General features: G+C 39.6%; 7 protein-coding genes across 11 annotated transcripts in view; 6 read left to right on the top strand and 1 right to left on the bottom strand.

Annotated features, from left to right (window-relative positions):
• Positions 1–63,348: 63,348 nt before the first annotated feature.
• csf3r (colony stimulating factor 3 receptor) lies at positions 63,349–157,593 on the top strand (the record flags this gene model as incomplete). The annotated part of the gene is made up of 21 exons (XM_030783199.1): positions 63,349–63,363; positions 64,117–64,277; positions 71,795–72,022; positions 77,171–77,225; positions 78,918–79,067; positions 85,921–86,068; positions 150,133–150,432; positions 150,806–150,938; positions 151,117–151,283; positions 151,525–151,691; positions 151,799–151,949; positions 152,541–152,617; positions 152,876–153,077; positions 153,351–153,539; positions 153,718–153,816; positions 154,047–154,193; positions 154,291–154,431; positions 154,563–154,659; positions 154,879–154,960; positions 155,584–156,021; positions 157,576–157,593. Coding segments are annotated over exons 1-21 (3,165 nt in total), but the record flags the coding sequence as incomplete, so codon positions are not given.
• A 1,504-nt stretch (positions 157,594–159,097) lies between these two features.
• On the top strand, positions 159,098–162,633 carry mrps15 (mitochondrial ribosomal protein S15). Its single transcript, XM_030781878.1, has 8 exons — positions 159,098–159,360; positions 160,206–160,268; positions 160,620–160,695; positions 160,882–160,930; positions 161,296–161,380; positions 161,500–161,558; positions 161,977–162,168; positions 162,363–162,633. The coding sequence occupies exons 1-8, from the start codon at positions 159,198–159,200 to the stop codon at positions 162,483–162,485; spliced, it is 810 nt and encodes a 269-aa protein (XP_030637738.1). The 5' UTR covers positions 159,098–159,197; the 3' UTR covers positions 162,486–162,633.
• A 1,207-nt stretch (positions 162,634–163,840) lies between these two features.
• On the top strand, positions 163,841–164,769 carry LOC115819206 (cornifelin-like). Its single transcript, XM_030782765.1, has 3 exons — positions 163,841–163,971; positions 164,197–164,333; positions 164,622–164,769. Exons 1-3 carry the CDS (start codon positions 163,860–163,862, stop codon positions 164,718–164,720), a joined length of 348 nt encoding a protein of 115 aa, XP_030638625.1. The 5' UTR covers positions 163,841–163,859; the 3' UTR covers positions 164,721–164,769.
• A 640-nt stretch (positions 164,770–165,409) lies between these two features.
• Positions 165,410–170,135, top strand: oscp1b (organic solute carrier partner 1b). Of its 2 annotated transcripts, XM_030782483.1 has the most exons (11): positions 165,410–165,521; positions 166,200–166,229; positions 166,640–166,794; positions 167,377–167,544; positions 167,745–167,825; positions 168,010–168,113; positions 168,922–169,050; positions 169,223–169,292; positions 169,441–169,580; positions 169,673–169,736; positions 170,016–170,135. In XM_030782483.1, the coding sequence occupies exons 1-11, from the start codon at positions 165,410–165,412 to the stop codon at positions 170,133–170,135; spliced, it is 1,173 nt and encodes a 390-aa protein (XP_030638343.1). The 2 variants fall into 2 exon arrangements, with proteins under 2 accessions (XP_030638343.1, XP_030638344.1); XM_030782484.1 differs by lacking the exon at positions 166,200–166,229.
• Positions 170,136–175,639: 5,504 nt separating this feature from the next.
• Positions 175,640–189,260, top strand: stk40 (serine/threonine kinase 40). Its single transcript, XM_030782015.1, has 11 exons — positions 175,640–175,796; positions 179,148–179,271; positions 179,723–179,808; positions 180,375–180,518; positions 181,519–181,743; positions 181,937–181,989; positions 185,532–185,647; positions 187,272–187,416; positions 187,720–187,839; positions 188,322–188,406; positions 188,784–189,260. Exons 2-11 carry the CDS (start codon positions 179,157–179,159, stop codon positions 189,000–189,002), a joined length of 1,308 nt encoding a protein of 435 aa, XP_030637875.1. The 5' UTR covers positions 175,640–175,796; positions 179,148–179,156; the 3' UTR covers positions 189,003–189,260.
• Positions 189,261–203,408: 14,148 nt separating this feature from the next.
• On the top strand, positions 203,409–225,995 carry eva1ba (eva-1 homolog Ba (C. elegans)). 3 transcript variants are annotated; one of them, XM_030781262.1, is made up of 5 exons: positions 203,409–203,666; positions 215,795–215,845; positions 222,154–222,271; positions 223,897–224,003; positions 224,195–225,995. In XM_030781262.1, exons 4-5 carry the CDS (start codon positions 223,937–223,939, stop codon positions 224,629–224,631), a joined length of 504 nt encoding a protein of 167 aa, XP_030637122.1. In that variant the 5' UTR covers positions 203,409–203,666; positions 215,795–215,845; positions 222,154–222,271; positions 223,897–223,936; the 3' UTR covers positions 224,632–225,995. The 3 variants fall into 3 exon arrangements, with proteins under 3 accessions (XP_030637122.1, XP_030637124.1, XP_030637123.1); XM_030781263.1 differs by lacking the exon at positions 203,409–203,666 and adding an exon at positions 214,740–215,047; XM_030781264.1 differs by lacking the exon at positions 215,795–215,845.
• Positions 225,996–228,743: 2,748 nt separating this feature from the next.
• sh3d21 (SH3 domain containing 21) overlaps positions 228,744–237,688 on the bottom strand; it is a 12,227-nt gene continuing 3,282 nt past the window's right edge. The window contains exons 6-17 of one of the 2 annotated variants that reach the window (XM_030782227.1): positions 237,569–237,630; positions 237,438–237,483; positions 236,077–236,171; positions 235,503–235,601; positions 235,041–235,092; positions 232,636–232,686; positions 232,020–232,137; positions 230,975–231,224; positions 230,344–230,403; positions 229,880–230,070; positions 229,721–229,784; positions 228,744–229,142 (exon numbers count right to left, since the gene is read on the bottom strand). In XM_030782227.1, the coding sequence (XP_030638087.1) occupies positions 229,110–229,142; positions 229,721–229,784; positions 229,880–230,070; positions 230,344–230,403; positions 230,975–231,224; positions 232,020–232,137; positions 232,636–232,686; positions 235,041–235,092; positions 235,503–235,601; positions 236,077–236,171; positions 237,438–237,483; positions 237,569–237,630 (1,121 nt within the window). In that variant the 3' untranslated portion in view covers positions 228,744–229,109. Of the gene's footprint in view, positions 229,143–229,720; positions 229,785–229,879; positions 230,080–230,343; positions 230,404–230,974; positions 231,225–232,019; positions 232,138–232,635; positions 232,687–235,040; positions 235,093–235,502; positions 235,602–236,076; positions 236,172–237,437; positions 237,484–237,568; positions 237,631–237,688 lie in introns of both variants that reach the window. The other variant, XM_030782226.1, reaches the window with a different exon arrangement.

Raw genomic sequence — 237,688 nt, forward strand, 5'->3', positions numbered from 1 at the left:
TAAAAATGCTGAGGGCCTTTGACACTGTTAAAGCAAAGCAAGGGGAGCTATTCTGAAGAACACACTGTATTGACAACCGTGGGACCACAAGACCATTTTAGCTTTATATGGTTAACTTACCTGTGAAATCTGCAATCAGTGACAAAAGTTGGAGCGACTGAAAACAGAGCTCCAGGATCCTGAGAACTACAGCAAATACATCACCCTTTTGTTTTGGTTGAATGACTGAATGCACAATACAACCCGGAGTCGGCATCATTCTCTATAACTTAAGGTTTAAGTGACAAGACTTCTGGTTCACCCTGGAATGGAAAATGATTCTGTATGTCTTGTAATTGTGATTAGATACAAGACTGGATTTGATTTGTGCTTTACTTTCATGATTTGCAAGCAGAGGTTTTTGTTTCATTAAGGTTACATGAAAATGAGATAACTGATTAACACAACAATTGCCAAAGATATGTCCAGAAAATGTAATTAGATTTTACATATGAACACACAGTCTACCCTGAGAATACAGGCAATGCGATGAACCTAATCCCATTGTGTATGCTAACTGCTCGTTGTACAACATAATTTCTGGCTCTCATTTTCATATCTAAACAATTGTGGTTAAATCATATTAATCCACAATGTGTAATCATCCATACAACATTTATAGGATATAATATGGAAGATTTAAAAAAAAAAATACCTACAGTAAGGATTTTTTTTTTGTTAAACACATACCTCATAATTCAGAAACGTGAAAGAAACTGGGTATACCTATGCGATAACGTTCTAAACATTCTTGACAGTGCATTTCTTCCGCTGATAAACACTTCCTTGGAAAATAGAGATGTAACTCAAAGTTCCATTTATTTACACATGACGTACACAATAGGGCCTTGGCAAACCTTTTAGTTAGTGCTTAGAGCAACAGAGTCTCTAACTATGATTTTCACCGGAAATCTTTTTTATTTCTCCCCCCCCCCCCTCCCCCCGTCCTCCTCTTCAGACAGAGCTGGAGTCCTTCAGAAAAAAAAGCAAAACAAAAGAAAGAAGAGCAGGGATCATTAGAGAGGCAGAGTAGTACTTCTGATGTCCTGTCCATTATGTTCAATGTTAAAATGGAGCAGAGTTTCTTCTGCATTTGGCACATGTTTATTGTCAAGCCTTTTTAATGCCGTGATGTGCACTGCATTTTTGGTTCACGTACTGAATGATGCAATCGCACGCTGCATTTTTACCCCACAAAGCGTCCTTCAGCTCATTGTTCGCGAATGCAGGCCTGTTTCTGGATTCCTCTCTTCTGTATCAAAGACTGTAGGATCACAGAGGGACATTGCTATCAGAAAGCATTCTGTCAACATTCCTTTCAGAGAGCATTTTCTCTTCTCATAATGGTCTTAGTTCCACTGTTTTTTCCTGTGTGTGTGTGTGTGTGTGTGTGTGCGTGTGTGTGTGTGTGTGTGTGCACGCACGCACGCACGTGTGTGCTGGCACAAGCATGTGAGTGTGTACATGCACATTTCCTATGGCCGAAGCTCTGGTAAATGTCCTTGGCTCTCATGCACCATTTAGCTTATCCATTTTGCTTGCCTGATCTAAAAGCTTTGAGGTGGCGTTTCCACTTTTAGCATGTAGTATGTGAGGATGCAGCCAAAGCTTGCCAGGAGGCTGGCAGAAAGAGACCATGCAGCTGAGTCATCCTAGACCAGCTTTAGGAATCAGCCTTGTGTTTTGCATATCTGAGCAATTATCTGCTTCTGAAGAGGTAAAGTATTAATTTGGCTGTCTCACACAAGGCTAGTTTTCAAGTTTGAAATGAACAGATAAAAGACTCCGCTATGTGCATTTAGATTCATTTCATTAAATAGAGAGCAGAGATTCATAACACATTTCATAAGCAGCGTCAAATAAGTTTGGTGTTGAAAATCTACTTGGCTTGTTGTCTAGCTGTGACAAACAATACCGGTGATTTGTTAGCATAATGAGACGTAGGTGCTAAGAGACTCCCCTAGTTACCTGAAAGGGTAGCTTAACAGATGGCATACCTCTGTGAGGTGAAAATTAACGACAGAGTCAAACAAATGTTTTGTGTTCCACCTTTTTAAATCATAAACAATGTAATAATCAAAGTAAATTCAATTCATGTGACTTGGTGTTAATTTGGTGAAGGCTCATTGTATACGTGTTCAAATTCTGTGTACTTTTAACACCCTCTTGCAAAGTAGAATATATATTAGATGAACAGAAGAAAAAAAAAACCTACTGTATTTTGCTAAATATCACTTTTTACATCTGAGTTGTTCCCCCCCCCCCTTTTTTTCCTTCCTCTATGCTATTATTTACAACAGATTTTCTTATCTTGAAATTTCTGTATCAAAAATGGCACACACAGTTTTCCATAATAGAACATGTTCTCCACATACTTAAAATTACTTTAATAAAGAAAAGTAGCTAACATGTACTAACCCCACATTTAACTCTATTAACATTCTGTGGCTGAAGGAGTAGTCGTCAACCCTTAGGAATTGTTCAATCTAAATTAAAAGTTCACGGGTAGGAGGTGTGTATAGAAAAAGGCATAAAAATAGTGGGAGAGGTTAAAGCAACTGTTTCGGTAAAAAAAGTGTTTTTGAAGGTCGTTAATGTTACTTACAATGTTGAAGGCCCTTTGGCATAGAACTCAAGAAATACAAAATTCAAATTCGTGAGAGTTCTTAATACAGATAGTTGGCCTTTGTTTGCTCTATGCTACCTGTTCTGTCAAATCTGGTCGGGAAAACGAAAATATACAATGTGATAGAAGAAATCTATTTAAAAGATTAAAAGATTTCAGTAATAGAATATCCATTAGTCAATACTGTAAAATTGAGTTTTTTTTTGTTTTTTTTTTTCAACCAGGTGCATCAACTTTTGCTAAACAGCAGGAAGTATTGTCAAGTATAGTTCTTTTCACTTCTCATCACCTGATGTGTCACATGAGACCACTGCAGAATTTGCAGAATTTGTTTATTGAAATAACAAATTGAAAGTGAGTATTTATCTATACACTGTGAATATATTTCGCAAAACAGTAATCTGTATCTTACGATGTCACAGTGTTAAAAGAGCAGACAGACTATTTCCTAAAACTCATTGTATGAATCAAGTATGCCTCGATAATTTATTTATCTACTGTTACCAAGTATCAGTTTGTGTCTGTATTAATTACAGTTCAAAATAGAAGATTTAGTTTGGGTATTTAAAACAATCCTATTTACAGAGCGTAAACATCTATTTTATAAAAAAAAAAAAAATGTGAATAATGTCATTTTACAAAATTGTATGAGATTGAAAGAAAATAAACAAAAGGGACTTTTACAAAAACCCTTGTTCCACTGATACTTTGTTTTGATATGGTGGCAAATATTGCTATTTATTTATGAATTTCCTTTCTTTCTTTCTTTCTTTCTTTCTTTCTTTCTTTCTTTCATTGCACTTATCTGCTTTATCATTTGATAGGAAAACTCTAGAACAATAAAACTGATGAATTGGTGCCGCCCAGGGTTTTCTTTGTGGACATGCAGGATTTCTATGAATATAGTTTTTGTATGTTTTGTAATGATTTATTTTGTTTTCCCAGTAAATATATGTGTTAAGAGAAGACTACTCCTAGAATAACTGAGATTTCAGGAAAAAGAAATAATAGTGGAGGAATCTGACAGAAAAGTGGTTGAATTATTTTCTTTTTAGCACACTGTGAATAATTCAATTGTACAGATTGCTGTATGGGTTATATGATTTTAAAGTTTTAAATAAAAAAAAATATAAAGCATTTTCCGTGGTCAAAGACCCCTGGATTTCCTTTAAGATAAAACTGAGTTGTATCTTCCATCATGAGGAGAAAACTAACAAAAGTTCAAGAAAAAGTCTTTGTGTCTCTCTCAACCATTTTAAGTTCCATTTCAGATGTACAGAGTTTCTCTATGGAAATGTAGAGTGTATATTTAAAAGATTCCCTTAATCATTGTTTGAATCATTAAACTGTTCAACATCAGAGAGCTGATGGCTGTCACTGAGGCCATGGAGGTCATTGCTTTGCAATCATCTCACAGAAGAACACAATGATTTAGCCTTTTCTGCCAGCGTGTTTTTATTACGAGACCAATGGAAGGCTGTATATTGGTCTGAAGAACTCAGCTGCTATCTGGTGTGAAGATATATCTTCCAAAAGCAGAGCCTCTCTCTTTGAAGTTAGGCCCAACCTGAACACATTTGGGTCACAGATAAAAAGTCTTCATGCTACAAGGGCATTTCACACTTACTTCAAAGAAGGGAGAGTGCTGAAGTGTAGTGTGTGTATTACTAAATCACCCATTTAGAGGAAGCAAGAAGAAGACACAGTTCCTAAATCTGAGATGAGAGATGCTCCGAAATGTCTACAGACCATGCCAAATTATGGATTACGTAAGATATTCAACACTATCACACTTTCCACAAGCTTCTGCACAAATTTCACAAGTTTCCAGATGAGACTTATAGAAACCTTGACCTTGGTATAATGATAAACAGCTTCCTGAAGAGTTGAGGTCAGGTCACAGCAGGAGTAATAACTCTCTGGAAAGAGGAAAATGCACAAGTCACTTAAGCTCTCTTTAGTTGGGGGTATGGGGTCCTTCAGCATTTCCATCTGCTACTGTTATGCACAGAATTAGAGCAGCACTCACAGTGACACTCAGGGAGTTCATTAGGACTTCCTCTGGAGTCTCTCGCCACACACAACATGCATAAAAAAACAGTGCAGCTTACCCTGGGATCACAACACACTCCATTTAATGAGGTGTATATAAATGGATTAGACAATAACAATAATAATTAAAAAAAAAAAAAACTCTCCCTTTATGAAGTGTTTAAAGCGGGGTTTGACAAGAGGGTTCTGGAAATTACCATAATGAAAAATTATCCCCTTTTGTCCCAGGTTCCCAGAAGTGTTTCACTCTATGAGAATTTTTTTTTTCAGACTTTCACACGGTCTAAAACTTATGCTAACATACCTGTACATGTGCGGTATGTAATGCATGTATGTTTTTTTGTAGCTGCTCTGCAAAGTAAATTTCAGTACGATCATTTTTTATGTAAACAGTTGATTTTAATCAGGATTCTTGTTCAGGAATCTAGAAAATAGCAAGTGAACAAAATGATGCTGCCATTATTAACTGATGTTGACATCCATATACACTGACTGTATAAGCAGGATATGTAATACGGCCCATTGTATCATTTCGAATGTCTCAGTGTTTGCACACCATAAGCTGATTTTAGGCACACTGGCTACAAAACATTATCTCCTTCAAAGCCTTTCATCCATAAAGGCTCTACATTCCTCACTTTATTGAAAGAGTCCTGTGGTCAAAATGAGCTTGTCTCAGTCACACAGGACAAGCCTTTCTCAGTGCTCAAACACAGGTTCACTCATAATGAAAGGATTCATTATCACTCACCATTAGTTCATCCATGTGAACAGCAAAAGACCAAAAAGCCAATAGTGCAACAGGACTGAGAAATGGAGAGAATTGGAGGGGGTGGTGGGGTGGGCTGCAAAGCCAGGCATTTGGTTGGGGTAAAACAGAATGAGGAGGATTGAGGAGAATCAGATTATGAATTAAATTAACACAGTAAGAACGAACATTACGTTCACATGAAATACCAGGGGTAGTATGCAATGGTAAAATGGAAAATGAAGATACAGCAGAGCAGAGACCAAGCCGGAGCCAATGAAAGGGAGAGCTAATTTATGAAGTGAAACAAAGTGGAAAGGGTGACATGAGGTGAAAATACAAGGGCATGAACGGGAAACCAACTGATGAAAGATTAAATGATGTATAGAAATGTGACTGTAAAGGGGCCAAAAACGGCTATAATTGTTAAATAATGACAGAGGGGGAAAAAATCCATAAAAAGACTATGAATAAAAACCCTTCCTTTCTCCCTCTTTTGTTTTAATGATCTTATTAAGAGCAGTTTGTTGAGCAAGGGTCAGTTCAACCTCCCTTTGACCTTGACTCGTCCGACGCAATGGTTCCATCTGACTCTCAAGGGTAAATTGCCACTGCCTGGCCAACCATGCATCATCGGGCTGTTGGCGGGTGAAAGGAGCAACTACATTTCTGGCTTCTCCATCTCAGTGGAGTCTAGGGTGAAAGGCCTGTCTCCAATGGAGTGCTGTCGGTGGATAGCTCTGATCGGGGTCGGTGTGATGTGGTGACCTTGGTGTTGGCTGTGACTATGTAGGAGACCCTGCTCTCTGCTGAACCGCAGCTGCTAGCTTCACAGAACTCTCCTCAGAAATAAGGCTCACCCCCTTTAGCCTGAGAACAAAAACAGCTTCTGAAGTATGCACAGTGTGGAAAAGAACAACAAGCTCCTTTCAAATATCACCACCACCACTGTGCTTGTATGATTTTTCTTTGCCTTTAGGTTTCAAAGGCACACCACACCCAGTAATCAGATTTACACAATGTGTGGGAACCTTTATATATTGTCTATAGCTGTCTCATATATATATATATGTGTGTGTGTGTGTGTGTGTGTGTCTTGTTTGTTTTGAACAGTTGTCATTTTGACTAATACTCCCAGCTTAAAACATGAAGAAAGACAAATAACCATAACCTTGGAGATTAGGATGGAATCTCTGACAGGTTGTGCAAATGTGAGATGAAGCACTCCATAAACAAGGTATAAGCTATAGAACATGTGATTTCTCCAGGCCTTGAGCAGCTGATAGCGTTTCACATATTCAAATTGCCAAGTACTGCTTAAACTTTCAGAAAACATTACTGTTACACTTTCCATGTTTTCTGCATGTCCATGCACACAAACATCCCATGGTATCTCATAACAGATTCCTTTCAACCCAAAATGGGAATTCTCTATTTATCTATTTTGATCACAGAAATATGGAGAATCACAGACCAACCGCTGAGCTGTGAGTAAGGGTGAAAACAGTCTCAAATCTTGAAAAGATGGCAGCAAAAACACCAGAAAAAAAAGCCAATATAAATTCCCTCTACAACAATGTTTGTAATAGTGACTAATTGACTGGCTGTGAAATGAGAGTAGATTGTGTGGCTTTGGGGTCCCAAGGCAGGAATTCTCATGCATATTCTGATCTTCTCGTGTGCGTGCCTAGCTCGGCGTTCATCTCTCCTGTAGTTAAGGACACCATATGGTGGCATGTAAGAATGAAAGCATGGCATTATTGCTTCGTGATTTATCTCTCTCACAAAGCATATCTGACATGAGAGCTATTATAAAAGAAGCGTTGTCCTTTGTTGTATGTTAACCATCTGGCCAACCAATTTACCCAATATAAAGTTTAAAACTGTGTTTAGCCTTAGGCAGTAATATTCTCATCCTATTATTCAGGCAACAAATATATTCTAGCAAAAGAATTATTATAAGAACTATTAATACATATGACAATTATGTGATTTTTTTTTTTTCCTATGACATACTTGTCATTGACAATATCAATATTAGCAATGAACCGAGACCTAGCGGATAGTTTGACCGCTATGGTCGTGGGGGAACATAAAGGAGGGAGGAAGAAATCAAAGATTTCTTTACGACCTACATTTGCATTTAATACTTCTCCAGCTTTCACAGCCTGAAGTATTCAAAGTTTTACAATCGGTGACTGCAATTCCATTTTTGACTTTATTGCACGGCTTATTTACAAGCCTTTTGTGGTGGCATACGAGTACACATAACTGTATCCCTTTGAACACTTTGAGGTAATAAATAAAATCAATAATAAATAATAATTACAATAAAAAAAGATCAAAACATAAAATAGTATTTGCCTGTAATACTACAGCTCTACAATCTACAGCTGCGAGAGCCAGAGCCAGAAACAGAAAGCACTTGACAGTACAATATTTGCTATTGCATCTGCGTAATTTCTACGCAATTCCGTGAAAATAGCAATAGAACATCATTTTATACATCTCTTCAAAATAAAGACGTTCATAGACAGATCCCAACACACATTTCCATTGGGAACGTGTCCTAAATGTTGACCCATAAACGCAATTGTCAAGTGAACAAACTACAAATCTCACTTTCATGGGTTTTCATAGGGTTCATGGAGGTGTGTATTTTTGGATAGCTCTGCAAAGGCCAGATGCAGAATGTTATCCATTCCAACTCGTTGTGCAAGACATGCTTGTTCTTCATCAAACAGGAACTTCTGATCTTTTTTCATTCATTTCTACCTGAGGAAAAACTCCCTATGTTTTATCCAAAGGTTGCTTGCTGCCTACAGCTACTTTTCTTTGAAGTACATCCAGGACCAGACTGGCTCTATTTCCAGTGGGGGGAAAAAGTTCATAAAGAGGCAATTTAAAATTCTGTATCAAGACCTAACCAAGAATCTTCATTTTCTAACGTGAAGGCTATGTGAATGAGAACTAATCAATTATGCAACATTCTTTTGTTTAACCTACTGTACTTCAATATTATTACATGGTGGAGTTGCTTAGGCCTACATGGAGTAAGAAAAAAAGGCAGATTTGAGAGCTGCTCCAGAATATTGTTATTTGGTATCGTTCATTGCAACAATCTTTCAGCAAAAATCAGTAGGGAAATGAATATATACAGAAAATCTTGTGCCTGAATTTTCATTCCTGAATAATCTGTGCTCTCCAGGAGTCAATCTTACACTTTCCTTTCATCACAACTCCTTTGAAAATGCAGTGTTCACTGCTGAAAGCAAATTCACTCATAATAGCACAATTTATTTTGCAATGTAAAATAGTGGTTCTGCTATACCAACATACAAATAAACAATTCTTCAGTTGTTGTACACTGTGTCGTATAAGATATAGGACTGCATCTGACATGGTATTTACTCAACAGTATTTACTAAGCGCATTTGCTCGCTAGCAGGTTGTATGCTATGTGCAATAGATATACAAACCAAAAGATTACAAAGGCTCTGAAAAACGAGGTCCGTGTTACTGCAAAGAGTAGAGATCTTATTATTAGTCAGCCTGGTCTTTGTGTGAGGGGAAGAGTTACAGAGCTCCCGCCCCGGGGGAAGTTTATGGAGCGTAGAAGTCAATTTTGGCAGTATGAAGACACTACCCTTGCTTAGTCACTTCCTCCATCACATCCCAAAAGCACCTCCAATATCACATACGACACTTTCGCAAAAAAAACAGTTTCTTGAAGAGAACTTGGCATGCTGTCTTTACTCCCTCAGCTAGAGTAAGGAGTAGGCAGACACGACCGTTTTGCGATGTGAAGCCCTCATCAATATTAAATAAGGAAGTGACAGTTGGAGGTTACTTGGCACCATTCAATGGCGTCTCAGGGAAGCTGCCGGCAGTACGGGGCAACTGATGTCATTAAAGTAAAGAAACGGCTGATTTTTTTTTTTTTAACTCAGGAAGATTTCTGCATGTGTCGACTTGGGAACAATATCCCTCACTGTTTTATTGCTGCTATGACACTGTCAGCATAGATGGTAAGATAGGTTTTGTTTTGCCCTTAGGCATGATTGGACTTTCCAGGATGCGTCAAAAACTGTGATTGTACAAAAGGAAAAAAAAAAAACAGTTATTAGAAAAAGCCAAGCTTTTAACCGTCAGTTTATTTTCAAGTTATACAGCTTCTTTAATGATCCGTGTTTGACATAGCAGACCTAAAACACATTGAACTAGGGCCATAACGACATTTGTATTTGAACAGTGGGAAATAGTCAAACTAGACTACGGGGATTTTCTGATAATAATCTTCCATAGAGATACTGTATTTCTGTTAATATCTACTGACACACATTCATACTGCAGTAGTCTCAAGGTGATTTGTTATTAAGCTTGCTAGGTTATGGGTATCATTACAGACTGTAGGAATGTGCAGAACTTTTGGACTCTGAATTGCTTCATATTTCATGCGCAAAAATAGATGATTACCATCAACCCCTGTTCCTCCACAAGTTTCTTTATTACCCCAAATTAACAAGTAATGTAATAGCTATATATCATGCGCAGTGAAATAATATTATCAGTTTGGGCTAATGTTCCCCATATTTCTTACCTCCTTTTATGACAGTGCGGCCCTAAATGGATGAGACTATCAATTACAGATAAAGGAGAGGAAAAAAAAAAAAAGATTCAAGAGCGCCCAAACCTGTCATATATCATCTTTCCTACATTTGTGCAATCATTTGGGGTAGTCTTTTTTCTATTGATCACTAAAGAGAAGTATTGCTTTGAATTGAATCTTACTGCTTTTTTTTTTTTTATCTCTATCATTGGTGCCTTCTGATTTTTGTATGATTTAATTGTAAGGGACAGTCTAGTCGTTATATCAGCATCTCATGCTTTAACTCTTACAAACAGATATTTCATGCAGTATTAAAATGTGCATGGTTGTGTCTGTATGCTATATAAGCAGTGTGGATATTAGCCACTAAAAAAAAAAAAAGAAATTGTTTTGAAGCTCGAGTAGTTTTATTGTTCGATAGTTGCTGCAAACTGTTAATTAATGGACACAAGAATGGGTTTATAGCTCTGTTTTACATAGAGCCTTATGTTGACCACTCTACAGTGAACCTGTGATAGGGATTAATAAAATATAGTTTAAATCTGTCATGCAGACTGCCTATTAGGTTCTTTAGTCTTAGATTTAGCTGTAAAGTGACTGAACCCCAAATAACAACTCGCAGAATGAATTAGTGTCCCTTTTATGGCCTGTCACTGCAGTAGTATCTGCACAGGAGTTGATACATACTACAAAGTTCCAGTCTCTTTAATTAGGAGGAAAAACAGCGTGAGGGGTTATTAACTTGGGGACATTGTTCGACGCCGGAGGTGTTTAAACCAACAGAACCTATATAAACTTTCAAAAGGAAACACTGCTAAGCGAAATGTCAAACGAGCGAGAGATCAGGACAAATAAAAAAGAAACTGTGTGTTCGCAAACACCGGGGAGAGTCTCTTTGAGAGTTTTACGGTACTTAAGCCCTGCTGACACCGCCTTCATTTCTCTGCCTATTGAGTAGGTGTCTGGACTAGACCGTGCCAGTTGAAATGCCAGAGAGGAAACGATGGCAAAAAGAGGAATTGGAGACGCCGCCGAGACGGCGGTTAGTGCCGTTGCATATGGGAAGTCTTTCAGAGACACTCGGGGTGCTGCAGGCAGCATTCTAATGAGCTCATCAATAACCCCGAACAGCTGCTCAAAAAGAGAGACTCATCTGTTGAACAAATGCAGTGAGGGACTGTTTCCTGAGGAAACACAAACCACACCACTGAATCGTTGATTCCACTTGCATATATTATGGATACTGTCAGTTGGGCTAGGCCCGAACCTTCGCGTGCGTATCATGCTGGAGAAAATTTAGCTTTACTTTTATTAATTATTGATTGCAATAATGTTTAGTTATTGCTTATGTATTATTGTAACTGTAGTGTCTTCAGTGATGAATATGATACATGAAAGTACGTAGGTGCTGACCTTTGACAAGATGTGTAAAGGGACACATTGCAGATCAGCAGTGCAAATGGAGATCTGATAATGTAGTTTATGTACTCTGGTCAGACATCTACAGTTATGGCTTTCAGTATAGTTGTAAGATAAACCCTGCTATTCTGTGTATTAAAACAATGCTTGTGGTAGTAACTCTCTCTCTCTCTCTCTCTCTCTCGTTGTCCAGGTGACAGTTGTAGTAGTTAAGTGTTCTGTGTACGTCTCGGCAACGCGCTCTCTCTCTCTCTCTCTCTCTCTCTCTCTCTCTCTCTCTCGTTGTCCAGGTGACAGTTGTAGTAGTTAAGTGATCTGTGTACGTCTCCTTTACCTTTGATGAACACCTTTACAGTGGACGGCTCCCTGTGTGTCTGTGTAGTGAGTAGCTACGCTTTGTTTTCCTGTTTTCCAAACTTTCAGCCTGTCCTGCTTTCTTTCTCTCTCTCTCTCTCTCTCTCTCTCTCTCTCTCTCTCTCTCTGTGGAGGAGTCCAGCTCTCCATGTCTTTTGGCCAAGATACAATGTTCTCATCTATTTTAGTGACATTTGCAGCATGGCATCTGTAACCTATGTGGCTCTCTACTTGTGTCATTTTTTTCCCTGCAGGAGAGGGGAAAGGATACCCTTTCTTTTCTCCCTCTTCCTTGTAACTGTTAAGCCTTTCTTCCCGCCAAACAGGCGTGCTGTGGTGTCGACTGTTTTCCTTTTTTTTTTTTTTTTTTTGCTGTCTGGAGACAGCAGCACAGAAGCACAGGTGCGCTTTTTTATGCCAGTAGGCACCAATCTGTTTACTTGGGAGGGAGTAGATCAATTGTCTGTAGGGTGGATCTCTGTCAAAACGCTAGCCCACTCCGTCTGTTTTTTTTTCTTTTTTTTAACGGTCGCATATACTAATTCACATGCAGGTTGTACCTTGTGGTTTAATTTGTTTTTGTTTAGATAAAACATCTCACGGTGTTGCGACTAATTAAAAGAGCTCGTCATTAGCTGGGTACGCTGTTTTCCCTGCATAGGCCGCTATGAAACCAGTACTCCCAGTCTGTGTCGAGCGAGACTGTCCCATTGCTTGAGAGCCATCTGTGGTGGTTGGTGGTGAGGCACATATTCCTAGCTTGGCCATCAAGGACGCATCTGAGAAAGAATCTGCTCAGAATCCAGCTTTAGGATTAGTCTTCACCGTGAGCCACACATAATGCTGCAGTGAGTGCTGTGTTGCTGTCACCAGGGAGAAAAGCACTTACAGATAATAGCAGAAAGAGGGGCTTTTGACTAAATGACAATGAGGGAGAGCGCTTCATGTTCCCCTTCGTTCCCAGATGTGCTCCTCTCTCTAGTCTGCTTCCTTTCAGTGGAACAGACATGTTCTCCCCCTGGGCACGAGGACGACTTCACTCTTTCGCTCTCTCTCTTCCTTTCCCTTCGCTATCTATCACAAATCACATGCAGGACAACATGCTGATATGCTAGGCACATCCCCAGAGATCTCTTATAGAAATTCATCAGTTGGACTTGTTTCATGCTTAAATGACGAATCAGTCCTGTTGATTGAGACTTTATTTACTGCGGGGAAGTACTCCAGTGTCCCTGTTCTTCTTAAATACTAGACAAATCATCTTTGTAATCTTCGGTGTGTTCGCGCTAATTGTTTTCCTTAATGAAGCTTCGGTTTTAGCTCCAGTTGGACATGCTTTCCTATAAGTGTCAGATGACACTGCTTATCATGGAATTAGGCTCTATTCAGTGTGTGTGTGTGTGTGTGTGTGTGTATGGGTGTGTGTATGTGCGTGCTTGCGTGTGTGTGTGTGTGTGTTATATGTGTGATTGTGTTCGCAATGTGTTTTTATTTTGCATTAACATCATATGTACCAAAATATATTTCTGCACATTCAAAAGACATTTCAGTCTTAGCTGTCACTTGGATTACATCCAGTTGCTTTGCCCACAGCAGGTAACAAACAAAGTTTCCATCACTGGGTCATTTTATCACTGAACCTTGAACTAAAGAAATGAAAGTTAGGGGACTTTTATTTAGGTTTAAAAACAGCTCAGCAAGGTGACATTATGACGTCGAGAGTTATGGTCCACAGAACCGGGGGTGACACAGCAGAAAGCCAGAGAAGGAGGTGCCGCTGCAGATCAAAGGGCACGGAAAAAGTGAACGTTACACGTTGCATGACCTCCTCTCGTCCTCCTGAGAACTTCAGCAATACTCAACATCATAATGCTGCTATTTACGGCGTGTGTTCAATAAGGCAATACCTCACAATCGATTTTGCTTCTGCTCCCTCCCCTCCTCCTTGCCAACCCCTCCTAACGCTCACTGGATTTGATAACTCAAGCGCCATCGATTTTTCTATAAGCAAAAAAAAAAAACAATCTTTGGCAGAGCACAAACAGACAACAGCTGTGACGACAACTTGATCCATGGAGGGGTGGGGCAGTGTAGGCGTCGGGGTTTGTCATCACTCTTGAGACAGATTCTTGTAATATTGCTAATAGTGGAGCCATAACTGCGCTTGGAAAAGTAGTGACTCATGCAGTTAGCCAACTGCTTTACCAGAACATTGTCCAGCACTGTCCGAATGTTCCCTGCGATAAACAAATCTCACACAAAATTGGAGTTAACATTTAACACTTGAACATTTGAGACGGACGTATCTGCGCTGAAGCTGTATTCTCTGCCGTACCTAAGCACTCAAAGCTGGCCACTTGCATGTGAAATATCATCACAAGTTTGCAGCATTGGGAAATGTCGTCCACCAAAATGTCAAACATCAATGTGGAAGTCTCGCTGACAGGCAGGTGAACATGCATGCTTGAGGACTTTGAAAGATAAGGTGTTTTTGAGGCAGTGGGCTGGTGGTGGGGGTGGGGAGCGTAGGAGTGATGGAGTTTGGTTGGATAGGAGAGATCTCTTTCCGGAAATCCAAAATGGGTATAAGTAGAATTTAACATGAGACGTAACAGCTCTGAGGGATTTGTAAAGGATGTTGGGGGGGGGTGGGGGTGGTGGGGGGGTGAGATGGAATACAGAGAAAGTAGGAGAGAGAGAGAGAGAGAGAGAGAGAGAGAGAGAGAGAGAGAGCAAAATTCAAATGGCAGATAGGGATCAGGTTTCCTGAGTTAGGGGGAGAGACTGACAGAAAGTAATGGATTTCTGTGCCTGTTGTGATTAAGGGCCTGTTCTAAACCTGTGATAATGTGCTGATATCTGTGGGGAGCTGCCTTATGCCGACTGATGCTAATCTACGGGCCCAGAGAGGAGTCGTTCAACTGTTTGCTCTTCCACAGCCTCACGTGTGGATTCCGACTGTACCCTTTTCATTAGTTTTTTTCTGTCTTCTGTCTCGTCGCATAATACGATTCTCTAAGCGTAATTTGTTTTCAGGCCTAATACCATATGTTTATTGTGATGTTGTTTTTTTTGTTGTTGTTGTTCAGAGCATGTCTCAGCCAATGTGTTGTAAGTGCCTCTGTCACTGTGCTAAATCATGGCACAACATTAATGATGTAATACAAAGCCCTTTGGATTTGTGCACAAATGAAAATGAGCAAGACAATAAAAGCTCTTTTTCATTTCTCAGAGAGACACTGGCAAACTCTGTATCCTCACAGTTTTCACATTTGCATTGAGTACTGTTCTCTTGTCTCCTGTGTGTGTATATATATATATATATATATATGTGTGTGTGTGTGTGTGTGTGTGTGTGTGTGTATATATATGTGTGTGTGTGTGTGTACACATATCAATGTATGTCTATAGCTATATATAGATACACACACACACACACACACACACACACACACATATATACATAAAACATTTATCTCTGTGCAGGGAACTGAGGAATGACTGTTGTAAGACAGACAACCTTAGTGTTGGAGGACTCTCTAGGAAGATTATAGACCAAAACAAAACAAAATAACTAAATAAAAATGCTGACCTGTAGTACCATAAGACCTTGAAGTGATAATTTGCTCTGCATGTGCTTGAAAACACTCATAATCAATGTCTCTAAGCATTCTGTGGTAGTTTCATTAAAAAAAATCATTATACGGCGTGGGAAAAGAAGATGCTAACCATTATACGAAAAACAGACCATGGACAAAGAGTGCTCCAGATAATACATCATAGAAAACAAATCACACAGGATTTGTCCAAAATTTATGACCCGCAGCATGCGTGGCTTTAACATTTTCACTACAGGTAGGAGTATGACATCATCAGCTCATTTGATGTTGCTATTACCACTTAACAGGTCCTCTGGGATTGCTTACACAGGAAAAACAAGTCATTTCATTTCACTACCATATGTCCCTTCTCCCTGGGGGAAGATGCTTCCGGCTGTCTGCCTGCATGCCTTTAACTTCCCAACAAATTTCAAAGCCGGAGATCTGACAAGCGCTCTCTAAGTTTTTCTAACATGATGGTGATGTGGAAAATAATGGGGCTCGGTGCTTACATCATTAGCAATATGGACGTATGTTTATTCATAATGTAAGCTTTGAGGAGCAAGAAACCTCTTGTGGAAGAGTTGTATCACAAAGTTGGCATATATTATTCATATGTGACCCCTAGCTTATTATAATAGCAATTTTTTTTTCAGTCTTAACATCACTTAAGCTTTAGTTTTGGCATTCAACCTCTAGGTTGACCTCTGTGATATAACACATACTGAAATGTACCCTCAAGAGGACCTTTTAAATATTGACACCTGAAAAGCAATTTCCGGTTTAATTTTTAACAGTCTTGTGCCCTTTCATGGCGTGGTACATGAGCCTATCAGAAATAACCATGTTTGCATTCGAGCACTGATAAAGGCACCGATGGGGATGAGGGGAATCGCTCTCGGGTCTTACCGTTAATGACAAGCATCATCTGTGATCCTTCCCAATGAATGTCTCCTTTCTGTTGTCAGAACAGTTTACAAGAATTATACTTCACGTCGGATTATCTTGAATCGTTTGAACCAAAATTTTAAGCGACCAGAAATGAAATTACTCTGAAACACATATATATGCCTTACAAAAGCTATTTCCTGAATAACGTGTGGATTTGAATTTGTTGTGTCTGGGACACAAAGAGTTACACTGAAAATGAGAATGAATTACTTTAATGAAAAGGAAAGCTAATTTGATCCCCCCCCCCCCCCCCCCCCCCCCCCCCTTGCTCTTTATTAAATTGGATTATGCAGGCCAATTAGTTATGTGCGTAACCTTAATTTCTGTTTGATTAAAAATGTGAGGACTGATGTCTGAGCCAATTTATTTTATATCGCCAGTCCCTTAGATCATATGGTGCTGATTTATTAGTGACTAGTGGCCACTTAATGTTAGTATCCTTCAAGATCCTATCCACCAAGTGATCAAATGCTTAGAGTTGTTGTAATAGCCATAACAGCATCCTTTATGAGACTTAGAATTCTTCATGTAAATATGCATATCATTGTGTTCCAATTCTACCTATACACGTGTGTTTTTCGAACATGGGTATTCAGTGGTGAAAGGATCATTTGAATGAGACAATCAAAGGTTTGGGGAGTACTTCATTTAGCATTCAACTGAAGAACATAAAACAAACGTTTTAGAGAGCGGAGCATTCTCATGGATTTTCACAAAATGTATTTCTGTTCTTCTTTCCCTCTGTTCTTCAACTGAACCCGAAAATCAAACCCCTTTTAAACGCTGACGACACTGCTGAACGGAAATCACGAGCAATCCCCGATTATTAACTGCACTGAGCAATTAAACAAAGAAGCACGAAAAAATGTTTCAGTTGCTCTCCATTTAATGCTTTCAGAGAGCAACTGAAGGTGAGAGGCAGTATGGACAACCTCAGTTCACAGTAAGGACAATCCACCATTAATGTTAGAGAAAAAGTAAAGTGGGAAATAAGTCAGTGAAGTGGGACCAGGTTCTGAAGTTGTGCCAACGTAGCAAAATGTGTTACACTGGCACAACTTCAGAACCTGGTCCCACTTTGCCAGACTGGCAAAACTACCTCGAGTAAAAGGGTTTATCCTATATCCTATATAGGTTACTTAGGTTCTCACAGCCGTGAGCTTTTGAGTAGTATTGTTGAATTAAACCCTAAGCCATACAGTGTGTTCAGCGAAAATATACCAAGTTTATTTTCTTCCTTTTGTTACGTCATTTTTTTTTTTTTGGCTGTCCTGAGTTGGTATCTGTGAAGATAGCTCACTCAAAAACGTCGCTTCAATTCCCCGCAAGTCCAAGACCAGTATCTCTCTTCACAAGTCAATATCGATGAGTGGAGGTTTTCTTTCTCTTTTCTTCTACCTTTTAGAGAAGGAAAAGAATTAACTTGGCATGGTGTGAGTTCTATAATATGGGTGACTGCCTGTGACACACATTATGGCACTTGGCAAGGTTCCTGTTAGATTTTTCATTTTGAAATATCAATGTCAGAGATCAGCCTGGCCGTTGAACTCTCTATCTTACTTTTTTTCAGCCATTTCTTTTACTGTAGAGTATCTGTAACTCTCTAGAAAATGGATTTTGGCGGGTACTGAGGTATCCTCTTTCATTTTTCTTGATATAGCTTCTTAGAACCTAAAATGACAACAGGTCAATGTCCTCGCCATGTTATGCATTTTAAAGCAAAAATGATGCCATCACTAGCTTGTTGTGGAATGGCAAATGCCCTTCATTGCCTTAAAAGTGGTTCAGTGACCATTTGTTTAAGCTGTCCCTACCCTTGCCTTGCTGTAATCTATGTGCTTCTATTTTATTTATTCATATGTTTCAACATAAAAAAAAACCTTATATTATTATAATTATAATTATAATTATAATTATTATTATTATTATTATTATTATTATTATTATTATTATTATTAAGAATCAGAGGCAAAGTGCAGGCACCTAAACGTATGTGGCATATATTCTCAGTATCTTCTATTTTCCAATAAGCTCATGTCCTTTCACTGTACATTGTGTACATTGTGTACTACACATTTGTTAATACCCCTGTATTGACCTTTTAAAAGCTCAACACTGTCTTAGTGCTGCACTAGGCCAGGGAGACAATTTATATCAGGCTGAGATCTAGACTCATCTGTCCTCGTTGTCAGAAATAGCAATAGATTGTGTCCTGTATCCTGTGATGGACTGGCGATGTGTCCAGGGTGTTTCCCCCCTGCCTTTCACCCAATAAGTGCTGGGATACCCTAATTAGGATAAGCGGCTTCGAAAATGAGTGAATGAATGAATGAATGAATGAATGAATGAATGAATGAATGTGTCCCATGGGAGCAAAAGAGAGTTCTGGAATATGTCTGTCATGCACATTCCTACATTTAAAATGCAGCTGTTATTTTACAGGTGTAATCCATTTAACTACTCTCCTTGTCATTAATAGACAGTTTACTTCATTCTACTCCACAATACGAACCTTCAAGTGTGTGTGTCTTTTAACATAACTGCTTAAGATCTTTGAGGAGGGCTCAGAGAAACTATCTGCTTTGCAGGAGTGTCATGAGTATCCTCAGTATAAATAGTAATATTTTAAAATGGGATGCAGGCCATATATATATATAGGAGCATGACCCTACGTGTAGGAGGTGGCGTAAGGTGCCATCCATCCAAGAGGGGGTGCGAAGATATGTGTAAAAAAAAAAAAAATGAAACCCCTACCTCACAAGACAGAGTATCATTCATGCCATTGCACAGCACAGCAGTGCTTAACATGAAAGAGAGTGTACCACTGCAGTCCATGGGAGACTGCACATAAGCAGGACAAGTGAGCTCTACCTGCTCGTGCTCTGAGCTCAATGTGGCTAAACGCATCCACCTCAGCATGATGTGCATCAGCCGAGAGCTCCTGATGCATGAATGGGACCAACAACAACCAGCTGTGTCCAAATGTGTTGCACAGCAGCAGAAATATAGGTTGAAAAATATTACCTTTTAGTGTCTAATGCGTATCACATTAATGTAATACTCACACGCCTAACATTAGATATAGATAAGGTAATACCCATCTAAGGTGTTTTTTGTTTTGTTTTTTTTCACACTGCCAAACCAGCTGACCAGCTTTGTTTGTTATGATTAGGTGATTTTTCAGATATAATTTGATTTAACGTTGGTGCGATAACATTAGATTAGCCCATTCTTACCCCATTACATTGAAGATGGATAAACTAGGTATGCCCATGGGCTTGAATACTGATTTGACATTGAATGTGTGCCTGGTTAATTACTTACGTATAACGGTTAAAGCATACTTTAATCATCTTTTAAGATTTTCGATTCGAAGTTACAACCAAGTTAAGCTTCCCACCTGGGCGAATCAGGATAAATGAAAAAAAAAAATTCTAAAATTTGCTGAGACATTTGTCCCAACAACATAACCAGTGATACATTTAAATGTGCTCAATGGCAATAACGTCAAAGAGTAGACACACACTGGCTATTCCATCACCAGATCTCAGACTGTAGCATCTTGGATCAAGTCAAACCAAAAGTACAGGAAGGGAAACAGATGCAACCCATCGTGGTGAAGATTAGACAGAGAGAACATTTGTGAAACTCTCCTATGGGATAAAATAATGGCAAACGGAGAGGCTGGGCTTCATCAGCAATAATCAACAGCAAATCAAACCAACCAGTTCTTAATGGGCTTCCCCATCTTAGTGCCTCTCAGGGTTTTGCAGGATAGAACATACCATATGTTTTTATCATTTGTTTTTGTTTTTGTTTTTTTTTCTTTTCCTTTGCAAATGAGTTCATGCCATGGCTAGAGCATCATAGTATGATCTTCTAGTCATATTTCATCTCAGATGCTCTGTAATCCATGGAGTATTTAACCATCAGGGGGACATTTACATTAAAGAAATTTACAGAAGTTTAAATGACCATATTTCCCCTTTGATATGGTCATCAAAATGTTTATGTACCTGAAAGTACTTGATTTTCCGAAAAGGAAAAACTCATTACTTTGTCCAGTGTGGTTAAATTAAGGTTACACTGGGTTAATGTATATCATTTCTCATCTGCGTCTATGCCGTGTAGACACAATAATTTGCAAACTTTTCAAAGAGTACAGTAATTACGTACTTTAGCTGTAAATGCTATAATTGAGAGTAATTAAAAGACAACAATTATGATCCTGAGGGTGTGTGTGTATGTGTGTGTGTGTGTGTGTGTGTGTGTGTGTGGGGGGGGGGGGGGGGGGGGGGGGGGCGAACCTCTTCTTCAAAAGGTGGTGTTTATATACAAATGTTATGTGACAAAAAGAGATTCAGTGGCTTTGACTGGATCGTATTACTTTCTGTCGGCATGACGTAATCAGACATGAGTTCGTGGCCATGCTGGTAAATATGGGTGAACACACAGTTCTTTCTTCCTTTTCCTCCTCTTTTATGTCTCCCAGCTCCGTGTTCATTTCATAATATCCCCGTGTCATCTAACCTTGTAATGATTTTCCCCTGTCCTGCCGGAACACCGTCTCCCGCTAGCCAGCCCTTTTTTTAGTTCCCCGTGATTTCCCTGGCAGAGAGATCCTGATGAGGTTGGTCAGGGATGAAGACTTCTATTAAGTTGGGTGCTGAACATGAAGGGAATGACGTATCCATAAAGCAAGTCCTTGTCAGCGCCCCAGGTGTGTTGTAGCATGAAGAACGACTTCTCCTTTCCACTCTCTCAGCGGATTTACCTGCGGTCCTCACTCCTATGAAGAGGCCCAAAAAAAAAAAAAAAAAAAAAGATATAAGCACCCTTAGATTATTTATTTATATATTTATTTATTTTAGATTACACATTTTTTTACTGCCCCTCATCACCTCGTGTGTCTGGGACAGTTTCTACAATAGTGCTTTTACAGAGATAACGGTTCAGTAGATTGCCGGCACTGTAATTCCACAGATTCATTATTTCAAGTAAATATTTGAATTCAGGTACATGCCAAAATTGCTCCCTCATGTTTCTCGATGAATATGTATGAGGAGTGTATGAAAATGTAACTCCTAGTGCAACATGGTTCCACCAGGAACAGAGAACACATTTGGGGGTTTTATGATACCATAATGGGAGCGGTGAAAATGTAAATTAAATTCCACTTTTAAACACCTAGTACGGGATGATAATTTGCATACCAACACCTCATTAAGTATTCAGAGATACCAGATACAGATTATGTATATTTACTTTCAGACTTAAGTTCAAACTGCCCAGTACAAAACAAAATACTGAAAGGAGATAAACAAACACAAATACAAATGACAAAATACCATATTTTCACAAAAAACAAAACAGCACATTATTCACTCCACTGAGATTACTTCCCATATGTTTGATGAAACTGTGTTTGCCCAATGGTCTTTGCTTATTTAGTGAACTGTATGGGCTAGGTGTAGTAGTTGTTGAGAAATGGAGTCCTTTGATGGATTTGGTTAGCCCCTCATAGCCAGCAGTCCGCTCTTCACCTGTCAGCTGTCTGTCAGTCAGTGCCCTGGAATTGCTCCAAATCTTGACTCCTGCAAACAATCCAAGGTCCCAAAGGGAAAACTGACAGCTAGCATTCAATCTTACAACAGCAAAATCTTTTCAAGAAGCATCTGAAGTACCCATAGGTTTCCAGCGACAACCTATCTTTAGAATACTGCAATGTTTTCACATCGCGCATACTTAGCAATGAACACAAAAAGTCTGATATTTATGAATTATATTTATTTAGTTTTTGAGAGTGGAATCGGAGGTTATTTTTCACTTTGATTTTGTTGTCTTAACTCCACACATTCACAACTTTAATGTCCGTGCCTACGGAGTAGACAAAAAAAATTATAACGATTTGTTGATGTTTATTCATGTAACATCATTCTGACCTCCTATATTCGCCTGAGCTTATTGTAATGGTGAAACGTAATGATGTATAAATATCACTAATTATGTCCTAAAGCACACTTTAACATATCATATTTTGGTTTGAATGCAAGATAATCATACAAATACAACTGCAAACGACCTCAGTTTCAGTTTTGCAACCGGAAACTTCAAGCAGGCTAGCAATTACTGACTTTTTTTTTTTTTTTTTTTTACCAGAAAAGCTCATGCTGTCTAATTAATTCCAGTAATGGCTCTAATTAGGTTAGCCAAGTGTCTGCATAAAGTACTGAGAGTCAAGGACTTTGGAGTCATCAGGCGGATACCTAATTCTTAGAAAAAAAAACCAAACACAAAAAAAACCCCCCAAAAAAAACATGCATTCAGCTTTGTGTTTATATTAGTACATTTTGAAGAATGACAGGGAGAAATATGCTCTTTTAAAACTATGTATTGCCATATCTATACAAACTGTGCAGTCCAGCTGTGCAGATCTTTGGCACTTTCCTTAATGTGAGTTTAGTGCTTGTCCTTTACACTCTGGATCGTCTTAATTGATGCTTATGGGAGACAGTCTGGTGTTGTTTCCCCTCAGGTATAAATTAATATCATTTATTACGCCAGACATTAATCACGATGCTAATGAATGGATGGTGACGGCTAAAATTTAGACTCAATTATTCTCACTCTCCCTCTCTCTCTCTCTCTCTCTCTCTCTCTCTCTCTCTCTCTCTCTCTCTTTCTTAAGACACTGGTGGGGACTAAATTGTTAGAATTATGTATACAGACAATTCCTTGAAAGTGAGAAGGCCACTTATGTTTCTGTAAATTCAGTAATAAACTGAGCAAACAAGGACATAAATAGTAGATGATGCTCAGCTGGTGGGCAACAGGGTAAGTAGGGCAGTGAGAGAGGGGAGCTACTCCTAGGACCCTGAATGATAGGTCATAGAGCTAGTTCACAATTGTTTTAAATGATATTTCCAAACTTTAAAAAAAAAAGAAAAAAGAAAAAAGAAAAGATTTTGGAGGTAAAGGACCGTTCAATATTGAGAGGGTTCATAGCCAGATTATGCAGGTAGCAGTTCTGGAGAAAAATGGATGGCAAGACTATAAACATAGGTATTAGGAACAACAGTGCCTAAGGATGATACTGTAAGATTTTTTTTTTTTTTTTAAGTACTCTTGCGTGACTCCATGCATATTTCAAAAGGTGCAACATCACAAATGACAAGTAAGTCACAACCAGACCTCCTGCTTCTCTGGATAAGAAGTCTGTAATTGAGCAGGAGCAGAATCTTTTAGACAAGTCCTTGTGCCAGCACAGTGCAGCTCCTAGCCGTCGGGGTAGGGTGGGGTGGGGGGTGTGGGGGGGGAGAGATGTTGGAAGGTGCAAGCAGAACTACAGTCCGACCTCTGCAGTGACTTTTTAAAACACCCCTGCCTCTCCCACACATCCTGGATGTTCTGCCGTGCATAATTGTACATGTTCAATTCCAACCTATTGTCAGTAACAAAGCTGTTGTGGACAACGTCTGTGTAACCTGTCATTCCCTCCAATATTCTACAGCTAGATGACACTGGAGCATGTCTAGCATGTAAATGAACTAACTTGTTCTTTTTAGTTGCTCCATTGTTATTTACATGACATTCATACTGGTTTATATTTATATACTGGATCGGTGGGATCCAAAGTTGAAAACTTTGCTTCTTTGAAAGGAGCTGACGGTTTGATTTTTTTTAATTCTCGTTTTTTTTCTTTTTCCTAAACACGACTTTAAATGACCGACCGCCGCGTCGCCCGCGTTAGGTTTCAGGGACTGTACAACGGATTCGCCTTCTCACTTTTGCTCGAAGAAAATTCATTGTGTTGTGTCTCTTCCTCCTCGCACGCGCACACCTGCAACAGCAGAACCGTTTGCCGCCCGTGCATTTTAAGAGTAACGCAGAGAAACTATGTATTTCAAAAACACAGCATCATACTTCACTTTGCATTACCAGCACGTCAATTTGAACGACACAGGAGATCATAAACAAAGAACAAGGTCGTCATTGATCTAAATAACAAGAATTCTCAAATTATACCCATAATTCCCAGATGCATAGTGAGCAATACACCTGAGCTGTGTGCTATACGTGCCAGAAATGCATGGTGACAATTACGTACTTTGCCTAATTATACATATTAAATCACCAATAGACTTACTGGGAAAAATATCAGTCTCTGAGACCAGCCCCTTAACACACCCCACCATCCCACCCCCAAATCTGTGAGCAACAGAAAGATACCTTGGCCACTGCTGCTGTGTACTAAATGGTCTTAAACAGCTTAGCATATAATTTTCAGAAACCTTAAAATGTTGAAGTCTCACGATTACAACCAATATTCCCGTAAGATGATTCTCATTACCTTTGTCAGTTTTTGAATTAATGTCATGATTAGAAATGTGACAGCATCACTTACACACCTTCAGATAGCAATGATTGTGTGTACTGTGGTTGTCAACCCACATTAAGTACCTGTTTTATCACTGTCAGCAACAGATGTTGGGATCGTGGTTTCTCTCGCGGCGTCGAATTGTAACACAGGTGAGAAAACCACTCAGAAAATTCATACAATCATAATTAAAGTGTGATCATTCTCGTTGTGTAAAAAAATTTGTAATTATGCATTATCAGATTAGATGATCATAGAAATTTAATACTGTGATTTTGGGGTAATTGATCTAATCTTACCTCAGCTACTCTGTAAGAAACCAGCTTGTTGGAAACCATTTCCCCTAACCATTTGTGCAGTCATAGCTACCTTTATGTAATCATAAGAATTACTGAGTAAAATGCCAGTTTATAAAATATCACCACAGTCCACTGAAGAAAGCCCGTTACAGGCCAAAAAAAAAGAAATCAGATTCTTTTAAAAACCCTTCATGTACTTACTCTTTAATTTCCTCAGGCTCACTGTTTACTGTTTCTGTTCAGCAATATTTGGGCCAGAGATAAAGCTAGAATGTACACCCTTGGCCTTTGCTTACAGAATCCCATTCAAGACGTTGGTGGGAAATGTTCTTCTAAGTGAAATTCTTCAATCATCAAAGGAGAGAGTAACTGAATCTGGTCATTAGAGTCGGAAGGGCCTCACAGCCGTGACTCTGCGTAGCTATTACAAACAGCTATAATCCCAGGGATTTGTATGAGAATGTTTTGTGCAAACAGATGAAGTGCCTTGACTTCAATGAACTGTGAGGTGGTCGTTATTGAATCAGTCAGACCTCCAGCAGATAAAGAGCTATATAAATATAGATTGCCTCATCGTTCAATAGGGACTAAATCCACAGCCATGACCTGAAGAGCAGCTATTGTGGACAAGCAAGACTCGGCTAAGACCGGCTTTGTTTGTCTGAGGAAAACAGAAAGTGTTGATCTGTGAAATGTGTTATCTTTTGCAGCTTTAGCTATCTCACACTGAATCAGAAATCTGCACTTACAAAGACCTGCCTTTTTTTTTTTTTTGCCTTCCTCTTCTTCTCTTCAATGTAGACCGTTTTTTCCCTTTTCGAAGGTCACATCATGAATGAGACAAATGAAGATGTTCAGATTAAATAAAACAACATCAAGTATGAATGGTGCTGGTGAAACACTTTAGTGAAGAGAGATTGATTTTAAGAAATTTCCGATTATAAATAAATTAATTTAAAAAAAAAGCCAGCTTTAGGGTTTTAGTAATTTTGCCTTAAAATTTAAAGCGATGGGGAAACAGTTAATGATGCCATGAGCGCTCGTCTAAACGGTTACATTCCTGTTGAATCCCTCTCTGTTTTCCCCAAGCCTTTTTTGCGATGGGGGTGCATAAAACATGAACAAGTATCTTCTTGTTAGGCTGACACAATGATGGAGAGAGCCCGGATGAGAGCTTTTTCCTCCAGGCAAAGAGCCACTCCCCTGCTGGGTCACTGGAGACCATGGTGGTTCGTTTTCTTTTGTCATGCCAAAAAAAAAAAAAAAAAGTGGTCACTGTTGAGCTCCCGCTGTCTCGTCTGCTGTGTTCCCGTAGAGAGAGGAGAGAGGACACACAGGCCATGCGTTTGTAAAAGACATTCGTATTTACTGATCAAGTTCACGAAGCAGCGCTGTCAGTTTGTCAGAGAAACTCACGTGTTTAACATTTGAACTGTGTCACATCAAGGTCTCCATCCGATGAGTGACCGTTTTATCAGACTTAATAAAGCGCCCTATTCAAAGATGCCAAAACAAAGTCTTTATGTCTCTCACACTTGAACACCCCCCATCCCCATTTCACCATAACATCACACACACACACATACACGCATACACACATACACACATAAACAGTGAATTGTCTAAAAATGCAAGCCTGTGAAAGAGCAGCAGAGAGAGCATTAAGAAGCTCAAAAAAACAACAACCGAGTAGAAACTGCCTATTCACTTGTAAATATCTTTTGAACGAAAAATTTATAGCTTAAGGTGTTCAATTATTTTTACATGCTCTGCTACATCAGTTTGTCCTTTCAAACCTTGTTTTTAATCTCCATCTCAAGAATCATTTTCATGCCATTGGAAAAGCAACAGAGTAAAAGACACTGAATTAAACGCATTGTTTTAGTCCACCCAAGCCTTTATCACAGATGACCAATGATCATTAAGAGGCAATCAGCTTAAAACGGATTCTGAATGTTTTCATCATGTTGCTGTTGTTCTCCCAAACGTGATATCTTGTTTAGTGGCTTCCCGCTCTGTGTGCCTGTACTTTGGAGTGTTAAATGGAGAGAGCAGATTTTAAGAGGTAAATGAAATGATAATGAATGCAAACACTTTTAGAAGATACATGGACCCATCCTCTTTGTGTGAATGAAGAAGAAGAACCTTCAGATGGTTATTATTCAGGACTGCCTCAGGTAATATGTAACCCCCTGAACCTCTTTCTCTCTCTCTCTCTCTCTCTCTCTCTCTCTCTCTCTCTCTCTCTCACATACACACACACACACACACACACACACACACACATATATATATATATATATATATATATATATATGAACTCAAATTATATGTAGGCTGTACTTTATGAACTAACCTCCAGTGCATTTTGCTATTTCTGTAAAGATCTGTAATACTGTATAAGAAATGGTATTTACAGTATTCATGTATTTACAAATGGTGTTTACAGTAACATCAGATACTATATGAGGCCTTTCATCACCAAATTCCGACACAAAACACAGAGCACGTGTCATCTGTGCACAAGTGACTATTGCATGTGCACACAGTATGTATACAGTAAAGATATAATGTATAAATACTTATAAACATTTTAGATGTGCATATTTCTAGGTGGCTATTTGCACTTCTCCTGGTAAAATGCATAATGCAAATTCATGCCCTCTGGCCAGGTATTAACAATTCATCATTGTTCTTTTCATTTATAATTTTTAGTTAAAGGTAATCAAAACCTTTTTCATGTTACCTATCATTAATTTAAAAGATTTTTTTTTTGTCAACCCAGGAGACATGCAAGCCTTTACTGACTTGCACTTTAGAAATAAAAATATTAATTTACTCTTTGTTTGACTTAAATTAAAAAGTGGTGCTTCTTAAAAGGCACACAGCATTTATATTTAGCACTTTGCCCAGCAGACATCCTTGCTCCTTCAACAAATTCACTGATTTAACCAGCCTGTTGGCTGCATACCGTTCTATGCTATGCAGTCCTGTGAGAGAAGGTCAAACTTTAAATGATTAAAAACCCAGTGGATTCATTTTTTGCAGCGTAAATCATCTTTTCCTTCAATCAAAATAATGTCTTAGATCTGTATATGGTTCTGACCTCTGTGGAAAGTCCTCATAAAGAAATCACATTGTTAGGGTATATGACTGTTTTCCACAGAACTGTCTGTCACAATGTTGACTGGCTTACGGACTGGGTCGGTGGGGCGGGGCTTCTTAAATGTCATGTGTGTTCAAATATGACCTTGGAAAGACTTTTTTTTTTATGATTGACCATTGATCATTTGAGATAGCTTATAAACGTACTCCTGGTTTTATTTTCCTCCTGTTTTTGCTGTTTGCCTTTCTATTTGAGTCTTGCTTCTATTAAAAGTCAGCATGATCTTATTTGATAGTCATGTTTACCCAAGCTCTAGACAGAATTCATTAGCCATAATTAAGCATTTACTTGATCAAGAGCGAAGAGGGAAAAAAAAAAAAAAAGAAAAAAAGCACTCAGAAGGATTATGTGAAGTCAGATTAAAGAGAGTGGGAAAAAAAAACCAAGCAGGGCAGATTATCAAGCGCCGCCAGGCTGTCTTTGGAGTGTGTACCCCTCTGATTGCTATCTCGTTAGCGCTTTATTCGTCAAACGTCGACTAATGCCTGAAACAAGCCAAACTTAATCCAGACTCCGCAGCCAGACCAGAGCTCTAAAGATGTTTTATTGACAGAACTCAGTGCAGTAGAGGAGAGCCAGCTAAAGCGACATACATCCTTTGGCCCTTTGTGCCTAACAAACCTCCTCATTTCATTCACCAGTCAGTAGTTTACTGAACAATCACACTCTGCTATCCAGATCTATTCTGTCCCAAAACCCCATCGCTACTAATCAAGAAGTAATCTGATGCTTCGAGTATGTACATTTTTCACCCGGTGGTAAGGCTTCGAACTGGTTAATAAAAACTTTCTGTAACTGATGGAAACTTGAGGAAACTACTGTTGTTGGCTGGCCAGACCAAGGCGCGTCAAGGAGCTCCACTTGTTCTCTCTCAGAACCCATAATCAGTGAAGCCCAATAACAGTGGCTTCATCAACGGCATTCTCTATGTATGTATTGTAAATCCCTGATTTACTAATTCTCTCTCTGCTGCAAGAAATTCAGTAGGTTTAGAACACACCTTTCCACGAAACGCCATCTTGAGAGCCAACTACGCGTGTGCTAGGACTGTTTTGTGACACTGCGGTAGCAAGCAGAACACTTCAAATAAACCGCAGAATAAGTTGCAGACATTTTCTTGTTCATCTTGACTGAAGTATAGAAACTGTTTCAGATTTTTTTTAAGCAACCCTTGTATATTATATGTTACATTTTTTATTTTTTCCTTCATGCTTATAGCAGTGTAAGGCTTTGTGTCTATTCCATATCTAAAACAGTAATATAAAAAGAATAGGATCCATGTGGCATATACACAGTTTGTGGTATATACACTTTATAGGATCCATGTGGCATATACACAGTTTGTGGTATATACACTTTAAACCTCACATAGGTGTCACCCTTCACAGCAAATAATAACCCGTTTAGCCAAAAACAAAAAACTAAATCCTCCCTAGTTCGTGCTTACTATGAAGCTGAGAATGCAAGGTTTTGGGTTGAAAATAATGTCTTATGGTTATTAATTGTTGGTTATCTTTGGGTACAAAAAACCTTTGGTGTTAAAATGTGTGTGGAATACTGTATCCCATACATTAGCATTCTCTCTCTCTCTCTCTCTCTCTCTCTCTCTCTCTCTCTCTCTCTCTCTCTGTGAATATGAGTCATAACACATAGTTTGCCCCTTTTGCTTAGATTATCAAACAAAGCAGCTTTGGGGTCAGAATTAAGGATGTCTGTTCTGCTTGAGTTTCACCCACCAGTAGTAGTATATTTTGTGTAAAGAGAAAAACTTCCACAATGAATAAACCTCAGTGAAATAACATTACACACAACTAACTTCAAAAGAATGCAGTTAGCCTCAGGCTTGTTGGGAAAATGCAATAAACTGGGTCTTGAGACCTGGAGAAAAGCAGAAAATATTAAATAAGAAGTGAGAGTGGACAGGAAACAGAGCTTCCAAATAACTGCAACAGGCCATTTGCATACGTCCTAATGGCGTGAATTACCGAACCATCTGCTCCATTACGATCCTCTGTCACCCACTGCATTAGGAATCAATGACAAACAATAAAAAAAACAAACTGTTACAATTGTGATTTTCATTTAGACTTGAAAGAGGATATAAATATTCTTCACTTTATTCTCATGAACATACAGAGCATTTCATTAGTTCCTTGATTTTTTTTTTTTTTTTGAAGATATTGCAAATTCATAACCTGGTCCCATTGATACTGGTATACTCTGCCACACAGTTCTACAGCTGTGTACTGATTTAGAGAAGAATTGTCTTAGTCAGTGCTGGAGGGCCAGCGTATGCAAGCTTTCTCTGCAACTCTGTACTTCACTGACTCATTTACGCAATTGATTGACTTGGAGGTCCTCTCATCCAGTTTTCCAAGTCTTAATTAGTAGCTCACTGAAAGGTTAACCCAAATACCCGCAAACCCTCCAGCAACGACTGTGACTGTGGACTGCCCTGCTATAGTGGCAGAAAACTATGCATATGTTCCAAGCATATAATGCAATCAATCGAAATATTAATAGAAACATAACCGCGTGAGAGGAAAACCACAATCCTAACGATGTTATATGGACATCCTAATAACTTCTCTAACCGCTAATGACTGCCTAGCTTCAACATAAAAGAACCAATCACTGATCTGCCAGTAGCTCGATCGGACTGATGAGGTATACAACATCTTCGTCCCTTTGAGAATCAAGAGTAGCTCCTCAAAAATAACAGTTTCTAACTCTTCAGTCCAAGTGTAAATGATAGCATTTGTCAAAGCTGCCAATCCTAGTGGGAAATGAATAACGCCGATGCTAATGTCCTTCAGAAAAAGAAAATATTCTTATTGAAGTGGATGGCAATTTGCGCTTCTAGGTTATGAAAACATCCGTTGACTTTAAAGCACCATTAACTCAGTACAGAGTCTCCTTTTTCTTCACCTTATCACTCCAGAGTCTGTTGCAGAGTTCCACAGGATTTGTGCTTTTTTTTTTTTTTTGCTTTTTTTTTTTGCTAGTTATCAGTTAAAAACAGGGTAACTGTCTGCGCTAAAACCTGCAGCACGCTGACGTTTCTAATGGGGATGATAAAGAAGCATGCATTTTATAATTTGAAAAAGGCACCCAGGTGTGAAGAAATCAAAAGCCCAGGGTTTGCGTGGAAAATCACTTTTGATATCAATCCTAATGCAGTGGAAAAAAGTTCTTCAGTGCATTGATTTGATGTACCGTCAGAGCTCTCTGTCTCTATCTCTGTATCTTATGCATCCAGGAGAGATTAGTGAAGCTGAAAATGATCATTTTGTTTGCAAATTACAGCAGCGGCTTCATGTCTATTTTGCGCTAAGATTTTTGACAAAAAAAGTTCAAAGTAAATTGGTGTCAAAGTGGCATCCTAATATGAATATTGTATATTTTGATTCTGCTGTTGAAGGTATCAGCTATTTCTTTTGACTGACATGCTCTTTTGTATTCAAGATGCTCAAATGTTGTGTAAACTGAATATATGTTGTACCAAATGAGTGTATTCCTTTTTAAGGGGTGTGTGTGTGTGTGTGTGTGTGTATGTATGTGTGTGTGTGTGTTTCACATAGTGGTATGGTACCTTTTAAATTGACATCTGCATGATTTTACTCAGTTCTAAGAAAAACTGTATCAAATACACCTGAAAGACCTAGAGCAGTAAATAGCCTGCAATTCTGCCATTGACGGAACAGAAATCAAAGGTAGTGCTTTTTTTTACTTTTTGTTTTGATAAACAAAATACTACTAGATTTTGTGACATTTCTAAGGCACACACAGTCATCTTGCTTTCTGTCTTCACTCACAGCAAAGAGAAAACAGACTCAGCAGCAACGATAAAACAATACGTTAAAAAAAAGAGAGAGAGAGAGAGAGAGAGAGAAATCTAGGACAGAGCACATGAAATAATTAGCAGTATTTGTATTTGTTTTGTAGGTTAATATGACTTCCACATGTCACTGGCTTGCTCAGGTTTATTTTTATCATTGTATTATTATTATTTTTTTTTTTTTAACAAACTCTAGCCACATTGGCAGGCTTGTCTCCTCACATTAAATTGATAGTTACTTCCAATGGGGCTGACCTGTCCACTCAGTGGAACGTTATTATCTTCATCAGAGGTTTGTCAAAATTTATATTTCTGTCTTTCAGTCTCTGTTTCTGCTCTTGAGGTCTCCATTAACTTCCTGTTCATATGTACAAAAAACTTATGTTTTGGTTATTTCACACCTGATAATGTTAGACCTGAAATTGTACTGTGGCAACATTAGTCATTTGCTTCGTGCTACTGTGCTAATACGGTCTCTTCTAGAAGTACACCTTTCTACTCTGGGAATTCTTCTTTCTGATCTTGTAGAAAGGTAAATTGCTTATAAAAGACTGAAAGCTATGTAAAAGAGGAATTTTGTCAACATGCAAATCCTCTTTAAGTGGAAAATGCCATTCAATCACGGTTAGGGTTTGCTGACAGACAAAGGATATGATGTTTACTTGATCTTTGCAGTCTGGTCTGGTTGTCAGAAAAGGTTTCTGCTTGGTTGTTTTCTCATGCATAGTGTTGTGAGACAACTTCAAAAGAAGGACTTGCGGTTATTGCGATTCAGAAGAGCCATAAATCATAATAAGAACAATGTAAGTGTTTTCCACTGTTTTTTTTTTTTTTCCTTTGTGCCATTTTTTTGAGAGGGCTCATGGACTCATATTACTTTTTTTTGTGAAATGATACAGGATGAATACGATGTGTACCAGCACATCTGAGAAAACTGCATTGAACATAATGAGATTGGATGAAGAAAGCAGAGAGTAAAGATCTCTAATACAATAAATCTCATACCATCTTATTTGTTCAGACACAGTGGTGTCATGATGCGGTACATCTCTGATACTTAATATTTACTGTAATCTGAAGAATATACATATTAGACATGCCCAGTGGTATTTTTGCTTTGATGAGACCACTAATCTAATCTACAGTGAGACTAAGCAAGTATCAACAGACTCGCTGAGCAAAACAGACTAAGACCCAAAAGGCAGGAAACCATTTCATTGCTCACTATTTAACTCTCTGGAAAGTGACATTTTATTCCTCTGGGCTTCAAACGATGCCTGTCTCTTTTTTGCCTGGTGAACAAAAATGGAATGTTTACTTCATAACCAAATGAAAAGCAAGAAATGCACCTCTTGCAGTTTCCTTTCTTACTCATTTACTTCAGCTGTCATGCAGACATGAGATCATGGAATTCAATTTGAACATTGTCAGTTACAAAAAAAAAAAAAAAAAAGAACGAAAGAAAGAAAAAAATAAAAAGAAAGAGAAAGAAAAAGAAAAAAAAAAGAGAAAGGTATTCTTTGCGGGGGGAAAAAGAACACTAAATTCTAAATAGGACATTGAAATCCTTCATTCAAGAGGGGAAGATTAGAGAGGCTTAAATCTTTTTTTTTTTTCGCTCCAAGGATACATGTCATATTAGTTTAAGTTGAGGTGGAAATGTGGCACTTGAGCTTTTCTGAGGCTTGGAAAAACATTTAATGCGCTGGACTATATCTGGAGCTTTAAGACAATGGTTGGACAGGAACTTAGTCCTCGTGTCAGTCCCTGTGGCTACAAGGCTATTACTATCATTACCACTAATAAGACACTGGCAGGGTTCTCTGTGTAGCTCAGTCACCCCTCTCCATGTAGAGCTCAAATACTTATCCACGCTGTAATGGACAGAGATACTGTTTCAGGTCCTCTGTTATAATGCCTGTCCAATCAAAATGTTTGGCTTCAGCTCGCTTAAGTTGCTGTTCAGTTAAATGGACATTCCACGACAGAAATAGTCTGGCAAGAGGTGGCTTACTTATCAACCAGAAAACGAGAGTTTGGACTGACTCCCATCTTTAAGCAGTGATAGCATATAAAATATTCCTGGGCGTCTGTGACTCAAAAGCTGTTTTCTGCACATGGTTTCACGGTGGATTCATTGTTTTAAGCTTCGAACCTGAGTATTAGCAGAATCAAACAACAGGCAGTGCTAGACCATTGAGAGTAAGACCAGATGTGACAGAGTGATATTTGATGTGGATTCCTAGGGGAGGACTTTGAGCATCGCACTCAATTTACACAAACAGAGCTGAATCTTCAGTCAAAAGAATGTATGGTTTCCATGGCTACAGAGGATAATTTGCCCCGGTCTTTGAGCTCAGTTACAAATGGCTAATTAGTGTAAAGGTACTTAAAGGAGGAAGTGTTAGATTCAATCAAACAGGAAAGCGGCTGGGCTAAAGTTGCCTAATTTGTGCATTTCAAAGTGAAGCAGAAATGTCGGTTTCGCTGTACTATACTATCACATCTTTTCCAAAACCACAAAATTATACCTGAAACAAGTTTGAGCATAATTTAGATGACTTTTGGACTTTCCTTTTTTTGTGTTTGTCAATTACTGGGAATGTCTCAAATCATTGATTTTTTTTTTTTGTTTTTTTGTCCAAAGACAGTTTGTGTTTTGTATTATGTACTGTAGGGTCATAGGGTCTACTCAAAAAGCTTAGGAGGTGCACTTATTCAGTGGTGATTCTTTTTGACCTCACATTCTTTTCCATGTCGTGGAGGGAGACAAAAAAACAGAGACAGAGAGAGAGAGAGAGAGAAAGAGAGAGAGAGAGAGAGAGAGAGAGAGAGAGAGAGAGAGAGAGAGAGAGAGAGAGAGAGTAAAGCTGTAAAGCTCATCTGACTGATGCTTGAAAAAGGTCACAGCACTTAGCACCCTTAGGCTAATATTGTTGCAAAAATTGTGTTGGAAATATGACATATGAAAGAAAAGTCACATCAGCTTTTCTCACTATGAAACAGAACAACAAAATGTATCAGTGATAGGAATTTTGATGTTCCTGTCCAGTAAATAAATAAATAAATCAATATAATGACACTAAACTGTGCACAACCCACTGAATATTTGAGCAGTAATCTTTTTGTCTTTCCTCCCATTAACAGCGTAAGTATTTATAATTTAATCTACCAAATGGTCACATTCAGAACCTGAATATTTATGACTGACCACTCTGTAGGTACACATTAATACATAATAATTAAGTTTATAGATCTTGTATAGCTAAAATCCCAGGATTTGTCGTAAGGTCAGAGTGTGGTTATGGTTAGAGTTAGAGACAGGGTTTGGGTTATGGTCACAGTGCAAGTGTATCTATGCAAGCTCAACGGCCTTAATAACTCTTATGCATAAATGTTAACCTATGTGCAATAACATTATAAGGACTTTTGCATTTTATGTCTCTGTTTATTGGAACTATACCTACGTAATATTAAGCGAGACCATTTTTTTTCCCATGAGTGTTGGCAAATTTGATGATCTATCTGTTGAAATATATTGCTTAAATCAGTGGAGAACCATTCTCATCTTTAAACTACTTTACCAAGCAGGCAAAATGCTCTCTAACAGTGCTTTTATTTTATGCTCAACCACAAAACTCCATGGCTACCGAACTTATTCAGGAACTGAGTAGGCCACTTTTGGACTACAGAGCTATATCTCCAAATCCTGTCCATCTGTTTCAAGGGAGAGTCCTTCCTGCCATGAACCTACAGCTGATTTGCTTTGTCAGGTGTCATAAAGCATTACCAGTGTCCTTGATCCTGGGGCTTCATTGTTTGGAAAAGGTAGGAACAACGTCGTGTCGCGTGGCTACATGTCAGTGCCAATGGGAAAAGAGAGTTTCTGAAACGACCTTATTTGGTAGACAGAGTGGATTGGTTGCTGTGGTGTGTTGCAGATTTGGCCTCAAGGCCACTGACAGAACATTATCAACAGTGGAATCATTTTGTTTTCACCTCAGGCCCCACTCATTGTATAAATATTTAAGTGAGATCTACTGGCATAAAATCACTCTACTGTACATCTTTTCATGACTGTCTCTTTTGATATATTATTTCCTATTTAAATCACTGTGATTAATTCATTGACAATGTGTGTGTGTGTGTGTGGGGGGGGGGGGCATTAGGCTGTTTGTAAAGCTATTTAATGAATTGACAGCAGCACAAGAGGAAAAGTTAAACGAAGTAAGACTATGTCATTATGTCGTGACATAATAACATGATGACGTATAAGATTAAAAAAAAAATGGTTGAGAATGACAGAAATAAAACTGCCGTCAGACATCACAGCTGTTATGACTGCTGTCATAGCTCTGTTGGTCTTGTGGTCTTATAAATAGGATCTTGTGGCAGTGAACTCAGGTCAATACTGTGACATGGGAACAATAAAGGGATTCATAACACGGCCATGATTTGACCAGACGTAACAGTAATTGAGTGGTCTATGACCTCAGTCACTCATGGCCCCGGACCTCTGCTGTGTACGTGGTGATAAGACATAATTAATGTTGAAGAATATGTCACCATCGTGGTCTTCTCCTGCAATCTAGTGCCATAAGCTAGATGTGACTCAGAATGATCTGAACAAATTGAGAAAGACACAGTTAGCACTTGCATCAGTGGCTATGGATCACCACCCTATTCTTTTCATTCTTTTCTCTTCTTCTCGGGCTTTTTCCGCAGAAAAAAAAGAAAAAAAAGATTGGACAAGTAATAATAACGTATATTCTTCTTTTTCTTCCTCTTAGCAGAGAAGCTACTAAAACCCTATTTAATTTTAAGAATGATACAGCGAACTGAATATGAATTTGCATGTTTTAATGTGTTTTTTTGTTTTGTTTTGTAGATTACCCTGTAGTCCTCTGGTAGCAATTCTTTGTTTTAATTTTGCTCTCTATGTTTGGTCTCAGGCTGAAATACAATTTATGTGTTCAGTTTCCTTGTGTTAAAATGAAGAGCTTGACTTATAAACACATATATATACACACACACACACACACACACACACACACACACATATATATATAGATAGATAGATAGATAGATATAGATATATAGATATATAGATAGATAGACAGACAGACAGATAGATATAGATACAGTTGTCCTGTTATCTATGGGGGATAGGTTCCAAGACCCAGTGTGGATGCCTGAACCTGTGGATAATACCGAACCCTATATATAACGTGTTTTCCTACATATAAATACCTGTGAAAAAGTTTGATGTACAGACAAAGAGATGATTCACGGCCTGAGCGAAGCGGTGCAAGATGATGTCATCACGCTACTCAAAACAGCGCGGAATTTCAAACTTATTAACTGTTTATTTGTGGAATTTTTCATTTAATGTTTTTGAACTGCAGTTAACCACGGATAACTTAAGCCGCAGAAAGCAAATCCATGGATAAGAAGGAGGGTTTACTGTGTGTGTATATATATATATATATATATATATATATATATATATATATATATATATATATATATATACACACACATACATGTCAAGCTACAGCATCCCATGATTTTTTCAAATTTCCACCCAGCTACTGATTTTAGTATATGACAGTCTGAATGCTACGTTGTTGTTACTAATAGTCATTTATCATTTATAATCATGTTATTAATAGCCAGTAATGGACATTATTAGAATTGCTTGTTGTTGTGAGTGGTGAAAGTGGATGGAAACGAAATCAGACCTGAGACGTGAGATGGATAAGCCCTTCGCTGTCTCCTGACATTTATTTAAGAAATGTGGGTTACAGAGCCTCTATCCTCGCCACCCCAGCACTCCTCCATAGGTTCAGTTTCTTTGTACGATCCCTTGGCAGTTTGTACTTTTGTGGGGCCGTCAGCTGCAGCCAGGCTGGAACACTCAAAGGCTGCTGTCTAAATTGGTGCCCTGGGTATATTCAGAGGTGGAGAAAGATGGCCAGGGAGCAGGTTTCTTTGACAGCATTGTCAGCTAAAGATGCTAAGCCACACAGCAGGCGTGAAGTGCTCTTTGACAAAGCTAAAAAGAAAAAAAAAATGGATGCAACAGAGCCCAGCACTCAGAGAACTTAAAAAAGAACTGTTTTATCTGTGCTGTGGTTGTAGATATCCAATTTGTTAAATTCACTGGTACAACTTTGGGAGGTCGCTAAAAAAAACCCACCATACAAAGACGGAACAGAGATTCTAGTAACATGGAGAACAAGACCAAATAATCATGTGCACTACATAATGTGTTATATGTAACCAGTGTATTGTTTAAATTATCTGAGAATTTAGTGACTGAAATGAAAACAATTTAAATTAAATTGTTCAGTTAATAAACCTAAGAGTTAATTATTCTTATTTATTGTTATCACTAATTTAAAAATGATTATGAGTACATAAATAAAACCATATGTTGCTGGATATACATTTACATAAAACAGATGTGAAATGATGAGTAAATTTAAAAAAATGTATTCCATGTTCTTTTTAACCTTGAACAAGAGAGAGGGGAGAGGTCATCTGTCACTGTATCACGCCTTATGGTGTTTACAGCAGAAACTAATGAAATATGGCCCAGGAAGACAGGACTCACTGGGTAATTAACAAATGATGTTTCAGCTAAGGGATAAAAAAAAAAGCTTCCAACAGTGGCTGTATGATATTCAGTGGGCCCCACAGCTAGGCCCATTGGAAGAACGTTCTAAATGTAGTGTGATGAATGGACTATAGCCAGCATCATGCAGGTGGGCTCACACACACACAATGCAGAAGCAAACTCATCTCGTACGGAGAGTTGTACAGCTGCAAGGTGAAAGATGGCAAAGGAGAGGGCAATTATCCTCCAGACGAATGGTTCAGAAGGCAGGAGGTCTGACAATTAGTCCCTCTGAGTACTGGAGCTCTGCCACTGAAGAATACTGATTACTGACGCCTCTTCATCCAAGACTATTTTTTTTTTCCTCCTCTTCTACATTTAGAGGAGCTTTTGGTTCTCAAAATTGTTCTAACTTGTTTCATCGTCGGCAGTCTAGCATAGCAAATTCAGTTACACGAAGGGGTTTAACGCTGTAATCTTTGACTACTTAAACTTCTGCACAGATTATTGCAAGAATGAAGATGATGTTTTATTTTACATAGCAACAACTTTTTTTCAGTGTGTCCTAAAACATTATTAAATAAAGGATTGGGGGGCTTTTTTTTTGTCCATTTCAGGGACTCCAAAAAGAAATACTGGAGCCACAATGTGCCATGCTATTCACTAACTTGAAATCTTGCAACATGCAACATGTTTGCAACGCAAACAATAACAACACCAACAACAAAAACAGAAAAAAAAACAAACAGGACACAGCTAAAAGGCTTTACACCACTGTCTTCTCTCCTCATTTTGTAATTTTAAGAGAAGTTAAAATTTCACCTGCTTTATCACAGAACTCTGGTGACAAAAGCTGGTATTAATGATTATTGGAAGCCAATGAACGAGTGTGAATGTGATCAAACAAAATCAATTTGTTTATGTAGAGCAATAGACTGTAAAACAGAATGATACAGCCCAAATCCGCAGAGCAAATCTACAATGTGACAGAGCAAGTGGCTTAGTCAATGAAAGAACTCAGGATAAATTAACGTATGAAATTTCCCCAAGGACTTATTTTAATCAGAATACACTATCATTTTCCATTTCTGCTTAATGAATCATGCGAATTATAGTCATATTACAAATGGCAAGTCTTTGCAGGCTATTAGTTTGTTTCTTTAGGGGTCTAATAGAAGACATGCTTCATTTAGGTCCCCGTAGTGTCCCGGAGCAACACGGAATGAATTGCATTATTTCCAACAGCTGCCATTTTCAGACGATCTTATCAGAAGTGTGCTAACATAATGCAGCAGGGTGAAGTTATTACCCTGGCCCAGACACCATAGATTCTGTGTATTGGCATTCATCTTCAGAAGGTGGAGGGTTTTTTTTTTTTTTTTTTCAATTCACCATCCTCCACTGACATTCTTTACGAGTCTTATTTAATTACAGGAAGCATTGTGCCTCTCAGACACATTCAGCAGTTGATAAATTTTGATGGAAGATCAACTCCACTACAAAGATTACCCCTAATGTTTATTTCAATGCCGACACTCATCCCGCCTTTTTCAAAACCCCCAAAATGCAAATATCCAATTTGGCTGAGATATGTGACTTTTTTGAAAATGCAGTTGCTGAATATGCTCACTGAAGTTTGAAGACCTCAGAAATGTTTGTGGTCTATCACATTTGAAAGGGTTTTTTTTTTTTCTTTCTTTTTTTTCTTACTCTGAGTTTATGTTGGAGTTAATTTATAACTACTAAAGGAGACATGGAGTTCATTTTAAAGTTTACAGGTGAGCATCAGAGTCATATTGAACGGACAGCAGGGGGCCACTCCACTTTCATATTTTTTCATATATTTTTTTTACTCTTTCAGCAAAATTTTGTTCAAGGAGTTTTCTTTTGTATGCGTGTGTGTGTGTTTCATTTGTTAACCATACTTTCTAAACATAACCAAGAGTTGTGAATTTGCATCTAATCAATGAACTGATCATCTGATAAAAGATTCTATATTCAAACTAACTATGACCCAGTTTGTGCTTATTCCAACAATAGACAAGTTTGACTCTTAAAAAGCACATCTTTACATGAAATTGGACTGTTGGAATAAATGTAAAAAAAGGGCATCAGAAATAGCTCTCTAACATCTGTTAGCATTCAGTGTAAGAAATTAGCTTCTCTTTTTTGTATCTAGACATAACTTAAATTTGATGCTGTAATGGATTGCTTTAGAATGTTAACAGGAGTTCTTTCTAATAGCATTAAGTTTCAATTAAAAGAGAGAGAGAGAGAGAGAGAAATGCAGTTGACAGTCAAAATGGCCATAGGTTATGCACATTCTGTCTAACAGCGACATTTTGAACACAAAGAAATCACATCTAAGAGCCAATGATGTCTGACAAAATTGCAGTTCACCCAGTCTAAATAATTCACCCTCAATAAATTATCCATCTTTAGAAAACGCAAGTCGTCGTTGCCTGAAAGAGTGCTTACATTTCCAGGGCATCCTGATAATAAACTTCATTCTGCTCTCTTGTTTTTGGATCAAAGCGACCACTCACTGACTTGAATGGGAGTAGATTAGGTCCTGATTGCTTAAATAAAACATGAGGAACCTAATGAACATATTCAGAATCTGGCATGTAACTCTGATGCATACCAGCAAATGTTGATTAAACCTCCCCTGTTTGGCATTTGGATAATGAACAAACACTGCAGAGAAATGGCAACCATTAACCTTTTGCTGTTACCAATGAAATAGCCCTGTTTTCGTTCTCCTTCTGAAATTCACTGAATTGAGATTTCTAGAAATTTCTCACAATGCCATTTCATCCTTGTAAGTTTTCAAAAGAACTGATCATAATGCTCCCCGGGCACTGATATAGCCGTATTCGTTCTTTGGTTATCATTCAGTCCGTAATGTGGATTCATTAATGTGTGTTCATACTAAATTTCCCATTGTTCATTTATTTCTGTCATTTATTTTATAGTTTGCAAAGGCTATATTTGATCCTTTGTATACACTATTAATATTTTGCGGATTGGGAATTATCATTCATCATATTTCACTGTGCAATGATCAGGTTTTTTATTTTCTATTTTTTTTTGTCATTTGTCTGTGGAATACTGAAGCTTGGGTGTACCAGCTGCCCATCACAGTAGTGGGTAGCTAGCCTGCAACGCAAGCTGTTGTTGGGCTTTCTTTAACTTCAAAAGTTTCCCTGCCTTTTTGTGAAACACAGTCTTAGTGTTTCTTTTGGCATCAGTTCTGACTCAGAAGGGAACCCATTACATTCCAATGAGAGGTGTTTGTTGTTGGTTCTGAGACTCAGTACTGGAGAGAAATTTCTTTATGCTTTGGAGCTCCATTCACGCTATATTGTTGGATAGAACTTCTTGATCCTACACAAGGAAAACATCCATCACTTGTTTGTCTCCTCTAACCATGTGTTTGCTTCCCATCGGGCTGTCCTCTTACATGAAATAGCATGCAAAAACACATCGTAACACAAGACTGAAACAATACATTTGTTCAGAAAGAAAGAAAAAAAAAACATGGCATGTCGAAAATGATGTGTTTCTGAGTGCATACTGTATTTCGCTGAGATTATTTGACTTATTCAACATGTAAGGCCGAGAGCTTCCTATTTAACTTATTCAACATACGAAGCAACAAGCCGCTTATTTAACTTATTTAACGTATAAGGTCAAAAGGCCTCTTATTTGAAAGCTTTAAAAAGCTTAAAGTATTAAGCAAAGAGCCTCTTATTTAACTTTAATGTACAGGGCCAAGAATCTTTTATTTAATGAATGTCTTTAGGGCTCTGCGAACCTTGATATTTCTTCTCCTTAGACGAGCTGGAAAATCTGGCTGCTGAAAGCTTCAGGTTATATGTGGTTGGTATGGAGGACAGCATTAAGAGAACGAAGGGCCAGAGGGAAGCTTTTGTCTTAATTATCCTGCGGAGAGCATTAAAATCCTTAAGTTGAAGTGCTTTTATCACACTCCTTGGACAAAGGCAGACAATTATAAGGTAATACTCGTTAGTACTCTTCGGTAAGTGTAGCGTTCCTTCGGGGTAGAGTAAGATTTGTGTTGACTGACATGAGCAAGAACAAATAGCGATCTGATGTCAGAAAACCTCCCTGAAACTAAGCGCCTGGTTGTAAAATTATATAAATATTCATTAAACCCGAATAGCATTGGTACTGCAGAAAATGCTTTGGTTTGTATGGCACCAGTATATATTTCCAAACCATGCACACCTCTGCAAACCTGGTAAGTCTGTTGATATATCTTTGCTCGTAGCTTCGCTCTAGCAGTCCTTGAAACCACTGAATGCTGCTTTAGCCACAGCCTTACCTGAACTTAATCAGAAATACCAATGTTGGGTGATGAACCCATCGCAAAGTGAGGCTTGCAATAAGGGGAGTGGGAGCTCCGTGGAGAGTAATGTTTGGCAAGTGAAAGGCAAACAGCCCTCTCGAAAGCATTCCAGAGAAAAATAGGAAGATTTCAGAATATGGCAAATGTCTCTGTCTGTGGCGTGTCTGCATGTGTGTGTGTGTGTGTGTGTGTGTGTGTTTCTTTCTCTCACACTCTCAGGCCATCCAAGTATTTGAACTACTTAAAAAGGATTTTTGCAACTATTTGAAAAGGATTTTTCCTCCCTGAATACCTCTTAAACCTTTTGATTTGTGAACCTAACTTCAGATGTGCTTAACCCGTATGGTTGAAATGAAAACGATTTGCAGCAAATACAAATGTAACAATTACGATTTTTGGATTTTGAAGATTTACTTGGGTGATGACATTCTAGTGCACTCTATAATACTGCAGCATGAATACCACCTGTGTGTTGCTAAGCCTTGTTGAGTGATTCCTGTTTTTTTCAGGGTTGGTATTGCGGTCATGGTTATAGATGATAAAACCGGGATTTATTGTCGCAATTATTCACTTCCCTGTTGCCCGTGTTGTCCTGTAAATCACACTCAACAAACAAAGTCATAATTAACTGCAAAATAACATTAATATTCTGTGATACTTATAATTACACTGTTCTGGAAGTGTTTCTTCTAAAATAATAAGTTTTGCAGTGCTTTGAGGATAAACATGCTCCAGTAGTTGTATGTATCCAAATATGTATTGTACTGAATGAGGTCTTGGCCCCCAGTCTGGCCAGTGCCAGCTTCTTTGTTTTGAAAGACAGGTAAAGCAACACTACAAGTTCAATCTGAGCTTTGCAAGACATCTGCCAGGTACTGTCCAGCACCTTTTTGATAATTCACCCCTTTTTGATAGTTTGCCTATCGACCCCTTTTTCTCAGCACATGTACACACACACACACACACACACACACACACACACACACACACACACACACACACACACACACACACTACAGTCACCAAAAGAGAAGAAAAAAAAGAGCACACATGTGTCAGCTTGAGTCACGGAGAGATAGTCCACCTCCACTGCACACTAAATCTTAATGAAAAACGAGTCTGCCTCCCAACTAGGTATTTTGGCTGACATCTATTGATGTTCTGTCCTCTATCTTTTATCCACATCTTTAAGCTTGTGGCTGTCTTCTGTTCTGTTCATTCATTTATATATAACATATTCAGACGATGATGAGGATGATGATGTATATTAGTTTATATATGCACGTCAGATCTTTCACCTCAGTAATATGTAAATGCTTGTTCTGTTTATTGACAATTGTGTATTATCAGTCGGTGAAAGACAGGGGAGATTGTTCTGTTGTGTTGTATATTCACATGCATTAGAATGGAAATTGTGTTCAGCCACATCAGCCAATGACCTTGACAGCTCATTAGCAATAAGCTGACAACTGGGCCCAGCAAATGAACTCAATAATAGAAGGAGAGTCCCAATTAACCACCACCGGCAGTGAACGCCGTGTTGCCTCTACCTTTCTTTATCTCTTAGGGTGGTCACAATATGTTGACAAGATGTTTGTTGAGAGCCACAATATCCCGATCAACAAAATTACCTTCACTGCTCATATGCGTATCTTTAGTCACTTTGTTTATTTATTTGGGTGATCTCATTTCTCAAGATATGTTTTTTTTTTTTTTTCAGTTAGTCCAATTACCTTCAGTTTGGAATTTCCATGATGTGTTGTAACCGCAAATTTTCAAGCCATAAGCTCCTCGTGCCAATGTCCAGTGATGCAGTGTGCTTGGAGGAGAGCGGGATTGGCGTCACAATAACCTCAACCAAACTGGGCACCTGATCGTCAGAGAGGCAAGCCCCGAGATAACACGCAACACTGGCCGGCTCACCTTCCCCGAGGGAACGTGGCCGATTGTCTTCGCCCGTTACAGTCGGCGTGTAAGAGACAGCCGGGAATTCCAAGAGGGAATTTCAGATCCGATTTCCGCCCTTGCACTGTGTCTCATTGTTTAAATCAGAGGCTGTATTGTTTCTGAAAATTAAAAATTAAGAATGTTAAGCAAGTGTCTTTTCAACCTTCATCTGTTACTTTAGATCCACAAAATGCAATGATGTGGGGAAAACTTTCTAAAAAAAAAAAAAAGACTTGTGAGAACAGTGAAAGTCATAAGAATTCACCTTTAAGGTCAGTTAACAACTGAGAACAGTTGCCACGCTGTTTCCCACCATAGCCTTGTTTTTATAACCAGTGGGCTGTGTCAAGTTTGTTGAACATAGCTGAATTAGTCTTCAGCCTAACTGTGAACAAGGGCCCTCAGCAGAGCTTTGACCTCTGGAGTCTGTCAGATCATTCACTTAAAACTGTGACTTTCACTTCCATTAGTTCACTTGGCTGCCTGCTCTAGTGCTGCTGCAGTTGCTGCTGGGGGAAAGGGGTCCCAGTCATGGTGTGCCCGGGGGGTCTTGGCTTTAGGTCCAGTGTTTCTCCTTCTCTCAGGGGAAGAAAACCTGAGGTCATAGCGTTCCCTTAGGTAGCCCTCACAGCATGCCACATCACATTAAACATCCCGTGAGGCATTTCTCTGGTGAAGGGGCTGACGTGTGACTCCGGCAGCCAAAGGGTGGCACACTTCATTGAGTGTTCCCGAGCCATATCTTGTCCTGACTAACACTTAGGATTACCCTGCATCCAGCTTTTGGAAGACGCTTTAGTTTATTCAGCGTTGCATGTGTTTTAACATTTCTCTATTTATGTCTTTGTTTGTTCGTCTCTACCAAGTGGTGCTGCATTGAACATTTTTTTTTTATATCAAATCTTCAAAGTTTACAGCAGCCTTATATTCTCTCTCTCTCTCTCTCTCTCTCTCTCTCTCTCTCTCTTTCTCTCACTCGCTCTCTCTCCCTCTCTCTCTCTCTCTCTCTCTGTCTGTCTGTCTCTCCCTCTCTCTCTATCCGTCTGTCTGTCTGTCTTTCTGTCTCTCTCTCTCTCTCTCTATATATATATATATATATATACACAGAGAGAGAGAGAGAGAGAGAGAGAGATACACACACATACATACATGCATACATACATACATGTATATATATATTCATGCTATTATTGCTATTATTTTTTAAACAGAACTTTTAGCTGTACATTATGAGCCAAAAGGATTCCAGTTCCTTGAAATTTGTTATCCTTGTGGGTTTGATACATCTGGATATGTTGTTCTACTGAGGACAGCTAAGGACAGTCACACTGTCACACTGAACCCCATTGACACTTACCCCCATATTTCCATGGCACCTCTCCAAATTTAAAAAAAAAAAAAAATGAGGAGGAGATGCGACAATGCAAGCAACACTGTTTTGACCTTGTTAATTACTGATACACAGAGAACAAGAAACACGCAATGAAGGCAGCTCCATAATCCAGTCTGATTTTTGCTATACTGTTGCCTGTGGCAACCAAACTCATTTGTAAATGTGCTCTAACCTCGCTACCCTCCAGAAAGTCTCAATTCTTTTTTTTTTTTAATTTATTTACTCTCATTTTTGGTCATCGACAAGAAAACACATTGACAAGGTTAGTAAACACAATGATTGTATTTAAACTCTCATCATTTATTTAAAAAAGCGGGTCTACGAATTTCCCAGTAAAACGTAATGAGGTGAAATATCTGTGCAATGCAGAGCTGCACTCCGCTCATTCAGATTTCATTTTGTCTATGGTTAGTTTATGCAGTTTTAAGGTTTCAAAAATCCCCAAACCGGCTGCGTACTCTCATATTCAGTTGAAGACCAGCCCTCAAATGTAGAACAAGTCTTTTGTGACACGATGAAAAATCAATTCCTTCTAGTCACCCTGCCTGCGTAAGACACTGCTTTACCCTTTTGGTTCTTTGGCATCAAAAACTCTCTCTAAAAGTAAGATTTATCATATTTTATATCAACCAAAAGCACTCAGCCTTGAAAGCAAGCTCTAAAGTAACAATTAAACCGAATCTTAAACAAAACTAAATCTTAAACAAAATTAAATAAAAAAAAATCATATCAGTGTTATGCACAGTCTTGTATGTAGCTTGTTGTTCTTTTCTCTTTCTTCTCTTAGTTTTGTGCATGCCCATTAGGGTTGTCATTGTCTGTGAATATCCATATACTTATAAATACACTCTGATACATTCCATACTCTGAATGAGCATACATCTACTCTGTCCCTCCTTCTCTCTCTCTCTCTCTCTCTCTCTCTGTCTCTCTCTCTCTCACACACACATACACACACACACACACACATATACACACACTACATCCCACTTACCTTAGCTTGATGATGTGAGCAGCATTGTGATGAAGCTGCACTGATGGAAAATCAATAATAGACTCCAGGTAAGATTAATGAACAGGAATCTGCATGGAGAATTCTAACCACTATTACTTCTTACCTCCTGTCACACCATCAGTTTGACTGGTGACAAATTTCCTGTCAGTAAGTAGCGAAAAGACCTTCCGTGCATACATTAAAGTGGACCTGCTACTTATAATGCTCATAAAGAATTTCCAGAGAGCAACATGCCATTGACTCTGGTCATCTTGCATTTCAAACTGTGTAACATCTGGGAAAATGTTTCCTCGTTCTCTTAAAATAGGGAGAAAAAAACCCAAAAACATTACCTCTCTTTACGTCTCACGTCTTCTGCTTATGCCTGTGAAGTCATGAGCAAACATTTGAAATTGTCCAAACTCAGCGTCAGTCCACCACACCATCTCAGTTCTGTCTGCACAACTGAACTGTTCTTAAGACAAGGACTCTTTACATTATAGCCCGTAAGCTAGCTTCAGCGAGGGCATTTTCTGTAAGATTAATATCTCTGAAGACAATAATGATCACATTGCCTTTGTTCAACGTGTCTCAGAGAGCATCATTTAGCAACACAGCGAACAAGCAATGCTAAATTATTTAAAACTGATGGTACCGTACGGACGAAATCAATATCACTGAATTATGACACCTACAGGAATGAATAAATAAATATTGACAGGTATGTGAGGAAAATTTTAGAATTTAAGACGTTGAGACTGCCCAAAGTCAATAGAATATATTGAATAGAATACAGTGTACCATCTCGGCCTATAAAATGAAAAGAAATTCTTGTTTGGGAGGACAAACAAATAATTCCACTGCACGTGTGAACCACGCCTCGTCCAGAAACGTCGTGTATTTGATAACGTGACTCTGCATTTTGCGCAAAGAGAGACAGGAATAAAGAAACATCCATCTTAATTGGGCCATACCTGATGCCAAGTGAAGTAGGGGTGACAGAGAAATCCCATAACCAGGTCCCAAAAACGAGTGAAAAGTTCAGATAAGCTGCCGCAGCATGGACCCTTAATCTTATCACTTGCCAGCAACCAGACAGTGAGACTGAATAATGTGGAGAGGTCTGAGAGAAACTGTTTGGTTATATGTGGATCCTTAAATGCTATTTGACAGTGCTCTGCTCTCCTCGTGACTTACAGGCATGGTATATATGAAAGAGGTCCATGTTGGTATTAGTAAAATATTGGTAAAGTAGTTGCAAAAGGGTTGTAATTTTCATTTGTTCGGTTGATTAATGATTTGTGCAACATTGCACCCGTAGCGCTAGGACAAAGGGGCAACTGGTATTGGTAAAAGCACATATGGTGTTGCAGTCTGGGACACATTTGCTGGTGTCCAGTTTTAGGGACGTATTGGAAAAGGTAGGGCACAGGGAAGTGGCATGTTTAAGCCCTGTTGGTTTAACAGGTCAGCCAACAGAATGTACTGATAATGTCATTTCTTGACAACTATCCTAGCTTTGAGGCCCGTACTGAACTAAATTTAGTTGTGTGGGGTGATGTAGTTTTTGTCCCTGAAAGACCACAAGAGGTTAAAATCAGAATAAAATTATTTGATTAAGTAACTAAATAATTGTTAAAAGTAGTCATTTCTGATCTTTTGTAATCTATTTGATTACAATTTGATTTGATGATCTTAAATTAGTTAGACAAGATTATGAAAACATAAATTAGTTAGACAAGATTACGCCATGTATATTTTGATCCTCAGAAAGGGAGATTTACTTGAGGGATTACTTTGATCATAACCATTTTGTAAATTGTGTTTTTTCTTCTTACAAAATGTACCTTACTGCAATATTTGAAGTTTTTTTTCCATCAAGAGAAGGAAATCATGACATGGAGTGTCAAGATTGCATTATTTTCTTAATAAGCACTAGATTCTGCCTGAGCATTCGCCAGGTAATGGCTGGTTACCATGGAAGTACTTATAGAAATAACAATGTGACCTGAATTTTTCAGCCGGCTAAAAAGGTAGGACGATTATCATTTTCCTGTTAGGTTCTCGGATCACCTGAGGCACCCAGCATGTATTATGTGCCACAGTTCACACTGCACACAGAAAACTGCTGACTCATGCAATGAATCACTTGCATTATGCGCAGTGCTTGCATGGCAGATTGGACTGGTGGAAATACACAGTCTTAGAAACTCTAGGAGGAGAAGAAGTATGTGAAACTAAACTATGATATTGGGTAGTCAGTTCAGTTCAGTCAGTTTAGATAAGAATCGCTTTGAGGGTCATTAGAATGACGCCTAACAAACGCTTAAGATACGGCTGTATGAAAGATATTGTCTAATATGAAAAATGAAATGGAAATGTCTTATAGATGATTGCTGGAGACTTTTAGCCATGCCCTAAGGTAGTGGTGGAGTGGGGGTGGGGGTGGGGGGGGGTGGATTGTGGATTGTGGAAAAAAAGGAGAGAAAAACCTAAGGCGTTTCTTTTACTGTTTTTTTTTTAATGTAAAGATTATAGATCACAAAGTGAGAAGCTATGAAGTGTGAGCGAGGCAACGGAAATTGAACCTCACTGCCACAGAACCAGTCAATCAGATAAATAACGTTTATATAATCGAGTTTCACCCCACATGTATTATTCATTTCTCGGTTAGAGGTTTTTTTTTTTTTTTCCTCTTCCTCTCTCTTTCCGGGGTAACTTTGCTGCTCAGGACAAACATTTGTAGGTTTCGGCACAGGAATGAGGAATTCATTTACCCTTCGGTTCTTGTTGACAGAGTTTCTCTATAAAAGTATAAATAAGCTTTTAGTTCGTACTTGGAAAGAATGTATTATTTATGGAAATATTTATGACTGTGCTGGATTTTTTTTTTTTTAATTCATGTTGAACATGGTTAAGCACGGTATCATCAAGAAGCGTTCTTAGTTACCCTTTCAATAACACCAGTGATATGGACGTAATACGAAAGACATATAATACTTGAGCTGTCAAGTAAGTTGTTCGACTTAACAATTTTACTGGCCACGTTTGAGAGTTTGTACTTTGGTTTGAGAGGTTCCCCAGCTTACCAGATTGGAGAACATGAATTTGCTATTCTACATATCGATTTTTACATTTTAAGCTAGCCTCAGCAACATCAGCCAAAAATATATTATCTTCCTGATGACCTTTACATATTATGTGACTCTTCTTAATTTTTTTTTTTTTTGCCGAAAATTAAAACCGCTGTTTCAACGTCTTCTGAATATTAGATTCAATTACCATATTGCGTTAACACCGTCGATGAAGATTTTTCAGTTTTTATCTTGTCGCTGACTGATGGGTGAAAGAAAAAAAAAAAGAGGTACTTTTTGCTTGCACCGCTTTAATCTCAAACCAGGACTGTAGACACTTCTCTCACAAACGGTTCGACCACCTGCTGCCCAACCTGATTTAGAGAGGGGGAAATATTTTCTCTCCGAGAAGCAGCCTCTGGTTTAGAAGGCCAGGCCACATGTTGCGAAACGAAGTAGGCCGCCAAACTAAACGGGTTGTCACTTGCCCTTGTGGCGATCCTATTGATTTACTGCTTCTTGCTCCTGGTCTCCTGGAGGGGACTGTAAGCTCTGAAAAATGCTCAAATGCTTGGTGGGAAAAAAGAAAAAAAAAAAAAAGGTTTCCAAGCCTGTCTCCCATGAGGCCAATAGCCTGGAGGCAAAATCAGTAATTCAGTGAAATGAGAGGTGACTTTAAAAAGACTCAATATATATATATTTTTCCTTTTTTTTTTTTTGATTCTCAAATGTAATTGGGACTTTTGGACTCATTAAGGCACACTGAGAGTTAAACACCTCTTAAAAGGAATCTTAATAGCCCTCATGAGAGATACATATTTAGAGCGGAGTTTTTGTCGCGTCTCATTTGGAACCAGGATCAGAAACGGTCATGAATATCGAAACTGTTGGCATCCATCTTAGAACGTTCAACATTTCAAACTCCCTTATTGTTATTGTCTTTTACCAAACTTCTTCTTCTAGCCTCCTTCTTGTCATAACAACAACAACAAAAACAACAACAAAAAAGTAACACAAAAGCTTATAACTGTAGCTCTCTAATTAAATCTAGTTGTGATTAGTCCACACGGTTAAGATACAGACTGACTGTGAATTGCATATGATCAGCTTATTACATTCTGTCAGGCTTGGTTAAGGGAATAGACTTATAACAGCGCTACCTGATGTTGCTGCCCACTGAGACAGAGGAAGAAATTGCATTCATTTGCCAGCCTGCAATTAGTTATGGGGCTCTATAATCATCAATTCACATACTAATTGTCCCAGGTTGCTTGCATAAGGGTTACTACCATCTGTGCAAGAGCCTACCTCTCTTTTATGTTTAAACTTTATTGGACGATGCAGAAATTTCTAAATTTAATACATTTTAGAAGTCCTCACAAGAATTTTCAAAGCTGTTGGCCAGCTGAACGAAGTCATATTTTTAAAGTAAGTTCAGTGTCTTCTTTTAACATTAAGGCAGTGTTAAGAAAGACTATGTTGGCTCGGCATGAATCCTAAAGTGAGTCGCAAGGCAAAACATCAGCTCACTGAGCTATACCCAGCACCGACATCAGAACACAAACTCACTTTAATGAAAATTATGCCAGTGTCTTATTTTTAGATGTTGCCATGTGTTGGTTGTACGAGAAAACGTTCAGCATTGATGCTATATTTGCATTTGCCTAGACAGCTTAGCCTTTATTTCAAACTCTCTCATTTGCGCCTGCCATGGGCAAATTCTCTCTTCAACCCAGCAGTATTCCATATCACAGATTTAACATTACATTAGAATGTATCTTGACAACTATGTTCCTGTGTCATGTGTTTACTCTATGAAGAATGTGTGAAACCAACAGTTATAGAAGTCTCATGAAAGTGTAGTCCTGTCAGGGATGGTTTCTCCATGCTGTGCCACCTGACAGGCCCCTCAGCATGCACAAACACACACACACACACACACACACACGCACATACTCACACACACACACACACACAGACACAGACACACACTCACATGCACACACACACACACACACACACACACACACACACCCGCGCGCACGCACGCACACACAAACACACACACACACACACACACACAGACACACACACTCACGCACGCACAAACACACACACACACATACTCTCACACACACACACACAGACACAGACACACACACAGACACACACACACACACACAGTGTACCGCCGTTATGTTTTTAGAGATAATAGGAAATGATTTGCTAGATTAGACTACGCAGAATGTGTATTTCTGTAATTTAGCAATAAAAGCCTGCTGTACTAACATATGCATAAACACGAACATCTGTATCTACTGTATACATGGTTAAGATGCATGACTTAAGACAATTGTTTTACACATAAGAGATTATACAATGTGTTTCATCAAGTCTTCACATATTACCAACAAAGTTCTTCATCAGGACTATAGTAATAAGCACAGTGGGCTCCTGCTGTTTTTTTTCTTTATCTTTTTCTTTCTCTTTCTTTTTAACAAAAGAACTTTAATTCAAGTTTCTTTTGGCAGCAGTAAGGAACTTTTACTGCTGCTCCTTCAGTTTCAGTGCAGATTGCATTTATATCACCTCTTAAACAAAAGCAAAGTAGAAGCCATCCAGTTTATTGCCGTATTTACAGAACATTGAAAATGATCCATTAACACATTTTTAAAAAGTTTTCGCAAGTATGCTGTTCTTTCCTTTAATTGGAACAGGCTTATCCACAACAATAGGGCACTCAATATGAGAACTGTTAAGTTTCATGCTGAGTTACAAGAATTGAGAATAGGATTTTTTTTTTTTTTTTTTTTGGAGTATCAGGTAAGTATGCCTAATTCTCAGAGAGGTTGTGTGTATGCCCAAGAAATAAAGGATGATTAAACCATTTTCAAAAAATGTATGAGTAATTATTTTCTTTACAAGAAAAAATGCTAGTGAATCTTAAATCAACAAAAATGGTAAATAAACATTTTTATAGATAATGTGTACTGTGCTGTAGGTCGATGCATTGAACCAGATGAGGCATTTCCTACTTCGTAGAGACAAAAGACAAAAGCATTTGCAACTAAGTAGCTCAGAATCTTTTTTCATTCTCAAGATGACTGTTGCTACAAAGGCATTGATTTGGTTTCTTAAAAATCAAGACACTAAGTAGCTCCCCAGACGTAGACGTGTATTTAATTTAGAAAAGTGTCACCAACAAGTTGCCAACAAGTACCTTTTTTCATACACGTTATCAGATGAATCGTGAGGTCATCTGGTGCAGGAACGCATCTGGTTTGTGCAATTTGCATAAGTCCTGCTTCTCTTTCTTACTGTTGCTATGGCAGTCAAGCTCTCAGGAAAGATGTCCACTGTAATCATTTGCCATTGGTGAATTAATGCAAATGATAGGTAGTTTTTTGGAAACAAAATATCATAATATTCTCAAAGATTCAACAGCAGGGATTTTGGTGTGCTGTGCTGATGGTGTAGAAATTGCACAGTAAGTAAAATCACAGCAAAAGCCCGTCATTCTATGGAATGGAAACAAAAAAAAAAAAAGAAAAGAAAAGAAAAAAGCTGAACGCATGTGCTGTGCACCAATGACATCTCTGGTCCGTGCTGCAAATACACAGCAACGCATGTCAAAAAAAAAAAAAAAAAACTTACCTGTAAAACAACAAAAATGAGGGCTGATTTGCCGGCACATGCACGGATTGATAACGTTACAGCTTGCTATGATAAAGTGTGGAAATATCTAAATAGCAAATTATTGATATTAAAGTTCAATGCTGCAAGACAATGCGAAGATGATTTTCACACTGACACATGCATAGACTCACCAACTTCACAAGAGACCACATGCTCATAGGACGTTACATTAGCTCTTTTTTCAACCATTTAATGTCACCTGTAATTGAAGTGCTGACACTTCTTAACTTATAAGGCTTGAGGCTGATGACCATGTTTGTGGCAATACCTCATGTTTTAAACAGTTTACTTTCCTGTTGAAATTGCTTTTTATTGCATCAATGAAGATTGCAATAGTTAATTAATTCAACCATTTACTGTGCTGATTTTTTTTTTTGGTTCTATGTGAAGTGTGAAGTTTAATGGAGCTACAGTTTAACTTTCTGATATGGTTGTGCCATGGTTGACCAACCAAGAGATCTAGCTTACTGCTAACTGACTTCTTGCCCTGTACCACAACCATTAGTGACATAGATTGGCAAACAAGCCACCAAATAATGATTTTGCACTAAACTTTAGATTTAGAGGCCCTGAAAAACATTGGTCAAAATAATAATAATGATAATAATAATAGCAATAATAATAATAATAATAATAATAATAATAATAATAATAATAATAATAATAGCTCTGGGGAAATCATGGGTAAAAACTTGGGTGTCCCGGGATTGATCAGCGCGCACATTACTTCTGAGGTAGATTGTTGGACATTTCCAGGGGACAAATCTCCCAATGTGCTAGGTCAGTGTTCACACTGAGACAGGTTAGAAACCCCAAATCAGTCTGCCACATATGAAACCTGAAGCTGAGGTGAGACCCAAAGAGCTTATCTGAGCTAGTAATTCCTAGTGATAGCTCCTATACACTGATTGGTGGATTGCATTGTCAGTTATTATACAAGGTATTCAGTGTACTGGGTCTATAGGAACAGTGCATTGCACAGTGACTGCTTTTGCAACATATTTGTGTTTTGTGGTGCGTATAATAAATATGGAGAGATATTACAGTAACTTGTAGTTTTTAGGAGAAAACAAGCTTTGTTTTAATACACGTAAAGCTGTATATCACAGAATCACTCATTTTCAGTGTCTATTTGCCACACTGCCTCACACTTCTAGAATTTACTCATTAAAAGTGTATCATTTGTTACTGAGAAAAACGACTTCTATCTAAAACTCTACAAAAGCTATCTAAGCAGGCTGACTTTAATGGCTGTTTTAGTCCCAGGGTGGATGTGCAGACAGGCAATAGAAGTGTTTAATTGTAATGGTTTGCACAGGCGAAGGCTTTGGCCTGCAGGAGTTCACTCTGTGTGTTGAGCTGTCGGTGGGGAATTCTTCATATTGAATAGAAAAATAAGGAAATAAACACTCATTATTTTTTGGCCGACAAGATGAATCTCCATTCAAGGGCCATTAATATGATTAAGAGAGGTCATTATGTTTTATGCATATCTGTGAAAGAAACAATGGAAAGTCTCAGCGGGGAGATGGTGTTTGGCAGTGTCAACACGACTCCCATAGTAGCACTGTGGGCAAACAAAAGGTCTTACGCCGACTAGAGCGCGACCTTTCGTTGTTTCTGTTACATTCTCAGCCTTATAGTTTATGCCTTTCAGTTAGGCTATCCTTTATCAATAATGTATGCATAGTTAAATTTAAAACCTGACCCATTGCAAAACCGAGTCCATGAGTACAGTCCAACCTTTGTTTAGTGAGTCACTGGCTTTAACATTTGTATTTATTTATTTATTTATTTATTTATTTTTAGGATGAATTGTCATATGGCTTTTTGACAGGCTCGAGTGGTCTGTTTTCAGTTTCTACAAATGCAGAGTAAAAACGCTATCAGTATATTACACTCTTCAATCAACTTCTCCCTTTTGTTATTCGATTCAGACCCTGTCAGAAATGACCAAGACTGAAAATCAATAATGTTTTGTTAAATTGAAAGAGGAGAAAAAAAAATCCATTCTGCAGATCTTTTGTCAGATCCGTGGTCATAATCAGACTCATAGAAGACTTAATAACTGTAATTAGTTTACACTGACATGTTTGCCTGGGCTGTCTTGCGTCAACATGACTTTGTCTGTGAAGGAGCTCTTGTCTCAGACAGTTTACTTTTTATCGGCTATGACACTGATCTATAACAGGTGGCACAAAAGACTTCTGAATATGATACAAGTAGTTATTACATTACTGTAATAGACACATTTTAAAGACTATGATCAATTCACTATACACACCTTCACCTGAATTGTGGCCAGCTCAATTACTGTTATGTCTTTAAATATATGATCCAACACTGCCAAAATGTTAGTGCTTTAGATACAGTTTTATATTTGCCCAAATATGAGCTGTTATGAAGAAAACTGTTGGCCTCCCTCTTTGGGGAATAAAACACAACGATGCAACATCAACAACAACAACAACAACAAAAAGAAATGAAAACTTATCTAATCCAAAACTGTGAAATACTCTCCATTGGGGAAAAAGCCATCATAAGAATAAATAATTTCCATACACAAGCGGACTGTTTTAGACATGGTATAAATAATTCAGACATTATCACAACATCAATAACAGATCACCATTAATCGCAGGGGTATTTCGTACATCTCGGCGATGCGTTTGTGTGAGATTGGAAAATAAAGCGTTGTTCCATGCCTCAGTAAGAGTGAGAAATATTCCCACATCTGTGGCGGGAGGATCAGGTGAGGATTAAAGTGTGGCTGTACAAAAATGAGACTCTTTCAGATTCTCCATCCTATTCTGAAAGGATTAATGATAAAAAAAAATGTTCTTTCCAAATTCAAAAATCCAGGGGAAAAAAAGAAAAAGTTTTGATGTATATGAGGCACGGTGAAGCCAAATCATACGTACATCTTAATGACCTTCTGTTATCGCTGGCAAGAAAAGTGTGTGTGTGTGTGTGTGTGTGTGTGTGTGTGTGTGTGTGTGTGCGCGCGCGCATCCGTTGGCAAAAGCATGCCTTTGAGACTGTCTGTATTGCAACAATAACACACCCAGAAGACACTGTCCCATAGCATGCATCACAGGCAGATAACATTCCGCAGCCAATCCCTTGGTCTGCAACAACCTAGAATGATTCAATACATCCAATAAGCTTTTCACTTTCTTTCCATTTCTCTCATTTGATGCTAGCTGTGAGCTCCCATCCCAGGTCAGTCAACCCCATTTCAAGTTGCTCCACTTCAATTTGTTGCTCTGATTTCTGTTCCCCCACCCCCCTCTATAGAGGTGCAGACCTTACCAAAAGGCTCCCTTAAAAAGCAGGAAAGAGCAGTGAGCGCTTTGTTCTCCAAACAGATCATTGACAATAAGGCTAGGCCATCAGACTGTGACTCACTAAAGTCATTTTCCCAGCAGGTTTATTGCTTGTTTTTTGTATTGATAAAATTAGATAGATGAACGGCATTTCCATACATTCATTTATTCAGCGTGCTTTCAAACAGCAAGTTTGTGTCAGCTTATCACTGGTAATTCTTAGCTTTATTACTTTTAGAACATAATTTTCACTTTATTCAGTCATGAGCATTGTTGTATTGTCACTTTTACTCATTGTTTTTACTTTTAGCTAATTACTTTTGCTATCAGAATAAGCTGTTAGTCCTCATATATCGTGGCTTTCTACATCCCTTATGCATAACCTAAAGGACCACAATTCCAAGTCATCAGTGTGTACTATACTATCCAGCTGCGATGTTTTCAAATGAATCTTTATGATTAATATGACTGTTGTGAGTAATGTTTTCCCTCTATTTGATGCTGCAGTATATGAGCACATTTTAATTAACTGATACAATCACTCAGGAAGAATCTGATAATTGGTTTAAAAGAGGTTTTTTTTTCCTTTCTTTTCTTTTTTTTCTTTTTTTTTTTTCTTTTTTTTCTGAGGGACAGTAAGAACTATCTAGCTGATTCCATGTCCGCTGTCTGTAATAACAGCTTAGGGAAGATCTTTAGATCACATCCTCTCCTCATTAATGGCTTTATTTGTGTATTGTGATAAAACCATACAGTTTTTTTCTTTACCTTTTTTTAATTCTTAAGTGTTTAGTTTTCTTTGAGATTTTCTGATATTTCACTCTATATGAAAATGAATACAAATGCATCGTGCAGTAGTAATGACCCAGTATTTGTGCATGATTCAATTTCTGTAAAATGAATCATTTCTTGCACAGTGGATATTAAGTGTACAAAGGAAAGAAAGGGGGGTGGTGGGGGGGGGGGTATACACCGTCAGTAAAGATTTCATAAACTATATATATATACACAAACCTAACGCATTTTCAGTAATTTACATCTCAATCCATACGAAAATTGCTAAATTTCATAAGAATATACGCACTCAAACAAATTACATGCTAGGACTTAAAGCTTCCATATAATACTTGATAAGACAGAAGAAGTCACCTTTTTTTTTTTTTTTTTTTTATCTGTGATGAAGGGCTAAGTGACACTTTGTTCAAATGTATGTGCCAGACTGGAGTGGAAGCCTTGAATGTTTCTCCAAGGACTACGAGTTAAAGAACTACAGTACACAGAGAGCCTGAACAAGAACTGTGCCAAAAAGGGAGTGGATGTGATTACACTTTTTAGATGAGTCAGCAGTTGGTGGAGAATGTCTTTTGACGACAGGGGAATGATCCACTTTTTATCTAATGGCCCAAAACGCCCAAAACTGATGTGTCAACATCAAGTGGCGCACATTAATTTAATGGGCTGTTCACTGCACTGTGACACTGTGACAGAGAAGTGATGAAATGCTGAGAACGTAGTAGGTTTGATCCAGCTGTTTTGATAATGATGCAAATGTAGATTCAAATACCGTTTAATGCTGTAATGCATAAAACGTTCAGGGAAGTGGTTTTGCAGTAAAGATTTTGTTGTTGTTGTTGTTGTTGTTATTGCAATACTCGTCATACTGTACTGATTATTTGCTGATTGCTGATTTATGGATTTTATATACTGGCTAGACCAAAGCTGTTAGAATGAATACAACTCTTCTATAGATATCATGGTACTCCTGTGAATGTATAATGGATGTTTTGTATAAAAATGTCCTATAATGTTAGTTGTTTCCAGAGGTATTTAATCTCAAGGATTCTAGTTTCACTCAGCATTGATCTCCTGAAGGATGTTTCATGACGACGTGTCACTCATGCATCTAATCTTAATTCCTGGTCAAAGACAATTACTTTGCCTCTGGCTTGGGCACATGCAGCCTAATCCTTTTAACAGGCTCCTTTTGGGCTCTCACCTTTTTCTGCATGGTCAAGAGTATTGACTCAAGCATCTTTAGACAGGCCCCAAAATTGTCTATTGATTTTCTGTTTCGGGAGTTGTTAGTTGAAAACTTAATCAACTCGACCTACATTGTCATATGAGGCTACGGTGTTGTTTAACATGTGTCATCCTTTGCTTATGAGTTTGAACTAATACTGTGAAGCTATGACCAGCCATGAAAAGAAATCAATGTTTTCGCTATGTTAGACCATGATGATTTGTGTGAACTATGAGTAATCCTCAAGTAAATGATCTAAGTTGAAACCCCTTGAACGGATGAGTATCAATATTGATTGATGAAACACTAAAAAGTCCATCATTTTTGACCGGCAAATCTCTCATCTAGGTGGCCAAAATTAAATCAACCCACTCAAAGTCAATGCTAACAAACAAATTATTGAATTGGTAATGGATGTTGAGATGAGATGGATGTAAGTAATATTGAACCAGTTTTGTGAGGCATTGAGTTTAGAGCTCTTAAGTGCCATTATAAATGGTATTTTCACCCTTCCTTAAAAGGTTTTTAACCAAGTTCTCTAATCATACACCGCAATTGATTAGTAAATCATTCATTTTCTCCCATGTGCATTAAACTTTCTACTGTAGTACGTCTAAGCATTTTAAGGCCATGAGGCCACGGGTTTTTTTATGGAATATATCAAATGGGATCATAGAATGCTCTGTCACAAGTCAAAAAAAACATTTGCATTGACCCTGCTGTTGTCCCCTTGCAACCCCTCTTACAAAATCACATTTACTTCAGTACGAGAATGATGACTTTATCTCAAACAATCTTCACTTTTCTTAAGCCTGGTTCATTTAATTGCTTTCTTTTCCTCTAAAAAAAATATAGGCTAGACATGAAAATGAGACTGTTCACTTTTATACATCTTATTATACTATCTCACAAAGCATTTTAAGATGGTGAGTCTTCAACCCCCTGTCGATGCTTGAAGTTAGATTTTTCCTAATTAGAAAGATTTATTTGAATATTCAACAGATATTTAATTGGTGATCCCTCCCTGCTGATTCGACCTTCATTTATGATGATGAATAGCAACGTGTAACCTGAATTGAGACAAGCGATTGATCACTGACCACTTAAGTCAGTGGCTGTGTCTTCTCCAAACAGCCTCAAATTTACTCCATCAAAGCACTGGCAAATACACAAATGATAAACGCTGAAGAATAACTGGAGACATAGAATACATTTCACAGGATCATCTTGAAATTCAGGAACTTCTCATTTTCTCAAAAGAAACGTTGACCGCTGCCATGCAGCCTTACATACACACTTATTTTTGGAGAAGTGAGAATGATGAAGTGGTCCGCCCCCTGTGTTTTTATAGTACAGTTTGAGTTTGTAATAACACTATCTTTTCCCATTCATCTCACAATCGAAAGATTAAGGGGTTGTTTTAAATGCGAGCTGGAGCATAAACAAACATGAACACAGCCTTACAAAATCCTGCTTTTATGAGAAATACACCCTCCAGCATTCTCCTCTCAAGTAACTCAAAAACAAGAATGTTTCACACACTCCATTTGACTTTGCACTAGATACTGTTGTGACACCCAGAGAGTAAAAGAGTTTTTTTTTGTGGCATATATCTCAGACTGGGTTGACCCTTCTGTCCTAAGTGACCATTGTTTTAAACGTAGGGTAATGCACACTTAATCTCTGTGCAGCAACTACTAGTAGCCAGCTCTAGTTGTTGTAGGTACAAGCACTGCTAAGCACATTAACTAGAGTCTTCTTCAGCTGTGACGACATGCTTCCAACACTACCAGGGTCTGCCATTCCTATTCTTAACTGTACTATGTATGAAGAAGCCCATGTTAAGAACTGAAGTGAGGGTTGAACCATGTTTAGCTAAGTGAGCCTAAATGTTTTGTGTTGTACAGAACAACGTCATTTTTACGAACTAAACAGAAGCTGTGATGCTGAATCTTTGAAATATCCATGTCACTCAATCCATTTGTCTGTTTGAGCTCATTGTTTCCTTCTTGTCCTGTGAGGACAGGGAAAATAATATTAGGTTGAAAGAACACATTCTCTTTATCTCTCTCTTTCTCTCTCCCTCTCCATCTCTCTAAAATCCTAAAATCCTGAAATGTATTACCCGTACAGGTTCGTAGTCAGTGTTCGAATTACACAAAGAGGCTTATATTGTTTTCTGTGAAGGACACTGACCTTTTGTTAGCACAATCTCCTATAGCTGAGCCTAACATTACAGTATAGAATTACTGATAACAGTTGACAATTTGACTAGTGTTGACAGTTCCCCACTGGGAGAACCAAGTCAGTGCTGAGGGACAATTTTGGCTCCTATTACTACAAAGTATTTTTCATGAGACTTTTTATATCATAAATAGTGCATTATTCAGCAGTTGTACAAGTAGCAAAAAAGCAGTCTTGAGGTGTCAAAATGTCCTAGTTCTGTGCTCTTAGGGAGAGCTGACATTGAAAACAACTCACTTTAACAACAAAAGAATGTGAACAGTACCTTTCAAAACCATCTTGGCTAGTATTTGTGACTGACACATTCAAAAAAAAAAAAAATTGTGATGAAATGGTGATTAAATGAATCTATAAACTGTATAGATTAAAAGAGTTCATTCTTGTTCTTATATGTCCTTAACTGTTTCTTTTCTAAGTGAATATATAGGTTAGTTTCTTCCCTTTGAGTCTATGCACAGTTATGAAACACAAACTGTATACTGCGGTTTGTAAAGTAACATTCCAGTTGCCTGCAGGTGACAAATGCACTGCGTTCAAGTACCTTTCTTTTTGAGTGAAAAATATTCTAAATATGTAATGCTCCCCTCACAGACATCATTTTTTTTTCTGGTCCCTGTAAGCCTAAGAGCACTGTCAGGCAGACAGTAAAGCGTTCCAAGTCTTCAGGGAAAAAGGCGGGCTTTTATTTAACTTAGACAGACATTCAATCGATAAGGTCAATCAATGGGTTGAAATAAATTAAAAACAGGAAATGGGGGGGGGGGGGGGGGGGGGAATGTTCTTGAAGCCATTTTAAAAGACTTAATGATGTTTGATTCTTGATGGAGTTCCATTCTAAATCATGGACGTGTAGAACTTAGTGATACTTTCCACCATTTGAAGTCTTGCTTCTCTCCGTCTGAGTTTGTTCACTTAGAGGCATATTGCCGAGCACGGCCGAGTCACCTAATGCACCCACAAACATTTCATTTCATCTCCATTCGAATTAATGACGTGGTAAAGTGTTTCTTTGTGAAATATGATTTGTCAGATGTATATTTTTTCCGTTTCCCTGCAGAGTTTATGTAGTTTGATGGTCATTATCGCAGATACGAATACGATGGCGGTTCTACATACTATGAATCGATGGACTTATGAGCCATTTTCCTTTTTTTTTCTTTCTTTCTTCCCTCTTTCTCTCAGAGTTTTAACCAAAAAAGAAAAAAAATATATCAGAATATAGCTAATGGAACTTACATGACCTGATACCTGATAATATAACTTGTTTGTTTTTTATGTACTTGTGGTATTCCTGTTTCATTTATTGCAATGGTACAATTAACATTTTTCAGGTATCTCGGACATTCAGTAATATACGAAAAGTCAAACATGAGCATCACAGGGCCATTTTAGAATTACGTGCGTACTTATCCTTCATTGACGCACACAATGTGTGACATCATCCAAGTGCTTGAAAATGTACCAAAAAAAAAAAGAATAGAGCCTCTTTGGCTGACTCACATCCTGGTTCAATTATAAAAGCAAATAGAGAAGGAGGGGAGCCCTGACCTTAGAGCTGAATGGTAGTGGAAAGCTATACAGAGGAGATGGTATCAGGCCAAGTGAGGCCCAGAGCACCAGAGACGTCACTGCTTTAGATGCGCTGACAGGTGTTGTTGCCATGGGTATACGGCTTACACGAGTACCCCCGCGAAGATTTAACAGATAAAATAAATTGGCTGAGCAAGGGGGGGAACAGCCTGTATAAACACACTGCCTAATTCCCCCCCCCCTTTTTTTTTTAATCTTTCTTCTCTATTACAATCAAGGATTTCTGCGTGATTGAAAAGAGGCTAGTCTATTGCAAGCTGCTATTGTAGAAAGCAGAATTAGACAATTTCATGTAGAATGGATCCAGTTTATTTAAATGAACACACTCTTCTTCAAAAAAAGAAAAACAGTATTTAATTTAATTTACTTCTTACTTCTTCTTTTTTTTCTTTTTTAATTATTTGATTAATTGATTGCTTTTTTTTTATGATGCGTTTGTATTTCTTTTCGCCTCAGTGACAAAACGATGGAAATATTTCTTCATGGAAACTTCAGAGTCATATGATAAGACTTAGCAGTGTGTTAACTATACGGTATATGAGTCACAGAGCATTAGTGAAGAGTGTTCTGTATAACTTCAGGGTGTTTATCTGAGCTTTGAGAATTGACAGGTTAACCGTGCTTAATTTGCAGCATAGTCTTCCTGCCACGGCTAAACTCCTTCCTCTCTCCCTGACCCTGTAAGTGCAGAGCATGTTGAGTGCATGGCGAAAATCACTTAGAGAAGACCCAGTGAAGGCCCCTCTGTCCTCTCCTTGTGCAAGGATGCTTCTGTACATTACGCCCCCTCCCATCACACGCTCACCCTGTGGACCCTGAGAGGAGGGAAAACCCTTATCAGCGGAGGCCAGGTCTGGACTCAGCACAGCGGCTCTCTGCTAGGAGCTGGAGAGACAGAGTACAAGACCACAAGAGAACACAAGAGGTATGAAGAGAGAGAGAGAGAGAGAGAGAGAGGAGGAAAGGGGGGAGAGAATCAACCAGAGATGTAGAAGTTGAATGAACAGTGTGTATTTCATGTTTCTCTTTTTTAATTTTGCCTGTATTCGTAGTTTTACTCCGTCGTCTCCGACATGGCCGAAAATAGGGGGAGCGTGAAGATATGAGTAAGCATGGAAATAAAAGAAAAGAGAAAAGAAAACGTACTGTAGGGAAAATACTCAGTGAGTCATAGTGTCTTACAGTGTTAACCTCTTAAACTAAATCCTACCCACTTATGTATGCGTGTGAATGAACGTATGCATAGATTTCAATGCAGGGTCTTAACCACACAGAGAGATGAAAATGTACCTTGTAAAAAAAAAAAAAAATCCATGACATTTATAGTAATCCTAATTAACTGCAATCCTAATCTATTATTAAATGTTTCAGAATGAACATTAGGCTTTCTTTTGAACAGAGTGACATACGGTCCATGGCTGGCTAAAAGTCTTTGTGCGGTTCGTTTCACAGTAAAATACATCTGCAAAGACTTTCATTTGAGCTCGCCCAGCATGGCATCTTCAGAGAAGATATGGAGCTCCAACGACCTGTCAACACATCAGCTCATCTTTCCTGAGCTCTCTCTGTCAAGTGACTGTGAAACATCAGCCTAATATGATTTGTCAGCTAGCTTTTACCAAATAGGCTCAGTTACCTAGCGTATTACTGAGACAAATAACATCAAGGTACTCGCTCTACATCTATGTGGCCTTATTTTTTTTTTTGGCACAGATGTCGAGGAGAGGGCCAGATGACCGACAGCGGCTGACGTAATTCACGTTTTCCCGGGGGGGTAAGAAAGTCAGCCCAGCGTTTCAGAGGTGAAGGCCAAAGCCGAGAACATTCCGGAAGAGGACTGGGCCCCCGGGCCCGCGCAGTCGCATCACTACTCATCTGGGTCGTTGTATCTTACATTTTAATTTAAAAAAAAATAAATAAAACTCCTCAGGCACAGATTAGTGACGACGCAAAAAAAAAACAAAAAGAAAACAACAGAACCTTAGTTAGACTTCATTTTTTAGGTCATACCTATTTATGTCAAGAGGCTGACTTTTTTTTTTTTTTTGGCCAAACTGAGCGAGAAATAACTCTGAGCTCCATTTTTCTATGAGATGATGACTACTGAGAAGCAGGAGAGCTGCAGATCTCATTAGAGAGTTATTTCAGACATTGGTTTGAGAGGCAGTATTCCTGATATTACTGTAGGCTGAATCCTTATGCCTATTAGGTCTTGTAGCAGTCATACCTCGAACAGTGTCATCTCCTGTAGGTTTAGTCTTTTGTTAAAGGGTCTCCAAAAATCTGATATCTCAAGACTGAAAAATATAATCTTAAATAGTGAATTATACTTTTCAAAACAGATATATATGTTCATTTTATACTGAATATTTTAAGTATATTCACGTAAGACTTAGGATATTACATATGTTATGTCATATGAGCAGTTTATGAGGCCTCTCTCTCTCTTTTACACACACACACACACACACACACACACACACACATGCAGGTGAGTGCAGGGTTGTCTAAAAGACTGCCCAACAGCCTCCTAAAGGTGAAGTGCAAGGTTTCAAGTACAAAGCTTCTCATTTTGACTGAAATATTCTCATAATAGTTTAGCCCTAGCTGAAATTTGCAAGGTGAAATACTTTGGTTGTGTCTATAGTATTGATAGTTAACCTATGCTTTGTGATTGCTGTTCAGCAGCTCTAGTAAGGAACAAATGATCAGACAGTTCCATTTCTAAAAGGGTGTATTCATGATAATGGTCTTTAATGATATAAATGAATGCATTTAAAAAAAAAAAAGAAAGAAAGAAAGAAAAAAAAGAAAATAATCAGCTTCAGTGGTTTTTGTTTCTTTTTAATTGCACATTTCACATAGCCAGCTAAAGTCATTTTAATGACAAACTCTTTGATTTTTTTTTTCTTTTAAGTTGAAAGGACAAAGAAAAAGTAATTAATTCCATCCCTATAACAAGTGAAACGAGCTCCAAAACAAAATGATAAGACATTTTGTACAAAGAAATTTAAAAAAAAAGAGTAAAATTCATGTACAGAGTTCTCATAGTATATATAGTATATATTTCGTAGTATACGCATTCAAAACCATCTGAAGAGTCTTTCATCATTTCTGTAAGGATGTAAAGATAGAACATTTCTGTGTGATGTTTGCTGAGTCATAGTACATTTGCTGACCTATATAGACCAGTTCAGAGGTCACAGCGCATGTGGAATAGGTAGCAAGCTCAGATCATCTCAACAATCTGAACAACACCAGATGTGAGAAAAAAAAAAAGGGAAAAAAAAAACTTAGTACTTAGGATCAGTTCAGTGTCTGAAAAGTTTTCTTTGTCCTTTACGTAATCAGAGCTTCAGCGTTTCGTCCTCTCGGATGTAAAGAGCGGCAGACGTACAATTAGCCATCAAAAGGCTTTCAGAGTGTGACTGTGTTTGTAGGAGCGTTAGAGTAACGCCAGGCTAAAGAGAGCCTCACATTAAAGTTATGAGAGAGTTTATGAATATCACAGCACCTTGCAAACAGCAAGCAACTGAGGTGACTTTGAGGGAGTTTGGCAGGCGCCCATAATTACAGGCTTTTATGATAGACCAAAGCTACAGCTTAAAGAGAGGCATTTATGGCAGGAGGAGCCAGCGACGGATGTGTCCTCAGACACTGGGCGGGAAATAGCGTTTCGCTTCATCATTAGCATTACTGTACAGAACGTATGACAGTCATTCATTAAAAGTTGTTATTGTCTCCATTCAATTTGAAGAAAGGTGGGATGTCAGGAAATTAACCACAGTGAAGATGCGACGCACAGGGTACAATCTGTTTCATCGTTCTCTGAGTTCAACTAGCCAGTGATTGTCCTTTGAATTGCAAGAGAGCAGTTTTCAGTGTGGGTGGTGCTTCAGTAATGACACTGGATACCATTTTGTACTGAATCAATGCTTTTCCTCTCCATCCCCTCCTTTTCATGCAGACATACCATCACATAAAGTTTTAATGTAACGTTCTTCAGTACTGGCTAAGTACTTAGGGGCTAATTACGTTCCAATAACTCACAGCCTTTTGTTTTATGCTGTATTTTTTGCCTTTATTAGACTTTTTTATTAGCGTAATTGCCCAGTATTTTGGATAAACACAACAGCTCCTCAGTTTACTATAGTTCGTTTTACGACACCTCGCGGGTTCATTTTTATCAAAGACGTGAAGATAAAAAAAAAAACAAAAAAAAAAAAGGAAGAGAAAGTCAGGGCTGGTGAAGTGATAGAGAGAGACCTACTTTAGCTAACTCCCCTTGAAATGACAAAACAGTAGGCCTGACACATCAAACCGCTGCTGCTGCAGGTGAAGCAGATCATTAGACGAGGCAGATTTACAGCTTCATGAATGTTGCCATTACCTAGCTGCCCTCCACCGTCACTCTGCTTGATGTCTTTATGAGAGACCCAGTGTTCTCCTTGCCCTAAGAAAGAACATGATACTATTACAAGTCTAGGGGTCCAATGTGACCTGCCATCAGCCAATGTCTGAGAGCCAAATATTCTCGTTGCTATATGTTTAAATTAAAAGTAAGAACCTTTTTTTTCTCTCTTTCTGTTTCATCGGTAGTTCGGTGTCATGTAACGCTCATGCATTAGTCTGAAATCACAAAGGTTGGTGTCTAGTAGTGTAGTTTCAATCTCAAACTATGAGATCTTGTTGCAGCTTACCCTATCTTTCTTTATGACAGAAACTAGACAAATTACTGTGCCAGAAACGCTCTACACAATTTCCTTTTTATGCGACAGTAAAATGATATCAATAGCTCATTAAAAATAATTGTCCCCTGTAAAACTGCCAAGCTCAGTGCCAAATATATTAGTCAATAGCACGACAGTTTTGTACATTCTGTTCACTTCTCTTTTTTTCCCCACAAGTTTTTCTTTTAGTGAGGAACAAAACACTATTGCATTATTATTATTTTTTTTACCTTTTGAAGTGCTTAAATATATTTAATTTACTTCACCTGTTTAATGTATACTGTCAATCTAGCCTTTTCATGGTATGCTGTCTTATTTCAGTCAATTAATCAATGTAATGGCAAAATTCACCACCGTTACATTAAATCTAATGCTTATATTACCACTACTCTGGCCCAGACTGAAACAATATAAGAAGTTTGAGTTCATTTAAATCTGCCCAGTTTGTTATCTTGCAATACAAAATATCATCTTTTTACATTAGAACATTCAATTTCCCAAGTATGTTTAGAACAGAAGCGTTCTTCATGTATTTCGACATTTTAGCAAAGGCCAAGAAGAATCGTAATATAATGTGATTAAATTTGTAATATGTCAAAAGTGACAACCCATTAATTGCAGTGATTTTTGCTATGAATGTGTCCTGTTAGGTTATGCAATGTCAGAGCCAGAAAGTCTGACTCATTTGTTTAGTATTCACTCATTTCCAAATGGCCATGGCCCTCTTGACACACATTAATCAGAGCTTGTTTTTCGCCATATCGTGGATCCGCTTAAAAATCTCCCACAAACCTCCCGGCCTATGGGTTTCTATCTGCTCTGGGAGGCTGAGAGTTTGGATTGGCTTGGTTTATATTAACATGGCAAACAATGCAAAACATCCCTAAATAAGAGTAAGTGTTATGGGCTATCAGCCCGAATGGGGATTACAAGGGAAATGAGTCATTAACACTATTGCTACTTCGATGTAGCTAAAGCATGATTGACATGCTGAGTTAACGAGTAAGAGGGAGAGACAAAAAGGAGGCATAGACAGAGAGGGAGAGAGAGAGAGAGAGAGAGAGAGAGAGAGAGAGAGAGAGAGAGAGAGAGAGAGAGAGAGTGAGAGAGAAATGAGACAGAAAACGATTGAGACCGACATTATTCCTGACCAGCGAGAGCCATTACGGAAACAGAAGCGAAAGATTTAGCCGTTTTGGTTTGGGAGGAAATAATTGGGAATAAAAAAAAAAAAAAAAAAAAGTGGAGAGGCTGCGTGAGACTCCATCCGTGCTAAGCCCGTCCGTTTTTAAACAGTAGGCCAGAATTAAGGTTGAATCTCAACTCCCTATTTTTAGGCTCCCCCTATTTATAGTTTTGCCCTTCTACACAACAAAGCAGCTCTCCTCTGACACGTATGGCTTAGCATGCGTTGCGCCCTCTCTCTCCCCTCTCTCAATATGACACCAGGTGTATTTTAATAGCTTTATGGAAATAGGCGGAGAACAGCAGTATAGGGGATTCTGGGTCATGGAGGGATTTGTTAACTTATTACAGTGTCTGGAGCGAGGCCCTTATCGGCACCTGCCAAGTCTTTGGCGGACCCAGTGGGATTGTGGTGACCTCGCTGGAAGTAATGGATATTAGAAAATCTGCCCACTGCGATCAAGTATGGGGCGGGGGGGGTGGGGGGGTTGTGGATTGGGTGACAAAGAAGGGAAAAAGTACACAGAGGAGAGGAAGATCTGTCCTCAAGGACACAACACCGTAGCATCTATCCTCTGGAACTTTGCACTCTATTAAATGAACTTTACTTCCAACGTATTCCATCACACTATATGTTTCACTCTTTAACGTAAAGGATGAGGATCCAGCAGTATCCACGAAAAGCTGTTTTGTATAGACCTATTTTTTTCTTTGTCCTATCACAGAGAGTTGTGTATTAATTGTAAAGGTCTAAATGAATTACGACTGAGATAGTCTGTGTGTAGTGTTTTGTCCTGGCAGAAAGACCAGAATAAGTAGTCTTAAGAGAACACATTGATCAAAGGGAAAATATGAACTTATTAATTCTTCATTTCTTTCAAACTTAATTTTTGTACATGGTTGCGGCTGAAAAACTGCCAAACTTCACTAGATCTTCAGTTGGCTGTCTGATATTGATTTTGTTTTACTAGTGAGAGAAAATTAATGAAAATATAATATTATTTTTAAACGTCAGTATGAAAAAAAAAATTCTGTCCAAAAGCAAATGCGATCACCCAAATTAAAGAATGCTTTGTCTGCGTTCAAGGCATTTGCTGTTTTGTATGTCATAATTCTCATGACATGAGATTGTGATCTGAGCTTTAAAAGCCAAAACCGTGCCTTTTATAGTGGCCGGAACGGAGGCTTCATGCTGCCTGGCTTTTCATTCTAATCCCATAGCCAGACACAGAAATGCCATCCACGGATCGGATGTCAGGGAAAAAAGAAAAGGAGGCAGATAAAGTGTCTCGGAACTGTGATGAAGAAAAATAAAGCCCCGTAAAAGAGTCTCTGAGGTGTGGGTCTTTAATGTTCTTTTAGCTGAAGAGGCCCAGGTAAGCGGGGCTTAACACCAGTCTGAGACGGGGGCTCAAACTGGTTCTAGAAAACTTTGCATGAGAAGCAGGATCACCGTGTAACTTAATGTTCATCCAGCGACGAGCTGGCAGTATACAAAAAGTTGAACAAACAAGAAACATGCCCTGTGGAAGTAATCTTAAAGGCTATTTCCACAGGAGGGGAACATTTTGTATGTGCATGGGATGAAAAAATATATTTGAAGCGAAAAAGGCACAGTTTATGCGCTTAGCTTTCATCACTCTGAAGAATCCAAACAGGGCCTTCGACTGAACATTAGGTCAAAGTCTCAGTCATCTTCAGTCTTTAAACTTGTCCTCATAGCTACATTGTTTCAAAACACGTACACACACAAACACAAAGAGACAGAGCGGCAGAGAGAGAGAGAGAGATGAATCACTTAGAAACTGGCAGGTCAAAAACTAGTATTCCTTTCATGCAGAAGGAAGATTAGCCAGCAGAAAATAGATCAGCTTGATAACTCCTCCTAAATATAATTTCTTATCTCTTGTTAATTTGAAGCAGCTGTGGGGTAAATGGCCGAGTTGTCATTCATTCTTATAATTAAAGCCATGGAGAAAGTCGCCGAGGTGACAGAAACGCCTCAGCTCATTGGACGATCAGCGCTAGTCAGATTAGCGAGATAATTAACTAATGCACCTGAAAATGACTTGAGCTGACAATATATGTCAGAAACCAAGGCACACATCTCAGCATTTACTGAGATAGAAGCTACCCAATAACACAAGACTCAAACGAATTATGAAAAATAAACAGATTACTGCAGACGGAAACAAAGATGGAAGATTGCTATAATCTTGGAAATACCATTGTCTAACTCGGTAGTTCCCTAACGCCTAAGTGAATCAGATCTAGGTTTAAAGGTTTGATGGGGGATCCAGGGGTCGTGGTTCCCGATCATTTTAAATAATATGGAATAGCACTTTAAGAGAGGGCAAATATGATTGGCTTAACCTGTTGGCATAGAAATGGTGAAACGAACGGCTAATGTACCACTCTGTATTCCTCTGCTATTATTTGCTTGTCACTTGGAAGTGCCCTCCTGCAGTGAATTAATGCGATAATACACTTGTTTCCCAGTATCATAACGTTCCTTTCAATCTTCTAGCGGTGCGGTACGCTGTGAGAGGCAATACAATGTCGCAGCGGGCAGCGACAGTCACTGGTCGGCTGTCTATCACCCCATGTCCATTAATCTTCGGCGTCTCCGATCACAAGCAAAGATAAAGGCGGTACCCCATCAGCGCCGGCCGAATAATGGCCGAGCGAGCGCAGACATCTCCCCGATATGTCTCATCCCACGCGGAGGATCAGGTCTGACCGCGACCTTAGCAAGGTCCGAAAACAGAAGGGTGATGTCAGGTCCCTGACTGATAGAAACATCGCTGTGTTCAGCGAGTGAGCGATGGATAGAGGCAATCCAAGTGCATTCGCATTGGCGCTGTATCTTGAGTTCATCTCTCCATACATTAATCTGTCATTCTTTCATTTTCTCTTGTCATTCACTTCACATAACTTCGACGTTTGCTTATGCTGATGGTGTGAGTCTGGTATAGTAGAGGATGAGAAATAGCTTGAAATGCATTTAATAAACTAGGTTTTATCAATCAAATTCTTCCAAATGCACATATGTGCGCACATACACACACATACACACACACAAATAAAAAAAAATTAAAATAAAATAAATCACACACAATTATTATTATTTTTTTTGTTGTTGGTTTGTTTGTTCTTTATCATCAAACATACATATTGCTTTTTTTTTTTTTTCTCTCCTTTTTGTTTTTTTTTTTTTTTTTGCATGGCACAAATTCCAATTTATTTTCTTTTTCTTGAGTGTTTTTTTTTTTTCAACTTTTTTTTTTTTTCTAGCTCAACAAATAACTGAAAAAGAAAAAGGAAAGAATGTAAAGCCAAAACGAATGTGACTCATTGATGTTTGGGAGCGTTTCATCTGTGGACTGGAGAGACATTTTACATTTGCATGCTTGCTGCTGAAACCACCCACTCTATGTACCCATCCGGAGAGTGATCAAAAGTTGATTTAATGGGGGATTGGTCACCGGGGGGCTTTATAATTACAGACCCAAAATACTTACAAGTAAGGATGACAGCGGTAACTGCTGTTTCAGACGGGGAGGGGCGGGGGTGGGGGGTGGGATGGGGTGAATTTTTAGTTTTATGTGTTTATTTGCACTTTTCAGGGCTCAAATAAGAAGAAAAAAAAGTGGTTGGCTCCTCTCTAGCCGTGTCTGGATCAATAAGGCGTAATAGGGTCTGAAAATGAAGAGAAGGTTGGGTCACAGATGTCAATGAATCTGCTTATCTGTGTCTACCAAGCCGCTGCCGGCCGGGGCTACGCAAACCCACCTGTAGATGAGCGATATTGGAGTTTTGTTTGCTGAGCTGCAGACAAAAGGGCTGTAGCTCAGCCATAGACCTCCTAATTCACTGATATTGATAGGTTCCCAAGAATAATAAGGCCAGGGGCCAGGAGGAGCCCAGATTCCAGAGAGTGTTAGCAAAGAGCCCAGCACACACAGACAATGAAACCTTGGCCGCGCACCTTTTTATGGTGTATGGGTGTAGGTGTGGGTGTGAGTGCGTGCATGTGGTGTGTGTGTGTGTGCGTGCGCGCGTAAATTGTAATCATGTATTTTTAAGACACTGTGTTTCCAACTTCAGTGCTGCTTAAAAAACAATCCTAGTCACCATGGCATCTGGTAACTCCCCACGCTGAGAGGAAAGAGCTCAACGTAGATGATTAAAAATGAAACCCAGGCTGTATGTATGTATGTGTGTGTGTGTGTGTGTGTGTGTGTGTGCGTGTGTGTATTTCGTTCTAAAAAGATGAGAATACTTTAAGAGACTACGTGTCCAACTTTGTAGCTCCTTCAAAACAGTCTTAATCACCTTGGCGTCTAGTAATTCTCTCTTTGAGTCTGACAAGAATAATTTTTTTTGAGTGAAACAATCAGGGGAAAATACGTGGTAATAAATGACCCATTTTATTCTTTCGCCCCCCCCCCCCCCCCCCCCCCCCCCCGCCCCCCTGCGCCCCTCCTTCCACCCCTTCTCAGCAGCAGGCATTTATTTTGGTTGACTTTTCTTTTCATTGTAGCCTTGTTAAAAGCAGGAGCAACATACTCCTGGCAAGGAGCGATAAGCCGCGTGAACATGCACCCCGCTATTTTGTTATCACACTGACACGATTGCGACGCCCCCATGCCAGCTCCGAGCGATGACACATGTGCCGCGGCATCATTAGCATGCTAAAAACACGCCTTTATTCAAGAATGTGATGAACATGCCAAAAGATACGGACTTTGTTTGACTACCTCCCCCCCCCCCCCCCCCCCCTTCCTCTTTTTGAGGAAAAAAAATAACAAGGTGTTGGCTTTTGTCCTGAATAACGATAGCTGACCCAGCTCTGAGTGACAGCCTGACACCTTTGCCCTCTCGCACGGGCAGGTGCCAGAGCAGCTCTGGGTAATTTTGTTACCCATGCCTTGTCAGAGTGATTGCAGAGCTCAAGCTGAACTGATTGAAGCAATCGCGTGATGCCCTCAGATATGCGCGGCTCCTGGAAAAGGAATCCTCGGTTCAGTCACTCGGTTAGAGCCATCTCCTCGCACAGGGAGCCAAATCTTCTCCCTATCTGTGATCCCAGACCTCCCTATCCAACTGTCCGTCATCCGTGGCTTAATAAGACGCAAAATCCCATCTCAACCCCCCCCCCCAAAAATGAAAGAAAACAGTGCTAAATAAAAACTTTAGCTTTATGTATTTTCTGACACATCAGTCAATCTTTTTATATGTAACTCTCTTGATAGAACTTATTTCTTTTCCAAATAATAGCTAACTTAATTGATTTCTGTGTTGTATCAAACGTTTGAAGGGTTTGGCAGAGTCTTTGTGTTTAGTGCTACAGTCTGCGCAGTACATTCTGTCAATTAGCTTTGTGAAAAAACATCGCTGACACATGGCCAAAGGAGTCTTCTCAGCCCTGATTTTTTTTCCTCTTTTTTTTTCTTTCCTTTTTTCGGTCTGTTGTTGTTATTGATGTTGTTGTTGTTGTTGTTGTTGTTGTATTCATGATACTGATTTAAGCTTTGATTGCGAGTGCAAGCTCTTGGCCTTCATTTATTTCAGCTTCACAAAATCTGAAGCTAGTACATTTTACTAGCAATCCTTCTTCTGTTCAAGTGTTAATCAGTAAAGAGGTCCTTCAGTGATTTCATGCTGCTTTCTCACTGAAGACCTTTTGCAACTGGTCTATAGCGGGTGACATTATTTGGCTACATTTGTGTATTTATTCAGTGTTTACTTGTCATTACTACCCTGGACCCAGAAGAAAAGACTGTTCCATCGTACACACACACACACACGCACACACACACACACACACACTGTTAATAGGCTGATATCACAAATTAAGAACCATTTTAACTCTCTTGGCTTTACTATTCAAAAAATGCAAAACATTTACCACTTTTTTTTATCAATATAATTGTTGAATGTAGTACGCATCTCACATGCCTGTTATGAGAAAGCAGCTGACAGCTGTCACAAAGCGCTAGATGCATAAAGGAGGAAGGAATTTGTGTCAAACAAGCATTTTTTTCCTGCTCATAATGATGATGCTTTTAGATGATGGTTCAGTGCCTGATGAAAATCGGATATAAATGGTGAGATTAAAGATATTTAGAGGGGTACCCCTCAGCAATAAGTTGATTTTATGTGTGTGTGTGTGTGTGTGTGTGTGTGTGTGTGTTGGGGGGAGGGACTTATTGCTTGTCTTTTATTGGTATATTTTACATGCAGAGTTTAGGCAAATAAAAGGATCTCATAGGCTGGGAAAGGTTTTGATGATATTGATGTACAGGAGTGCTCAGGGCCAGACACAGTACCATGTGACTTTAGAGGGCATTTGCTGATGCAATAATCTTGCTGCACGATGGCCCGTCTTTACCATATTCCTACTTATACAGCAGTCTGAAATGTTCCTCTCTCTCTCTCTCTCTCTCTCTCTCTCTCTCTCATTCAGACACACACACACACACACACACACACACACACACACAAATGAACAAGCAGCTTTAAGGTTATTTAAGGGACAGTGATCAATAAGTTTCCCGTAACTCTCCCTTAATCTTCATAATGAGCCTTATTGTTCTAATTAATCATGCCTCTGTGAGAAAAGCCTCTCTCTGGCACAGCAGCACAAGAACAAACCCCTCTCAACCCCATTCGACCTGCACAGATACATGACCAGGCTGTGAAGTGTACGCAGGTCTTCACAAACCTTGCTCTGTTTTCTATCTGTCCCTAATGCGAACAGGTATATGAGGTCACACAACTGCTGAGCTTGTCAGCTCTTGTTATGGAAATCCTTTCTCTCAAGATCACATAGTAATTTTCAGCATTGTCCTCCATAAAGAATCATATTTTAAACATAGGAGGTATATACAACAACGGTAGGAAAATTGCTAGATGTTGGCATTCCTCGGAGATGACCATTTTGTGGGTACAATTTACGGCGGTTGAGATAAATAAAATATACAGTTTGCGGTAAACAAATTTTATTCATGGCAAATTTCCTTGAAAAGATGAGGCTTCTATCTGCCGCTTGCATTTGTGGTGTCTGTGATACTGTCAAAGTTCACTCTCTGAATTTATTTCAAATTGCTTTAAGGATACCAATTCTAAAAAATATTACAAATAACCTCTCTCCGTATCTGAACAAGAACACATTAATTTAGAGGCAAAACGGAGAATGTTATTTTATTTTACTTTAGTAATCCAAACAATGTTTTTCTTTGAGCAGAAAGTGGCTTCTGAAGCATTTTTTTTTCATTTTTATTATTATTATTTTTTTTTTAATATTTCAACATTCTCCTGTCGCTGTGCTAATAACTTATCTCAGTTAGACACATGTCCTCAGGGATGTCAGTTTGCAAAAGCAGGAATATTGTGTTTTAAGATGTTCAGAGTATTTAATTTGACTAAGGCGAGATTAATATGTGTCGGTTAAGATTAGCAAACCCGTCAGACATCCTCTGGATATTTTGAGAATCCGCGCTGTGGTCGGGTATTTATCTCCTCTGCCAGGAGGGCAAAACAATATGAGAGTGATAGCGCATCTACAGTTCTAACTTTATCAAACATCTCCCTTGAGGTTTTGAAGAAACGGAGTTCTTGATTGTTGTAAATATCCTGTGATCTGCAGAGAAGAGGAAGAAGAAGAAGAAGAAGAAGAAGAAGAAAAAAAAAAAAGGAACAGAGGTGAGGAGGGGAGATGGGGAAAAAGGCGCGTCGCGTCTGTTATGATGAACGATATCGCCGCATTTAGAAAACTATCGATTCTGTTCTCATCCCAATAGAAAGCCATGATCACTCGGAGGTGAGGCCATTACGGCGACTGAGGCGTCCGGGCTATGAAGTAGGGTAATGTGTGTCCTTTTCCATTTGTCACTGTTAGTATTAGCCACCTGGCAGAAGAGAGGAGAGCGCGGGAGGTGGCCGTTCCCCCTCCGGTGCGGGGCCTCGGAGGTGGAGACGGGGGGAATTGACTATTAATCTCGACTGCTACCCTAAAGGGCAAAAAAAAAACGCCGAGTGACACATTCCGCCATGTGAACAATAGGCTGTGCGGAGCCAACGCCTGCTTCTCAAAGGCACGCGTCGGAATAAACACAAGAGTTATAACAAAGCAGCAGCCTTAAGACATCCGGTGGGACATCACCTCTAACCCCTAATTCAGAGCTAGTCACTGCTGGCCAGGCAAAAGAACAATCAACAGTAAGGCCTCCCAGTCAAACAGTAAGCTTTTCCTTCCAAATGGCTACGTGACATCATGGAGCTTCATAGCTCTTAAAACCTGCTGTGTGTGTGTGTGTGTGTGTATATCCCTCTCTCTCTCTCTCTCACTCTCTCTCTGTGTGTGTGTGTGTGTGTGTGTGTGTACACGTGTCCATTTCTTTTGTTGTGAGAAACGAAGCACTTTCACATACATGTCACAGCAGTGTTTCATCACCTTTGGTGAACAATTAATATTTGATAATGAGGAGGCAACGGTCAGGTTAAAAGATCTCTTTGGGGATTATAGAAAGGATTCTTTGGATGCAACAATAATAGATGAATTCCTCTTTGAATTTTTTTTTTTTTCCTGTGAATCTTCTCTTTGACATCCAGATGACTGTCACCTGGTTTTGAAAATATATTAAATCCTCAGGGAACCTCTTTATGTCCTTTTACACTTTTATCTTTGAAACCATGCGATGGAAAATGTGTGTTGATCTGTAGCTCTCACAAAGCTACTGAAGAGGGTTATTGTGGGTATGTGTGTGTGTGTGTGTGCGTGTGTGTGTGTGTGTGTGTGTGTTGGGGGGGGGGGGGGTAGAGAGAGAGAGAGAGAGAGAGGGAGAGAGAGGAATTTTTCATCATTCTCTATCTCATTTTCCATGTGTCAGTGAAAGACTTTAAATGGGTATGAAGACTGTGAAATGAAGGAGTGCCAATCAGATCTCTCTGAGATATTTCTTCATATTTCATTCAAATGCCGATGAATAACGAAAAAAAAAAAAAAAGCATTTCATTAGTTTATCAGTATATTTCCCTTTTGAAACTACTTGTTAGATTTTTCAAAGGCTTAAGCAGACTTTTCAAAAGATTCTCAAAAACAATGGCACAGTTATAAAAGCAAGCAGAACGGCACATATCAAGAACCTCTCTATGACAATACTTCTACACTATAAACATCTGAACTTCCTCATACCTCTGCGTACATTGCCACATTTATAAGCTTTGCATTATTGAGAAAAAACCTTTGCCGTCAGTACATGTAGATGTTCAAGGTACACTATATGTCCTGATGTTTTTTTTTATTATTACTATTACTATTGTTGCTGTTGTTGTTGTTTTTTTAAAGCAAGAGACAAAAGGAAACATCCCAGAGGTTTTACTCCCAGTTGTCATTTGCATTATTGTTATCATTGCTGTAGCTGTTTCTCTGAGGCCAGTTTAAAATTCTAAAGCTTTGCATAGGCTCTCCCTCTTCTTTTTATCTTAACACACAGTCATTGGCTTAAGGGCTCGCTATTTTTAGCTACAGAAATGTACACGCTTTATTTATTTCCATCATATCATCATAGCTGTCAAGACGCATCTTTTGCAGACTAAACCTTTTTGCATATCTGTGTACTCATAATTGATTCTCTGTTATGTAGCTGCTGAAAATGCCGGGCAAGATAACCGAATTGCTCTGTCTCTTCTCTGGCGACGAAAAGCCTGGCGGTGAAGTTAGGTTCAGACTGCGTCGTATCTTATCGCCACTTTCAAACGGCGGAGATGGTAGAAAAGCAGGAGGGGGAAATGAGGTGAGACTCTCTGACGTTCTTTGCAGCGTTTTCACGTCGCCTTTCTAAATATTTCAAAGCCTGCCTGGGTAGACCATATCATGCATTTTACGCAAGTTAATTGTATAAAAACAAAACATGGCTATAGGGAACGCAAGTTCCACCTGTGTACGGAATGTCCTCACTGAAAGGCCTTGTGTGGAGACGACAAGAAGAGAAATGAAAAAAAAAAACAAAAATGGCTGGAAATATGGAATTTGTTTTGATCACGAAAATCTAAACTCTGTATATGCAGTCAAAAGAAAGACACTTTATGTGTGAACAACAAATCAAAGGGCTTCTTTTTAGTATATTTAGCACATTTTGAAGTAGTCAAATCGCGATTGCAGTGTCATCACTGCCACATCATCGTTATGGGTAAGACTAACATCTTTTTTTTTTTTTACTTCTTATACCTGGCAGCTTTTCCTCTCTTACAAAATGAGACCTTTCTTTTTCATTTAATAGTAAAAATAAGTGAGGCCACAACTCTGAGAGATAGAAAGAGAAGGGGAGAGAGAGAGAGAGAGAGAGAGAAAAAACTGGGTGTGTGCTTCAGCTTAGATGTGTCATCGAATTTGCGATTCAATAAGCGATATTTGTGGCCGCGTCAGATGTCTTGTCGGCCTTTTAACAGTCAGTCTTAATAATCAAAAATGTAAAATACATAAATCAAAAGATACTTGTTAGGAATTTTAAACGTTTAAATAAATTAATTGGTGAGCTACCAGTAGCGAAATTGACCATGCAGAAGAAAACCTTTGATGTGAAAGCTCTTGCAGGAAAAAAAAAAAGAAAAGGAAAAAACTTTGAAGGCAGATGCTGACATGCACAGGCTGAGCTAAACATGAGAAGACAAACTCAGACAGAAAAGCTAGTTATGCTTCATCTCATGTAGCTTGTACCATCAATGATGCACATAGCCTAATGGCATGACTAGGATCCAGTTTAGCAGGAGGACATTTACGGTAAAACCGGGAACAAAGAGGAATCAACATAAGCAGCAATTATTTTCTTAAACTGTTGATATTTTAGAGGTGCATTCAGCGGCTCAGTGACCATATCCTCATGTCTGCAGCAGCACATAAAGCAGGTGCATCGTTAAATGACCACTGAGTTTGCAAACATGATAGAGGTTTTTAATTCTCTATATAGTTTGGTTCTAGTGCTTTGTAGCAGCTTCAGTGCTGTTTTCTTTAATAGAAAGAAAGAAAGAAGGAAAGAAAGAAAGAAAGAAAGAAAGAAAGAAAAAGAAAAAGAAATTCTGTCATAAAAAAGGAAAGTGTCATAAGTCATTTAATTACACCATGGCAACGTAATAAAGTCAGCTTTTTTTGTCTCATTTAACCTTGCAAACTTTGAAAACTCATCTGTGTGCAGTAAATGTCTAGAAATCTTAGAGATCTAGCAGATTCTCGCTGATGCTATACCTTCTCCTGATAAACAAACCATCACCGGGAAACATTCGAGAAGAATGGACTTTTTTTTTTCTTTCTGATTATCCTGTGTTCAAGGCGAGAGAATTAGCACAGACACTGCATTAGCTAATCTTAAAGACGGAGAAAAAGAGAGAGGGACCCTCAATGTTTGATTGGAGTGACTCAGATCTAAGGTCTAAGAACAAGCCTTTTTTTTTTTTAGCACTTCCTACCTTAATCAAGTCAAACATCATGCAGTTGCTAATTTCCTTAATTGTTAAACACAAGAGAAGGTTAAATTATACATGAGAGGTCTTGATTAAAAAGAGCATCGCATCATAAATATGGATGTGGGAAAAGTGAATTAATCAAAGAGTTAGTTTTACATGTAATCTTTACCATGGGATGGTAATTGCAAAGACAACTTCAATTATTTGAAGATGTCACTTCCCATAACTCCTTGTTTAACATCCGTTTAAACTGTCAAAGACTGTTTCAGAAATATTTCAAATAAGTCTTTAATTGTGTTTCAATGTTATGTTAACAATGTTTCAAATGCAGCCTATCCTACTTCAAATCCCAGAATGCAACTGACCGGTGTGTGTGTGTGTGTTTGTGTGCACGCATGTACATGCACGTGTGTGTGTGTGTGCACGTGTGTGTGTGTGTGTACTGAATCCTCGTGCAACTTTCTACTTCTAAAGAGTCACTAATGTGTGCTATTGCATCCCACTAGAAATTACTGGATCCATGAAACTCCTATTCAGAAAGTGAAATCATCATATTCAATGAAGCAACATCACAATAATACATCAATCCAGTCTTTAACTTCCTTAGTGTGCTTTAGCCTTTGAAAGAAGTAGTCTCATCATCATGAAAAGCAAAATATATTCTAACTGCTGAACGCAGTATGAGTGGTATAACTACTTAAACTTGTTATAAACATGGTGGGGTGATGCCTGTGATCATGCACCCTGCCCCTGTTGCTTGGAAATTAAAGCTTGTTTGGAGCCGTTTCACCCCTCAGCAGAAACCTGGATGACCGCTGAGTATCAAATTAACTTTACAGGGAGGCTTTGTGGTTTACTCAGACGGTTTGTGAGACTCGCATATTCGTAACACTACTGATGGATAGAGGAAGCTTTTATGAGTATCTTGAAAATCAGGAAAGCAGTTATGACATCATCATAACCCATCCGCCACCAGCAGCGAGAGGACAGATCTGGATCATAACCATAACCGTAACGGTTTGTCGTCCTATTTGGGCAGGTTTATGTTCCTGCTCACATTTCTGTGAGTCAAAATGCTGACTATCTTATCCTTTTATCTTTCACTTATATTACTACACATATAAAATGTGGAATTGGGGTCATGACAGAATTCATCACTGTAGAGTTTGCTGTTTGTTGAATATTTACGTGGACTGCTTGTTACTCTAACACAGTTAGTGAATGGGAACCTCATGGCCAGTATCATTACTAAACAGGGTAAATTATATATATATATAAATTATATTACACACACACACACACACACACATACACACATATATATCTATATTAAAAAAAAAAATATATATATATATATATATACTGTGTGTACTCTGGTGTGACAGAACATTTAACCTCTAGTTCATTTCATTACTGGTGTTATAAAAAGGAGGAAAAAAATGTAAGCAATGAGTTTTATGTTCAGTCTCTTCCCCACTGAAAACAGAATAGCTGCGTTGAGTGCAGTGTTCTATATTGGAGATCTTCTCCAATGCTCTCGAGTAGCCTATTAGTCCATGCTGAAATTAACACAGCTAATGAGGATATTGTAATTTTTATAAATTCACCCAAGAGGATTTGGCATCAAAGAGAGAGGGGAGGGGGGAGGGGGGGAGACAGAAAAGAATGAGCATCTCCTCTCATTTAAAGGTTAACACTGTGAGAGGAATAGCCATGCAGGGTGTGTGACAATGTTTTTGGTGCACCTGGATCCAGGCCAGCTGTTCCCCTGAGTGGGAGAGTCTGGGGAAAAGATGGGGGCTCAGGGGTTGTTTGAGTTCTTTTTTTTTATTATTATCGCTGTTTTTAAATGGAGGCAAATAGATTGTCTGACAGCTAAGTTTGAGCCAAATGTTAGAGCCACACTGAGGCAATTATGAGCGCTGGCATCGTCAATAATACCACAGGCAAAGCTGCCTTCTGCCATGTTTCCATGAGGAGCGCCTACGGTGGAGCTCACTCGGTTCAAGAGGAATTGCCCAGCGGATGACTTTGACAAGGTCGTTACTGAAGACCAGTGGGGGAAGACTTGGCTTCGCAACTGCCCTCGTCCAAGAACACTGTTGCCCTTATCAGGCTGTACATTTCACTCACTGTAGTTACTTTTCTTCCCATTTGGTCTCATACAGTTAAACCAGGCCTTTTGCTGGTTTCAGATGACTTAAATGATTGTTCCAACCTTAAATACCGGGTTTCACGAAGCAGTTTTGAGGATATCGTGACGGATATTGCAGTTTTTTTTGAAGAGTGAGACTGTTTTAAAGAAGCTCCGTGAGACTCTAACTGAGAAACATGACATTCCTATCAGTGCGGAGATGGCATTCATCAAAGACATCTTGACAGATGTTGAAATAGATACATTAGTAGCATTTGTTTAATTACACAGCACAGAGCCTGAGTTCCTCCCTTTAAGTTAATTAAATATATGCTTGGACTAATTAAAGTCTTATCCCTCGACATTTAACAAGCTAAACGTCGCCATACATAATGGAATGTCGTGATCCGTGAACGAGCTATGCGGGGGGGGGGGGGGGGGGGGGGGTGTTGGGGGAAGAAAGGAGAACACGGTTACGGTAGACGAGTCTCTAAGTCTGAGCTGTAAACACTGAATTGTTGTAACTTCGCCATCATTTAATTACACTTCCGTGAATAACATCCAGGCTGTCTGTTCTGTGAGACATCAGCATTCTTTTTCTGTGTGTTCTCATAATTTTAATAAGAGTGACCCCCAGCGTCACGCTATTGCACTGAGGCAAAGAATATGCAAAGTACTTTTCTCTAAGACTGCTGCTGAAGTACTTCACAAAGGCACAGTGGCTGAATACTACATGTAGCTGAATATTACTTAATAATAAGTTTTGTGTATGAATTTGTGTGTTTGTTTGTGTGTGTATGTGTGTGTGTGTGTGTGTGCGCGTGTGTGTGCGCGCGCACTGTGGTGCGTGCATGTGTGTGTGTTCTATTATACAAACACATTCTTCAATAAGTACTTCGTTTAAATTCAACTCTTAAAAAAGAACATACCATTAAATTATGAACTACAATATCTCTGAAATGCTATGGTCACTGGTTTTATATATATATATATATATGTGTGTGTGTGTGTGTGTGTGTGGTGTGTATATATATATATATATATGTAGATCATATTCCCTCAATATAGAATACATTTACTCTTGACATAGATTGCTTAGATTACACAGGAATGCTTATCATGTGGAGGCTGTAAAAACATGGTAGTCCTTAAGCCTATTACACAGTACACTTTAAAGACCACCCACTGGGGAGAGAAAAGATTATAACCATGATTCATATTTATACACCTTGTTAAATAGCAGCATTTCATATTAATGCACCTTGTTAAATAATTCACAGATGAGATGTGCAGTGTGTGTGTGTGTGTGTGTGTGTGTGTGTGTGTGTGTGTGTGTGTGTGAGTGTGTTTGTATGTGTGTGAGTATGTTTGTGCATGGTGTAGGTGTTTTAATTGGGCTCAGAGAGAGCTACCCATCAAAGAAAGAGCAAACCAACCAAGATTCATTGTACACCATTATTTGGTCAACAACACACATAGAGTGACTAGTAATATATTAATCTTTATTATGAATATAATACATTTTAACAGGATATGATAATTTCCACATTTTAAACAATAAATATAAATGTTTTTGACAAAGTGTTAAAGTTGAAAGCTTTAAAGGCCTGTAGATTTGACTCATATAAAACTGAATATATGAGAGGTATAGCTTTGCTGGTATAACATATGTACTATATTCAAACAAACAAAAGAATGTTTATATTTGAAATGTTTCATATATATGTAGTTATATTTCTTGAACTTAAAAACACTAAAACACAAAATGACGCTCTACATGGCATGACTATGTCAACCATTTCAAACATTTTCAGACAGAAGTGACAAACAGCTCACTTAACAACATCGAACATTTAATTTGCATTCCATTCTCTGTGCAGTTTGCATAAACATTCATTTGGAACATTACTGTTTACATCAACGTTTCATTACCTGGGCCAAGCATGGACGTTGAAACCTAATTTCTAGTTGCATCAGTTGTCAGTGATTTGATTCACCATAAATAACATTAGTCATAGAGAGGATGGTTCAGTCAGTCCCATTGTCTTTAAGCATAGGCTTTACGCCCAAACACTGGTAATATGGGTAATCAGTGGAGGATCTGGCAGGATTTCTTTGACCTGGGAGTGTCTGAATTAAACTAGAAAAGAGGAATAAGATGTTGTCCGTCCTGTCATGCATTTACTGCTGGTAATGTGTTCATAAACTTTAATGCAGTTTAAGTCATTCAGATAAGCAGTCTCACTTAGGGTGTACCACATTGAACACTACAGTACCTATTGGTCATGTAACAGTGCACCCCACTTCCAGCTCCTCCGCTAAACTGGAAAGTTTGAGCCCCAGACCTAATCACATTTAACTGAGATTTCTGTGATACAGCTACCAGCGACCACTGCTCAGACAGGTTATGAGGTGAGTCGTGTGTTTTGGTGACTACCCTTCTAACACTACATATGTAGCACACTAATAAAAAATGATTGAAAGATATATATGTATATATATATATATATATATATATATATATATATATATATATATATATATCAGTTTAACTTTTATGAGGCCACAGAAAGGTAAATTGTCATGTGAAATGTTGAATTGTACCATGTTATGCTATGCTATTATTACACTGTCAGCATCATGTCACACTGTGTGAGGTTTTCATTACTAAAAAGGGCACTCTTATTTCAGTTTAGTCAGTAACAAACTGAGCTTAGAAAGAAAACAACAAAATAAAATCTTCATCAGAGAGAACTTGATGTGCCCCACCCCTCTGCTTCTAGGAGGATTAAAATGAACTTTGTCTTAGACTTAATGGTTCCTCAAAGACCAGAGCCTGCAGAAGTGCCAGATCCTGGGAAGAGTATGGCCAGGCGACAGGTTGTCTTTGGCTGAGAGAGCTGGGCTGCCTTAGGCAGGTCCTCCTCTGAAGTTTGTGTTGGCAAGGGAAGGGAATGGTTAGAGAGGATGCTGGAGATGCGTTTTTGGCAGTGTCCCTCTGTCGCTCTCACTCTTGGTGGAATGTCTCCTTCTTTTGAGGCTCTCCCGTGCAGTTCAGCTCAGGTGAGGTGATGACCGAGTCTGTTCAGATGGTTGGGGAGCGCTGGGGAACTGGCCGTGGTGCTGAAGTTTGGGGACAGGGGTGTCGAGTTTGCGCGGTGGCTCTCCACGGTGCTAAAGATGGGTCTTACCTTCATGAAGGCAGGTGTATACGCTTCTCTGGATGCCACAGTCGAAGAGCAAAGACAATCATTTTTATTCCCAGAAATGAAAACAGACTCCAGAAAAAAAGTGATGAGAGATACAGGCTGCTGTTCTGTACTGTCAGTACCGATATTGCAAAGGCGACGTCTCTCTCCTTCTCTCTCCTTTTATTGGCAGATTTGTCTCTCTGTGATATCTATGTATGTTGAGCTGTGACGTCTGCAAAACGTGTGCGGTACATTTGAGTAATACTCACTCTTCTGTTGAGCATCACATCAGAAGGTTTCTTCAGTCAATACACAGCCATGCCATTCATTAATCACATTAGGGTCTGTGTTGTATCTCCACACGATTACATTGTAGCAGCTTTTTGGTTTCATTTAAAAACTGAAAGAAAAGTTACCAAGTGTTTGCTGGCATAAATTTTCAATAGTGTGATAAGATACAGCGTGACACATAAATCCAGCATGATGTAGTGTAAGATCAACAAAGGATGGATGCTGTGCAAATTGTGGCCTTGTTTCTCTCTGAATACTGAATAAACAGCCTGTGGTTGATTTTCTCTCTCTCTCTCTCTCACTCTCTCTCTCTCTCACATGCATTGTAATTGCAATAGTTTAGCTTCACTGCTATGTGAGTCAACAGCTTAAATATACTTAAAGTCACTCTGGAGCACACTTGAACCAGAACGCAGTCCTCATGTCAAAACCATTAAGATTCTCTTTGCATCTTTTAATTGCAGTTACATACTAACCCTCATCTAACCTTGAAGCTCTACCTCAGCTCACCTCTGAATTTACAGTCAGTCTTTCGTGTCTGGCTCAGTAATGCATTACTCTGTATTACTAAAATGAAACATGATTTAAAGTGCATTCCCTAATCTACCCTGATGTCCTTTTGCACGTCTATTGTAAATATTCACACATTAATGTTCTGCATATTATAGACAGATTTTTTTCTCTCTCTTTCTCCTCCTTCTTCCATTTCCAAATTAATCATTGTATGTTTTGTAATGGGTTCAGTGCGTTCTGGCTTTTAGGAAATACAAGCAGACTGTGTTCAATTGACATTTCGGGAGCCTCATAGTCTCAATTTGGCCTTCAGGGATTTTCCTGTGGTTTAACACTGCCATCTAAAGATAGTCTGAAATTCAGAGCAAATGGTGCATTTTGCAGATCAGCTCAGTAAACATTCAAACCCATTCCCCCGCAAACCCACATTCAGCCGTTACATTTTGGTAAAGCCATGATGAGGATTAGTTATGTGTGGATTAATGAACTAATGAGATATGATTTTCTCTCTCTCTCTCTCTCTCTCTCTCGCTCTCTCTCCCTTCATTATGTTGGCTAGAAAGCCAAATCACAACTAATCATCAATTCATATTTAAAAAAAACGGGAAACAAAACACATGGAGAAATCAGTCTGTACTCGTAGAATTTTAGTTTTTTTTTTTTTTTTTTTAATTCTGGTTAGGAAAGCCAAAAACAAACTATATTTTTAAGCATTTCATTGTGTTTATGTATTGGGATCCAAATGTTACACAAGGTTCTAGAATGGCCCTGCAGACATTATCAAGAAATCAAGGAGATTCGACAGAAATATCATTCCAGTTATTACACTCTAGCGTGTGTGTGGGGTAGTTTGCCGACAACAACAAAATAACAATGAAGGAAAACTTCAGAAATCCTTCTAGGCACAATAATCTCACTCACCAAGGTGATCTTGCCGTTAACCATAGGGGAAAGATAGCCTAATTAAGAAAATATTGCCCGTGGGCTGGAACAGATGCAAGTAGTGTTGACATGTGATAGGCGACATGTTTTTTCATCTGTTTTGGGTGTACGTGGGGGTTGTGGACAGAGAAAGTCCACGTTTTTACTCTCTCTCTCTCTCTCTCTTGCTCTCTCTCTCGCTCTCTCTCTCTTTGCTTTTCACCTCATTCCCTCTGTGAGACTATGTTGTGACAGTTTTTGCAAAAGAAAAAAAAAAACCTACTCTGTTTTATTAAACAGGACACATACTGTATGTTTTCAGCGAGAGGGGGCTGCTGACAAATTTGGTTTCACCTAGAAAATTTTGTGCTCTGTGTCGAGCGTGAGCTTATGAACTTTGGAGCTAAGGGTTTAACTGGGGTGATGGTTCTTTAGAAATAGTTTCTTACATCCTCATCTATAATTAGGAGACAATCATTTGAGAAGGACTGAAGCTCATGGATAATAACATTACAATACATCATGAGTCTGATCTGAATGCATACAAATACATTTGAGAACCCCTTTTTAGGTCTCAAATAAATGTTGCTATATTATAAGTAACCGTAACCAACACAACACTGTAACCATGGGTACTCCCATGCAGAACAAATAAAAGTGAAGTTTTTTTAGTGTGTGTGTGTGTGTGTGTGTGTATGTGGTTTCTAAAGCTGTTTGTTTCTTTTTACAATGGCTGAATCTTTTTATAACCAACTTTTTATAACTGACTGATGACTTTTCAGTCATTTTCAGACACCACAAGATAAGGATGCATGACATTAAAGAAGAGACACACCAGATTACCGCGTTGCTTTAGGGTAATCCATCATCAGTGTGTAGTGTGTTGTACTGAAGAAGTTGCAGTAAAAGTCAGAGAGACATCTGGATATACTGTGAGATGCTGATTATATCAGAACTACAAGCAGTGCCTCTCCACCAGACGCGGCAGTGTCATAATGTGCACAGTAAACACTTATCATACAACCTGCATTGATTAGGATGTGCTTCTCATCAATCATTAGAGCTCATTTGAATGCACTATTAATGATGCCATCTGCACTCAGTTGGAGTTTTGAGTGATAGAAGAGGGCTAAAACCATCACCCTCCACTGATTTCATAACATTTTTTGAAACTGAAAGCACTTAAGCGTTAAAATAGAAATCTGAGGGTTTTTCAATTTATGTTAAATTATGTTTCCCTGACATTTTTAGAGCATGTTTATATCAAAAGGATGTTCTCCAATGATATGAAGATGTGTTGTGTTACTGAACACATTTTAAGAAAATGCTAAATGATTTTTGGGAAAGGTCTGTTCGATATCTGGCATTTGCGAAAAACTACTTGCGAAAAGCTAATTCAATCAGACCTTCATATCTTGCAACAGTCTGTTCAAGGACCTGTTGTATTTCTTGTACCTGTAGAGTCTGTACAGCAGATGGACCCAAGGTAAAATGACTTGTGTCATAAACAAAATGTATACCAGAGGACTTCTACATAAGTTACGCTATGTTCCACTGGCATAGTAATGTTCTGTTCTACATTCTACTGTGTTCATAATGTTATGTTTGAAATATCATTCCATCACTGTCTAGGCAAACACAGTGATTATTTAGTAAAAGCCATAAACTGACCAGATATGCTGACTTTTGAATGAGGAAACGTCATGTATGAATATGAAAGACAATGCACGCTTTGTTTGGAAAAATAATGCTCTCTGACATAGAGATAAAATATGACAAGATAAAATTAGGTACCTACATTCGATTACGTGCTCTATTTTAACATGTACTCATGAGATACTCCATTTGAAGAGAAATACCCTTAGCGTAGGTAACTTTGTTACATTGTACTCCATTTATACATTTAATCATAAGATGGTTATTAAACATGTAACAAGTATGCAAGTGCAATGCATCCACTAGCACCTATACAACAGTTACGGTAGTTACAGAGTATTACTAGTTATGTAAATGCACTGTTATTAGGGACACCCAACACAGAGTGATACCGGTATAGAAAAGAATACACTCCGAATATGAACCTCTTGGTTGTGGTGTACTGTTTGTTTAAAATTTGCTTTTTGACAGAATGCTATCTCTTTAGCTGTTAAACCTTCATGTCTGTTGAACTACACATTAGATAAGTGAAAGGAACGACATTCACCGACATTTACTTGTCAACAATAGTAGATTGAAGCAAAAAAAAAGGGGGGGGGGAAAGAAGCACTATTTAAGGTTGTTTTTTTTTTTCTAATATCCTCCAAACTGGCAGGGGCTGTCATTTTAACACAGGCAGCAAATAAACGGGTTCTCTTTTAAGACAGTCAGTGAGTGCACTTATCTGGCAAATATTAAAAATAGATTAGGGGGCCATTGCGAGGTAAGTGGTGTCATAAGCAGGATTGATTGTCAGAGGCAGTATAGCTTTCACTGCCAGCATCACCTTGAAGGTGCCATCCACTTAATGATCTCATAAGGCCCTATGCTTTCCGGTTTGAGCAATGGTAGCCATTTTGCAACTGATTCTGACACCTCGTATATGGCGCAATTGCGAGCGGTTAACGGCAATGTTTCAGTCCAAGCACCCACCAGACAGCATTAGGGTTGACAATGAGGCTTACATCAGAGGAAAAAATAAAACATTTCTGGCTGTCATGCACACTTAGAAATGACAAGAGCTCTAAGAATTGTTTTATTATCCTGTCAAAGGTCTTCTTCTTTTCTTTTTTCTTCAGATGTCATGTTGTGCCCGCCCCATGTCAGTCCCTGTATGTTCTTTGTCTGAAATGATGCCAAATTACTTATTCATAATCCAGATTAACTGTTTAACATTCATAACTGCCTCTTTTTGGTCAGTGTCTACGTGATAGGTTGTAGACTAAGGTTCTAGCTCCAATCAGCCTAACAGTGTTGGTTAATTCTGACAGTGGTGAAACAAATATGTTTGAATGCTATTCAGTTTTACACAGACAAACTGACATGTCTCAACTGTTTATTTTTTTCTCTATAAAACTTTCACTTATTTTATGGGCAGGAAAAAAACCTTTGTTCTGAGTGAAAAACATCATATACCAACCGACTCTAAAGAATATTATTTATATAGCATGGCTAAAGGGATGCATAAAGAACATGCACTCACACGTATTCATTGTATACCACTAATATATCGCTAAAGCATATTTTCTCTCAAGCAGTCAAGCTTTGGGCTCCAGTTAAACCCAGTGAATTTTTCTTGGCTTCTACAGTGCACTGTAATTAATTCAATGCTAGTGAAGTCCTGCAGTCACATTACGTCGAGGCCTCAGGGTATGTCTACAGTATATGTTTGATGATGAGGAAAAACAAAATAGAAACTTTTGGGGAAGTCTTGAGGAACTCTGAGAGGTGAAAGAAGCCTTTGCTTTGTGTGGCTGGTGTAATTTGCATAGGAGTGGAACACTCAGTCTAAGCCTGCTCAGGGGACAAAGAGGTGGATACGGGCCAGCTCAGTGGGCTTTGGAGATGCCTTGTGCAATTAGGTTTTTCCACCGTAAAAATGACAGCCACGCTACTGTTGCCAAAACCTTCCCCCAGACCCTGATCCCCAAGCCGTGCCAAGCGATCAGCAGACAGGTTGAAAGGTGGCATCTGACTGTGGAGATGGGGCCTTCCTCCTCTGCCAGTAGGCTTCTGAGCGGATTTGGAAGTGTGGGTCCGTGGATGGGAAAATCTTTCCCATCCGAAAAGTCGATTAAAGCCGGCAGCTGTGTTTCAGGTTTTGCCAGGCGTCTCTCCCTCTCTTCCCTCTTCCCCCAACCCCTAAACATACACACACACACTCACACACACACACACACACACACACACACACACACACATTCCATCGTGACTTGAAGGAGCAGAAGGAACTGTCCAGCAAGCCAGTGAGAATCCAAGCCTTCACCAAGAAAGAACTTTTCTTAATCACTCTTCAGAATCAGCCTCGCTGGTCTCCTGTGGCCTGTCCCATCAATTAGTGCAGACCTCTCTGCGGTCTTCTCATGTTCAGTGCGTTTGTGAACTTAATGGCTCATTAAAAGGCACACCTGCTTTGCCTGAGTAAATTATCGTCTAGAAGATCAAAGGACAGAGAGGAATGAGATGAGCCATGTCTAAGCAGTCAGGATGTGAGGATTCCCGCTTTTTTTTTTTTTTTTTTTTTTTTTTAGTGGATATGTGAGAACATTGTCTTTTGAAAGGATGGAGACTGTCCTCAGTACGGACATGATTAGCTTTCCCCACTGCCTTTTCATTTTTTTTTCTTCTCTTAATTTTTTTCCCTTTTTTTTTTTTTCCTTTTCTTTACTCAGTTCTGTTACCTCTGACCCCCTCTTTGCTCATTTTTGAAGTCCCATTTTGTGTGGAGTCTCCAACTGTATTTGTGTAAAGACATTATGCAGTTTTCCTGCCCTCCATTCTTCAGCAGACACCAAATAAATTTCAGTCTGGGATGTGAAATCGATACTCACATTCTGTCTTCGGCTTCTTTTAGGCTCCGAGTGGGATCTCCTCTGTGACTTTAAAAGTATGTTAATGTAATTTACAGAGCCTCTTTCCTTAATCACACACATTGCCTATAATTACATACCTTGACGACCGCCTTGCTTCTAATTGCTAATGCTTTTCCTGGAATTTGTCCTCTTCTTGCTATGTGTAATTACTACCAAAAGAAAAAAAAAAAAAGAACGAAAAGTGCTTTGTTGCTACTTTGAGAATGATATGCACTTTAAGGATGACGCTCTTTAGCCTTTAATGGTTGATTTTATTGACTACTTCTATACTGTGCTTCCCCTCTCTCTCTCTTTCTCTCTCTCTCTCTACACACACACACATATATGCTATACAATTATAGTGTGTGTGTGTGTGTGTTTACACTTCTTCTTGTGCCAGTATACTATAATTGTACAATGTGTTTTATAAGATGCGTGAAATATTCTGGTATCATTGTGTACCTACAATCAGACTCTCATTGTGCTCCGACAATCAAACTCTATTTTGTGCTCCTGCAATCATTTCAAAACTGTCTGTTATGACAATATGACTCTTTACAGAATATGGGCATGACTGTGTTGATGAAGAGATTCAATTATTTTTTTCAATTTGTTTACTTTTTTGGTACAAGATAAGGTACAAATAAATACATAAATATTTAAGCATGAAAAAATGGTCTAGCTGTAAACACCGAAAGTTTGTTCTCAAAGTGATGAATATTCCCTGTTGATTCTCATCATTACACACGGCCTAGTATGCAAAAGGTCCTTGAAATAAGAGTTACTTTAATTACTCGGTCTAATCTAATCAAACCGAACCATCTCTTCACTAAACTCGTATAATCAACTCAGTGCTGATTTAACCCTTAAACTAAAGATGGTCGTGAAGTAACTAGCATATGATAAAATTATCTTTTTTTATGCACGTCCATTCTAAAATCGATAACCGTATTCATTTGAATTCACCTAATACCTTTCATGCTCATCTCTTTGAAACACGTTGCCCACCATCACGCAATTTCACAATTTTTACACTCTTGAAAAACTTTGTGGTGTCTCTCTAGCTTGTATTTATACATAAATGTAAACTGGCATCACAAATTGCTAATTAGTGTTTTTCATAGCTCTTTTATCACGTTTTACAGAAATTCTAAACTACGGGTGGAAAACAATTAGCAAAATGAGTTCTTGCCTCTTAAGCAGACACACTTATGGTTAGTAACACCGAACTTCTCCTTAGTTGTCTCTCCTTCAAGTGTTCTCTTTGTCGTTCATACACGTTTGATGTGTCACTTCTGCTCCGGTATTGCGTGTGGAAGGACTTGTTTTCCTTGCCGCGCTCTGAGAGATGCGCTTCCCAGTCATGTTTACTTCACATCATTTTGCACCATTTAGTAACAGTCTGAGGTGTTCGCCGCATTTATTTAATTCGACGCTTTTGTGCAATGAGAAAAAAAAAACAAGGCTTATCTTTATCGACTTTGGTGTCTGTCAGAGACAGTGCATTAGGGTGACAGTGTGAGAGTTTGCACAACTCGTGACAACACCTTCAAAAAACAGATCATCCGGTACGAACAGCATATTGGAATAGCGAATCACCTAAATTTCGCAAATTTCAACACATCATATCTGTTTCGTAGACGGCACGTCGGTTGTTTCCGATCCAATATCAAGAGCTAAGTACGTGTAGAGTGGTAAATTAATTGAGTTATGCTCAAAAGCTGTAGGCATATCCTTTGTCGCACTGTTATTTTCCAAACATCATTTATTCACTAACATAAATGGTGCTATAAAGATAAATAGTCATAATGATAGCAGTAAAAGTAAAGAGCAGAAATGTTTGGGGAACTGCCTCTGGGTAGCAGTGGGAAGTAAGGGCATTAGCCTAGATAAGCACCAACCCACAGAGAGGCTATGAGCGTGCACCAGACAAAGCTCCCCAGAGATTACCAGCTCCCCAATATGAGCTTTACTGGTAATGATCTCCAGAGCATCTCAAACTATTTTAGTGTTTGCGGGATAATTGGTTTGAGATAGACTGAAACGTTTTAGAGACGCTCCGTTTTCTTATTACTACCAGTTAAGTAAGGTCAAAATAAAAAATAATATTTCTAAATGTAGATTTTGGAAGATGTTTGTCAAGCAATGCCAAGAGCAATATGTTCATTTTAGATAAAGAAAGAAAGAAAGAAAGAAAGCTGTCTTTAAGCACACTGTATATTTTTTATATTTCTTTACAATTCATCGGTGTACTACAATACACAAATAATAGCTTGTGTACTCTCAAGAATAAAGACTTCAAATTGAACATGATTTCTCTAAACCCCTCACTTAAAGGCAATCTGCTACTGCGGAGAAGCAGTCCTCACAATGTTGTCTGTTCTCTTATGCTTCTTTTTTCCTTGTTAGCCTCTGTTCAGTTCTAGTGGAACTGAATGACACCCATTTAATTTAATGAGCCACAGACTGGGCTTGCTGACTAGCCAGCAGCAGCATAAGACCAAATTCAGTTTGCAGGGCAAAACGCCCTAAACTCTCCCTTTAGAATCTCTCACCATACCTGTCTATTATAATGACTGTAATCAGCTATAATCGTTCTATAATTTTTTCTTTTATTTGTTAAATCAATTTTTCTGCATTCAGATTTGTGCCAATGGACTCTCAAGTGACCCTCACCATGCAGCATTAGGATTATTACTCAGAGAATGTCAAATAATTCAGCCACTGATTGACATCAACTTCAAACCCTGTCTGCATGACATGGTGTTAATTAACCAACCAACATTTAACAATGTTTATGGCAATAAAGGCCATAGTTTTGGCTTTACAGCTTCAGCTTTGAATAAAAACTTCATTAGAACAGGAAGGGTAGAATGTGAAGCTGCAGTAACAATCGTTTTTTTGTAAATGCCAAAGCCGGGGTTTTACTCGGTGAGCACGCTTCCCTTGGCCAAACGTCTGTGTCCGCCACCGTGACACAGATTGATGGTGGGCTCTGACAGTTTGCCCCGTAGCCAGATGGCCAATGGGCTTCGGCCCGAGGACATCCATCAGTGTCTCTCAGTCAGATGCTCCCACACTGGTGGTCTCCGGCCAGCTCTGAGTAGGGTTCTTTCCTGCAGCCAGACACCTCCTGAGGGGGGTGAGGGAACAAGCCTGGGATGAGGCTGCTCCACGCGGCTTGAACAGGGGCGGACAGAGCCGGTACGGTACTCATCATCTGGCGGGCCAAAAGATGACCACGCGTTTGGCATGAGGTAGAGAGAACTGTTGAAAAAAAGGAACTTTTCGAGTAGGAGACAGTTTGTCATAAGCAGGAGCAGCCTACCTTCAAATAAAATACAGAGATTTGGCAAGAACGTATCCTTATCCTTATACAAAACAACATAAAATTATGACTGTGTTAAAGAAAGTTTGAAGCGGCAAAGATGCCTCTTGAATAAAAATATAGAGTCCTACAATTATCTGATATGCTCCAGTGCCAAATATTCAGAGATATAGTCCGAGCTTCGTTTTAAAAACTCAGGTGTTGGCAGTAAGATGGTTTTATGTATTTAGATACCTCATAAACAACATTTTTTTTTACATATGATCACAGCTGTCTTGAGTGAAAATGCATGGGAAACAGCTTCTCTTTAACCTGATGCCTTATGATTCTATCGGGAGTGATAAGTGCATTTCGCACACAAGAGTGCGGTTTCCGTTATGTCCCTAAACAGGACAGCAATTCACAATGTCGATGGTGACAAGGTAGTTCCTTTTTGTCGACAGGAGGAGCGTAAGTATTTCTAATGGACCCGACATCCCCGCAAATGTCTTCAACAACCCCCCCGGCACTGCCAAATGGGCTCTATGAGCTCCCGTGGAAGGCAATAAATGTCACAAAAATGCTATTCTGCTTCACATGTTAAGGACTCACTGGATTCTCCTTCACATTCAATATTGCCTATGTGTTTATTGTAGCCAAAAGGAAAAGCCGTGTCTTGAATCCTCTGAGTATCTTTCTATCAACATTTTACCCAACAGAACCGTCTGCCTGCACAGCATAGAAAATATATGTTCTCATTTTGGTGTGTGTGTGTGTTTGTGGGAATGTGCGGGTGTGCATGCGTATATGCAAACATCTGTATTTTACATGCACTGAGAATTTTCCTCTTGTCGATCACTCCAATGCATCATGAATGCATTATTGCGGAAATGATGAAAGGCTTTCTGTCTGTTCATTTAATAATGATCTGTTTATCGTGTGTCAGATGCGTAAGTTTATAGTCTGACAGAAGGGGCGCGGAGGCTGCTGAGCCCCTTCAAAAATAATCGACCTTTATCATGAGCGAGGCCCCTAGGGATAACACTTTTCAAATCTAGAAATCGTAATTTCTCACTGCTTCATCAAAAATCTAAACAACAAAGACAATTTTGAGATGATTTTCTATTTTCTTGTAAATATCAACGTTTCGGGGCTTTTCCTCTGCATTCTCTCCACGGTGGAGCTTATTTACAGAGAATGCCGTTTTCCCCCTCTCTCCAGATAAACAGGTATTTTTGTTTGTTGCAATTATTGCCTGAGGATTGTTTCCGGTGTGAGTGGACTGACAATGAGGAGACAGATGGGGGTTGGGGAGAAGGGGGATTGTGAGGCGGGGGGGGGGGGGGGGGGGGGGGTTGAATGCACTGGGGAGGGAAGTCTCAGACTGGGAGACAGCCTGAGCTGCAGATTCATCTGCCACAGTAAGTGAGGTGTTTTACTTTGCATGACTGGCATTCGATATTATGAAATACACTGTAAAAAGAGAGAGAAAAAAAAAGAAAAGGTTTGTATCACAGCGAGACTCAGTAGTCAAGAAGAGTGATGTATGCTAGCGCTACTTGATCATGATGTGGTAGCTTTATGTAACATGTTGTTATGATGTTCTTAACTGATTTTGAGTTTTCAATATAGTCATAAATGGTAGTAAATTCTCAGTCATATCCAAAGTAAACAGCTGGCAGTTTTCACAATTCTAACGGTGTTATATACCTTCTAAAGGTATGGGATACTCTCCTGTTATGCATTTTACAAAGTCAAATGGAAATAGTAATTTTTTTACTACTGGTCATAACATTCGAGCACTTAATCCACACTGGACATGTTAAGCCCCGTGCACTTATACATATTTTACCTCATTTCAAAGTGGAGAAGTGGTTCTGGATTTCTGGCGGTCAGTCGCTCATTTTGGCTTCATTATTCTTCCCTCGTTTGGTATTCTCTCCAGTCGACGGCTCATACGGACATGCCTGAGTACTGGTCTTCACATCACTGGTACAACGTTCAGTCTGGAAAAAAAGCGGAATGAGTGTCAGAGGCCTGGAGATGGCTGTGGGGCACAGAGTGTGAACACAGACCCCAGGCTGAGACAAGCCACACGGAAATGTGCTGCTTCACTACGTGTCTCCACTCCGGTCACTGTGAACATGTCCGCAGCTTGCTCGAGCCAAGGCTGTTAATGTAGATATACTTCCGTTGTCTGATCAGTTTTGTTTTTTGTTTTTGTTGTTGTTGTTGTTTTGCTTTGTTTATATTTTTGTTTTCTTTGGCTGCAAGTCAGTTCTAAAAGTGTCGCCAAATTCACCCTTTCCCCGTAAGATTCCATTTTCTATCAAATTCTGTCTCTGTGAAACCAATTATCTGTCAGTAATTGTAGGAGATCAATACAAATTTTTGCCAAAAAGACAAGACTCAGAGGGTGGATCATTTAGAGCGATTACCATGGCAACACACCTAAAAAGAGAGTTTTGGGAAAAACATGTCCTGAAAATTGTCTTCTTTTTTGTAGGACTCTATCTATAGACTCTCGTTATGCACAATGTAGCAGCCTCCCATTTTGGTTATTTGTGATGTAGGGACACGCACGTCATTACTCAGCACAGCAAAAGTTGTAATTATATAAAGTATTGTGTGGTTTCAGTTCAGTTTTGTATATACCTCTGTATAACCATGGGAACATGATGGAAATAAACAGAAACCATTTTCTTATTAAGTGGCAGTGTAGAGAGAATGTGGAGTAGAAGAATGGAAGAGTAGAGGAACTATTGATTGTTTTGCCTTTTCATTAAGGCGTTTCTTATCATTCGATAAAAATGCTACTATTATCACATCACCGTGTGGGAACAAAAGAGGACAAAAAAAAAGAGTTTTTTTTTCTTTTTTGTTTGTTTGTTTGGCGTGTGAGCCGCTAGGATCATCCCACACCCTCACCCCTCCACCCACAACCCTCAAAATGCCACCACACCCAAGTGTCTCTACCTCAAGCCAACCATCCCCTCTCTGTGATCCACTGTGTTCAGCATTGCTCACCCCAGGGCCTCCTAACATTCCAGTGTTTGGCTCTCTCAGACAGGAGAGTCTCTGGGTAGAGTGTGGAGTGGAGGAACAGAGCATTAGAGGAGCCGCGGACTTTCAGTTTCATTTTGATCAAGAAGCCTTTTTCTTTTCCCATAAAATTGCATTTCTTGCCTCTAATCATTTGTCTGGTAGAGAAACCGAGCGGTGTGTACTGTACGTAAGCAGCTGGAGAGGGTATTCTTGCATGTCAGAGTTAGGTGAAGTGAAATACTTACCATAAAAGTCAAATAACTGTAAGCGTAATATTATCTGGAGTGTAACATCAAAACATTCATAATATTACACTGGGATTTGAATATATTTTCTGCTCTTGTTTTGAAGTTTATTTCATGAGTGGTCAGATACATCCAAAAAAGTTTTTAGAAGCACGTAAACTTGGTTTTCTTCCCAGGGAATGATCTCCTTTCAACCTGTTGATTACTGGCATGTATCGCTTTCTCTCTTTTAATTGTTTTACCCTTCCTCTGGACCTCAGCTCCTTGATTCCCATTTGTTAAAACCTTTCTCTAATGACATCATTTTTCAAATGTCAGAAAGATAACGGTCGCAGGATGCTTTGCACTGTTCATTTTAAGGTATTACTCTCCGTCAGTTACGCTAGGCCTCTGGTTTAGCTTGTTCTTTTTAGCTTGGTAAGACTAACGAAGCCTTTGTAACAATTTTGTACAAGTGAGCGTTTGGTATTTTCTCCTTAACGGGGGCAAAATTTGCTTTCCGACTGGTATTCTGTTTTGACCACACATCTCACCACACGGGAGCAGAGTGTAGCTATGATATCTCTGTCTTTATAGCAACAAATACAATTTAAGTATTTGTAATCATTTATAGTTAACATATGATTTCAACAAGCTAATACTTCCACGGCTCGTTTCTGTAACGACCTCGCCTCCCCCCTTTCCAGTTTCAACCATTCAGCGCTCAGCGTCGCCGATCCACTGATCGCCGGCCTGGTCACCAATCACCTTTATCATCTCCCTCACCTGTCTGTACCTCGTTCAGTCTTGATTTGCTCCCACTATTTATTCCCCTGTGTTTTACTTCTCCCTTGCGAAGCATACACTGAGCTCTCTAAGTCTGGTCCAAGTTCCTGTCTACTTTGTCCATCTAGTCTGTTCTTTGTGCTCTGTTTGTATCCTGCCTGGTTCCCGTTTGTACCCTGTCCTTTATCTAAATAAAGTCCTGTGGTTACGCACATGCGTGCAGTCTGTGACAGGTTCCCGCATATTCGTACAATTAGGTAAAAAGCAGGAAATGAATACTGAAATAAAACCTTACAGCAGCGCCTTTAAATTCACCCGCAATTAAGCCTGTTGTTTTAAATACTCTGTCGTGCCTTTAACTGATTTACATAATTGTTTAATTAAGAGCAACAACAGAGCTCTGTATCTCATATCTCTAACATTTTAACCCGCACGTTTTCTCTCGTTCTTTCCGGAAAAAGAAGTCGTAAAATCGCCAGTTTGCTCTCTGTGGGCACATAATGGCGAAAGGTAGTGATTCATCATTTGTATGCAATGGATGTTGTCCTGAGACAGAAACACAAAAGGCCCCTGGCTAAGGTGATCTTAATTAAGCCAAAGGTTTACATTTAGATTTCATGTAAGTGGTGTGTATTTTGGGAATAGGCTACATCTATGTGCGCTGTAGAGGAAACACAATGTAATTATGAGAGAAGAAGGGGAAAAGGATGGTGTAATTACCAGTGTGTCTTACTGTGTAACTTAGCTGTCTGCTGCAAAAAGGGGGCTACAGCTCTTTTTTTTTTTTTTTTTTTTTTTTTTTTTCGTTCGTCTCTCTGAAGTGTGTAATTACCTTTACTTTTCTAGGAGCAAATGAGATGGACTTGTTTCCAAGCCCTTTCCTGGGGCCACTCCCACGCGGGTGGTAAATTGTTGTTTTGATTTGACGTCAAAGTCATTTCTCCCAAATGCTATATATATATATATATATATATATATATATATATATATATATATTTTTTTTTTTTTTTTTGTTCTGTGCCTAAACGAAAACAGAAAATAAAAATGAGTTCGCCGAGGTTGTAAGGGTGAGGTCCTCTTCACAGAGAGCCAGTGGTAAAGGGCCTTACATTTGCATATGTTGTCTGCTTTGTGCGACTTGTGTTTCTGTGTTTTCATGAGTTGTGTTACCAGGGAAGCTGTGCTCTTGCAGCAGGTCAGATTGTCGCTGGTCCAGGATCCAGGACGGAGGTTTTAGACAAAATGGGATTGTGCAGATGCTGAGATGGTGTTGAGGCACAACATCTGTCAGATCTTCCAGCGTGGCTTAGACCCGTACTTGGCTCACTCATATCTTTGGTATGTTTTAGCATCAGGTTTGAATGTGAATGCTTGATGAATATGGTTAGCAGAGTCTTACTACATTTTTTGTGTCTGTGTCTGTGTGTGTGTGTGTGTGTGCGCGCGCGTGTGTGTGTGTGTGTGTGTGTGCTCCACAAAATCGTTAATTTCCTATACAATGATTGTGACATACTGTTAAAGACTAAGGAGTCGGTGAAAACAGAACTTTAACGTGAAATATTTTTAAAAAGTTTTTCATATGCATTAAATGTTAATGTAAGACCGGTCATTCATCACCAAAAACTGCCTGACCTGGTTTTTTTTTCCTGACTGACTCACTTTGCAGAGACTGCCCCTCCTCTGTGTGGTACTCCGCAGGTCAAAAGAAAGACACCCGCTAGATTGAGTTTGGACTGTTCCACTATTTATAGACTCTCCTTCAAGGTTGCATGATGACAAATGCAACCAAAATGTAACAGAGACTGAAAGGGGTTTAGCAGCATTGGGAACTTTTAATGAATATGACACAGAAAAAAGAGTGCTGTAATTTGGGTTGTTGACGGGGTCAAATATAAGTTATGTGTCATGTTGGTTGGTTTGCTCAGTGGTAATTTGCCTCTAGGATTCCCAGTAGCACTATTTCTGTACTGTCCTTGGCTTTAGTCTAGCTGTTGGAGCAAAATGGTTGAACTAAAACATGAAGCACAGCGGTGGTTTATTCACTCATCTGATATTCCTAGAATTATAATTACTGCCAGTCCACAAATAATTAACATGAATTTAAATTGACACAATATGCTCTTGACAAAACGTGTCCTGAAAAATACAGAATTTTACACAATGCTATTTCCTTGGTATTGATTGGAATGAAAATGGGGAGGGCAATATTGTTGTTGATGTTAGCATTTGCTGTTGTTTATGTCCCATGCATCAGTAAGGCATTTACATGCACATTTGCATACACATACATACTCGGGCTCTTGGCAACAGATATGAGAATGTGAAGCTAGTAGTAATTTAAATGAGCATTTAAAATTTAAAACATTTTGTTTATATACATATTTTAAAATCTATTCGGTACAATATCGTGCTGAGTCTTCTTCTTCCGATCAGCATCTCCGTTCCTGACACTTAACCATAATTAAATTCAGCAAAACCTTATTAGATCAACGTGTTCTCAGACATATATCAAACCTGTCAGCCCACAGTCAGAGGCATTGTAGAAACCAAAATAGATTTCATTATGTCATATCATATCACATAGGAATATGAATGGGGGGGGGGGTATACGAACGTTCATCTTTTTTTTGTTTGTTTAAAATAGTCGAAACATCCATGCATCCCAATGGTGCTAGATCAGATGCATGCAAACATGTAAATAATCATTTCACATGAGTACATTAAATACAAAGTTATTTAATTACTTATATCCCCTGTATCATTGTCATTTATTGCAAGTCAAAATATGACAGAAATGGCATTTTTGGTAAATTATATTTGGCATATTTGGCCAACCTAGTTATGAGCTCATAGCTGTAGAACAGTAGTTCAGGTTTACAGTAAAAAAAAAAGGAAAAAAAAGACTGCTACTCCTTCAGGCTGTAACTAATTAAAACAGTTCTCTAAAAGTTCATCTTTCCGTAAACTTGAGGTAAAGCCTGCCTTAGACTTGGAGGATAACATGGTAAAAAGTAACATGAGGCAGTTACATTGACATTTTGTCAAGTGAAAAATTTATTTTGGCAACTGTTCCTCCTAAGAATTGTCAAGCTGTTCACAGGAGGCATACGTGATATTTCTGTGCATATGTGAACAGAAATATATCACTATAGCTTCTATAGAGCTCAGAAACACATCAGTATTTCAACTGATTCACACTGTTTTTCCCCCCATACAGCTATCTCATGCCTGTCTAACTCCATAGATACCATGACAGACTTTTCAAAAGTCATCAGTCTTACTTGCAACCAGGAAAGAACTAAAATTAATGAGGGATACTTTCTCTGACACTCAAATTATGAACTAACATGGGAATATATATCAACTAAGCGTTTATAATGCTTGCAAACCTAATATAAACATAATTATATTGCCTAAATATATCCGTTTCCGAATCTATTTTTTCTTAAGTAATAGTCACAATATGGATCAATGAAATAGGAGAAAGCAGAACAACATTAGCTGGCTGGGTATTTATGTCATAACACTGAAGCACTGAAGGTCTTAATGAATTTCTGCTGCAGAGACAGCCCATGTTTTTATCCATTCACGTTCATATAAAGGACAGCCAAGTAAACTGTTGTTTGTTTATTTATTTACTTTTTTATTTTAACAAACTCAATCAGTATCACTGGAGAACTAGCTAAGCATTAGATGCCCTGTGAGGGCACATGCCAACATGTTAGTCTGTGGTAATCCGATTTAAAGAAGTATGATTCAAAAAGAGAGGCAATGCGACTGGTACACGGGAGCTGTCAAGTGATCTCGTCTAAGGGAACACACACTGCCAGCAAGCACGAGCCCCCAAAGACCCTCGCAAGGATACCTGTCAATCATAGTTCTCAGGTTTCTGTCTATCATTTGTATCACTACAGCATGAACGTAGCGTTTTTGACTGACTGGTTTCAAAGTTCATGTTGCAGGTGATGCAACATTGAAAAGACAATGATACAATATGACGATAGTTGATGGACAGTGTGAGACAGTTCTGAGGCAAAAAAAAATAAATAAAAAGTTCAGCTGAAGTTGCAAACTCATGTGTTGCGCTGCCAAGACGTTAGAAGACATTGCAGATGGATTCTAAGTTGTTTTCTCTTTTTATAGTTAAAAATATATGTAAACAATTAGATGCGCTACAAAAGTCAGTTGCATGCTACCATCAGCTGACCAACAAACGGCATAATTTGAGTTGGCCAAAAGAGAAAAGGTTGACAATATGTTAACACAGGAGGATATTGAAAAAGTAATCTCCAAGCTTAGCATGCAATGATTACCTTCAATACTTTCTCAATGATGGGGGATAGAGCTTTTTGTATGGGAGCTGTTCCTCCAGCTAAAATTCAAATGCAGTCTTGCTGAACAAATTGAGCTGCTAATATTCCAAACAATGATTCTGTGTCCTGAATAGAATCTGATCTCTCAGCCAGTTTTCCTTTCTGAATAAACACAATATGAACACATTTGTGCTCTGACATTTAATCACCAGGGGACAGTCTCATGAATTGGATTAGCAGAGTCATATTGAAAGTAGCTCCAATGTAAGACTTTTTTTTCCTTAAGACCTGATAAACAGAAATGCATTTACAATAGACGGAGCTAAATGTTAGGCATTGTAAGATTTGTTTGAAAAATTCTTAATGGGTTGCACATGAGAATATTAATATTTAATAAGGCAGAGCTCTACCCCCCCCCCCCCAAAAAAAAAGACTAATCAATCAAACAGCTGGAGACAATTGCATTCAGATGCAAAAACAAGTGTCTCCTGCATTTTGCTTCAAAATCCAAAAAAAAAGAAAAAAAAAAGAAGAAGAAAAACCAAATGGTCAGTGCATGAATATTGAATGTAAATGACATCAGTGACAGAAGTGAAATGATGTTTATTTTATCATCTTCTTCATCAGTGTGTGCTGAGTTGTGTCTTTATTGCCTGATGTTTATCTCATAAAAGAAGTGGTATTATCAGCAGGCTACTGATGTGTGCATACATGTCTGAGCGTGCATGTGTATGTGAGTATGCACTTGGGTACATGTGTGTGCCTGTGTGTATGTATATGTGAGAACTTGCACACATGCACATGTGTGTGTGTGTGTCAGTGAGATTATGACTCTGTGTTTATATCTGTGTATGTGTTCGGTTGCATTCGTGTGTGTGTGTGTGTGGGCACGTATACGTACACGATTGTGTGTTTGGATGCATGCGTGTGCCCGTGTGAATGCAAGCACATTAGTTCATGAATACATGTGTGAGCATGTGTGCGTGCGTAGGCTAGTGGGTGGGTCTATGAGGGTGTGTGTGTGTGTGTGTGTGTGTGTGCGCGTGCGCGCGTGTGTTTACGGAGGATGGTTGTAGTTCACAAGGGGATGAACACAGATCGCAGCTGCTGAGCTGCTGCAATTTCATCAGTGGTGAGAGAGCAAATCCTATCAGACAAGCCAGTGAAGAGAAAGTAGTCTGCCGCCAGAGCCAGTGAGGAGGGCAAGATGAAAGTTAATGAACAGAACTCAGGACACAGTGACGCGCTGGTGATCAGAAACAAACGTACTAGTGAAGGAGAGAGGGACACATGATCGTAAAAGTCAAGTTTCAAAGGATACTAGGGTTAAAGCGGTGGGTAGGTACTCAAACAGAAACTATGAAGAACTGAAGCTGTTAAATCCATAAACGCTTGATGTCCACAATAAAGGAATGCAATGGAATGAGTGAATGAAATAACCTTCATCTGACCTTCAGAGACAAAGAAGGAGTGTCATTCTTCTGAGACAGGCTCTCTGAAGCTGCTGGCAAAACGTACATCTTAAAAATGATGCAAGGAACTTCCCGGTGGTATACGTGAAAAGTAAAATCGGTTTTAAGGACCATAGCAATGTTTTCAAATCAATACAGCAGTGTCTAATTGATCCGAGGTGGTTTAGCTGGTGAATTGATTTTAGAGAAAGAAACATTCTCATGTATTGCCCATGGATGAGCTCAGCAAATTAACTTAATATATAGTCAATTACTATCATTTTAATTACTTTAGCTCCTTACCTTGAATTTAAATCAAAGGGCAATGAGACATGGAATGTTTGGAATGGCCAAGAGGAAAGCTTCACCACACACAAGCAGGCACACACACATGCGCACGCGCAAATGCACATGCACACACACACACACACACACACACACACACACACAAATACAAAGTCTCTCTCTCTCTCTCTCTCTCTCTCTCTCTCTCTTTGGGGAACATTCCCTTCATGTGTAACCTCTCCGCTCCGGCTCTGTCTGTGCTGTTGAGATTAAAATGAATCTGACAATACATTTGGCTAAAATGTGTCTCCTCCCCTGGCCACACTGAGCAGTGGTGTAGCCAGTTGGCAGGAGGAGGTGTTGTCACTGATTAGATCTACCAGAATTGCCATGCAAGCCTGTACTTCTCATTTCTGTCCTCTGATATAGTGTATCTATGCAATTCATGAAGTAAACAGACATCTTCATTTGTTGATTTGCATATTAATAAAATGCTAATTGATGTGAGTTCTCTTACAACATATTGTGGATAGCGGGATAACTACAGTGAAATGAAAGATCCAAAAATACTGTCAATGTGATTGTTCATAATGTATCAAAATTATATTCTTATATAACTGCAATTTTGTGTTACAGCTTGCAGAGAGAAAGCTACACAAAACGAACTCCTTGTGTCTACTGACTCCTCTCGTCTCCATTTTTTGCATTCTACTGCCATCTGTGGAAGGAAAACCCGGGCTACAGCAGGTTTAGGGATTCTCCACATGTAGAAGCAAGACTCTACCTTTGTACATTATCCACACTCTATTGCAGTCGATACACTCAATATACCCTGCTTTCCACACACAAACACACACGCACACACACACACATACACACACACACACACACACACACACACACTCACTCTCACACGCATATATACACGAAAGACCAATGAAAGATGAACCCAATGTAATTTTTATTTTCTTCTGAAGATTTTTAGCCAGATCAATTTACTCTAGTGTCAGTAATATTAATTATAATGCCTCTTTATTGATCAATATCTATAATATTTAATTTGTTCATTTGTTAATAAAATGTCTTTCATTTCTGCAATGTATATTCAGTCCAATAGAAATTGCAATTGTCTCATTTACGCTAAAACTAAAGCACAAGAGCTACCTTCTCCTTGGTCACAAAGGTGTGTTTGCATAAATTTATTCATATCTTAATGGTTTAAATGGAACAGCAGACGTAATATTCATGTTTTAAATATTTCATTCAACATCACGCGAGAAGATTGGAGCTACAGCGCGCGCTAGCGACTGAATTCGCCGGTAGAAGTTCCAGAGGGAGAACAACAGCACAATGTACACTGTGTTTTCCCCATCTGTCATCATAAGAAATAATTCAGTCACCGCCCTCCACCCGAGGAACACGATCAATGTAAAAATAGTTGAACTCGTGTACAGTTGTAATGACTCTACAATTTTCTCCCGTCATTTCCCCAGGGGGAAAGCTGCTGGCATCTTGCTTTCGGTTTTTTGTCACGCCCGGCTCTGTGGCAAGGAGCCTTGTGAGTCCCCTTCCAACCTGCCGGTACAATAAACAGAGCATCATTGAGTGGCAGGGACTCTAATGACTAGTGCTTTTCTTTTGCTCCCTCTTTACTGCAGCCAAGTCCAAATGGAAAATCTCACAGCTTGTGAAGATAGCAAAATCAATAATCTATTCTATTTAATAGGCTGGAGTGTCACGGTAACTAGATAGGACTGGATGAGGTGAGCTGTTCAGTGGGGAACTAAGGGAAAGAGTTTTCTTTCTCTCTCTCTCTCTCTCTTTCTCTCTCTCTCACTCTATCTGCCTCTCTCACTATATCTGCCTCTCTCTCCCTGTCTCTCTCTCTTTCTCTCTCTCTCACTATATCTGCCTCTCTCTCCCTGTCTCTCTCTCTCTCTCTCTATTTCTCTCTCACTCTATCTCCTTCTCCCTCTCTCTCTCTCTCTCTCTCTCTCTCTCTCTCTCTCTCAGTCTGTCTCTCACTCTGTGTCACTCTCTCTCATTCTGGTAGCAACATATCTAATATGTAACTCTGAATACTTAATTCAAGCATGAGAAAATCAAACCGTATGCGCAGAACAGAATGTCCTTTTTTTAATGTATTGTAGTGTCTCATCATTTTTTTCTCTGTGACTAGGCCCCATACAGGACTAATGTCCAAAAACAAAATTCAAATGCTGTCTATTTATTTTCCTCGTAGTTTGCTGACAAATATCAATATTGGCAACATAATGATTTCGTACTTGGTTGACAGAAATTGGAAATCATTTCCTGAACTGACGGCATCGTCTGCTCCCTTTTTTGAATGCAGCTGACTCCTGCATTGCGTGAGGTAGGTTTCAAGCACCTTTGCTCATATTCTTTTTTGCTCTCTTTCTCTCCCTCTCTCTCTCTCTCTCTCTCTCTCTCTCTCTCTCTCACTCTCTCTCTCTCTCTCTCTCACTCACACAATACACCTACACCTTTGGGGATATAAGGAAAGGAACAATGAGGAATTTGAAGCTGAACTGATGTACAGATAAGATGGTAGTGGACTCCTCCTGACATGTATTGTGAAAGGTGCCTGGAGTTGTATGCTCTGAGCAGGTAGAGAGAGAAAGAGATGGAGAGATACCCAGGGGGTACTTTGGCTTAGTGCCATGCCACAAGCTGCAAAATGCAGCCCACGCTTCAGAATCGGCTCAGACCGCGCTCAGTTAGGCTCTTCTAATGAACACTGCTTTAGGTGAAGCAGTGGGAGCAAAGGCTGGCGCCTAAGGAAAAGTGTATTGATATCCGCACTGTATAACGTTGACACTGAGTCACCTTTACCGTCTTCTTTGGCATTCGTATCTGCATGGATTGACTTTCTGCTTTGACCCTTTAAGTCTTATGTGGTCCTCTGTGTAGGAGCAGTGGTTCCCAGTGTAAAGCAGGTTGATAGGGGGCCGTTCTCATTGGCTTTATAGTGAGATTAGAAACAGAAAGAGCATCGCACTGAACCAGAGAATCTTACACAGCGGTGCAGAGCGCATGCTACCGAAAGGCCTTGAGTGCTTTTGTAATGAGATTCATGTACACAAGTGTTAATGCGAAATAAGTATAGAGAACCGACCGTAGTGGAAGCTGAATTCGTTCGACTAGATGTTCCAACGTATTAAACGAACACCTGGAAGCTACTCATATCTCAACCTGTCTGATGATAAGCAAACTTCATACGGATGAAGAAAAAGAAAAAAAAAAAAAATTTGCGGCCACGGTTGGTGATTTTGCCCTGGTTGGTGCTCTTTAGAGGCTAGTGACTTTTTGGAAGCTTTTATATCTCTAAATGGAAGACAGCAGTGGAAAACTGGCAGGGGTTATTGGCTGAAGTGATTAGGTAATGATGCCTGAGGGACTGATTGCAATGCTATCGCTGATTGTGCCCGAAGACCTTGAGGTAAAGGAAGAAAACAGCTGAGCTCTAAAACACGGAGAAAAGGAAAAAAAAAAACGTAGCGAGGCAGCATGCCAAGGTTCAGGAACATGGTGCCGGTGGACATCGCTACCACAAGAAGCATGAACGTGGGAGAGGACCTGAGGAAAAGAGATGTATACTGAAGTGATTTTACAATTTACAGTTTACAATTTGGTATTTAGCAGACGCTTTTTAGCCAAAGCGACTTACAATAAGTGCATCAGTAAGATCCTATTACTTCATAAACAGAGATCACAATAAGGCTGTACATTAATTACCCTTCGTATTACGCCCCTGGAATTGTGTGACAGTGAATGATAAACACAAACACAAGACAAGGTTGTCTTTTTTTGTTTTTTTGTTGTTTTTATATATATATACATACATACATACATACATACATACATACATATATATATATATATATATATATATATATATATATATATATATATATATATATATATATATATATATGAAGAAAGGGAGGTTAGGCAGTGGGGGACAAGTGGGTTCTGAAGAGGTGGGTTTTCAGTTTCCTTCGGAAGATGGCAAGAGATTCCGTAGTCCTAACTGAGTAAGGGAGGTCATTCCACCACCGCCGAGCAATGGCGGAGAAGAGGCGTGGTCGGGAAGAACGGCTGCCGGGTTCCTGAAGTGAGGGGACCGTCAGTTGACCAGAGGTGGTAGAGCGGAGGGTTGTTGCAGGGATATAAGGAGTTATTTTAGGACAATTATGATCAGTAGGCAATTTGTAGGGGGGATGGGGGGGGGGGGGTGCCATTCGCCTTGTTAGCAAAATGACCAAAATGCATCCCCCTTGTTAATTAACCTACCATTCCCCTATATACTCCATAGAGTAGTGTCAGTGACCATTGGGCCATCCAACCATGTTAAAAAATAACTAATCGCCTACTGATGATGACACATGTACAAATACAGAACACAAATGATTGGAGCGAGAACCCTAATCCCTTAGGTTTGTTAAAGGTTAGCTTTATTTGACAAAATTCTGTCTCCGACGTATTAAATTGACCAATAATGTAAATATGAAGAGCATTTTCAGTTCATTTTTCCCTTCCCACAGAATTTCGTTTCCTGATGTTCTGCATTATTCAACAACTTTATGTATAATCTGAAAACGTACACTTTCTGGGAACTGAAGGACATGACTGGAATACATGTTTACTTCTGTTAATAGGAAACATAGTTCAAGACATATTAGTTGAGCAGGAGACAAACAAACATCAAACGTAGTCACTGGATTACAATTCCCTGCATAAAATGAAACCAAATTAAACTTTTGAAAGGATTTTAACTGATTTCATATTTTTGCATAACACTGAGATTCCATTAATCCACTTAAAAAATCATTTTAAAAAGAAAAGGAAAAAAAAAAGAGATAAAACCAGCTTCCTATTAATTCTTAGCGATTAACTACTGATCTCAGTCTTTCAAACGCAAACTTTATATGATCAAAGTGTGACGCATCAAAGTATGCTATACTTTCAGTCACCAAAATAAAAAAAAAAAAAAAAAGAGATTGATTGAAATTCTTCTTTGTTGTCATGTTGAAAGAATTCTTTCCCCTGGAGACCACATAATATCCACTAGCTACAGAAGGGAAGTCATCTGTCTCCATCACAGAATGTGCTGTATTAAACTACAGGGTATGATGTTTCGCCCCTCTATGCTAGAAAGGTACCCACCGTCGAGCTCTAACTGCTATTCAACATTTTACACTCTCTGAAAAGTGTTATAATAGTCTTTTTTTTTTGTACATGTAATTTTGAAATGTCCTGTACACTCTGTATATCAACTGAACAATTTCGTATTTACAAAAGATAAAAAGAGGTGCGCTTGATACATTTTCTAAATTCCTGCGCATGGATTTCTGTAACACAAGCGTGACACGTGATGTGCAAATTAGATGTGAAATGCAGGACTCCAGAGAGTGCTATCATAAATCAGTTTGTACTATAATTGTACCAATGCCAAAGATTAGGTTATACACTACACGACGTGGCTGCCGTATTCTGTTTGAAGGGAGCTCTGTCAGCTTTTCTGTGACTTACCCTTGAACCCTGTTTTCACAAGAAGAGCAAGAGGAGAGGAAGCTAAAGCATTGAAACGACACTCATTTGTGCTTCAGTCCATTAAGTACGCCGTTTTGGTAAACAAAATCAGTCATTAAATCCAAAATTAAAGCCAGCTGCCTAATTCCAAAAATTATTACGTGTATCGTAAAGATACAGGGAAAGGACAAACTCATTTCTAAAAGCTTAACCAGCTCGCTTGTTTTGGGTTGGTAATAGAGAACGTAAATATGTTTACCTAAGGGAAAACCAGTCATGGCATTTTTTTTTTTTTGTTTCTGAAATTATAGTCAGGTTTAATTTGTTCATGAGTATCTGTCACAAACATCTGATGGCACCGGCATGTAAAAATAGCTGCTCGTCAATCAATCTCACGTCATAGACATACTTTTTAAAGTAGAAGTTGTCAAAACGATTATCATTTACATCCGAAACAGCAGCTTAGATGTCTCAGGCCGTTCTTATACTCAACTCTCACTGTGGGAGAGGACAGTGAGGGCATCAAGCTGGTTTTCTAAGTCGTCGAGAGTCAATAAATATAAATTGATAAACGTTATTAGAATCTGCCACGAGCCACCCCACGTCATCGTGGGATATTTTAAGCCATCCAAAGTCAGAGAGTTCTTCTTCAGCCCTGGAGTCCTCATCAAGTGACAATAATAAAAATGAGTTGTTAGAGTTGGCTTTTACATCTGATGTTGTACTTAGTGGTACCTTTAACTGAGCAGACATTGGGCAAATAATTGTCTCTACATTAATTAGATGGTTAACAGCCGCTGAAATTAAGATAAACATCATGAAGAAAGTGCAAGTCTATGATGTGTGAAAATTGTTCGGTGTACGTGTCTTATAAGGTCATTGTTTTAAATGCTGTGGGGTTGATATTCTGTTCATCAAAAGCCTTGTTAAAAATCAACAAAGACTAAGCAATTCTAGCCATTAACCTGATTACCGGCTGGGGGCTGGATAAAGGGTGAGTGTAGTTAACAGTGTTTTAAGCTTTGAGTGTTCTTCAGTTGTCTCTAAGGGTTTCATTAACAAACCTAATCATTTAATAAGGGAAAAAAAGTTATGCAGTTATGTTTAGAGAGGCTGGCTTTAGATCTACTGATCCATGCTGATTTTCCTTTTACCTGAATGTCTGATTTAAATAAACATGAGCCAGTCTTTCTGAAGCAAAGTAAATCTGTAATGATGCATTAATAATTTTACTAAATGTGATGCTTCACCAGCTTGCTTCTGATAATAAGAGTGTGGTAGTATGTGTGTTGGTATGAAAACTTTTTTTTTTTTTTAGTGACATTCTTGGTTTGGATTTGAATATGAGTTTGAACCAAACTGAAGTATGGGGGACCCAGACATCTCACCAAGAGCAGGGGAAATGAGAGAGGAATAGAAGGACTGGTAGAAAAGTGGATCAGCTTTTCTGTGACACTCAAACCAGGACAGAAACTTGACTTGATGAACTTGTGTGTTTCACTTTAGCTAAAAAAAAAAAAAAAAATTAGAACATAGAGTAAATATAGAACAAAATTAGACTAAGAGACTAAACAGCCAATATCGAAGCTCTCAAACTCTCTCTACTTTCTGAGAGTGCAGGTATTGATGTGGGCAGGAAACAAGCTCTAGTGCTATTTAGTGTCCTCCATTTAACCACTATGTTGCAACTGACCTCTCTGATCCATCTAAAACTTAAATAATAGTACATAAGCCAATGAAATACGACCTGCATTTCAAACTGCTCCTCTCCCTGACTGATATGACTCATGATCCAGACAACGACCAAGTATTTACTGGTCTCTTCAATACAAGGAAAATGACTAAAACTCCATAGACATTGCATAAATCAGCTCCACCACTGCTCTCCAATAAACATTCTGACACTGTTTCCAGAACATTCTGTGTAAACTGTTAACAGCAGTTTACGTAATGATTCTCTCCTAGTATTTATGTATCACTTCAGAGGAGAAGAAGTCAACTTTTTTTTTGGGCTTCTCGACACTCAGTGAATAGGTCAACAAAAAAGAAAAAAAAAAAAAAGAGAAGTCCCAGAGAATAGACGAAATCATGTAAGGTTACACCTCCGCATGACACCTCCTTTGTGACACGTCTCTCTTGAGGTTTCAGACTGCGTCTCCACTGATGAGGTGAGCTACCACATTAGACACGCGGTGCCATTGTCTCTGGCTACGCTTCACACTAATTACAGTGTGGAGGCCTTTTCATGTTAGCATAACGCGGCGGTCTCAGAGGGGCCCTGCATGATTATTTCAGAATCGAGCTTTTTCTCTATGCGCAGGAAAATACTCGCAAAGGCCCCAGAGCCCCTCGTGAAGCGTGAGAATTGTTAAATAAACATCATTCTACCATTTTTTTTTTCTCCCATGCCCATTGTCGTACTTACGCTTCTCATATACATGTAATAAATAAGCAATATTATCCCAAGCCCTCTTTTTCTTCCACATTTGGAAATGCCATATGCCTGAAAATTTCCCCAAGGTCCCTACTACAGTCAGAGTGGAACAACTTCAGAGTTCAATTATTTCCTGAAGAATTGACAATGCGAAGAGCATATCAGTGTTGAAAATGCAACAAAACAGCAAAAAACTCCTTAAAGGCCTCTGTTTGTTTAACAATGCAGCAAATTATTTCCATCACCGTCGCTAAGCCAGCGTTTACCACGGTTGTTATGTTGGCGGTGGCATTGGCCTACCAGTAAGGGAATGGAGCTGGCAGCAATAGGGTTGAGGGCTCAGTTGCTTTTTTTGGGGGGGGGGGTAGGGATGATCCACATGTTGGAAAGGTGCTGGTTAAGATCTCTGATGCTGATCCCAATGCAGTCAGAAAGGTGCTAGAAAGGGTATACCCTTCTAGGTGGCTTGCTCTGAGCTTAGAAACCCTGTTGTAAGGGTGTCAGAAAAGACAACATGGTGAGTTGCAGTAAAAAGACATAGATCTGTTGCGTAAGAATGGACCATAAAATGTGCACGTTATGTTACTGGAGGTTATGAGTCATGTGGAGAACACATTGAGGAAAGGAGAAGTTTGTTCTTTGTTATGACTACAAATGACTACAAATGGGTTGCCACGTCAAAGAGTCATAGTATTTTTAATACATATCTATGGATTCGTATCTCATAACTCAAGGTTCATAACTCAACGTTAAAACTACATCACTAAAGCCGAACAATATTCCCACAAAACCTGAGTTGGTTGGATTGTGTTCTCTCTGTTTTATGCAAGCATTTTTTTCTTTTTTCAACTAGGTTTTGAAACAACATCAAAAGGAAAATAAGTGTGCAGTAATTACAAATGGATCGTTCACCCAATTTTTATTTCATTTATCAGTCCACAAGGATAGGTGGGTTTCATCACTCTCTTTTTGTGGTTTTGTGTGTCTGTGTGTGTGTGTGTGTGTGTGTGTGTGTGCAGTAGGTATTCATTAAGTCACTTAGCTGAGCCTCTCATTGCACTCTGGTCTATTATCATTCATTTCAGCACATTTTCATTCACCGGTGCCTCACAATTTCACCTGGAATTTTCTCCCCACTGAGCATGGTTTGTTTCAATCCTGATATTTGTCACTCAAGAGGAAGCTGCAAACATGCAATTATCCTCCACATCCATCACTGACGGCTGTAACGTGGCCCATAGAGATCAGTGAATGCCTCATATCATTCCGTACGAAAAAGCAAAACAGGCAGTTAACCGGAACATTCCTATCACTGTTTTAGCCGATTTCCAAAATACGCCCCGAGGTTGTCTCTGTTGTGAACATTTTTCGATGATCAGACATCGCTATTGCGATTTTGTCAGGGCGTCATGGCATGCCAACAGTGCTCTTAAGTGCCGCCCCAAGGCAGATGAGCAGATGCTTCATTAGTTTTCCCATGCTTTGCCAGGACTGGGACAGTAAACGAGGGAATTAAGAGAGAGAGAGAAGGAAAAACATGAACATCACAACAAATCAGGGTTAACATGCTTTTTTTCTCCCCATTTTTTCTGTAAGTGTGGGCATTTTGGCTCGGGGGAGATTTGGTAAAAGCCACAGTCTTTAAACTGAAATTACACTTCAGGTTGCCTGCAGCAAATTAGGATGAGGTTTTGCGAATGTTACCTGTTGGTGTGGCTCGAAGAAGAAGAAAAAGAAGAAGAAGAAAAAGAAGAAGAAGAAGAATCATCATCATCATCATCATCATCATCATCATCAAACATTTTTCTTATAACCACCCTTGTGTGTCTAAACCTGGTTGTCAAACCTGTTGTTTTCCATATTTTCTGTCCATGTAAGGATTGAATTTTCCTGGAGTATTTGGTACATTCATTGGTCCACAGTCTTGTGCCCAGTTTAATTACTGTACTAATATGTAATCTGTTTAGCTGCACTGTAACCAGATGTTCGTTTTGCTGCAGTCTTCCACCATAATAGGCCTGTTTTTAGTGAGGGCCAAAGGAAAGGGGGCATTTAAAGAGAAACTGATTTTGAGATACAAACTATACAGTAGTATAGTGGTGGCAGTGGGTTTTCATTTTGAATAGCAAACCTTCAAAGAGCTACAGTCCCGAATTTGCTGTCTTATGATGACTACTCCAAATACATTTTTCAGCAAACCACAGTATTCTCAATAATCTGTGATTCAAAACGACAAAGCTCCCATGAGAGCGGGCACGGAACACATCTTTCCTAAAAGAAGACGCGACACCCTCAACACAATCCGTGGAACCATGACTGACCTCCACTCAAAGGGCTAAAGCAATGCCTCTCAAATACACGCTTGAAAATTCAGTTTCTCTCTTCTGTCAGCTTCCATTGTGTTCACTAATATATATGATGAAGTTTATATGTGACCAAGGTTTCTGTGGTACAACCACAAGGTCTACCCCCTAATGCTCATTATTACTGTCTCTGCATCATTGCCATGTTTGGTCTCTGAACTCTGCATCCAAGGAGAGGTCATTCCCGTAGGAACAGTGAATGTGTTGGAAAAACTAAAGGGCGGTCGGTCACAGCAGAACAGAGCACCTCTCCGGATGGGGGGAAAAAAAAACTTTTTTTTTTTCTTTTTTTTTTTTACTTCTGGTGAGAATGTGATGAATTGGATGTTGTTAAAAAAGGTTCACAGGGGAGAGTTATTGATGACAGTGTACGTAACACAAGAAAACAAAAGCACAAATTCAGTGGTATGCTTCAGAGAGGGATTTCGTCCATATATATATATATATATATATATTTTTTTTTTTTCCCTTTTTCTTTTTTCCTCGAAGGTGCAATGTCAGCGGATGTCTTGAGGTTTTATGCTTACAGAACTGTAAGAGTAGGGTCACTGGGAAGGTCAAACTTGACGCAGAGCTCTCCTTCACCGTAGAGCCATTTTCGGTGCCACTCCGGAAGCTTCCGTACTTCGCTCAGAATCATGACAGTTTTACGCTGATGAAAAATCACATTCCCCCCCTGAGGACATGATTACGAGGAAGTACGACGCACTCACCTCATTAGTTCCTGAGCCCCCTCTCGGTAACTCAAGCCGTTGTTTAGATTGTGACTGTAAAAGATAGCGAGTGATGACTCTGTTACAAGTATAGCATGAAGGAGAAAAAAAGCAGGAAAAAGACATGTCTGATGTATAGCCAAGCGTTTTTTTTTTGTTTTTTGTTTTTTTTAAATGAGCAGTCGATACTCTGCATTGTTAATCTCAGCGTTATGATTTCGAACGTTGTTATTCATTCTAACACTGGCCTTACCTGTATAACAGTAGCAGTTTGATGAGATTAATGTACTTGACATTTTTTTTTTTTTGATATTTTCACGTTTCTTTCATCTAGTGTTCGTGTAAGTGGCTTCATGTAAAGCTTTTCTAAAAGAATAAAATAGCTAATTGTTAAAATATATATCACACAAGCTGAAAGTAATAACCGGACTATTAAGAAATGACCTTGGACTTTTACCAACCCTAAAGCTCAGCCTAACATTATTCTTAATGAGCATGAAGCAGGAGTTCTGACCCTAACCTGACCTTTGACTGATTAAAAGATAATGTCCACATGTTTCTGTTAGCACTTCCTGTTCAATTCGAAGCAAAAAAAAAAGAAAAAAGAAAAAAAGAAACAGAGATACAGAGCTGGAAATGGACGGGGGGGGGGGGGGGGGGGCTTGGTCAAGCCATTGACTTCTGATGATTATTTAAGTTGCCTGCAGCACTAAACTGATGGCCTAACAAACATTACAACAGGCCAGCGTGAAAATAAGGATTGTAGGGGGGGAGTGAACGTCTCCAGACAGGTCCGGCTTGCTACGAGAGATTGCAAATTCAATTATTTATTTGTACATGTATCCTGGCCTGCGGGCTGGCCTCACAATCTAAATGGTAATAGCGGTACTTTTTTTTTTCTTTTCTTTTCTTTTTCTTTTTTTTTTTTTTTTTTTTTTTTTTTACTAATGTACAACAGCATGATTTTCTTGGCTCCAGGTGAGGTAGCTCCTCCATGACAACATCTTCATTATCACTCTGCCGGCACGGTTAACTTAATGATTATGTTTAATCCTCTGCAGGTCCAGAACACATCGACTAAGCGGCCTGTGAAAGTGCACTACTTAGCTCTGAGGAGGGAAATGTTTTTTTTTTTTTGTCCCAAATGAAGACGGCACGCTAACAAATAAGATTTGTAACTCTGGAGAACCAAGAGATAAGTTCTGTCTAGATCTGTTATCAGGTACAAAAAGTGTTTAGTGCAAATGAAGGGCTAGATTTCCTTCATGAATATTAATTATGCTGTTAATTATACTGCTGAGTATGTGTTCTGTATTTACACCCCCTAAATTAAATCATTGTCTTGTCACTATGGATGCGATGTCTTGTGGGGAGAAGAAAAATGCAATGGCCTCATGTGCATTTTGACATGCTAATTTTGTTTAAAATAGATAAAGTTTTAAAGACTCTTATCTGGTTGTTTTCACTCCGAGTTTCACCTTTTCCATGCCAGATGTGCTGAGGTATTGTTGTCTTAAAAAAAAAAAAAAACCCTGAATGTAAGCCGGCAATCTTCCTTATGCCAAAGTAAATTGCTTTCATCTTGGCTGGGTTCTCCTTTGTTGCGATGTGACAAGGCCACTGATTAAACCAGAGGGAGATCAATAACACGCCGAGCGCCCAGCTCAAAACCAACACAGGGAAATCGGCACTGAAGCTGATCTCTGAGTGGCTACTGCTGACCGAACGTGTTTCGCGTCGGACCGTGTGACCTTGCAAACCCCACAGCCACAGAGGTGTGTGGAGGTGGATCTGTTCACTTGGCACCTCATGATAGCTGGTAAGTCATCCGTGGTTAACGCCGTTAGACAAAAAGATACAGATTCATATTGACAAAATTACCAGTGAGGAACTGTTACAGCGGATATACATGTATGTCATCATCGACAGCACAGACATTAGCAAGAGACTAATGTGTTACACAGTGGATTTGGATATGAACTTTGGTTGGACTGATTTCAGTATAACATATTCGTTTCACGTACCCTTATCTAAAATGCGTCGTCATGTCCTCCTTGCTGAAGAATGAAGACACGGGGCAAAATTGAGTGTCGGGCACTTGGGAACACGCTCTTAGAGCTCTCTGGTCAGCGGAGAGATTTTTATCCTTTGAAGAGTACAGATGATCTCTTCGGTGAACCCACAGGGCAAGCCTGTAGTGCCCCTCCAAGTAATCATAACACACTCTTTATTAAAGGTGAAGTGAACCAGGGTCCTCATACAAGTCCAATGTCATCTAATGTGCTAGGACAACACTGACAGCTGGTGAATTGCCTGAGGAAAGAGCCTCCGCTGGTGTCGCAATCGCAATTTCGACCATTAGGTACTTATATGTCCAAAAATGACGTTTTCTTTTTAGAAGACTTCGGTTCATTCTATTAAAGGAGAACACGAGTATATTAGCAACAGACACGAATAAATGTGATGTTTTCCCGTTGTGTCTGACTGGGAGAGTTTTGGTCAAGTGTAACAGCTGTTAAATGTGTGGTAGAGTTGACTTTTTGTTTTGTCCGACTAACTCCTGAGATGCGGGAAAGACGACTCAGTCAAGCCGAACGAGAAGCTTTGTGCACTCTCGCAGAGAGCACAGTGTTTATCATTGTCAGTCAGGACAGCCCAGAACATAAGACTGTTAGGATCAACACACCCGGTAGGGAAAGGACAAGGCTGAGACACTCCATTGCGGCAGCTGCAGGGGCCATGGAGATGTGGGGAGGATCGACCCCATCCCACCATCCCCTTCACGCACGCACACACACACGCACGCACACACGCACACACACACCCCTTCTCACTCTGACCTACTTAATGTTTCTCGTGGTGGTGATGTGTAATACACTGAGCGTGAGAAAGAAGGAAGACTTTAAATAGAGTTACAGGGGGATTGCTTGTTGCATGTCATTTCTCTCCTTATCTAGCGTGACTCACAATATGCTTGGCATGAAAGTTATTGCTAAATGGCCTTGAGTGTGAGACTAAGAGAGGCTGTAGCTTTGTTCACTGAAGGTTACACACAGATAAGAGCCTATCTATTTTGGCCCATTTAAAGATTACTTAACTAAAAACCTCTGGACTCACAAAAACTGAGAGACAGAGAGAGAGAGAGAGAGAGAGAGAGAGAGAGAGAGACTGAGACAGACAGAGAGAGAGAAAGAGAGAGAGAGAGAGAGAAAGAGAGAGACAGAGAGAGAACTATATTCGGACCAATAATCTTACACTTCTTACAACACTTTTTATACAAGTGTTTCTTGCATAATACGACATTTTCGTTTTTGCTAGATTTCAAACATTAATGTTTTATCATTTTGTTTTGTTTTATAGCACAGTTAGAAAACAGCATCTCTCACTAATGCTGGTCTATAACGGAGTTTGACCTTTTTCCTATGGAAAAACGCATTGGAGATGATACTAGCTTTCAGCCTGGTGGGCTCATTCAGATGAAGGCATGGAAAGGGTCTGTGCATGTGTGTGTAATAAACTCCAGCACTCTTCCCTACCCTGCTGATATTTCTGCCAGTCTGAACACTTCATCATTCTCCACTTAATGACCCAGAACACACTCCCATAAAATGTGTTTAAGGCCATCATTAGTCTCCCCAAACAAATAATATCAAATGGATGATGCTGTGAGTTTTAAGGATTATGAATGTATTCTGAGGGCTAAAGCTTTAGTTCTTGTTTCAGTGAAATGTACCACAAATTGTCTCATCGCCTGATGCAGGATCGCAAATGGTTCTCTCTGCTTCATGCTTTATTACAACATAAACATCAAGAAGCAAAACGGAATGCATGCTTCGGCCCGGTTTCTGTTCAGATCTTTTGTGTTCGGGTTAAATAAAATGATTATTTTTAATGGTCTTATGTAAAGTCGGTGTTACGATACTTGGGTTCACCTTTTTCTCTGATACCTAGTATGTTTGTTTTTTTTGTTTTTTTTATCAAATAGAAATCATATCAATTAAAAAAAAAATGGTCAATTATTGCCTCCCCGCCCATCCCCCTTGCCCAGAAATGAGGGCTGGAAAAAAATCTTTGTGAACATGGAGTGTGCTGGAGAGATAAGAGAAGGAGACTTTGCTGGGTCCTTATCACCATCCTTTGCAGCCTTGGTGCTGCCACAACACCACTGGGAGCTGACAATAGCAATGGACCAAGCTTTAGAAAGGAGTCAGGATGAACTCTGAGCACAGAGAGAGAGAGAGAGAGAAAGAGAAAGAGACAGAGAGAGAGAGATGAGAGAGAGAGAGAGAGAGAGAGAGAGAGAGAGAGAGAAAGCTCTAGTCAGCTCAAACTTTCAGTGACTTCGTTCTAGAACTACATAACATTTTATACAAATCATTCATATTTTTATTTCCTTTAGAAAATCACTGATTGAGCAATGTTGTATTTTGGTTCTCTTTGGGTTTCTCTTCTTTCTCCTTGTGTTCAACATCATGATAGTATCGAGCAAGATGGCAGTCTTTGATTTCTCTTTTGTATCAATATTGCTATTATTATTATATATATTTGATTCAGTTAATGCAGGTCCTGGTGAACATCTGAAAGGCAGAGTCAGGTATGTTGGACAAACATTAGAGAAAAGGCTCGCATGCACTGCAGCTCAGTAGAAAGCAGCCCCTGTCTGTGTTGTTTTGCAACAGTTGAATGCAGTAACCTTTTTGGGAAATACAGAGAAAATTCTCAGTATCTGCAAGCAACAGAGAATGCATGCATGACATATATGTTCAATTTGATCAGTCAGGGACACTTGATTTTTACCGAAATACTACAGCCGATGACAGAAAAGCACAGGGCATCATGCTAGAACCTACTGAATCACATTTGATGCAGGTAGAGCTCTAAGACCTCTGCATTATAAATATTTTCAGTTAAATATTTTAACAAGTAACGCCAGGTTTGCCTCATACATGGAAACTGAAGAATTGCTTTCAATTACAATCTCTCGCTACACTCAGTTACATTCTGTACTGTAACAGGATTTTGGCTTGGGACGTTCTCTCTTTTTTCAACCGAAAAAAATGACTATATACTTTTTTTTTTTTTCAAATAAAAATGAAGAATGCTGCTCATTTTTCACCATGAATACCTTCTATACACTACTCTGACATCTGATGCAGTTTTCCGATTGATTTTGCAGAATGAACTTTCACCACGCTCAAGAAGACATGTTGACTGTAAATGACAGAAACAGAGTAGAACCGAAGTGAAATGAGGTATTCAAGTGTTCCTGGCAACCTCGACATCACTAGAGCATCGCTGACTGACAAGCAGCGCAATGGCTGATAGATGCTTCGTTGGAAGCTGCACAGTGCCATCTAGAGGCGATCGGGTGAACTCCATAGTAACCTGCTCAAATCTCAGTATACATCTTTGGAACCTACTATATTCTATAGATGCTCTTGAAAGTACAAACGAAAGGGGAGAGTGTGGATCAGAAGGCTCCGAACACGCTGTCATTCTTAATGCTGGTGTGAGTGTAAGCTGACACTTTGATTGCTGATTTTCTGCTTCCCCCTGCTGCGACACGCTATGACAATGTGATGCAATCAAGATCCTGCTGAGAAGTAGCTCAGTCACTTCAGGGCCAGCCCTGCCCTGTAAAGGAACAAAATTGAAACACTGAAACTGAAGAGATCTGACTAAATACAAGTTCAGTCTGCGGTTGAATATCCGTACTCTTCTTGCTGTCACTGTTCCCACCAAGACTTTGCTGTAAGGAAATGCTGTGCATGTTTACTACTTAAGTCTGTCGTGTTGCCCAGAGTCATAACAGATAATTTATTCCACCCTCTTATTGCCTTGTGTGTGTGTGTGTGTGTGTGTGTGTGAGTGTGTGAGAGAGAGAGAGAGAGAGAGAGAGAGAGAGAGAGAGAGAGAGAGAGAGAGGAAAGATTGTATGTCTTAGCGAGTGTTTTATATACAAATATATTGTTGGAGAAAGAGAGAGAGAGGGAGAGTGAGAGAGAGAGAGAGAGAGAGAGAGAGAGAGAGCAGAGACAGAGAGGAAGAAAGATTATTTGTCTTAGTGAGACTTAGAGAGAGAGAGGGGTGGGGGGTCGCTTGTCTTAATGAGTCTTAGAGAGATACTAGATGCTACATACAGCACAATGCTCTGTTGCCCAAGTCAAAGTACTAGTTGGATTTATATAATGGTGCCTGAAGACACATCACACAAACTGACTGCTGAAAAAATTATACATGATTGTATGTAATTTTCTTTTCTTCTCATTGGTTGGGAGAGATTTTACTCTGAATACACAAGTCCGCACTTAGTGCGATCCGCTAAAAAAGGTAGATAATTAAGGTATTCTGTTCCCAACTGTAAAATGCCTCATCTACTTCTTTAAGCCACGAAATCAAAGCAGACAGTCTTTGCCACAATGGACTCTAATTACCAGAAGTGTCTTTGGCATTCCATTTCACGCAATGCGGTTTCATTTACGTTGACATTGTCTTTACGGGCATTTTGCCGTCTGCATCTTGACCCGACGTGTCAAACCGCGTTGAAAAACGACCTTGGCACATTGGTTTAAACCAGGGGCCATCAGATCTCCCTCTATCAGCTATATCAAAGATTGTATGTTTGTGTGCATTGAGGAGTAGTGGCTGTGCTGTGGGATGGCTAAGACTGGCATTTGTTCCAGGTTTATTTGTAATTATAGTTTAGAGTCCCTGAAATGCTAACAGTTCATCCCTGCTGTGACAGTGGCATTTGAGAGAGAAATTTGTTTCCTTTGCCATGAAATGAGTTTAGTCTCGCATGAGCAACATTGACAAAGAAATGCCAGCTAATTATTTCACTGGAGAAATCTACTCTTATACGAACATGCATGAGACTGTTATCCTTTTCAGTACACAAAAATGTTAAGTAAGGAAAATAACACTGTTTACATAGCAACAACAACAAAGCTACGCGAAAATACAACATTCAGTATATCTGAAAATGTTTTTAGCTGGTGGAAAATGTTGCATTATAAATCAATATCTGAATGGGGGGGGGGGGGGGGGGGGGGGGGGGGGGCGACGACCTCCTTGAATTCCATATACCCAAACATAGAGCAGCATCAGCTAACTGAAGTGATTTACAGTAAAGGACAACAGATTGACCTTAAACGCTGTTTGTTGAGTTATTGGGTTATGTATAAGTTTATGTCTGCATGTACTTCTTTATCAGCTGAATGAAATAAATCTTGAGTTGTGGTATAACATTTTGTGAATATTAGAACCAACTCACCTATACCTCAATCCTTTAAAAGCAACCTGAGCAGAGTGACAGAGCTGAAGCATAACATTAGCTTTTTTTGCCCCAGGAGATGCTATTCATCCTGCACAGGTATCCCTCCACAAACTGTCTTTCTTTTCTTTGTTGCTTAGCTGGATAGGATTGACTATGTATGGCACATGAGCAATGTTATTGATCCAACTTTAGCATTTCACATCTCCTGAAACATTATAGAGCCCATTAAAGCGCTATATGCCATTATGAGCTTCAGAAAAAGCACTGATCAGCATCTGTTCACACATGTCTCAACGATCCATAGGATCAGCAGGCTGATACGAAACAGTGGAAGGGAGTCATTAATACAGCTTATCCATATTTCAGTGTACCAGGTAACGATCAATGTTTCCTTATAGTGCCACATAAACTGGAGATTATTATTATTATTATTATCATTATTATTATTATTATTATTAAGATTGTAACGCAGAATTGGGGTAGATTGCAGTTTCTCAAAGGTCATTTTTCATACCATTTTATACAGTTCAGAATAGTCCACTGTTTGATTTCAGTTGTAATCGTTTCAGTTTGAATTCATCTACTTTTTGGACTCTCTGAAAAGTGTTTGTGACCAGTATCACAATCATACAACAATGATTAATTCTGGACATTAAGTATACATTGATCATGATCTGAACTTCAAAAATTAAACATATGTCAGAAGTAATTAGTCAAATAGTGGAACTGAGCACTCAAATTCCATAGTCAAGCATAAATTGAAAGATGTACTCAGAGCTTACCCTTACCAAACTGTAACTGATTGACATTGCAGAATAAACAGGTAAAAGAAATTATTTAGTTAGTATGCTATACTGAGTATATAGACCCAATGTTCATCTGCTGGGTTTATTTAATGGCCAACTTTTGTTGAGAAGACAACAGCTTTGTCCAACTATATATTTTTCTTAGTAGCTTATCCTTTGGTACTATATTGCAAACTACACTGGCAAATATTTGGACATTTAGTAAGAATGAACTGAAACATACACACAAGTTTACATTGGATTTAAAAGAGGTAAACTATCTTCACTCTTTGGATGATTAATTGTCAATTTTCTTTCGGTTTGAGTTTTAACAATACAAAGTTGAGCTAGCTGTCACGGCGGTGGAGTGGTGCAGGACCCAAGCGCAAGACACAAAGGTTGTGGTGACAAAAAGGAGGACTTTATTTGCCAAACGAAGACAAATATACAGGTGCAAACTGGAACAAAACCAATAACAAAAGGTGCAGCCTAACAGTGTGCAAACTAACACAAACAACAATAGACCAAGGACAAGTGAAACACAAGGGCTTAAATACAAGAGGAAAACTAAACAGGGCAAACATGATTGGTACAAATTAACAAGGGGGGAACGAGGTTAATAAATACAACAAACAGGATCAGGTGAGGGGTGGAAACACACAAGGAAGAGGAGCACAAGACATTTCAAACTAAAAGTCCAAGGATGAGGCGCAGGCTGTGACACTAGCTAACAATTTGCTTGAATAGCAAGCTCACCAGTGTTAGCTAGCAATGGCTAGTTAGCAAAGCAGGTTTTTAGTTACTGTTTAAATAGCACAATAATTGTTTTGGTTAACTTCCTATACCAACACACTTTTGTTGTATATAGGTGTAACTGCTGTATGTTGATATGCACACATGCATGGGTGCGGACACTTTTTTTAAGGGATGACTAGGTGTACGGAAAGTAAAAAAGCGCTAACTCTGTTGTTATGATTCTCAGCCCTTAAAGTTTGTCCATCTACTTTTTTTTTTTTTTTTTTTTTTTTTTTGATGCACAACTTCTGTCAAGATCAAAAGGGGGAAACTGCCGTCCTGGTGGAATATACACATTATTCACTTCAAAAGGCTACTCAGGAAAATGAAAAATGAAAGTAAATAGGTTTTCTTCTCAAAATTAGTTTTGTATGGATAATTCTCAGAAAAATACATTAGAAAAATCGCTATCCCAAAAGGGCTTTAAAGGCACTTTTAACACATTATGTTTAATGTGTACACTCAGATTTAGACTTGCATACCAATGGCATCTGTTCAAAGTAAGCCATAACAATGTCATAATCCTTGACATTATTAAAATGACATCCTTATCAGTTGTGATTAAAAACACATTAGTGCCCTTTGGTGCAATCAAACAACCAAGATTTCTGACAGTACCCCTCACCTTGTCAAGACATGTTTGGTGTCCTGAGATGGATATAACACTGGACACAAGGAGTGGACTTTCCCCTTGCCTTGTCAGCCATGTAATCTTATCAAATATCCTCCCTTGTTAGGATACAACACAGAATGCATGTTAACCAGCCATCAGAGTGAATTAAGGCAATTATTTGTCACGTGGTATAGACAGCTGCTGAATCGATTTGTCTGATGAGAAAACAGGAGGTGACAGGCCAAATCTTGGCTCCTCGATGCTTTTTGGTGTGGAGTGGTTGTGTGGATGCAACAGTGGAGCTGGGTCGATAACATGTCAAAGGTTGGTTTGTGTGTCGGCACGGTGAAGGGGCTGTGATGAATAATGAATGAGAGAGAAAGGAATGGCTTGAGGTCATTTTTTTACCTCTTGGTTCACAAAGAGTTGCATTGTGGGCTTGGGGGCAACAGTTGTGTAGCACAAAGTATACTCTCTCTCACTCTCACTCTCTCTCTCTCTCTCTCTCTCTCTCTCTCCATCTTTCTCTCTCTCTGTCTCTCTAGGCCTGGCTTAAGGCACAAGTAGTTGATGGAATAGCTACACGGGAAGCCTTTATGTGTCAAGCTACCAGGTCTCTGGAGGCAAAAGTGTTGACCTTAATAAGGTGTCCTCATAACTTTCTCTCCATACAGCCAAACTCACTCCACATCCTGATGTCACGGCTCATGTGTTGACACCTCTTAAATAATGCAACTAAATGTACTGTAATCTCGCCTGCACAAATAATGTTTGTAAATATTCCATTAGTGTACACAGAACATCAAAGAGCCATGTGTGCACTTGGAAGAAGAGAGGGGGAAAAAAACTCAAGACAAGAATCTTGAAGGTGCAAAGAGATTTTGCACTCACCATTTCATCTCTCAACATAAATATAGCATCAGAAGAAACCGTGGCCAGCAACACAGGTGAATAGAATACCCCCCCCCCCCCAAAAAAAACCCCATCCACCAACCCACTGGAGTACTCCATCAAGGCTGTTTCAGATCAATAGGATATCATGCAGAAGAGAAGCTGAAAGAGAGAGGCCAGCGAAAGACAGATTTTATGTTGGATGTATCAGGTAATGGGCATGTTCAGTTAGGTTTTCCTTTACCAGACTAGAGCATCCTACAGGTCTTCACATGCAACACAAACGCAGTCCCTGGCAAACAGAAAGAGGCCCAGGTCACACTGTTCCTCCTACACACAGCAAATTGTTTCTGCAGCTGAAAAAAAAAATGTTTTTATTGCAATTTCATCACGAGCTTTAGGAAATATCTTTGTACTCTGCTAGCTAAGCGTAACATCACTCGATCATTCTCGTTTGCTTGGACAGAACATTTGAGTATTGCAATTATCTTTGGTTTTGTACCATTCAAAATGGCCCAGTCCTTTGCAACACATTTCGGAAGAGGAATGCATTGCGCATAAGATTGCATCTGTACTTTTGTGGTGTTTATTTTATTATATAGCATTACTCAAAAAGGAGTAAGCAGGGGACTACAGGGTGATATCTGAATTACTCGCAGTATCTGCGTATAATGTAGATTTGTTCTAGTGCCAGGAGAAAGAATTTTGATCTTTTGTAGTCTCTTGAAAAGAGAGAGAAAATAAACATTTATAAAATGTAATATTTTACATAATATTTACAAAATATCATATCTATAAAATATAATATGTAACATAATACATTTTTTAATAAAATATCACAAGATATGCTTTTTTTTTTTTAACATAATAAAAAATGAAGTGTATTTTGTGAATGGTAACTCCTCTGTCAAAGATGCCTCTGTAGATGAAAGAATGGATGAGAAAGTAAAGTGTTCCTGGGAGTCTTATTATGACAATGCACAGGTGGGTCCATCAATCCTCAGCCTGTTTACATGCTCGCCAGCTGTTGGTGTCTATGACCAAGAGGAGCATGTTATGAGCATGCAGATGTTATTTTTGACTTCACAAAACCCAAGCCATATTCCCAGGGGCCAAATTAGCATGCTTGCTTTTCCTCACAAACCCAAAGGGTAAAGCGCTAATGTCATTAGTGAGGGTTTTTTTTTTTTTTAATCTTTTTTTTTTTTTTTTTTTTTTGCTTCTCAGAATTGTTGTGGTCTTCAAATGAAGAAATGGTCCTTTTGGGGGAGGGGGTGTGTGGGGGGGGGATTCACGAAAAGGAAGTAGTTATTTATACAAGTAGCAGTTTTATTGCTTTCTCTTTCGAAGAATTAATTAACAGACTTTTAGGTATTAATATCACAAAATTCTTTGAAATAATTATTTCAATTGTGATATATCACTATACCCATGTTCATTCTGAAAATCTTCTTGGTATAAGTCGGTTTCTTAACCTTCCTTTCTCCTCATGTTGAACATCCACGTTCCAGTAATCTTGCTCAAGTCTCCCCTTGTGTGTAGCAATCAGCTGTGAGGTGAGTGATGCTGGCACATGCTGTTTCTGTCACGTGGAGCTGCAGTCGCCGTCTCTTCTCACACAACGCAGCGTACATTCGCGTGATGTCCAGTCGTCATTTAAATGCACCTTTGTTTTTGAAAACGTACGATTAGAAGTCTGTCAGATAAACTCTTTATGAAGTAAATCTGATATGCCATTTGATTCATTTTTAATTCCCGCTGTGTTTATCAATATCAGTAACCGCATGAAAACCTGTCAGATCATTCAATAGCAAACGCACCACTTTCCCGGTCACGCTGAAGATGAAGCGTTTCACTTTGTTTACTGAAAAATGCCTTTTTATCAGTGGACATTGTTAAGAGAGCATCGGGTTTCTTGTCATTCGATGGTTACTAGTTATCATTGGGTACCAGTAGTAAGCTGTTTAATTTAATTACACAGGACCTCACCATAACCAAGCAGTGCCCGTGTAGTGTGGCACAGCATGCCAGCCGGGCACATCCTGTCTGAGGCAACGGGAACATCAGACGCGACAGATGGCTCATAAATCATGAAGGTGCACACATGGTGACAATAGAGGCGCTTCCTTGCCAGTATGCGTGGAAAAAAAAAGCAAAAAAAACTACCAGCCAAGCACAGTCCTACTCACTGTAAAATGCTGTAATTATTCCATTTTATTATATGATAAACAGACACTTAGTCATTTGCATGACTAGTGTCCCACCCAATGAATTGACACCCGTAATGTAACTGGTAGAAATGAATGTAAGATAACTTTCCGACAAAGATATACAAGCACGAAAAAATCTTGACTCAGGTCCAAAATATGCGTTCAGTAACATTTCAAATGAATGGATCAAATAGTCCGAATTTAGTCTCTTTAATTTGACACGCCATGTACGCAGTAATGGTGCGTACATGGAGAGGAGACAGGAGAGGAGGTGTTCATAATTCAAATCAGTGAGAGGTAACACACCTTTAGGTCAACTAATTAGCACACTTCCTCAGAGTGAGAGAGTCCTAGTGTGACATGGGCAGCACTCCAACACTGAGGTACAGGTTTCATTGGTACCATGACAACAACATTGTCTGTTCATCCCGACCAAATTTTAGAGTATGCTATAGCTATTTTTTTTTTTTTTTTTTTAAAAAAGCACATTTCTATGGTGGAATTATATTTTTTGTGTCTCCATAAGGATTTTTGTCACAGAGCTATACATTATTTTGTCACAACCTGCACCGCCATTTTGGACTTTTGGTTTGACATGTCTTTGTGCTCCTGTTCTTTGTCTGTCTCCGCCCCTCACCTGTTCCTGTTTTGTCTCATTATTACCTTGTTAATTTTATCCAATCCTGTTTTGCCCTGTTTAGTTCTCCCTTGTATTTAAGTCCTAGTGTTTGCCTTGTCTTTGTCTATCGTTGTTTGTGTATTTTGCGCACTGTCATGCTGCACCTTTTTGTTATCGGCTTTTGTTATTAGTTTGCACTTGTATTTTGATCTTCAGTTCCAGTCAAGTCTTCCGTTTTGTCACTTCAATCATCGTGTCTTTGCACTTGGGTCCTGCACCACACCACCAGCGTGACATATTTTCACTGTTACCCTCTAATGTACGAAGACTTTTAAGACTGAAGGTTTTGTTGTCCTGGAAGTGGCTATGTGCTGCATTCTTGTAACATTAGTGAGTGAGTGGTTGCCCACAAGGGAGACTCCAGCTTCATCTTTTTAAAAATAATGCAACTTTTTGTGGAAACCAAAAGAAAGACTTATGCAACATAGCTTTCTGTATAAACTAACCTAGTGAATGCTTAAGAGTGGTAGAAAGAAAAGGAAAAGAGAGAAAAAAGGGTAGTCTACAAAGGTATACTGGCTTCTTTCTTTCCTATGGCATTTGTACTAAAACGTTGAGTAGACCTTTCTCCACTGTTATGTTGAATAATGGCCCTGTGCTCCCCAAGCATATCGCTGTTTCAGAGGAAAATCTCCATTGAAAGTAACATCTCTAATCAGTATGTACATGTAACTTAGTAAAATGGAAACTGATTTCCCCTAAAATTGGATCTTAATTGGCAGAAAAATTAATAAGCTTTTCTAAGGTACAGCACCATTGATTATGGAGATAATCTTAGGCATGGGGACATGAATATGAGACTTGCATTAATTGTGGTCACGTTAAAAGGCGCGTCCGTCTCCAGAAACGGGTGGCACGGATGACTGGGCAGATGAACTAACCCGAAAACTCATCGTGTGACTGATTGAAACAGTTTATTCTTTAGGGGAGGTTTTGCTGTTTTGGCATGGAATATGACATAGCTTTTGATCATCATAAATGGGTTCTCATTCTCCATACGTTCCACACATAATAGCGAGTGATTGAGCCCGAAAGGACCATACTGATTCTGCCGGTTCTGTGTTCGGATGCCGGACAAGCCAGAAGAACGCCCCTCCAACTGGCACGTGGGCATGGCACATAGAGAGAGTTCCACAGCCAGTGATGAAGATGCTCTGACTGTGCGCGAGACAGGGAAGTGATGTACTTGAGACTGAATTCCAAGAAATTATTGTCATAGATAATATAAATCTTTAGTTGGAACATTAGGCATATGCCCCGGCTGTTCAATTACAGATGGAGCGTTCACTGAAATTGTTTGTGACATTGCCAATAAAAGAGATATTTCTGAATACCAAGGATGTTCAGCTTGTTATCTCTCTTGCTCCATAATTGTCTTTTTGCATAGTTTTTTTCTTCAGTGTTTGTGAAAAAACAGCGCAGGTCAAATCCCGTCTCCTTTAAGGGATTGTCGTAAAAGCTTGGTGCACAGAAGGGAAGTGAGGAACTTGAGATCTGAACAAAATAAGCAAAATGCTGACACTGACAATTTTCAACCTATGTTTGGTTTTTCTTTTCATAGTGGCTGTGTTGCTACGGGTTGGGTGCTGTTGTGTGTGTGTGGGGGGGGGTATTGTTTTGTGCTGAAATGCTGACATTAGTATTTCGTTAGAAGGCATAGTGGGCTTAGAGAACCTTGCCAAGTTAATCGATAAAAATGTAAAAACTACTGAACTTAGCCCGGGGAACAAATTCAATGATTTGCATTAACTGTATATTTGGTTCAAATTTCTCCTGGTCCATGTCCTTGAACACATACCCTCTGTACACTTCAATGCTAGCCGCTCATTACTACAAAAATGCTCACCTTTTTTTTGAAGGGAACAAAAAATGCTGTTATTCACAGTCAACACACACCAAAGCTCTCGAGGGGTTTTTCAACATCTAAATCAAAAAGAAATATTCAACAATATCAGTGACCCTTTCACCCCATTCATATCTCACATTTCAATACTATCCTATGTACTGATGTATGGATATTGAAGTCTCCTTTCTGATATGTACGTTTCTTTGACATCGTCTCACTCACAGTGAAGCTTTCATTGTTCTGAAACCATCAAAAAAAGAAAAAGGTAAAGCTCTGCTTTTATGGCAAAATTCGGCTTTACGCTCGTCTCTCTCTCTCTCTCTCTCAGGCCACAATAAGCACATGAAAAACATCTCCAGATGGATTATGACTGAGAGATGAACAGGAGAAGAGCTATTAGGCTAGGTTAGAGAGCCCTGGTGATTCAAACAGATTCTGATAAGACCAGATCCAAAGAGTATCTATAAAAGAATTACAAAAGAGATGGGAGAAGAGCCATGTATATTGGTGACCTTTTTCAACCCTCCCCTTCTTCTTTCTGTGTGTTTGTATGTGTGTGTTGGTGGTTTTTTGGGAGGATCGGCCGTTGTGTGTGTGGTTACATGGGTGGGGTATTGAGTGTGCGTATGAAAAGAGGACCGAGAAGTGAGATTTAACGCCCCTTATGTCTGGGACACGTCTTCCATCAACTAGATTGTTGTTAAGTTCAACAAAGTTCCAAACTGTGTATGGATGCGTGGGGGTGGGGGGGTGGTGTGGGGGGGGGGTCAGAGTAAATCATAACATTTTGTTCTGTGAAAAGCATTTCCCTTTCAACAGCTCTTTATAATTTCCATTTAGCTGAGCTAAACTACGTGTCTGAGAGAAAAAAAAACAAAAAAAAAGTGCCGTCACTTTGCATTGCTGCTGCTCGAAGACAAAGGAAATCAAAACCAACACACTCTTGAGTTTGTGGCAATTGCAGATATTTCACAAAAGCGGGCAGCAATTGTGACTATCATGATTGAGGCTCTTTTTTAAAGCTATTTACATAAAATGTAGTTTTGAGCAATCAAGGTTTGCTTGTACTGTTCCATAACATCATCATCATTCTTACAAGAGCGTCTTTTTTTTTTTTTTTTTCCAAAATGATACGACCACTCATTATCATCACATTAATGTGTGTCCATCTGTATATTGTGAATATCAGAGATCAGGATAACTGGATAATGCACACACACACACAATATAGTGTATATGTCTGTGTGTATGTGTGTGTGTGTGTGTGTGTGTATATATATATATGTGTGTGTGTGTGTGTTTGTGTGTGTGTGTGTGTGTGTGTGTGTGTGTGTGTGTGTGTGTGATTGTATGTATGCATGTATGTTTGTATGTATATGTATATGTGTGGAGGGGTTCATAGATTTAGAGAGGACATTTAGGTATGCCAGTGGTGCAAAAATTAGGGAGTTTAATTCAGTCCATTTAGGTACAGGCATCTGTGTGTCTTTGATGCTCCGGTGGATTGTTCCTTTCCCTTACCTTGCTCCAGGTTCTGAGAGTGTAATGTAAGGGCATGTTCAATTTAACGGCTCAGTAAGTATGTCTAAAATGGGCCAGGAATTCCTTCATATGAAATGGTTATGCAGGACATCTTTTCATTTAATCTCTTTCATTTCTGTTAGGTCCAGGTCACTCCCAGTTGATGAAAAATTAGTATTTCATATAACTATGATATTTCTCAGTTACTGATGTTCAAAAGGTTTGTCATAGTTGTTGATAGTTTTATATGTTTGCACAGGATTTAGCCAATGAAAATAATCACGACAATTGTAACTGAAACTTCACTAACTTGTCTTGTGCAATCATAGGTCTCTTTCTAACCGTCAGTTAATGTTCAGTAGAGCCATTCCATAACTAACATACAGATGGGAAAAGATAGACCTAAAAGATTTGCAAATATGAGAGGCAATAAATGTCCAAAGAGCCATATATCATTCGAGATATTTTGCCAAGTGTATTTCAGCAAATGCAGAATCTTGTATTCCTGTTTTGAATTTAACCTGGAATTTGTTCAGTATCACTGACTGTCATTACAACAGTTACAAAATAATATTCTTCCTCATATAAGAGTGGATATATTCTACATGTGGTCATATGCTATGGTAGGAGGTTTGCATCCCTGCCATTTGTCAGGAATCTGTGGCCCAAACGAACCATAGGGGCGGAGAGTGAGCCGTGAGAAATGTTCACTTGGATTCCTTATGCATTTGATCATAAGTAAAACTGACACTTAATTGTCTGAGGTCTTATCTGCCCGCATCACATCATTTTATTTCAATAAAATCTCGTGGCTGAAACCTCGGTCGCTTTCAGACTTTGATGCTCCATCTGTAAGAGGCTTAGACTTTTAACACTGTCCTAATCAACGCAAGCCATTACTCGCCAATATATCATGCTGCTCAGTTTTGGATTCTGTCGAGGAGTTGTTTTGGGAATAGGATGTAAAATTATTAAAGCAGTGTCTCCCTCTCAGATGATGGTGCAGCCCAATTAAATGTGATCATTCCGTGTTATCCAGCTGACATAACTTGTTTACTCTCATGTGCTCACTGCTCGATTTGTCTGTGACATGTTTTCCCAAATTCTGAACATATTGGAATAAATATCACATGGCGTGTGCCACAGGACTTCACCATGATGCCATATTCAAAATGGCTGATGACAAACTGGAAGAGACTGGGTCTTCATATTTGGTTGCAAGCTTTCTATAATTCTGTGATAAAGGGATGAGAGACCAGCCTACAGGAATTTGATTGAAATAATTTGGCAGCTACACTCCTATTTTGTTCGTCCATGCTATGGTAAATGAGCAAAGCAAATGGATTCATTGGTCCAGACGTTTCAGCGTCCAATAAATGATGAGGTTGAATCAGTCAGCTATGGATGGCTGTGAAGATGACAAGCTAAAGAAACGCATCGAAGAACAACCTAAAATAACGCCCCTTGTTCACCAAGAGTCAAACAACATCAGATCCAAACTGAAGTATGTTATCTGTCAATATGCCATCTGCTCTAAATGAATTGGTGCCACAGCTGAATCAGAGACAAAAGACTTCATGCACTCTACGTTTACCTCACAGCACCTAGAACTTTATGAAGGGTGCACACAACTTTCTAATGGGTGTCACATTCTCCTCACCCCCTGCCTTTATATATATATATATATATAAAAAAAAGATTCTACTTTCACAAGCTCACGCTAGTCTGTGTCCTTTTCAAGGCCTTAATGTCTATTGAAGTCGTAACAGCTACTGTTCCATCGTCACAATCGCATTTCACGTGCCGACGTGAAATCTGCAGGCGCTTTGATCACAGCCGGGACATCCGCACGGATGCAGCGTGTCGCAGCGGCATCAGAATTTATGCATGATGTATGTGTCTTTGTTGATAGAATCAATAATCTCGATATGGTGCACCCGGCGCCAGCTGTCGCCCCCCTCATTAACGGAGGAGTAAGCGCACTGACCACAGTCTCATTAAATACACTCCCCTGATCTGTGAGTGACAAATGAGAGAGGGGGGGGAGGGGGGGGAATGAAAGTCAAAGTCCCGGCGTGTCACCTCAGAACTCCTTTTTCCTTCAAGGCCAGCGAGGGTAAACAGCGCCAGCTAATTAAAAAAAGAACAGGCTATCTGTGCAAAACAAAACAAACAAAAAAAAAAAAGTTTGACAAATTCAAAAGGCATTTAAATCAGATGGGCAATGCTATCCAGTATTTACGGCGCATCTCTGACTGAGGAACCCCAGAGAGAGTTTCTAAGCAAAGGCTGTTTAAGCAAAGGCTGTTTTTTTTTTGTTTTTTTTTTGGTGAGTAAAAACGTCTCGTCTCTATCAGGCCCTACCTCATTTTTCTCATTTGTCTTGACTAGCCGTCAGCCCGCAGCGCACAGTATGAGAGCCTTACCCAATATGTATGTCACCATATGGTGCCAGAGTTATAGCCTGCCAGACAGCCCCAACGGTTCAGCCACAGGACTGGATCAGTTTCACAGCCCAAGGTCAGACCACAGCTTGTCTTTTAGACCGCCATTCCAGCTCGTCCTAACCTGCTACCAGCTGCCGACGGAGTGTCGAAATCTTTTCTGTGTCATACCACCGTCAGTGTTAAACAATCAGCTTCTATTTCAGAGAGAATCTAAGTCTTTATTGTCACACAAAAAAGACGCATTTGTGACTTTTCTTTACCTATGACGGATGGCACTCACTCATATCATCTCCCCCCCTCTTAATCAAAGATAGCTTTTTCTTGTTAATGATACTTGGAGATACCATCTGCTACAAAACTCTGCCCACGCACAGAGAAGTGGGGATAAACAAGGGTGGATGGTTATTTTGATGTAAAAGAGGAAAAAAGGGGAATAGACATCTTCTGAAGTTTTTTCTTTTTTTCTATTCTTTTTTTTTTTTTTTTTTTTTTTACTCGTGGGTTTCATCATGTTTCCCAGATTGGGTGTAAGAGCTTATTAAGCAATAAATGCATGACTACATATGCCTCAGTGTCTGGAGTACTGAGGTTCAGCCCATTAATGTTATCCTGTGTTCACATTAACATACTCATCCTATGTTGTTGTACTGCCAGTAGGAAGTTAATGAGTACTCTATCTCAGCTGTGACTGTTTATCTTTAAAATTTACATTTAAGTAAGTTCGTTTTTTGTTTTTTTTTTCTGCTGAAATCACCTCTTCTTGTGCTGTGAGTGTCAAGTAGAGGGGGCCTGATTAATTAGTCCCCACACACAAACTCATGCTCTAGGGACCTTGGTGGTGTGGTACCATACAGCTGCAGAACTTTGAGCAACTAAATGAGTCCTCACAGGAAACGACATCCAAGCAGTACCATCTCAAACTGCCATTTATGCCATGTGGCTCCATTAGTTTGGGGATATTGTGGGCAAAGTCTGCCGAAAGGTTTCTCTCCTAATTAGGATGGAATTTCAAAGACCTGTCATATTTTCATGGTTAATTATGATGCTGTTGTGTCTTCTTGTTGTGCCTGTATATACCCTTTTTCCTTCACTCAGTTTATTTGTGGCTGGGATGATGGTAGATTTGCTCCAAGGCCATTTTCTGTCGTTTCACAATGTGAAAGAAGAGTGAAGTGGATCTTTATGTCAAATATGTTCCTTTATCCTCCTGTTTATTAATCTTTGTTTTGCTTTTTGGAGAGGAAAGTATGGAAATTAAAGGTACTCTGCGAAAAATGAACTTCAGTCATATGGAATTCAGTACTTTGCTGAGGCTAAGACTTGACTCTCTGACCTTATTTTGAGTGTGGTTTGTCTTATGACTGTCACTGATGTCGTTAGGGATGCGATTCCCCTAAATCTCAGGCCACATCAAGAACTGCATAAACCAGCTGAGAGCAGCAGTTAAATGCTTAACTCTCAGCTTTAAAGGTTAACGGCTGAATTTTTTTTTTCAAATTTGCTATGAAAGAAGGGCTCAGCATCACTGCCAAAACACAGCCATTAACTTATATATATATAAATATATATATGCTTAAAGTCGAGTAATTATCATTGTAGGATAAAAAAAGGCCCTTGCATCTGATGAGGTTTAATGGAATGATTTATTAAAACAGAGTCTCTGTTCATTGAAATTCATACAGGGAACTTGTCTTGGTCGCTAAGCTCAGTACAGCTGCCTTCTGGTGTGTCTGGCAGCCTCGTGTCAGAAGAGAACAAAAAGTCAAGCAAAAAACTGAGATTCGGGTTGTACATCTAAAATGAAGGTGGTAATTTTGTGGTAGTCATTGAGAAACTTAATGACTGGCTTTTATATCAGCCAGTGAGTACTACTGTCTGCCCTGGTCAGTTGCAGAAAACAAGCAATTTTTTCCCCCCATACTAGCAGCGAAGCTCCTTAGAATGGCAGAGGAAATGTTCGTGCAAGCCAGGCAGAATCTTGTGAATCAAGGAAAATAGGAAATCAGGCTGTTTACTGGATTAATCTGGGTTTTGGGGGTGGAGGTGTTTCAAAAGAGCAGCATTCAGTAATTTAATCTACACAGTAAACACTTGTAATTGGATTGTGTGCTTATGTGCTTTGATGTTCTCTATTCTCTGAGGACTGTATATTACAGTATTAGGAGTAATTGATTATGATGCATGTTTACAGTGGTTTATCAAATTAGCCATATTAACCATGACTGCTGGAGTGATTAGATGACTCCTCCAAGGTTTGTTCTCCTTTTCATTTCTTTTCCTTCATTTCTTTCTTTCTTTTTTTTCCAGACATTAAAAGTGTTTGACAACTGTTTTTATTTTCCCCTTTTTCCATCAGAGAAAATGATCCAGGGGGCATGGTCAGTCTCTCTCTCTCTCTCTCTCTCTCTCTCTCTCTCTCTCTGGGCCAAGCCTGCTGGGTACAGTGCCGTACAGCAAGTCACAAATTGGCCCTCAGCAGCCACAAGGCCAACTTCACCTTGTGTTGCAGAATCAATATGCCATGGTTGACCTTGCATGTCCAGTGAACCCTGACAGAAATATAAGGGAAAATGAATTTCTTCCCAACACCCCATGGCTACTCACATCTTGTTAACATGTCCTGCTAGAATTGTGCACAAGAAGACATCTCTCTGAAGGGAAACTGAGAATTAGTTAACTCTTTTCTTTTTATTCTCTCTCATTTCTTTTAAATGCCCCTTCTAAAGCAGAGCTCCAAACGAAAGCCCACAACTGATTTTACGGGTCATTTGAAATGTCTTTTATCTGTGACAGAACCACTTGAGTGCATGTGGCTGTTTTTTGTTTTTTTTGGGGGGGGGGAGGGGTTCTGGGCACCAGTTTGTAAGTGGTCTTAAATATTTAGAGCTGTCTTCCGACTGTCCGAGGAAGGCCTTTTTATATTTGGCAACTATTACTTTTAGCTTATACGCGGCCCACAAAAAAAAAAGCGAATGCTTCGTCTCGGCCTGGCCCTTACGCCCTCAGTTTCACATCACCTTCTATTTGAATTCCATTACGTGCACTGCCACTTTTCAAATAATGGAAAGCCCTATTAATTACCAAAGTATGGGTCCAGGGTAAAGGTGAACGTGCAATTACAGAATTAAATCAAGTCGCCGTTTAGCTTGTCAGTGCTGACAGAAATAATTCGGGTGAATTATTAAATGCCTCCAGAGCTCTCTACAGCAATACTGTTGGATGTCCCTTCTCAGTATAAGGTAAGGCATTTCTCTTTTCTGCTAATGAAATAAAACTATTAATTGTGTTTCTGCAATATGGTGAAACCCCACATGCTCTTCCAAAGGCTGTGACATTAAATCCGACACCACCACTGTCGCTCTCTATCCCTCAACATCATTGTTTTATATAACTCACAATCCAGATAATGACTAGATTAAAAAAATATGATGCATGATTATGGAAATCTACTTCCTTGATGAGGCCATTACCTTTAGAACTATGGATCAATATTGCATTTTGTTGTCAAGCCAATTACCAGATGCAATTAGAAATGCACATAGTAACATGCACATTCATAATGAAAAGTCATTTTACTCCCCAACTGTGCTCCGGGGTTGCATTTATGAATTTGTTGTCATGGCAACAGGAACCATGGGGAAATGTACGTTGAAAAATAAGGGAAGAGATTCACTCATACTTTTTTTTTATTATTATTATTGAATTTCCCTTGTACAAAAAGGTGCTGGATATCCACAGCATTTTACCAATGCTGCATCTCCACAAATTTCTACCGGCAGGTAAATTCTTCTGGATTTAACTGGTGTATCAAAGGATCATGCTTGGAATGAACAAAGTAGCAAAGTGAATTAAAGCACAATGTTTTTGTTTAGGCTGCTGGGAATTTTCTAAGACATGCATTTTCACTGACATAAGGAAAGAGGTATAAATGTTCCTTCAGCGAAAAATCAAACTGCTCTTTTAAATGCCACTAGAGGTGTGAAGAAGAACTTATCCAAAAAAAAAAAAAGTCCAAAGGCAGAAATGTCAGCAAACTGTGTTTACCTCTCAAAATTGTTTGCCAAAAGAACCTGAAAGCTTTGAATTAAGTTAAAATGGACCAAACAGGCTAAGCAGCCATGATTTCTTAATTGGCAGTAACAAGACTGTTCACCACTGAACACATCTGCAGAATGGAAATCACCTGTCCTCAATTATTCAGTCATGCCAGAAAAGGGTTCAGGCTGCAACTACACACACAAGGTGGAGACCAATGTCTTTATTTCTGCTCCTACACAATGCACTTGTTATCTGTGACAATTCTAAGGTATTTCAACTTAGTGCTGAGATCCTGTTAAACATCACTACACACCTTGTTTCATTTCTTATTATTTCTTTTTTTTTTTTTCAATGTTGCTTTACTTAAAAAAAAAAAAAAAAAAAAAAAAAAAAATCTTTGTGTGTATCTTTCAGTGTGTACCTACTGCCTCCCATACTGGCTGGAGGTAGATGTTGTGCTAAAACAGCAAGAGGTATGTAAGTAAATTTAAAAATTCAGATTTATTTAGGCCTGTTAAGTTTAAAAAAAACAATACATAAAAATTGTCTCTACATTGCAGAGTATGATGCTTCCCGAGGTTTGCTACCACTTGGGCTGGGTCTTGGAAGCCTGGATCCTGTACACTTTGGAATAGAGCAGCACTACAACCACCCTCAACTTTACCAGGGTGGTTCTGGAGTAAGGGAGGTTGCTGTTGAGGTTGCTGAAGCTACCAAGATGAAGTTGGATACACCCCGTGGCTTTAGCTTCACCAAAAATGTTGGTTTTCATCACTTAGTTCTTCCCCAGCATGAGTGGAATTCTTTTCAATCAGTGAGTCCCAGAAATTATTTTGTTTCCTTTAAAAAGACAGATAGCGCCAGTGGATTAAAGGAACCACCGCTAACTATTCAAAGTGGCCCGGTACCTCATTTTCTTAGAAGCTTTCCGTCTGCCTTAGACAGACAATTTCTTACCAACACAGAGCCCAAAACTAAGATCCAAAAAAAATTTGAAGCTGCCCAGATTTCGAGTTTAGCTAGATACAACTCTCAAAACCAAGAACCCAGCGCATCTGTTTATCAAAGGCAATATACTGCTAAAGCTCCATTACTACCTTACATCAGGGGATCGACTCACGGTGGCTTCGTACCTCAGGAAAGATTCTTGCAGCTCATTATTTTGGGTTCTGCTCCAAAATTTGCCACTCCTTATTACCATCCTGGTGTGTCCAAAGTTACAAGCTATATTAAGTTCCGCAGATTTTTCTCAAAGTTCTGGAAATACACAGAATGAGGTAAATGCTGGCCAAAAAAGGTCTCTAAATCTCATTGTGTCTTCTGATCCTTTGTCCCAAACCATTTCTAGTAGTTCAGTGCCAGAAACTCAGTTCCAGCAGCAACGATTTGTCAGCTCTTGGATCAAAACAGTATTGAGAACATATGGGTCTTCCAGAGCCCAGGTACCCCCTTCGAGAGTCTGAGAGATCTGTTAAGAAACTTCTGAGAGGTCATCAGTAGGCTCTGGCTGAAAACCTAGCAATGACAGTGTTTGGAACTATCATAACTGATTTGCAGATATTAAAAAAAAAAAAAAAAAAAAAGGATGCTCAAGTCCTCCAGAGGTGATAATCAAAGGGGACTTAACATTTACTCTGCAAATAATTCTATTCAATAAAGATTCTAAAGAAATAAGATAAGCTGCCTCTTTGGTTTGACCTTTTTCTGAGCTCATTTGTCCACAAAGCCAAACCAAATTGCTAGAAATTCATGCATTTTCAACTAGCACCTCATTTGGATTTCTGTACGTTCTTTCACTTACATTCTGTTCTGTTGTTACAGCTGCTGTTAACTTATATTAGGCTTGATTATAATCTTTATTTCAAGAGATCAGGTGATGTTTTACTGCCATCTATTGGAACAGGTTAACTCTAACCATTTTAACACCAGACAGGTGTTCTATACACATGGAATAAGCTCTTCAGTGAGGGACTTTAATTTTATCTGCAATACAACATGTACATGGTTAATTTCTCAAATTCCAAAAGGTAAGCATTCATGTTCTCATTTTTATTGACAGCAACTGTTGGGTGTCACAATAACTATTATGATTGCCAAATCAGTCAGTCAACTGCATAAAATGATTAGGCACTTGATGTGTGCTGCATGCAACAAACAGAAGCCAGACTGGTTAACCATGGTGTTGTGTACAGTTAAAAATACAATAGGGCCTGCTATGCATTTGATTAATGAAAGGTTTTCCTCTCGTCTCTGTACAGGCTTCCTGTCACTCCTGGCTTTCATCTCTACCTGAAAGGCCTTTGAGCGGTGAAAAGTGAGAGAAGAATAAGGTCACACTGAGCGGTTCATAAATCAATCTCCTTGAAAAAGAGGCTGGCTTTAAACAGCCCTCCAGAACGCAAATGGAACAGTAAGTGACAGAACAAAGTGAAGCAATTAACTACCTCCCCCCTTTTTTTTTAAGGGAATATATGGAAAGGAATAGCCATTCATCATGTCAAATCACTGCTGTTTAAGGTAAAATTATAGAAGAGCATGACTTCAAAATTAACGTGTAGCAATGGTTAAGCTCATCCGAAGTTTTAGTATTGGTAGGATGACCATACGTCTTCTTTTTCAGACCTAAAAAATACGTCTAAAAGCATGTGTGACATGCACTCCCCTCCTAACAATATGGATTCTATAGTGTATCATTCACACAGACAAGTACAATGGTGGTACACAAACTGTCACATGAACTGAACATCACAACACAAAGACAACATGATCAACAATACACATATACTTTGACTAGACACAAAAAGGTAAACGTGGACCAACAATAGCAAACTGGGGGTAATTTACAGTTCGTCATCCCAATGCATGCTGGGACGATCCGCCCACCTACCACCAAACGCGCTACAGTATTAAAGTTCAATAACATAGTTGCATGGTTGTGGACGCGTTTATCAGCTATTTAAGCTGACAAATGGACTCTGATGTAAATATGTTTCGTGCTGATTTCATTGTGTTTTTATTTCTTTTTCATTTCATTTATTTCTTTACAACAACTTCAGTTTTTATTAGCTCAATAACTAGAGAACTGAATTATAGATAGATCAGGTTGATCATTTATTAATATAACAGTCAATTTTATAAATGTCTATCATCTCCTTGAAATATAGATGTATACAGCCTTATATTGTTATGGCTCTGTCAGTGAATTAACAAATTAATGGTTTGGATTGTTTTTTCAGTATGAGACCAAAAAATAAACTGGGAATGTTGTATGGACAATGTTTAGATTCTGCTTAGCCATATCCTACACTGTGTATGTTTTTAATTAGCCATACTGAGTTTACTCACACTCAGTGTGTGCCAAATTCCTTTCCTTGCCGCTGTCGCCTTAGGCTTGCTTGCTGGAGACTTAGGCACTGATCTCTGTAAAGCTGCTTTAAGACATTTTTTTTTTTATTGTGAAAAGCGCTGTACAAATAAACTTGAACTTTCAATCCCGGTCACATTCTATTGAGCCATGTCGCATTCTCGCAGATGAGTTACATGCAGTAGGGAAGTACCCCTGATTTGTAACGTTAACAAAACTTACCAAATCATTCAGAGTCTGTGCTAATATTTTGCTATTCTTGGCAATGGAATGAGAGAGAGTCAGATTTTTATACCTGCATCCCATACATCTTGTATTTGTGCATATATTTGTGAAGGAATGTGTCAGGTGTGTCAATATGTGGAATATAAACTTGTTAAAATGCCTTTTATTTGAATTACTGCACTATAAGATAGTCCATTTCAGTCTATGCCTTGACAACAACTTGACTTTAGTATTAAAACTGATACACATTTGATCATCACATTTACCCAGTGTGTACTGAATTAATCAGAAAGGGATTTTATTTGTGTTTTTCTCGTACGTGTCTCTGTTTGTGAACATTAGTGCGGCAATGTTGATTTTTCAAGGGTTTTCTCATTGAAAAACTCTCCTTCTGATTTATCATGTGGAGAGGCAGTATGATCATAAAACAGTTGGACTTGAAAATATAGCTGCATGCTGTCTGTCTCCTGTAAACTCAGTCCTGTTTTCATTCTGCCAACACATTTCCTCAGCTCACTTTCCTTCTCACTTACAATCCCTGGAGATTCACTTTGGTTAATAGGAGTGTTTGTTTGTGTGTGTGTGTGTGTGTGTGCGTGGGGGGGGGGGGGGGGTGTTCCCTCCTCCATATTCCTCCCTCCTCTCTCTCCTCTCTCCTGGCTGTCCTCCCTCTCACAGTTGTTTCTCCCAGCATACTAGCCTGCCAGTGCCACTGACCTGTGGTAAGGGGGAAATCAATAGTCAATTCCATTTTGCGGCCTGCGTGTGACAGGTACTAGATAGGAGTGGATTGGATGCTTGTAAGGAGCAGGAGCGTGAGTCTGAGCTTGTCTGACCTCCCTCCCTCCCTCCCTCCTCACAGTCCTGTTCTCCTCCAGACAGCTATCAAGTGCATGAAGTCACTGTCCTATTTCCTGGACCCAATGTCACTTCACAGAACCACATAGGAGTAGCAAAGGCTGACTGACTTTTGGGGCGAGTGAGAGATTGCTTGCTTGGGGCAAGTGAGATGTCGTTTGCTTGCTCTGTTCTTGTACCAGCTGGGACATCGGGTAAAAGCAGTCCCTTCTGCTGAGGTCTGTCTTTTTTTTTTTTTTAACCCCTCTAACTTGGTCTCCTCCCTTAAGAGTGTCTCTTCCACAGATCAAATTCAACAGTCCCTTGGTAGACTTTGCCCTGTTTTTGCTGGAGTTAATCGGAGAACTTTTAACTGATGTGACGTGATCGCGTTTTCACGTGATTGCTGTGAAACAAAACAGCTGATGGTTTCCAATTATATCTAATTCTTCAGTCACACAGGTGATGAAATGGCTTGAAAATTAGATCTGAGATGACGAGATGTACCCGTTCCTGGTTCCTGTGTGGCTGTCCCACTGAGTAAGGTAGGTTTTGTTGCTTTTGGCTATGCGTTTAAATCTGTCTTAGAGGCTGCGAGATCTGGGAATTACTGAAATAGCAAATCTGAAGGTGTTCTGTAAAATGATGTGCTATAGAATTGGAAATGATGTTTTATGTACTGGGTAGCAAAAGCATCCGAATGAGACTGAACAGAGTGAAAGGAAAGGTCTGCACTTCCCTTTGCATTGTAGTTTCTCCCAATGGCCTTGACCAACGGTGTGAAGGTGCCCTATGGGTGGGGTCCAAGAAAGAGAGATGACTACTAAGGAAGCAGATGTTGGACAGGGATCAGAGAATGGGCAACCCATCATAATCAGCCAAACTGTCAGTTCACTGGAGATAATGCACACAAGTCAAGAAACATGTTACAGGAAGAAGGCACCACTTTGGAGCCCTGTGGTAAGAGTGGTCTGTCGAATGTGCTTTGTAAAAATAGTTGAACAATTAGTTTACAGACTGTCGATGATAATTGGTGTGAAGTGTGCCTATCTAAATATTATTTTTGTGAAATCTGCCCCTGACAAATGTGTCATGACCCTTGGTAAACTATCCATGAGTTCATTTGTTTTGCTGTAATGGAATATAAAATATTTTAACCACGGACGAGCTGCAGAATGATGATCTGACTGCCACCATGTGGTGTGAATCTGTGGTTGAGAGTGCACTGGTCATCACGCTGTTGCCTCTTCTCAAGTAATTGTAACAGTAAGGTATACGTGCTGCAAGACATGTATACACATTCTGTAAACACAAAGCTTACTGCAGCAAAGAGGAGCAGGTAAGAATAACGGTGTGGATATTTTATCACTGAAGTTCCCTCAACTTTTTGGCATCCTATCTGGAGATGACCTTGGCACTTGTCAAGGGCAGTTGAATGCTGATGAATTAGATGTGCACTGAAGTAGATTTGTGAGAGCCGAGTTTATGTCAGCTTTAATACTCGAGTCTAAATAAGTGCAAGTAAGTCAAACTCTTAGCTGCGGGCCCTCAGACACCAAGCATTTCATTCATTATCACTGATTAGAGCAACGATCAAGAAAAATGTGTCAAGTGCATGATAATCACCCAGTGCATTTTTAATTAGCTCAGATCTCGCTGTTCCTATTTGTCTCTCTCTATGGAGTGTAAGTTAACAGTTGATTTGTTGCTATGGTTCAGTACCTTTCTACAGATGGCAAAACCAAAATATGCCAGTTAGATCAGGGCATGAATGAGTGAGCTCACCACTCAAATTGAGATGAGATATAATCATTTTAAGAATGAATGAGCTAAATAATAATAAACCTAATGTGTTTAGAAACTCTTGTCCTATTGGATCAAGAGACAGTGTGCAATAGTTTGGGATCCATTAGTACCCCAAACGGTATGCAAGCCTTCCTACCAATAACTGCCTGACCATGGATGGACAGCAAGATTTGAAGCTTAAACCCTGAGGGCTACTCTCGGAAAGCAAGCTTGTGTGCACTGCTTTCCTCGGCAGTGTTCTTTTCATCTTGTACGATTTCAAAGTCCACTGAGGAGGGATGGTGCCCAAGGGTAAATTCCCAAGACATGGAGATGGTGATTAAAAAAAAATTTTAAAAAAAGGCTCCTCTTCTCCTGTCTTTAAAAATTCAATGGGATCTGGCATTTTGATCAGAGTAGGTAAAAAAGGTTGAAATCTGTATTTCGAATTAAGTTGGAAATTGTTGGATCTCAGCGGAAGTCCACCGCTGCTGAATTAGATTACCTCCTAGAGCTCCCCTATACGAATTCCGCTATTTATATTACAGTGAAAATTTAAAATGTTGCCGTCAGTCTGAAAAGTGTATTGTAGATGGTTTTCCCTAAATGTTCAGGTATTAATTCAATCTGATAAACCAATCAGCAGAAATTTGGGAGGTGGGGGGGGGGGCAGTAATGTTTTCCATTACTGTCTTTGTCAGTTCTGTGCTTTTGCTGTACTGGTTCCTTTCCTTCTGATGCAAGTTTACCACACTCAGTAGTTCTTTTTTTCTCCGTGCGTAGAAAGTCATGTGATGTCTGCTAATAAACGCACACCCATGGAAGTGTAACCTGTTATTCTTACATAATCCTACAGAGTTGGCTGAAGTTTAGACACAAACTTTTAAATCTGATTCATTATTATTATTATTATTATTATAATTATTCATCTGTTCTGTTTTCAACTCTCCACCGTCATTGATGATGAAAGCCCATCCTGGCATTGGGTTTGGTGAGTTCTTTTCTGTGATTCTTACATTTCTTTACTTCTCAGCCAAGCCTTTAAGAGAGACTTTGATAATCTGATTGTATCGATCAGTTTCATCTAACACAAAACAAGATCAAAATTATGTTTTTCTGACACATGTGAAATCCTAAACTCCAAAGCTATGACATTTCTATGTTCTCATTTAGATGGTTAATCTCTTTCATTTTGTTTTTCTTCGTTTCATCACCTTATTTCCTAACGTCGGGATTTTTTTTCAAATATTTGTCATTCACACCTGCTCCAAATAATTGTATGAATACTGTAGATCCCTCTAAGGACATCTGTAATAATCTGTAAGGATGTATGTGAATTCACATTGAATTCAGATCAGTTACTGTGGATTACATAAATGTGAACAATTTGCTCTATCAACATCTGGCTTAAGTCCATCAGAAGCCAAACACCTTATGGTGTAGCCTCTGCTGAGAAAGAATAGATTCTTTCATATGTCAAAATATCGTTTTTTATTTTTTAAATAGGTAATCATTTAACACATGAGGTTTGTTTTTCTTTATCTTTGTGATTTGGAAAGCTCTAATCTAATCTGGTCCTGTCAGTTTGAATAGCCTTGGTCTTGTAAAAAGAGGATATGAAAGATTTGTTTTTCTTTGTTATTGCACAACTCCATCTATACTTGTGTGTTACATGGTGGAAAAAAAAGGTAAATGCTCGTGAATATGTTCTTACTTTTTTCATAACTGGGGGAGGCTTATTTGAGGGTAGTTTATCTATATTAATCAGTTTACTATCGTAAAACCTGACGAAACTTAAAAAAAAAAGTGAGAACCGTGGGAAGGAAGAAGTAAGGCTTCTTGTACAAGATGATTGCTTAATCAAGGAAGAGTGCAGCAAGATGAGTTTGTGGTGGGACAAAACACAGCTTTCCACGTATTGCGCGGTTCCTTAGGAGAAAATTGTTTGCTCAAGATTCTTGTAGACATATTTTCAGCTTTTTATGAATTCATTTTATGAACCTAAATACAGTCACGAATGCAAATCTAGAACTCCTTTAGAAAAATAAATAAATAAAAAGTCATTCGCTGGGAGGGATTTGTACCCTGCTCTTGTGTATTTGCATTAAAATGATAACTTGTTGTCAAAAAATACTATGGGAGGCAAATCAGGGGGAAAAAAAAAATTAGCCTTACCAAAACTCTTTAATGAAAAATGAGAAGCTGGCAGTTTCATTTGTGTTCACATGCGCATTAAATCACGATACAGGAGCATCACGCCAGACACTCACAAAAGAAAACGGTACAAATATAATAACTGTTCTCTCTGTCAGGCAGCAAAGGACATTTTGGAGCCACAGGCAATTAGCCCCCACAATATGGAAAAATGCAGAGAGGCAGAGAGAGAAAAGTGAAGGCCTTTATGTAGGCAGCAGATAAGCAAAGAATGGAGTGTGACTTCAGTTCAGCCGTGTTTCGCGCAATCACTGCACACACTCGTACCCCTGAGGCTGAAGGACTTCACCACAGTTGATTATACTGGAGTGACCCCTTTGCATGGTTATAAATGAGATAAAGGTTACAGCAGAGGAATTCCATTTTGAAAATAGATTTGATGAATTTGATTAATACTTATACGTTCAAACTCAGAGCAGATGTTTCTCTGCGAAAAAACGAAAACCGCCGTATTTGATGTGACAATTTGCGCGTCGTCGACGCTGTTCACACGCCGCCGGGATAAGAAAAACGCAGAAATTCCTGATATATCCAAATACACAATGTTGGAAACCACTGCCAGTGCTCATTTAACATATGCTAAAAAGCTTGCTCTTTGTATCAGTGGGATGCACTATATTAAGTCAAAGTGTAAGTGCATGCCAGGGCAGGGGTTGCAAGAGGTTTCACAACATCCTGACATTTCCTGCTTTGGCATGTCTCTGGGCCTCAGGATGGAAATAACGGTACACCACAAAAGCACAAACTGCATTGAGAAAAAAAAATTGGCCAACATAGCAGGGCCTAAAACTTCTCTCAGTTCAGCAGACCAGGGCAATTTCAATAGAAGTTAATATCTCGCTCTTTACAGATGGACTACGCTTTTGGCTGAACATAAGTGGACACTGTTTTAGGTTCTTCTAGAGTCCATAACTCAGAGAAGAAGGACAAATGCCTGTCTTACATTACTAAGGAATTTTATTGGGTCGTCTATAAATGTGAGTATACATTTTTTTGTTGTTGTTTTCGTATGTCTATTTTAATATACTTCATGACGTATGTGCTGAAATTTGTATTTTTTGTTTTTATTTGAAATATCTGACCTATCCAACTTTTTTTTTTTACCACAGAGAATGTGACTATGGCATCTTGCTGGACCCCAGCGTTTTTAGTGCTGCTGACATTTGGAAATGTGTCCATAGCAGGCAAGTCAAACAGACTTCTGTTTCTATGACTGCTGTGCTTGCCTTACGGTCATAGTGGTTCTTGCCTTACGGTCATAGTGGTTCTTGCCTTTTACGGTCACAGTGGTTCTATTTGGTTACGGGAAGGCGACTGAAAGGCAATGCAGCCTGTGAATTGTGAGGAGTTATCAGTTCATCTTTCTGTTTATTTATCTGAAGATGTGTAGAACTTGTCGTGTCCAAGAGGAGTATAGAGATGAGTGATTTGTAATTAATGGTATGTTGGTGGAAATTTTTTTTATGAATCATCCAAAGGATGTCGAAATCCTCTTCATATCCTGAAACAAACAGGCATTTTAGATTTTGGAGAAGTGTTCTGGCCTACTATGTTTTGACAGAGAAGTGTTTTTTTTTGTGTGTGTATACATGTATTATGTATATATGTATGTTTGTATGTATTTTTACATTTATTTACTTATTGGCTTATGGTATCTTGATAGTGTATGAATATACATTTTCAAAATACAGAATTAAACAGGGCCTTAAACAAAACGTAATGTCATCACAATGACTTTGTGGTATTCACACTCATGGTATTCACTCTAATTTCTTTTCTCTTTTTTTTTTTTTTTTCCATAGCAACTGATGTGCTCCCATGTGCTGAGGTACGCACTCCAAGCCCAGTCGTTTCTTTTGGCTCCCCGGTGACAGCGTCATGTCTGATTAAGGAGAACTGCTTCTTAACTAAAGGGAGAAAATTTCATGTTGAATGGCTTGTCAAGAACCAGTCATTATCTAGCAATCTCCCAGCGACTGAGAGTAATGGAACCTATGGAATACTCATACCAAGCTTCAGGTACACTAAAGCAAACCTCCAGTGCTGTGTCCGATTGGACGGTAACTGTCAGATCGTGGGTGGAGTGGAAGTAAAAGGAGGATGTGAGTCTGCCTTATTGTCCCTCTCTTCTTTTACATAAGATAATTGATAGGTACATATGTCCTCATTAACGATAATTATAGATAACTAAACAATGATAAATAACTCTTGATTATGTACATGTTCACAATCTGTACTGTATAATCACAACCATCAAGAACTTCTGTATGTAAATCTCTGATTCAAGGTTTGCCCAATAACTCATACTCTGTGCAGCAAGTACAGAAGGAGTCTAAGAGCTTGAAACGGATGGATGTTTGAACTTGGTTAAATATTCAGTTCACCATTTTCAGCTCTTCTGTGTAACCTCACGCTCTATAATTTTTGTTCTGCTTTTTCGATACCTCTGTGTTTTCTTTCCTTTCATCTTCAAAGATGCTCCACCAGCTCCACGAAACCTGAGCTGCCTCGCAAATCTGACTGAGTCACGCACCCTGTTTTGTAAATGGGATCCAGTGGAGGACCCGCAGGACATCCCAACACAGTACAGTCTACATATAGAAACCAGGTCTGTAAAGCTTTACTCACCATGAAGGAAAAACCTTACCGTGTTCAATACAGCCTTAAAGAACGAGTTTTTGTTAATGCTGTTCTGTTCATAGCATTAAAATTGCATGATTGGTCAGTGTCTGTTGAGCTGTTATGGGTGGCTGGAGTAAAGACCATTCAAAACCATTTTCCTCCAGGGACCCTGAAGAGAGAAAGGTCTACACACTATCCCCTAGAGTTTATTCCTACAGGGTTCCACAGAAAGACATCTTTATATTCTCGACTATGCAGATTTATGTCACAGCTGTGAACTCCATTGGCCAGGCCACTTCAGAGCTCTTGCAGTTCTCTTTTATGGAAATAGGTAAGGGACAAACATTGACAGTGGTGGAGGGTTAGCGTGGACTTTCTGCTTGTGAAATTAGCACATTTGATAAAGAAATTGTTTTCCACTCAGTGGTCAAAGCTTGACATATCAGAATTCAATTTTTTAAATACAATTTCCTCTTAATATATTCTAGTCTTTATGCTGTAAATGGAACAAGGACTTGGGAGTCATGCGATGATGTTAGGAGACTTAACACACATTTTTCTTCATATTTCAGCAAAACTTGACCCACCAGAGATTCAGTGGCTCCATGCAGATGAGAATAGGTTTGGCTGTTTGAAACAAAGCTGGAGTTTTCCAGAAAACTTAAGGTGGATAAAGGTAACTTTAAACGCAGAGTTTCGACTGACACCAGTGCAAAGCCAACTGAAGGACAGAGAACAGGTGAATAATACTGACTGTATTCGTCCCAGTGGACCCAACCACAGTAAGGGCATATCCGAAAAAGGACCGACACAATTATGTATACGGAACCATTTCATGTTTTGTAGATATTTACGAGGTCGGTACGGCCTGGGAGGCAACTGGAGATATGCGGTCTCCTTCATGGGACAGAGTACCATTGCCAGATGCGAGTCAGGTATAAGCAGAGTCCGTGGAGTGAATGGAGCCAGCCTAAGAAAGGAACCACTTTAGAAAAAGGTACGCCATGCAGACTACTTTAATCTCTTGTCATAGTTCATACTTGGCTAGTCCAGGAGCCACGAAGTTTATTTGAAAGATCTTTCCCTACGTTTTATTTCAGAGTTCTTTTAGTATTTACCCCTGCTAAGCTCTCAAAAAAATGTTAATATGTCTGGTTTTTCCTCTACTAAACTTTGAAAGAAATGTGATTCAAAGATTTGAAAGGACATAAATGTGAATGATTATTAAGACATAAATGTACTCCTTATCTGATATCAGTTTCAAAAACAGAGTTTTAATAGATACTATCTATTCATCTCTCTCACCCTGGAAATTTTCATGTGAAATCTTCAGGGTTATACATTTTATCATGTGACTTCATGTGGCTTTTTTGTTTTAGACCTTCCTTCTGATATGAGTACCTTGATAAGCCAAATCTAAAACCTTTATCTCTACATTACTGAATGGTCTGGAGACCTCTCAACAGATTTGGAGTTATACAGTACAAAGATATTCTAAAAGTCATTTTTTAAATCGTCAACGTACCTTTTGCTGTGATAAAACTATTGTATTTAGTGATTAGTAATGTATGTTGGTCTCTCGTTTCAGCTCCCAATGGCCGATTGGACACATGGCTGAAGGTGATAGAAGAACAGCCCCTTAATACTGTGCAGCTATTCTGGAAGGTGAGCACCACCACTCTGAGACACTTTTGAAGAGCTCCGATCAGGTGGATTTGTTTTTAATAAAATGCACCAAAAATGGGCAAGCATGTCATTTTGGGACAATAAGGACATCTGGAAAAATCTACACAGGATCAATAGATAGATGATAAAATAACACATAAGAAATTAACTGATGAATTACAGGCCTAACTCAGTATACACAAGAGATTAGATATAAAAGCCATCATCCATTAAAATGCCCATGTCTTCCTCTCTCAGGCAACAAAGCAGTTCAGAGCCAACGGAATGAACTTGTCTTACATTGTCTCAGCCCAGCGACGGCCGGCATGGAAACTGTGTGAAACAAATGAAAATTACTGTGTTTTCCAACTCCCCAAACGTGCCAAACTTGTGTACCTGACTGCTAAAAACTCTGTGGGGAGATCCACTCCCATAACAGTACATATAAATAAGCACAGAGGTACGTCCATTCATTTCTCACAGTAATTCTATTATTATTATTATGATGATGACGATGATGATGATTATTATTATATTTTTGATTGAGATGTAATTTCAGTCTTATTAGTATTAATCTTTTGTATATCCCTAAATGAAGACTCTTAAATGCATAACGTAAGTGTATGGATCCAAATCCAATACATCCTGAATGCTAGTTTTTTGTTTTGTTTTGAGTGTGGCTGTTTTTGCATGCCTGTAAATGCTCTTTCTCTATCTGTCTGTCGGATTTCAGATCTGGATTTTGTTTACAATATGAGTGCCAGCCCTCAGACTGATACAGATCTGCTGGTTCAGTGGGCAACCCCAGAATCCTCAGGTGTAACTGGATATGTGTTAGAATGGAAACCACTGTGCAACATAAGCCCTGCTTTCACCTCCTTTGATCTCGTCAGCAAAAATCAATCCAGTTCTCTATTATCAGGTATGCTTTCAGCTGCAAACACATGTTTATTAAAATACTTGACTGAGACTGGTTGCTTTCATATAGTACATGCAATACATACCAGCTCTTTAAAGGTATGTTTCTACGTACTACAGTGAATTTATGTGATTAAAAATGCATGCTTAAATCATTATTTTCCTCAACTTTTGCTAAACAGGCTTCCAGCCATACAAGCCCTATGCAATCTCTGTGTATCCCTTATTCAAGGGTGGGATAGGTCGTCCAAAAACCATAGAGACCTACACCAAACAGAAAGGTTGGTATTATATTACTTAAAACCAGGGCTGTTCTAGGCATCAGTCAGAGATTAAGAACTGCCAAAAGTTGGAAAGTTGTGAAAAAGGACCAAAAAACACTTGGAGCTAAATAGCGATACAATACTTCCCTCTAGTGGTTCTTCATATATTTTTGATTTGGGCCTTGTAAGCACTGATCAATTGTCAAGGATTTACATGTTAACTGAACTCTGAGCACTGGTCATTGCAGCCCCATCTGAGCCTCCGAAGCTGAGTTTAGGAGCGATCCGATATTCATACGTTGAACTACAATGGGATGAAATTCCACTGGAGCACAGGAATGGGATCATCCAAAGCTACACGGTTTTCTGTTGGGATGAGGAAGACAACGTAAAAGGTACCGGATGGCTCTTTTCCTTCTTCTTTTCAGAAGGGATACGTCACCTCCAAATGACTTTCAAAATGACCGTTGCATGTTTTTTTTTTTTTTTTAGTTTTCAGTGTGAATAAAACCCAGAGGCGTTTGGTTTTTAGAGATCTCAAGCCTTATTCTATGTACAAGGCTTTTCTTATGGTCAGCACAGAGGGAGGGAGTCTGAACGGAACGGTTGTGACCTTTCAAACTGAAGTTATAGGTAAGAAGCAACAGTAACAGCACTGTGCTGAAATGCAATAATGAGATCATGTGACTGAAGACTGAAAAAGCTAGGTAATGAGGGAATGGCGTAGCATTTCATTATTAATGTCTTTTTTTTCCCCACCACAGATGCCTTGAGTATTCTGCTGATTGTGATCCCTGCTTGTGTTGGAGTAACTCTCTTCAGCATCATCCTAATGTTTACCTGCTTGACCAAACATATGCAGTGAGAATTCATACATATTTATATTTCATATATATATATATATATATATATATATATATATATATAGAGAGAGAGAGAGAGAGAGAGAGAGAGAGAGAGAGAGAGAGAGAGTGGGGGGCAGATGAAATGATAGATATGGAATATTTATATAAATTCATATATAATTGTATATCAATACATTTACAATTGTTATATTCAGCACGTTTTTTTCTCTTAAAGACTGAAGATGTGCCTTTGGCCCATCATCCCGGATCCTGCCAACAGTACTATAAAGAAATGGATTATAACAGAGTCACAACAGGTACGAATGAGAGGGATAATCTAGCACCCTAACATATGCAGTCCAATTTTTTTCCCTCTTTTTCTTCAATATCTTGTCCTCTCACTTTTCACTGAACCCTTTTCAGAAAACAATTTTTTTTGGCCCTTTTCCCTTCATAAATCTCAAGAGACTTAACAATAATCTTAAGCGTTGCGTGCTAACGATACACATAGTGTAGTACCTCTGACTGGTCTTTAAGTGGTGCTATAGTTCATCAACCTGTTTCACTTAAAACTAAAGCATAAGTTCAGCAGCAGGTGGGGGCAGCTCTATGACAACGACACAAATTTTCAGATTTGGATAATTTAGTCCTACTCTTTCATTTCATCTATATATCTGTGTAACTAACTATGAATGTTTTTTTCCTCATGTAGGCACACTTATGAGAATCTTTGCTGTTGTTGCCTTTGTAGAAGCTTGAACAGATGTATAGGTCCAGATGAACCTTGTTTTAAACAGTGTGTAATTAATTCTAAAAGTGAAAAGTAATAGTAAAAACATTTTCAGGGTGTTGATGCAATGCTCAAGGTCACTGATCGCAAACCGTATTGATTATTCGCTTGTGTGATAGGCCTAATGCCATTTTTTTTTTCTCTCTGAAGGATCTCCCTTCCTTTAAAGATATCAAGGAGCCTATGCTGGTTTCTCTGTCTCATTTGAGTGTGCTGGACCTGTCTAATGATGACGGGAAGATGAAAGATGAAAGGCTCTGGCAGAGTGACGGGAAAGATGGTAGTGACCGTGAAGAGACCTCACCCCGCCCCTCCATCTCTTATAACGATTCTGTCCCCTACGCCACCGTGGTGTTTTCTGGCTCTTATCGGAGCCAGCCTTCCTCTTCCTCACCAGTCTATCTGCGTTCTGAGTCTACTCAGCCTCTCTTGGAGGCAGAGGAACCTTCCAGCCCTCCTCCGTACGAGAACGTGTCTGTTAGAGCGACGACTGAAAATGATCAGTTTGGCAAGTTTGAAGCAGGTAGCTTAGGAGAGGGTGTGAACGGTATGCACTGGGAGGATTTTCCCTTACTGAGTGCCTTAGATGTCAAGTACTCTCATCAAGACAATTAACGTCTTGGCCCTGTGAGGCCAGAGTGACCTACTATTCAACAGTCTGTGTCTGAGATGTATCAGCCAAAAGAGAATGATGTCCTCACATCTACGGCAGAAAAAAAAGCAATAGTTATGTTATTAAAAGGATACTTCTTTTTTTTTTCTTGTTTGTACTGTATTATATGATGCATTAAACTTCAAAAAAAGTATGGCAACACCATTTGTAAACTATCAGTTGTTTTGTGTGAGTGCGTGTGTTTTGTTTTTTTTGGTTATTTTGCTTTTGTTTTAATTTCTTGCAGAGTAGGCTAAAAGAGCCTAACAACAAATAAATGAAATGACCTTAAGTGGGTAAACAAAGAGGTAGTGACAATTTCCAAAACAAACAAAAAAGAATAAATAAAAAATAATAGAGCAAAGGCTGGTTTTACCGCATTCTCTCTCTCTCTCTCTCAGTATTTCGTTGTTTATGATTAGTGATGATTATTACCATAGAGCATTATCATAATAGTGTATGTACATTGTTGTCCTCATGTTGATGTGGTGAATGTTAGACATTTCATTTCCTCATATGTGTATGCTGTTCTTATTTGGATGTATGTCTCATCCGTTATTATTTTATCAGTAGTATATGTGGACTTGTGTGTGTGTGTTTTGTATTTTGCTGTTTTGCTTTTTCAGTTCCAATTCACAATTTGTACCTATGTGCGAAATTATGTGAAATAAATACACACATTACAATTAGTAAAATGTGTTTGTCGCACTGAAATGCTTAGGAAAATACTTGATATGATAACTAATGCTTTGTACTGAAAAGCAGACTGATTGATAGAGAGTCCGCACATTCTGTTCCCTGTGGATTAATTATCATAAATGTTAGTCTTCTGACTTGTTTGCTTGTTCAAATAGAACCAACACTTCATTACATAAAGCAGTCGAATCAAACGACTCATCCACAGTTTTACAAGATGAAAGGCAGCAGTTCAAATGAAAGTAAAATAAAAGAAAATCTGCAACAGATTTAACATATCTGATGTGTAACGGCACAGCGAAAAAAAAACCTCATAACTGCTATGTAAATCAGCATGGGAAGCGAAGGAAAGGGTTTTTGGTTACCTAAACTGCGGAAAACGTTAAATAAGAGTACATAGTAAGTATAACAACAAACCAGACATTACTGAGGAATTTATTCCATATGTCTTTCTGTCTCTCTTTCTTTGACACACTCTTACGTTTATAGATAATTATATGTAGCTTCAACACCATATTTTTCTGACAAACAATTGATAAACTGAGTAAAGATAATGAATAAATACATTGTGGGCCTAAAATTTAGTGACCATCAAATACATAGGCTACTTGCTTTTCACGACGGAGTATGTAGTGTACTTGCCCGTTTCATAACGACTTTATTCTCGTTAGATTACGACTTTATTTTCCCTCAGTGTGGCCCTAATATGTTAGGGAAGCCCATTTCCACCTCTTAAAAGAAAAAATACACAGATTACAACTCGTTATTTAGAGATATCATCTCGTTATTTACAGATAGTAACCAATACAGACCATCTCAGACCAGTTCAACCAATACAGACCATTTGAGACCAGTTCAACCAATACAGACCATTGAGACCATCAGCTTCTATCAGTTTTTTTCTCAACTGGAGCTAGACCAATACATTCCAGTAGAAACTACTGGTTTTTAAATGGTTTTCTACTGGTGTTCTATTGGATGTCTACTGGGCATTCCAGTAGAAACAAGTTATGAAACCAGTTGAATGTGTTTCAATTCCCCTATAAAAACCAATAGGAACCAGTTAAAATTGCTATTAGTTTTTAAATGGTTTTCTGCTGGTGTTCTACTGGGATTTTCTACTGAATTTGAACTGGAATTTCCACTAGGGATTATTTAGAGATAACATGTCTTTATTTAGAAATACTGTCTCGAAATACTGAGATAGTGTATCATTATTTAGAGATAGTATCTCATTACTTCGAGATAGTATCTCATTATTTCGAGATATTATCTCATTATTTCGAAATAGCAGACTAATTCGAAACTGAGATGTTTCTGATCTCTGGCGGTCAGTCATCAACAGCAGAGGACACTAGTGAACAATTAGCCTAAAACAATAATGAATTCAGTCATTGAAAGCTATTTTAGATGTGAATTCACAAATCGTCAAATTCTAGGGCTTTTGGATGACATACATAATATCTTTCTGTCAGGCTTTCTGTTGTCTGTGATAACACGGTGCACAGACTGACTAGAGTTCTGACTACTTCAGCTGCCTCAGTTAATTATAGTCGGTTAAATTCGGTCAACAATAATGTCACCATAATCATTATCATCATAACTTAACATATAGACTATCGTTAATCCCTTTCCCTTAGCGTGTCCAATATCAAAAGAATACAGGGATAATTAGGGCACTACTGTACAAACAGAGACATTATTCTGTACATGCTATACACGGGCGTTAAGGCACTGGTTCATTCTATATGCTGATGTAGGCTACTCAGCAAGTCATTCGGTTTCAACGGAATCATACATGGGAAGCTCTATAGAAACAGTATGGGCCCGGCGTTTACGCTACCTCTGTTGTGTGTAGCCTCCAAATAATGAGACAGTATCTCAATATTTCAAGATAGTACCTCTAAATAACGACGTACTATGTCAAAAAAATAATGAGATATCTCAGAATAAGGAGATACTATCTCTAAATGATGAGATACGATCTCCAAGTACTAACTCAAAATAGATATTATCTGTATATAATGACATGTTATCTCAAAATAATAAGATACCATCTCTGAATAACGACATGTAATCTCTAAATAATGAGATACGTTGTGTAAATAACGAGATGATATCTCAAAATAACGAGTTGTGATCTTTTTTTTTTCTTTTAAGTGGCGGAGACGGGTTTCCATACTCGCATCTTTGAGAAGGTCAAACTCTGGCTGGAAAGAAAATCCATCGATGCAATCTTACATTGATTACTTTTCCTTGAACCGCTTCTCCATCGCAGTCTAGTTACGTCTGCATAAGATGGCGGGCACCGTTCTATAACTAGGGATGCGTGTGGGTTATTTGAACACTGTTCGAGATTGGATTATGAACGTATGTTAATATATTAACATATTTAGCTGTCTCGGTGGTGGCGAAGATGGCTTTAAGCAAGGCTATAAAGCCCGTCTCATTTCTTTTGCGAGAATGTAGTGAAACGCTAGCGGTAAGGACAAACTGCTTGGCATTTGGACCAAAATATGCTCGCTACTCAGTGTCGACTGCACGACCTTTAATTAACTGGACTCCAGTTACTACTCATAGTAAGTTTTGGCTTACTGTCAGAATTAAACATACCCCATGAAACTGTTTGTGACAGCCAGAGATTGTTTCAGTCAGGCGATTGACATTGAGATAGCTGTACTTGATGGCATAACCGAAGTTGGTCGTGCTGTTTGATAGGCTGTTTCTATTAGACCTTCAGTCTCGCATAACATGAAGTGTTCTGAAGTATGGAAGTGAACCATGGGAATAGGAATGCACGTCTTAGAATTTCAATACCTTTATTACAAATTACTACTTCGTATAATAGTATTTAGAAGTATCGCCCTCTTGCGCCTGCAAGTGACATCACATTGCTTGTCGTGCTAAGCAGTTCACTGTATAAGCTTGTGGGGGCGCTATGGGACTTAACATATTGACATTGGGGGGAAATAATAGTTCCGATTCTCTATAGCACTTGAATAGCTCTGCCCTGAGATCGTGTATTCCTAAAGCAGAGCGTTACGATAGACCATTTGAGCTGCTGCAATCTGAAATGTGACTGTCATATGACCTGGGCGTCATGGTGGAGGCGTGAGATCTACGTGGATGTGTAGAAAGGATGTGGACAACCAAATCATTTCCACTAACCCCTTTAAAAATGATATACTTCTTAGTCAGATTCCACTGAATTAGTTAGAAACATAAATCATTATCCACAACTTGCAAAATGCGAAATGTATCCCGTTACTTTTGTTTACACAACGTAAAATAAATCCATTGTGTGTGTTCACCAGTGAAACACATAACTTTCAGACTGTCCTTTTTCATCTTCTTTTCAACAATAATTTAATATAGTGCTCATGAACATCGTGTTTTGTTATGTTTTTGACAATATTCTAAATAGCTGATGGAAACTTCACAAGCCAACCAGTCAGATTTTATGCCCGTGCTGCAAGAAAAAAGCAAGGTAAGTGAAAAAGAAATAAACTTTTTGAAACTCATAATATGCTCTTTGATACAAGAGAGCAGCACTGACCCTTTTAATTTTGTAAACCTAGCAGATGTGCTTCAACTGGCACACTACAAAACAAAGCCAAGCTACTCAACTGCACTAAGCCCCCCCCAATAAGTAAATGCACAGGTGCCCGATTGAGAGTCCTTTGCATTATTGTTTGTGAGGAGAGATATACTGAGGCATGCACTGATATTCCATACATTTGATTATCAAAGTGTACACTCTTAATTGTAGACATTCTAGGCTGCTGTGTGTAATTTTTGTCATACCTTATGTTCTGTATTGTCCTGTGTCTGTCATTAGAATTTCCAAGTCAACTTCAAGACCTGCCCCCATCAATGCTTAAACTTGAATATGCTGCTGTTCCACTCGCTCAAACGTATGTTTACCTTTCAGATTTTTCTAATTTTTTTTATAGGCATTAGCTGTTTTTTATAACTGGTACCTGCTATTTGTGCTCTTTAGTTTTGCCTCTGGACAATGTTTTATCATATGATTTAAGCATTTCTTAAAATGATGGACGGCTGTGCCTCTTGCCTGAACCAAATTTCAAATATGTTTATAGAACTAGTGATGTTGTGAAGAAGCTGATTTCACTGGAACTGGCAAGCCACGTACGTCCTTATTCATTTTTTTTTGTTCCATTTTTTTCTCACACTACTTTCACAGCTCTGTTTCACTTTGTCTTTGCCTCACATCTTCTGTTATTTAGTTCCCTCTGTCCTTTCCAAAAGATTACAAATGTCTGTATAGACTGAAGTACTATGACAGGCTCAGCCTTTAGCCAAGAAAAGGACAATATGGAGTATTTTACTTTGTGGTTTCAGTGAATTCTCAGATGTTGTCAAATCTGTCTGATAGGTTTAAAAGGGAATATTTAAAGGCTAGATCTGGAATTGACATCTGTGTTTACTTTTGGAGAGCTTTAACTGGACACGCAATGTTTTCATTCTCAAACCATCACCATGTCCATCACCAGGGCGAAAAACTGCGGTTAAAAGAAGAACAACTGATTTCCAAAGTGCAGAGGGATAAGAACGATCGTACTTCAACAGAGGTGAAGGGTAGGTTCCTCTTACAGATCTTGAGAAATAAAACTTCTGCTTTAACCAAATAGGGAATCTCAGCATGCTGACTCTTGATGCTTAGTATAACAACCCAACCATTTTCAACTGTATTTCAGTGGCTGTTTTGACTGCAAGGATCCGCAACTATCAGGAACACTTGCAGAAACATCCCAAGGTATGCATCATAGGAAAGAATAAAGTTATTCAGTGCTAGGTTGTCTGTCTGCGTCTGATGTGACTCTACCACTATCAATCCCTCCCACTTATTGTCACACTTTTGGTATGAAGTTTGTGAACAGGATATCCTGTGTGTGTACTGACCTCAATATAAGTAAAATATACTTAAGATTAAATATAATTACTTTAATATTGTGATTTGCTCTTCAGTTTTATGCCAAGAACATGAGGATTTTTAACAAGAGACTTTATGATTAGAGTTGGCATTGTAGTAGTATATACCCTTTTAGGTATTTCTCAACTTCCTTGTCTGAATGATGGTACAGCCTGTAAATGTTGTGCGCTTACAGACAAGTCTGCCGAAAAAACATTTAAACGATTTGAGGTTTAACACACGGCGCTGTGTTTTGTGTCAGGATAAGGCCAACAAGAGGAGGATGCTGATGAGCATCGACCGTAGGAAGAAAAAGCTTAAGTTTTTGAGGAGGACCCGCTACGACGCTTTTGAGAAAGTCTGTCAGGAGCTGGGAATCGCCTACACCTTCCCACCTGACTACTACAGACGCGTCACCAAGCGCTGGCTGGCTAAGAAGGCCCTATGTATCAAGGTAACACAGCAGATTTTAAGACACTTCATCATTTTTCCAGTCTGAAAAAATGTCAAGAGGTCAAGTGTGAACGTCAAGCATCACCTTCCATTGTTGCGCAACACTTATAATTTCGCTGTGGTAGAACTAAGCTTTTACGTCATTTGTGTCATTTCTTTATGGTTAAGTTCATGTTGCCCTCTACTATGTCTTAGATCTTCAAAGAGGCCCAGAGGAAGAGGGCAGAGAGGAGAAATAAAGTGAAACAGGCTGCCTCCCAAGCAAAGATTGAGCCATCCGGGGCTCCTCCACCAGAAACCCAAGAGACTGCAGTCTAATGATGTCCATCTTATATCAATAACTGGCCAACATATATTTATTGGGATGTACACCAAGTTCCGTTTATTAAGAATCACAAATAAATGGCTTTTTTTTTTGTTTGTTTTATGTTTTTTTTTGTTGTTCTACTTAAGGGGAACATTCAGTGGTCGATCTTACACATCCCTAGTTCACAATTTGAATTAATAAAGTGTATTATTATAAAAACTTAGATCTGTGTTGGGTTTTGCTTCCATCATATTTTTTGTTTGAAATGTTAGATACCAATTTTTTTCCTTCTTTCATTATCATTGGTTGTAGTCTCAAGTTATCATATTGATCATATTAGATAAGAGTCTTCTCCAAGATCTGGTTCTATGGAAGATATGAGATGAAGGCAGTTTGAAAGCTCTGTGGTTGTGGTCAGCACAGATGGGTGAATCAGCTTTAACTTTTTTTTTCTCTGAACTGAACATCTACTTGTCTTATTTTACAGGAAACATGTGACAGTCGGATATAAGAGGTCAAAGTACCAATATTTCAGTATCTCATGATGCGATGGTAAAGTTTTATTGCCGAATATGTTCATATTAACCATGCATTCTAACCCTGCATCAAACCAGCGTTTGTGGTCGTAAGTGCTGAAACTTTTTGAATGCATCGGAAACATTGCAGCGTGTAAGCCACAGTGCGCACAATTTGATGTGTGTCATAACTTCCTTTTGAACATACTGATTCAGATCAGAGCGGCACACACGGTAAGAGAGTCAACATTTCCTTTCTCACACTTCATGACATTGCTTCACAATGTTTCTTTGTATTTTCAGTATATTTTTTCATACTTTACTGAATGTTAATTTAGTGTAATCTCATTGGTAATTTGATAGTAGTTAAAACTTATGAATATTTTATGCTGTTGAAACGCTTATAGGCATTGAATGTGAGGCATCTTCGTCTGAGAGCTTACCATCACGCTTTGTCTTAGTCTTGTTTTTTTTTCTTTTTTCCGTCCACTGAACTATAATGGGCTAAGGTTAAAAACTGACCACTAATAGGTTTGAAAAAAATGGTTCTGAAGATGAGATTTTAATTGTTATTTCAAAACATCTATCTTTAGTTAAAGTATATTTACATAATTGGCTGAACTCCACTTAATTTTGGATATAGTATGGCTTCGTGTGTATCATTTTTCATGAGCTATGTATCCGTAGTCTTCGCATATCTGAAAGTTGTAAACCAAAGGTCTAACAAATTGTTCTCTTTCTGTTGTTCTGTTGTTGCTATAAAATTGATAAAGTGAGAAAAAGTTGGTCGCTTGCATCAAAAGTTGGTCACAGGCACCTCTCTGTGGCATTGTGTTCTCAGATACCAGGAACCAGTTTTGTCTGACTGCCATGTCAAACCCAGTGATTACTCACCAACCAGGGGCAGGGTCTTACGGCACAAATGTGCAGACAGGCGAATGGAGTACTCCCCTGTGCTCCTGCTGCAGTGATCTCTTAGTCTGTGAGTGTGTAGTAATGTATCAGTTCATTATTAGATATGTGAATATAGATATCTCTCGTTCTCTCTCGCTCTGTTTCTGAAAGAAAGAGAGGGTTAATGGTTATATGATAAACAAGTTCAAAATAAACTGATGTTTGTTTGCACCTGCTGTTGTATCCATAGTTCTGAATTTTATTTAGAAACTTTATTTGGGATTTAACCATAAACTGTTTATTTGCATCCCAGGTGCCCTTGGCTGTCTCTGTCCCATAGGACTGGCTTGCTACGCGGCCAATAAGTATGGAGAGAACCCATGCCTGGCCTGTGTTCCAGGAGGCATGTCTTCAATGAGGACACACATGAGACTTACTTATGGCATTCAGGTACATTTCTGCTATAGCATTAGCATATTTATTATATTCAGACATGTACCACCATGCAGATCAATGTCATTTATTACATTAAAATACCTTTGTCAAACAATTCTACCTTTTATTCTCCATTTTTTGGGAAGTTGTTTTATAGCTGTTGCATCCAGAAAGAGAAATGAATGATTTCTCAATCACCTTTACAGCAACGGCTGTTATTTTCAGTTGTATGTCTGGTTTGTCACTTTTCTTTTCTCCCTGCTACATTAAACTGAAAAAAAAACAAACTTCTTTCTTTTTCAGGGAACAGTTTGCAATGATGCAGTAATGACCTTCTGCTGTGGTGTGTTTGAGACATGCAGAATGACCAGAGAAATGCGAATTAGGAATGGAGAAGTTTAATCATGCCATAATTGAGCCCTATTTTTGTTACAGTACATATACAACTGTACTGAAGTATATACAAATATAATGACGTTGCCCTTTGACATGTGTATGTGGGGGGGACAGGATGAAAAATAATAACAAATAAAAAAAAAAAAAAAAGAAAGAAATATATTGAATTCTTTTTACATTTCACTGTAGCAAGAATTTCACAGTTATCACAGTGTATCTCTGTTTTGTTTGAATATGTGTATTAACCATACCTGGTACCTGATTATCACGACATATTTGCATTAAAGGTTCCTTAATAATAATGACATAATAAAGTATGATTTTCTGTTTATTTGTGAAAATGTGACACACGCACCACCCCCCCCCCCCCCCCCCCTCTTTTCCCTTCCCCTTTCCCCTCCCCCTTTTTGTCTCACTTTTTTTTGTTGAGATAGACCCTGTGGAAACACTGGTTCATGTTTAAGCAGTGAATTCAGTAAAGCTATCTGTGATTGGTTGTTGTTCGTCGTGACCTGGCAACCAAGTTAGGGCTTGGAGACGCTTTTTTCTGTCAAATCCTCAAGCGAACCTGCTTGGGATTTACGGTTAGCATCGCTAGTTGAAGGCAGAGACAACTTGTGTTGAAGCCGAAAGAACAAAGAGAGTGGGATAACTAAGTATTTACCACTTGTTGCTTTCGCTGAGCAGCAGTGAAGATGTCGTCGAGAACGTTACCTCTGCTTTTCATAAATCTTGGTGGAGAAATGCTGTACATCCTGGATCAACGCCTACGAGCTCAGAATATCCCAGCCGACAAGGCTAAGAAAGGTAGTTAGCCAACATAGCTAGTAAGCTAACGTTGAATGCTTTCTTGCCAGTCACTGCTAGCAAGGTAACTAGCAAGCTAATGAATGGCATTTTTGTTTTAGTTGGTCTTGCTGTATATTATTAACCAGTTAATATGGGTAACGTTGAGTTAGTGTTGCTGTTTTCACCTGTGCTTACGAAGCACGAGTTTAGTATCCCAAGTGTGATAAAGTTTATAGCTTGTTTAGAGATTATAAAATACAGTCACTTACCACCCGCAATGGACACGATTTACACGAGCGTAACTTTGAAATGAATGGACTGATTAAATCAGTTGTAACATAACTAGCGATACACCCACATGTGTATTGTAAATGCAAAGAACGCGTGCATGACTTCAGCAGAATTCCCTACGACTTCAGAGCAAGTCAATTGAGCAAGACCGGGAAATCAAACCGACAGCAACTGTTAAGTTGTGATGGTTGCACTACGTTGTTGTGAGATGAGAGGAAGGTAGAAAAACAACAAGACACTAACGCGAGCCTTTTTTTTTTTTTAACTACACCTGGTAGAGACGTGCATTTGTCTTGCATCTTATGATTAGTGAAAACACCCATAGTTTTTTGCCTTTTTTTCCTGCATATTTTTGGTGCTCGTTTGTTAATAACTCATGGTTATCTTGCAATCTTTACATTGTAGCTGATTGGCTAGAGGAGGACAGAAAAAGAGGTATTGTCTATCCTGTTTACTTTGCTGATGGCTATAGAGCTGAATAGAGTGCATTCCTGCAAGAATCAACTCAGCATAAATGAACTACACTGCGTTTAAGGATGGACTGTGGGTTTCTGCGTTCTGTTTTCTTACATTTTGCTTGCAGAGGTGAAAAAAGTGGTGGGGATGGTCTTATGAATCATAGACTATGCTTTTATGTATGATATCATGATGTGCCAATGCGGTCATACAACAAAAGGCTATTAAATGGTAACCCATAGAAGATGCTAAGATGACCAATCTTTATTTGCATTACTCTAGGCTCTAGAATGCTCAGTTCAGCTCGCTTGAGTGCTTGCCTGTTATATTGAGTCATGGAAGCAAGTCACCTATATGGCTCTTCTGGCTTTGTTCTTGTTTTGTGGCAGTTATGAATGATATCATCACCACCATGTTCAATAAGAAGTTTCTGGAGGAGTTGTTCAAGCCACAAGAACTGTACTCCAAGAAGGCCTTGAGGACTGTATTTGATCGCCTTGCTCATGCCTCAATCATGAGACTCAACCAAGCTAGTATGGACAAGGTAATTCACAGAGAAGTGTGGTCTCCTTCTGTCAGGCTTTCATGTCCTTATTCAGAATGACAAATCAGATTTTATAGCATCTTTTCAATTCCGCCGTGTCTTTTCAAACGGAATCGAGGCACATTGTAGTAACTGACCAATACAGACATGCCAATAACGACACCGTTACAGCTGAGCCTTATTCTACCAATACAATTGTGACTGGTCATCCTCTCATCACACCCCCTGCTGTGTTTGCTTCACAGAAGAAGTACAGTAAAGTTTTATGATGGTGTAGGTGGATGCAATAAGTTAAGGGTAATATGCTACTGAATCACAGCGTGTCCGCAATAATTCGATTATGGCTTTGCTCAACACTAATTTCACTGAGGATGACTTTCTTTTATGACATTATTTGAAAATTATGCTCATAAGGGATAATTCATACATTTCCTCTCCCGAGTCATGAGATCACATGTCATTCATAATGATGTACTGAATAGCTCCCTCTGGTGTGTAATGTGTGCGTTCATCGACTTTCTCAACAAGTTTTATTAAAAACGGTACCAGTGACACTGGGGCTTTTTGGTTTCGCCAAAACAGCTGTATGATCTGATGACCATGGCTTTCAAGTATCAAGTCCTGCTGTGCCCTCGACCTAAGGACATTCTCCTTGTGTCCTTTAACCACATGGATGCAATCAAGGACTTTGTAAGAGATACCCCCAGCATTCTCAGCCAAGTGGATGAAACCTACAGACAACTCATAGAGGTAGGAGAACTCTTCCTACCCCCTCTTCACTTTACAGTTCAACATCCGGATCAATCTGTCAAGGTCTAACAGAACAATGCAATCCTATTAACTTCTGCTTACCTATGAATGGTCGATCTTCACACTTGAACAGTCCAAATGTGGTAAATAAAGCATTGTACAGAGAAATTTTAACAATTTATTTTTCTCATTAATCCTAGATATACACGCCCTTATCTGCGGGTGAATTTCAACTCATTAGACAAACACTCCTCATCTTTTTTCAAGATATGCACATAAGGGTGAGTCCAATCTCTCTTTTCTGGAACATTCCATGGGCAGTAAAGAGCTTTAACGATAAGCACTAAAATGCCAGTTTTCTCAAGCATCACTAAAACGATGTCATATGTGATTTGAACAGAATCACATGATGTATTTAAAGTGCTTCGACTGCATTTTCATTCATCTCTCTAAATGATCTTGTAGGTGTCCATTTTTCTGAAAGATAAAGTACAGAATTCCAACGGACGATTTGTCCTTCCCACGTCTGGTCCTGTTCCATGCGGGACCCAAATCCCTGGACTTATTAGGTACTGTTGTGTTCAGTTAGTTCTTCCTGCTCAGTCCCTCATTATCCTTTAATGTCTTAAGAAAGGACTAACAGTTACATCAGAATTAACATGATTTCTCCACATTTAGTGTTATTTTCCTTTTTCTTTCTCTCTTTTTAATTTACGCAGATTACATTTCAAACCATGAAGCTAATAATGTTAATGCTTAAGTTACAAGTTACCAAAATGAGTGAACCTAAGTTCAAGATCAGTCATATTTCATCAGTCACCTTGATAGAGCATTTGATTGCACCCTGTTCGTTTTTATGTGTGTTCTGGGTGTTTGTGTGTGTCATACTGTCTCTCTGCTTAAGTCCCTGTTGTAATTTATGTTTCTGTCTGATGTCAGGCTGCAGTCTTCTGTTACAGCACAGTTTGGCAGGCACATTCGCAGTTAATTGCATTAGCAGGAACTGTTGGACATATAGTCATTTTCTATATTTAGCGAAGCCTACTTTTAGACAGGCTCTGATTATGAAAGGATTTAGTGCAGCCATGCTTAAATCCTAAAACATTTATTTTGCTAAGGGACTGTGCTGAGCGTGGAGCTTAAACAATGCATGAAGTAAAATTACCGTATGCCTTTGAACAAATGCACTGTAAAGTTGTCAGGTTGCACTGTAAGCCTGCTACACATCAGGATGTCCATCACTGATTCCCATGTATAGTAGTACTTCAGAGTTTTCACAAATTTCCTAGCCTTCATTTTATGACTGCTAATTTGATTGAACTTGTAAGATGTATTTGCTGACTTTGATTGTTGTTTTGCTGTTTGTGTGATCATCAGAATGTTCAGTTGTACTGGTGAGGAAGTGAAGAGAGCACAGTTTCGTAACGGAGGAAACTACACCAGTGCTCTCAGAGAGGGTTCCTTTGAGATGTTTGGTGAGAGAGTCATCAAACTGGGCACAAACATGTGAGCACCTTTTTCATTTACTATTCAGTGCCGACATAAGACTAGATACTTCAATGATTAGACACTTGAGTCGCCTGTGGCTTAAGGTTATGCCTAGTTACTGAATCATTTCTCATACTTGGAAATGGAAATGATCCTTCGGTGGAGTGTGAACTCTGATTTCTTGGAACAGGTACAGCGTGAGCCGGCCAGTTGAGACACACATGTCAGGGACCTCTAAGAACTCTGCACAGCACACCAAGGTAAATTTAAAAAAAAAAAATTATTTTTATCTCTGCATTTGAGGAAAAGTTGGGCTGAACTATGCTATGTAAGACTTTTGATTAATGATATTAGCTTAATTATTGGATTTTTGTGGCAAATTTTTTCTGTAACTTCAAACCCGTGAAGGTAAACACGGCGCCAAATCCCCTTGCCAAAGAGGAGCTTAACTTGCTTGCAAAGCTCATGGGAGGTTTGGAGGTCCAGAGGCCAAGCAACACAGACTCTGGTTTCCGTGTTAACCTTTTCGCCACGGACGAGGAGGAAGAGTGAGTTTTATGGGACACCATGGAAACTCTATGCCATAATTTGAACTATTTCAGGACACTTATAGTGTTTTTTCTCATATATCCTCTTATAGAGAAGCTTTAATCTCAAGACCAGAGGAGTTCTCCTATGAGGTGATCAATATCCAGGCAACCAAGGTAAGGTTTGGGTCTGTCCACAAGCGTCAGATTAATGTTAGTTTTGTCTCATCTTCAGCAGAGCTTTTCAAACAACTCACAAACTTCTGAAATAACTGTTAGAATCAAATCACTGCACATTCGGGCCAGGGCTCCTAACTCACATAACTGGTCTTGACCACCTAAGGATTACGGCGAGCCGGTCGGCCTCTATGAGGCTGAGCTCCTAAGAGGAGCGTACGCGTGGGTTATCAGATCAGACTTATCGGCGTCTCATTATTCCCCCGTCTTGTGTTTCAGGACAAACAGGCCAGTGCTGAGCTCCAAAAGATCATGGGAGAGTTCCAAGAGGCTGGGGAACCTGCTCCAAGCTCTAGCAGCAAAGGCGATGACCTTTTGGCTATGATGGATGGCCTGTGATGCAGTGTCTGTGTTCATGTAGATTGCAGAGAGTTTGATGGTTGAAGCAGGCTAGGAACTGCGGCGCGCATTCACGGCTCACCGAGCAAACAGCCCTGTCCTCTCGCTCAACCGAAATCTCACGTACATGTGCCCGTAAACTTGAGTATTGACGTCCAAGTGACAGTTATCAAAGGAAATTCTCCACACAGCTTTTCTGTGAGCCAGTGCTTCACAGCAGAACCTTTTGTAAGAGAAGGTACCACAGTTTGGACTTAGTTTTATTTTACACGTGGTCGGGACCATCCTCCTATATCCATAGCTGTTAGCTCTGTCCGAATTGTAACAGCAGAGACCAGTCCCATTGTAGAGGTGTAGCAGTGGGGACTGGTTTGTCCAGCGGTAATTTGTTAAACTGCTTTATCCGAGTAATGCCTGTCCTGTGACAGATGGAGATCAGAAGACTTTTAGGACTCATGTGGCATACATTCAGTTCAAACGTCTATAAACCGCAGCGTTCAGTTTTAGTTTTCTGTGTACTCATGCTATGAGATTTGAACACAGTAGCCACTTACCAAGCTCTTGCATCTGAGCAGTCATGAGACTGCAGCCAGTGTACACAGAACGTAGTTAAATTTGTGGTTTTGTAGCCCATCATGTGTGTGGGAAACACTGTGCTCACAGATCTTTAGAATTCTGATCTCAGAACAGATAAGAACGGATAAACCTCAATGGAAATGTAAAGGATGAAACCAAAGTGCACTTGACTGCATTCAGCATGCATCCTGAAACGATTGTAAAAGGGAACATTAAGGACAATGAATATTTTATATGTGGTCCAGAAATCTCTGTCTGATTAGGAGACATAATTCAGCCCGGCGAACTCTTTTCTCGATGAGAAAGTGTCATTATCCCGCGTGACGGAGACTGCAGTGACAGAAAGGGGTCAGGCAGTGCTTTTCACCGCAGCTCTCAGAGACTGTGTGTTCAGCCAGAAACGATAACAGTCTTGAACAATGGGACCTCATACAGCTAATTAGCCAATCTGCAGGGCTAACGCTATGGGCTAATTAGTTAAATCAGATTTTGCTGAGGTTGGCAAAAAAAAAAAAAAAACTTTACAGGACAAGCATCCCTCAAAAAATGCAACAGATAACACCTGTAGAGGGAGTACACGCTACATCAGCAGCCTAGTCGTGTATCAGAGTGATGTGAAACTTTTAATCCAATATCATGTAAATATTTTCTAGTTTATTGTTTTATTTATTTGTCGATGTTTAATGTATTACATTGTTCCTCTGTGTTTTCAAATTATGTTGAATGGGATTGTTAGATCATATTAAAATGATGTGTACTTACTGACTTGAGATGAAAAACACAATAAAAAAAAAAAAGCCACTTTAATCCCTGCGACTTGGTTATGTGGTTTAGGATCAAAGAAACCCCCCCCCCCATACGTTCTGGTCTGGCTTTGCAATAGTCTTCAGGTCACTGTCTTCACCACTTAGACCTAAACCCTCACATAGTCAACTCCCTTTTCCGGTTTTAATTTAACCTACTCTAGCAAAGAGTGCAGACCAGACCGGGTCACGTAGTAATACAGACTATAATCCCACCAAAGGAGACGCACTATAATTCATTTAAGGTCAGAAGTGCCTGTGTTGTAGTCATTTAATATGAACACTAGGTGGCATCCCTGAGTCGACTCTGCTGAGCACATGCTGAGAGCACATGCCGAAAACAACCTTGGTTTAAAAGTCTGAATTCAAGAACGACATAAGATGAGAGTCATGGCTATGCAAAAGCTTTTAACTAGATACTACAAGCCAATGCTTCTCTTCAACACATACTGTACATTAACAATTAATTGATTATCAGTATGTAATGACATAGCTTCTGTATTAGCAGTATACACAAGGGTTCAAGGAAAACACTGTCTTATACCTCAGCTCTGCAATATGCAGCCTGTGCAGTGCATGCTTTGCTTAGCAGTGTCTATGAGAGTTTGTATTTATCATAATCTTGGTACAGGGACAGGTCATGTTATTTGACAATACTGACGTAGAGGTGAACAATATTCTATAGTGGTAATGTTACAGAAAGTATTCCTTATTTTAAGTCAATAGCTTTTAATACCTCTCTTGATGAATAGTAAAAGTATGAATCATGGCGACAAGAGCATTTATCAGGCTGTGTTAAAGGCCATATTTTATGGCCTCAGAGTATCTTAATGAATGGTTAATTTGACTTTGGACCTAAACTCAAATGCAAAATGACTCAGGACAGGCTGGAGTAAGGAATTAAGTTCTGTTATCCAGTTTAATCTGAATTAATGGTGTGTTTATGTCTTACTTACTTTTGAATTGAATGTTGTTGTTATTTTTGTACCATGGCCCTTTCTGGATAAGCAAAGAAACTTTCCTCTACAGGACCTCAATGCACTGTAAATCTATTTACACATTTATTTATTTATTTAACATTTTGTGGTAAACTATTCAACAGCTTTTGTTTGTTTTTGAATTTTTTTTTTTTTTTTTCTGGCAGGAAAGTGATGATTTACAAAAAAAAAAAAAGGTTTTCAGTCCCTGTCATCGTGTCCTTACTCCCACACTGTCTCTCAGCCACCCACGCTGCTTAGACATTTGGTCTGTTAATGACTTTTTCAAACAAGCAATACTGAAAACCCATCTATTCATCTGAAAAGTTGTGGGAGAATGTTCTCTCCTACACAGCCATGAATGAATTGCTTTCATTAAAAAAAAAAAAAAAAAGAAAAGAGACGTCTCCTTGTGGAACACTGCTGTCAAGGAGTTAAACTGTTCTGTTCCACCAACTACAAAGACTAAAGACACAAAATATAATTATTATCTTTGATGTGACTATATCACTGATTATAATGTTTTGAAATTGTTGGTATAGTAAAATGATAATGTAAAGCACGGGCCATCTGCATGAGGATGGTTCACTCACAGTGTTGCGCTCAGGTTCCTGGATATGAATGCATGCACAGAAATTCCATGACAACTATAACAAAGAAAGAAAAAAAATATGTCACCTCACAGACAGGCCCACTCTTGCTGAGCACGGATTCAAATTGCATCTCTCTTTTTGCACTCTCTTATGGTCTCTGTATTTCCCCCATCAAAGACTTTGCGCTAACTGAAATATTTCCAAAGGTTGTCTTTACTGGATCAAAGACATTTATTCACTGTTATCCCCTGAAAGCCAGTGGAGACACATGGTGATCACTCACAGACCTGCAGGTAGGTTGAACATAATTCTGTCTTTTATCCTGAGTCAAACAGATTTCTGAGACTCAGCAAAACCAAAATATCTTTTAAATCTAGACACTGTTCATGGAACCAAGTTTAAATTCCAAATATTTTTGCTAATATCATGGGCACATTGATTTAATTTGATTAAACTTTGCTAACTCTCACATTTCGAATTCTCACCTACTCACCTACATCATACAAGCAAAGAGCAGTTATTAAGATCCCCATGGTAACTATATCTGTCTGACAGGGCTGCAGCTTGCAGACAAGTCAAAGAGAAACTAGAACAGTCCAGGCATGTCTCAGACCCTCTATCCCGCCCCGCATGCATACACATTCACACAAATGCCGCTAAAATACCACAGTCAAAACATGCTGAGACATTGCTCTTGTTGGGGGATCTCTCTTGTGATAAGGCAAACCTACATTGACCAGGCCAATTTGTTTTCATGAAAGTGAGAAACACCAAACAAGGACCTCAACCTCTTTAGCAAAGAGCATGACCTAAGGACTTGATACAACAGTTAAAGTTGAATCATTAAGCAATCTTAAGAGCTATTACTCATTTACCATTTGCAAATAATGTTTTTCTTAAACAAATAACTCTTTTAAGTTTAGTGATTACACTGACTTATGCATCAGTGCCTTAATTATGATAATGTTTCAGTTGATATGTTGTACTTTTACTCAGGTAGTAAAGAGTAGGTTAAAAAAGACAAGTCTGAATCATCAAAATATGGTGGCTGACAAGATGTTTTGCAGCATATTTTAATTTATATAAAGAGGATTTTGATTGTTTACATTAAGTATACAATATTTTTTAACATATTTTGAAGTTAAAGCTACCATAACTTCACCTTACTTGAGGTATTCTCAATACCTTTTGAGCTGTTCTTGTTGGATATCTGGTTCACTCAGTTTTTTTATGCCATTTTATCATTTCTCATTTGTCAAATTTCCAGAATGAAGATCTATTAATATGTCAATAAAAGTACATGGCAGAGCGTGATGAAACAGATAATAAAAGCTTCCATAGATCTTGTGATTTCCAGATGTGCCCACACTACCCTCACATGTGACACTAAAGGTGCGTTCTTTAACTCCACTTTCAAGGCTGAAGTTGCATGTATCAAACAATCTTTTCTGCTCTTTTCTCTCCATGTGTCTGTATCAGCCGTGGGCACTCACAATGCATGATTCACAGTTTCCATCCTGCAAACTGTGGGCTGGCCAATGTTAACCCAAAGCCTAAGAAAAGTGTTTCATGTGGCCACAGGCAAAAGCTGTGCTGAGTCAAGACAGGAAAGCTGTGCAGCCCAAGTCGGTTACTGCCCTTTAAAAGTCTCTCTCTGTATGACAAGCCACCCCACACCTGCCCACTGAATTGAAAGTCTCAGGCGTGGGTGGGGTTGTTTAGTGAGAGGGGTACTAAATTTGGATTTGATTCGAAGGCTGCATGAGAGAATTTTTCTGCAGAAGAAATATGTCACTCTCCTACGTAAATGTAAGAACTGTTCAAACTGATTTTTCTTTTTTTCCTTTTTTTTTTTTTTTTAAATCTATACAGCAAATGCACCCGATCCATTGGTGCAGTTTTTCTGTCCTAGATGTAAACAAGTTGTACTTTTGGGGAATATATCATACACATCTTCAAGTAATTTTTTTTTATTATTATTAAAGTTACATGGTATATTTATAAAAATCCTGTACATAACCCATGTACTTGTTATAACCTGTGTGCTCTGTTGTTCCTGCTTTCTGTAACTAATGCAACATGTAATGAATACCTTTTCGTAGCATCGGTGTTTATCTCCCTGAATCATTTTCTTGAATGGGTGTAATCAAAGCTATTGTGTCTGTCTGAGTCAGAGGCTTTTGTCAATGGATAGTTCTCACAGGGGGAGTGTAATTGTGGCCAATACAAACCTGGCAAAATGTCCATTTGCCCTGCTTCTTTTAGTTTCGCGATTTCTCTAGATTCCATTAATAATATTTCTGAATGCTACAACAAATATGTTGGCGCTTTTCGCAGATAACTGCAGACATGTCACATTATTGCAAGGTAGCAGTAAAAATTAATCATGTTTCGGTTTGGATAAAATAACTGAGAACGCATTACAGGGCTAGAGTGAGTAAGTCGTTTTATTGGCCGAGCAATGCTGTCACTCATACTTCGTGCGTCATTTCCGTTGTCAGGTGGTGCTGCTATGGAAAGATGTGATCAGACGTCGTAGAGAGGCATTCCTGACAGATCGTATAGCGTAACAGTGAATTATCCTGTGTCGTTTGAGCTTATTGAATTGTTTCGGAAGAAACTATAAATGCACACTTCCTTTTTGACGAATTGTGGAGGAATGGTCATGTTGTTGTAGAAAACATAGGATTTTCTCGGCGGTTTTAGCTCGAGGTAAGTTGTTGTTAAATAGCCCTGTCGGCTGTTTCGAGCCGACCAACGACGGGGCGGCGAGCCTCTTTCACTTTGTTTAAAGGGGCCTAGCTTGTTGTAGGAGCTGGATCCCCACCGTAAATAAATGCCGTCTGTCAGAGAAAGCTAACTTGGAGGAAAAACCCTAGCAGCGTTTCCTTTGTTGTGAAGAGCAGTTTAAGTCCACGCTTGAAACGAGTAATTTGAACAAGTATGTTGTGTTGCTAGCTAGACAACGAGCTAGCTAAGTTACTGTTACTCAGTATCACCGACTTTGTATTGCATGTTAAAGCGTTTACCAGCTACTTCTAAGTGGACACAAAGACCGTTAATAACATGTAGGTTTTTTGTTCTGTAATAACCTAAAAGTAACTGACAGAAATGTTTCAGCCACTAAATTAACTTGCCGAGCCTAAATTAACCGGGTCATTTAATTAACTTGCCCTGGTTGTTGTGTACAGTGGCAGATTGAATTTACTAACTTCGGAAAAAAATACTGTTAAACAACATTCTGATTTGTGTGGATAACTTGGTGGTTAGTTGAGTTTTTTTATTCGCGAATGTTCCCTTTCCACCTTTTGCCAGACAAAAGGTTTGTAACCACATGCAGCTGTGCTCATCTTTTGAAGTTAGCTAACCAGCTATGTTAGTTGCCAACGCCGTGAATTTCCTCGCGATTGGTCAGCGCTATAAATGGCAGTCACTTGTCCTCACACATAAGGGATTTGGCTATGCTGAAATGGTTTGAGGACACGTTTATTGGATCCCATACATTCAGTAGTTTATTTGAGCTAACGGAAAATATTCGCACACCTATACAGCGTTCATAACTGTACCAATATTACAAATATACCTGTTTGCTCCCGAAATGACTTCACCTCTTTGATGACTTGTGTTGACATCGCGTAGATCCGCGTCGTATCGTTCTGTAACCATAACGCGGTGATAAAACTATGTCTAATCATTTTTTAGTTAGTTTGGCGTTTGAACAGATTGCACTTGAGCTATGCAAACAGCGTGCATTCTTGAGGTTGTGGCATGAGTGTGACCGAGTTAAGAAATACAATACTCTCTTTGTTTTGAATTTGTTTTTACAAGCAATCTTTCTGAAAAATCTGTAATATGTTTATGAATCAGAGTTGTAAAAATGATATTATTCTACCTATCGTGTCACAGAAACAACCAGCACCCAGCACTTTCTCCAATAGTGCGATATACTACACTTTGTTGGCATGACTTTGCAGTTAGGAGCTTCCTCAAACCCAAGAGACATAGACATCCGTGTTGGTCTATGATTCATTCAAGCATTGTTTGATTTCAGTGAAATATCCTGAGTGAAATTTTACCCTTGTGTGTTTGTCTGACTTCACCATAGATTTTTTTCCCCTCAGGTCCTTGCATGCTGAGGACTTTGAGACAAACAGCCTTATGCACAGGCTCATGCATGGACATAGTGTCAAGTGTACAGAGTGCCAGCATGTTTTCTCTCTGTCTTTTTTTTTTTTAAATCACTACTAACGCATCTCAAATGGTGGGGACCATTTAGAGTGACGACGCACGCATTCCTGTCTCTCACTTCAGTCTGTCACATTATCATCAATCTGGAGGCTGAAAAAAGTGCCTGTGAAAGTGTAAATTTATGTGCAAGAGCTGCCAACTGTCCACTTTTGTCACCACTCACCACACTACAACAGGCAAACCATGTGGTCTATAGCAGAAATGCAAATATATATGTTTACATATAGAAAAATATTTAACTAAACTAAATGGAAACTATTGTAACCTCTTTATAACTGAAGTTGTGCAATCTTTTGACCTGCTCAGCATTGGTTCTTTATCCAGGTTCTCAAAACAGTTGAGGTAGGCCTCATGTTTTTATGGTGAGCCATTTGTTTTTCTTCTGAAATGGACCTCAGATACAGACAAGAATAGACAAGTTTCCTTAATTTTATATCTATTCAATTATTTAGGCCCCCAAGTTTATCTATAGCAAAAGTTTCCTGAATTGTATTTTCATTTATTTAGGCATACATGTTCATTTGTAGAGCATTTTTGTGGTGTGTGTGTGTGTGTGTAGTGGGACAGATTGTTGTGGAGAGGTTTTTTTTTCTCCCTCCCCCATGTGTTTAATCTGACATCATGTGTCCAGTTTTCTGTGGGATGTGTTTCTCATGCTTAGATGCGTGCCGCACAACTAGTTTCCCAATCTCACTAGTCTTGTGTGAGTACCTCGGGGTCTGTGTGTGATTCAGTGCGATCGCTATTCGGCCTTCCTTCCCCCTTTAGGGAAACTGATAGCTAGCACTTTAAAGTTACAGAAACTTACTAGCAAACGAAACTTATTTCAGTTAGGGGTTATGGGGATGACAGTGTGACCTTGCAGAGTGAAAACAAAGGTTAGTTGTATTGCACTGCATATGCAAAATGCAAAAGATTTCATGGGCAAATTTTTTTTTTCTTTTTCTTTCTCTTTTTAGTGTACACATACATATATTTAACCTTCAGAAAAAGGAAAATCAGTCTTGCGATATGCAGATTACACTGCACAGATTTTCAGATAAAACCAAGCAGATTAGGAACGAAAGGATTTCAGAGAGAATAAAAAAAAAAAAAAGAGGACCAACTGTACTACATATACAAATGGAGCCGGTTCCTAATTCAAGGCCTTGATCCTCCTTTGGCTTGCATTTATTTCCATCTGTGCATGGCAAAGTTATTTGGTCTAAATGGAGTTGAACAGGCAGTGATGCAGTATTTAGTTCATGCATGCGTCTCTGCTGTGTTTTCCTCTGGTCTTATCAGGAGCTTTCACACCAGCACTCATTCTCTGCAGATGCAAATAAACCTGTAACAGACTGCCATTCACTCAGGACTTGCACCTTTAGGTTGTTTTTCTTTTCCTTTTTTTTTCTTTTTTTTTTTTTTAAATTGTGGGGAGGGGCTGTTTTATACTGGATCCCCCTCCCCCACACCTTGTCTTTTTTTCTGTATGACTCAGACTGTAGAGTCAGTACACTGGAAGAGGCCAGATGTAGTGGACTCAACTCACTCTTCTCATTTCTGGGCTGCAGAAAGCTGGTGTTCCTCATTACCAGGTCTTGGTTTGCCACAGTTAAATATGTATGTTCAGGATTTTGATTTTCCTTTTTTTGTGTTTTATTTAATGTATTAGAAAATAAGGATTTCTTTTTTTCCCCCCTCAATTCTGCCCAGTGGAAGCTACAGAAGAGAGAGCTTGCCTGGTGGATCCACATTCCTCTGATTATAAGTCAGGTGCTCTCAGTACACTTTCTTCTCTGATCTAATTAACTGATTAACATTTTGTTTCTGCAGATCTCCAGAATGTCTAAGCGCCGTGCGTCGGAGAGGGGAGCTGGAGAGTCGTCTGGCAGGGCCAGCAAACTCTTGTGTCCGGGGATATCTGGGAACGCTAAGAGAGCCGGTCCATTCGTCCTTGGTAAGAGAACTCGGAACCTTGGCAGATGATTATGAGAATCTATGCACAGCTTTGTGTGTGTGTGTGTGTGTGTGTGTGTGTGTGAGAGAGAGAGAGAGAGAGAGAGAGAGACCGTGCACACACAATTGTATGCAGGAAAAGAGGAGGGGGATTCTGTTTGTCTCAGAGAGAAATTCCAGGAATTTTTCCTTGATCTCTGAAGCTGCGAGGGTTAGTCAGTGCAGAATCTGTAAAGCAGGTTTTTTTTTGGTCGTCCGTCAGACATGCTTTTATTCTGAATCATTGCTAAAGTCTTGCGTGTATTCTAAGGTGCCACACATAGCCAGGTGACGTGGTAGGAGAGAGTGTTGTGATAAGGGCTGTTTATGGTTGGGTGCTGGTGAATGACAGTGAACTGCACACACTGTACCATTTGGTCATGCAGCTGTTGTGTATTTCTCTTTTTTACCAGGGCCCCGATTGGGCAACTCACCCGTACAGAGCATAGTGCAATGTCTCGCCAGGAAAGACGGCACAGACGACTTCTACCAGCTCAAAGTGAGTTCTCTTTCAGTCTCTCTTGTTCTTCAGCATATAATGTCACCTGATTGGATTTATTCTTAACAAGGTCGTGGAAGTGAGTTAGCCCCTGAAAACAAAAAGATGCAACAGTCTCATTTCCAGTCTGAACCTTTGACCCCGTCAAACAAAGCCCCTTCAAAGGGTTAATTTATGACTGTGTACAAGAGCTGTTCCAGAGCAGGCTGTGTGTAGCAATAGCAGAGACAACTTGTTTATGGGGGGGGGCTGTAAGCTAATGAGTTTAAAGCAGGCATGCTTCAGGAAGGATTAGCCCTCAAGGTGCCACCCAACCTGGGACATGAACTTTTTACCCTGGGCTCCTGTGGAGAGGTAGTCCCTCTGCCTTCTGTCCACATGACCAGAAGAGGGCTGTGTTTGTGTAAGGACCAGGAACAGTACACTCAGTTAAAAATTCAGGTAAAGACATTGACAGGTTAGTTCAGGTCTGTTTTTCAGGTCTGTTGCACTGTGGAGTGATTAAGATCTCTTTAGACTGTTGGGAGTTTGGAGACGCGGTTTCTGACGCTCGTGATCTTCCGTAGATCCTGACTCTGGAGGAGCGCGTGGATTCTGCTGGGGAGACCCAGGAGGAGAGACAAGGCAAAATGCTTCTCCACACAGAATACTCCCTTCTGTCCCTGCTCCACAACCAGGATGGAGTGGTTCATCACCATGGCCTATTCCAAGTAAGAAAACAAAGACATTAAAAAGAATTTCTACAGAAATAAACACACCAATTCAAGCAAGAATATGCACTGTCTGGTTTGTACAAACAGGGTAACAGTTAGCAGCCGCTAAGATATTTGTCATCAGTAATATAACTATTAGTATCTTTAGGTCACACAACTTTCCTCTTAGCCACATTTTACTGTCTTTTTTTTTTGTAGCAGTAAGATTTATCTTATTCTTTTGCAAAAATACTCTCACTCTCCACTTCTCTTTTTCAATATCAATTCTAAAATACTTTTTTTCTCCCCTAAACAAACCTCTCAAAGTGACTCATCAGTTGTTTCTATTCGGGCTGTGCGTTTTTTTGTTTTTTTTTCCCTCTCATCTGCTTCGTGGTTATTGCAAATCCTCCTTTCCCAGCAGAACGAGTCTCTAAAATAGATATGTTGAGGCGTGGGGGTGGTTCATTCAAGGCGGCACTATTGACTGCATTATTACAGGCCATCTCAGAATGGAGCGGTTAATTATGGATCACCTCCGTACGCCTTTAGAGAGACAGTCATCCCCGAACCCTCCCTAACCACTCCACTAATCGATGGACTACCGCAAACGTGACCCCCCCCCCTCCACACACACACACACACACACACACACACACACACAGAGATGACTGTTTTTATCTTTCATTTCTAAGTCCAGATCTCCGTTCTCAGGGGAGGTGTAAAGCTGTCTGTCTCCTCTGAATGAGTCACATGAGCTCATCCCCCTTTTTTTTTTTTATTTTAATGCTGGATTCAGTTACCATCAAGTCTGTACGGCTCAGTGAATGGACCAGGAAAATGTCTGCCGGCCTGCTCCATTGATTGCGTCCCGGCACGATAGGCGATAGACAGTTCCACGTTTTAGATTGCATGCGTGGTGCCACGGTGAAGAGCGTGGAGGTCGCGCTCCTGCTTTGTACACCCGTCATTTCTTTGACATTCAAATCTTTTCCCTCCTCCTTCTCCTCCTCCTCAGGACCGATCCTATGAGATCGTGGAGGACGTGGAGGCCAATAAGGTTCGCAAGATGAAAAAACGCATCTGTCTGGTGCTCGACTGTTTGTGCGCGCACGACTTCAGCGACAAGACGGCCGACCTCATAAACCTGCAGCACTACGTCATCAAAGAGAAGAGGCTGAGTGAACGCGAGGCCATCGTCATCTTCTACGACGTGGTGCGAGTGGTCGAGGCCTTGCACAAGGTGGGTGATCCCTTACGCAACAAAAAAAGCCCGTACACCCCCCCCCAAGCCTCTGGAGTTAACGTAGCCAGGCTTTTATAGTGTTGTGAAATCATTTTGGACAAAACAGCAAGCCAAAAAAAAAACAAACAAAAAAAAAAACGCTTTGGTTAAATGTATTTTTCACGGTCGTCGTCTACGCTTTTCTCCTCAGAAAAACATTGTACATCGAGACTTGAAGCTTGGAAACATGGTGCTGAATAAACGGTAAGGGTTTGTTTTTTGGGTTTTTTTTCCTCTTTTCTAAACTCTCTTCTTGCTTTCTTTTTGTCCTGTCGCTCTCTGTGCTGGAATGTACTGGAATTTTAGTCTTGCTCCTGTGTGTGTGTGTGTGTGTGTGTGTGTGCCCATGTGTGTGTGTTTTATAAGCCAAGTTGAGTCAGGTTCTCATGCATGGACTGGAGTTTGGCCCCACTGACCCCGTTGACTGCTGCTGAGTTAGAATGTGATTCACTCCCTGCGGTTTGGGTTTGGAAGGCGGTAGCGGGAACCTGTGTTGGTTAAAATAAGAAGGAGCGAAGCGTGCCTCCGCTTTGTTCTCTGATAGAGGGAGAGAAAGGGGGGGGGGGGGGCTGAAACCGCACAAGGAGGCCCGGGGCCATTTCAGGTCAACAAACAGTGGGAATTGGATAGGCCAGCCGGAATTCAGCGCCCCTCATCCGCAAAGCCCTTTGCAAACACCATATGTGCTCCAGGATTGTATGTTGTGTGTGTGTGTGTGTGTGTGTGTGTGTGTGCGCGCGCATATGTGCATGTCTGAACTAGTCTTGATTTTAATGGATTTTTCTCTCTTCCTGCTTTAGAAATAAGCATCGCTTACCGGGAATGACTGACTGGCAAAGTTTTGCATATTTGTTTCGTATTCATTGCACAATATTGTGTTAGCATAGCCTTACTGTACAGGTTTGCATGAAAAATAACAAACGCACATCTTGCGTATAGTTTTAAAGTGTTAGGAACAGCTTTGAGCGCATTTAAAAGACAGAGAGACTTAACTTCCAAGCAAAACTGAGTCCCAAGTCCAGCTAATCAACATACTTTCACTGCAAAAAAAAAAAAAGCTTTCAGCGAAAGGAGACTTGAGCGTCTTTCAGTGCAGTCCAGGTGTAGGTTGTGTAAGTAGGAAATGCTTGTGGAGTCATCCAAACAACCTTGTTTGTATTGCTGTGAAATTAGAACCAAATTTTGAAAAATATGCACAGATGAGCAGCTCATTAGCATTAACACACTGGAGGCCCTCCGATGACGAAACGGAGCGTGTGCTTCAGGCCGGCCGAATCAGCGAAGCAGGAGAGCGGAACACTCCGTCCCAGCTGGAGATAAGGCAGGAGGCTGCCAAAGGATCCATAGCTCAGAGCTGACTCATACACACACACACACACACACACACTCGTCACACATTACACTAGCAGGGCTCCCTCCTCCTGCCTTTCTTTCTTTTTTTTTTTTCCCCCACTCATACTGATCTTATCCTGTTTTTTCCATTGTCTTCCCTTTCTGTGCCGTCTCTTCAGCGGACTGGAAACATGTGCTGAAAGCGCAGTTAAAAGGCGTAACTGCCGCGTCCTGTTTTTGCACTAACCTCTCTCTCTGCAGATGCCATTAGGTCATTGAATAGCTTCTTTTGTTAATGTTACACTGACAGACAGTTTGGTTATTTTGGGAGCAGCGCTAGCTTACTCAATCCGTAATAATCACTCCAAAGGCTTTCTGTTTTTCTTTTTGAGCCCCGTAGCCGCGGATAAGTAAAACTCGTACGGTGAGATGCCGAGTGTAGATTGACCATTCTGGACGTGGAAAGAATTCACCAGTAGCGCGGTCAGATCCCCTCTCTTCCCCCAACCCCCTCTGCTCACTCCAGGCTGTAGCTTGAGTGCTAACGCCCCTGTCTCCTGACTGAGCATTGAGCAAGGCGTTAAGGAGTGTTGTGATTGTAATCAGGTCTCATTCAGTAGCAGCTCTCTGCAAGGCACAGCTTCCTACAGTGCAGAAGAACCCCCCCCCCCAAACTGCCCCTACCCCATCACACTCAGCTCACCTCCTGCAAAGCACATACTTGTCCACCAGGACACACAAACACACACACACACACACCCATGCAATTTGTGTGACAAGATCAAGATCTCAGGGTTTTTTCCTTTTTTTGGGGGGGGGGGCGGGGTAAATTACAAACATATATTCTCTGCAGAGGCTTTTCCCAGAAACTTTGAAGAAGCCAGTTTATTTCCTACCTCGAGGTTCTCTTACTTCCTTGTTTTTAAAGCAAACATTGCTCAAGCCGTGGAACTCCTTCACGACTCTAGATCTGCATTAGGCTTGGATGTTTAAATATAGTCAGATAAGAACAGATGGCAGTAAAGACCACCCCCCCCCCCATCTTTTCCCATCAACTAGACTATTTTAGGAGGGAATGAGAGAGAAATGAGCTGGTTTCCTGTATGCCTGCATCAAATGGTCAGGAAGTGGAGATGGAGTGGTTTTAACATCCTTAGAGACCCTCACGACTCGAGCATGCAGTCTACTTCAGCACAATGGCTGGAGTAAGAATAGCTGCAGCAGTCGTGATGTAGCCAGACAAAAGAGAGCCCCTATTTTCAGTCCCTTTTTTTTTAACACGCAGGGTTCCGAACTCCCTTTCGCGGGTACGGAGAGGCACACGATTCGTTTCTTTTTTTCACAGGACGGGTTTGATCTGTTTACCAGAAATGTCGATATTTTGATATCGCTGATATCGAAAGTACCAAGTTCCCAGGGAAAAAAGGCTGACGGTGTAAAAAATGTCCTGATTGTGGTCATGTGCACATGAGCCATTGTCAGGGTGTGAAAGTGAGAAACAATTGGGGAAGCTTGAAAGAAAAAGGGATGTGTGTGAACACACAATCACACACAGACCATGTCAGGGCACTGTACACTACAGCTATGATCGTGTGAAAGCCGCTCGGTCACATGTGGCTTTGTGTGTGTGTGTGTGTGTGTGTGTCTTTCCTGGATATCCACTTTGTGAGAAGTTCTGTATGATTATGTGGTTTGTTACACGGCTATCCAGGTAGTGAGCAATTTACTGTTTGTGTGTGTATGTGCATGTGTTTGCGTTATCCATTTAGTGGAAATTTTGAGTTTGTGTGTGTGTGTGTGTATGTGTGTGTCGATGTGTGAGTGTATTCCATGGACATCCGTTCAGCCAGCAGTTTGGCGTGTGTTTGGGTGTATGCACAATTGTTTTCATGCATAGCTCACATAGAAAATGCTTAAATGGTTTCCCTTTGCTGTACAGAGTTAGTCATCCGTGTGCTTGTGCTAAGCCGCAGGTTGACTCACTTGTTTGTCAAAGTGCAGCCTCTGTATATTCTGTTCTGTTCTCGAAAGGCAGTGATATGCAGTTCTACTGTCTCTGTATAGCTCTGTGTCTCTCTCTCTCTCTCACACACATACACACACACACACACACACACACACACACACAGGTTGTCGTGACAGTGGTGTAAATGTTAGAGGCATGTTTGTGCATACACAAACATTTACACCAACATTACTCACCTGAGAGCAATTTTGGTTTCAAAATGAGTTGACTAGATGATTTTTTTTTTTTCTCTCTCTCTCTCTCTTCCCATCGGATTCAAATGATTCAGGGAGTTTTGTCAAGACCTGCAGGACTGTCGTTGGTCCAAACTGAAGTTGACGTAAAGCGTCCCTTTCTTTTAATAATACTTACACTTACGCCTCTTTTGTGTGTGTGTGTTGTGTTGCAGAACTCATCGGATCACCATCACCAATTTCTGCCTTGGCAAACACCTGGTGAGTGAAGAGGACCTTCTAAAGGACCAGAGGGGTAGCCCAGCCTACATCAGTCCAGATGTGCTAAGTGGTAAGAGAGGCAGAAGCGGGGAGGACGAGAATTGTGCCATTGGCTGTGTGTGTGTGTGTGTGTGTGTGTGTGTGTGTGAGAAGCAGTGACTCATCAGCCATGTCACCACTGTAATCAAACTCATAAACTCAGCCACCCACATGACGGCAGTCACGCTAACAGCCAGTAACTGTCAATATGGGCGAGGGACGCGCCTGCCTTTAGTTAGGTCATTATTTATACAGTGTGTCAGAGTTTTCTCATGTTTGTCAAAGAGTCATTTTCAGTATCTGCAGTAATACAATGTCAGCAATTGAGGAAAAGACTTGCCAGGAAATTTCTTCCCTAAGCAAAGGCTTTGGTTCAGCCCAAAAGAAGCAAGTCAGGATTTGACCTCGATGAATCATGCTGCAAATTGTTCTTTTGCATGTGTTTGGTCATTGGAAGCATGTTTTTCTATGCCAAGGAACCCGAATTTCATCAAGCGTCATGTTTCCCGTATGTTGCAACGCTGAGAAAATTCTTCATTTTTTAAACAGAGGCTAAACTTCCCCATTCTGAATTTTTTTTTTTTGGGGGGGGGCGGGGGGTCTTCCTTGATGCTTTTGCTTTATTAACAGAGTCATGCAGAACTGAAGCTGCATTCGCACACAACACATCCGTACACCTGTATGCCATTTTAAAACCAAAAAGAAGAAGAAATTCACTGGGAGACTTGCGTGTATAGGTTTGTTTGTGCTCTCCTGACTCTGTTAAAATACAGACGGAATGAGGCATAAATCAGGAGAACATGACAGGAGAACAATAAAATGGTGCCCGTGTGAGTCATCGGCATGAGTCACGGAGGGGGGGGGGGGAGACTACTCCCAGATCCCTCCTCCCCCTTGCTGTTTTGCCTGTCTGTCTAGTTGATAGAGAACCCCCCCCCCCTTTGAGCAGCTGTGCAGTCCTTGGTATGGAGAGAGCCACAGGGAACAAGACTGGCTGATGTGCATTAGAGTCAGGGAAAGCAGCCCATCAAACCACAAACTGCAGAAGTATCCGTCAAGTTCTTTTTTTTTTTTTTTTTTTTTGGTGCTGTTAACAGCTTGAAACTGTCATGAATGGTGACTCATCCCTGCTTTTATTAACCCTTCCCCCCCCTCCCCCTTCATTGCTTGTTTTGTAGCTTACCAATTGGTTCTGAACATGAGTCAGTTCAGTAAAAGTAAACAAAGCTAGCTTTTGCATTAAAAGAAACCTTACTGCATGGTTTGATTTATCAACAAATGCATCGGTAACTCAAAAGAACGCAGACGACATCTCAAATATGGCATGTCTTGGTGGAAGTCTTTTTTTTTTTTTTTTTTTAACGTTTCGAATTTCTGATTACTCTGTGTATTTAGCAAATATAGGCCATAGCTGATTACACCGCATCACTGGTGTTTGGTTAACCACACATGTTTTTCTGACTGTGGCTTCAAGTAGCTGTTTTGCAGGCGAATCGTGCAAAAAAAAAAAAAAAAACAACGTAGGCGCTTAAGACAAAACGGCATAAATCAGTTTTCTGTGTGGTTACTGACACCGTTTTGGCTAACCTGCCTTCACAGTTTGTCATCCCTCATCACGAAAACGATTGTTTAAGACGTGGCGGTGTCTGTTGCAGGTCGGCCGTACCGAGGCAAACCCAGCGACATGTGGGCTCTGGGAGTGGTGCTTTTCACCATGTTGTACGGCCAGTTTCCTTTCTACGACAGCATACCTCAAGAGCTTTTCCGCAAAATCAAAGCAGCTGAGTACTCCATCCCCGAGTGAGTGTCTTTAACCCCTTTGTCCTTTACAAAAGCCAAAGCCTTTTTTTTTTTTTTTTTTTTTCCCTTTTTTTAATTACACTTAGGGACTGAGTGCTAGAATTTGATCATATGAACTCACTTAAGCTGCTTTTCCTGATGTTTACCAGTGTTTAACACAACAAATGTGCCTCTTGTCACCTCTGTATCACATTCTTAAGTCTACTAGGCCTGGTGTTAGTTTGCAGTCTTTGAGGTCATTCTCTCTTTCTGTGTGTGTGTGTGTGTATGTGTGTGTGTGTGTATGTGTGTGTGTGTGTTTAGGGACGGCCGCGTGTCTGAAAGCACAGTCAGTCTGATCCGTAAGCTGCTGGTGCTTGATCCCCAGCAGAGACTGACGGCCGCGGAGGTCCTGGAGTCTCTCAGTGGCATTATCGCTTCATGGTGAGTCCACATGGCCTCTACCTTTACACCTTTAACCGTGCGCTAGGAGGAGGAGTTTGTATCCAGCAAAGTTACATAAAAAAGATGAGGCATAACGGTGCGGTCCTGTATTGTACAGAATGGGTGTTAAGCCAAGCCCAGAGCATTATTCCTGCATACAGAGGATTAGTGACCTTATGTAAGTCAATAATGGCAAATCGTCTCAGGCTGCAGCAAGTCAGCGCTTTATGGAAAGCCACACAACTGCCTTCGTCATGCTGACATCACCTGGATTATTGGCCTTTTCTCACCGTTTGGGAGGCCTTGAGCCGTGACAGATTCTGCAGTTGCATCACTTCCGAGAGCCAAAACCTGAGACTAGGAAGAAATAAATGTAATAAATGTATAAAATGATGGGCTCTCTAAATCTATATCACCTCTCTCTGTCTCTCTCTCTCTCTCTCTCTCTCTCTCTCTCTCTCTCTGTCTCTTTCTCTCTTCAGGCAATCTGTGTCCTCCCTTAGTGGACCTTTACAAGTCGTCCCAGACATTGACGATCAGCTCAACCAGCCTGAGCATCTGCAGGAGGTAAGTGCAGCTGCCCGGTGTGGAAACACTGAGAGAGGTGGGCGGCGTGGAGAGACGCAGCAGACTGGTGTGGAGAGAAATCGAGATGGCTCTGCCTGTTCAGAATGAATCGATTCCCTGTGGCACCATTTAAAGATGAAAGACGCAGTGTAAATAAAAAGAGATTAGTGCCAGCCGTGTACATTAGTTTAACTAGCAAGAAAATTAATTTTGCTACGGCCTACAGCTCTGGGCCTTTCTAGTTATGAAATAGTCTTTTATAGTGGTTTAGAAACATATAGCAGTATTTTGAAGTTTTTTTTTAGTACACTCTTCCTGGCAGTTTATATATAACATGGCCTCGCTTTCTCTCTCCCTCCCTGGTTGATGCTGGTTAGGTGAAAGTGACGGAGGAGTCTTCGCAGTACGAGTTTGAAAACTACATGCGACAGCAGCTGCTGCTGGCCGAGGAGAAGAACACTATCCACGAGTCGAAAAGTTTTGTGAGCAAGAGGCAATTGAGCAGCGTGCCGCCGGTGAGACGGCTGGGTCACGACGCCCAGCCCGTCAGCCCCCTGGATGCCGCGATTCTGGCCCAACGCTTCCTCCGAAAGTGACTGCACAGCCTTCAGGCCCGGCCAGAGAGTTGGCGCACGGGTGAGCAGGGTACACACAGGGCTGGCGTCCCGCCTATTAAAAAAAAAGACAACAAACAAACCAACAAACACAGAAAAAAAGACTCATCGCAGAGGCGTGGTCATTTAACGCATCTGTGTGTATCCTGAACATCCTGAGTGAGAAAGTCGTGGGAAGCACATTATGAGGCTCTGATACAATCCAGCCACTCCATCTCTCTCTCTCGCTCTCTCTCTCACTCTCTCTCTCTCTCTCTCTCTCTCTCTCTCTCACTCTCTCACTCTCACGACTAGCCCAGGACAGTGACTTGGGCAACACGTGTGAGCGAACCTGGAGTGGTCAGGCCACACCTCCGCCACACTTTTAATTCTCAGCCAACGTCTCTTAACACACAACTTCAGCAATACCAGAGTGGAACCATGTAGCACCATACACACAACCCATCCCACCCCCACCCTTTCATCTTCTGTAACTTTCCCTGCCAACGCCTCAAATCATCTGACCTCGCTCATCAACCTTCAACCCTCTCTCTCTCTCTCTCTCTCTCTCTCTCTCTCTCTCTCTCTGTCTGTCTCTGTTCCTTTTAACCAAAATAATCTGCACAGTCCCATCTGTTTCTGTGACTGAAAATCTACCTCTTACCACCTCTCTTTCAACCTTTTTTTTAACAGTTGGTTTTATTTTTGTTTATTTCTCACACTTCTTTTATAGTGGGAGTTAGCAATGCTAGCGCAGGCTGAAGAGCATTATAATTGTTATTGTTGTTGTTGTTATTATTATTATTATTATTATAATTTCTGTGCATTATTGTTTGGTGTGTCAAAACCAATGATGACTTTTTCCTCACTATCAGAATAAGCTTTTTCTCCCCCCCCCTTGTAGAAAGAAAGGTAGCATTTTACTTAACATGTCCTTTTTACATTGAAGATGCTAAGTCTAGCCAGCTGTAATCTCACACACACACACACACACACACACACATACATACATATATATATATATGTGTGTGTGTGTGTGTAATCCTAAACAAGTGCATGGCTTATATCTATATCTGTCCTCTGTTTGAATGGGCGTTTTGAGTTAGGCAGCTATCAGATCAATGTCAGTATGCCTAAGAATGAATGCCAGGACGGCACGTCATCACGCTTTAGCTAATATGTAGAGTACAGCCTGCTTAGTGAGGTACGTTTTTTTTCCTTTTTTCTCTCCACTTGAATGACAACAAGGTTTTTGTTTTTTTTTCTTCCCGTCGTTAAAACCTGAGGATTTCTTAGTATGACGTCTTGCCAAGGAAATCCGTCTGTCCCGTCACCCGAGCTGGCTAAAAAGCAGCTTCGGCGTAGCGGCGGCGCGTGGCTAGCCGTTAGCGCGAGCCTCTTGATTGTATTTGCGAGCAACAGGTGACCATAAGTCCCGTCTGAAGTCTATCAGGAAGCAGCGCCGTCTGTGGCGAAAGTCATGGACTAAAGATGGCTTTATAATTTTCCCCGTGATTGCAAACTTTCAGCTGGCTCCCTTACAGCCTGAAACTCTCCCCTGAGTACCGCGCTACTCCAGTCCCGGTATAAGTTCATCAGAGTTCAGCCGCCGCTCAGACCGCGTCCTCTTGCCCAACCCGAGTCCTCCCCGTTTCCTATTGAAACAGACGTGTAGTCTACGGAGGGCTTTCCATTCTGCACCCAGCACGTGAATCATTGTTAATAACTTGAATTAGTCATGTGTTCTGAAGAATATTAGTCCCTGGGAAAAAGGCCAAGAGCGACAGAAGTACCTCAGATTTAAAAGGAAAGAATGAATAAAAAAAAAATCATCAAACAAGATGCTTTTCTTTTCAGTGCTGTTTTTTACGTCAACGCATATAAGATTTCCTGATGTCTCTTAATGAGAAGATCAGCATAATATATAAATATACATTGCAAGTTTAGTTTGTCTGGTTTTTTTTGGGGTTCTGTGCCCGTTGTAAGCTAGCCATGTTTCTAAAACATAAACCCTGCGTTTCTTGCCTTAGATTACCAAGAGATTCTCAAGTCTGCAGGGACTGGTGGAAATCTCCCAGTGTTTTTTTTTTTCTGTTCTGTTTTTTTTTTTTTTTGTTTTTTTGTTTTGATCGATGCTAGTGTGTATCCTAGTACGACAGCTTTCCTGTATTCGCCTGAGGACTCATTGCTTAGCAAGGCCTTGCCGCCTGTTTCCAAGAACATCATTTTTCAAAGGACCATCCAGTACTGTAGGTTTCTGAGCTTTTGCTGTTTTTCTACTAGTGAAATGCTACAGCAGCCAAACCAATCGCATGGGCAAAATGTGTAGACATCTGCTTCCATCTGGATCATCTCTTTTTCTTTTTCTTTCTGTTTTTTTTTTGCCTAAGTTTCTTGTGAATTTTATTTATTCCCAGTGTAAAAAAAAAAAAAAAAGATCTTAAGATGTTCACTTACAACGCTCACTCTTGTCTTCAAAAAAGCTAGGCACCTTTTATCTCTTGATTGAGCAATCCTTAGTGAAGTTCTTCTGTGTTTTTGTATTTTGTTTGTTTTCTTTTCTCTAGTTTGTTTGGTTCTTCAGTAATTGTTGCCACAAACCAATGGTTGATTAAGCTACACTAATAAAGAGACTGACTCTGCATAGCTCTATTTTTTAAGTAAAATAAATGATCACATATTAGATTTTGACAAGCTTAACAGAATAAGTTTATCCCCTCAAAGTAATATACATTAGCTCCACCTTCTGGCCAGTGTGTAAATACCATCTTAATGGCAGATTATAGTATATGTAGTACAAAAACACAAATTAGGCTGTCATCTTGCAGGACAATACTGACGTATCAGCAGAAAACATGACTATTCATTAAAAGTGATGTTGCCACCATGAAAAAAATGATAATAAGATGAAAGCATTAGCTTTTTTCCCACCTCAATGTGAATTATTGGGTATAAAGCAGTATTGTAGTAAATGGTGTGTGTGTGAGTCATCAGGAAGGGCAGCAGTGAGTACCAGAGCCCTTTGTTTTCCAGTAGAGAAGTGAGAGCCTCAAGGCCAGTTCATCATCGTGTGTCGACATCTGGTTGGAATGGGAGTGATTTACAAATGCCATTGGCTCATAGTTAAACTGTAGGTTTACAACGTAATTTGGTGTATGTGTATAATCTGTACCCTTAGCTAGAGGAAAGATATAAATGACATAGTTGCTGTTGAATTCATTCTCTCAGAGTGTTTGGGGAAAAAAAAAAAAAAAAAATTGCTCCCCCCTCACCCCACCCTTGCTTGGACAGTTTAGTGGTAATCTTGGCATCAAATGTCCAAGCACTGCTTGCCGCATGAAAAATTGTTAGGGTTTTTTTTTTTTTTTTTTTTTTTTTTGAGCTACACGTGAAAGTAATTAGTGCATGATTTTGTGATTTTGACTTGCAAGACGTGCCACAAAATCTCTGACATTTGGATGGCTATGGGTGTTTTTTAAGACAAGGTTTTTTTGTTTTTTTTAAATTTGAAGCAGTGTGACTTCATTAGTGAGATGGTTTTGGGGTTGTTGTTTTTTTTGTTCCCCCTTCATGTCAAAGTTTGGGAAATTGGGAGATTTAATTTGGAAGTTAATTCAAGTATTAATTTTAAGACATTTTGTTTTGTTTTGTTCTCCAGTAGTTTAACATTGTTACTTCTAATAATTATAACTGGAATTTTTTTTTTTTTTCATTCGGTGTAGAGTGACTTGTGGTGGTAAAAATCTGTCAGAGGCTGACAGTTTGGTGTCATGAGCTGCTCGGTTGGATTGGTGTCAAAGAAGAGTCTGGGTAATTGTACAGAGATGAAAACAAATTTGTATAAAAGACATATTTTTGTACTTCATCAAATCTCTACATGCATGTCAGCAATAAACTTTGATATGGAATCTCTTGTCTCATTTATTTATCTATTTTTACAACTGTTTTTTGTTTCTTTTTGGGCCAAAACCAGGGAAACTGAATTATCTGACCTGTGACTTGTATTTATGGTGAGTCGCCAGCAGAGGGAGTCTGTTCTCTCTCTTAGGTCATGTCTACAGAATGGACTGGGTACTCAACACACAAAGAAACTGGTAGTGTTTGGATATCAAAGCCCAGACACTGAGGTACACTTAGTATACACTGAGAGTCTCTGTGCATTGCCTTTTAACATACGGTCAATTTGTATGGTCTTACTACCTGATGTACATTTTTATGACTTGAACTGTTGCATCCAAAACTATGGATCCAAAGAGATATATCAAAAAATATATATGGGGCAATATATTTAAATATAGTGCTGACTTGGGCTGATTACAGAATAAAACATGGTTTTCGAGGCAGAGTTTCTCAATAACTCGTTCATCATTCTACAGATGATAAGACTAATGGTCCTATCTATTAAAATCTTTCATGGAACTTTCTTCATAGTGTACATAATTTCATCAAATTTTCACCATTTCACCGTCAACCACCAGACAAAATAAGTTTTGTTTCTTTCTTGAGTAATACATGCCACAAACGGATTGATTAAGATACACCGATAAAAGAGACTGACTCTGCTCTATTTACCAGCAGCATAAATGATCACAGAATGATTGAACAGAATAAGATATTTACCACAGTGCCACCTTCTGGCCAGAGTGGAAACACCATCTGCATGGGAGGTTATGGTCCATGTGAGGGAGAGGAAAAAAAAAGTCAGTTGTCATCTTGCAGGATGATACTGACATTTCAGAAGACAAATGAAAAGTGACATTGTCACTGTTAAAAAGAGTCCACAGAAGCATTATTCTAGTCTCGATCTCAGTTTTAATGACTCGTACACACACACATGCAGTACTGCTGTAGCAGGTTTGATGCTCAAGTGTTTCCATCTTGTGGTGACAAGGACATTCACACTGTCTGTCTGTGTTTCTCTCTTTCACTCATTAAAATAGACCTCAGTTCGTCTGTAGACTCATTTCATCTGGGACATATTAGCATGCAAGGACACGCACGCAACAAGAAAAGAACAGTCCCCTTTAAGTTAATTCGTTGTGGTGACAAAACTCATCCCATGCCCGGGTTATAGCGCAGGCACATTGATAATGAAATAAATAACCGCGTGCTTAGCCACAACAAAGCGTTTTAGAAATGTCAACATTTGATTTGTTTTGTTTTGTTTTTTTTTTTTTTTGCAAAAGTACAAATCATAACGCAAGCGACAATGTGTATCACCAGAATTTTTTTTTTTGTTCAAGATGTAGACATTAGTGTGCCATCTTTATTCAATCTAATCAGCCTTTATTTGTCTAGTTGCCTGAAACATCAGATGCGTTCGCGACAGGTACGCATCAATCATCGTATATTCTGTGAGCATTCGATGCGCTGTCAAACACACTTGAACAACAGGATGGGCCTGCCTTGCGATCGTGATTGAAAGTCAGTGATTCTGGACTTCGACAAGGCCAAGCGGTGGCTCTAGTTTGCAACCATCTCTAAGCATGTAAGTGCGTTCTGTTTTGTGTGGCGGGGGATAAGTGGTATACCACTGGAGAGCTCTGTAATTGTTGGAGGAGAACTGACTGCTGGGACTGAATCCCACGCCCTCTAAGTGCATTTCCAAAGAAAAAGTCTTTTGCAGATGAGTTCCAAAACAATAAATGAGTAGACTTTCTCTTCCAACTTCTCATCTAGTCTCCTACACGACCAGTGTTGTCATAAATTCTGTTGTCTTTACATAATCGCTCTGGGGTATTGACCATTTCTTTATAAAAAAAAAATAAAAAAAAAATTACAAAGCAAAATTTTATTCCAGCTGTTAAACTGTTAGTGAGAAACACAACGTCCCAGATGAATTCATGTGTGTGAAAGAGTCTTGTACATCTTGAGTTCGAATATCTTTTGGCGCGATTAGGCCGTCAGCTTCGGCCTCTATCGTGCGGTTGTCTTGGAAATGCCACACGGCAATGCACATGAACGTATGTGTGTGTGTGTGTGTGTGTGTGTGTGTGTGCGCCACACCAGAAATCCACCCACACTCCCATACTCCTCCTTAACATGCTTGTGTGGAGTGTGTTAAGGAGCTGAACAGCATATGCCTCTGCGGGGAAGGCTGGTTTATGTCAGGGGTCTTACAACATCTCAGGCTCTCTGTGCCCTTGGACCCATCGCTCCAAAAGGAAATGCTCTCAAATTCTTCCTCGGGATTGTTAAATCTTTGTCAGTTACTGCCTGCAAGGGTTGCTAGCTTGCCATTCCACAGTTGTTTGCTGTCAATATCATAACATGTTCTATGAATTATCTGTCATGAATGTGCAGGTCTCTATAGACTAATAGTAATGCTTTCAGTCTTAGCACATTTTCACAGCTTATCTGTTGAAGTGTCCAAAGCAATGGGCGCATCAATATTTTCCCACCAGTTAACTGTTTCTCTCTTTGTATTGATGACTGTTTGCTTTGGCGAGTATTTCAGAGAGCCTGCTGCTGTAAGAAGCCTCTCCAAAAGATGCACCAGAGGTGTCGGAACCGTTAGGGCCGAACTCACTGGGAGTACCGATTCCTCTCCTTTATTTGTTATTCGTTTTATAATATTGTTTTCCCTCCTTACACGCATTTTTGTCAGTCGCACAGACTTCACGCACACCCAGAGTAAGTAGGGAGCGAGAAGAAACACACGGAAGTGGTTAAGTTCCATTCGCCATCGTGAACATAGCCGCAATCATCTGAAACACTAAACCTGAACGTCGTAGATTGTAAGGATCTCTTTTTGTAATATCTCAGAAGGGCGTTGAATTACAGGATTCTAGATCTTTATTTTTCAGACTAATGTGTTTCTGATTACTGTGCTGATGTATCAGGATGAAACATTAGATTATTATACAAAGTCAGAGAGGTCCAAAATCCAAATTTTGTGTTTTTAACATATAGTAATCCAATTCACAAATTAGTTCCCTCACGGCTGGTTCAACAATATTATACTGATGGATTTAATTTTTTTTGTATAGATTGTGAATCTGTTGTTGTTACCGGAATAAAAAAGTTTCTCAGTACACTGTTGGACACTGGTTGGTAAGCAGAATGATATTTAGAGATTTGTGGGCTAATATTGCATGATATTGCTATTCCCTGCCAGCATAATTCATTTCTCTTACAATTAATGTCACAGTTTTGACTTCACATTTGTTCAGGGTGATGGTTTCTTTATATTTTCCATCAAGTTCATCCTCTATCCTTTTATACAATGATCCAACCTTCTCTTCAGCGTTTTGTCTGGTGTAGTTAAACAGAATACGTTGTGAAGGTGAAAAAGTCAGCCAGAGTGATTACCAAGCGCAAAAAGAATGTGAATGTGAAAGAGGGCGACCCTGACACTGTGGAAAATCACCTTTTCTCTTCATTATCTGAAACATATTACAGCAATGATCGCTTTCAGCTGCTCTGGTTCCCATCTTGTGGTTGCAACAGAACTGACTGACTTCAGTTACCAGGAGATGCAAACTCCCTGCCAATTAATGGTCTGCCATGTCTGTTGTCGTTCATTTTACAGAGCAGAAGTTAAAAAAAGAGAGAGAGGAGAGAGAGAGAGAGAGAGAGAGAGAGAGAGAGAGAGAAGAGAGAGAGAGAGAGAGAGAGAGAGAGAGAGGAGAGAGAGAGAGAGAGAGAGAGAGAGAGAGAGAGAGAAGAGAGAGAGAGAGAGAGAGAGAGAGAGAGAGAGAGAGAGAGAGAGATAAAAAGATGCAAGGACGCCAGTGTGTTTACTCCATACATACTCTCTGGTGAATTCATCAGATATGGGGAAATGCCCCTTTGTAATAATCAGAGAACAGATACCGTATAACTGGGAAGTGAACTGGTTCGAATGTCTGGAAAGAATGTCCAGAATGTTTTTTTCTCTGATTCATGTTCTGCCTGAAACTCTTTTTTAAAACTCAGAATATCTAGGATACTTGTATAGATGCTAAAGACATACGTTTATCTCCTTATAGGATAGGATTTGAATTGATTTTATCATTAGTGGCTGATGGTTGCAAACCTGGTATCTCTTGATAAACTGTTTCGGGGTCTCTTGATAAACTGTTTTGAGTTCCTGTGCCAGGGAGGCCTCGTTTCCATCAGTATCACAGTCTAACTCTTTGTCCAAGATCAAAACACAGAATAACATCTGTTTGGTCATAGTCAGTGCCCCCCCTCCCCCGCCCCCCCCAAAAAACATATATACACACTCTCCCTTCACCAGCTGGATTTCACAATAGAAAAGGAGACATTTTCTCCCGAATAGTTATAGATTTTATTGTGAACTGATGGAGTTAAACCTGTTTACCCACTGTGTTTCTTTAAAGAGGACTCCCTTTGTTGCCCATTCCACCTCAATCTGTTTTTTTTTTCCTGTCTTTTTTTCATTGCCCCATTCCGTGGCAGTATCCTTTATACAACCCCAGGGCTTCAGCGACTCTATCACCCAGTGGAACAGATCCATGTGTGTGTGTGTGTGTGTGTGTGTCTGTGTGTGTGTGTGTGAATCTGTGTGAATCTGTGTGAAATATGGGACTTCGCATTTATCTGAGCAGCCTTTCTGAAGATTTATACTTTCCCCTAATAAGAAGCACAGCCTATTAAGAACTCCACTCTTGTTCATTAAGACGGTGCGCATGTGTGTGTGCGTGTGCGCGCGCATGCGCGCGCGTGTGCGTGTGCATGTGTTCATGCGTGCATGCAAGCATGCATATGTCAGAGTCCAACTCAGAAGTGGTTTAATTGTTTTCCTCTCCAGTTAAGAAATCCAGCCACCTGGACTCAAGGTGGTCTAGAAGTTTACAAATAAATGAAAAGTTTATGTGTTGGACCTGAGTCAGGGCTGCCTGAGGTTATTCAGAAGATTTGGGAAAGATGACTAGACGCATTCCATTTTCACACATCTCCACCACATGGCTCGGCATCTAGCGTTCCTCACTGTTTTAATGATAGGAGATGTAACAGGGAAAGATTAACAATACCTTCTCCTGTGTAAACTACAGACTGCTCTATTTATGAAGACGGACTTTCTGTATAGACTGCGTCTGCCCATTCCTGTCCACTATGCCTCATTATTGCCACAGTGTAATTCTGTCATTGCTTAATGTATCATGTGCAGTTTAAACTAAAGTAATCCTAAAGCGTGCTGGTTTATAATAGCGGTTTTTAACTGTATTTCTTTTGAAATAACAGCGGAGTACTCCACACTGTAGGTAGATATTGCTTTCCTTAAGAAAAAAAAAAACAACTTGTGCCATATGTTTTAGTGTATTTGGGTAATCTAATATGGTACAGGAGTGAAGCTGTCATTTGCAAACTGCCTGCTAACAGGGAACAGCTGGCTTTGGGGCAACAGTTTGACCCCTTCAACGAGAGCCTTCGTCTTTACTGTCAACACTGAATGACTGTCAGTTCTGTGATGGTAGGGCAAGTTTCTGTATGTAACTGTACACATAGTAAATGAATGGAGATGGGAGGGAGGTATGTGTTCTACATAAGTCACAGGGTTCTTTTACGTGTTTTCACGTTAATGTTCGGCGAGCCGTCGCCGTCTGCAATATCCAGCCCGTCTGTGATTCATAAGCCCCTCCGTCTATCGTGTCCCAGGAGCCCTCACCTTTTAAGGAAAGCCTAGGATCTGTCCTGCCAGTAGAATATATTGTGGACAGTTACTGCGTGAACCCTGCCAGGTGGCCAGGGTCCTTTCTGTGCAGAGTTTGCATGTTCTTCCCCCGTGTCTGCGTGGGTTTCCTTCGGGAACTCCGGTTTCCTCCCACAGTCCAAAGACATGCAGGTTAGGCGAATTGGAGACTCTAAATTGCCCCTAGGTACGAATGTGTGTGAGTGTGTTTGTCTGTGTGTCTGCCCTGCGATGGACTGGCGACCTGTCCAGGGTGTTTTCCGACCTTACGCCCAGTGAAGGCTGGGATAGGCTCCAGCATTAGGATAAACGGCTTAGAAAATGAGTGAGAGTGAGTGAGATACTGCGTGAAACCCCTTGTCCCATTCTACTAACCCATTCTCCTAAGCCAGTGCAATTCGATTAATGTTTCCAAACGCTGAGCTAGTTATTACGATAAAAGCTAGCCATCATGATTTGGGTTGTTTGAGTCAGTTAACAATCAAGGGTCATCAGAATTCTGATAATCAGTGAAATTGAAGCGTAATTGAAAAATATAGTGAGGAGTTATCAGGAAATCTACATGCCGGAGGCTAAAGCAGGAAGAAATGCAAATGTGATGGTTTTGAGTTTCTTTCTTACAGTGACAGCCTCTCACCCTCACAATGTATAAATCTACCTCACATGTCACAGCCTGCCTTAGCTTTGTAGTGTACACTAACCACCTGTAATGTCTCTCTTTCTCTCTCTCTCTCTCTCTCTCTCTCTCTCTCTCTCACACACACACAAACACACACACACACACACAAAGAAATTAAATTAAAGCCCTTGGAGGTTAAACAGGGGCCAAATATGGGGAATGTCAGAAGCCTGTGTGTGGAGAGAGACTGATTACAACTTTAACAGCTGTCCTCTCACATATAGTATGTACACTGCTGCGAGTGCCAGAGGAAACACTGGTCAGCTTCCAAGACTGGGAACACTGCATGAGAAATGACTGGATCCGCTGAGGACCGCTGGGACCAGTACGCTTTCCAGTGGGAGGTTAATTAAACCAGCGAAACGAGAAGTAGACGTTTACAAATCAAATTTTACACACATTAAGAATATAGAAGTATTTTAATTAAGGCTGTGTTATGAGCTGACGTCAGCAGTCGACTACAACCAAATTTGCAGCGTTCGTTTGCAACTGAGATGGTTTATATATCAAGCCTGCTACTTGGCTTATTATATATATAAAAAAAAAATAGAAACAACTGACTTTTTTAACAGATACATAACTGTCTGTCGTGTAAGAACGGGAAAACAGCTCCATGAAAAATCCATTACTGCTTGTACATTTCCTTTCCTCTCTCTGTGCATGTCCAAGGCTTTCTTTGTCTCTGAGGCCATATTATCAGTATTACATTTTCCACTGGTTTCCACGAATGCTCTCTGATATTTAAAATCAGGGCCTGTTACACTCCTTAAAAAAATAACCGCTAATATCTTAAATTAGTGCAAAGGTTGGAAAAATACAATTATTCAATATATGGCTTAGAAAAACAATCTACCCAGTGCGTCCATCTATTAGTGTATTTATCTAAGCCTTAATTCGCTTAAGATAGAGACGAAGGCGAAACGCTGTGATATACTCTCCGTGCATACGTACAGTCGGTCAGACATCAAATCCAAACAAAGCGTTTAGGGAGCACCCTATATCTCTAGTCTGTCAGCTTTCTTTTTTTTTTTACCTCCCTGTCCTTCCCTTCTCGCTTTCATTTTAGTGATAGGACAGAGGGGTTTTTTTTTGTTGTTAAGTTTCCTCTGTATTAAAAGGAGGCTTTGGTGTGGGTGGAGGGAACATATCTCAGTCTGCTAGCAGTAAACATTCCCTATAATCAAGGCCTAAGCTTCAGAGGGTTTCATAATCTCTGAGAGCCCATCACTACTCTTTTCATCAAAGGACAGGATGAGTAAGATGAATATACCAAAAAGTACACAGAGGGAGAGAGAAAGAGAGAGAAAGAGAGAGAGAGAGAGAGAGAGAGAGAGAGAGAAAGAAAGAGAAAGAGAGACAGAGAGAGATTGCATATGTGTGTGTTTACGCCCTCTTGGTATCACCGGCTCTTTCACTTATCAAAAATCCTTTTTAGTCGTCCTTGTGTAAAGTGCTCCGTACATTTTACTGTGCATGACTGATATTTTTTTTTCTTTTCTCTCAGATGAACAAAGCTTTCGGTATTTAAAACGTTTCGTGGGCCGTGTTGCACCCCGTGATTGGGCGTGTGACTCTTTTTTTTTTTTTTTTCCTGGAAGCCCTTGTCTCCTCATGCCTGGGGGTGCAGAGGGAGAGGACGGAGGAGCGAGAGAGAGAGAGAGAGAGAGAGAGTGAGCCTTTACAAGCCTTAGAGGTGAAAAAAAACACAAGCTGGCAAGATTCCGTGGCAAAGGTTGCTATTTTTACTGAGCCTTTTCTCATCCACTTTTCTATCCATGGAGAGGAGAATACAGCTACATACTCATTATGGGCTTATGTGGGTAAGGCTAAATGGCATTGAGTCCTGTCTGTTTTGGCAGGAACCAAATGGGTGACAAAGTGAATTTTGCAGGGTGTAATTGACTCCGTCTCACAAACACTGCAATAAGAGCAGGGTGGAGTGCTGTTGGATGCTGTTGTCTTATTGATGCTGAACAGAGATGCCAACGTGTCAAAGTTCACTGCCTGTGAAGATAAGGTCGCGGCATGCTCTATAGATTTCAGCTCGGTGTGGCTTTCCACTCAAATACCAGTGGCTTGGCATGTGGTGGTGTAACTGGTAATTTGTTGGCTGTGCCCATCCAAAATTATGGACAAGAGATTGAAAAAAAAAAAAAAAAAGCATCGTTCAAAATTTATTAGGAGAACGAGAGAAGATAAAGCCCAAAATGCAAGGCCCCCCCCCCCCCCTTTCCATGTGAGCCCGTGGACTTGATCCCAGGTCATCCGCAAAGCTGCTTAAGAAATTTGCAGTCAATCACTCTCGAAAACTTGACTTTTTAATGGTATTTTAAGATGTTTAGTGGTAAAGCTAGAAAGCTCATGAGTAGATATACGATCAACCATAAACCACCATCTGTTGGACCTGCTCTGGTGAGGGTGTTCACACTGTGGCATCTCTTGCAGTGAAGGGAGACATTGCAGAGGCGATATTTTTCACAGCAGCAAAAGGATGTTCACCGAAGCCTCGCCTCTTTTGCAAAGAATAGAAAACAATGTATCCCCTGCTTCCGTGACACAAAAGGTACCGCTCATAATTCAGACTATTCATTCTTCAAGGACTCGATACAGGTTGATGATCAGACCAGATTCTTGACGGTGTTGAGCAACAGTGCACAAACCCAATGAAATAAGTAGAAATGGAATGCATTTCAAATGATGAAACAGTGGTAACCAAAGCAAAGGATTGTTACTGAAGTGCTTTTGCATGAGAGTCTGAGAGAGATCTCTGAGAGTCCACAGTGTTATTGTCACACTCTGAGTCCCTGTGGGGCCACAACAGACTAGTCTGAGTCAGTGGAAGCATATCTGGATGATGATGGCTCGGGTTTTTGTGTCTTTTCCCCAAAGTGATGTCCTCTGCATACCATTCGGTTGAGTCACGATCAACTTTTTTTTTTTTTTTCAGCTATTCATGCTCACCAAATGTTTGACAAATGTAAACATGTTACGTGATGTCACGAAATCCAGATATATTTGTACACATAAAAAGGACATTCTTTTTCCGTGTTTGCGCGCTGATCAATAGCACAAACTGGGCAACGCGCCATGTACCTTTGTGTAGAGAAGGCAGACTTTGAAACTCTACAGGACCAAAGTCAAAGGCAAAGATATTTTATGTTTTCCTTTCTTTTCCACATGACAGTTTTAGTCTGTGGTATTAATTTAATACATAGCAGTGTTCATTCAGAACTCAGACAAAAATCTGTACTGAATGTTAAGTATTTCACTTAGGAACATATTTTAAAGCCCAAGTTTTGTCCAAACGTTTTGTCCAATGTTCTTCCCACAGTTGCTCTGAGATGCCATTGATGTGATTTTTTTCTTTAAAGAATCCATCTTTAAACAGCCCCTTGGTAACTCTCCTGCCATTTCCTGAGCCACTGCCTGTACTCCATATCTGTAAGTTGTTTCTGGAAGTGATGCAAGGTTCTCAAATTTAGACGACTGAAATAACACAGACAAAATGAACGGCACCTGATGTCCTTGATATTACCCTCGCAAAATCTCACCCTTGCGTTAATTCAGTTCGGCTACCAACGAGGTTAATCTTCTGCACACTGGCTGACTCCAAAAGTCAAGTTTTTAAATATTTTACTTGGATCAATCAGAGCGGACGCAGCGTAATGAAAGATGAAAAAAGATAGGAACGATGAAATATGGAGCAAATGATAAAGTGGGATTGGAAACGCAAGCAATTTGTCAGCATGCAGAGAAGAAATACCATTAGAGAAATAGAGGGGGACGATCCTTTGGGGTAGAACTGGAGACGCTTCACCTCTTCCTGAACGGTAATGAAAGAAAGCCCACTCTTGGTGTTGGCTAGAACAATATAATTTGACTCTCCCATCTGTTGAAATGCTTTTGTGACTTGGCGCCAATTCTAGTCTATGTTTTTTGTCTCGGCATTAGAGTTGAAAAGAGCCTCGGTGTAAAATATGCTTTAAAGGCAGACAGAAGTGCTTCTGTTATATATTAACTTCCCCATACAACCTCTCCCTCCCCTCTGCTGATCATCCACACGCTCAGCAGAGGAACTCATTTAAAACACCTGGTCCGATCCAAAACAGCTGAACGAGGGTAACACACAAAGCAGAACCCAGTCCACGGCACACCCAGAAGCTTTGCCCATTAAAAGCACACGGCTGGAAGATGAGAGGAAAAGACCAAGGAAGACAGTTAGAGAAATCAGTACCATAATTTAAGCAAGAGAGATTGAAAGGAATGGTGCGTTATTCAGGTGAGAAGAATATCAACCAATGTCCGGCTTGTCTCCCTGAGCCCCACACATTACGACGGCTTTAATCTTCAGGTGAGTGTGGGGGTTTTTGGGGTTTTTTTTAACCCTACTTTTAAGCATCAGGAGTGTTAATCTTCTATAGTGTGGGTGTATTTGCATTTCATTTGTAAGAACAGTACTGTTTGTATGGGCTTGTGTCTTTGAATGTGTGTGTGTGTGTGTGTGTGCGTGCGTGCGTGTGTGTGTGTGTGTGTGTGCGTGCGCGCTTTAAGGTAAAAAAAAAATCTGTTCTGTGACTGCTGCCTATCGCTGATGTTTTTTCCAGATGTGGTTGTTTACATTTGAGGTCATGCCGAGTCAGAGAGCACTGGCAGACAGAAGAATGTGTACTTTTATTTTCTTTTTTGAAACAATTTCAACTATGTACAATGAAAGGTCAAACACCACACATTTAGCAGTCAGAGGGTCTAAGTAACTGCAAATTTTATAGTCCTCCAAAGTTCTTTTAAAATGGGAATCTACAAATGGAAATTTTAGAAGGTTTTGCTGCTTCAGTGACTAACCATGTCCTGAGTTAAACTCAGGGAAATGTATTCACCAGACTCCAGGTTAAAGTCTAACTCATTTAGTACAAACCACCTCTCCTAAAACCCCTCTCTCCACAAGGAGAGTCATCCTGTTCCTCCACACACCGCACAGCTTGAACAGATCATTCAGAACAAAAAAATGTCGCCGTGCGTTCGGTGGAATTTGTTTGTGTTGTTTGTTTGTCGATAGTACTTCTGAAATGCTTTCTTGTCACGATTGTGTTGAAAACATTTGATGAATTCACACATTGAATTGCTTAAGTATGAAAGTGAGAAGGATGATATCTGGGCACCAGCTGGCCTAGGGATCTTTTACACCCTGTTAACTCCTCTATAGCCACAAGACATTGTGAAATTTCAAATGCACCCATTAAACTCATCATTTACCATTGAACCAGCATTATCATATATCCTCACAGTTTTTAATGACAGAGCTCCTACATAGCTAAAAGTTAAACTATCCTTCAAGAGTACATCGAATGCACCAGATAAATCATCACCTCATTTACTAACAAGTTATGGCTTTTTAATAGAGCTGACACTGCCTTGGAACTCGGTGAAACATTATGTTACTGTAAAACGTGACCTGTGAGAAGAGAAGGCTGCTCCACACTACAGGAGAGCTGAAACATCTGCAGGTCTTCTAAGCGAGATGATACCTCTGAGGCTTTGTAAGGGTCTACACGTTCTCGAGTTTTTGGTCACAGCTGCGCTGCTGGAATGTGTTTTGTAATAAGAGATGTTTATTACACTTCATCCAACGGAGAAAAGGAGATTGCTACGGATGTTGTGACCAGACTGAACACCATCGAGTCTTCCTTTGTCCCCCGGTGTGTTGAGTTCTGACATACTGGTGGTCATGGGTTTTTTGTTGTCGGCCTGCAGTAGGACAATTCATCTGAAGAATTCACGGGGCAAAGTTTTAATGCTTAAACCTGCTTTTTCCATCAACACAGTAAGGTTATGACTGTATTTACGAGCTGCCAAAGAAACAAAAACTTTGGGAGTAAGAATATGTATAAAGCCCCGGCCATCCACACGGTATTACATTCTGTAGCACAAGAGAGTACTCAAATCTCTGCATGAAAGAGATGGTAATTCATACGGTGATGACAAGATTAGAAAATGTGTCAGAAGAATCCATTACTCCTCATAGAATCTCACCATATTAAGCAAACAGAGAGCATGTGGGGAGAGAAAGAAAAAAGAAAAGGAAAAAAAAAGAAGAAGAAGAAGAAGAGACCTTAAGTCTTGTTGATTTATGGGGATGCTGGGGCTTTCTTAAACTGCAAGTCTGCACTATAAACACCCTGACACACAGAAAGCAGATTACAAGTCAGGCAGATGAGCGGACTTCAGGGGAGCTATATTTTTGCATTCCACTGTCACTAGAGTGCTGAGAAATGCAAGGCAATGAAATTCTCCATCCGCGGTGTGTGTGTGTGTGTGTGTGTGTGTGGGTGGGGCTTTAGGGGGTTAAGGAATCTTCTGTTAAAAAATGGTTAAGAATACTGCAAAGAGCATAAAACATGACTGTATTAGTACAAACTGCTATGGTTTTTTTTTTTTATGTCAGCCATCAATAGGCAGCTTTTCAGGAAGAACAGAGAAAACACTGAAAACGTGTAACCTGCTTAACAAGACAGCTCAGTGTAACTTTTTACACCAATATCTGGTAGATTAAAAAGCTATATAAAGATTTTTAACATTAATGACCTTGAGAACTGACCGATCTTAATTGTTACTTGCCTTTTCTTTACACTTTTGATGATGACATCACTGTGATGAAAGCTCTCAATGGCTATATTAGCAATGGCCTGATACTGGGCAGAGTCAAAACAGCACTGTTCGTGTCAGGACTTGTTTCAGGACTTTGAGCAAAGGGGAAATAATGACTATGTCCCACTGATATTAAAACTGAGAGGTCCTTGCATATAGGAGAGTAGAGCATTCAAACCTAAGGTTACGGGATTGTGTTCTATCCAGAGCAAAGTACAATCTGATGGTAACCATTTAAAGGATCCCGTCTCTAACAGAGCATTCAAAGCATCCTCCACCCTCATTAAGATAATCATAGACTACAGCTGTCTCTATAGCAACTATGTTCAACAACATACGAATTACTGCAATTAAAAAGGCAGCACTGGTCGCTTCAATAACCTTTCCAAAGCTGCAATTTTGAAAACTGTTATCTGACATAAATACATACATTTGAGAGGTAAACTTGGGGAAGGCAAGTTCCTCTGGTTATTCTCTTGCCTGCCCATAAGAAAGACCTTCAAATGATGTTCAGAAAGTGTGTCCGTCTAAGTATTGTGAAAGTAGGGGGTTTTTTTTCAATTTTTTTCAATGGCAGCATATTTTGAGTGGTGTTGAGAATGTTTCCCTCATTAACTGGTCATTACCCTTTGACTGTGGACATAGGCCAAGCTGTAGGAGCAGCTCTGAAGCAAAAGAGGGTTTTAATTAGAGTTCAAAAACTCGTGAGCCTCAAAACTCTTGAACCACAAAAGCATTCAATGGTGGGGTCCTATGACCACGGGGTCTAATGCAAAATTACAACATGACCGACTGATGTCGCTGAGTCTGATCTATTTGTTTTTGTGCACTATGAGTCAGCAGTCAGAAGAGCATACAGGGTATAATCAGCAATGCAGTAAAGACAGGATTTGAACCATGGGTAAAGGCACAGGGTAAATTTTATGCTCTAGAAAATATAAATGAAAAGGTATATATATTTGTATGTGTGTGAGTGTATGTGTGTGGACAATTAAACGTGCTTTTCTGCGTGTGTTTTTGCATGCGTTTGGGTTAGCCTGCAGCACCGTATTCATCATAGCAGACAGTGGGTAAATGAATTGTGTTTTTTGTGTAGTCTCCGTGGCCTGGAGTGAGAGCCTTTTGTAAGTTTGGGTGTTTGCTTGTTTGTGGAAGCAGGTTAAAATGTAAATTGTGTAAAAAAAAAAAAAAATGTAAATGTAGCAGAGTAAATTTGTAATGTGTTCTCGCTCTCAGGCTATGATGTTAACCCAGCGCTAACCTGCAGTACACCTCCTGATCAGTCTGCTCTACAGAGCTTCCCATAAGAAGACTTCTGTTGATCTCTGTCATTATCCTAATTATACACATCTAAAAATTCTGCTCCTGGCATAACGCTTACTCCCCGCCCGCTCACACCATGCTAAACGCTAAACAAAACACAGGGCAGAGGCAAACTTTGATAAATGTCAAGTTAAAATACTGTGTTTGTTGTCAAGATGAAACCTAGAGAGAAAGAGGGATGTTATAACAAAAAGACTGTATATTTTATGTGTGTCTTTCTAAATCTTAATCTGTATTTTAATCTTCAGATCTCGTTAAATCTCATGCCCGTGCACTCTGTTTGTTTTTATTGTGATGCTGTTGTTGATTCTGGTTCTCGTATTACTCGATAATACCTTGGTGATCGAGTGAAGTCCCTTGACGTATGTTCTGTCCTCTGTGGTAGGGCATGTCACTTATACCATATGTCCCATGAATATCCGTGGTTGAAGTCAACATCTTGTTTTGCCTTTCAAAACTTTACCGCACGACACAGAAGAGGCCCTCATATAGGAGAATAATGTAGACTATAATTATAGCCTCCCTCTGTGGGAAAGTTCATTGGGTAAAACCATTGGTTAAGTCTTTCTCTTTGTGTAACCAGGGTGTGCTGTGCATTGAGGAGTGATAGTATGTTTTTACAGAGAGGACGACTACGAGGCCCAGCATCCTCAGGGATGTAAAGGGCTCCAGAAATCCAATCAACTGAGCCTGGACATATGTTTTGACCAGAGGAATCTATCCTCTCGCTGACTGGCAGGTCAGGTCCTGTGGGGGGCAATGGATGAAAGATGGAGGTGTAAGGGGCACAGATCCATCATGAAACCTTGCTAAGTACTGACACAGGGGTTTCAATCCCTACACACGCCCCTTAAAGATGACTATCTTTCACACCCAGTCCATACCTAATAATCATGACAGTCGTGAAACACAACTTCTCAGCATGTCTATCTAAAAAACAAAAAAAAAACAAAAAGAAAAACAATAGTTAAGAGTCATCTAAACAGTGAAAAAGTCTTTCTTTCTCTGGATCCTATTTAGCTACAAATATTTGTGGCACTTACTTTTTCCAGAGAGGTAACCGCTACACAACAACTGTTGCAATTGTTTAATTGGACTTCACTGGCCCATGTCTGTTTGCATTGTCCTGGTAAACAAATTATTGCCCTGCTGGAGAATTCCATGCTAAGAGCATTAAATGTTCTAAATGACGCTTTGCAGGATGGAAGTCCTCAGCTGATAAATGGAGACAGCGACCCAGACAAGAAGTTCTCAGCCAAAGCAAGTACTCTAAGCTCACAAAGGAAGCAGGAGGTTTTTTTTTTTTTTTTTTTTACTATCTTTTTTGATGTTGTTATTGTGGACAGGAATAACTGGGAATTTCAAACAGGCTTGAACTGGTTTCCTGTTGGCAGGCCCTCATGTTTATGTGTGAACCCAAATTACAGCTCTGAGTACCACAAGGTATCCACAGCGCAACCGGGGTTTCTGTCTGAGTGTGAGGAAGGGACGCAGTGAGTCACTGCCCATCACAGGGTGGTGGTGTTTTGCCTCATTGTTCACTTTCCTCTCACTGCCCACAATTCAGTGTTTCATACAGGTTGATTCAGTGAGGAGTAGCAATGGTCCATGGTACACTTAAAATAAGACGGACCACTGTGAACAATGCTCGAATTCATGACCATATGAAAGCACAATGTAAAAGAGAAGAAAAAAAAAAAAGAATGTTCTTCAACAATTTAGTCTCTGTCCTTTCTAGGTATATTGCATTCTGCTGTAATCGCTTGCACACCAGGTAATCATGCTTAGATAGTCTCCCTTCACCACATGTTTCCCATTAAGCCTTGACTAGATTTACTCACTTTTTAAACTCCTCATTGCATATCGTCCTATTGCATATCAGTGAGTTTTCACTGATGTTCACAGCATATTTCTAAGCAAGCTCAAAAAAAAAATGCATGTAATACATGGTCACTCTAAGTATCCCAAGTATCTTCTGAGATGGAGGTTATTGGTTAAGCTGCTGAGAGTTCAGGGGTCAATATGACCATTTACAGTGGCCAGTTTGAAGGTTGGTTGTGTTCCTGAGAGAATTAACTTGTTTTTCTGAAAAACAAACGTGGCAATTTCATGCCCATATACCAACGGCCACGGTATCACAGAGAGATAGGGTTAAAAAGGGGGTAACCCTGGAGTACAGGTTGGGGGATTAGAGGTCAGAGGGGTAAGATTCAGGCCACGGGGGCTGAATTTTTTTTGCCAGTGCTGATTACAGATGGAGTATTTCATTGTGACAGGCCAGTTGCCACAGATACAGGGGAAAAAGCGAGCTCTGGCCTCTGAACTGGACCAAGGGAATTAAGCCAGCCTGATAACATCTTATCAAAGCCGTCCTTTTGTCTGTGCAGGGCTCAATTTTTTTTTTTTTTCCGAAGGTCTTAATTACTCTCTGAGTCCCAGTGTGGTGCCAAGAACATTCATGTCACAACAATTTCATCAAAGTCAAAACCGTTAACCTAACTGTCATTTACAGATGAAAACTGGGAGGCAGACATGGATTTCTTTAAATCAACAACACAAAGATGTTAGTCTGATAGTCTAACAAAATATGTTACATTGAAAGATGACATTGTCATGAGATCCACAAGTCATTGACCTCAAGCATTTCGCAAGATCCAAAAAAGGGAGTTTGGCCAACTTATCACGGGTCACATGTCTGGCTAATGAGGACACAACTCAAACTATCAGCCTTTTATCTCTTTTGAAGCCAGCTAAGTTAAGCCATTCGTTTTGGTACTGACTGCTGGAAGCTTTACAAGCTTACTGGGGAAAAAAATGTTTGTTATTTTAAACTGGTGCTTAATTGGATATTTGAGCCGTCAAGTAAAAAGTTTGGGTATTTTACAGTATAAAGTGTCCAAACAGGCCACTGAAATGTACATTTTAAATGTGACTCTGTCTTAGACTCTGAAGGCATTGCTATCATGTCAAGTACCTGCAAGTTGACTTAAAACGTGTTCCTGCAAATAAGTTTCTGAAACTAAATTACAGAGCTTTATGTTGGCATCCTTTACTAGATCCTAGAAGGGAGACATTTTTACAGAAATATGCCTGGAGTTGACTGTTAGTGTTGAGAGGTGTGGCATTGGATGACAGAGCAAGTTAATTATTTGCTTCTTCAGGCTGTACCTCATCATCATCCCTTCCAAGTATGTTCTCCCTTTTCTGCTCATGTAATTAGTGTTTTGGCTTTAGGGGTTTGTGACACCACGCTTAATTGAATACTGCTGATAGCTGCCACAGAACACTATGGAGGGCAAACTGCTGCCAGGACCTCAAGACTAACTGAGGAAGCTGTCCTTCAACAAAGCTCCACGTATCTTCTTCATACACATTTACTTCTGTCTACACCATCAGACGGCCTTGTATGCTGAGCATTTGTTTGAAGCTAGCTCTGCACAGAGGTGCAAGGATTTTGTCATGGGATGCTGGCAGTGCCTGTCCTTGACCAAAGCATGTGGTTTTGTAGCTTCTGGTTGGAATACTGCACCACCGAGATATCCGGGAGCGGAGTCACTCAAAGATGCCTGAGGACAGCTATTCTTTATCTAGATCTTAGTTATTTTGTGGTGTCATTTGAGTCAAGTAGTCTGAAACTGCTGAGAGGGAAAATTTCCCCTTGAGCACTAGTTACCAGTGCTCATCAGTGTTGCCAATCAGTCTAATTTAGGGGGTGGACGGTTTCTCCTTTTAATAATGATGTGCTCATTAATTACATGTTCTATTTGCATTGGTTTTAGCTTTACATGCTGAGTGAATTGCACTCAGACGACCTCTCCTCGGTTTGTTTCCCTAGGCTTTTCCATATTGTTTGCTAGGTTCTTAAAAGGAAGAAATCAAGTTTTTTTTTTTTTTGTTTCCTCAAATGTTCCTACAATCTTTCAAAGGCCTGAGACTGCACAACTGCATTTGAGAGTAAAGCAGGAGAGGTTCTAAGATGCCTAACTGCCAGGGTGTCGAACTGTTTATGTAATCCCTCCCCTGCTTGCCCTTTCTAGCCCTCTCTCCCACTCATTCCAGTTTAAACCTCATCACGCCACCCCGCCTCCCTCCCTCAGCGTCAGCAGGAACACTGAAGCCTTTTACTGGTCCAGGCCGGAGGCTCCGGGACCGAAGCCGACTACGGAGCGACCGTGTCAGTCCCTCTGAGCCATTTCCTGTCTTGACCCTCCCATCTAATACCAAACAGACCTCTCCTTCTGCTGTTTCTCTCCCTTTCCATCAGGCCAACAGGGTTCCGGAACTCTTTCCATAGTCACCGAAAAAGTACAGGGGATAAGAGAGAGAGAGGTTCAAGCTGTAATAAGGCATCGGGATGGGGGTCTGCTCTGTCCTGGCTTATTCCAGGACCACAGATCCAAAGAAGGTGCGTGAGTAGAGAAGGGAAAAGAACAGCGCTGAGAAAATCTCTGCTGGACTGAAATCCACTTGGATACCTCTCTTCAGTTTCAGATATTCTGTGGTTTTGGCTCTATCAAGTTTTCACCATTGCTCGATTCTAAGTTCACCTACAGTTTCTTCCAGGTCTTTATAAATGCCATGTGTTGACTTAAACAGGCTAAGTTTGGCCAACATGTTGTAGACATGTGTTTTCATGTAAAGAGGTGTGGAGTTTACCTGCAGCAGAGGTGTGTCTTCATGTCTTGTGTGGAATGTATTTAATGAGTGGTTGTGAAGTGTCAGTGATCCAGACTGACATCGGTAGATTCAAGTGAATGTGGTTCCCTCTTTTCAGTTTCCATGGCATCAGTACATTTTGCACTGCAGCTGAAATTTCAGAGTCACTTGAGGTGATCCGGCAGTTTCCCTTGTAACGTGCTACCACATTTGAAATTCACAGACGCTCTTGATTTGAAACAACAGTTAAACTTTCCTTGGAATACACTTTGGAGTGTTCATGCCAGAGCTCAACATTTTATTGAAGACAGTGCTACAAAAGTAAAACATGATTTTTGTTTGTTTGTTTGTTTAAGATTTACATATTCAGTTAAGTGTCAAGCTGACGGTTGATGCTTGACTGATGCAATTATGTGTCAACTGTTTGATTTAGTGAATTTGAGGATAAACCATTCTTAAATAAGTATCTGAGGCATCTATATACACTGACAGTTACCTATCCTTTGTTTGCCTTGAATTTTGTACAATTAAATTAAGTGGTGTGTCATGATCTTTATGCAAAGTATGATCATCTGTTTGAAGTACGGCTATGTGAGCTTGCCAACAGGGTTTTCGATACGTCGATATAAAATGCCCTCTCTGCAACCACGGAACTAAACCGTATAGATCATCTGAGACAATAAGCTGAGCTCTGACTTGTTTCATGCTGGAGGCCTCTCTCTGAGGAACCAAACATTTTAGCTCCTTCAAACTAATGCGCAGTCGAGGATATTGGTCGTCGAGTTCCTTGGATGTCACTACAACTGTGCTACATCGCGGGAAGGGTTAAAAACTGCTCTGTACTTTCATGTTCCACATGTACCACCTCCCTCACACCTGCTGAGCTTTTATCACCTCATTTCACCTTGGCAGTAATCTTAGTGGACAAGTGTAATCTTGTCACGGCTAACCCCACTCCTTTCCATTCCTCACGTCTTCTTCTTGGACCATTCTTTGGCAGGAGGCAATCCGCACGTCTCTGAAACGTTACTGCCCTCTCTATCTCCTCCTGAGGAATATTCTCTAAGGGTAAAATGCATTGTGTTTCTGATTTGTTGAGCCTTGGTGTAAAGAATTCTTAAGAGACCGGGCGCTACTGATGCTAAAGGGAGCGCTGAGTACATGTAGGACGGCCCAAGATCATTCAAATCTGACAAGTCCGAACCTCCCCCAGACTGCCTTCACTCCTTCCCTCGACTACTTCCCTTCCCCCCTGTTGTTGGAGAATAAATCACTCTGTGGGACAGGTGGACACCTGCCAGCCAAGAAGGGATCCAGGCTGGAATGCTATCAGGAATGGAGCTCTCGGATGAATCTGCAAAAACTCTTGGATCCCCTCCTGGATGCATTCGTGGACCTTTCATACCAAACCTATTTCATTCCCTTCCTGAATCTCCAAAGGATTGGAGGGATGCCTTTCACTCTCTCTCTCTCTCTCTCTCTCTTTTTTTTTCCCTCTCCAATACTTTGAATAGGGACAAGGGAGAAGAAAGTGCTGACAGTGTCTTGAGTCTTAAAATCTATTGGACGTTGAAAGACTCTTCACTTCGCATCAGACAAAAAATATCTGTTAAAGAAATATATTCCATTTTCTATATTTTACTTCTTTCAAATACCTTTCTCATTACCGTGCCTTAATTATATAAAGCAGCAGAAGCTGATTCATAATTACCATGAATCTAGACACAGTTCTGAAGGAAAATGTCTACACAGTCTGGGTATGGATCTAATCAAAGTCAATTTAGTATTAACTCTGCAGGTCTCTGTAGATTTATGATTCGCTCTCTTAAGTTGGTTGGGTGCTCTTGGAAGTCAGCAATCCCCAGCAAATGAAACTTGGGGTTATGAACTTGGAGAGGCTGCAGAGAAAAAGGTTTGTGTTCATACATGCACAATGACATTAAACAGGCACGGTCAGGCTCTGTACCTAAGTAAAATATACATCTCAGCTTTAAAGTACAGCAGCTTTACCACTGATGACCTTATCTGTAGAGACTGATCTCAACAAATGAGGTGGACTTTGACCAGTAAGAAGATGTCTTGGTGATGTTGAATTGCTGTCTTCTACAATCCAATAGGGGGTCAACGTTGTTTCAAAGAACCTTGTCATTTTCTCTTTTATGTGCTGCTGTGCACTATATTATAGCTGTTTCAGAGATAAAAATGTTTGAGATGCACTTTTGATTCACATAATATCTTAGGTTCTTGTTTTGTTTTGTTGTTTTTTTTCTTACCGAAAGCAAATAGGTTGTCCGTGAGTCTAGGGAGTTCTTTATTAAAATCAGACTGCCGTTTTGTTGTTCCAGACTCTCTCAAAAATTTTTGCTTTGTTACCCACACTTTGTAAAGAACGTTCTGATTTTTCCAGTTCAGATTGGAAATTATGTTGGCGAACATTTGAATACAAAGAAAAGATTTATCTGTTTCTCATTTATGATGATCAGAGACGCCTCACAGTGAACACACCCTTTTCAGTCAATGCCTCTTTCATACTTAACGCTGTCATGTATTATTCAGTGTGGAAAATCTTACTTAATTGGTCTCAAGCTGGCTTTTCCCTAGCTGTTTCCTTAACAACAGAGGGAAAAAGTCCCCCTCCCTGCTACTGCCCCCCCCACCCACCCATCTTCCCAAACCCTGCCCCTTTTGGGCCCCCCCCCCCCCCTCTCTCTCTCTCTCTCTCTCTCTCTCACTCCACTCCCTTTGTAAAGGATTGTGTGACAGTTTTTCCTGTTGCTTGCAGAGAGAGTTTGGGAGGGAAAGAACTTACGCTTTTACTCCAAGAGGACGTCCCCACCTCTTCCTTCGGACTTCTTTAACACAAAATCAAAACTGAGACACAGAAACTTCAGCACGCACATGCAGGGCAAAGCAGGCGACGGTCAAGACTGTGTTGGACTGGACTGCGCGTTTATACGTCAGTCTGTCTAGTAGCCGTTACCTAATTTAAACTGGAGAGACGCTTTTAAGTTTGGATTGTATTTTCTCTGTGCAACCAGTCTCTGTGGAGAGTAGAGGCTTTTATAAAGAATGCAGTGTGGAAGGGGAAGGCTTTGACAGCTCTTTCTGGTGAGTGTCACCCTCTCTCTTTGTATCTGTTGTTCTAAATCATCATGATGAGACATGTGAAGTAGATTTTGGGGGTAAAAGCGGTGACACTGTGGGATGCTCAGTGGTCTCATGAAAAACATGCCAATTCAAATGGAACTTGTGTTAATATTTGATGACATTAATGCATTGATGCTTTGAAAACCCTGATGAATGTCCACATGGGTGGTGTTGAATGCTGTAAATTTAACCAGTTGGTATAGAGACGACATCTCCTGAGTGTAAAGAATAACTCTTGGCTCGTCCATGTTACTATAACACAGAACAATGTAGCGAGAAATGGTTTTGAATAAAATGTTTATCTTGAGCATGTGCATGTGTGTGCTTGTGTGTGTGTGTGTGTGTGTGTGTGTGTGTATCTATCTAGTGAAAGCAAGAGGAAACCGGAAAAAAAAAGAAAAGAAAAAAATCTCCAGTCCATTTGCCCTATGCAGCTGCATGGTGGCTCGTCTTGTGGGGATAAATTGCTTGACATTAACCACCATAAAAACAAACATTCTGGCTCGCGCACTGGTTTTCTGAGAGAAGAGTCAATAGAGTAATATAATCAGGGCAATCTGAGGTGAACCTTCAGTCCTTGGGTTATGTGCAGCTCCCTGTTTCATAGGGCTTCATATATACAGAGCCAAGTCAATGTGTTCAGGTTTGCATCCGTGCGTGGTGCAGGTGCTCGCTGACGGCTGATTGTTGTATTATTTCGACCCACAGGTTTTTTTTGTCTGAGTCTCCAAACTGGAACCCGGGCGCTAATCAAAAGCTGTGAGTATTTTTGACCATCTCCTCCTCCTCGCTTCTCTAAATGTTTTTGTAGTGTTTACCAGTCAGCCTGCTTTATCTGTCTGAGTGCTGGTAGTTAACGTACTCTGTGGATTCTGAAGGTCAGGGGTCAGTCCCTCTCTTTAGCTCCTTGTCTAAACCCCTGCCATCGTTACACAGCAGACTCAGATTGCTCACAGAGACACACACACACACAGAGAGCTGTGTAATCAGAGACGACAAGCTCCTGCCATGAAGTGACAGACCAACCGTAGCATTAACACAGAAACTGACATCCGCAAACCTCGGAGACACTTAGAAACTGTCAGTTCTTAAACCGAGTGTGGTAATCCAGAGAAAGAGGGTCAGAGATGTGCTCTCGGCCTTAACTCTGTCTTATCTGAGTTTGACTGATTTACAGGCACTTTTGGTCAAAGGAATTCCCCCTTTGCTCTGGGGGATGTTTTAAAGACAATAGCAGATAGCAGAGTTTGTCTAAAATCTCTATAACACACACACTCTCTCTCTCTCTCTCTCTCTCTCTCTCTCTTTCTCTCTTTCTCTCTCTCTCTCTCTCTCTTTGTCCTATGGCCTCATACAAAGGATGCTTTTGATTTTTTTTTTTCTTCAGTTAGTTAGTCAGTGAGTGAGGGAGTGAGTGAGGAAGTGAATGGTTAAGTTGGTTATTTAGTTATTTATTTATTTATTTATTTAGTTAGTTAGTTAGTTATATCGTGAGTGTAAACTTTAGACTTTAATAGCAAATTTACATCAAAGATGTGCAGCATGGTTATCACTAGAATCTCATGAGTGTTTATTTGTATTAAATAGAGGAACTTTTCATTTCTCTTTTGATTCGTTATTATCAGTCACTTACTTCCAGTGAGTGCAGGCAGTTGTTAATGAACGGTTGTTAAAAACGTGAAAAAATGTTTATTGCGTAGATTTCTTCGCAGCATCTGAACAACGTGTCTCGTCATCACAGTCCAATGCGATGTGTGTGTTTTGCTTGAGAGCAGGACGTGGGGTTAATGATGCCCACCCAGTCATGGGAAAAGGCAAAACACATGTTTTGGGTCATACAGTAATCAAAAATCCTTTGTAATGGATACAGCATGTGTCGTGAGCCTACTGGTGCCTGCTGGCCTAGATCAATCTGTAGATGAGATCATGCTCGTATTTGTAGAACTGAGACCTAGGATCACCTGGGGGTTACTGTGCCTAACAATCACCAAGAGTTTGCATGGGCATGAGCTCATTCATCAACTTGAATCTTTTTTTTTTTTTTTAAGAAAAAAGGTATTTATTTAGTGCCTTGCCACTGGCAAAGTCTACAAGTGCTAACAAGAAGAGAAAAGAATTGAATCAAATGAATATAATGGAGAAGACTGAAAGATTTTTGGCTTCCCAGGGGTTAACCTGGACTAAAGATGACTTGAGACAACATCTATGAACAGGAACGCGTGTACTCTGACCTTGAGTTTGGACAGATTGTGGAACTGTGTTACTTGCTGGTTGGTGAAAAAGAAGGTTATGGAGCATGGAATGAGTGATGAGGTACCCATGAGGATTAGATTTGTGTTTTCCCCTGTGGATCTACATAGGAACGCATTGTGTCCCTGTCTCTCATCGGCTACACATCTGATACTTATTACCCACCCCCGAGTCAAACCTGTGTCTCCACCATTCTCAAAAACCAAAAACTCTAACCCCACCAACACCAGCACCATCTCCACCGTCTGCTGACTGGGGATTGCGTTCAGCCGTCATAGTAATTAAATACCAGCCTCAAGATCTCCTTATTAGTTTTATCTGGAGTCTACTCAGAGGAAACAGTTTCTTTATTATTCTTTAAAAAGGATTTATGCATTTCAGAAAGGTAAACAGGTAATGCAAAGACCTTTACAAAGTTAACTGTCCACCTTTCCTCCTCCCATGAACACAGCCATGTAACACACACAATATACCATCATTTAAAAAAGAAATAAGAGTTAGATTATAGTTACAGTCTGTGTCACACATGACCTCTGTGATCTACTTTGCTGTGTGTGTGTGTGTGTGTGTGTGTGTGTGCATTCCATCGTAAATATAACAAATATTCTTTGAATTAAAATGATATAGGTTGATGAGGAAACATGATTAAGAAAGTCTGTGTTAACCACAATGCTTATCGTACGGTAATTAAACAATTAATTACACCTAATTCCACATCAGATCACATCCAGGTCTTTGTGTGATTATATTCAATGTTTAGTCTGTGGCAGCAGAGTATATCAGAGCATGAAGACATTGCTATTTGCTTATATGACATATCACATAATACTAAATGACAGCAGCCTCTAGGATTTCATACAAGTGTTTATTTCACATCTGCTTCAAACTCAAAGCAAGATTAATCTTCTCATATTCTCATTTACAATGCTAGAATGAATTATGATAGATAAGACAGAAATAATTACTTCTCACTGGGTTCTCCCTGCTCACTGTGTCCTCATATACAAGTAGAACCTTGCAATACATTCACTCATAAATTGACTGAATTGAATCAACTGAATGGGTTATTTTACACAAAAGCTTTTTAATCAAGGAAATTTAGAGTCCAAGGACCACTGGAAAGCAACGCTTTTCTGTGTGCAAATCCATAATTCAATTCATTAAAGAGTTGAAGTAGTTTTATAATGCTTCTGTTCTACGGTGTAAGTTTAGTGTTCATCTTGCCAGCTGGCATCAATCTTTGGGGTCAGCACTGCCTTGTGTGTAGGGTCAAGGATGTGATAGCAACCACATGTCTGATTTTATTCCAAGTACAATAATACCCCCGTCGAAAGAGCCACGGGCAGGGCATGAGGCAGGAGCAGCAACACAAACTTTTGACGCTGCTTGAAGCCGGAGATCTGTGTTCAGCAGTAATAAGGAAGAAGGACACTTTCTTCTATCTGAAATGGCCTTACAAGGTCCAAGGCTGCGGAAGAATTCTGGCCAAATCAAACAGAAAATACCTTCTCCATCTGCTCCACTAAACGCTTTTGCAGGCAACATAGTCGGTCCTGTCTAAGCACCACCTCAGAAATGCGTCCGACTTTATCGGGCGGACAAGCGAAACCCACAGCACCTCTGTGGTTTCAGAAAAGGTTTTGAAGCTCCACTAAGACTTGGGTTTCCTGCTTTTGGCTTGAGCGTCTTTCTACTTGAATTGTGTTCAGGTGATTTTTGGCTAGTTTTAAAAGCTATGCGTTGGCTGGAATATTCTATATTAAGCATTTTCTTTTTCCTTTTTCTTTTTCCTTCTTTTTTCATAACAGGAGCATTTTGACTGCAGTTCATGGTAAAGGTAGAGAAAAAAAATCATGATTATGGTAAATTCTTTCTGTGGAAGAACAACGTAGTGAATGAGACTCCAAGGAAAGAAAGATTCAATTGTCAGAAAAACGCTAGAGAGGAACAATGTTGCAAAGTGAATGGACATAAGTGTTTATACAACTAGTACAAGCCAATCATTGGTCAGCCTTTCTTTTACCAATTTTGAGTGCAATGTTATCGGCAAAAGTAAATTTTCCTTGTAAATCCGTTTGCTGGTCAATCCCTAGAATTGCTTTCACCAAGTTAGTAACAACATTTCCTCAGACCAAGGTAGAGGTCATATTTTGATTAACTCTGTGTGATACCATTGGCCCTATGTAGACACTGTGAAAATATTTATGGACAAAAACAATGAAATGCCATCAAATTTAAACCCCATGTTAGCTGGAAAATTGTATGCCAAGAAGTTCACAAGAAGTTAAACGATTGTGCCAGGAATTCCTGTGGCTTTGAGGAAATTTTTTTAGGTATCAAAAATATCTCTTTGCTGTGTTTGGCTTGGTCATTAGGATGAGGACACAGACCTGCTGTGTTTTTTGGGGGTTTTTTGTTTTCTTTTCTTTTTTAATGTTTGTTTTTGTGTTTTTCTCCGAGAATTGGCTGTGGATCGGTTTTACACGTTCCCTGTGATTACATTTTGTAATGATTTGTGTAAGAGTTGTGCGGTTGAATTGTTTATGAATGATTTGTCTCTGGTGTCTGTAAAAGAACAGCTTCTGTATGATGGCTAAAAGGAGGACATGTTTTTTTTGGGGGGGGGGGGGGGGGGGGTTCTCATGCCACTTTGTGGCGAGCAATTCCTGTAATTTGTTTCTTTATGTAGATAGATGTCATAAGCATCTCCAGTGACAGAAGAACAATGGTGTGCTTGAAGAAAATTAAGAAACCAAATGTAACCAAAATTTCCCTGAAACCCCAAAGGGGTGTGGATCCGTGTGGGGTCACACACAGAGTTAGCGGATGGAGACAGACCTACGGGGAAGGAAATGCTATTGTGGTTGTCTTATTGTGGTGTCCTCCTTAGAATTATCACACAATGTGACAGTCCTCAGTTTCCCCCCTCAGCTGTCTTCAGTTCAAACCAAAGCAAACTGTCGAAAGGTTAACCTTTTCCCAGGCTTTGAGACATCACAATGGAATATTTATTGTCTTTCATTAGAAAACCAGTAGAGACCTGACCTGAGTGGAGTAACTTCTTTCAAAATAATTTGATAAATCACACAAATTTATTGCTGTTCTGCTTTCAAACCAGCTCCAGATACCTATCTGTTCTGACATGTTATTCTCCCCTGTATAGTATGAGTAATGAATAAAAGTTACAAGTGTCAGGCCCAGGGGTTTTGGATAGAGGATGAAATGAATGGACCTACTTGAATGAAGAATAGAAGTCTACATGACATGCAAGATTTCTGGGTAAATGATGAATGATACCTGGTCTCCGGCCTAAATGTGTTTGTATTCTCAGTGTGAGAGCAGGTTGACGTCTTTCGATGGAATATTAAATGTATGCTTTTGCTGATTTTTCTAGTGTGAGACAACGGCCAGATTCTTCTATGTGGAGGAACATGATACAACAGGTTTCCTCTACATTCTATTTATTGATACAAGTAATAGAGAGCTATTTCAGAAGTTCAAGATACCCAAGCTCCGACTTTGCAGAGTTGAATTTTTTTCCTCGATTCTTTGTGAAAGCACTTGGCAACATCTGCTGTGGATAAGGAAATGATGCCAGACTAAGAAAATAGGCAAGGAAGAGTTTGGGAGGGGGGTCGGGGGGAGGGGGGGGTGTTGGGGTCTGTTGATAATTTCCTCCTTAGGCTGAAAACAAAACAAAACAAAACAACAGGGCAGGTTAATGAGTGTTTAGGTTGGCTTTAAACAAGTCCCCAGCTGTCGTTGTCCAGTATTTACAGACATCTGAGTCATTGATGAGCTCAAAACTCTTTGTTCTCTGATGAGGTAGATGTGTTATATAATGAACCTTAATCAAGGAAAAGCCAATGATATCATGTGTTATGAAAGAAAAGAATAATGACCGTGCCTAACTACACTGCTGCTGAAGCATCACTACTGTAATTACAGTGACAGCGGCCGGGATGTGTTGACCTTGCCTGTTTAAACATGCGCCGCTGCAGCAGCTGAAAAGGAAGGAAGAGCCCAACAGGAGGATGCATTTGGATCCCCCTGTCCGGCAAAAACAACAACATTCACCAGCTCTCTCTGTCTCTTGTGGGTCGTGGCTGGGTTGTGAGGAGAATTGCTACCATGGCAACCCTCACCCCGCTCTGTTACACATAGCTCTAATGCACACAATGTCTGCCAAGAGTCAGCAAGATCAAAATCTACACTGGAAAGCAAAGGGGCTTTGCTAAACTAACTTGAGTTGGCAGCCTTTTCCCCCTCTCTCTCTCTCTCTCTCTCTCTCTCTCTCTCTCTAAAAGAGAATTCACAGTCCTGCACATTTCACAGATGTTTTATCGTCCACAACATCTGACATGTAATGATTTTTCACTTCCTTCAAAAGACCGTTAAATGATTATTACCTTTAGGATCTTTCAAGGGGGGACATGACCTCATTTTAGGATGGGCCAGGTCTACCTTTAAACGTCACTTCAAAGTAAAATATCCAGTTATCAGGTTCAGGATAGAGATTTTCCGTTCAAGTAAAGCGCTTCAGTTCCCTCACTTTTGGAGACTTATTACATAACGCTTCCGTATTACAGTAGCATACTTCTTAAAAGATCAGTGAGGAAACAGAGCTTAAACGGATCTTCATGCTGAAAGAGAAGCAAAAGAGTGTTCCGTCAGTTCAAGTTTGCCCAGTCTCATCCCGGCTTTCTGTGTCAATAGTAACAACGACGGCCTTGTCATTTGTTTGCATTGCAGATGCCTGAATGGTTTTGGATGTAATGTAGTCTGACATCCGTGTGTTTGCTCTTTTCATTGCATAGCCAAAGGAACAGATGAGTGAGACCAGAGAGAGAGCATAGACCAACCATGTTATAGACCAGGTCCAGCTCCCAGAGACGCATGAGGAAGAATTAAAACATCCCCGTTCGGCATTTCTTGGTAAGATTTTTATAATGCGTGCCATTGGTTTTTACTGTTTTTTTCTCCTCTGTTTGACCATCAGTTGAAAAAAAAATCTGAGGCTAAACAATAGGAAATATACTGATGCATATACATGATTTTCTTAAGAGTTTTTTTTCTCTAGTTATCATATGATGACAAGAGAATCTATGGGCTCCTTAAACCCTTTTCTTGGGGGATTGTCATATCTGAGTGCAGTCTATTTGTCTTTGAATTGTTTCCAGCTCTTTCCATTTGTTTGCAATTTTTTTGTCTGTTTATACTTTATTTCCAATTGTTTCTCAGAGAGCTAAACTGAAATGCAATGAAATTACCAAGAGAGAACAATGCGTATAAAGCTAATCCTTCTGACTCTGGGATTATTAATCACTTCTGACCATTCTATCTATTTGGTCAATTTATAAATTGTTTATATACTAGAGACCAATTCTAAACATACATGCATGAAAGTTTTGAAAGACGGCGACCTTACAGTTCCACTAATCCTGGATTAGAAATCCCTCTTCTTTTCGCCTGCAAGCCTCTGTGAGAAGCACATGCTCATTGAATGACATCACAAAAATGGATGGAACAATAGCAAAAGAGAGAGATGAGAAGTGGCAGAGTCAGCAGGAAATGCGGTGTGAAATAGGCCCAATAGGAAGGGGTGTGGGGGGGGGGGGGTGCACCGGAAATGTAGTGTGACACAGTAGGAGCATATGACCGGAGGGTGCAGTGTTCCTTCCATTCAGGAACACCGGCAGCAGAGCTCAGATTAGAAACAGACTTCCTTATCATCTAGGGGTGGGAGGTGGATGGAGAGGGGAGGGGGGGGGGGGTAGATGAGGATTTGCCTGTACATAACAGGCTAATAACCAAAACACAGCTTCTTGTGAAAGGTGTACAAAATTGTACTGGTTCTTTGGAGGAACATGACACTTTCCCCAGCAGTTTGAGAACAGTTTATGTCTGGGATATAATTGGGGGGGGGGGGGGGGGGGGGGCATCATAAGACCAAACAAACCTCCAAGAAACATTAAGACATTCAGACAAACGTCATAGTGGGATGAGTCATTGGGTTCTTTGAAATGAGTCTGAACCAGACATGATTGCTCATTAGCTACTCTCTCTTCACTCACTTCCAGTCTTTGGCCGCCATACAGAGAGTTTGGTAGAGGAAACAAACCTCACAGATCACTAGCAAATATAGTCTTTGGCCTCACAAAAGAGGCTAGCGGTTGCTGGAAGAGATGGACACGTATCAGCTGAGCTTTGGGATTACGGTGAAGTTGTAGTCGATACAGTACTGCTTTTGTCTGTTTGTTGAGACCTCCCCTAACTTAAACACCCACAGGCATATGGAGAGATACTTTGAACAAAGAGTTTTTTAATGCAGTGGAATACATGTACTGCGGCATTTGAGGTCTTCATAAACAGTTTAATGGCATTGTCAGGGGAGGGGTTCTCCCTGAACAGGGAGGAGATTGCGAGGGCGCCATGTGTTTTTAGGCCATGTGTTGTTTTGGGTAGTGTCTTTGTTCGTTCAACACCATGATTCAATAAAGAAATTGAAGCCTCAGATATACAACTTTTTTATTAAAATGGGATGTGACTTGTCTTTTCAGTATTTTGGTATGAGAGGGAGACATTGAGAATATATCCAGAATGGACGTGAAAAGAAAAGAGATGGACATTTTGAGCAACAGCATGGTGGCTTATGTTCACATAAGAGGTTGGTCATCTCCTCCTTCAATTCTGACAGCAACCATTTTTAAATCTATTTTTCAAAACCTCTCACCAGCTATATCTATAAATGGAAGACTATTTCCCTTTTAATGAGTAAAAACTACAATCTCTGTTCTTATAGTGTTAGTACTATAGGCAAAGAATGTAATGTGTATGTTTTACCTGCTTATTTTCCAGAAAATCTAGAAAGTGTTGGCCTCTACTTTGTGATTGGAGTATGCTTTGGCCTGGTCCTCACTTTATGCCTTCTGGTTATTCGCATCTCCTGCAAGCCTCGGACCCAGACGGCACCCTCAACCCCGGAGAAAAAGCACCTGAAGGACATCAGCGAGGACGAAGATGACGAAGACAGCGAGGAGGAAGAGAAAGAGGAAGACGACGAGATAGAGGCAGAATCGCCCATTCCCCCAAGCACCACGGAGATCTCCATGGGCAACCACCACAGCCAGTCAGACAGGACACTGAATGTGAACGTGTTCACGTCGGCCGAGGAGCTGGAGCGGGCCCAGCGTCTGGAGGAGAGGGAGAGGATCATCCGAGAGATCTGGAGGAACGGCCAGCCTGATATCTTGGGCACAGGGACTGGTACCATTGGGAGAGTACATTACTACTAGTGCCCATTTAGTTTACACTTTTCCGGAGAGGAGCACTATTCTGAAAGAGGTTACTGAAAGCTCTCCACGGACCAAAAAGAGCACACCTATACCCTAGCGCTGGAGGACTGTAGTTTTCGTTCCTTTTGTTTTTCCAATATAGAATGATGATTTTGACTTGTACAGTATAATGGCAGGACTTTGGTGCTATGTGAGGTTATGTAACCTTACATTTGTCCTGTTGATTGAGGATGTGGTTGCAGAATTTCAAGCCATATTAAGATACTGACTCAGTCTACCCCCTTTCCTTTCATGGGGTCAAAAACTTGAGAGACAGTGTTTGGGTTGGCCTGTGGATGTACTGTTGCGGTGTGTTTGGATTCCCAAGGGATATTAAGACCAAGTTTAACAAATGAATGCACTTTTCCCTCTGCCACCCAGTTTTTGAAGTTATTACTCTTTTATTGAACATGTCTTTGAGGCATAGCCTTCTTGCTTAAATTTGAGCTCTCAGTTACTGGACAATGAAATAACGACTTGGAGAAATAGAACTGTCTTTTTTTTTTTTTCCTCACCATCAGATTGCAGACTATTACAGCAAAAATCAAAAATCATAGGAAACGCAGAGAGAAACATTACGTGCTCAGAGTCTTGACTTCATCGAAAGTATTGTGTTATCACGTGTAAACATGCTTGGCTTTGACTGCTGGCCTGATTCCACTCAACCATTTAAACCTGGACAACAAACCAATGAAAACCTTCCAAGTGTTGTAAGACGTGTCCCTATTCTTAGTACATTCACGATGAAAACTAAACTAAATCCATTTAACATAGTGATCAAACGCAGAGGTTATTTAGCTTACAAAGGCGAATGAAGAAACTGCTGTGTTCCAGAATGCTGAGACAGCAGATGAAATAATGCAATTTTACATTGCTCCAGTGGAAAAACTTCCAAATTTGGTGCATTTTAAACCTCTCTTGTGTGTATATCTGTGTTTTAAATCCATGGTGACTTCTAACACAAGCATAAAAAGAATATATTTTGCTAAAAGAACTGGTCGAGCACACAACAAGTAATTCATGCCAACCTTAAATGAAGACAGATTAAGGATTGTTTTATGTTTATGAGGTAATTTGAGTGGAACAGTACAGCAAAAATGTATGAATAAAACAGTGTAACCTCATAAAATTCTCTTTTGGTCTTCATAGATGACACAATTAATCTGTCTATGCTCCATGTTTCTTTGGAGTCTGTTAATTCTTAATTTGCACAGTGAGCCCAAAGCGCAATTATATGCATTTGATAAAGAAAATATTTGACAACAATTCATGTGTTTGAATATGAGTAAGGAGGCAGAGAATGCCAAAATGTCTTTTTGCACAATAAAAACATGTATGAACCAACCGATCCCGTTGTCTTTGATTTTGATTAGGAATAACATTTTGCTGACATTATAATATTACATAATATTTGGCCATTTGCTTTTCATAAAACAACATGCAGGAATTCAGTTTGTTTGTTTGTTTTTGTCTCAGATGTTTAGACTTTTGGATGACAGACATACCAAAACAATAAAGTGATGTCTCGTTGTGAGAAAGAGAAAAAAACACTTTCAGATTCTGCCCTGGTTATAGTGTGACGCCTTAGAGAAACCACTTACAAAGCGGCAGAGGTCACATAGGACAACTTAGGTAACGTCCTGGAAAATAGTTTCACATAACAGCTGCTCAAATAAAAACATACATTACTGCTTAACCGCCACCCTCAATTCAGTTTCACCATAAATGCTCTCCACTTTTCCGACTTCTGACTGATCCAAGCTCTATGACAAATCTGGAGATATTTTGCGGGGGAAAAAGGGCTACAACCTTACATATATTGTATATGTAATGTTTTTTTTTTAATAACCACTCAGAAAGAGGCAAGTGGTACATTGCATTTTCCAGGAAGATTATTCTTTAATTGTTAGACATTTTTCATAAAGAACATCTCCCACTGAAAATGTGTCCTGTTGCTATAGTGACTCAAAAGCTATAAACCCTCTCCCATTGCTAATCTCAAAGTAGAGCCCAATCAAAATGAAAACAAATGTTTAAGCATGCCAAAGGCTATTTGTAGAGACAAATCAGGGGAAATGGGAGATTCTGCCTCTGTGTGTGTGTGTGTGTGTGTGTGTGTGTGTGTGTGTGTGTGTGTGTGTGTCTGTATGAATGTGTGCACATGTGTGTGTGCATGTCTGTATATATGTGTGTGTGTGTGTGTGTGTGTGTGTGTATGTGTGTAGAGCAGAGAATTGCATTGACAATTTAACATTTAGCTTATTGTCAGGTGGAGTTCAATGAGCACACGCAAAAATAAATATTTTGTGCCAAAAATTGTTTCAAATGTGTCATTATTATCACAAAATACCTGTTCTCTTACAAAATCAAACTAACCCTGTCATGCTTCTGAAAAGCTTTTCCTGCTAGATCTATAGAAAGCGTGCCTGGCTCCTTTAAATGAAATTTACAACACTGTTGATATGATATGAGGACCTTGTAGTTTTAGTACAAATAACAGCAGATTTTCTCAGACTTGCCAAATATCAGCATGTCTGTCATCACAGATAAAATGGAGTCTTAAACCATAAACCATGCCTGATTATTTACATCTCTCGCATTGTACTGGCAAGCAAATGAACCAATATGCACTCATGAAGACATTCAACAGTTTTTAAAAATAGGCAATTCCCATGGCACTTTGGGAGTTCTAATTTGTCCCAGATGTTCTCCAGATGTATTTCCCGAGGCAGTGTGATTCACAGCCAGTTCACTAAATGGGGATAACCACATGTATAGGTTCCCGGACAGAAAAGCAGAAGAGCATTCATTTCTCATGCACATAATGTGTATTTACATACAAAATGTTCTCTAATCACATTTAACACACTATGTTTAATATATAAAGATACATTGCACACATACCATGCCACACGAGCTAATCCGAGATGTCACGTCAATAAACAAGACAAGCAAAATGGTGATATACACCATCTACCTAAATTAGAGCAAAGAACACTAAATTCATCTGCCTCTGGGTATCGGTGTGATTAAAGCTACCCATCTGCACCGAGGAATATGAATGAGCACAAAGACGCTATCAAGTAGAGGACAAAACTTACAGAGTCAAGGAGAAAGAGAAATCAAACAGAACACAGTCGCCCTCTTCTGGACACACAGCGTAGTCCATTTCTGACACGCACAGAGGAAGCAATGCTGCTTTAACTCATCCAACCAAACCAAAACTATGCAGTTCAACCAGTACTTCAAATGATCATTTGATAAACTGACATGACAGCATTGATATAAGAGGTTTCAGCCTGTGGCGGAATTAATGAAAAGTACACCCGTCTGGACGATATTGTTTATTTTACAAAATTAATTGGCGGTAAAAGATGAACTACACACTCAAGCTAACTTCATCTGTCACTTGGCTGGCAAACTCTTACAGTTTCCCCTGTCATAGTTTGTAGTGATATTACAGACAGCTACAGTCACCTGTTTTACCACATACCACAGTAGTTTGCTACCGTTTTAATCTCTGATTCCTTAGAATGGTAGTGAACTTGTACTACATTTACAAGGCAAGCTTATCAAAAAGTGGCCCACAGAGAAGATCAGGCTAACTCCTCAAAACCAGATCGAAACTAGTATTTGAAAAAAAAAAAAACAAACAAAAAAAAAAAAAAACTGGTTCACATCCCAAGCAGGCTCTATAGAAATAAATCAATGTTGAATCTCAAAGCCTCCTCTGTGGCTATGTCTCACTGAGCATTAAACTCACTTTCTATAGACTTGTGTACTGTGTAACAGTTAGCATGAATTGGCAAAATCCTGCCCATACATGATAGATTATTTACCTTACCTGTCAAATGTGTCATGTAATCCATATTCATATATGACACAGCTTGAAGAACTGCCTATAGTAAAGCGTTGTCATAGTGTATCCAGATTTTTAAAAATGATAATTATTTTACAAAAAAAGCAACACATTTGACTTAATGATGTATCAATGAACAATGATGCATAAATGAATTTATTGGTTCTGAATTCAATTATGCAATAAAAAAAAAAAAAAAATTGTCACACTGAATAGCATTAGGGTTGAAAGAATGCAGGGTCACTCTTAAATTCTAGGAAGGAATTTACCATCACAAATAAAGAAGAGGAAAAATAAAAACAAAACAGCCAGTGCACCATAATACCTTATACTGCCAATACAATATATAACATGTTTAAAGACACCTTGTTCACAGTCTTTGTTAACCACTCATTTGATTTAATGAGTCTGATGAGTTCAACATTTCTTAGAAAGTCCCTGATGACCCATCAGCAGTGTTTCCTGGTCTCCATAGCAACCCCTGAGCAATGACTTTGTATTTGTCCTTCCCATATGGAGTAGATGAAGGCGAAAGATTGTATAAGGAAAAACATCACCCACAGACTTTTGTCTGTAACAGTTAATGTTTTGACCTCAAGGCCTGTACTTCCTCCTGCAAACAGGGAATAAAGCGCAATCGACATTTAAAACAAGATATTATATTATTTTGATTATTTTCATCAGTAGTAGAAGCAGCATTGATCAGGATAGCCTCACAGCTAGTAAACACCAGTAGGCTAGTTCTCTGTATTCACAGTGGTGATTCTGTCTTAGTTTGCTCTCTTTGGCATAACAGGCCTGATATGTGAGAAGCCTTGAAAATGCCTTGTACAGTTTGAGCATGAGGTGGTAGGCAGCTGGTCAAGACAAAATCCGTATCCTGTCAGAAACCGTGTTTTGACTAAACAGTTCATCTCATAATGCTAGAACATGCGCCACCGTTGCATGCTAACTGCTCGTTAAACACATTTTGAATCATTGCCGAATTTGTTCACCGCATCAAACGTTTTATGACCGTAGTAGACAAATGCATACTTGATTGTGGCATGGATTACACGTTGTCATGTCCTAATGCGCTGACTGCACACATCCACTGGTTGTCCAACTCAGTGAAATATGTAACATTCATAAATGACTTCATTATGGACATATTGGTTACCAGGCAGTAAACACGTGAATTTCGTCCATTACCTGTAACTTCGTGCGTTTATTCCTTTCATCGTTCAACTCTTCTTTAAGATCCTGTACGTCCCTCCTTGAAAGACAGCAGAGATGATGTGAGTTAGGGGTGAAAGTGACAGTTGAAGTCATTTTATGTACTGTTTCTCACTCTGAAGAAGTGATACATACTGATGAAGGGCCTTCAGTAGGTCCAGTGACACACGCAGCTCTTTGATTTCTGCCATGACTACAGCCAGTGACACATTCTCCTCCTGAGGCTTGGTCTCCGTTGGCACTTTAGGTTGGAGGTTTAGGTTAGGTTGCGGTGCCGTCATGGACTTGAGGGATTGTTCTATTTTTTCTGGCAAATGTGAATGGTCCTGTGTAGTCTGCAATAGACATTACATACCATAGTGATAAGCAGCAAGTTTATGTCACAAAACATACTTGTATGAAATGTTCAAAATGAAAAGGTATCTGCTTATTAATCACTACTGAAACACTGATCCACAATCTAGACAACTGAGGGTTCTGGCTGGAGAATGCTTTCTGTACGACAAGCACACACTTTTGTTAAATTTTTATAATGTAGCGCAGTGATATTAGCAATGTATCTGTACATTCACTTTTCAAGCTTTGGGGAGCACAATGACCTTTTTAGACGACCCATCTGGGTCTGACGAATCCTCAGTCTGCTCCACACCAGTGGCTCCCTACAGAGAGACAACAGCATTGACTTTTTCATTCTGCTGCCTCCTCAGTTTTCATTCATTCATTCATTCATTCATTCGTTCGTTCGTTCGTTCGTTCGTTCGTTCGTTCATTCATTCATTCATTCGTTCGTTCGTTCATTTGTTCATTCGTTCATTCGTTCATTCGTTCATTTGTTTGTTTGTTTGTTTGTTTTTTGTAGTTGTTAGAATACCATTCTCTCAAGAACATACCTTGATTTTTGTCACAGTAACCTATTTTAGCCCTGTTTGTCACCTCATTTACTAACAAGAACATAACGCAAGTGTTTGCTCAAACTGGCCACAGGACTGGCCTTACCCAGACAAATAACCTTAATGCTGATTTTTATACAGCATTCACTTGTTGAACAATCTTGAATATATCAGATCAGGCTAACAAAGGACCCCAGGGAATAAATGTTAGTATCACAACATGCACAACTGACTAAAGTTAGAAAAAAAAAAGGCGCTCATGGCCAGCCCAGATGTCGTATGTCACGTGTCAGTGAGTTTGATGAATGTTCCAGAAGGTTACTTTTCGTGACTGGCTTACTTGCGGGGCACTGGCGGCTGCTGTCGGTGGTCTTCTCTGAGGAGGCTTAGCTCTGTTTGCTGTGGGATGACTCAGTTTCTGTGGGGCCACATCAATCCCATCAAAGTGGTCCACATCTTTGTCCTTATTCTCCGTGTGTTTTGGTGAAACAGGAGGTTGTTCCTTATTCTCAGTGTGTTTTGGTGAAACAGGAGGCTGTTCCTTATTTTCAGTGTGTTTAGGTGAAACAGGAGGTTGGTCATCATTGGTCCTACAGAGGTAACACAGTGCATTGGTTGAAGGGAAACCAACTGTTGCTGGTTGAGCAAATATCACAAAGAGTGGGGGAAAAATGTTTTTTTTTGTAGCTCAAAAACCCACGCAGAAATGAACTGTGAGGGCAAAGGAGACATTTCTGACCACAAAACCAATTTATAAAAGGAAACTGGCAAAAAAAAAGTTCGTTTTGGACTTTGACAGATTGAATCTATCATAATTTTGCATAATATACTAAGACAATGCCCCCGTTACTCAGAAATGTACATGCTGAAATTTGAAGCCACTGCAAATATCGTCTGTGAGGGTTTTGACAAAATGAAAACAGAAGAATGGCTCTTGAACCAGAAAAGACGGAACGAGATCCACATGTGGCAATCCTACGTCAGGAGAGGGCTGTTTATGTTTTCTTCAGTGGTAAAAATGCCCTTTCAGGAACAGGAAATAGCTTACTCCAGCGTGTCTGCTCCCACAGTGACTCATACATTTTCCACTGCCTCGGCTCCCCTCCCAGCTCAGCTCAAAGGAAGAGCCCTCACACAGCCACAGTGGAACAGGACTGTCAGAACAGTATGTCCCATCATGCTAATGCTAACAGGGATTCAAACACCCCTTCAGTTTTCAGTTTTCAGCCCTGGAGTCATGGTATAATTTATACAAGGACTCTGGACCGGGTTCATAGTCGAGACGAAATTTCTTCCGATTCACGTCTTACACAAAGATCCCCATAATGGACCCCTAGTGCAAAGTAGTTTGTTGTATAGATGGCTGTGTATTAAATTCCACTCACTTGGGCACAAACTTTTGTGGTTTGTCCTTAACTGGAGGTGGCGGAGCTTTACGCAGGCCTGGGAGTTTGATTTTGCCAGGGGGATCACTTCTCAGGTCTTTCAACTCTGGCTTCTCTTCTGTAAGTGGATAAGATGTGAGTGCTGCTGGCAGGTTCATGTTAGTTTACGCAAAACACATGGGTCTGTAGCAGGGTTATTATAGTTAACGAAAACTAAGACTAAAACTGTAACTAGCAGTGAAAAAATAATGACTGAAACAAAGGAAAACTAAATAAAATCTACAAAGAACGATGCAACACGAACTAAAACGTAATAAAATTGCAGGTAAACTCCGTTGCGTCTCTTCTCATTTTCTTTATTCCTTCTTCAGTTTCTACAAATCAAGGTTTTCTTCATAATATCTGAAAAACTAAAACTAATTAAAAACTAAACTAAAACTAGTCAATTTCTCAAAATAAAACTAAAACTACTTATGCACTTGTAAACTGAAATCAAAGACCAAACTGAAAGACTAAATAAAAATAAAAACTAATGAAAATGTCAAAATTATAATAACTCTGGTCTGTAGTGGTTCCCAGATTAAGGAATGATCTTTAAAGAGCATGTTTTCTCAACCTTTTGCGTCAGTGCCGTTCTTCTGTTCCATTCCTGCAGGTTGTAGCTTGACTGTGCAATGACAAGGGGGAACAAGAAAAGTCTCAGTATTTACCACATCAGTTCCTAAGAATATTTTAAAGGTTGCAGGTCTCAGTGCAGTGGTCATAGATGAAATACTGACAGAGACCCAACAGAAATGATCACTATTACTGGACTTTTCTCATGTAATCCTAAATGGCCGAAGCGCATATCTGGCTGGTTTTCATACATAATATAACAATATTTAACCTTACAATTGATAGTTCATCTTAAATAGAAGCGAGGTTACAACTGTGTTATCTTTGTCAACATTAAATATACAAAGTAAATGATTGGGAGAAGAAAACGTCTCATGAAAAAACATGGGGGGGCAAGGGTGGGGTTCACTAGAGGTCGTTAAGTAGCGTGGGAATCTCTTGGTCTGGCTGTCGGAGAACCAGGCCAAACCACAGCTGTCTTCAGTGGCTCTCCTCCAAGCTAATATTCTCAGGGTTGACCCATTAGAGGCCCATGGCTCCTGGCTGGGTGATTTTATCATTCTTTTCAGGGGCGTTCTTACTAAATGGTCAGTACACTCAGATGCGTTAACAAATAGACCCAGATCTGAATTGCTGCAACTCGACACACTTAACCGTGAAAGGCTCCATTACTTGTTTCAGCAGAGATACATATGAATGCTTGAGTGAGTCAAATACAAAGGGAAACTCCAACACAGTTGTTTTATGGTGTCTATAATGTAATACTATGTGACACATTCAGTAAGTTAAACTTGAACAAACAAATCAGTCCAGCTTTGTGGTAAATATGAAAATCACCTCCCATAAAAATCAAAGTAAAGCGTTATGTTCTATAAAAACATGCCCATATCAAAACACCAAACTGCAGCTACACCTTTGATCTCCGAGTCAGTCTGAGGAACCTCACTAAAGCGAAATTCTTATGTCACCAGAGTAAGACATAAATAGGAAAAAATTAAAATTGTGTAATGAGAATTAAAGATTACCTACCTCGTCAGTTTCAAAAAGCAGTAAAAGCTAAACTTCCTTCCCACAATATGTTAGCTCCTTTTGAAGGAAACTTGCAGAAGGTATGTGTAAAAACCACAAAGATGCTCTACTTTACTGTCTCTTGTACCCCACAAAACTAGTCACATGATCGCTTCCTGTGACACTGAACGGTTTCATTTAATTCATCAACGCAATGAAGTATGTAAGTCAGCTTTTGAGTTCATTACCCTTAAAACATGATGGTGGATCCAACTTACAAATAAATTTCAGAATTTCTCTACCAACCACCTAAAATAACATACATAACGGAGGACAATGGAGGACAATGAATGGCCCAATTTGTGTTATTAAATACGTGTGAGGTGCTGTGTTGCAGCAGGACAGCCACAGTATCCGCAGGCTTTATCTCTTCTTAAATAACAATCTGGAGCAGGCGAGATAAAAGCTTGTCTTTGCCAACAACACACTTCCTGTTTCAAACTAACATCTGTCAATAAGTTTTCCACATCCTCTTTCACAGACAAGCAGGGCCAGTGCTGACTGTTGCACATCATTGGCTTTTCTATGCTTGATTTGCATGATGGGTCTAAAACCAACACGTTTAACCTCAACCCTTTCTTACCATAAGCTTTCAAGTCAACAGTATGTGTCCCTTTAACAACAACAACAACAAAAAAAATCACTGCAAAACTGAATGTACACATTCTATACAAGAAAATGCTTATTTATTTCTACAACGGTTTTGATAACATTACTTCCTACTCAACTATGATACAAGCAAAATCTATTTCCTGTTGATTCTGGAAGCTCTATTTTTGTGGTTCTGCCCAAAGCCTAATATCTTACTGAAGTTCTCTAAACAAAGCAAAAAAAGGAGATATATCAGTTCAAATTCTCAAACTGACCATATACTTAAGCTTTACTTTCTTTCTTCAAGAAGTACAAATAGAAATATTGGTACAGCACAGAAACACAAAACAAAAACACACAATGTACTATCAGCTGCTACAACACACATTAACTATACAAACAACCATAGCCAAAAAAAAAAAAATACATGTGTGTTTAAAACATATAGGATGCATTACACATAACATTTCAGAAACCATGTAAACTATAAGCCATCTGAAATATGGTCAAAACGCAAAAGCTTTGGTTTGATCTGACCTCTGTGACTTCACAAGAACCAGTTCCAGTGAGTGTTGGCAAAATTGTGACACATTTTAAAGCAAACAATTGCAGTTTAGAATAGAAATATTCTACTTCTTTTAATGTTTGATGAGTCAGCACTGATGAGTCATACACTTCTCGATCATTAGATAGTACACAGGACCGGTTTTACCAGCCACACTATGATGAGCATGAAGAGAGGCTTACCTGATCGTTTCTCAGTGCCACGTCGGACCGGAGCCTGGCTTTTAGTCCCGCACTGGTACACAAAACATAAAAAGAAATTACTGGAACTCTGTGTCAGTCAAAAGCACACAAGTTTTCCATGGCTGGAATGTAAAATAACTCATTTTCAGCACTGAACATGCTGTGGAAATGTCTGAGTCAATTTTTCTTCAACAAGCTGACCAAAAAAAAAAAACAAACCAAAAATCAGAAAGGGAACTTTGTTACAAACACCAGTAAACACATTTTTCATTTTCTCCATACTGTAAGGAATTGAACTCAGAACTACAAATAGTATTTTGTTCAGAGAAAAAACCCCCCAAAAAACAGAAAAACAAAACAGCTCAGTGTTAACGACTGTAGGTGCTTTTGGTCTCTGAGCTGTTTTGTTTGGATTCTTGTTGACTAGAGGGGAAGCTCTAATCGTTTTCCTGTCTCACTCACTTGGAGGGCATCGGCTGGAATGACCATAACAAAGTTGTCGGGGAAGAAGCCCCTGTGCCCATTCAGCTCTCCCTGCCACCAGCCCTCATCCTCGGTCTCCTTCAGAAGAGAGCGAAAAACAGCGTCGGTCATACACAGCACAGGAAAACCCTCAGCATGCCATGCTGTTCCCCAGCGTGAAAGGGTTAAACAACAGAAGCGCGTATGGGCCCTCCCCAAGACAGGATAGGACATTTGATATTATAGTAATTGATAGTGATATAATATATTTGTTTCCTTTTGCCAAAGGTATTAGAACTGTGAACCTATGCTCTGTCAGTAAGTGGACTGATTTGTTGATCTATGGCATGGTTTTCAAACAACATGGCAAGTTTTTCCGGTTGAGGAAGGGTTGGAATATTAAAGAATGGAAATTCCATTGCTCAGCGCTACTTAAATATTTACAATGTTTATACCACCCTTTCAAGACGGTGAGTCATTTTCCCATCACAGACCTAACAAAGTTTAATGGCTATCATAAAGGTGAAATGCTATAAATGAAAATGGGGCATGTCAACGTGAGAAAAATTCAAACCTTTGTGATGATTGTGACGATATCTCCTTTCTTTAGCTCCAGCTCATCCTCTCCACAGGGAGAATAATCAAACATAACCTGACAACATTCTTTCGCTATGGAAATAAGGACAGGAGAAAGGTGTGTTCGTATTTATCACGGTCGATCACTGAGACAAGGGAGTGCCTAATTACACTGATAAATGTAATCAGATCACGGCACTTATGATAATGGCGTCACAAGGAGCGCTAGCTGACGACCAATGATTCATTACTGTCTGTTACATTAGGGTTGCCAACTTTTATTGTCCCCGTATGGGAAAGAAGACAGTGTTGTGTCAATGTAAATCAATATATACGGTACATGACATCTTACAGTTGCCACACACACACACACACACACACACATGCACACTCAAACAAATAGTCATAGTAGAGATCTATATTGACTATACGTTGACTTAAAATCTTCAAATGCATTGTGATTAAAGGCACTGGGCTCACCAAGTCTATGACTTGCTTTTTACTCCCCTACTTACTTTTTGGCAGGCCCATTAGACCGATTACCCTTTGCACTTATGTTAAATAGGACAAGACCAGCAAACTGGAAGTGCGTACAGGATGTCCTTAGGTTAACACTTCAGTTTAATTTAATTATGCTGGGAACTAATTTACAGCTTTACGTATCAATAAGAGTGGTTTAGTGCAGTCCGTACATAAAGTCTATGGAGTTGACTAAGAATTAACCAGTGCACAGGTGTATTTTAGTGTTGCTCTTGTTGTCTAATACATCGGTATAGATCTAGTGGTGATTCCAAGCAGTGAACACATGATTCTGTTTCGGATGCCTGGTATTTGGTTATTTGGGACAAGCTACCTTGTCATCATGTTATCATCAAACAGGATTGTTGGCAACCCTAGTTCTTTGCCAAGACAGACATAATGAGCTTAGGTCGTCAAACTGAGAAACAGTCTCGTTTCTTTAATTGTCACGTCATAAGAGTAAAATTTCCCCGTGGCATTTAAGAAACTGTGCGGTCTCAATTTAGCGCTCAGTCTGAAAGGAGCTTCTTTTGTTTAGTGATGAATAATTTCAAAAATGTTGTTGACACCCTGCTAATGGGTACCCACATACAAAAATAGAGTAGGTATGACAGCATGACAAAGAACTCCATGCTCCTCCTAGAGTTTGAGATTCAATTCAGTACAACAGGCCAAACTGCTTTTAAACAAGCATTCTGGAAAACAAGACGCTACGTCACGTTTTTTTGTGCGACAAGTTCCTTGAGGCCGAATATGTATTTCTTATGCGGTCCAGGGTTTCATTACAAAATAAGCATTTTCATATACTGTTGCTTTAAAATGCTGAGAGCTGAAACTGACCTTTTGTTGTTTTGTTCCGTACACTTGCCCTCTGCTGTGGCCTTCCCTGTAAAAACCAGGAACAATCGTGAGGCTCAGTGTTCCACTTTATTAGGGCTTCAGGTAATTAAGAAATATGTTCATCACAGTACCTCCTTACTGAAGATGGCTTGGGAGAGTTTGGGCCTTATTTTTCCCTCGTTATGCTTACTTTCTGCGGAAGATTGAACACGTCAAGTGAGTGAGTACATACAATGTGAAATGTGGATTTA

Source organism: Chanos chanos, chromosome 8, assembly GCF_902362185.1.
Source record: "Chanos chanos chromosome 8, fChaCha1.1, whole genome shotgun sequence".
In the NCBI taxonomy this organism is placed as follows: domain Eukaryota; kingdom Metazoa; phylum Chordata; class Actinopteri; order Gonorynchiformes; family Chanidae; genus Chanos; species Chanos chanos.

Coding starts and splice junctions, on each gene's coding strand:
- mrps15 (XM_030781878.1), top strand. CDS start 159,198: ATGGCTTTAAGCAAGGCTATAAAGCCCGTCTCATTTCTTTTGCGAGAA. Junction 159,361..160,205: donor GACTCCAGTTACTACTCATA/GTAAGTTTTGGC, acceptor TATTCTAAATAG/CTGATGGAAACTTCACAAGC. Junction 160,269..160,619: donor TGCTGCAAGAAAAAAGCAAG/GTAAGTGAAAAA, acceptor GTCTGTCATTAG/AATTTCCAAGTCAACTTCAA.
- LOC115819206 (XM_030782765.1), top strand. CDS start 163,860: ATGTCAAACCCAGTGATTACTCACCAACCAGGGGCAGGGTCTTACGGC. Junction 163,972..164,196: donor CTGCAGTGATCTCTTAGTCT/GTGAGTGTGTAG, acceptor TTTGCATCCCAG/GTGCCCTTGGCTGTCTCTGT. Junction 164,334..164,621: donor GACTTACTTATGGCATTCAG/GTACATTTCTGC, acceptor TTTCTTTTTCAG/GGAACAGTTTGCAATGATGC.
- oscp1b (XM_030782483.1), top strand. CDS start 165,410: ATGTCGTCGAGAACGTTACCTCTGCTTTTCATAAATCTTGGTGGAGAA. Junction 167,826..168,009: donor TTCAAGATATGCACATAAGG/GTGAGTCCAATC, acceptor ATGATCTTGTAG/GTGTCCATTTTTCTGAAAGA. Junction 169,051..169,222: donor ATCAAACTGGGCACAAACAT/GTGAGCACCTTT, acceptor TTCTTGGAACAG/GTACAGCGTGAGCCGGCCAG.
- stk40 (XM_030782015.1), top strand. CDS start 179,157: ATGTCTAAGCGCCGTGCGTCGGAGAGGGGAGCTGGAGAGTCGTCTGGC. Junction 181,744..181,936: donor TGGTCGAGGCCTTGCACAAG/GTGGGTGATCCC, acceptor TTTTCTCCTCAG/AAAAACATTGTACATCGAGA. Junction 181,990..185,531: donor AACATGGTGCTGAATAAACG/GTAAGGGTTTGT, acceptor GTTGTGTTGCAG/AACTCATCGGATCACCATCA.
- eva1ba (XM_030781262.1), top strand. CDS start 223,937: ATGGACGTGAAAAGAAAAGAGATGGACATTTTGAGCAACAGCATGGTG. Junction 224,004..224,194: donor GGCTTATGTTCACATAAGAG/GTTGGTCATCTC, acceptor CTTATTTTCCAG/AAAATCTAGAAAGTGTTGGC.